This window comes from Brachyistius frenatus, unplaced genomic scaffold (assembly GCF_029030835.1).
Source record: "Brachyistius frenatus isolate BFR_SWC_R1_liver_20210118 unplaced genomic scaffold, ASM2903083v1 Contig_117, whole genome shotgun sequence".
NCBI classification, from domain to species: domain Eukaryota; kingdom Metazoa; phylum Chordata; class Actinopteri; family Embiotocidae; genus Brachyistius; species Brachyistius frenatus.
Window position 1 is genome coordinate 499,778 of NW_027210716.1, and position 232,435 is coordinate 732,212.

General features: G+C 40.2%; 22 protein-coding genes across 38 annotated transcripts; 14 read left to right on the forward strand and 8 right to left on the reverse strand.

Annotated features, from left to right (window-relative positions):
* The first annotated feature begins 2,889 nt into the window (after positions 1 to 2,889).
* Positions 2,890 to 6,799, forward strand: casr (calcium-sensing receptor). The gene is made up of 6 exons (XM_069713282.1): positions 2,890 to 3,074; positions 3,167 to 3,473; positions 3,632 to 4,471; positions 4,559 to 4,789; positions 5,456 to 5,579; positions 5,664 to 6,799. The coding sequence occupies exons 1-6, from the start codon at positions 2,890 to 2,892 to the stop codon at positions 6,797 to 6,799; spliced, it is 2,823 nt and encodes a 940-aa protein (XP_069569383.1).
* A 3,197-nt stretch (positions 6,800 to 9,996) lies between these two features.
* On the forward strand, positions 9,997 to 17,244 carry b4galt4 (UDP-Gal:betaGlcNAc beta 1,4- galactosyltransferase, polypeptide 4). 3 transcript variants are annotated; one of them, XM_069713264.1, is made up of 7 exons: positions 9,997 to 10,486; positions 11,583 to 12,084; positions 12,776 to 13,008; positions 14,136 to 14,323; positions 14,498 to 14,620; positions 14,711 to 14,815; positions 14,933 to 17,244. In XM_069713264.1, exons 2-7 carry the CDS (start codon positions 11,823 to 11,825, stop codon positions 15,060 to 15,062), a joined length of 1,041 nt encoding a protein of 346 aa, XP_069569365.1. In that variant the 5' UTR covers positions 9,997 to 10,486; positions 11,583 to 11,822; the 3' UTR covers positions 15,063 to 17,244. The 3 variants fall into 3 exon arrangements, with proteins under 3 accessions (XP_069569365.1, XP_069569364.1, XP_069569366.1); XM_069713263.1 differs by having other exon boundaries at positions 9,997 to 10,239; XM_069713265.1 differs by having other exon boundaries at positions 10,019 to 10,064.
* Positions 17,245 to 22,129: 4,885 nt separating this feature from the next.
* Positions 22,130 to 36,229, forward strand: arhgap31 (Rho GTPase activating protein 31). The gene is made up of 12 exons (XM_069713254.1): positions 22,130 to 22,523; positions 25,270 to 25,372; positions 25,788 to 25,932; positions 27,466 to 27,548; positions 27,675 to 27,782; positions 27,950 to 28,092; positions 28,186 to 28,393; positions 28,570 to 28,691; positions 30,163 to 30,219; positions 30,388 to 31,035; positions 31,172 to 31,320; positions 31,586 to 36,229. Exons 1-12 carry the CDS (start codon positions 22,424 to 22,426, stop codon positions 33,635 to 33,637), a joined length of 3,918 nt encoding a protein of 1,305 aa, XP_069569355.1. The 5' UTR covers positions 22,130 to 22,423; the 3' UTR covers positions 33,638 to 36,229.
* A 4,896-nt stretch (positions 36,230 to 41,125) lies between these two features.
* gsx1 (GS homeobox 1) lies at positions 41,126 to 42,521 on the reverse strand. The gene is made up of 2 exons (XM_069713267.1): positions 42,052 to 42,521; positions 41,126 to 41,952 (listed from the first exon to the last, which is right to left on the reverse strand). The coding sequence occupies exons 1-2, from the start codon at positions 42,428 to 42,430 to the stop codon at positions 41,600 to 41,602; spliced, it is 732 nt and encodes a 243-aa protein (XP_069569368.1). The 5' UTR covers positions 42,431 to 42,521; the 3' UTR covers positions 41,126 to 41,599.
* Positions 42,522 to 79,731: 37,210 nt separating this feature from the next.
* Positions 79,732 to 84,641, reverse strand: LOC138629535 (cilia- and flagella-associated protein 100-like). The gene is made up of 10 exons (XM_069713294.1): positions 84,585 to 84,641; positions 83,992 to 84,140; positions 83,486 to 83,622; positions 82,253 to 82,331; positions 81,563 to 81,605; positions 81,270 to 81,418; positions 80,944 to 81,070; positions 80,566 to 80,768; positions 80,121 to 80,214; positions 79,732 to 79,848 (listed from the first exon to the last, which is right to left on the reverse strand). Exons 1-10 carry the CDS (start codon positions 84,639 to 84,641, stop codon positions 79,732 to 79,734), a joined length of 1,155 nt encoding a protein of 384 aa, XP_069569395.1.
* A 9,065-nt stretch (positions 84,642 to 93,706) lies between these two features.
* On the forward strand, positions 93,707 to 97,715 carry wasf3a (WASP family member 3a). The gene is made up of 8 exons (XM_069713283.1): positions 93,707 to 93,839; positions 94,854 to 94,988; positions 95,090 to 95,243; positions 95,332 to 95,449; positions 96,126 to 96,310; positions 96,806 to 97,011; positions 97,131 to 97,406; positions 97,558 to 97,715. Exons 1-8 carry the CDS (start codon positions 93,707 to 93,709, stop codon positions 97,713 to 97,715), a joined length of 1,365 nt encoding a protein of 454 aa, XP_069569384.1.
* Positions 97,716 to 99,577: 1,862 nt separating this feature from the next.
* On the forward strand, positions 99,578 to 106,090 carry LOC138629504 (V-type proton ATPase catalytic subunit A-like). Its single transcript, XM_069713245.1, has 15 exons — positions 99,578 to 99,715; positions 100,275 to 100,383; positions 101,067 to 101,195; positions 101,393 to 101,607; positions 101,695 to 101,832; positions 101,913 to 102,064; positions 102,303 to 102,465; positions 102,634 to 102,742; positions 102,913 to 103,035; positions 103,124 to 103,238; positions 103,594 to 103,657; positions 103,794 to 103,997; positions 104,545 to 104,639; positions 104,996 to 105,167; positions 105,313 to 106,090. The coding sequence occupies exons 2-15, from the start codon at positions 100,302 to 100,304 to the stop codon at positions 105,403 to 105,405; spliced, it is 1,854 nt and encodes a 617-aa protein (XP_069569346.1). The 5' UTR covers positions 99,578 to 99,715; positions 100,275 to 100,301; the 3' UTR covers positions 105,406 to 106,090.
* A 2,644-nt stretch (positions 106,091 to 108,734) lies between these two features.
* zdhhc23a (zinc finger DHHC-type palmitoyltransferase 23a) lies at positions 108,735 to 116,493 on the forward strand. Of its 2 annotated transcripts, none has more exons than XM_069713319.1 (5): positions 108,735 to 109,333; positions 110,316 to 110,454; positions 111,801 to 112,436; positions 113,201 to 113,377; positions 114,036 to 116,493. In XM_069713319.1, exons 2-5 carry the CDS (start codon positions 110,336 to 110,338, stop codon positions 114,307 to 114,309), a joined length of 1,206 nt encoding a protein of 401 aa, XP_069569420.1. In that variant the 5' UTR covers positions 108,735 to 109,333; positions 110,316 to 110,335; the 3' UTR covers positions 114,310 to 116,493. The 2 variants fall into 2 exon arrangements, with proteins under 2 accessions (XP_069569420.1, XP_069569421.1); XM_069713320.1 differs by having other exon boundaries at positions 113,210 to 113,377.
* A 2,519-nt stretch (positions 116,494 to 119,012) lies between these two features.
* On the forward strand, positions 119,013 to 121,325 carry LOC138629529 (lipocalin). 2 transcript variants are annotated; one of them, XM_069713285.1, is made up of 6 exons: positions 119,013 to 119,190; positions 119,979 to 120,118; positions 120,247 to 120,320; positions 120,430 to 120,543; positions 120,633 to 120,734; positions 120,849 to 121,325. In XM_069713285.1, exons 1-6 carry the CDS (start codon positions 119,098 to 119,100, stop codon positions 120,866 to 120,868), a joined length of 543 nt encoding a protein of 180 aa, XP_069569386.1. In that variant the 5' UTR covers positions 119,013 to 119,097; the 3' UTR covers positions 120,869 to 121,325. The 2 variants fall into 2 exon arrangements, with proteins under 2 accessions (XP_069569386.1, XP_069569385.1); XM_069713284.1 differs by having other exon boundaries at positions 119,014 to 119,190; positions 120,247 to 120,326.
* Positions 121,326 to 122,159: 834 nt separating this feature from the next.
* On the reverse strand, positions 122,160 to 130,814 carry LOC138629503 (zinc finger Y-chromosomal protein 1). Of its 7 annotated transcripts, XM_069713241.1 has the most exons (10): positions 130,154 to 130,427; positions 129,983 to 130,050; positions 128,881 to 128,956; positions 127,636 to 127,732; positions 127,006 to 127,320; positions 125,580 to 125,729; positions 125,358 to 125,486; positions 125,131 to 125,265; positions 124,840 to 124,983; positions 122,160 to 123,995 (listed from the first exon to the last, which is right to left on the reverse strand). In XM_069713241.1, the coding sequence occupies exons 3-10, from the start codon at positions 128,893 to 128,895 to the stop codon at positions 122,695 to 122,697; spliced, it is 2,286 nt and encodes a 761-aa protein (XP_069569342.1). In that variant the 5' UTR covers positions 128,896 to 128,956; positions 129,983 to 130,050; positions 130,154 to 130,427; the 3' UTR covers positions 122,160 to 122,694. The 7 variants fall into 7 exon arrangements, with proteins under 7 accessions (XP_069569342.1, XP_069569340.1, XP_069569341.1 ...); XM_069713239.1 differs by lacking the exons at positions 129,983 to 130,050; positions 130,154 to 130,427 and adding an exon at positions 130,455 to 130,814; XM_069713240.1 differs by lacking the exon at positions 129,983 to 130,050.
* A 999-nt stretch (positions 130,815 to 131,813) lies between these two features.
* On the reverse strand, positions 131,814 to 133,708 carry LOC138629521 (diamine acetyltransferase 1-like). The gene is made up of 6 exons (XM_069713269.1): positions 133,056 to 133,708; positions 132,873 to 132,924; positions 132,668 to 132,748; positions 132,471 to 132,572; positions 132,282 to 132,322; positions 131,814 to 132,177 (listed from the first exon to the last, which is right to left on the reverse strand). Exons 1-6 carry the CDS (start codon positions 133,119 to 133,121, stop codon positions 132,010 to 132,012), a joined length of 510 nt encoding a protein of 169 aa, XP_069569370.1. The 5' UTR covers positions 133,122 to 133,708; the 3' UTR covers positions 131,814 to 132,009.
* A 936-nt stretch (positions 133,709 to 134,644) lies between these two features.
* prdx4 (peroxiredoxin 4) lies at positions 134,645 to 137,828 on the reverse strand. The gene is made up of 7 exons (XM_069713318.1): positions 137,531 to 137,828; positions 136,340 to 136,457; positions 136,140 to 136,256; positions 135,790 to 135,912; positions 135,340 to 135,470; positions 135,142 to 135,176; positions 134,645 to 134,766 (listed from the first exon to the last, which is right to left on the reverse strand). The coding sequence occupies exons 1-7, from the start codon at positions 137,739 to 137,741 to the stop codon at positions 134,716 to 134,718; spliced, it is 786 nt and encodes a 261-aa protein (XP_069569419.1). The 5' UTR covers positions 137,742 to 137,828; the 3' UTR covers positions 134,645 to 134,715.
* Positions 137,829 to 139,280: 1,452 nt separating this feature from the next.
* Positions 139,281 to 146,400, reverse strand: pdha1a (pyruvate dehydrogenase E1 subunit alpha 1a). Its single transcript, XM_069713317.1, has 11 exons — positions 146,264 to 146,400; positions 145,403 to 145,471; positions 145,139 to 145,312; positions 144,831 to 144,957; positions 144,130 to 144,221; positions 143,520 to 143,612; positions 143,061 to 143,216; positions 142,856 to 142,927; positions 142,702 to 142,769; positions 142,049 to 142,157; positions 139,281 to 141,408 (listed from the first exon to the last, which is right to left on the reverse strand). Exons 1-11 carry the CDS (start codon positions 146,309 to 146,311, stop codon positions 141,244 to 141,246), a joined length of 1,173 nt encoding a protein of 390 aa, XP_069569418.1. The 5' UTR covers positions 146,312 to 146,400; the 3' UTR covers positions 139,281 to 141,243.
* A 73-nt stretch (positions 146,401 to 146,473) lies between these two features.
* map7d2a (MAP7 domain containing 2a) lies at positions 146,474 to 158,735 on the forward strand. Of its 4 annotated transcripts, none has more exons than XM_069713312.1 (17): positions 146,474 to 147,179; positions 148,746 to 148,838; positions 149,315 to 149,410; positions 149,513 to 149,590; positions 150,207 to 150,370; positions 150,625 to 150,721; positions 151,306 to 151,395; positions 153,055 to 153,161; positions 153,267 to 153,382; positions 153,487 to 153,878; positions 153,977 to 154,124; positions 154,219 to 154,393; positions 154,564 to 154,665; positions 154,767 to 154,817; positions 155,046 to 155,085; positions 155,848 to 156,484; positions 156,668 to 158,735. In XM_069713312.1, the coding sequence occupies exons 1-17, from the start codon at positions 147,143 to 147,145 to the stop codon at positions 156,924 to 156,926; spliced, it is 2,682 nt and encodes an 893-aa protein (XP_069569413.1). In that variant the 5' UTR covers positions 146,474 to 147,142; the 3' UTR covers positions 156,927 to 158,735. The 4 variants fall into 4 exon arrangements, with proteins under 4 accessions (XP_069569413.1, XP_069569414.1, XP_069569416.1 ...); XM_069713313.1 differs by having other exon boundaries at positions 155,049 to 155,085; XM_069713315.1 differs by having other exon boundaries at positions 155,848 to 156,496; positions 156,668 to 156,752.
* Positions 158,736 to 159,661: 926 nt separating this feature from the next.
* Positions 159,662 to 169,013, forward strand: LOC138629492 (spermatogenesis-associated protein 31H1). 2 transcript variants are annotated; one of them, XM_069713222.1, is made up of 10 exons: positions 159,662 to 159,759; positions 162,328 to 162,389; positions 162,572 to 163,276; positions 163,599 to 164,237; positions 167,031 to 167,146; positions 167,265 to 167,376; positions 167,545 to 167,647; positions 167,961 to 168,032; positions 168,134 to 168,283; positions 168,475 to 169,013. In XM_069713222.1, the coding sequence occupies exons 2-9, from the start codon at positions 162,349 to 162,351 to the stop codon at positions 168,272 to 168,274; spliced, it is 1,929 nt and encodes a 642-aa protein (XP_069569323.1). In that variant the 5' UTR covers positions 159,662 to 159,759; positions 162,328 to 162,348; the 3' UTR covers positions 168,275 to 168,283; positions 168,475 to 169,013. The 2 variants fall into 2 exon arrangements, with proteins under 2 accessions (XP_069569323.1, XP_069569324.1); XM_069713223.1 differs by having other exon boundaries at positions 162,572 to 163,246.
* Positions 169,014 to 170,079: 1,066 nt separating this feature from the next.
* Positions 170,080 to 175,332, forward strand: LOC138629532 (SH3 domain-containing kinase-binding protein 1). Of its 2 annotated transcripts, none has more exons than XM_069713289.1 (7): positions 170,080 to 170,295; positions 170,719 to 170,741; positions 170,986 to 171,038; positions 171,823 to 171,933; positions 172,035 to 172,249; positions 172,577 to 172,640; positions 172,783 to 175,332. In XM_069713289.1, exons 1-7 carry the CDS (start codon positions 170,234 to 170,236, stop codon positions 172,819 to 172,821), a joined length of 567 nt encoding a protein of 188 aa, XP_069569390.1. In that variant the 5' UTR covers positions 170,080 to 170,233; the 3' UTR covers positions 172,822 to 175,332. The 2 variants fall into 2 exon arrangements, with proteins under 2 accessions (XP_069569390.1, XP_069569391.1); XM_069713290.1 differs by having other exon boundaries at positions 170,279 to 170,295; positions 170,642 to 170,741; positions 170,986 to 171,090; positions 171,827 to 171,933.
* Positions 174,160 to 180,984, reverse strand: lipia (lipase, member Ia). Its single transcript, XM_069713286.1, has 11 exons — positions 180,950 to 180,984; positions 180,333 to 180,417; positions 177,658 to 178,028; positions 177,456 to 177,564; positions 176,488 to 176,589; positions 176,295 to 176,384; positions 176,037 to 176,210; positions 175,612 to 175,701; positions 174,670 to 174,781; positions 174,382 to 174,555; positions 174,160 to 174,244 (listed from the first exon to the last, which is right to left on the reverse strand). The coding sequence occupies exons 2-11, from the start codon at positions 180,388 to 180,390 to the stop codon at positions 174,160 to 174,162; spliced, it is 1,365 nt and encodes a 454-aa protein (XP_069569387.1). The 5' UTR covers positions 180,391 to 180,417; positions 180,950 to 180,984.
* Positions 176,599 to 186,638, forward strand: LOC138629531 (choline-phosphate cytidylyltransferase B-like). The gene is made up of 9 exons (XM_069713287.1): positions 176,599 to 176,616; positions 182,957 to 183,105; positions 183,985 to 184,084; positions 184,483 to 184,599; positions 184,778 to 184,929; positions 185,042 to 185,120; positions 185,223 to 185,365; positions 185,470 to 185,658; positions 186,139 to 186,638. The coding sequence occupies exons 2-9, from the start codon at positions 183,025 to 183,027 to the stop codon at positions 186,403 to 186,405; spliced, it is 1,128 nt and encodes a 375-aa protein (XP_069569388.1). The 5' UTR covers positions 176,599 to 176,616; positions 182,957 to 183,024; the 3' UTR covers positions 186,406 to 186,638.
* A 1,068-nt stretch (positions 186,639 to 187,706) lies between these two features.
* LOC138629540 (palmitoyltransferase ZDHHC20-A-like) lies at positions 187,707 to 196,169 on the forward strand. The gene is made up of 13 exons (XM_069713302.1): positions 187,707 to 187,830; positions 189,554 to 189,580; positions 189,734 to 189,828; positions 189,978 to 190,098; positions 190,779 to 190,848; positions 191,365 to 191,397; positions 191,616 to 191,736; positions 192,599 to 192,731; positions 192,808 to 192,934; positions 193,154 to 193,240; positions 193,329 to 193,408; positions 193,502 to 193,548; positions 193,629 to 196,169. The coding sequence occupies exons 1-12, from the start codon at positions 187,713 to 187,715 to the stop codon at positions 193,543 to 193,545; spliced, it is 1,056 nt and encodes a 351-aa protein (XP_069569403.1). The 5' UTR covers positions 187,707 to 187,712; the 3' UTR covers positions 193,546 to 193,548; positions 193,629 to 196,169.
* A 1,223-nt stretch (positions 196,170 to 197,392) lies between these two features.
* LOC138629523 (organic solute transporter subunit alpha-like) lies at positions 197,393 to 201,383 on the forward strand. The gene is made up of 8 exons (XM_069713276.1): positions 197,393 to 197,517; positions 197,975 to 198,126; positions 198,339 to 198,412; positions 200,085 to 200,243; positions 200,426 to 200,537; positions 200,628 to 200,774; positions 200,956 to 201,061; positions 201,160 to 201,383. The coding sequence occupies exons 1-8, from the start codon at positions 197,442 to 197,444 to the stop codon at positions 201,318 to 201,320; spliced, it is 987 nt and encodes a 328-aa protein (XP_069569377.1). The 5' UTR covers positions 197,393 to 197,441; the 3' UTR covers positions 201,321 to 201,383.
* A 2,273-nt stretch (positions 201,384 to 203,656) lies between these two features.
* LOC138629507 (calphotin-like) lies at positions 203,657 to 208,336 on the forward strand. Its single transcript, XM_069713247.1, has one exon. The coding sequence runs from the start codon at positions 203,858 to 203,860 to the stop codon at positions 207,359 to 207,361; it is 3,504 nt and encodes a 1,167-aa protein (XP_069569348.1). The 5' UTR covers positions 203,657 to 203,857; the 3' UTR covers positions 207,362 to 208,336.
* A 2,160-nt stretch (positions 208,337 to 210,496) lies between these two features.
* phldb2a (pleckstrin homology-like domain, family B, member 2a) lies at positions 210,497 to 227,542 on the reverse strand. Of its 2 annotated transcripts, none has more exons than XM_069713311.1 (17): positions 227,472 to 227,542; positions 224,833 to 224,956; positions 222,841 to 223,808; positions 222,371 to 222,703; positions 219,277 to 219,411; positions 218,889 to 219,026; positions 217,821 to 217,967; positions 216,816 to 216,926; positions 216,651 to 216,740; positions 216,382 to 216,519; positions 215,832 to 215,931; positions 214,697 to 214,892; positions 214,054 to 214,144; positions 213,824 to 213,970; positions 213,462 to 213,681; positions 213,231 to 213,316; positions 210,497 to 213,015 (listed from the first exon to the last, which is right to left on the reverse strand). In XM_069713311.1, exons 2-17 carry the CDS (start codon positions 224,885 to 224,887, stop codon positions 212,875 to 212,877), a joined length of 3,096 nt encoding a protein of 1,031 aa, XP_069569412.1. In that variant the 5' UTR covers positions 224,888 to 224,956; positions 227,472 to 227,542; the 3' UTR covers positions 210,497 to 212,874. The 2 variants fall into 2 exon arrangements, with proteins under 2 accessions (XP_069569412.1, XP_069569411.1); XM_069713310.1 differs by having other exon boundaries at positions 214,697 to 214,895.
* Positions 227,543 to 232,435: the final 4,893 nt, after the last annotated feature.

The window sequence follows — 232,435 nt, forward strand, 5'->3', positions numbered from 1 at the left end:
TTTTCCTGAAATTATTGGTCATCTCTAACATCTCTATGAATTTTCATAATGTATTCAATGAACACGTTCTTATTTGTAACTAATATATTTTTTAAAACAACAAAACTGAACGGTGCACATTCACTGTTACTTAATTTACACTGAACACTCAGAAACCTATTGAGACCTGAGTAAAAGATCACTGTCACTAAATGATACAAAAAAGTTGTGCAGCGTTGCCATAAAATGTGACTCTGAATCTCCTGCTGATTAAACAGCAAACTGAGGTCTGCATGTTACCATGTTACACTCCACATTTTCTTTGTGTTTTTTTCTTTTGGTTGGAAAAACCTTCTGCAGCCATCAAGAAGGTAGGTAGGTAGGTAGGTAGGTATATACTTTATTAATCCCCGAGGGGAAATTTTTTTCGCCACAGCAGCATACATACAGGAGCAATAATAGAAACAATAGAATAAAATAATAATAGAATAGAATAATATAATAGAAAAGCAATAAAATAAAAAATATAAATATAAAATATAAAATGCACAGTACATACAGTATATATACAGTACATTAAATATCTATATATATTATATACAACAAACCAATAAACACAGTCAACATATATATACATACGGTACAGTATATATCTATATATATAATATACATATAATATACAAGCAACCAAGAAACACAGTCAACAGTGTTTTTGTACTGTGATGGATTTTGCCAGAGGTGAGTTATTGTAAAGTCTTATGGCAGTGGGCAGGAATGATCTCCTGTATCTGTCCTTGAATTGACTGGAAGAAACTTTAAAAGAATTTTTGAGCAGACTTGTTTTCCTGAACTTCTGTCTTTGGGCCTGATGTCTGGTGGACACAGTGTTGGGACATGCAAAGGTGAGTCAACATGTTGTAAACTGAAATTGTTTTCACTGGAGACACCTGCTCAGCAACAAATTGAAGACTTGGTCATCAGAGCATAAAGAGTCAGCTAATTATTTGAGCAACATAATGGTGCAATCCTCTGATTCTAGGTGTTCCTGGCATCACGCTGCAGCTAAATTAAAAGTAAAACAGAAACCTGCCCGGAAATCTGATCACATGCAGAAGTACCAAGGACAACAGGATTTCTCTAATTAAGATTTGTGGGCACCAATAGAACAGAATGTTCGTGCTATCATTTTTTCAACATAGTTATGTTGCACTGTGGAATAAAATGTTAGATGCATTTGAAACATTTTTTTTCCCTTTCTTTGAAAAAACTTATTGAAGTACCTTTTCTATACCTACAGTGTGGAGAATTTGCTATGGAGAGGAAATGACTATCATTTGAAAAATTACATCAACAAAATCCAGATATACAACTTAAAATACAAATTCATGAATGGTTGTAAAGACAATGATAACCCTCACAATCTGCCTCTGTTATCTCATTTTAGTTGTTGACTGAAAGTACTTCACATGATTGTACATCTGTTGTGCTGTGGCAAAATACTATAGAATTGCTCATTAAAGTAACCTTCCCAACTCTTTCTCTGCTGCTTTAGGTTGTGATTACTTTAGTTGAGGAGGAACGAACTGTGAGTAGACTTCATTAGGCTGAAGGAAATGGACAATCCCTCTCTCTGTTAATGATTCATCTACAGAAAGTGGTTGAGCTAGCAGCATTGTCCAGTGAATTCATTCGGCACCCAGGATATTTTGGAAAAAGTGTAGCTGCGGATGAACTGTTTCTGCTGGATTTAAGTGTTCACTCAGGAGTCCAGGCGGTAAGTTTTAATTTTGTGGTATGTTACACATTTGATGTTTTAATTAGAAAATTTAAAAAGGATGTAATAATTGTATGTAATGTAGCCGTAATTACTTTGTGATTAAGATTATCTGTAATTTAAACCAGAGGAAAACACAATACTCAGTTATTTTGCTGATTTCACTTTACGAGAAAACATCTGTATCTTTAATCTTTTAAACACAAAAAAAAAGTCCCCTTGCGGGATCAATAAAGTATAGCCATCAATTTATCTGACAGGAAAGCATTAACTTCATTTTTTATGCTTTTATTTTAGATTTACAAAGATGAGAAAAATACTGACTGTGAACAATAGATAATAATATGACAATTTTAAGACTATTTTCCTAAATGTAATGAAAATCCCATACTTCTCGTGGCACGCAGTGGCTCTTAGGGGTGTTAGTCACTTCATTATCACAACTCTGCCCCAGCATTTTTCCAGCAGTATTACCCAGATGCAGCAGGGCTGCTATGGCTTTTCTCCATGGCGACTGGGTTCACTGGCCACAGCATGAGACTGAGCGTTTGCAGGAAGGAGGGTCATTAGAGTGTGACTTCGCTCTCGGCTCATGTAAATCCTGCGTCTATTTCGGTTCAAATGGATTTGTCAGGCAGCACGATGACCCTGTTTAGTGAGGTGTTAAATCTTAAAATTAATCTATTCTAAGAAATATTACAAAAGAAGTCAACTCATTAAAGCAACCAAAACTGTTAAAAACGTACATAACTGAGTGGTCCTACTAGAGCTGTAAATAACAGCCTCAGGTCATGTTGGCTTCTAACACCTTTCGGGCCCTGTTTAAACAGGAAAGTGAGCTCAGTGATTGTTTATTAGATGGTATCACAAACGGCCTCAGCACAGTCGTATATCTTGTTGAGCTATTGGGAAAATGACAAGCATTTCCCCAGTGTTGATTATTCTTATCTTACATATCTACTGTCAAACAAACATGATTTCCTCAATTTTTCCAACAGAATGACACTCTCATCTGTGCAAACATGAAAAACACAAAGCAGCGCAGTCTGCAGATTGATGGGAGAAGATAAAACTGAAAAGTTTCTTCATCCTGGGAAGTTATAGTGGACAATCACACCCATTGGAAAGAAAAGAAGATGAGGCTGCTTCTGTATTATTTGATACTGTTGGGGTCCAGTTACGTGATCTCAACCTATGGGCCCCATCAAAGAGCACAGATGACCGGTGATATTTTACTTGGAGGTCTTTTCCCCATACACTTTGGTGTTGCATCCAAAGACCAAGACCTCGCAGCTCGCCCAGAATCCACACAGTGTGTCAGGTAAAATTTATGTCTGTTTTATGAGTTGACGCAAAGTGTTTCTGAAACCGAGTGTGTGAGCTAATCTAACTTTGCCTGGTTTGCTTTTACAGATTCAATTTCCGTGGTTTCCGTTGGCTCCAGGCCATGATCTTTGCGATTGATGAAATTAACAACAGCAGCACTCTCCTGCCCAACATCACCTTGGGATACAGGATCTTTGACACATGCAACACAGTGTCCAAAGCACTGGAAGCTACCCTCAGTTTTGTGGCCCAAAATAAGATTGACTCTCTGAATTTAGATGAGTTTTGTAACTGTACTGATCACATCCCATCAACCATTGCAGTAGTAGGAGCCGCTGGATCTGCAGTTTCCACGGCAGTCGCAAACCTACTCGGTCTTTTTTATATTCCTCAGGTGAGTAACTAAGAGCACCACTTCAACCCTGTATCCAAAAAAATTATGTCCACATACAATTACTTTTACAGGAAGTGTGATAGCTGAATTATGCTTAATCAACAGAATGACAAAACCTTTAGCAGGATGTTGAAAAGCTGATTTCTTTCTTGTTTCAGATCAGCTATGCCTCTTCTAGTCGCCTACTGAGCAACAAGAATCAGTACAAGTCCTTCATGAGAACCATTCCTACAGATGAGTACCAGGCCACAGCCATTGCAGACATCATTGAGTATTTCCAATGGAACTGGGTCATTGCTGTTGCCTCAGATGACGACTATGGACGCCCAGGGATTGAAAAGTTTGAGAAGGAAATGGAAGAGAGAGACATCTGCATTCATCTAAATGAACTTATCTCTCAGTACTTTGAGGATCATGAAATTAAAGCTCTGGCTGACAGGATTGAGAACTCCACAGCTAAAGTGATTGTTGTGTTTGCCAGTGGCCCGGACATCGAGCCTCTAATCAAAGAGATGGTCAGGAGGAACATCACAGATCGCACCTGGCTGGCCAGTGAAGCTTGGGCAAGCTCCTCGCTGATTGCTAAACCAGAATATCTAGATGTTGTGGCTGGAACGATTGGCTTTGCTCTCAAGGCGGGGCATATACCTGGCTTTAGAGAGTTCTTGCAACAAGTCCAACCAAAGAAAGACAGTCATAATGAATTTTTCAAAGAGTTTTGGGAGGAAACATTCAACTGTTATCTAGAAGACAGCCCAAGACTCCAAGAAAGTGATAATGGCAGCACTAGTTTCAGGCCTTTGTGTACCGGTGAGGAGGACATCGCAAGTGTTGAGACCCCATACCTGGACTACACACACCTCCGTATCTCCTACAATGTTTATGTTGCAGTTTATTCCATTGCACAGGCCTTGCAGGACATTCTCACCTGCACACCTGGACATGGACTTTTTGCAAACAATTCCTGTGCAGATATCAAGAAAATGGAAGCATGGCAGGTAATATTGTGCGGATTAAAGAAAATGAATACTTCATTTACTGATAGACCTGTGTGAATCATGCAAATTTGTTGTTTTACATCAAAGGTCCTGAAGCAGCTCAGACATTTGAACTACACCAACAGTATGGGAGAAAAGATGCACTTTGATGAGAACGCAGACCTGGCAGCAAACTACACCATCATAAACTGGCACAGGTCAACTGAAGATGGCTCTGTGCTGTTTGAGGAGGTTGGGTATTACAATATGCACATCAAGAGAGGAGCCAAACTCTTCATTGACAAGACAAAGATTCTTTGGAACGGATACAGTTCAGAGGTAAGTCAAGCTGTTTTGGAAAGGATGTTCCCATTAATGCACTCTGGTGACTCTTGTCATTTGTTTCATTTTGTAGACACAAATCATTATGGTGTCATTAGCTATATTCACTCTTTCTGGTCAGTGTTGTGGTGGTCCTTCTGACAGTAATTCCGTAATTGATTAGATATTAGGCCTCAAAGAGAGGAATGTTTGGGGGCGTGCTGGGTTTGATTGACGTTCCTGAGGCCCTTCCTGTTCCGGTATATATGGGTGGGCATAGTATCTTTGGGTTCCAAGTGACATTCGCCCTTCGCTTCTCCCAAACTCGTCCAAATATGGTCACTTCTGGCATCAGAAAAACAAGATGGCAACGTCCAAATGGCTGACTCAAGGCTCCATATTGTGTTGGGAAAGTAGCATTTACTGAGTTTTAAGAGCATGAAATAAGGTTATCAAGAGCAGGGAGACCAAACCAAACCAAACCATAAATTCAAGGGACCATGGAATCAAAGAAAGGTGTTTGACACAGGCCTCATTGTAAAAACCCATTAATAAAGCTTTACATAATCATTAATTTTACTTAAAATCCTACGCTGCTTAAATTTAGACACATGTTTACATCTGTCGTTTTATACTTTCTGCCCCTCTTATGCAACTTTTCAGTCTGTTTTACATTCTATGCAGGTGCCATTCTCTAACTGCAGTGAGGACTGTGAACCCGGCACGAGAAAGGGGATCATAGACAGTATGCCCACATGCTGCTTTGAATGCACTGAGTGTTCAGATGGAGAGTACAGCAATCATAAAGGTATGGAGATTCCACGTATTTAATATTGTTACACTTTGTTAATGTTGCAGTTTTACCACAGATGATTTTCTCTTATTTATGCAGATGCCAGTGTTTGCGCCAAGTGCCCAAATAACTCCTGGTCAAATGGGAACCACACATTCTGTTTCCTGAAGGAAATCGAGTTTCTCTCCTGGACCGAACCTTTTGGGATAGCTTTGGCTATATGTGCAGTGTTCGGTGTCGTCTTGACAGCATTTGTGATGGGAGTCTTTGTTAGATTTCGCAACACCCCAATAGTGAAGGCCACAAACCGAGAACTGTCCTACGTCCTCCTGTTCTCACTAATCTGTTGCTTCTCCAGCTCTCTAATCTTTATTGGGGAACCGCAGGACTGGACATGCCGTTTGCGTCAACCTGCCTTTGGGATAAGTTTTGTCCTCTGTATTTCCTGCATCCTCGTGAAAACTAACAGAGTGCTTTTGGTGTTTGAGGCAAAGATCCCAACAAGCCTCCAACGTAAATGGTGGGGATTAAACTTGCAGTTCCTTTTGGTGTTTCTGTGCACATTTGTCCAAGTCATGATATGTGTGGTCTGGCTTTACAACGCCCCTCCTTCAAGCTATAAGAATCATGACATTGATGAGATCATTTTTATCACATGCAATGAGGGATCTGTGATGGCTCTTGGGTTTCTTATTGGCTACACATGCCTCTTGGCAGCTATATGTTTCTTCTTTGCATTTAAATCACGGAAGCTGCCGGAAAACTTCACAGAGGCCAAGTTCATCACGTTTAGCATGCTTATATTCTTCATTGTTTGGATCTCTTTTATCCCTGCTTACTTTAGTACATATGGCAAGTTTGTTTCAGCTGTGGAGGTCATTGCTATACTGGCATCCAGCTTTGGGATGCTGGCTTGTATCTTCTTCAACAAGGTCTACATCATCCTCTTCAAACCCTCCAGGAACACCATCGAGGAAGTCCGATGCAGCACCGCGGCCCACGCTTTCAAAGTGGCTGCCAAAGCTACTCTAAAACATAACACAGCTTCGAGAAAAAAGTCCAGGAGCATCGATGGATCTTCTGCCTCAACTCCGTCCTCATCCATCAGCCTCAAGACCAACGGTAATGACTGCGACCAGACTTCAGGGAAGCACAGGCCAAGAGTGAGCTTCGGCAGTGGAACAGTTACTCTGTCTTTGAGCTTTGAGGAGTCGAGGAGGAGTTCTCTGATGTGACAGCAGGAGTGGGAGTGTCAAACTTCATTTTCTTCAATCCCAGTTAATCAATTCGGCATTTAATAGGGGGGATTTTGGACTTCATTTTAGATTTATTTACATCTAGATTTTTTTCATTTCTCCATTTTCTTCTTCATATTTTGGCAGAAAAACAAAATCAGTTTAACTTACATACTTTACCTGAATTCTGTCTTTTTGGTTTTTTTTGTTTTGTTTTTGTTAGCATCAACCTGATGTACATTAACTCTGCTAATGATGGTAAAATATTTTGTACAATTAAAAACAAAAAATCCTGTCCTGAAGTTTGTTGTTTGATTTTGGAAGAGTTATTCACTCTAATCTATCGATTAGAGAAAAAACTTCTGGAAGCCAGAAATAATCAACTTCTGACTTGTAGTTTTTCAGGTTTAACTAATATTTATTGTCAGGGAAAAGCATTCTCTCCTCAGATGTATAGTATCTCTTTTGTAATATTAAATATTTGTTTTGTTTTGTTTTTGTTAGGATATTCCGTATATTTATGATCCAGTCGAGAAAAAGTCTAATCGGTTCATTTGTCTAATGTTTAAAAATAACAAGTATTGTAATAGAATCATAAAATCCCAAATTGTGGAATATATAAATATTTGAACCATGATTAACTATGATAAACATGAAAAAACATGCCAGTAAAAAATTACCAGAATTCTCTTAGAAATAGATATGAATACTCGCAAAAGCAGTGAACATACAGAAGGAGTTCAACAGGGCATTTTGGTGCAGATCTTTCAGAGAACATTCTCTGCTTGCAGCTTACTTATCACAAGTCTCTGACGACTGCAAACAGTGCAGGCCTCTCTCACATGTGCAAGTAAGTCTTGCAGTAGGCCTTAAATACACAGTCATGTTTTTACAGACAGTATAGAGAGGAAGGAGGAGCACATATCTGGTTTTAAAGTGAGAAGAAACTAAGATGACAGCTGTAACTATTTTCTGAGTTGAGACGATTCTTTGATGATGTAATAATAAACCAAGAGATTACATATTTGTTATGGCAGTATGAAAGAGCCATTCGACTATACGTAAGTATGCAAATGCATGTATTTTGCTGACAGAACTGTGCTGAAATTAAATTAAAATGTTGAATACAGCCCAGAGTAATGGCTAAAGTCTTCAAGGAATCCTTGGAGCTGGTTAGCATCTCTGTTCATGGGTGTACCGAGCATGTGCACGTGCATGGTTGCATAGAGCATAGAGCCGCTGCCCCATTACTGCTCGCCTGATGTTTGCCACAGAGCACATTGACTCTTCACAATTCTTCAGGGAAAATCTTTGAGGACTAATAAAATTAAGGCTTCACTGTTGAGAAAGAAACACAGTTTACTTTTTGGAGTGGCTCGGTCTTACCCATCAGGGATATGTGGAATGACTTGAAGAGACCCTAAACACAAGATATCCTAATATGGTGGAGCTGATCTGAAGCAGCTCTGTAAGGACAAATGTCCAAAATTCCTCTTGACTTTTCTGTCAGGTTTGATCTGCAACTAAGCGCTTGTTTGAGGTTGGCTATTGTTGCAAATTCACTTAACTTTTCCGCCGGTACTGTGAATGTTTAATGGCTGTGTTTAAGAAAGACATGGACATTTTGTATTAATAGTCTCAGTACAACGGGGTTGTCTATATTTGTGAATTATATAAATTGTATTACCAATTAATAAAGTGTTTATATACTGTGTGGACAGTAAAGCCAAGATTTGGATATTGAACACATGGGACTATATATGCCTCAGAAAAAAATCTGTAAGATAACTATATCCACAGTTAAGTCTCAAAATATGATAGAACTATAATAAAACAAACAAAAGAAAAACCTAAAGTCATTACAATAGTCATTCAAGAAAATATACTAATAATGAATCAACTCATTAAAGAGTGATATGATATGAGAAACACAAACATGTTATAATGTAAGTTATATTCATCCCACTGTTTTCTATTTGAAGATTTTTTTTTTTTTTTTGGTGAAAATAGGATGCTGTAAGCAGCTCAGGGAAACTGTTGAAGGTTTCTACAAGTACTTCTAAACTAGGTAAAAGGGCATTTGAGGATGTGAAGACCTCCCACATCACTGAATAAGAGGGTGACATGCTCACATTTGGATCATGGCTAACCCAAAGCAGGCTAAGGAGCAGCTGGACAACCACCTCCTCTGTTAACTGGAGGAAACAACCTTTATCCCTAGAGGCACATATACAGCTTAGTAACAAGATCAGCATGGTGTCCATCTCTGATCTCAAGGGTGGGATGAGACAGATATTGGAGAAAATGACCAGGATGCATTGCATGCTGGGAACATCTGGTATCCTTGCTAAAAAAAAAAAAGAAAAGAGGAAGAGGGCTCTGACAAAACCCTGCAGTTATTCAAATGGGGATGGAGATTTGAAGCATTCGTTCCACAACTCAATTTCAAATTCCCTCAAACCCTTAGCCCCATTGATGAATATAAGCATCAGGTAATAATCATGCTTTCATGTTTTATTTCTGTGCTGAAAAATTAAAAGTGAGAGCTAAATAGACGCCAAGACGGAGGAAAAACTTGTAAAGGCTGCAGTGTGCCTCTCCTTAATTCAGTTGCTTTTCAATAATTGTTCAGACACTTAGGATTTGCACAAAGACCTTGAAATTATGAGATCGAAGTTACCATTTTTGTGTAACTACTCAATACATACAACTTACATACATTTCAAACGCGTATTGGTGCCGCAACCACGTGTAGAAGTTTTTTTTTAGTTTTGTTTTTTTTAATTCAACAATAGTATTGTTTTGCCCCACAGTGGAGTAAATGTGTTCCAAAATGAAGCCAACTTTGGCAACGTGTATTTTTAAAACTATACACCGGAAGTATCTATCGACAGACCTAACAACGACTTCCGGTTGTAAATGCTGCCTTCACAATAAAAACGATGACTGAATCCTACCGTGTCCGTAGGAAAATAAAAAAGAAGGTACGCTAATATACGTTGTTTTTTTTATTTTATTTTATTTTTTTATTGAATGGTGTGGATATTTTTCGAAAAACAAGTTCAAGGACAAATAACATGTCAGCCATCACAGATGTTAGCCCAAATTAATCACAGAGTAAAATGCTCTATTTTCCAAACTCTGGTCGCGGTGAAAGTTTGCAGCTTGCAGAGTGCGTGTTTGTGTTGACTTTACTGTTTGGTCTGCTGCCGCGTTGATTACACGAAGCGACGCTGACGTCTGCCGAGATGTGCCAACCACACCAGTAACGTTTATCTCTTTACCAGCAAAGGATGGCGCACGGTTGACGGGTTTTCCTGAAAAAAAAAAAAAAAAAAAAACTGCGACGCGCGTCAGCTTTAATGCTGATATTTAACACTTGGAGACACTTTTAAAGTAACTCCGGACTCTCACATCCGCATTCGTCAGCGAGCTAGCGGGTAGGTTAGCTCTGCAGGTGCGTCTGGACGCAGCTGCTGTCAGATAGAGGAGCAAACGTGAACTTTGATCACCCTAAAACACGGACAGGCAGCTGCAGCAGCAGGACCAGCAGCCGGAGATGTAAAGGTAGCCTCCTCACATTTGTGATGGAGTTGCTGCGATCAGCTAGCCGACGTTAGCGCCGTCCTGAAATGAACGTCAACACATGGAGGAGCTGCCTCAACGCTCGTTGATGTTTTCTAACATGTCAGCGCGTTGCTCTTTTAATACGTTTGTCTGCTTGTTACAGCATCCGAGACTTGACAGTGATGACTGCTAGTTAGCTTCGTAGTTACAGCTGCCATGTGTTCGCTGCTGGCTGCTCCACACAAACATGTGCACGGAGCTTAGCTGACAACGGGAACAGGATCTGTGTTGTTTATGTATACGAGTAGTAATTATAGAGCTTGGTGATATGGACAACTTAAATGTCACGGTATTTGTGTGGGGGAAAAAACAAAAACAATTTCGCAGTGGTATTGTAGGGACGACTATATTGGTGCGCTCACAAAATAGTTACATAGAGATGTTTGAATATTAATCATTAGTAATGTGCATTAAATAATTAAGTGGGAAAAGGCAAATAATAGAACAGCTAGAAACACTGGGAAGTTCAAGAAAAAAAACATCACTTTACTGTAAATGCAGCCCTAAAAACTAGGAAAAGGCAACAATTTTGCGGTATCACGATATCCAAAATCTGAGATGATATCTAGTCTCATATCATTATACCATAAATATTGATACATCACCAAGCCCTAACATTAAGTCATTTACCTAAACAATTAGACAAAGAACAATATTCTGTTTCCAGCTTCAGAAATGAGAGGATTTATGCTCTTCTCCTTGTTTGTTAATTGAATTTCATCCAAGACAAAGTCATTTGAAGTAATTTGCTGTATGAGATAACAGCATTTACATGTCAAGGTTGAGTTTAATGGTGACCAAGAGAGGGGAAATGTGAGGTGTAACTGTATACATTTGCATAATGGAAAATAATACCCTTCAGAAAACCATCTCGGTAACATGCAACAGGATAAATGGCTCTAAACACAAAAGTAAAGAAACAGAACTGGAAGACACTTAAGCAGGATCTCGATTTCTTCTAGGGTGTATGTTACTGTAGAATGAAAAGTAGTTGGTAGGAATGGATATATATATATATATATCTTTTAAACTAAAACTTGCCTGTGAATGGTGTGTGTTTAAAAAAAATTTTTTTATTAATTTTGATGTGTATGAGTTTATGATGCAATGACACCATTTCTTGGTAGTAACTCCTTTTTCTCAAATCTATTTACAGTTGTTGGAGATTTTGCTCCCTCAAAATGGATTTTTGAGGACTCGACAATGGATTTTCACCAATAAGTTCTTACCTGACAGTGATCTGCTGATTGATTGACTAATTAATGCAGCAACATGTTTCATCGCTATGGGATGACCGGTCAGTGAATCTGGCTGAAATGTTCTGCACGGAGGAAATCTCTTAAACTATAATTAACAGCATCTACACACGTCTTCACATCAGCGGAGTCACACAGCCATGGGCTTCTGTTCACCTGTGTGCAAGACTTTGCGCAGGGGGAAGTATTTTGTACTGCTCGTTCTCTCGCTCTCGGTGCTGGCATGGATCACAACTTTTTCAGGCGAAACTGTGAAGTCTGTTTCAACTGACTCCGCCTCAACACAAATTATTGCCAAAGGAGACGGCCTGCGGGATAAATTCAACTCTTGGACAGCAGCGCCAAATCGCGTGAATCCCACACCACAAAAAGTCAAATGCCCTCAAGAGTCCCCATTGCTACGTAAGTGAACTCCAAAGTGTTGGTTAAGGAGGTGATAAACGTACTATGTTTATTGTGAAATAAGGTTTGTTTGTACTTTGTTTTACGATTGCAGCTTTAAGTTATGTATCTTTACCCTGACTAAATGACGGGAGACAAGTTAACTGATTTGTGGAAAAACACAGGTTTTTAGGTTAGGTTAGGTTAGGTAGTTACTTTATTAATCCCCGAGGGGAAATTTTTTCGCTACAGCAGCATACAGGAAGCAAATTTCATGTCATGCACATGTCATTTTACACGTCATCTTGAATGTAGTCATTTCCAGCAGAGTGGTCAGTGTCTGAAAAGTAAAATGATAGTTAATTGCACAATACGAGATTCAAATTGATAGAAAACAAAAGTTAGAAGACAATAAAATAAGACTGAAAGCCTTAAAAGTTTGGGATTGTTTATTCCCAGTGTTATCAGCATTATAATCTTGAAATACTTGTGAATTACATTTTAAGGTGCTCCATGTTGTCTGTCCTGTGAAGGTTCAACAACTCAGGGAGCAAAAGAAATAGTATGAAATGGACTCGGCTGGGAAAATGTTTTGCGTTGTTTATTCAGCAAAGCCTCATTTAATTGTGATACTTTGCTGATGACTGCTTACAGTTGCACAACAGTGTTAGATTTGGAGTTCTGCCACAGTTTGTAATTTCTGTTTGTACAGAGGGAGCCAGGAAGCTGTCCTTTGAATCCTCTCTGAAACTGAAGGATGTGGAGACTGAGAACAAAGCAGTGACTGAAGGCGTGTACGAGCCCTCAGACTGCATAGCGAGGCAGAGCGTAGCGATCCTCATCCCACACCGCAGCCGGGAGAGACACCTCCTCTACTTCCTGCATCACCTGCACCCCTTTTTGCAGAGGCAGCAACTGCACTACGCCATATACGTCATCCAGCAGGTACTTCTATACAGCATGCACAGTTTTCTTATGAAATCAGTTCCTGTTTAGAGGAATATGCAGTAATTTACGAGTCTTTTAGCTTTTGTTTTTCCACTTATAACAACTTTCAGATGCAGTTTATCAATCAATTAGGACCACTGTATACCATCTAATTACTATATTTGAAAACTGTTATTGTTGGTCCTAGTTGTGACAATCAAAAAGGAAAAAAAATATAATACAGTTATGACCAAATGTCATGTCATTACACCTAAAGAGTTCAGTTGTGGAAAAATGAGCAACTTTCAGTGAAGATGTACTACGTGAAATAATTGTATAACTTAGTTACATTATGTAAAAGTCAAATCAATTACTTGTGGATAAAATCAAACACTGGGTTGGAGGAGTGTTTTTCTCCAACCGTAAATCATGTTGGTCAGCTGTTTCACTGAATCCCAACCAGAGACATGTAACATGTCGTGTACAGCGACACAACAATGCTGACATTTCTGCTGGAAACATAGAGACAAATGAAGTAAAGGATTATCCCATGCCAAAGTCAAATACCCTGAAACTAAATCAAGTTCTTAAGACTTAAAGACAGAATGATTAATGTCAGTAACTGCAAGGCAAACCGCAGAACACGTTAATACGATTCCTGAATTGTTTGCGTGTGTGTTTAAAAAGCTGACTGGTAAGCAAATTTACATTGTGTCAGCTCAGGTTTGAATTATGTACTTATCATAACAATGCACGGTAAACACACGTGTGTTAGTTGGTTTCTTTAATTTCTATGAAATAAGAAAAGTTATTTTTTAAGTTTTAGTTCCTGTGTGGACATCTGGTTTCTGGTAGAAGTCCATCAGAAATAAGCACATAAATCTCCTTCGAATACATTTCCAACGCATCGCCTTTTGTCTCTGATATCCTGGATATCCTCTTCAGAATCTTCTTCAGGTCTTTAGAAACAAAGTTATTTAAGAACAAGGATCCAAGTTAATTGTATTCTCTGACATGCCATGAGTCACTGGTTGAACTTGATTCTACTTATAAAAACACAACAGGAGAAAATAAGCAGTGAGCTACATTGAGCTTTGAAATGTACACATACAAGTTTACAGCGTATTGTTGTTGTTTTTTTCAAGTCTGGTGATGCAACCTTTAACCGTGCCAAGTTACTGAATGTTGGCTATTTGGAGGCACTAAAGGACTACAGCTGGGAGTGTTTCATCTTCCATGATGTGGATCTGATTCCTGAAAACGATCACAATTTATATGTCTGTGACCAGCACCCCAAACACTTGGTGGTTGGGCGGAACGCAACAGGATACAAGTAAGTATGACTATGACTAAGAGTACATTTCTGTCAGCCAGGAGTCATTAAACTTGATTCTACCCTTGTGAATAAAAAGTGCTGTCTAAGCATGACGGATGACTGTCTTTTTTAGGTCTGATGTCCTTTTTAAGCTCAGAACTGTAATATTTCCTGATGATGTTGTACTCTTAGGCTGCATTACAAAGGCTACTTTGGAGGAGTCACTGCCATGACCAAAGACCAGTTCTTTCAGGTGAACGGATTCTCAAACACTTACTGGGGTTGGGGTGGAGAAGATGACGACCTTCGCATCAGGTGAGACAAAAACAAGTGAAAACACCTCTGTAGAATCTGAAGCAAATGTTCCTTCATGAATTCCTGGCTACATGCTGCTGTCTCACACAGGGTTGAGCTGCAGAAAATGAAGATTATACGGCCGGCTGCTGCTGTCGCCCGCTATACCATGGTGTTTCACAAACGGGACAGCGGCAATGAAATAAACAAAGACAGGTCAGTCAATATAAATGTGCTGTGCTTCTTTCCGAATATTCTAGCTGAATGTATGCCCTCAGATTTATGCTGCAAATTTCACTTTTTTTGTGTGAAATGTTTTCTTTTTCTTTCCAGGATGAGGTTGTTAGGACGAACTCCAAAGGTGTGGAGGAAGGACGGACTCAACAGTTGCTCATATAAGACTTTGTCGGTAGACAGGCTGCCTCTCTACGTGAATATTACTGTGGACATCGGTAAGCCATAGAGTTGAGATCTCAAACAAGAAGCTGTGACCAAAAAAAGAAGAAGAAAAAATCGAATATATTTTGTAAAGTCCAGGCCACTGCAGGCAGAAACACTCCTATATATGATGACATATTACTCACACAAAATGCACATTGTTTTCATTAGTTTACATATCTAAATTAAAGTAAGCTGGAAACTACATTTGGAGTTAACTGACACAGTTTTGCATATCATGCTGCGCTCATTTCCTCATATTATGAGCAGCCTTGTCTCTTTTTTTAACTGGCCCTTGAACTGCCTGTTCTGGTGGTTAAAGTGTTTTGCTAAAATATCCAGCTGACAAAGTTTAATTTACATATATGCCTTATTATTTGCCTGCATGATGTACACGCATGGACGTGTATTTTGTATGTATTTTGTGGATGCATTGACGTCCTCATGTTCCTACAGATATACAGGTGCTGTCACTTATTTGCCCTAATTAGACCTGAGCAGACTGTGATTGATTAACTGACAGATATGTCCATCACACTCATGTTAGATTTGTTGTTCCTGTTTATTCATATCTCCATTAGCATATTGCATATTTTTCAGCGTAGCACTTGCCAAGTTTAACTGGAGCAAAGGTCTAATCAGCCACTTACCTAGAAACACCCGTTTCAGTGTGCAGAGCCCAAAGATGAAATACATGTTTAGGTTTGATTCCAGGCTGCTAGGACTCTTTAAGACAATGACATGTTTGATTCGATGTTTTATCGATCTAAATATGTTAAGCACAAACTGTAGGGAAGAGCTAATCTGGTGTAAAGGGAACACTGAATCAGTTTATGTGCATTAAAGCTACATTACATGACTTTGGCAAATATTAGAAATACAAACCAAACTAACCAGAATTGGTAAACCAAAATAAAAATAAATACGAGTTCATCAAAATGTAACGTACTATATACTTAAACAATAACCTACTGAAACACCTACACCTACCCATCTGTGGGGAAAAACATTGACCAAGTGAACGATAGACATAAAGTGCATCATATTAATGAATAGAATGTAATGCTAGATATCAGAGGTCTTTCCCATCTTAAACTTGCCAGTAACATCACCGCTCTGTTTCATAAAATGAGTGATTGAAAAAGTTAAACAAAATTACTTTAGGTACAGAGTTTGCATCTGTCCTGTAGCAAACAGCAGATGAGCCTTTTGGGCAGAGGAAGAAAAACTCAAGCAATAATAAGAAGAACTATGTATGGAATGTTGTTCATACTAACTCAATCCAAATATGTTATTTTGAAAAAGGACATAATGTACACTGAACTGTAGGCTGCCACTGCAGACATTTTTACACGTTATAGTGAGAAAAGCACAGGTGTAATTAATGATCTTATTGATGGCTCGGGTCCATTAAGTGTAACGTGACCCAGGAAGTGGCTCGCTTGCCTCATTAATGTTATTGATGACACTTGTGCATTTTCTGCTGTGATATATTAATATGTTGGCTGTGAAAATAACCTGTTTGAGGGTTTAAACAGGGTTTTTATGCCTGGTCTAGGGACTAAGTAGGCTTTTTAAAAAAGCTGTGGGCTGTACTTTATTTACAGAAGTTAAGAACTTTGACCTGACTTGGATGTTATTTACCTGGGAAGTAGTTTTGTGAGCCATAATAAGTTATGATTTCTGCTACTGCATGTTTTTTAAGGCCTTAAATGGGGATTAATGGGTGTAGGATTATTTATTATTCCCTTTTTATTATTATTATTATTATACTTGTATTCTTTTCAGACCAATCAAGCTTTTTCTTACTATTATATTATGTGAAGCAGTTTCAGTGTAGAAAAATCTGCATACTTGTATTGATCATTACATGCTGCTTAGAAACATGTGTCTGATACACATCGAATTTATTAAATAAATGATTTGATTTTACCTTAAAGGTGACATATCTGTTGCTGTGTTACAAATACATGTTTTCATTTATCTGACCAGCAAATGCTACTTCTTTCAAGATGGAGCAATATTACTAACTAAACTGACAAACTTTGTTTACTTCACTCCACTATACATATTCAAATTAGTCACTGTTATACTATAGTTTCAAAATAGATACAAACTGCTCTAAATGACAGAGTTGTATGTGTGTGAATTGTTGCTCTGTTGATTAACTGGACTATAAATCTGCAGAGTGCTGTAGCCATGATGAATTCAAGTGTTCTATGTTGTTGGTGGCCACTCTTGAATGAATGTTTTCTTTTCTACTTTGGGTTTGAAACTTTTATATGTCAAATATATTCAAAGTGCGTTAATTAAATTACAATTTCTCTGCAAGATTTTGTAAAACGATCACAACCAAGAAAACCATGTGGTAATATTGTAGCATTAGGAAGTTCAGACATTGTTTTCCCTTCAATTTATACTTGAATGTTTTTGTTGATCTGTGATGATTTGGCAGGTTTTGTTGTTGTTGATGGTAGCAGATTGATCATGGCAGAGAAGGAAATTATGCATTTAATTTCTAATGGGATTATTTCACTTTAGAACAATTTAAGAACTGTCTTCTAGTCTTTATGTGTTTCAGAGCAGGGGGTTTCAGTTTTGGCATGACGGTTTTGGTTTATCGAGATATTCACCTGAATGTAACAGTGTTTTCTTCCATCTGTGTCCGTCATGAATGCAAAAGGACCTGAGGAACTGATCAAAAATACTGACGGGGTTGCTGGTGTGCAACAAATACTGTAAATGAGACAATTAAATCCTGATGATCTTTAAAGGAGTTAAGATTTCTTAGTTGTGGCAATTTGTACTGTACCTGTAGTGTTTGGGATATATTGATGGTACTAATGAGTGCAAAAAGGTATATATATTATTCTTATGATATTCACAGGTGCTTGCACTACAGTTTGATATAGTTGTTAGATGATTTCCTGTAATGCATCAGATAGTTCTACAATAAAATGAAGTCCCTCTAAAGAGTTTCTCCCAGCATAAATAGCCTGCTCTATTACAGTTACGAAATTAATGTGGATGATGGTAGCATGTTAGTATATTGTACAATAAGCTCAGTCCCACCAGGCTACAGTTCATAAATCTGACCAGTGGGGGGCGGTGAAAGCACAACTATCACTTTTGAAAAAACATCTTGAGATAGGTCTGTTGTTCTTGTTATTAAAGAGAGAATTCTTTCATTTCCAGGCTGTTTGACCAGCAGTGGTCTTACTGTATAATGAAAACAAACTGATTAATTCTTGTCTGTTTGTGGAAAGATGTCACACTCAGCATCAGCATGGACCATCTGTAGAGAAAACAGCCAATGTGAGCTAAAGGAAACAGTTCTTAGATTTTTCCTGATGGACCAACAACAAAAAAGTTGAATAAATGGTGAGTTTCTACAATTTTACTCTGCTGGATTTGAATGTGAATGCACACAGTGTGCTCATGTTGCTAGTTTCAAAAGTGATGCAATTCTAAGAGGACTTATATGAGGTTAACGCTCCCCTTTTAGAAACTGTCTTCTCTACCGACGAGCCGCTTTCAGCCATGCAAACTTACTGTGGGTATGTATACGTACAAAATGTAGCTGTGGGACGTCATTACGTCAAATAGTCGTAATATTAACATTATCACGATATGAATATTTTTATCTTATCAAAACTTCTACAGATATTATTGTGAACTATATGAAATGGTAGATCCTTAGGCTACAATTTGATGTTTTTTTGCTTTTTGTTTGTTGTCATGATTGTTTTTGCACCTGACCTTATTACAGGTGTGTAGGCTACAATGTTGTGCAAAATCCATCAATTAAGTATTTTTTTGGAACCTAATAATTTGCTATGTGAATTTATTCTGACTGATTTCCATATTGGGGTAGCATTGTTTCTGTTGACAAATATTGATTATTGTCTATCAGTGAGTAACATGAGCTTTAAAATATATTATTGCCTCAGACCAACAGTGTTTTTATATATGTAAATATACAAGAAATATTCTTTTACCCGTCATTGCATCATTTCCACTTTCTCACATTTAGCTGAAGCTAGACTATGCTGCAGATCTACAAAATAAATTACATAAACATCTGAGGAAATGGAGGACATGTACTACAAGACTAAAAGTAAGGACAAGAATAGCCCCTTATTATTCACACACACAATGACATGTCTTCTTTGCATAGACACTTTTTTTTATTTTTTATTAACCATTGCAAAGAAAGAGCGGGATGTCTGAGGCTTTGTATGAACAGCATGATGTCATCTCCTCTTCCTATGGTGCAGAAAGAAGGCTTTGTCTTGCCAAGGTCAGGCCTGGTCATCTAGCTCACGTGACATTCACAACACAAAAATATCAACTCTTCAAGTCTGTACGCTACGATCTACTCTACAAACCACTTCATTCAGAAACTTAGAAGAAGGCCAGTGGTGTCTACAATGTGTACTGTATTTTCATAAATATTGTAACCCTCGTACAAGTAGGACTTCACTCATTGGATGTTTATATCTCTATTTGCAATAGTAATAGATGTATGGCAAAGCAGTACGCTTTGCTTGAGAGTAAACACAAACTCCCGACTCATTCTATACATCTGTTGCACACTTGGAGACACAAAGGGGACTTCCAGGTGTGCATAAGTTTGGAACATTCCTTTCCTGGAAATACAGAAACACAAAGAGCATCAGCTCAACGTGGCTTCATGCTGTCTGTCTGCTCAACTGACACGCCCACCTGCCTTGCTCAAAAGGACCTCCAAACTGCCCTAAGTGCCTGTGTGAGCCTCACTCACTGTAACCACTAATTCACCTACTGGAATATGAGTTGTTATTGCAAGTGAACATACATCAGGGAGCAAATAGACAAAATAATAATCCAACACAATAAAAATAGAACAAAATAATACATGAGAAAAATAAAGAGGGGTGTGCCTCCCACATGTCCGAGCCTGACTTGGTTGAGTTGCCACATTCTTAATCATGTCATATTATTTCATTGCAGTCTATCAGACCAGCCCAACAGGTCAATGGTGGGAGTTTGTGCAAGTTTCCTCTCAATGCTCCAATTTTCTCACAGTTCAGAGTTACACTGGTCAGGTGAGGTGAAAACTCTATGTGCATTGTGTGTGTTTTCAGTCAGATTTCCTTTGAGCCATTGCATGCTGGGTAGGCTCCCCTATTTCCTTAAGAGTAAATGAGTAGAGCAGATAGATAGATAAAGTACTTAATCAGCAAATGGAAAAAAAATGTACCAAAGAAAATTTGAAAAAGAAAACTAGCATCCTTAAAGCTGTGAAAATGAATATTATAAAAACAAAGCATCACATGACTATTTATATTTTAAAGGAGCCACTACTTCTAAAAAATCTGCATAAAATGATCACACAGCTCTGCAGGTTTCTGTCGGCTCTACTGAGAGTTTCAGCTTCTGTCAGCTCATTGTTTTGGTTTTCCGGCATGTTACTTTACTTTGTCACACTGCTTTTGGCAGCGTTTGGGCTTAAGCTGTAGAAAAATAAAACAAAATCTCTGATACAGCAGTACACTGTACCTCAGCAGCATTAAACGGAAGACAGACAATGTTAGTGATTAGCTGGTGGACAAAGCAAAGCATTTACTGAGGGTTAAGAGATAGATATTTCCTTGGGGAGTTGGTGGAGACCAAAACGAGTAGTGAAAATTGAACCTACATTTTTCAAGTGGCCAAAACACAGCCCCAAATTAATGGATCCATATCTGCTGGATGTGTAAACAGACAACTGTTTCCCAACAATTTTATCATATCAACTTAAAAAAAAATTATAATATGTGCATGTTAGTGTGGTGATTGCAGCTTGTTTCTGCTGCCCCAGAGTGCCCTGTATAATCTAATATACTGTAGCCCATGTGGGTGAGAATCTGTAAGTGGTTTCTGTGTTTCGACAGTCTTCATATTGAACGTTGTGGTTCATTCCAAAACCCAGATAAGTTTCGCAATAGAAATGTGGTTTGATGCGTGCAGACAGCAGATTTTCTGACTTTAGTTGTTGTGTTAAATTCTAATTCGATAAATGTCTCCAATCTAATAAATCACTGCAGTCAGTGGTGGTTTGAGTGGAGTCCAGCAGGATTAAATGTGCTGCAAATAGTGATTAGATCTTATCAATTCACAGAAAGTATTTTACAGCTGTAAAATTTCAAACCTCATTTTGGCTTGCAGCATCTGTAATTTTCCATGCAAAACTGTTAGAAGGCTAAAAATGTGAGAAATATTTCCTCGCTACTTATTGTACAGGATTATGTAAATGGTCTACAGTTATTCAACACAGGGACAGAGTACTGGAGGAAAACATTTACTCTTCTAAATTAGCATCGATACTATTTAATGCATGCATTAGTTATGTGTTTGCATTAAAGTTGCAGTCAAGCTTAAAGGGCAAAAGATGAAATGCATAGCAGTAACAAGAACCATGTGTTGTCCATCTCGCCACGCCACCCCCCTCTTATCTCCCCCCATTTCCCATCTGTGCCCTTCAGGCCCTCACTTCAGTCACCTCCCACTTCCCTCTTCCTTCAGAACCCGTCTGTTTTTGTTTTCGAGCCCGGGCTCTTTGCACAGGAAACTGTATACATTGGGAGCATTCAGGAAGGCAGAGAGCAGCTTTCCCGTTAGCTCCAAGTTTGGGCACATGGAAAAAAAAAAAAAATGAATAAAAGAGCTCAGTAATTCCTACACCAGGAGAGAAACAGAAGTCAGCTGTTCTCCTCCTCCTCCCGTAACCCTCCCCTTACATAGTCTGAACATTACCAAAAATCCATGCCACCCCACTGCCACGAGTCCATCTCTAAACACAAAATATTTGGAAAATCTCAAAGGGAAATTAGATTTAAAAATTTTGAAAAACTGATGTTCCTGAGGGGATTTGCCTCTCTGGATGCATGTATGTGTCAGCTACAGAGAAGCCAGTGTAAAGGGGAGACTGTGTGGAATGAAGGAAAAGAGGAGGAGATAAAAAGTAGCAGAGGGAGAGAGAGTCTGGCCGGGGGTAAAAAAACAACAGGAAACCAACCGATTCTAATGCTGTTTCTGCAAATCCTTCAGAGATAAAGCAGCCGACCGCCACGTCCCAGCTAACCGGCACTCACACCATGACTTTTCTTTGGTCATGTCTTGAATCAACAAGAATCTAAAAGGACTTTAAGGTGAAAAAGTGACGTCACTTCTGCTCTCAGCCTCCAACTGTGCGGTCAGTCAGAATGTGAGCGGATGCAGACTTTTTGGGGAGCTGTTTGCTGGGATTTCTATGCGGCTGCTTTTTGACCCACAAACTCAACCTTCGTCGAGGTCATATGGATCAGTCGCTGCACTTTCAAAGAACGTTTTGTTTTAATCATCTGGACTACTAACTGGAGCCACATGAAGAATAAAGGGACTAAGCAGAAGTCCAAAAAGAAAGGAAGTGAGAATGCGTTCGGCTGTGACCTGATAGAACATCTCCAGAATTCAGGACAAGATGGTAAAACAATTTTTATGATTCTTTTGAAATGAAATACTCCTTTACAAGCAGCAAACTACAGATTACTGCCTTCATTGACTACTTGGCTCGGACACAGGGGGTAACATTTATAAGTAAGATTAAACTTTATGAGTCATTTCCTAGATGATTAGAGCTTTTGTAACTATCTACACACATTATCTGGTCAAAGATAGAAAAGACAAAAAGTGTCTTTATGTAACAGATACAGTCTTTGTTCAAAGGTTACATATGTGCATTTTCAGTATACTACACATGTTTTACATTTAGTTATGCCATTCAATCACCCATTGGCTGTATTTAATGGTAATTTGTGACTTTGGGTGTGGCTCTCACATTTTTTGTGTCTATTTCCTATGGTGACTATATGACTAGTTTGGTGTCTGACAAAAGACTGGGCGGTGCTGCTGCTGCTTCTACTTATACATGCGAGAAAATAATGAGCCAAAAAAAGAAAAAATAGAACAAACAAACTGCATTGTAAAATATCCAAGTGGTCAGGATTTCATGAGAGCTTTCTGTTCTTTTCTTATTTTTGTTCTCATGCCTTGTTCTTTTCTTACAACCATCATCTGAGAGGTTTTTTTTTTGGCATGTTGTGTCAAAAATAGAAAAGATGGAACAGAAATCCTCCACGTGCTGAGACGTATGAAAAGCTGCATTGAGGATAACTTTAAGGAAGACCTGTTAGAGTGGACACACTGCAAGGCGGGGCATACAGAGCAGGAAGTGAGGGAGGAGGTACGGGTCGTACCCCTCCATCATGGACGCATCTGATGTATTGTGCTTTTAAACTTTAAACTGTTGTGTGTTTTAATGAAAGTATCTCACTAACTAAGAACAACACAAAGTAGACCATCGAAAAACCTATTTATTTTCATGTGTCTGAGTGATGCGCACATGTTCCCTGCATAAGTGTTAATTGTTGTTTTGTTTAGAGCATGTGTATCATGTGGTGTAAAACTGCAGTAATTCAAGAAAGCAACACTAAATCAGCAGACACCGTAACATCTGTCCTCTGGCAGTACACAAACGTTTTACTTGACAGGTTTTCTAACAAGGTTTTAAAAATCTCACCTACAACCTTTAAAGGAGCTGAAGTCAAAGTCTGTAAAATATGTTTACAAAACCTCACAAAGAGAGAGACTGCAGGGCTGTGAAGAGGTTTTTGAAAAGGTAGCAGCTGCAGTTTCAGCATTTTAACCAATAACTTGCATCTATCAACTCGGTATCGAGACTCATTCATGATTTCATGTGTTGTCATAATGTATTTTTAAAAATATGCCCAGTCAAAGTCAAACTGTGTTTTGTTGGCAGTCTACAAGAAGCTGAAATCTTCTCAGAAGTGCAGAAACGGAGAGGCACAAAATGACAACTCTTGAGTTGTTCATCATCCAGAATTCGACCACAGGCACGCAACTGAAAATCCAATTAAGTCAAAAAAGATGAGAATGTAAATGGCAGATTGCTGGTGTCTGTGGTAATGACTAGGAAATTAACCGTTGCCAAAAATATTCAGACAGTCAGTTTGCGGAGGATGGATTATACTTTTTGTTTGCAACTTTCCAACTAAATGCTAAAATACGTGGGAATAAAACAGAAAAGTATTCAAAGTATCTCCCAACGGAAATATCAATACTGGAACAAATATACATATAAGTAACCATATGGGCCTTTTTTGGGCCTACTGAAAGATAAGTCATATTAACTATTGATTTCCACATATATACATATTCATGTATTTTATTTAAACCTGCATTGAGACATAATTAATTACTCAATAATATTTTATATCATGCTCTACTAAGAAGTAAAAAGTCTATTTGTTGGCTCATGTGAGACTGAAAATGTGACATCCTATTTAATGTTGTTAGACTTTAGATTTAGATTAGACTTTATTAATCCCACAGTGGGGAAATTTAGTCTTTATATCTAAAGAGAGCCATACTTTATATCGTCTTAAGATACATCCTTATTTTGTATTTATTTTGTAAGTCTCATCCTTCATGCGCACCCTTAAAGGACTACAGTCAAAAGCCCACTGATGCTGTGTTTGTACAAATCACAATGAATCACAAATACAGCAGTCCAATTTTTTGTTCGCTCTACATTTTATGAAGCTCAGTGGGATGTTTGTGTGTCCACGTCTGCATGTGAATCAACTCCAGCAGAATATGATTCAAAGTAAGAGGAAACTTTTTTTTCCACATATATTGATTTGCACCGAGTTGTAACTTTGAGTATTAGCTAAAGGGAAGCTGTGGTCAGAGTGAATCAGAGCATGTGATTCACTCTGACACTGTTATATCTACTCATTGTTTTTTTTAAAGTGGAACACAGTTGTGTACAGAAGGTGATGTACTGTAGTTTGGAAAGCTGCGCTGGTCAGAGGTAACATTTCAAAAGCCGTTTTCTATTAGAGGAAATGTCGTAAGTAATACCAGCTACAAGGACTGGGTGTGTCAACTTTCCTCTGAAACAAACAAACCATTTTTAACTTCCTGTCAAAGTCCACCTACAATCACCGGCCCCAAGGAGCCGAAAACAGCCATGGTGGAACAAACCGCACACCGTGAAGTCAACCTTATGTGCATTGTTAACATTGAGACGTTATATTTGCAGCTGTTTCCTTCCTTTTTTAAGGATAATGTGACCATCAAGTCATCATGTAAAAATAAGTGTTCAAGTGTCTCGAACAGTGTGTGATTAACACAAATTCTCACACAAGTTCCTCAGGTTCTGAAGAAATGTGCAGAGTTCATTGAGAAGCATGGGATTGTGGACGGGATCTACAGACTGTCGGGGGTCACCTCAAACATCCAGCGTCTCAGGTACTTATGCAGTGTTTTTCCTGTACAGCTATTCTTTTCTTTATATTTGCAAGATTAAAAATGTCCCTCAAATGACGCTGTTTATTTGACATGAGACATGAAAGACCTCGAGTCATAAATATAAGTTGATAAAAGTTATGATTTAAAATGTCTGGGCACGGACTGTAAGTATCAACTCTATAATTATTGGTGTTCATATGCTGTTTGGAGCAAATCATCCACATAAAATTAGGTGAGGATATATTGTTTTCTCTGATTAATATTGAGCTTGTTTCTCATCTTTGTTGCTGTTTGTTTCCCCCCACAACAACATGAGTCAACTTCACCCTAACAAGCCACATGATGCAACAATACTTAGCAGGGGTGTTAAACAATCCAAGCATTCAGCTAACTGTGTGTCTGTGTTTGTGTGTAGGCAGGAATTCTGCTCTGAGGCGTGCCCTGACCTTACAAAGGAAGTGTACCTCCAGGACATCCACTGTGTGGGTTCCTTATGTAAGCTGTACTTCAGGGAGCTACCCAATCCTCTGCTCACATACGAGCTATACAGCAAATTCACCGTGAGTACATTCAAACCACATCTGCAGCGCGACTTCAAAGTGGTTTGACAGCAGATTTGTTTCTAAATTCATGCTTTACAAACTGTAATTAGAGACAGACAAAATGGCAACACCAACACCAGACATTAGTAAGCGGCAATTACTTCTCTATATTTGTGTCAACATGATATAAAACGTATTTAATTTCACCATGTTCCATGACCTCAGCTTTTTGGATCAGCGTTGATCAGCTGTTTTCACCACTTCCATGTAGAAAACTGTGCAATTAGCAGATCTCAACTTAGCTGTGAGCAAAGAACATACTGATTTACATAATTACACAAAGACATTCAGGATTAATTAGTTGTGCTTGCACCCAATGTGCAAGAGCAAAACTATTTTAATTGAGTATACTTGTCAGACACTGCGTGTTTATGGTCTGTTTTATCTGTGTATGTATATTTGTGTTTCTTTGTGGGACACCCTGTTGTTAGGTTGTTTTGGCAAATTACAGTTTGTTCTGATTCAACTTACTTTTATTGAAGAGTTTGACTTAAAGATGAGAACATTTTGTTTCTAGTTTAAGGTTTATGATGGCACAAGAGAAAAATGCCAAAAAGTATAAACAGATCCTAAAATAGATTCAAAATGTAACTGTGTGGATGAAATTGGGGTTACACCATCTCTATTTTTGAAGAAGCTTCACGGCTGCATTTTCTGGATTAAATACAAACATGAAAGAGGCAGGAGCAAGCAGAAGGGAACAGGAATACCGAACTGAAAGGCCTGATTTAGTGTTTTCTGTTTAGTGTTCTGTGTACTTTGACAGACCATTTGCATACTTTGGCATTCATACATCTTCGTGCAGCTCGTTCCTGAGAACTCCAGGACTTCAGTGTTTTGGGGAAAAATCTGCATCTCACATGGTGTACTAAAAAAAAAAACATAACAAAGACCACAAGAGCTTTCTTGTGTTCTCAAAGAAGAAAGAATGAAGTCAGTCTAAAGTTTTTAGCCGGGCTGTTTTCACATCTATTTGTTTGAAACCACGCGATAGATTGTGGCCTTTTTAGATGTAACATTTTAAAATAAATTTTGTTCTTTGACTGACACAAAACAGCACAAGTTTAAGCACGTATGTTTACTATGTTTACGACCTCACAAAAAATGCAGCTAATGTGCTCAGCTGTTTGGACCTCAATCACATTAGTTGGCCTGCACACACTCCTTGTCTGTTCACATGTGTTTAGCAGGGATATTAGACTTGGGAAGCTGTAGGTAGAAACAGTTAGGACCATGCAGATGGGATCCATTTATCGCACAGTTTATCAGTGCATTGATCCATTGAACGTACAGGCACAATCTTAGATGTTATTCTAGTGTGCAGGTTTCTATGCAAGAGAGCTGCAGAGACCACAAGCTTAGAAAATCACTTCATATTTGAGGAGAAGTGGCTTTTGGAAATTAAGTTCATTTGAGAATTTAGAGTCTTATCTAAACCATAACCATAGAATTTTAAGAAATTAATAACACTTTTCTCTGTTTTACATTCAGGAAGTGGTCACAGTGCACGGGGATCATGAGAGACTTTTACATATTCAGAGGGTCATCAAAGAGCTGCCGAACCCTCATTTCAGGTGAATCTCAGCCCCTCTTCACTCTAAAGTGAAGGCAATTTTCCAGCTTCTGAAGCCTCTGAGTCCTGTTTTTGACTCATGTTGTTGTAATAAATGCACTAAGAAGTTTTTATCAACTGCCCCCAGGACTCTGGAGTACCTTACAAAACACTTGGCTCACCTCGCCACCTTAAGCACCCAGACAAACATGCATACACGAAACCTGGCCCTGGTGTGGGCTCCAAATCTGTTAAGGTGAGTTTAACTTCACAGATGTGCCTGAAACACTTTATACACACACAAGAAACAAACTTTGACAGTTTGGTACCTTTGGTCTAGTATTCGTATTGAAAGTTGTCATGAATTTGTCACCTGTTTTTAATCTTAAATTGGAGCGGTTTCAACGTTTCTTCTTTTCTTAGATCCAAAGACATTGAAGCTTCATCTGGTAACGGAGACATGGCTTTCCAGGAGGTGCGGATACAGCAGTCAGTGGTTGAGTTTATTTTAAACCACACAGAGCAGATCTTCAATGGGGACTTTGCACAAATTAAACCCAAAGAAGGTATGAAATTCAAAAAGTGTCAACACATTCTTCACATGCTGAAAAGGATTTGCTAATATACCATTGAAAAAACAACTTACTATACTCCTCCAGGGCCAAGTCTGATGTGTGGGGAGAAGTATGCCACGCTCCCGATCAGTGGCCAGTGTGGGCCGATGAAGCTGATGAGCCTGGAAGAAGCTCAGGCCCGGTCCTTAAGTCCAAACCATCCCGTTCATAGAGAACGTCAGCGAGAGAACAGTCTGCCTGATACCAGCACTGCCACGCTCTATCACACCGTCATAGACATATCAGACAGCAAGTAAGATTTGCGTCAGGTTGTTTCAGTCACTATGATTATATGTGTTTAAATGCGCCTGCGTTTGAGGCTTATCTGGCACCAGATGTGTGCATGTGTATCTAAACAATGCAGATCACTGAAACCAAGAACAAGCTGTCCGATAGCTCTGGGTTTCATGATCTCTCTTTTTCTGTTAGGAGAAAGTTTTCTGGGAAATCGAAAAAGTGGAAGTCTATCTTCAACCTTGGAAGATCTGTGGAATCAAAGGGAAAACTGAGCCGCAACGGGAGTGTCTTCATAAGAGCTCAGGGGATAACGGGTAACTATACGCTTTTAAAGGAAATAACACTAAATGACTGGATTGTTCCTCCACTCTAAGATAGTCCATTGTGAACATGAGCTGCACAAATATGTACTTGCAACATTATCATGTATAAAAAAAGAAATAAAGGGTAAAGACAAAGAAAGGACAAAGATGAATAATAACTAGCAGAGCATCAAAGTGCCCTTGCAGGAATACAAAAGGCCTGCATGTTTCAATTCGGAGCTCCTCATTGGACCCCAGCAGATCCCGGTGAATTGATTCCAGGGGTTAAAAACAATAAAGTCAAAAAAGTAAATTCTTTCTAAAAAAATTAGGTTTATTTTTACTACACTATCTTGTGTCACCTTTTTAGGTAGGTAGGTATATACTTTATTAATCCCCGAGGGGAAATTTTTTCGCCACAGCAGCATACATACAGAAGCAATAATAGAAACAATAGAATAAAATAATAGAATAGAATAATATAATAGAAAAGCAATAAAATAAAATAGCAGTAAATAGCAGTAAAAAATATAAATATAAAATATAAAATGCACAGTATATACAGTATATATACAGTACATTATATATCTATATATATTATATACAACAAACCAATAAACACAGTCAACATATATATATATGTATATCTATACATACAGTACAGTATATATCTATATATATAATATACAAGCAACCAAGAAACACAGTCAACAGTGTTATTGTACTGTGATGGATTTTGCCAGAGGTGAGTTATTGTAAAGTGTATTAGGCCTACAAATATTAACTACTCAGGGGTCAGAGGCCAAAAAAGTTCAGAAGTACTGGCCTATAAAATTTTAACCCAGTATCATGGACAGAGTGTGTAACACACCCAAACAGACCACTAGAGGACGAAGTGTTAGTGTCACGTTTTGCCTCGGCTACGGCGTGAAAAGTACAGACACGTATGACCAGCGTCGAAAACTGAGGTCATGTGTCGCAAGTCATGTGAAAGAGTACTGTGTAAAGAGTGATGAAGTGTGAGCAGGAAAGTAGGTTGGAGGTGGTTGGATGGTTCTTGGACTTCCAACCAGGAGACTAGGGTTTGAGTCCACGAGAAAGTGACATGGATTTCTTTTAAGTAACGCAGGTAAGTTCCTTACACAACATAATATTTTTAAGTTACGTAATGTACAATTAAGGATCTTACATGATCTTTTCCTTACCCTAACTACGTATTTTGTGGTGACTAAACCTCAGCAGCCTTACTATTCACAACTAGGTGAGGCTAAACGTGACACTGACACATTATCCTGAAGTGCACTGCTGGGTGTATTACATGCTTTGCGTGACACTGGGTTAAACATTGAAGAAATGAAAGATTATTGTTCTGTATCACAATTCAAATACTAGGATCTATTTTTAAATTGTAAAAGCTATAAAAGTGATGTTCTGTTCCTGTTTTGTTGAAATGTTAAAGTTAATAGTACAGTTTTTTCCACAGAAAAGACAGCTCTCCGTCCATCCAGGAGCATGGAATCTTTGTGTTCCTTACCAACAGGTGGGGCGAAAAAACTTTGTTCTATTACTTAGCAGATAATTTAAAAAAAAAAAAAAAGATTACAATTATTGGGAGGCAGTAATTTTGCAAGAAATCTAAAAGATGCAAAAATGCATGACTTTTTAAAAATGTATCACTGATGTCATTTTTTTTTTTTTTTTTGCACAGATGATGACCGAACAGGAAGCGGTAGTCCAGCAGGTGGCAGTATTTTCATTCCGGATGTAAAATCCAGAACGCTGGGATCTGACTCACTCTACGACCTGAGTGAACAGGACCCTAACTGGGAGTTTAAAGGGAAGAAAGCTGCCGGGGCAACAGGTGGCTGGAGCCCAAGTATGAACCAAAAGGTGTCACCAGGTGCCTCTGCGCCCTCTCAGAAAACACTGCCCGAGCAGCTTAAGGTGTTCAAAGGTGACGACGTCAGCGGCTACAAACCCACCTCCCCAAAAAACAGGAGGATGTTGTACTCGGGCTCCTCCCACAACAGCTCCTCCCGACCCTCGTTTCCGGGAAGCTTTTTCCCGCTGGAGTCCTCGCCGAGGCATCAGCGCAGAGCCGTCAACATATCTGAGCCTTTCGCGGTGTCTGTACCCTTGCGTGTTTCAGCCGTTATCAGCTCTAACAGCACACCATGCAGGGGGCACGCCAAGGAAAAAGCAGCTACTCTGAAACCCTGCAAAGAGACCTCAGGATCTCGAGAGCTGAGCAACAACAATGGAAAGAGCAACACTTTCCCCCAACTGGAACCGAAGAGGCAGGAAGGAGCAGAGAGGAAAAGCACAGAGGAGCTGACCTTTAGAATGTCGCCACAAGGTGCAGACATCTTCCTTTTGATCACATTTTGAAAAGGCTTGTTTCATTACATGTTAAATTCGTGCATATATATATATGTGTGTGTGTGTGTGTGTGTGTGTGTGTGTGTGTGTGTGTGTGTGTGTGTTTTGTTCAGATACGAGCAAAGAAGTGATGCAAGAAGTTCAAGGAGGGAGGAATGTTTCTGAACTGGAACCGCTGACCTTCTCAAATGCAAGACAAGGAAAAGACACACCGCCATCTTGTGGGAAAGAACTGCACAAGCAGCCCATAGATGCACAACTGGTAAATAATTTGCTACAGATGTTTTCTTTGATTGGGGCTCAAGTTGTATGCACAGCTGGTTTAAAGTACACTGTCAAATTAAGTCTTTAAAGGCTCAAACTAAAGCTTTTATTGGTTAAAAATGGTATAAGTCAGTGCTACCAGTTTTAGGCTTCTTGTAGTGCCTTCAGATTTATTAATGGTCCCTGCAACTCTCAAGAATAACCAAGTCGAGTGACAAAAAGTATACTGCTTTAAACTGAGATTATTCTTGCTATTTTCTCAGGATAAAGGATCTTCAACTGGAAGAGATCTGTGGCCCGACCTCCACCAGGAACTGAAGATAACTGAACCTGAAATTGACCTGCTGGATGAGACCTTCAAACCAGTTTTCGTCACGACGAGCTCTTGTGAGAACCCCAAGTTAACAATGGATGTGAAGTCGAAGCGAAGCCGCAGCTCTCCGTCTCTGTCTTTGCTATGTAGGGAGCAGTCTTTGACCACCTCTCTGAGCGATCATGTAATTGCTGCCGGATCTGCCTTGGCAAAGAAACAGCCCTCCCAGTCAGACATCTCATTTTCTCTGCGCAAAAGCTTTGATGCAATTTCAGGAGGAAAGTCAAAAAATGTCCGGCCTGCGGACACGGAACATGAGAAACAGAAGCAGCTGCATCAAAAAGTCTCACCCTTAAGCAAAGATGATCCAGTTTACACCAAGCAGAGCCAACTTCCTTTAAAGGAAACCAGTTTAGATCAAGTTGCAATAAAGGATGTTCCAATGATCGCAAGCTTCTCAGGAGCAACCAGGAAATCTCTGAAACATGAAAGTCCTCAAGAGAACCTAAAAATCTCCTGTGACGGAGCAAAGAAAAGTGTGATTCCTGAGGTGGAGGTTATCAAGAGGCTTTCTGTGCGTGTGGAGGAGAGGCGTAAAACCTTGGAGCTGCCAAACCTTGACGACAATGAAAGCTGTGGAGGACACCCAGAGGAGCTGGACTTGGTGGAGCCCTGGGAGGATTTCAGCTCCACGAAGCAGTGGGTCACCAGTCCTCTACACTCACCTGACGTGGACGAGCTGTTTAACCAGCTGGCACCCTTCGGCTCACTGGGGGAAACCCTGAGCTTAGAGGCGGGAAAGATTTCATCCCCTCCAGTTGATGCCACCAAACAATCCGTCATTAAAAGCGCGGAACGCCTCTCAGGAAACGCTCCTCCAACTGCCAGCAGCAAACCAGAAAATAAATGGACATATCTGCCATCAGCGCCTACACGAATGAGTCTGAACAGCAATAATGCAACAAATCCTCAAACAGGAAAGTGCAGCACGGCAAAACAGAAGAATACAGTGTCATCTCAGAGGTTTAACAGACAAATGTCTTGCGAGGCAGCAGCCTCGGAGAAAAGAGAGGAGAACTGCTTCTCTAAACACAGGCCCTATTCTCTTAATTTAGACATGGGGCATCGATACATCAGAGACATTTCTAATCAACAAAACAGGAATTCATCAGAGTTTTCCTCTTGTCAGAGAGGTTCGGCCTCATCTGGAACTGTAAACAACGTGCTACCATCAGAGCTGGAACTGTTTCTCAATGATCGGCAGGCACCTCTTCGCAGAAACTCAGCGCCAGTCAGTGTGTCGTCTGTTCGGACAGCCTTCATGATAAAAACATGCCAGGCCATAGCCGTTCCCGTCGTCCCTCCGAAGGTGCAGTACAGTCAGATACCTCACTCCAGACATGAGAATGAATTCAACACAGCAAAGGAACAAGAAAAGGACTATTCTAAAATGAGTGCAGAGAAAAGCAGCGCCGTACCTCCTCCGATGATGTCAGACTTAAAGGAGGAGCTGGAGAATAAAGAGCCGGGCCCCAAACACCAAAAACACCTTCATGTTGAGAAATGTGCCGAGTCTGGAAAGACCGCATCCACCCCAGAAGTGCCGGTCATAACCAGGAGACACCCACCCACTCTGGAGGTGTTTGTAGATTGTCCCAGACCCAACAGAGGGAACCTCTTACAAAGACCCTCCTTTAGGAACAGACAGAGACCTCAGAGCCTCATCCTGCTCAGCCCTCCTTTCCCCATCATGGACTATCCGTCGTCAGGGGACGACGGCAAGCTCCTCTCATCCATCAAGAGCCTGAATGACACATCAGCAGTTAACGCCTTCTCTAAAGAGATGGCGGAGAATTTCAGGACGCCAGAAGGGATCGCTCTTCAAAATAAAATGACTATTCCAAAGAGCGGACAGAGACTGGAGACGTCGACCAGCTGCTTCTACCAGCCGCAGAGGAGGTCGATGATATTTGACAGCAGGAGCCACCGACAGATCGAGTGAGTGGAGGTGCACTCACTGGCTGTGACACTGTGGGTGCATGTAAATAGACCCAGCACATAAGGAATGAAAGGAAGATCATAACCGCATTACATGTGTGTGACTCATACCTTTCTTGAAGGTTGATGTATTGGTTCAAATAATTTAAAAAAACAAGAAGTATCTGAGGAAGAAGAAGCCATGATGTGTGTGAGAGCTATTGAAGATTGACTGAGGCTGCAACTAAATATTGTTTCTTTATCCATTAGTGCGCCTATTGTTTTCTATTTAGTCACTTAAATGTTTAATCCATAAATTATTAGAAAATACAGTTAATTAGCTGCCAATCGACGAATCATTTTAGCTTTGCTGAAGGAAAATGTTTTTAAAATGTGGCCCAACAATAAATGACATTAAGTATCATACAAGTTGCAGTATATCTGAGATGGGAGATCTCAGAGTGTGTGTAGTCCAAACAAAGTCACTGTGTATCTTCAGAGTACATTCTGCCAAACACTGTGTGCTGCACAGCGTTTTAACTGTTAAAAATCACAACTAAGAAATTAGCTGGTGAGCAGCATATGTCACGGAAGAAACGCTGCTAGAGGTATTCGTCATAAAAATGGAGCTTGAAACGTAATTTTTGACCTTCAAAACAGTAGCTGGACAAAAGCAAAAGGTTTATTAAATAACTTTTCGCAGAGGTCTCAACAAGAGGAGAAAAAAAAAATCACCTTCATCCCTTTCCCAAATGAGAGTGAAGTATCAATAATACAATGTAAAAATATTCCATCATAAGTACACCCTGCATTAAAATCCTACTTAAAAGTACAGAAGTGTTATCAGCTAAATATATTTAGAATCAAATGTACTAATTCTGCAGTAAAATGTCCCCGTGAGTGATAAATTACTGTGTTTGACAATACTTGGTGCAACAATGTGGAAGCAGTGCTGCAGCAGGTCCAGGTGGAGTTATCTACACAACGTTTGGTGAAGTGCTTCTCAGTCAAAGCCCCTCCAAAGGGTCAACATGTAAATCTGTGGGGTCGTGACATAATTAATGGTTTAGGAAAGGAGAAAAAACAAAGTTCTTCTACACAAATTATGATTTATATTTTGGGCATAACCTGTAAAATAACTAGTCGATGCATCTGTCCAAATATTTGTTAATTTGAACTTTAAATTAAGCTCTTGAGTAAATGGACTTAGTTACTTCAATTGTTTCAGTGATATCTCATTGTTTTTTTTTCTCAGAGGATGCGGTTACTCAGTTGTCATGGAGACAGCTGAGGTAGACTGGAAGGTGTAGTAGAAATCTCCAGAAAACCATGGAAATTTAAGATATATAAATACAAAATGAGTTGCTTTCATAAAGACCAGTTTTGTGTTATTTTACAGAGCCTGTAAAAATGAACTTTTTTTTTTACCCAAAAAGGTTTTCAGAGACAATATTTGATGCTTGCCTGAAATTTGAACAAAATACTGCTTGTGTCAATTGAGACGCTTCATATTCTGTATGTTTCTACAACATTTCGATACACAGGATTTTGCAGCGGCACACTCACTTTCAGAAGAATAAAATTACAGTCCAACCCAACGTATATACGTCAGTGATGCAATGGCAAAATTATGAGCTCATCAAATATTCATGTCAGAACTGAATTCATGCTCGAACGCTCTAAATACAGGAATTGTACGGTAAAGTTTCGCAAAAAATAAAACATCAAACTAAAGAACTGACAATTAAACAGTCACAGATTTATTCATTCCTTTATGAACTTACACGTGATATAACTTACTGTATACTATATACTGTATGTAGCGACTGGCTCTGTGATAAGCTGATGTCAATGTGATTTTACTTTGAAACTAATATTTAAAAGTAAATTCCTGTTTCTGATTTAAATATATCAGAAGCTTAATTCATATTTAGCCACATATACATATGTAATTCATATGTATTACTTTGGATTTTATGACAGGTTTTCATTTGTTGTTTGGAGTTTTTTAGACAGATAAAACAGAATTGTAGAAAAAGCTTCATTTGATGATTTTGATGTTACCAAAAGTAAAATTGTGAAGCTGCTCGTCAGACAGTAAACTGGAGGTTGGACTTTATGCCTGCTGACTATTCAATGTGTTTGGACTTTTATGGTGCTTTACGTCTGATTTAGTCTTTTCCTGATTTTTCTCTTTTTCTCTTCTCATTCTGATTTTGTGTAATTACCTTTTATGCTCTCTTTGGGTGAGCGCCCAAAGACACAACAGTTTGGAAGTTACATTGTATTTAAGAAACCTTATTGAGGTTACAGTGGTTTTATACTGTAGTTTGTATGGACTGAGTGAATGATTACAATGTTAAAGAAAAAACATGTGCCGTAGATGGACATTTTAATGTTTTTTGTATTATTATTTTAGTGTTTTGTAACTCCTGTATACTTGTTGATACTGAAAATGACTGACTGAACTGAGTGTATTCATATGAAAAACACCAGAACTGAGACTTCTAAGATGACAGTTTTTCCCTAATTATCTGATGAAGGCTCCCAAAGTAATGTACATAAGATATTTGATGAGTTTTATTACAACAAAAAACCTATGAGAATAAAACATTAAAAAAAAAAAAAAAAACATGAATCAGTTGTGCTGATGCAAGACTTGTACTAAAAACATGCCGTGTCCGGACTCACCAGTTTAAAATAAGATTTTATTTTGTAAATTGTTTAGTGAGGTTTCCACTCATACTGCAGTTTTTTAAAGTGCAACAGCATCTGTATGATTTACAGTAATTTGTTCAAATTACACTAATAACTAATTGGAAGTCTAAACGTACTCCGAGGGATGAGAAAAATACTGAGGTTATCCTATCAAACAGGAGTCTTGTTGTTTGCTGTGTTTTTGCCAGAAGTACAATTCTGGAAAATGTTTACGGGTCTTTATAAAGGATTCAGGTTAATAATTTTCTCCTGGCCATTTTTCTTTCTTTCGTAGGCACTTAAAAAAAACCAACCTGTGTTGCTTCTTTCCCCCAGAAGTATTGTTGCTAACGCATGGAAACCTGGTCACACAAGTTATACATGTTTCCTAAATAAATGCCTGTTTTGCTTATCCACCTGTTAAAAACTGCATTAACTAGTATTAATGATATAATCTGCTAAATTTCACACCATCCCATCCGATGGAAATGCCTCTATTTTTCTTGAGTCCTGAAAATGTCACAACTTTCTTTCCTTTCCTCCACAAAGCAACTCTTTGAAAGAGGACTGATGACAGAGACTGTGGCGCTGCTGCCTGAATGAAGAGTATTTAAGGGGCCCCCCAAAGATGGAGATTCCTGACCCAGGTTGCATGTGGTGTGGTGTTTGCTCCTATCAGTGATATTTTACTTTACAAAAATAGAACAGTAAGCTACACTTAAAATGTTGTTTCAACTTTTTTCTTCTTCTGAAAAACCTCTACAACCTGTTTGTACACTTCCACGTTCATCAACTACGTCTGGTCTTTGCCACCAGATGGGGCTCCTGCTCCACACTGCACCACAGAGCAAGCCACTGAACTGCAGAGCAAACCTGCTGGAAACAGTCTGCGCTTCAGGTACGAGGAGCTCTAACTACCGCACACACACGGAAAAGAAGTGACGGGCGACGTGTTTTCAACTGTCTCTATCTGTAGACGAAAACACAATCTCTGTGAATCAGCTTCCATGATGTTGTGAGTGTGCGCGTGCGCGTGGCTGTGCATCCTTTGGTGAAGCCAAAGACCTTGCAATCCTTTTAAAAAAATTTTTTTTTTTTTTTTTTTCTATTTTAGCCTGCAAGTTCATTATAAAACTACAACGAGGTCCATTACAGTGCAATCCAGCTGTATAACTCGCATTATTGCTATTCCCTACGGACACTTTACAGCATTCTGTTGTTGTAAAGTGTTTGTACAACAACATAATGCATTATGATACACCAGTGTTTGTTTAAAACATATAAAAACCCACTAATACTTGAAAAATATTTACAGATATTTTTACCTGCACATTAAATATAAGCGATCTCCACCTGGAGACATCTCAGTGCGCAGGTATCCCTTTATAATCTAATATTAATGGTCACATATGGACTGGCTGCAGGTGACACACTGTAGTTTTCTCCAAATGTCACATCTAATATTTGGACCACACATTCCCATTCAGAGATGTTCACTTTGTAGCGTATATAGCGGAGGCGCTTGCAGAGGTCTCTTCCATGTCTGCGCAGTTCATTATTTCTCGACCTTTGACACTGCTTGTGTATGGGCCGAGAATTAAAAAGACGTATTCGGGGCACACTGAAAAAGGCAAGCAGAGCACTGTGCGCGCGTTGAATATTCAATTAGCCAGGAGGGGGAACTGAGGAAGAGTGAAGCTGCGTGCCAGTCCTTCATCTTACATTACTGATTAGCTGTTAAACAGATTATGTGCAGCTGAATGAGTTCAAATGTTGCAGAAGAAAACAGACGGAGTTCAAGGCAATGACGAGCGGTTTCCTTCCCTGCCACTTCAGCCGGCTGCACACACTCTCACCAACAACAGCTCCAGAATGAGACATGTTGCTGTTCCGTTTAGTTACAGATTAAATCAGACATCGAGAGCAACAGAATCCGTTTCCAGTACATGGATGCAGGTTAAGGTGTTTAGATGAAGCTGTATTTTAAAATATAAAATAATATATCTGTTATAAAATACAAACTGTAGTGCAAAATTAAACATTGTGCCATTTTAAAACCACACAAACCTGCTCAGATTTTTGTAAACTCGTTCCTTCTTATAGATGTATAGATAAACGCAAAATAAAAACGCCACACACAGGGTAAAGTTATTAAATGTGAAGATAAAAGTGCATTTTAACCTTTAAATCCTTGTTTTAAAAGTATCCTGTTGAAAACAATTCCCCCTGTTTCAATAATAACTCAGTACTCTACGTTTACAGGCGAGGTTGGGACTGTAGAGCAGGTGGCATTTGTTATTTAGAAATGAGTAAACAAACTGGTTATAAATGCATTAAAGTGTTTAAAAGTTTATAAACTGTTTTGTTAAAGTTTGCAGACTAACTGGTTAAGGTTTATTCCACACTTTTATAAAGCAGGATAAGTTTAAAATAGTTGAATGTGCAGTGCCACAGCAAGCCACGCGGGTCCAAAAGAGCTCTCATTGAGAAGCCACGTGTCCGTTTCCAAAGCCTCTCCAACTTAACCACCTCCTTTGTACGACTAACCCACATCGGCAGCGTCCCTCCACATAAAGGGATTTGCAATTTCAAGATATTTCAGCTTAAATGTTTTTGACAGTTCCCTCGCTTTTACCTCGGCTTGGTTATTTTAACTGTGCCAAATGGGTCACCTTGGGTTGCTGTCTGCGCGCAAAGGGCTTTTGCGCGCATTCAGTCTGAATTTTTTCCAACTTTCCTTGACGGGGAAACCAGCTGCTGGTCGTGAAAAGACGGCTTATTAATTGTCCTTTGTCATGCAGAATTGCTTGATTTCTAAAGAAACGTACAAAGGCTCTTTTTCAGGATTCAAGTATTTTGTTTCGTGCGTATTTTCAAACCATCGAATCAGCTGCAGCGCCGCGCCGTCTACCAGACTCTCAGGTACTGACTGCCTGCTCCCTTTGTCCCCTTTTAATGCTGTTGTAAATCGTGCAGACTGATTTGTTACAAGCTGTTCTTTTAATCTGATAGATAAGAGACATGTCAAAGAAAAGCCGTAAATAAAAAATTAGCCAGAATAAAGACAAGGGCGAGTCTGCTAGATGGGCGCCTGTTGACTCAAGCGGCTCTCCAGCGTCAGGGGAGCCCTCTCCTCAGCTCCGTCAAGGTTACGTCCACAATTCCCTTTTCTTCTTTTTAAAAAGACACCGTAGTCCTTTTTGCTTCAATGAATTGATCGGCACAAAATTAAGAATAAATAAATTGAGCATTTGGAGCACCGAGCGTATAAGCTCCCCCAGGGCGCATACCCCCGGGCTATTGAATGGATAAAGGGCGCTTTGCAGAGGACGTTGGGAGCAAAATGGGGCTCTATGGTGCAATTAACAAAATAGTCTAATCCCATATCTTAACAAATGCAAATATTAGAGTTTTGTTAAAATGGTTAAGTGAACAATTAAATGAAAGTTTACAAGTGAAACTTCACATCCAAAAAAGGCACACCGATGCAGATAATGTGCTGTACAATTTAAGAGCAGTTTTTCCTCTCTTTGGCAAAAGTCTGTACTTTTATATGAAGGAAAATATAATTTAAAGCCTATTCAACATAATAAATATAGTTTTGACGACCAAAGCTTCCGTCAGAGTGCAGCTGTAACGGTGCGTAAAGTAGACGAACAAACCTGGAACTCCACGCCAAACTCCTGGCTTGGTCTCTCTGATTTTATTGATCAGATAATATTTTTTTTTACTGAATTTAGAAAATACATATACACTCTTTGTAGACTCATTTTATCCAGAGTAAGTCTAAAATACTGAAATTGTGATGGAGGATGATGCGTATTTTTAGACTTCGTGCAATATTTTATTTTTGTGGTTTAAATGATTGTCAATAAAAAATAAAATTACATGCTAATTAATATTTGTGTTTTTTGTTATTTAAACAGTAATTGTCTGTTTTTGAAGAGTTTGTACGAGAGATTGAACGCACCTGCAGCTCATAAAACCGGCAATAAACTTGACCACAGTGCTGCCTTAACAATAAGAACAATGTGGGTCATGGACACCAGACTGAGTCTTTCCCTCATTTATTTTCATGTTAGATCGATATCTTAAGATATCCACACTCCTGATGCACCACCACAGCGATTATTAACTCGGTCACACGAGACGGATCGTTTCAGCTGGGATGAAGCTTGAAAGGAGCTCCAAAGGGGCCAGGCAGTGATATGGCTTGAGTGTCCCCCAGGGAAAGCACATAAGAGGACCCCATAATAATGTCTTTATCATTTCTGGGAGATAAAGATTATTAAGCATTTGATTTACTCGTCCAGGTCATTTATCCTAATGTGCTCTCTAGATACACAAGAACAGTTTGTTTATCTGCGTGGATGCAGTCAGAGTGTAGGAACAAAATTATGTCACAGCCAATTTGTTTTAGGCTTTTTGCGGGAAAGTTATTCTTTTAAACCCTCTCACAGCCTGAGCACATCCTGCGCACTGTAGCTTTAGCTTCATTTGAGAGAATATTAGGATATATATTGTTTTAATTTGCACAGAAACCGAGTCTTACGTCTGAAAAGAGCAGCAAGCCACTGCACATTTCGCGCGTTTCCAAATGTGCGCAGCCAGCAAGTCTGACTACATGGGAATATTATTCATGTTATTATTTTGACCAAAGACTATACCACAATATTTGGAATTGTCTAATAGTCTTCCCACATCATTTTTTTTTTAATTTAATACCCAAACTAATAACATCAACCTGATGTGCGCCATAGTGCGCACTCAGTGGTGCGCAAAAAACAAAATATTTAACTCACGAGACAGCGTAGTCTACCGCTCAGAAATATTTTTATTTAAGTATCAACATTTTTAAATAAATAAATATTTTTCAATTACACTGAAGATATAATTTCAGAGAGGTCTCAGCGATGTGACAGAACGGGGATTTCTCTCCAGCTTTCCATAGTTGAAGTCACAGTTCCATCACAGAATGAATGTAACCAGTATTCACCAAGTATAGTACAAAATACTGTCTTCCCCAAAATACTAATAAACAATGTTGCTATTGTTTTTTGGGTTTGTCTTTACAAATATGCCTACCATATCATCGGATTGGCAACAACAATGGACTGTTTTCAGAAAAAAACTACATACAAAACGTACAACATGTATACAGCTATACAATAATTCAGGACAGTTCCCTGATTAAATATTCTCTGTATGTACAGATGACTGAACACAAGTGGAACAGTCTTGTTTTTTTGGCTGTATTCAAAATCTTTCAGAAGAGAGGCAGCGAGGGAGTTCAGGGGGAGACGGACAGGTCCACGTCCTCCTTTTCGGATGAGGAGGGAGATATGGGAATGTCATCGTCCTCTTCCTCCGAGCATCTCGCGGTTGACAGGGAGGAACATTTGCAGTTATGTGATCCAGTCCTTTGGCCGCTACTTTTGCCCTCCTTTTTGTGCTTCACTCTGCGGTTCTGGAACCAGATTTTCACCTGTTTCTCGGACAAGTTCAGGTACGTGGCGATCTCGATGCGCCTCAGTCTGGAGAGATACATGTTGGAGGTGAACTCTCGCTCCAGCTCCAAAAGTTGTGTGCTGGTGAAGGCGGTGCGCATGCGCTTGCTGCTCTGAAGTTTTCCATTACTGTTTTCTGTGAAAATAAGAGATTGTCAGACACAGACATATAATGGAAACACATTAAACGTGGCTCTGCTCGACTCAATCTAATGTTAAATCAGCCTCTACTCACCGATTGAGATGCAGTGGAACTGGCGCGGGTCTGGGACCGAGTACGCAGCTTGGTAAATCCCCGGTCCGTGGCTGAGGTTCACGCTGTTGGATGAAGAGTGTTGCCTGGACAAAGCTGAGTGGCAGTACTGTGAGCTGAAGGGAGGAAACGATGCTTTGAGCAGCGGCAGCGTCGGTGGAGACGGGTGGAGATGGGACGCGGTCATGCACAGCGGACAGAAGCACAGCAGCCCGGCTTTCCTCGAGTGGCAGGAGCCCGCCAGCCCGTGTGGGTGGTGCGGCGAGTGCACAGCGTACGGGAATAAAGGTGGGTTATTCTCGGTCCCTTTGTCGCTGGCCTCCCTTAAAATCAAGGAATCCACGAGAAAAGACCTCGGCATGTTTGCAAACTTGTTGCTCAGCGCGGTTGAAGTTTAAGCCGGTGCGTCGTTCGTGTCGGTCTGCTCTCCTTGGGACGGTGGACAGCGAAGTGGTGCTGAAGGCGCACAGCCTCTCCTTAAATAGCCGCTCGTGGACTCGGTTCGGCCATGTGACGGTTACGCTGTAAGCGGCCAAGAGCTCTCAATAGGGTTTTGTGCCTTTCTCTCGGCATTCCCACTGCACGCTTCCCCATTATTTCACTTGTTAACTAAATGAACTGCATAATGTAGTCTATTCTTGTCAGCCCCACCCACGCCGCAAGAGGCGGCACTGCCCATTCTCCCTTTTATCATCACTCTCATTTTATCATAGAGAAGAGCTTAAATTTGTGAGAGAAAACGTTTCTGTCACATTTGGAAAGCCAGCGTGTATTCAAGTTTTGTCTTAAACCTGAAGCAGTCTGGATGTCTAGAAGTTAGAGTCTTAAACGCGTGTGTATATCCATGGCAAGGAGAAGGAGTGCTACTGTTATACATGTATCCAATATATTCTAATACAAGCAGGTAAATTACAGACTAATTTTCCAGTAATTCTTTTAAAATCATAAGTTCATCATATCTGTATTTGATGATCTTAAGAAAAGTTAAAGTCTGTTCATTATATTGTTCCATTTTTCTGAATTAACACCAGCAAACACCTACCATTCTTCCACTATTTTAAATATTTTAACCTGTGTGCATCCTGTCAGGTCTGACGCACTTGTGAGGCTACTTTACCGACAGCGTTGAGCGCAAACATAAACGCAACAGCTGAATGTAAAGTTTATGCATATCCATTTTAGGGTTAATGTGTCATTTCTGGGCACAAAAAAAGGGACAAGTCATTGCCTGGAGGCAGTGCTGTTAAAGAGCGGTGATTAATTCCTTTGCTCGGGCCCCTGCCGAGCCGGGGGGAAAGAATATGTAAAAAATAACCAGGTTTTCACTCTGCGGCCCTTATTGAATGTCATTGTGGAGGGTTTTCAATGAGGGAGAAAGAGAGTCGAATTAAAGTGTGTGACAGCGGCGGATAGACGCAACAAAGGCGACTCTGTCATAGAGGAGCCCAGTGCGCTGCGCGTCAAGCCCCCGCCTCGCGCTCTGATTGAATTAAGTAATAGGAAAACATTTTCTTTCACTTTAAGGCTTTCTGAACAAGACCTTCAAAGGGACCGGAGCCGTAATGTGTGAGTAAATAGTGGAATGCGAGTTCTCTTCTTCGGAGCTTCTCTCTTAGAAAGCCAAACAAAACATTGTTTGTTAAACTAGAAATATGACATTTTAACAAAAAGACCCAGTTGTGCCATACCCAAAGCCTCGGGACGGTATGTAAATTCAAATAAAGTTTTTCCACACCTGTTTTTTTTAATTTCCTGTTATTATTTGGGCTTATTTATTAATGACGGAGAGACACGTCCCTTGTTGTCGCACTGTTTACCTCTGCTTCAAGCATCATTTCCCATTAACTGTCAGCAAACGAGCCCTTCAGCGCCAAAACAGTGTGATGCTATCTATCTGCTCTCTCCACATGAAAGAGGCTTAATGTGTTGCAGCTTCACACCACTAATCTTTCACAAAAAACTAGACCTGGAATTAGGTTGCGCCATTAAAGTAGCCACAAATTAGGGAGCAGTTAAACCCTTAAACGTGATCCAGTCATTAGGACAAAAAAAAAAAAAAATCTGTTATATCCGTGAGAGGCATTTACATTTTTTAAAAAAAAAAATTGTATTCTTTCATTTCCTGCCAGGAATCAGCCATTAACTATAGTCTGTCAATCTTGCTGCAATCTCTGAAACCTGTAAATACAAATCTTTTATTCGGAGCCTTAATTAGGTAATAGGTTAATGACATGTTTTCATCTAAAGCGCTTTTATTAAGGGGTTGCCAGATATTGTACCAAAATAAAAGAGTCAAAATGTTTATTTTCTTTCCAATGCGGGCCTAAACGCTTCAGATATAAAACAGAATTAGGCCTCAAATCCAGCTCTTTTTTTCCAGCCTGCTGTACAACGCTGCGGTGGCAGCTTGATGTATTGCTCAACATAAATATGTTATCAAAGGCCCTCATTTTCAAATTATGTACAGCAGTCATCCCGTGGATAGGAATAGAGGTTTCATGGGTCGTCACGCAGGGGAGGCTCATCCTAATTTGCAATCCCAACTGGAGACTGACAAATAGTTTTGACCTCCCTCTGGAGGCGCGGGCCAGAAGTGCAAAGAATCTCATTCTCCATAATCACTTGTTACTGAGATAAATAATCGAGGAAAATAGCCCACTCACATTATAACAACTCTGGTGCATTTTTTTGCACCAGTTCCAAGCGGAAAAAAAAAATACATCTATAGCCACTTATGATGCATCATCACATCCATATCTGTGTTTTTCGTCACAAACCAATGAGGCAGACTAATTCAGCATAGCTTCATGTGTTCAGTAACTAGCATACAGCTGTGGGTTGGTAAAGCTTCTTAACATTAATGTTTGGTAGGGGGGGATCGATGCCCCTGAAATAGTAAATTATTTATAAGATATTAAATTGGAACAATTGCCATCACTCAAATTCATCCCTGATGATAACACTGACCAGTGCCTGCTGTGCTGTTGGAGAAGCACATTTTCAGGGGCTTTTATGCAATTATACCCAAAGATCTCGTGCCTGATGACAAAAAGAGAGCAGTCTGTTTATGGAGATGTAGTCAATATCTCCTTTTCTTTTTGGTATGAATAATTCATAGTTTAAGACACTATCCCCCCTCACTTAATATGTACACACACTTAAACACCCACACATCTCTAATACAAATGATGGTTTTAGCTGACAGTGTAACAGGATTTAAGGTCCCAGTGGGGTTTGGCCCAGCCGTGGATGGGCGCTGTGACTGTCGACGTGACACAGAGGGCCGACTGCCCCTCCTAATCTCCCCCTGAGGCAACATCACAGACTACAGATCCCGCTGCACCTCTATGGACACACAAAGGCCTGATTATCATTCATATGCTCACCAGAAACACCAGTCCAATAGATAACAGATGACACGTAAGTACCAGCTGAATGGTGCAATATGTTGAGGCTGTTGGAGTCTATAGGGACTAATGAATCCTTAAGAGCGAGGGAGACGGACAAAGAGATGCTGTCAGTTTAGGTGCCACAATGTGACAGATATAAGGCTCCACAGGTGAATTTAGACTTGAGTGAATCGGAGGCGTTACATCTTTTATGTTGCTAATATAAGAAATCTTAAGAACTGGGCACTTGAGTTTTTTTATCAAGCTAAATGATGACTGATAATATCTAGAAAGTGGAGGCCTTTCAGTGATTATTATGATTTGAGGACATATTTAAGTGACCGTTTGAAGATGATAATTATGTTCAAGTACAGCTTAACTCAGCCTGGCCTCACAATTAAACAGATCAAAAAGCATTTTTACTGAAAGTTACAAGAAACACGTGGCATCCAGTATATCCACTAAATAGGGACATTTTTGAAAACAGAGATGTTCAGATTTTTTTAATATATCTTGTATTGTATTCAAAATAGATTTTTCATTGTCTCAAGACACGACTGCTGTGTTCTTGTGTGGGGTTTGTTACTGTGTCAGTTGGGTGAATCTTCTCTTAAATTTGACAAACTATTGTTAGAAAGTTTTTATTCCATCAATTTCAATGCCACAGATGGAGGAGTACAAACAAGACAGAACAGTCAAATTTTAAAAAGCAGATCAGAGAAACCCTAAAACAAATACACTATGTATAGTACTGCCGTAAAACAGGTTCACTATTCCTTTGATTAATTCTGACTAATTTGACAGTTAAATCAGCACGGACCAGGACCAGACCTGTATTCAAAAGTTTTAATCTTGAGTTTGACACCTGTTTCTGTCTTTTGTGTGTGTGTGTGTGTGTGTGTGTGTGTGTGTGTGTGTGTGTGTGTGTGTGTGTGTGTGTGTGTGTGTGTGTGTGTGTGTGTGTGTGTGTGTGTGTGTGTGTGTGTGTGTGTGTGTGGAGGGTGTTGTTAAGGGGCTAACTTCCTCAAATGAACCTGGAGCCTCTTGCACATCACTGAGATGTAAAACCTGGGGCCAAAATTTCTTTATGTTTTTTGACATTCACAACAGAATCTCTGTTGAAGCGAGATGAATTCAGATTTTCCTGAAATTGTAGAGATTAAATCACCGCTATGCCAGAATGATGGCTTTTATAGTTATCATAGTAAATACTTTTTTGTGGAAGTACAGATAATATTTTCAGCAGGATTTAAAGTTTACAGCTGCATAGATCGTGCTAGTTGCTACCGCTAAATAACATTGCAGGTATCAGCCACTTCAGATCCCAAGTGTTTTAGAAGCTATTTTTAGAAGCCTTTTTTTCACTTTTACTCAGTTTGTTTATTTCAGTCCAGTCCAGGAAGGGTGATGATCAATTTGAGAGCACCAAACGAATGAGAACCAACTACAGTGATGACATCAGCGTATGAAAGTGGTGAAAATGCATGCAGGAGGTTGAGGCATCTGTGAACTCATTATGGCTGATGGAGAACACAAAATGCTTCATCAATGCTTCAATACTTCACTTTTTTTTTTCTTCTTTTTGAATTCCAGATAACACAGGTTTTGTTGTATTCATTGTATTCTTGGATTCATCATGTTCCCCTGCAAGTCAGATAAATAAAGATGAAATTCAAAACAAAGGTTTAGAAGTCGAAGGAGTGTCAATAATTTTGGATACGTTACAATAAAATATTTAAATTCAAATCAATTTGCGTTCTGATCATTTGAACCATGACCAACATACAATGCTGCAAATGGATCCCTGTTCACAATACAAAATACAGCTTTCCAATAATAAACCCTCTAATCATCAGTGACCTGAGCTGCCACCACTATCACTGCCATCATAATTAGTTTGATATTACAATCCAGTATCTGAATATACTGCACGATACAGACCTAGGATTTAAACACGAACACTAAGCCAATGAGGCTGAGCTGCTCTGTGTTTAAATATTCCCATATAGGCTTCGGTATATTTTAATTAGTAGGATTAAATCAGCTGGAAATGTTAAGTTACATTTGATAAACATTCAGACTACTTCAACTTAATAAGCCTTACAGTGAAAGGCACAAACTGCACATTGAAACATCTCAGTTGTGCGTGAATATGACAAATGACGCATCAACAAGTGGCCTGGACGTGCATCAGCTGGCGCAAACAAATATACAAACAGCATGAATACGTGGGCCTAAATGCACAAAGCTGCACATTATACACAAATCAGGAGAGACAACGATCAAGAAACCAGTGAAAATAGTTGTGTTGTTGTGACTGACATGATAAAAAAAAGTTTGGTTCCTCTTTGATTAGCATTATACTTTGTTCCCTGATGGTAAATCTGAATTTATGCGTCAGTCTGCCGTGTAGAGCCTCTCTGATGTGGTTGAGTCCAGGTCAAGTGCTGTTGCTAGGTGCGTCCTCACAGCTATGCCAGTCTCTGCACAGACAGTCTCAGTGTTATTGTCAGAGACCGAGCACAGTTAATGAAAGACTACTAATCACAGAGAAAACCCATACTGGAGAGGATCTATGTTGTGCATGGAGGATCAGTCAGACATGTTAAAAAAGAGCAGTCTGAGAGGGATGTTTGCCTTTCAAAATAAAGGCAAAGTAAGCTGCCAAGCTTGTTGCATGCTGGTTCTTATCAAACAAACCCACATTGAGTTTGCAGAGTTTCTTCTAAATAATAATCATATACAAACAAAACAACAACACTGAACTCAGTCTACACCCTGAAAACATATGGAGACCTCCAACGGTCAAGTATGAAATATATTTAAGTGATAAAAAAAAACACCCGTGAGACCAAGATAGTAATATGCTTGACTTTCCTGCCAACAATAATTGTATATGTTTATGATATATTTAGAACATACTTTTACTGAGGTAAAAAAATCAATAATTGTTTTTGAATGTTCCGATTTTTTTTTTTTTTTTTTTTTCAGATTTGATGACTGTCCTCCTTGACAATTTTTTTTGCAGAGCCAAACCTCTACCTCAAAGTAGCTCAACACCAAATTACCTTCTATCCACTTTTCTTATTGTTGCAAATTTTAATACGGTTGACTCTAATCATCACTAATCTGATAATAGTACAGTAGGATTCTCCTTTTTTTTTTTTTAACTGCTCGTGATTCATTTTGTAAATTACCCCTGAGGCAGAATTTATCCGATTTGTAAAATCCCTGCTACAGGCTCTGGGCTGCTTTTGACAAGAATAAATGAGAAATAGATGCAAACTTGACAGTCGGGCCTCACTAATGATCCTATTTACATCTAAATGTGATGATGTTATGGGAACTAAAATGGTCAAGTATATTTTTTCCCTCAACTTTCCCGGACTTCTACCCACCTTGTCCTTCAAACTAAGACACAAAGCATTTGTTAAATGTTCCAGCTGTGTTGTTTGTTGTCAGAGTTTCATCAATCATCACACTTTCCTCATAAATGCAAAATAATTAGATATTGTGTTGTGCTCAGAAATATTATGAGAAAAACCATTAGGAGGTCTAAATATCTTTGGATGATTCCAAATTTCCTTTTGATGTGAATCCATTGGTTCTGCTATAGATATGTCTCAAACTTTCCCTTTGACCCTATTCATAAAAAGGCCTTGAAATTCTCTTCAAAAGGGTTTGTTACCCTGAGGAGGTCAGCAGGCTATTACGTATGGCTGACTCACATTTTTCCAAATCAGCAGACTTTTGGCCTGAAATAACAGGTCAAACCAATGAATTTAATGAACTCTCCCAGACACAATGAATGCCTCTTGCCATTTGAACCCCAATAAAGGGATATGGGCAGGTCAGCAAGCCCTTTCATGGGGTTTGTACACAAATGTGACAGAATGCGGTTGCTTCTGTGTCTGTGCTGACAAGTTGTTCAAAGTGCTGGGGATGTCAGTGATAGTGCCTTCATCCACACTGCCCCTTTTGTTCCCCATTTTGTGTCTGTTGCTCTTTCATGAGTCCCACAACTACAAAAGCAAAAGAATGCGAAGCGTCTTTTGGCGATGTTGTGTTTGCCTCATTTCTCCTCGCCTAACGTTATGCTGTAGGGCCAACGTGTAGGAGACTTTATTGTGGGGAAAACAAAGCCGAAATTACGGCGCAGAACAATTTCTGATGGCGAGTCGCTACTCCTCCCTCCTTTTCACAGCTTCACTTTTCTGATCCTCCCCTCTTTCACCGTTTCTCTCTGCGGTTTCATCTTTGATGCTCTGATGTTTCCAGTGGGATTTCTTCAACAGCTAATTCAAATACCAAATGATAAGGAACTGCCATAAAACAGCAAAAGTTCCAACAATGTCAAGTTTTATTTTGGAAAAGTATGTGCATCAATGAGTTTTGCCAGGATGCGGCTGCCAAGTTGTCTTGTGGTCGGTTGAGAAAAAAACATCTTTAAGCATATGGTATTTGTGTGTTCACTTAATTGAATCAATTGGAGGCCCATGGGAAATCACAGAGGGGGGTAAGCATGAGGGAGGAGGGGAGGTCAGAGAGTTAGAGCAGGAGGGAGGCGGTGGGGGCAGATAAACACCCCTCCACAAAAACTACTCGTGTAACCATTACTTACTCATTTTCAGCTCAGCAGTTCATGATTAGTCTATCAGTGTGTTCCTCTAAAGAACAGGATGAGCTTCAGGAACAAACAGTTTGAAGCCTTGAAGGAACCAGAGACTAAAACCGTGTGATTCCTTAAAGTTTATGGTTTTTCTCATTAATGACCTCCTGTGGTTTGGCCCATTTCCTCCCCATTCAGCTCACATTAGCCTCCTTTCAGGAGTCACCATTGTTTTGGAATTGTTTTCATTTATTTCAGGATACAAAAGGTTTCACTGTCAACACAAACTCTGCCACTTTAAATGTTGACATTTTTAAAAGAAACTGCGATTTCTTAATCCCATGCTGTAGAGAAATCAGAAGACACATTTTGGCGAGAAAAAACAGTTTGGTTTTAAATCTTAAAGAGTGAATTTCCCACGTATTAAACTGTACCTACACTTTAAAAGGATCGAGTTCAGTCCGTTTCCAGGGTGAGAGCAACACTTTCAGGGCAATGAATGAGAAATTTTGGGACATTTGCATCAGTAAAAGGCAACCCCCTGTATGATTTTCATAACTCAATATCCCCTTTTCTTCTTAAATTTCTATTGCAGGCATTGTGATTTGGAGTCAGCTTTTGTTAGATTTTTTTTTTCCACCCCCTACTTCGTGGTTGTTGCATTTTACTTCTCCCCCCCCCTCATCCTAATGACCTCCGGGACAGCTTTTTTACTCTGTCTCACTATGCGTTTGACAAAAACGGGGAATATATGGCCCAGTCTCAACTTTCTCTCAAGAGTTATGACGTAAGCAGTGAGAAAAAGAGGCTTGGCCTAATTCAACGTCTATATATGACCTTATATGTGAGAGCCGGTGTGATGACGGGTCACTGCCCATCTTACAGGGTCCCCCAGTTTTCTGCAGATGCGCTCTATTGATGAGGCGACACGCGGCGGGACGCTGCTGGGAGGTAGTTACTATTTCGCCATTACCATAGAAACTAACACACTGGCTTTCAGCTGGTCTAGGCCAGGGGTCCACTGAAACCAACTTTCACACTACTCCAAGTCCTGACAAAACCCCAAATGGATCTCATCAGTCTGAATAATACCCATTTGTACCCAGTTCACTGACAAAGTGAGCTGCCAGCAAAATGCTATGACACAAAAAATAAAGAGGCCTCCTTTTTGAAAGAACACAAGATGGGACAACACTGATGTGGAGTGAAGCCGTCGAGTGAAAGCTGCAGCACTTTACATATTATGACTGGAAAAGCAAGCAACAAGTTTTTGTATTTAGGTTATTGTGATGTTATCTTATGCAAGACTCGAGTGTGCTGTTGTAAAAAAGTGTTTTTGGAATGTCAGAAAATGTAAAATATTGTCCAACCTTACAGGAACAATTTTACATTAATTTAATAAAATTTGTGGGGAAATTATGCATACTAATTTGCCTACTGATAAGGGACTAGTAGGCTAACACTCTTATGTTTGTATGTTGAATATAAAGTTACAGTCGGTGAGTTTAGCCGAGCTGGGAAAGCAGCTAGGCTAGCTCAGTTCAAAAAAAAAAAATCCACTAACAAACCTCTACAGGTTATATTAAATATTGTGTTTTGTTCTGTATTACATTTTCTATTTCTGTTTCCAGTCTGTGCTATGGTAAGATAACTGGCTTCGAGCTTTTCACTTAAAAAAAAAAAAACGGATTAATGCTGCCTTCAAATGAATCTTGTGAGGTCGAGATTACGCCGGAAGTCGTGTGTGTGTGTGTGTGTGTGTGTGTGTGTGGCTATGCTTTGCGTTTAGGTCGTGAACGCACCACTGCTGCTAGGCAACGTCAATAAGGACGGCGGTGGGTAACGACGTAAGAAACGCAAAGGCAACGACAGAGGGAGGAGATAAGGATGTTGGGAAGGTAATCATTTTTCGTTCTGCGTAGTATGAATTAAAACTTCTACGACTGAAATCGCATCATCTAACATCGAACAAAATATGAACTTCTATATTCTGTGCTATTTTTTTCTGTTTCATTTTTTTTTTTCAAACATCAACAAACTGATATGTTCACATGGTTTCACCCTCACTCTACTTCTGCAAACTGTTTCTGCAGCTCCAGAACTATATAATGCCAGAAAAAAAAAAGTACTTTTTTTTTTTTTTTTTACTGTCCTTTATACATTGGTGCAGTATATATAAGATATGGGTAAAAAATAAAAAATAAAAATAGGGATAAATCGGTCAGTTGAGGGCCATTCAAAGACTTTGGGTGGAGTTCACCTACAGCCCCTCAATTTTGGCGCTAACTCCACCGTAAGCCACACTAACTTTTTTTTATCACCACATATTAATTTAATCTGAAAACAAACAAATGAACTCACAGTTAAGCTGTCCTGAGTTGCCGGTCTTCCCGAGTCTCCCTGCCTCCTCCCCGGTCCTCAGGGTTTTGAACGGTGACAGGAATCCCTCTTGTAAAGAACGAAAGATTGTTTTTGTGTTGTTTGTTTTTTTATCCGTCTTCACGGACAAACAAAGCGATGCTTGAGCTATTTTTTTTTTCCTGAGCTCACTTCACCTGTTTCGCAGTTGGCTCCAAACCGGTTCTGAGGTTATTTACTATCGATGAATAAAGTCAATCACCTTAAAGATGACGCAGATGCGCCGCGCACAGCAACCACAAGTGACGTCACAACAACGAGGTGTTGTGAATGTTCCGCCGTCGGTTAGGACTGTGCTTTTTTTTTTTTTTTTTTTTTTTTTCCAAATGATGCTCGTCGTTACGATACAGGAATTCACGAGCACCGTTATAGGTGAAGTTGTAAACAAAAATAAAAAAATAAAAAAATAAACATTGCTAGGCAACGAGGACGCCGCTTAGACCGCCACCAGAGGCTAACAATTTAGCGAGCTAACAGGAGCGTAACGTAACGCGGGAAATACAAAGGAAAAGACGAGGCCTTCGGTAAGATCAACATTTTTTCTTAGTAGGCTTATTATCCAAGTTATAAAGACAAACACTGCACGCCTAAAATTACAATATGTCAGCTTAAAATCTCCTGAAAAACATGGATTTCCGTGGCCTCGGCCATTTCTGTAAACGTGAGTACTTTTTTTGTGTCCATTTACAGTTCGTTAATGTTCAAGCTTTCTCAAGTGGCAATCTGAATTATTAATTTTTGCAGAAAAACCCCCCAAAAAAGTGTTTAGAGCTTCACTAATTGTGTTTTCATATGGATCAAATACAAGTTTTTCTACCATTTCATAAGCTATATTGTACACAATTATTTCCCTGTTTACATATGATTTGCTTTCCACTTATTTAATGGAAGTATTCTTAATGTATAATGTATATATCACGTGGCATGGGTAATAATTGGGCATTGTAGAAGGTACAAGGTCAGAGTTCACAATTGATCCCCTCACCCCTGGCAGGTGCAGCTCACAGGAGTGAGAGGAGGCAGGCCCCTCATCTCTCCCACCTCTTCACGCTGCTCAGCGAGAGAAAGGGAGGAGTGTAAATGAGTGCACTCCAGAAAGCCATCACCTGCTCCCTGCACCCCTAAAATCCCCACTAACCGCCAGACAGAGATATCCTACAACCCCAGCACAAATTTCCGCAGCTCCGATTAATGAGACAGAGAGATGGGCGGGGAGGGCGAGGGGGGATTGAGGAAGAGCAGAGCAGCTAAAAAAAAAAAAAAAAAAAAAAAAAAAATCTCAGCTGTTACCGTGCCGTGATTGTTGTTTTGAGTATGAACACATTCATTGGTAGCAAAATGTACATTTGTCATGCTTATAGAGGGAACTGAATTGGATTGGAAGGGGCATTGAGTTTGTGCGCCGAGAGAGCCGAAGGGCGAGGTTGTGTATTGATGGGTGCCCCTCCCAGCTTCTCCCAGATTCCCACTCTATTGTGACTTTGAGTGAATGTATCCTCTTGCTAAGGGCACTGGAATGTGTCTTCTCAACTCGTGTGATGGATGGGGCCTTGTTTTGCACTCCTCCGCCCCTCCCTCTGAATCCCTCTTTCTCTCCCTCAGCCTTTGACTCTTTCATCGCATCCTTTTATTTGGCACCAATAAAAGTCAGTGATTCTTCATCAGCTGTTGTGCAGATCTGAGGGCCGCTGTTATTTTTCATCAGGAGTGTGTCACACATCACCATTCAGGCCCTCCGTCACACAAATTCAGACACTGGCACAGAGGCAGAAGCAGGTGGAGATACACCATCAATGAATTATTCAAATGAGACACTGGGCATATCCTTTAAATTTAATTTAAATACTTGGTTAATGTTGTATAGTGGCTCTCTATTGCCATTTATGCACTGGGGTGATATACTGTTGTAGCTTGAACGAGTTACGATGTTGAAAAAAAAAAAAACCTACCACTAAAACTACCACTACTACTTCTAACAATAGTAATACATATTTAAAGAATGAAAAACAAATACAATTTAATAAGTAAATACAAAAAAATATTATTAAAGGCATGCAATTTTAAATAAAATCAGATCAGGACATAAAAACATTGATTTCTAAGCAAAACTTTAAAAAATGTTCTGACATTTTGGAATGAAAATAAAAAAATTCTAAATGGTTTCAATGAATCTAAATGGGCGGGGAACATGCAGATCACATCGCTTTCTAAAACAAACCATGAATCGCAATGTTCTTGGTCTAGTTTTGGCTTTTTGATAAATGTATGAAACGGACCCAATATTCTTTAACAATAACAATAATTTCGGACAACAAGCTGATTAAAATGGCACTGATATTGCACCTAGTGATAAAATCCTTATTCAGTGTGGACATCTTTTTTAAATGTCTTCCTATATGCAGGGGTTTAGTGCTATTTTTAAGTACTGGAGCACACCTGCGACATCATTTATTTATAACAATCACGCTTGTGCTCATGTGTGGGCGGCCCGACACACACAGGGATATACATGATTTTGTTTTTGCGGGTTTCCGAGATTGCATTCCTACAGTTTACGTGCAATAATCAACATTGTACATTTCTATCACTTTCATATAATAAAGTCAACAATATAATCCTGCTATTTGCAACGCTTGTACTAACTTATTCATCTAAAGTGTTTTTGTACGATTTCAGTGACAACAAATGTTTCACAATAAAAGCCAGGTTAAGAAATGAAGGGATTCTGTCTACTGAAATGTTTGGGAGTTTTTAAAATCAAAGTGATGAAGAAAGCTTTGAGTTTCTATTAGTGCCCAAAGCAGTAACTTTATAAAGGGAACCATTAGCATGAAGTGAAAATATCACATGACCCGGACTGCACAGTGTAAAACACATCAGAATAATTACCTGCGAAGGAAATACCATAAATACTGCATATGCTGAAGACCAGATGACAGTTTCATAACTGCATTGCATGCAGGTTTTTGCACTACAACTCAAGGCAGCACTTGATGTTTTATTACAGTAAAATTATTCACTGAAAAATGTTTAAGGGACCAATCTTCCAAGATACCTCGCACGCAGACGTAATTTCCCATCAGTGGCTTTGTGCAAAGTAAGAGTGTCTCTATTTAAAAAGCATTATTCAACAGTGTTACATAAGAAACTCCAAACAGAAGTCAGGCCTCACAAATGAATCATCAGCTCAGTCATCATGTCAAACAATGATCCTCTGGCACTTAGAGCACTTCATGACATTCAGCACAATATAAAAAGGCTCATACACAACTAAATACAGCCAGAAGTATCACTTAGATGCACATTAACACTTTTTCAATTTCAGTAGTATGGGTGGACGCACAGAAATCTCAACATTGATAGAAGTAATTGTATGCAACTCTTTGCAGTCATTTTAAAAGAGAATTTCTCAAGTTTCATCATTAAGTTACAGCACTACATATTGATCATGATTATTCACTTAAGTAGTTCATATAGTACACATATCAAAGCGTGAATGATCTACAGTAGAAGAAGAATACATCGGGGATTAGAGGACTTATGTTTCAACAGGATTTTTAAAAATTTGCCACGCATTTATCTTCAGTCGACTCGACTACTGTAACGGTGTGTTCACAGGTCTCTCTGAAAAGTCAATCAGAACGCTGCAGCTCGAGTCCTCGCTAAGACCAAGAAACCGGATCACATCACTTCAGTTCTGAAGTCTTTACACTGACTTCTTGTCCAACAAAGAATCAACTTTAAAATACTGCTGTTAGTCTACAAAGCACTGCATGGTTTAGGGGCAAAATACATTTCTGATCTGCTGCTACCTTATGAACCATCCAGACCCATCAGGTCGTCTGGGACGGGTCTTCTGTTCCCAGAGTCAGAACTAAACATGGAGAAGCAGCGTTCAGTTTTTATGCTTCACATATCTGGAACCAAGTCCCATAAACCTTCAGGTCTTCTGCAACCCTCAGCTCTTTTAAATCAAGACTGAAGACTTTTCCGTTTGCTGCTGCCTTTCACTGAACCAGATTTGAGGATGTCTCAAACTGCACTGCAGCTTTTATCCTATTTTTTTTTAGCTTTCTTAATGTTTTAATCACTGTTCTTAATTGTTTTTAAATGTCCTTTTCTTTTGCCTTATGTTTTGATGCTTTTAATGGTTTTAAGCACTTTGAATTGACTTGTTGTTGAAATGTGCTATACAAATAAACGTACCTTGCCTTGCCTTACAGTAGATGCTGATGTCACTGGAAATCTAAATATTATAACCATGCAATGTATCATGGACAATATGATTATTTTTAAATGACTCACTGTTAGTTGGAATAGCATATGGAAACACTAGCATATCATCTTAAATCCAGACAATACACGTTTCATCATATTATTATTTTATTTTGAAAGGTAGCTGATATGGAAAGATAACATCAGACAGATTTGCAGATTTGCAGGTATTGTTTTCTGGTTTCTGAACAGTATTTGACAACCGAGCTTCCTATCAGTGTCTCAGCCTCTTGACCTGCACATCCAGCAAGCTGGTTGGTCACTCCATATATTACTGCCATTTACTTACATCTAAACAAGTTGATGGGACCTGCCAGCATCACCCCAGCAATGAAATCACAGCAGTGACTGACCAATTTATTAGGCACACCCTGCTGATCTAGTGCAATCCAATACAGTCATATAAACAAATCCTGCCACTTAAGTTTATAAATGTTCAGTGTTTGTTGGAAAAGTTTCTTAGAAAACAAATCAACTCGTGTTTTCTTAATTATTTTTGAAGTTACTGGTTTGAAAAGTTCTCCATTTATTGTGATATCATCCAATATTATCAGTTCAGGCTATTCTTGGTGTTTCATGTCCGCAGACACGCAGACATACATTGAATGATAATAATTTGGTCTCTTTCGACCATGCTGCATCACCTCATGCCTACTTGGCCAGTCCTGTTACAGCTCCATCTCCCAGCTCAATTCTGTTTGGATTATTGAATGTCAGATCACTACAGAGCACCTGGAAAAATCCACAAAGTCAAATTAATTTTCAGCAAGCTTTGACTAAACATCAGTGATGAAATGAAGAGAAAATGCAGACATGCGGAACTGAAATGGAAAAAAGGATAACCTGGTGGTGTGCTGTCAAATCATTTTTCATCACCTCTGTCTTGCTTAGTAAACTTGACCCTGTACTTTAAAGGAAACAATGGCCAAATTAAAGTCTTCATTGTGTCCTTCAGATCTCATCACTTCAACATTTTTTCATTTAAAACATAAAATCTTTTCAATGTTATGAAATACAACCATAGAGTCATAGGCTCTCTTACTACGTTGAGAAGGTAGAAAATAGTGTTTGTTGGGATAATGCGATGTGATGAGGAAAAGTCCAGTTAATGTAGTTACGAATCAGGCCTCTATTTTCTTATCATTTAATTTAATTTAATTTAGTATTATACTGATGTTTATGTTTGTGTTTAGTTATCTAAAAAAGTAAGACTAAAACCTGCGAGTGTGAATGGAGAGGAAAGTGGTAAAAACCCATTATAGCATCAAACCTAAATAGTTTTCTTATAAGACAGCTTGACATATTTACTGCACACTGAATTCACTTTAGTTCATTACCATGACTATTTAATTTTCAATAGTATCTCATTATATTTTTGCATAGCGCCCTCTGCAGGCTGCTAAATTCACAGAGGGGACAGACACCAATGAGAGGACCACAAACACACAGGGCAGTGTCACCTATAAATTTGGTTTAAAATTAAATGCAAGTTCCTCACTATTGACTGGACATCTATAAAATGGTTTTTTTTGTAGTTAACATGTAGAAAAATATTTTTAATCCTGTCCAGAAATGCAAACGTGTATAGGATCAGTAAGAGAAGGGGCAGTTAAACAGAGGATCACATTAATAATTTTTGGAGGTTTGCAGCAACAATAAAATGTATTTAAGTCTTTGGTTGAGTGCATTAGTTTGGAGAAAAAAAAGTTATATTTGAACTCTGACACCAAAATTCTTTTAATGAAATTCTCAGATTTATACAATGGTTTCCAGATCTGAATTTTTTATCAAATGGGGACACAATCCTCTTCTGTACATTTTCATCACTAATGAACTTACAGTTGTTATTTTATTTCCTAAAATAACATTTCTAAGAATAAAGCTGTGTCATGTTGCATCTTGTCCTGGTGTCAACAGGAGCTCAATTACAGTTTAGCCGTTTAACTTTTTAATGCTTTTTGAGTTTTTGTTATTGAAAGCACTCGGCAGGATTATAGATTTGTGTTAGTTTTGTGTTTATTATGGTGTCATTCTCTTCTTCGTCCTACTTCCCACCTTGCTGACTGTCCAAGGCATGATGGAGGAGAAAAAGGAGGCGAAGTGATCTTTTTTCTTTACGTCTGCACTGAAAGACTAACTGTATGCACAAGTTTCAGGATATTCTGTGTTGTTGTTTCACTGTGATGTTGGAGGGTCACAGGTAGGCATGCAGGGGGCCAACAAAAGAGGAAACTTGGCTTTGCCTCCCAGCAGCTGCCTCTGTTGCCTCCAGCTGTAAGAGACCTCACTCCTCAAACTTTAAACTCTTTTTCTTTAATGTTTTATTTCAATTTTGGTGGGATTTTAATGATTCTGTGGATAGATTGGAATATATATGAACTCATTACATATTATTTTCTATTCAAATTTTTAAAATAAAACATTTGCCAATTTAATTTAATATTTCCTTCCCAAATCCTTATTTTGGATTGTTTTCTTCCTTCACTATTTCTGAAATTTGTTTTACAGCCTTCACTGGAATTATTGTGATGACTTTCCATTCGTGAATTTTAGCAAATTGTCTCAGTAAACTGTTTTATTTAAAACAACACTTGTAAATATATTTTTACTTGTCTTTTTTTTTTTTTTAAAGATTAACAAGAATTCAATTTTAAAAATCAATAAAATAAAATAATAATAAATAAAGATGAAATGTTTTTGCTGTTTCTGATTACTGGAAGTACAGTGGATGATTAATTATTGGGCTGCTATTCAGTCATTGTAATCTTTAAGTTCATATTTAAAATGTAAAATATACCTAACATCCTTGAAAATTAAATATAATAGCGATATTATATTCATATTTTTACCAACATGTTTCATCTTCTATTTTAAATCTGCAGAGATTTAACAACACTCAAATCTATGAGGTTAGAAATTTCCAAATCTTTCAAAATCAAATAAACACAGTAAAGAATTCAATAAATCTGAATTATTTGGAAACATCAGATATGGTTGTACAGGATTATGAATACACAGGCTTACACAGTATACTGTAACAGTCAAAACAAATGCCTATTTGTGAATTACAGAAACAATCCTCTAAAATTCATCCTTTGGTGGCAATCATAGTGATGTTCAATTAAAACAAGAAGCTGATATTCACTGATTATTTACCATTTTATTAATGTAAAGCTGGTATTATTGTGGGTTTTTTTTTTTTTTTTTTTTGCGTTTCTCTGACAAACTGAGATGATGTTTCAGGTCTAACAGACCCTTCAGTTGTTTAGGAGGAGGATTGATGACGGGCATATCTTACAGATGTTTTAAATTATGTTTATGTGTGTGTGTGTGCGTGCGTGTGTGTGTGTGTGTGTGTGTGTGTGTGTGTGTGTGTGTGTGTGTGTGTGTGTGTGTGTGTGTGTGTGTGTGTGTGTGTGTGTGTGTGTGTGTATGAGGCTGTGAAGACTAAATGTGCATGTTTTTAATCAGTCCTGGTATAACCTCTTGAAGCACGGAAAAATGGCAGAGGCATTAAAAACATAAAAGGGAAAAAGGGCAGTAATGAATTTAGAGGAAAATGGACATTAATGGTATTAGCATTACTCATGTTCCATATAACAAATTATTGGAAATTTGACAAGCACACCAAATTATCTCCTCATGCCTGACGGGAGTGTGGTGAAGTCCTCTCTACCTGCTGAGGAAAGACAATTTCTGCTCATTTTACTATTTTTAACAATAGAACCAACCCATTAAGACAAATTAATGTCATTATCAAGTCTCTATGAAAATGACAAATACCACCGTTTCGAGCAGCTTTAGAGGCTATTGACAATAATGAAATTCGCTGTACAGGTACTGAAAAGAAACACTCCAAGTAATTATTTTCTAGTAGCTTGTTTGTCTGCCATCCGTTCATTTGCTTTCAGCTCAATTATCTGACTCTGTGAGCATGTGGAGGCGCATAGTGCTCTGCGGCCCACAGAGCGAGGGCCCTAATTGGGCAATTACCGTTCTGTTTCGGGGCTTTTAGCTCCAGAGGAGAGTGGAGGGAGACCGCGGTGTGTAAAACCATGAGGACCTTACATGCACAAAACCACACATATACACTGTTTAAACAAAAACAAAACCCTGCGTGCTCTATGCACACGCACACAACACACGGACCTATATGGTGCAGCTTTAGTGCGGCTCGCACAGAGAACACTAAAAACATAAAAAGTGGCAGGAGCGACAGGCCAACACACAGTCCTTTCAGTGACACATAATGCAGGTGCAACGCTGAATTATGGGTAACTTTTCAGACATGTGATTATGACACTGCATGCTAAGCTACCTCATGTGCATATGCATTCTTCCACGTCTGCCTTAAAACCGAAAAAACATCTAAGCAACCACCGACTATAAATAGCTGAGAGCACTTACTGTATAACATTGCTGAGTTTTGGGGGAGAGGCGGCAGGGTTGCAGTTGTTGTATAGTAAGTCCAGGGTCAACAGTAGGCACCACTTAAAACTGTTGTGCATCATCAGAAAAGCTGGAAACTAGGAGATTCATTTCAGCGCTTAACAACCAGGCTGCAGCAATGCTATAGCTATTTGTGGTCATTTCAGCTAGAGGTAAAAAGTCAAAAAAGTTTGTGATGTATTTCTCTGTCACCACAACAATCCTACACAACAGGGGATGAAGTAAAACAAAAACAAAAAACACTGTATGTAGTGAAGAAACATCAATAGACTTCCATACAGAGAACGAGGGGTCACTAAATGGCTTGAGGAGCATGAAAATGATATGAATCACCTGTGGAATATTTATGCCCAATGTAAGATGTGTGCTATCACTCTCCAGTCACATTATCAAAACATCAACTGAGGGAATATCTTCTGGAAGAACAGAGTTCATTCCTCCTGTGGATAGGATTCCTTTAATCAGTATGGATGTTAGACCTCTTTACTGACAGTAAGATATTTGGGACCAGAAAGAAGATTCCCGCCAAATTCCAGATCTCTCGATTACTGCTCACATCTCCAATTTCTTCAGTCATTCCAGTAGTTCTGTGATTGTTTCCATCATTCCTCAAAGCAGTGTAGGCAGGACTAAGAATGGAGATCTGTAACAGAAAAATGGCAATGCAATAATACATAACACGTTTACAGACATAACAACTGAACAGCTACTGTCAATATGCATATTTCTTTTTTTAGAAACTGCTATGCAGTTGCAGGGTTTTCCTTACCAATATAACACCCAAGTTTTTTTTTTTTTTTTCACAGCCACTGAGCTAAATGAAGAGAAATAAAATGATCTTGAGTACTAAATATGGGTGGTCCTGCACTTGCGTCTTATAAACGTGTATATGTTGTTGATCTTTGTGGCACACGGTCTATAGTAATGTACAAAACCAGGAGCAGCACATTCTAGACTTTCAACCTGTGAAATAAAAGTTGGCACGGCGACCCCCGCCTCCCCACCCCTCCTCCTCCCCCTCACTAATTTTCATACTATCCCAGTGCTGTGCGCCCTCCCCCTCACTTTCACATTCTGTCACGCGCTCCCTGGATCATGTAGCTTGTGTTAATTAAACCCTCTTTCAGATCATTTTCTTGCTCAAGTGGCCTCAGTGCAGCACCCATTAGGCAGAAAGCTCTGTTATCTGAATTTCCAAATGTAGCTCAACATTTATTAAAGTGAAATTCATCCAGTAATTGCCCGCCTCGGTATGCCCCATGTCTCCCTCTTACCTCCGGGGCCACCTGCTCAGAGACACCTCCGACTATTTATCAGCATGACGCAGGGTAATTAGACCTCTCCGACCCCGTCCACTAAGAGCCGGGTAATTGCGTTAATAAAAAAATTAACAGCAGCAGCACGAGGATCATTATGTAAAAATACCCGGTAATGAAGCATTAGCCTTGATTTTATTTGGATTAAAAACAGCTATAGGTATTTAAAGGTTACAGTGTCTGCTAAAACAATATCAGAAGAGAAAGTTGTCTCTTTTTTGTGTGTGTCTTTTCATCAAATCCCTCTTTGACTAAGGAGCAGACTATTTCAGTACAAATATTCCAGGTTCACACACACAACTCTAACATGTTGGTATTGTTACATGTGAAAGCTGACACATGAGTGACATGTTTTCACTGAAACCTGCTGCGTCCTCTTTCATACTGAATTAGGCATCACACACAACCACAACAGGAGGAGAGTAGACACATAATTATCTTATCCTTTTCAAATGTGAAATCTTAAAGCAAATATTTTGACATAAGCTACAAACTGTTGCTTCTCTCGACACAGCTTCGAACTGTCTGTCAGAGGGGGAGACTGCAGGAGGTGCAGTCATAGGAGGAAGAAGAGGTGGATGCTGGTTTGGGGTGATGGGGGGGCTATAATTCCTGCACTGGAAAGTCCAAAAAGGGAAGAGACCTGGCAGGATTTTATCAACAAAGTGTCGCTTTCAATATTTCCATTTTCCTAGGTTGGAGTCAACATTCACCACAAAACCTCATCAACTCACTTTTTACAGAGACTACTTCCTCTTGTGATTGTATCCTTTACAGACCCTCGGTGCCACATTGTGGAATGAACGTAATGTTCACTCATGTCTATGAAAACAGGTTCAGTATGTATTGGTTTTCCGACACTCAGGAAATTGTTGATTTTCTTGCCTTTTTTCTTTAAATCACCAAAGAGGTCTTGAATGGTAATAAGAAGTGCACTTGGGGTAAGTGATATGTCCTGTGTACAAAGCAACGTGTATTATCATGGAATGATGTAACTATTCATGAGTTTCACAGCCAAACGGTTTGTTATATAAAGTGACAATATGGTGCATTTTGATGATTTCAGTTTATTCCTTTTTAAATTTAGTCTGCATCAATATATTTACAATAATAATTACTAGATCCTTATACAGTTTTTACATTGGACTATCATTTCCTTATTGTCAAAGGAACACAAGTTGTATTAGGCTGAACTGTGCAGGAAAGACTGAGTGAGATTCATTAGCGCTGCATCAACTTACCAGACACAGATCATCTCTGCCAAGAGATGTTTTAAGATAATAGTGACACCCTATGGCCAAATTGTGCAACTGCATTTACTCAGTGACAAACCTGACAAAAGTTGCTGCAGGCTTGTTCACCTAATACCTGCTCGTTGATTGACTTTGAAATATTTCACTCAGCAGATTAACTTCTGACTGCACACTTCAAATCAGTAATAACAAACTAAAAGTAAAAATAAAAAGTCAGCAGAGTTTTGTCCATCTTACTGCACTTTGCCATTTCAAAAAGATGAACTCAGTTAAACTTCTCAGACAGGGCTGTCGGTCATCTATGAGTCTCGTTTTATAAACCCAGTGTGGTAGAAATGTCCTCTTCCAATATGTAGCTGCATTAAGCTACACTAAGCTGCATGTCCTGCTGGTTAAATCCTGTTGTCTGCATGACCATCTATAAACTCTCTGCGAGCTTCAGCTGGGACATCACTACTGACTTTAAGTTGCATTTTCTTTAAAATACTTATAAAACGTACCTGTGGCTATATACATGCAGCTGTGTATTTAACCCGGATTAAAATCAAGACAAATTCTTTATTATCATATGAAGGTATTTGTATGTAAGGATTGCCACGCTTCATTTAACGTCAGCACCGCGGAGCTTCACAGGCTGCAAGCGAAGGTGGAAATCCTCTTCCTCCAGTCAAAACTATCTCACAAAGTTGTCTAATATTTAAAAAAAATTTATATATATACATGTATATATATATTTTTGTTTTGTCTTGATGAATAGTTGACATGAAATAATAAAAACAAATGACAAGGCCAAGGTCCTCAGTTCCCGCATTGATTCCACGCTCACGTTGTGTTCTTTCTTTCACACACAGTCATCATGGTATCCAGCCCACTAATAATAGAAGAGGAGAGTCTTTACAATGTGTTTACATTGGTTGACTGTCAGTTTTGATATTAATTTCCATTATTCCTAAATAGTATATTAGTATTCCTAATAATATAGTAAAATAAGTATAAAATAACTGCTTTCAGTCTGACCTTCTAACCCCAATCATGAATTTGTGTTTTTAACTTTTCATTTCTTCAAATATATTTACTGAATGTAAACAGCACGTTTCTCACCACAAAATGTGATGATATGATTCTTGGTTCGATGAAAGCCCATCAGTTTCAACTACAGGCTTTTATTTTGTTATATTCTTTCTAAGGGGGGATCTGCATGTCTATCTCAAACCCTAAAATCCAACAAGCTGAAGTTACAGCCAAGATTAACGCGAGATCAATGACTATTAGTTTCTCCTTTTGGTGTGTTGTAAATGTATCTCTATTTATGTGCATCTCTGTTAAGGAAACAAACACTGTTCAATGTTTCTTTGGTGAAAGGCTTTAAAAGAGAGCTCGGCCGTCCGTGGCCTCACTCATTACCCACTGGCCCCGTTAGTATTTACAGCATCATGGTGGGTTGACCTCACAGTATTCATAGCTTCACACCTCACACCCCATTCACTGTTAGCAAATAAACACGGCTGCGCTGGCCCCTGAAAAGGAACCTTCTCCTCTGAAAAGATACAGAAGGTTTTGTGTCTTAACTCTTTTTTTTTGTTGTTGGTTTGTTGCAACAATGCGGGATGCTGCGCAAGGAAGCAGAATCCAAACACTAATTGGGAAATGAGGAACATCGCCTTACTCATCTTGAATGCTCTTTCGGGGCACCTTTTTTTTTTAATTATTTCTGATAGCTCGACCATGCACAATCATCCACCTGCTACCTCTAAATGATGGACGCTTTTTTGTTCACATTCCCACTAAAAGAACTTAAATGGGGGTTTTCAAACATTCGCACTTTGTGCCCAACAACATAGAAAGCCCTGCCAGGCCACTGGGGGGCTGGACTGTGTTTGGCAGCCAACAAAGTGAGGTTTTTTTTTCATCATAAAGTTATTTTACTGACCAAAATAAAAGCATAATTAGGCTTTAAGTCTCACAGGGGAAAAACTCCTTTTCCTCTGCTACTGAATGATCAAAAGCTCTAATTAAAATGGGAAATAAACTTAAAAAACAGCTCCACTGCATCATAATGGGGATTTTTGAGTTGATTTTTGGCTGCACTGACAGCAAATGAAAAGTCTGATCCGAGCCTAAAACTAAACTTCACTGCAACCTGCTTTTTCTTTCGACAAACTATGAAGCAAAACTATGAGGAGAAACTAAGTAAGAAGACACCTGCATGTTGACCAGGTGACGGTGCCGTATTTTAAAGAGCTGTTTAAGACACTCCACTGCACTGCCTGACGCTAAGCTTCAAAGCCACAGAAGAAAGCAAAGATTAGATTCTTTTTGTGCTGCAGCAGCATTAAACATATTACTCTTTTGCTGCTCATTTGACTGTGAAATCTTTGGAATCACTGGTTTCTAAGACCAATAAGTAAAAGATCATCACTCAACCCTCCTCATGGAAAACTTACCAACATTCAGAGTTCTATACGTATTGCACAAATTGCAACCCAATGTTTTAGAGATTTGTTTAAATTTTTAAGTAAGGTAAAATTTTCTATATTTTGAAACATCCAAGTTAAGCTAACAACAATAGCCTCTTCATTCAAGCCACTAAAGAGGCTTTTCCTTTGAAGGTCAGGCCAAGAGAACCTATTCTGTCCGAGGGCCTACAAAGGGCCATTTTTGAAAGGACGAGGAGTTCTGACAAATAATAGAAAAGCAAATGTTGAGAAATGAGAGCTTAGAATACGAGAAATTTTTTATAGAATGTGTAAGGATAGTATTAAATACAATTCCCAGGGGAGAAGGTGAAAACAAAGGCTGGCAGAGAGGGGGTATCGGCTGAGGTCAAATTGTGTCAACCTGAGTTACATTCAGATGAGTGCACTGAGGTTGACCTGTGTACCAAGTGTAAGCCTGCACCGGCCTGTTTAAAAAGGCCGCTTTCGTCTCAACTCCTTGATGTCATTATATCTCCAGTGGGCCGTGTGCCTGCAGTCGACAGCCTCCTGGTTTGACGACATTATTTTTTCACAGCCGTCCGTCAGTGAAAGCGTCCCAAAATCGGCAGCGTTTGTGCAAAGACACGTTTGTGATGTGGCGACAAATTAGGCTATTCATAAATTCAGAACAATGACAAGAATTGCAGTGTTCAGACGCGTCTGTTTAACTGAAGGATCACAAGCAGAAATGACAGAGTCCTCTACTTATAGGTGGCATTTCAAATTGCCTTTCACTAACATTTCTTGATTCGATAGAAAAAATAACTTTGCATATAGATGTTTCCTAAAAGTGTAATGAATCTCCTCAGCAGTGAAAAGAGTTCTGCAATTCTTGTAACACAAACCGTGCCAATCAGGAAATCAGCAAAGTTAAATTAAAACCCTTTAATCCAACAGATGCATTTTTATGCACGCGAGTACTAAAACAAGCATCACTGGTACCACCGACACATGCTGGCATTAAATTAAGAGAATATTGATGTCCTGTCAACAGCTATAGCAAACCTTCGCTATCAGAATTTTAAACATTCAGTCCAATAATGAGAAAACGTAAGAAGATTTTTTTTCATCCTCATTCAACTTAGCATATAGGCTAAAGTTAGCTGGCTCGGCTGGGGGAAGTCTGATTTGCATCTTCTGCCCAGAGAGCACGGCCAGTTTCCATTCATCTGGCAGTTCGGGAATGTCCCATCAGACATCAGATTTAAAAACTCAGTCTTCTGTGAACTACAGAGAGACTCATCTGAAGGGCTCAATCAGCCCATGTGAACTCATTGTAAATGTAAAAACCCTGCACTCTAGCTTCAACTTATCACATACAAGTTGTTATAGCTCTTGTCCACACTGAAGGCATCATTCAAAGATTTTCACAGTGTAGGCTGCAAGTCAACCTCTCGGACCATGACTTCAACAAAAGCGAATCGAGTCAGCAGTGAACAAACCTGAGAGAACCAATATGGGAGGTGCATGTGGATTAGAGGTACTTTGACTTTTAAAAACACAACAAAACAACACAAAAAGCATCCCCTGATGTGGACCATACTTTAAAAAAAGAGACTGATTAGGTAAATCTAATGTGGGCTAACATCTTTTCTCTAACGATGCCTCAGCAACCCATTCAACATTCCTTGCAAACTAGTGAGGCCTGACCGTCACCTAACTCAGCAGATTTTTAGGACAGTGCTTCACATTCCTTTCAACCACATTATTAAAACAGTTTATAAGTTGAGCTACAATTTGACATTAAGTCTACAAAATGTGATGTTTTAGTTCAAGAAATAATAAATGTGGATTCTTCAGCACACTTAAAAACAGTTTAACTTGTTAACTGTTTCTCCAGCATTTAGGCTTTACCCACAGCAGTTACTATACTTATGAGGGTTTGACCAAAGATTAGACAGAGACAGCAGAGGATCCTGTGTGAAAAGCAGAGGCCTTGAAGCACACATGACCTGCATGTAGCTCACATTCACAGCACATATTCTGACATTCAGTGTCACGATCACCCACTAAATGCCACATTAAAGAACAGAGGCCACGTAAAGAACCTGTACTGAAACAGAGGTGTAATATCCATGTTCTTTCTATGAGCAGGATGAACCTTTTTCCCTTAATGTGCAACAGATATCCCACCATTGCTTTAGAAGCAATGCAGGTGATAACTTATCATGGTTCACAAGTGCTTTCAGCCTTAAGAGCTTTAATTGTCTTTAATGTATGAGAATTTCTTCCTACGCTGTTAATAAACCATCACCTGGAAGGAGAGAAATAGTTTCAGAAAGTTACTCTGATAAATGTATATACAATCATAGGGATGTCTTATAAAAGCCTCATAAAAAGAACTTCATTGAATCTTACTGCAGAGAGAACTATAGTTGAATAAATGGTCATTACAAGAAGCTGAAATGTGATTGTATAGAAAGGATAAATCTCCACCAGTGATGGTCCATTCATTTAGTTAGATATCCACCTTGTGGTCAGTAGGTGGCACTGCACTGTTTGGTCAGTTTTACACAGTTCATTCAACATGGCACCAATACCTTATATAAAATCTGGCTGTCAATTTGTAATATATTGTAATCTCTGTGGATATAAATAGCAAATATTACATTATATTAACATCATATCTTTATTCTGAGTTATGTTACAACCTTGATCTCTGCTGCTGCTTCTCTACCACATGGCTTGATTTTATCGAAAGTCACTGATGTCACACAATAAATAACAAATGCTAATGAAGCACACATGTTGTCTCCTGTTTTTTATTGTGAGGTGATTTGGGTAACACGATGCTAAATGTAAGACATGCAGTATTGAAAACTAAGAAAAGGAATCTAAGGAGGAGGAATTTAGTCAATTATAAGTTTTTGTGCTGCTTCTAACTGATAAGAATTAGTGAGATAAAACAAACCCGTAAATGTGGAATTTATAATTATCTTTGGCTGCAAAAGTCCTCGGCTTCTTAGGTTAAAGCAGTTAATTTGTTAATGCTCCTTAAAAAAAAAAAGTGCTGCAGAGCTTAGGGAAACCATGATTTCACACTTGGTCTGATTTGAGGGTGCATCTGTTTTACATTTCCGACGTCCAACAAAGTTTTAACCTGAAACTATGTTTGTTTGATGACTACAGCTAAAGCTTACCTGCCTACACTCATCCAGACTTGGCATCAAATAAAGCCTGGCTCCTCATTTTCTCCTCTTTATATCTCCATTAGAATTCAAGTGTACGAAACTCTGCGAGGCCTCACGTGCCTCCTGAGATCTGCAGTGATGGTGGTGGACGTTTCTTTCCTCTTTTAGGCTGCACTTCATGGCCTCCTCCACTTTGCAGAGATATTGTCCTTTCTTCCTACCACCCAACACACACGATGAGATTCCTCAGCGCACACAGTCACACAGGCTTTTAGACACTCATTAGCCCCTACTAATACAATAAGTGTCACCTTCCATTACATGGTGCTGGGTTGGATATCAGGATTGGAAACCCACCAAATCTCCACACAAGAGGCGCTACCCCCTCATGCACGGTATTGTCTTTCAGTCACAATGTTGAATTGTTTTCTCTTTTCTCTTTTGTCTCTCGAATGTCTAAAATACAAACACAAACACTTCTCAGATAAATGAGTGGGCCCTCCCTACGAAATACAAACCATCTTGCAGACCAGTCTTTGAGTGTGGTAAACTAAAGTGACACACATTCCTCCATCATGTGGATCTTCACTTAACTCTGGGGTTTGTTTCGGAGCCGGCAGCTGTTTAAAGAATCCACCGTACCCCCTCCAACCCCCTCCCCACCCTATTCAAGCCTGTTGTCTTGCATATGAACAGCACATGCAGAGTTGTAAAAAAAAAAAAAAAAAAAAAAAATCTTAATTAAGACTCCTAATTCTCCGTGCCGTCGCCTGACCGCGGCTGTGGGCTCACGTGAAGCGCCGCGGAACACGGCGTGAGGGGTAGACGTCGTTGGACAAGGACCGCACTTTCTCTCTCGGCTTCCACATGAGCAAGATGGGAGAGGGGACATTTGATCTCAATTAGTCCTCAAAAACAAAAGTTTAAACCAACTCAGCTGCTGGCAGACACTTGGCTTTAAATGCAGTTTTGCTACTGGAGTTATGAACAACCAAGATGAATAAATATTGTGCAAAACTTCACATCTAAAAACTTCCTTCTGAGAAGCTAAAGCTATTTTTCCATCAAGGCCATGTGTAAACTAATTGAACATTATAATAATAATAATAGATTGGTTTTCATGTTTTATATTTCTGTACACAACGAACCTTTCAAATCGTTCTCTTCTAGAGTCTCGCCTTGCCAACAGGAACCTGATTTGGTTAACACAACTGCGTGCATGCGCATGTTAATGAATGTTCCACATTATACAGAGAAGCTACTGTATGCTGCGTCATCACGCAGATACAAAAATATGAAGTGACATGAGCTTGCCGCTGCAAAGGTGATGTCAGCTCTGCGTTTTGTATGCAGGCCCTTAAAGGCGTCGAGGCTTCTCCCTCTGAGCGGTGGCAAAGGGCAGGAGGTCCTCTGCGTGCAGCAGGTGCCCCGAAGAAGACTCGTGACAGATGAGTCGAAAATGAGCGTGACATGTGTTAAACAGGCGGAGCCTCCGCGACACTGACATTTGACAAGATGATGGGGCGCAGGCAATCATTATTGTCTCCACTTAAGCGAGCAGTAAATATTCAGGGCTGATGTCTGATGAAAGCAAACGCCATAATACAAATCAGCTTAACCAGATTTTCATCACTGATTGAGGTAGTTTCAATAGATTGTGATCAGACTCAAACCCGGCTGGTAAAAACAGACCCAGATTTTTTTTTTTAATGGCCAAAAAGCCAGTGGGTCCATATTAAAGATTTTGAGACAAGTGTTCATCTAAAATGCTTACAATAATAACGTTAAAAATGTATATGGCAAGAATCAGACAGAATTCTTTCCTCCGACACTTGTACTCATCTTCACAACCTGACAGACCTTCGACCTCAGTCCTTCCTGCCCGACAAAAGTACCAGAGCTGGTGAGTCAGGCATGGAGAGGAACATGCCAAGGAGATGCCTCCCCTCCACCTCCCCCCCGTCCCTCTACCCACCCTCCAGAACCATTTGGACCACAGGGAATGGGTTAATCACATTAGAGGCCCAGAAGAGAGATGGGAAGTAGACAGTACCGTGACAGCCGGGGTAGCACTGGCACGACTAATCCCGTTAGGCCGAGGAAAAAGGGGGACGCCATCGCGCCTACGCGGCTGAGAAAGAAAAAAACATTTTCCCAGGAATGAGTTCACCTGTATGGTAACACAGAGAAGTTGGCCTGTTGATGCCTATTAGAAGAAACAATCGCACTTGGCACATACAAATGTTTGTTTTCATGCTGGGCACCACTTTATTGTCAGTGCCTGAAAAAAAATCAGCCGCAGACAGTGGCATTGCATGAGATCCTCTTTCATGCCACGGTGAAGCAGCCCCTTTCAACCCAGGGCTATCAGTCTCCCAAACAGTGAGAAGATGGGGAGGGGTGCTGTAAGAAGGACAGAGCTTATTTCATCTGCCATTGTAAGTGCACCCGAGTTCAACCTTAATGTAAACCTTTGCAGGCAGGATATGAATAGGATGCTCTCTATAAAAATATATCCTGCTGGGTAATCCGGCAGATGGCCACAGCAGCGGACACTACAAGCGAGGCTGGCCACTGCAGGGATAACAGGGAACGTCCGATCAGGCAGCCACTCTTCAGCCTGGGAGATGTGGAATCAAGATTCTTAACACCCCTTAGCAACGCTGGGAAACAGAGCCGTCAGTTTAGATCCATCAAGTTTCTACTTAATCTCGCCCACCATTTTTTTCTCTCTACGTTTTCTCTTCTTTTTTTGTATCTTCTCCTTTTGTTGTAGGGATTAAGCCAAGTGGTAAAACAGTGATTTAATGATCTTTCCATGGCTATGTGCACCACTTAAACCATGAGACAAACAAGCCGAGGCATTCTAAGAGTCACCCCCTCTAAAGGCGGCTGCTCAGGAACTGTGAGGCTTTTGATACTGCCTTAAGCTCTGGCTGATTATTTTTCCCACTGCCATGTGATGTGCTGCGCTCTGCTATGGGAAAATGTAAGGTTTTGTGTTTTGTAAAGGCCCATTGTAAATAGGATGAGAAGAAAACAGTTGGATAATTTGATGATAGCTTTATAATGATAAGGTATGGTGAATTTGGATGATTTGTTAATGCAGAATAGAAGGAGGTCTGTTAAATTTAACAATCATCGTGCTAAATTATTTGAAAATTACTAACTATTTTTACAGCTGTAGGTTGTTATTTCATTTAATCAACTCCAGATACAACTAAACAAACACTCAACTTAGTCACATATCTGACATTCTATGGTTGAAAGCTCCCAAAAACATAGTAAGTGGACCTTGAGCTGGGTTGAAATATATTGAAACTACAAGAGTGAACTTTGAAGCTTAGCTTTAAGCCCACGTGGTTAGTATTTCCTGAGAGTGCTATGGAAGACACTTTAACAGCTATTGACTCTCCATGTCATCAGATTCATCTGATTATTTAGTTCTTTCAAAAACTGATGTCTCACCTGGGGTTGCTGGTTGTCTGATGAGTACCTCAGGATTATGTCCATAGTTAACTCCAGCTCTGCTCCTTAACTTCATATTCATTGCTTGCACATCTGATCAGCAGCAGGATCTATTCAGTGAAGACATATATTAATTTAAACATGTCTGTCTTTGTGCAAACCTCATTTCACTTTTCCCTAAATACTAAGAATTAGTCAATGAAATACACTCGTGACACAGTAAGACAAAGCATCTCCTACCAAAACCTATTACTATAAAATTCACGTAATTATCTTGTAGTTCAAGACTGGTAATAACTGTTTTAAATAATTTATTGCGAAAACTCATCTGAAAAAGTCATCTGAAAGGTCAGATGGTCTCACTCACAAATTTACTTTTTATTCACTTGTGCTACGGATAAAAACCAGCAGGTGGCACCAAGTGAAAAGTAAAAAAGGGAACCTTTGAGCATCAGAGGATTACTGTAAATCATATACTCTTATTATGTTTGACTAAAATTGACAAAAAAGATAATTTATTACTTTTAATAAACGTACTGACACTGTCAAAACTAAAACAAGTTAGAAATTAATTGATAAGTTAAATAACTGTGTGAATAGGGTAAACATTTCAATTGATTGATAAAATGTATTTCATGACAATATATGAAGTCAATAATTTTTTTTGTATTAAAGGTTTTCTGAAATTGTGTGTTAAAATATGCAAATGAGTCATTATCTAATAAAATAATTAATTAAAATTTGAAAACATTTATGCCCACAACATAAATTATTTGTTAAAGCCATGCCTGTTTTTACAGAGGGGATTATGTCATGCCATAAATCAAAATATACCACCAAACTAATTTTTTCTTTTTTTAATCAAACCGGCATTAAACTTACTTAACTTAAAAGGGGAACTCTGGCAAGTGTTTCCCCTCCATATAGCGCAAGCTTAACCTATGAGCTTTAAAAATGCACTGAAAATGCATATAAAAGCATATTTAAGTTAGGTTATATGACATCACCAGGTTATTTTTCCACCTTTGGAGAGATCCATTCAGAGCCACAGAATTCATACAATTGTAAACTCTGTGTTAAACTAATGAAGTGACTTTATCATAAAATGCTGGTACATGTACAGGGGCTGCTATGGAGAAAGGAATCTTTCAAACACACTAAATGAATCATTTAAATGTTTCATGGTTCTGCCAGACAAGTGAACAAAGAGTAAAGGGATCCCGAATCATTTATTTACCGGTGGGTTCTTTGTTTATCATTTAATGTTTGCTGCTTCATATTCAGTTTTCAGACTGTTTGCATTCCACTACATCACTTAGCACTTAATGAGCACTGGGTACATCTGCTTGAAAGCCGTAGAGACGACCATGTGGCCAAAAAGCTCTGAAACCAGCAACTATAATAATGACGTCTTCAGAGCCTCTCCATTTCAACAGAAACACGACACACTTTTTTTATACACTCGGTAAACCACATTTTTAATTATTCTGACGCTCAGGACACAACTGTGTGTGTGTGTGTGTGTGTGTGTGTGTGTGTGTGTGTGTGTGTGTGTGTGTGTGTGTGTGTGTGTGTGTGTGTGTGTGTGTGTGTGTGTGTGTGTGTGTGTGTGTGTGTGTGTGTGTGTGTGTGAGAGAGATCCCTCTCAGTGGCTAATAACTGGCAAGGCATTGGCAGTGATCAGTATAGAGTAGGACTAGAAAGCCATAATAGGAGGACAAATATCAGAGGAGAGGCCGTCTGCGTGTAATGGATGATAGAGGTGTTAGTGTTTGGGCCAGTGAGCAGTAAGTGGGTGAAGCTGGCTTCATTGTGTGAGAGCAGCAGGGTCAATGATGGTGATAATGGGGTGGGGAAGGGGGGGTGAAGGGGGGGGGGTAAGTACTGTATTGGGGTTAATACTTCTGAGCTGGCAAAGAGATTATGGTACTGTCTAAAATATGGAAGGCCCCTCAGTGAAATGCCTTGCTCCCAGGCTCAACAGTACCAAGACAGTCGGAAACAGAGAACAGCTATTAAAGCACATATTAAAGGGCCCAATTGAAAATAAATCATGGATTTGAATCTAAAAAATGAGCTGGGAAATTATGCACAATGGCTTCTTCAACATGAAACCTTATTCATGAATATTCTAAAAGTGCTCTCAATGAGGATAGTGCCTCTGGCAGATCTTAACATTATATCTAATGGATTCTGGATGTTTTGACTTAATCAAACATCCTCGGTGTGATGATTTGACTGGTCATCCTGTAACTGGACCAAACATCAAACATCATGCGTACCTCGGTAACAATTCTTGTTTCTCCTCCCACTTACCCCACTGTACTTTGTACATGCGTCACCACATACATAAGTCAAGCAGCCACTTGCTAAAGGAAACGTGGCATGTTTAAAAAATGGAACCCACACAGAGACACAGACACACACACACACACACACACACACACACACACACACACACACACACACACACACACACACACACACACACACACACACACACACGAACACAATGCTGCGCAATGTCGAAGCTATTTCAGATATTGATAGAATCTATGAAGTATTGATAGTTTTTTTTTTTTAAATAAAATAATATCGATCACTAGTGAACATGTGGTCAGGTCAGTTTGTTGTGGTAGTAGTTTATATATTTACTTTTTCAAGAGCTATGTGCAGAGTTATTTCTCTGGTACACAACGTTACAACAGAATGCTTGCAATATATAAACATCAGGTAAGATTTACAATATTCAGCATAGATATAGGCCATATATCCATTACAAGAAAGATTTTGTACTTTTTTTTATGAGCATGTCCAATCAGTATTGATGGTAAATAAACTAAATTAAAGTAATACATTCTTCAGTAAACTGTCTCTGGCTCCAGCACCAGCTCTGTCATTTGGCATACAGCGACGTCAGTTGGATGTTATCTGCGTTTTCCACGTGACAATGACAGTGAAATCCTTCATTAGTTCCCTGCTGATCTGTGCTTTCCTGATATCACATTATTAAGCACAACAAACAGTCCACTGTATTCCGAACCAAAACCTAGACCACCACATTTCATAACATTTTTCTTTTCTTTTTTTCCAGACTTTTGACCTCACTTACTTTTGCATTTGTTAAATTTCCTTGTACATCATCAACTGATAGCCTAAATTTACCAGAATCATTCAGATTAATTCTGCTTGCTTTCCTTTGTTGTCCACAGTCCTTACAAATGATCAACACGGATCCATTTCTCAGTAATTAAGCACTACTTACCTCTCTGATTTCGTTCTTTGAAGATTTTGCAAGTTGTGTTAGTTTCCCGACAGAGGCTCCTTCTTGCACAAGTTTATTACCTCGTAATCCCCTCTCCTTCTTTCCATTAAATTGCTCCTCTGTTGAAATAACAATTATCCAATTTATTATTTTTCTTTCACTATTCATAACTCCCGCCATTTTTCGTAACTCACTTCCTGATCCGTCACTTCTCCACGTCATTTCTCCCGTCATTTCTTCATTCCTCTTTTGGCTCGATTCTGCTGCAACGTCCTATAACTTCCAAATTAAAAGCAATCCTTTCAAAGTAAACGCCCCCTAGTGTTTCACACACAATCCTCCCACATTCTCGGTTATGACCGAGTATTTTTATTGTGATAATTGAAATGGTTGTCCCATTGATTAAATAAAATAATTTTGTAAATATTATTAATATTTCCTAGTATTTTTATTCACTGTAGACATTCACAATATATTCATGATTTGGTTATATTGCCGACAAACATACGCTAACTTGTGAATAAGCAAAGTTCTGGCACTTATTGAAATGAAAGCATGAAAAATTATACATTAATTCCGGATGCGCTCTTGAATAACCAATTTATCCAGTTTCAGATGAGAAGATTGATGATTTTACATCAGTCTGGACTGTCTGGTTCTTCAAAGCAATCATAAAATTATTTTGTGCCACAACCCCTTAAAACCACACCTGACTTGGCTGGATCATGACCAGGATGTTTTATGGTAAACCTCCAATGGATACTCGTGTTCATAAACGACTTTCTTCGAGACGTGATGTAAACATTTTTAATATATTGATTTTAGATGGCAATACTGAGAGATCAGATAATCTGTTGATATAATCAGTAGTGGAAAGTAACTCAGAACATTTTCTCAAGTACGGTACTTAAGTACTATTTTGAGGTACTTTTATAACTTGGGTATTTATTTCTATTTGAGGTTATTTTCTCTTGTTTATTATTGTATATTGTTTTGTACATTCTACACTACATATATTTGAAAGCTTTATTTACTTTTGAGATGAAGATTTGACACAATGGTTAATACAACAAACTTTAAAAATACACATTATTACAGATTAAACAAGTACTTTACAACCCATTTGGCCTCTAATCAAAGATTTGAGAAAAACGGAAAATAGAGTTGTGGATCAAATCTTTGTTTTTTCTTCTTTCCTCTCCCGGTAATAATCCGACGAACCCTCAGATTTATCTGCTATCCCTCTTTATAAAAATGGAACTAAAGTGGTGTGTCTCCACACTGATGTTCCAGTAGTGATTATGTAACTATGGCAGATGTAATGATAAAATGAAATGTTTCTACCAATGCCTTGTTAGCATTTTTCAACCAGGACTTTTCCTTGTAATGGAGTATTTTTATGTTTACTATATTTACTTTTACTTAAGTAAAGTATCTGGACACCAAATGTTACAATTCTTATACATTACTAATTCATCAAGTACAACTTATCAATTGAATAAATACAGGCGTTAGGTAGGTAGGTAGTTACTTTATTAATCCCCGAGGGGACATTTTTTTCGCTACAGCAGCATACAGAAGCAATGAGATAATAATAGAAATAATAGAATAAAATAATAGGATAGAATAGAAAAGCAATAAAATTGCAGTAAAAAATATAAAATGCACAGTATATACAGTACAATATATATATATATATATTATATACAAACAAACCAAGACACACAGTCAAAAGTGTTATTGTTGTGATGAATTTTGCCAGAGGTGAGTTATTGTACAGTCTTATTGCGGTCGGCAGGAATGATCTCCTGTATCTGTCCTTGTGACAGCGGAGCTGGAGGAGTCTTTTGGAGAACGTGCTCCTCTGTCCCTGCAGCAGGTGGTGGAGAGGGTGGTCAGGATGATCCAATATGGATAATAGTTTGTTCAGCGTCCTCCTCTCCACCACCTTTTCCAGGCTGTCCAGTTTGTAGCCGATGATGGAGCCGGCCTTCTTAACCAGTTTGTTAAGTCTGTTGGTGTCTCCGGCTCCAGTGCTGCTCCCCCTCTCTCCCTCTCTCTCCCTCCCTCCCCCTCCTCTCCCCCAGCAGACCACAGCGAAGTACAATGCACTGGCCACAACAGACTGGTAGAACATCTCCAACATCTCGTTGCACACATTGAAGGATCGAAGTTTCCTCAAGAAAAAGAGTCGACTCATCCCCTTCTTGTAGACAGCGTTGATGTTGGTCTTCTAGTTCAGTCTGTTGTCATGGAGACACCCAGGTACTTGTACTCCTCAACCATGTCCACCTCCTCTCCCAGAACTCTCAGCGGTTGTGGAGCCGTCGTCTTCCTCCTGAAGTCGACCACCATCTCTCTGGTCTTGGCCACGTTCAGGAGCAGGTGATTTCTTCCCGCCCACTCCACAAAGTCCTCAACTACTGCCCTGCACTCGTCCTCCCGTCCGTCCCTTATACATCCGACCACTGCAGAGTCATCAGAGAACTTCTGCAGATGGCAGGACTGAGTTGTACTGGAAGTCAGTTGTGTATAAGGTGAACAGGAAGGAGACAGAACAGTTCTCTGAGGAGCTCCAATACCACTGACCACCGTATCGGACAGCACACTGCCCAGACGGACAAACTGTGGTCTGCCTGTCAGGTAGTCATTGATCCAGGAGACGGTGGGCGCGTCCACCCCCACCACCCGCAGCTTCTCACTCAGCAGCAGTGGCTGGATGGTGTTGAATGCACTGGAGAAATCAAAGAAAGTGATTCTCACAGAGTCACCGGTTCCATCCAGGTGAGACTGAGCTCGTTGCAGCAGGTAGATGATGGCGTCGTCCACTCCCACATGAGGCTGGTACGCAAATTGCAGAGGGTCCAGTGAAGATTTCACCAGCGGTTTGAGGTGGGCCAAGACCAGCCTCTCCAGCACCTTCATCACGAGATGTGAGGGCAACCGGTCGGTAGTTGCTGAGGCCAGATGGAGTCGTCTTCTTGGGGACTGGAGCCAGGCAGGACGTCTTCCACAGCACCGGGACTTCCTCCTGCTTCAGGCTCAGGTTGAAGAGGTGTTGTAGGACCTCAGCCAGCTGGACGGCGCAGGTCTTCAGGACCCCGGGGCTGATGCCGTCAGGTCCTGCAGCCTTGCACTGGTGGAGTCTCTCCAGCTGTCTCCTAACCTGGCCAGTCGTCACAGAGAGGGGTGTGTGTGGGGGGTGGGGTGGGGGGGGGTCAAGGTGTTGATGGAGGAAGAGCCCTTTGAGATTGAGGGCTCTATGCAGTTCACCAGGGAGCGCAGAGGGGGGAGGGGGGAGGCAGCAGAGGTGTTTGGGAGGTGTAAGGTGTGGAGGAGACAGATGAGGGTGGTGAACTAAACCTGTTGAAGAAACAGTTTAGCTCATTGTTCCTCTCCAGGGAGCCCCCTGGTTGTCTCTCTCTCCCCTTGAACCCAGTAATCTCCTTCATACCGGTAAGTTACAGTAAGTTACTTTGCTGATGACTGTTTACGCATTCAAATCACTTTTTATCAGAATTTGGAATATTTCATCTGAACAGTTTCTTTTGCAGGTCTCTTTTATTATATAATCACATGGCATGGTAAACATAATGTGTGAGTATTTCAGGCTTAGTCAGAGTCAATGAAGAGATCAGGATAGAGGTCCTCCTGGGTGCTGATATGGATCTCATCCCCCCTGAGGGTTGACTTGAGAGGGGTGCATCTCGGCATCAGTTTTCTTCCAGTCTAACAGAACAGAAGGGAGACGTTTTAATCATCAATTCAATCGCTGAGAAGAACTTTTAGGGATTAAAGGACATAAACTGTGGAAATCTAAGTTTCTTTTTTTTTTCTTCTTTCTTTCAAACTAACATTCATTTTTTGGGTTTGAATTTTGTGAAGCTTAGTGCCTTTATGTCACAAATATGTTTCTCTAAATTACAATATATACTGACAGAGTACTTCATACAAATTCACAAGTGGTATCAAACTGTATCCTTTTTTTTTAAATGGCTTACGATTTTCTTGGATTCACCGTGGGACCTTAGAATGCACTTCTTAAGCCTCTCTCCTTGTTTTTCCATCTCAATTTTCTGCTGTTCATCTTGGAGCCTGAATCAAGAAATGACATTCAGGAAGACATCATGTAACTTGATCTTTTAAGGAAACATGTGTCTTTTCTTAAGTTACCATAGTTGTATAATGTGTATTCTATTTTTAACACTGCAGTGAAGACAGAAAAGCCAATCTGAAAAGTCTGAAAAAGGGGGTCATGTTTACTGTGAAGTGCAGTAATTGTAAGCCGACTACAATATTTCAAAAATATTTTTATGATGATTTTATAATCTTTGAGCTTCATACTAGTGGACAAAATATATCCTTTGCATTCTTATATACCATGTAGGCTGTAATAAACAATAAAACTTATACTTAATGTGAAGTTCTACAGCCAATGAGACAAACCTTTGCATCTTCTCATTTTCCTTGAGATGCCTAACTTTCCTCAAGATTTCTTCAGGCAGGTTATCAAGTTGCTCGAACAACAAAGACATTCTATACTCAATGCTAGACAGCTTCTCTAAGGGATCGAGGAAGAGAGGGCTTTCTTCCATCATGTGGCAATATATATCAGTTATCTTCTTATCCAGCTCCTCCAACATGATATTCTGTAAGTAGGAAAATTGTTGAAAGAGGAAAAAAAACAAGGAATCATCTTAAAGCTGGGATCAAAATGAGCTCGCTGTGTGCACTTTACTGATGCCGCCTTATATGATTTGTATAGTTTTGTTATGCCATGGGGAAAACATGTCGTCCAACATGTAGTGCATTCTGCTTCCTTACCTGGTCCTGTGGTCCTGCGTCGTGGAGCCGAACCTTCTTTTTGAGAACGTCAATTCTCTCAGTTTCTTTGTCAATTTTTTCCTTCGTTTCATTCAGCTGCAAAGTTAGCATCTCCTCATCATCGGTCCTTCAGACAGAAATTAGCATGAGGTGGAAATGTTTTCATCCAGTATTTTGTGCCATTCTTGTAAATTACTTGCCTTGTATGCTGTTTTTTTTCCCCCAGGCTGTGCTTTATGTTACATGCCGGTTTGTTATTTCTAACTTTTGACATCAATCTGTCCAGGACTGCAGGTTAAAATGAACCTCTGGATAGAACCTCTTACATTTTTTTTAAGGTGGTCTCAATGGTCTGTTCCAGTGTCCTGTCCCTCATGCTGAAGTTCTGCATCATCAGATAAAGGATCTGGTCTGTCAGCTCTGACATGAGAACCGCTAACCGCTGGGGATCAGACAAGTATAGCTCCAACTTGTTCTGGAGATAAAAAAATTAAAAAAAAAAAAAAAAAAAAAAGGGGGGGGGGGGGGAGACACCACATTGTGAGCACTGCAATTATACAAGATTAAAGAAAATTATGTTTTATAAGGAATCTTTGATTTTAAATTCAGGAAATCTGACCTCGTTCTCAGTGCTTACGCTATCCAGGTTAGAATTTGTGACCCTGAAATGCCAAAGAGTTTGAGTTTAGGGGAAATTAAAATGTAATGAATAATATGTGTACCGATTTTTATTTGGCAGAGTGTTCTTTGTGTAGCTTTCTTAATTAGGACCAACAAAATGTTCAAATATCATAATAAAAGATATCAAGAGAAATAAAATGAAGTGAAAATGTGAAATGAAACTTAAATCAAAATGTAAACAGGTATACATATGAAAGGATGATATCCTGCTGCATCAGAGCAGTGCTGAAATGTTAATAAGTAGAATTATTCAAGTATAAATTTGAGCTACTTTTACTTGAGTATTTTTCATTTCATACAACTTTCTGCTCTACTGCATTTAAGAGGGAAATAGTGTAGTTTTTACACAATTATAACTATCTGACACCTTTAGTTAATAAAACTTTGCATAAAAATCAGACTGACATGTTAAACACATTTTAACACATTGTTATAAATTAAACTACCCAACATTATAAACAAGTAAAGCTAAACAGATTTTTTTGATTAACTGATGAGACTAAATGTATTAGCAACATTTTGATCATTCAGTTGATAGAGCGTTTGCTGCTTTTCCTTTGAATTAATTTAGTCCTTTCAATACATTTTTAATAATTTGAGGACTGGATGGTTGATTGTGCTTCCTTACAGAGTGTCGCTGTGGCCTGAGGATGGCGTTGTCGAAGGCAGCACTGTATCCAGACCCAACTCCACACCCGTTTTCAAACCTGTGTGCACATTATCGTTCCCATTACACCAGTCACACCATTCATATATAAAGAAAAAAAACTATGCAAGTTTCTGCCGCACCAATTTTGACCATTATTTTTTAACTGGTCTCTTAGTATGATTTTTAATAAAGTACTGTTAATAAAGTAGTCCGGTAATAGTGTTGTGTCATTTGTGGGAGCACATTCAACTGAATCACTTCCTGAAGCAATTCATTCATTTCTCATTTGAGTTGAGCTATTAGTCAGTTGTGAGCGAATGTGCCACAATATACTGTCTCAGTCAGGGAGCTACAAGCTAATGTAGCCTGGAGTTAGCACAAGATAGTCAATGGCCAAATCAATAGCCTCTTTCCTCATGTGGTTACACTTACAAAGCAACATGAACACAAATGCACACACCTTCAAGTTCCCCTTAGTTTTAGTAGACTACAATAAACAGAAACTTGAAATGTTAGGCAGGAGGAGTGTGCTGCAGCACATCAGACTGTCTTAGATCCTTGTACTGCAAGGGAGAAGTGCATGTTCAGTGATTCATCCACTGAACATACTACTCAGTGAACGTGAGCTCAAGCTGCCGGGATCAGGTTCATCAAGTTCAAAAGTAATGCTGAACTGTAGCGCAGTTAAAAACACTTAAAAGTAATGAAGAGCCAGTGTCCATCTCAGGTACTCAGCGAGGAAACCTTTAAAATATTAAGAAATATAAACAGAGTTCGGTGGTTATGTCAAAATGACAGCAATTCTGGAAGCTGGAGATCATAAGGAATATCCGCCATTCAGTTGTGTTACACTTCAGTGAGGGGAACTACTCGGAGCTCTGGTCAGCACTGAACGATTCAGTGAACGAATCCTTTGAAAGCACTAATTCTAGTGATTTGGGACACTGAAAAGAACCTCTTTGCACATCACTATCTTTTATGGGATTCCCAAATCTCTCCCACAATGAGTAGTATTTATAAATTTTGCTTTAGTCAGTGCAATCTTTAAAAAAATAAAAAAAAGATGATTTAGCTCAGACCTGGTGTCCAATAAAAGGCTGATATCAGTGGATAAACCAACACCGCTGTGGCCCTTATCGGTTTCCAGTTAATTCAATGGGTTTTAACACTTAACTTCCTGTTCCTGAGGATCAGACTTCTGCTCAGTCTGACCATCTGTGTTAGTCAAGACTTTATCTTTCCCAGTCTCTGTTTCCTGGGTGCCATGCCCCTCTGGAGGCATCAGGTTCAACAGAATCTTCTGGCACCTCTTCTGTTGAGTCAAGACTTCCTCAACGTTGACAATTTCACTATGAAGAAGAAAGATTTAGATCAGTGTGACATATCATTACATGCCACTGCAAAATAATCATTGCATTTCAATAACTGTAAAATGTCTCACTTTAATTAACAGTGTACCTGGTTAATTGCTTTAACCCGTTATGTACATAAAACATGGAAAATGTGCACATATTGTTCAATGATACAATTAAGAAACTAACATAGTACTACCATTTTAATGTCACTAGTTTTTCAGTCCACTTCTCAATCACAACATTTCTCTCCTGTTTGGACTTGCTCACTTGATCCAAACTGACAACAGAGACAATTATTACAACAGTGGAAAACAGATATTGAATTCAGTCTTATGATGTAATATCAGGGAATCTAGTACTTACAAAGCTTTGGCATCCACCAATTTATTCTCAGTCCTTTTCTGTAACTCTTTCAAGTTTTGTTTGGTTTCCTCGTGGGATTTTTCCATCAGATCTATTTTGCAAATATTTGTAGCAATAGTCTTTTCAGCCTTCTGAATCGCTGACTTTAACTTAGAGGGATGACAGTAAACGGAGCATTACGGATAATTAAGAAATAAACAAACAGTGAACTGGTATTTGAAAAAAGAAGATAGTTAATCAACATTTCATGTGCTTGTCATCGTTAACTTAAAGCGTAGCAGACTATTAGACTGATGTTGGCCTTTTGTAATAATAGAAAGCATATTTAAAGGGAAAGTGTGGTATTTTTAAACCTGGACCCTATTTTTCCATCATTTTGGGTGGAAGCGACTTATGGGGACAACAGCTTTTTGAAATTGCTCTTTGGGAATCTAAATCCCTGCAGCCAACTGAGGGCACATGCTGATCTTCAAGACTGAGCACTGCTGTATCTTCATTATCAAAACAGCATGTGCACTTGGAGATGTTACCGATCTGTGCAACACTATTCATTGCTCTTGCAATACTGAAATAAGACCCTTCAATTCGTGTACCTTGTTCATTGCAGGCTTCATTTCAAGGGCCTTGCTTTTCTGTCTGCTGTCTCCCATGATTCTGTCTAAGGACGGAGGACAGATTAGGCCCAATGTTATCCTTTAATTGTCCAAAGTATGTCAGTCTCTTAAACAGTTAAATACACACACCCATACATGGCCCTGCTATCAAATGCAGGCAAACATGACAAAATACAGTTACTAAAAAAGGCATTTTCAGTATCTCCCCCCCAAAAAAAAAAAAAAAAGTGTTTCTTCGATCAAAACGACAACATGAATACTGCTGAACTTCAGTGAAAATGACTGTAGTCTGTAATCACTATCACAACACATGACAAGATTGTTTGTGGCATTAGGTGCTGTACTGGCTCTGTATTTAAATGGCCTGCAGGAGCTTGAAAGAACACAAACTGAGTTTGACAAATAGCTGCACAGTTTCTCTGTATCCTCCACAGTTACTGACCGCTTTGCACCAATCTAGTCTTGTCTTTTCTATTTCTGGGTCACATGCTGGTGTAGTAATTACATTTATACAACAAATAGTCCCGACCCGGCAGTTTGATGGGTCGACTGTACAATTGGAAATATACATATAATATAATTTAACTATATATTGCTATTGAGAAGGCCCAGTGATATTTCTAATGATGAGCAGGCTGTGATGCTTTGTGGTGATTTGAGCACATTTCAAATGTACAGTTGACCAATCAGATCACTGCTTCTGAACTACTTGTTGTATAATTGCAATTGAATTTCATATAATATGCAGCATACTGTTGTTAAAAATGAGTCCATCGATATCTTCTTTTCAGCGGATATCTTACTTAAAACAAGATAGAGCGAGCTAAGCAGTTTAGTGTTTCTATGTGCTGTATTTATTCAGTTTGAGAAACGATTTCTAGAAACCAATAATAATAATTAAAAAAAAGACTATATCTCCGTTGCTAGGGCGTTACTAAGGGTCGGACTACTTCCTGGAGTGGTAACCACCGACACGTCACGTTCGCTTCAACTGATACGACTGCTCGTTTCCCAGGTAGTAGTCACACCCCATGTAGTGCAACTGTAATGGAGCTCATACAAACAAACAAAATTTTTTTTTATTTTGAGACTGAATTGCCCCACAATATGAACACACTTCGATCACATGTTATATTTAGACGGTTACTTGTTGTATAATCGCAGTATTATTGCTTAAATCTTCGTCATTGCAGCAAAGACTTACGTTAACATGGCTATGGTTCGCCACTCTACCTAACTGACAGCATACAACAACTTAAAGCAAACTGGGTTTTTTTTTATTTGATAATAATAAAAGAAAAGATTTTAAAAAATAAAAAAACTCGACCTACTTTCCCTCCTGAGTTTACTCTTGGTCTCTGTTCATCTGTCGCGTCCAAGAAAATTGTTCTTCAAACCGAGTGTGACACAAATGTCTCCGCGTTTGAATGATGCTGAACTTTATTCAACAAACTTTATTCAACACAATTAAAATATGCGAACAATGAAGACACGTGTTAAATATAATAATGTACAGAAAAACAAGAATGTGTGAAGTAAAATAATAAATTACATAAAAAAAATATTTTTTTAAAATGCAGGGGATTGAGATACATATATTACAATTAATGTAAAATTATGGCGACAGAACAGTCTTGTTATATTTTGTAGTGTTTATAAATCTAAGAATCTTCACATGTTATATTGTTTATTGACTGAAGGGCTAATTAATCAGCAATATCAGTGACGTAGTGCAGCATGGACTCACTGATTGGCTGCGTTGGTTGATTTGAATTCACCTGAAGACGGAAGCTGGCGCCAAACACCAAAGAAATAAAAGCCAGTGCAAAGAGGGCAGACGCGACGTTGTGTTTGTGTTAAACTCGGACTTACTTTCACGTCTCCCCGACCAGGTGGGTTAAGTTCGCAGTTTTATAAGAGTGTTTTGTGTGACTGTGCAGTTAAAAGCCCCTGGTTTGTAGCTTTGGCATAGAGCGCAGGTGAGGATGTGGCAGGTGAGTTCATGGTTTCACTGAAGCTGGTGAAAGTTGTGGATTGTAGCGCTTGTTAGAGGTTTGTTTTGCCCTTAACTTGCAGTTCTTCCTAATGAGAGGACGCTACTGCATCTAGTTCAAATGGGTGTGCTGTGTTTAGCCCATCCTGTGGTGGTTCTTAAACTTAATGGGCTCCTGGTTTATCCTAGGGCCTGCACCAGGTGGGGGTGGAGCTGAGGCCTGCACCAGGTGGTGGTGGAGCTGAGGCCTGCACCAGGTGGGGTGGAGCTGAGGCCTGCACCAATCTCCCACAGTAACTGATAAGCATTAAACCCTTATATTGGTTGTAGACATACTGTTAAATTTCATTTGTATACTGTGTTTCTCCGACCATTTGATATTTCTTATTGACCGGGCAGTGACGTTAGAAGCCTTTCAGCTTGTATACTCAGTTTATATTTATTTAGACTCTTTATTGCCAGCTGTGCTGCCTTAAGGATGAATCATGTCTCATGTTGCTAATCCCGTTTCTCATGTAGTTTGCCTTTTGTTGGTCAAATATACTGCTCTGCTGTCATTCTTTAGCGCCTCACAGTGCTTCTGTCCACTCCAGCTGTGTGACGTGACACCCAAACGATGTACAGCAAGTTGTGCTGAGTGTCTTCATGGTGCAGTGGAATTTGAAATCATGGCGTGGACCTGTCCAGCTTCATAAACTCACCCAGACAGGTCAGTAACAGCCTGTAAATCAGTGCCATGAGTCATTGTAACATTCGTGTTCTCGCTGTCTAATTTGCTCTCAAGAACAATGTGTAGTGCCGAGTGACTAATTCTCCCTTTGTTGTGCCTCTTAATGCTGTGAAAGCATGTTTAACATTTTAGCTAAAGCCTCAAAGTTAAGAAGCACGCTTAAAAAAATTGAATTAACCTTTTATTTGTGACAATTCACTGGCTTGTTTTTTTTCTGCAGTCTATTAACCTGGAAAGTGTATTGAGACCTGACTAAGGTTTTACTTTTTTCTTCTCTCTCAGGCAGCAGTCAGATCTACGAACAGTAAGTGTCATATTTATTCCTTAAAAAAAAATGTCTTCACTTCGCTGCCGTGCTCATCTATCTCTTTCTCTAATGTGTCTGCCTGGCTATGACTATTTATGTGTAATCAGGCTGGAACAGATTTGGGGCCATAACTTTTATTTATTTTGTAATTTTTTTTTAATTCTTTTAATGGGTTTTGTTTGTGCATGGCCGCCGTGCTGTGACTTCTGCCTTGCGTTGGTGCCCGGTGACCGTTTCTATCCCTTTTTCTATCCAAAATGTCGGTCTTGCCATGACCATGTGTTTCCTTTTCCTTCTTATGGCTTGCAAAACGCCGTCCACCCCGCCGATGCCTCTGCCGTCTTGGGCATGCTTGATGACAGATTATTTGTGATCCTCCAAAGTAAGATGTGCTTTATTAAACTATTTTAGCCCACCCCTGCAAAACTTTATATCCCAGTGAAATGTCAGCGATTTGACACGACTATATCCTTGACGCAAAGATATTTTGTGCATTCTCATAGTATGTTGAATGGTGTGTGTGTGTGTGGGGGGGGGGGGTTGAGTGCTTATTACTCTGTAAAGCAGATACTAGGCAGGAGTACAAATAGGTTCTTAGGAGGGAGTAAGCTTGGCAGAAGAAGACGGACAGCTCAAATGACCCTGATATTGGATATCCAGTTTGGGTATATTTGCTTTATTTTCCATTTAATGGTGATAAGGATGACAGCAGTCATGACTATGGAAGGCTAATTGATAAACCTATCAGGATGACACTATGCTAACTTTGCTACTCCTATGCTATTGAAACCAAGGGGGGAAAAAGCACGTCATTTTACCCTTTAGTTGAGGTGCACACATGAGCCATATTATCACAGAAGACTTAATCTGGGGGTGGAGTCATGGAAGAAGACGGTGACTGCAGTAGATGGAACGGTTTCCCGTGCCACCAGAGGAAACGAGGCCTCCGCTGAGAAGTTCTGGATTGTTGTGAAAAAGAAGACCAAGCTGTCCCGTAACCTTTGTTGATGGCGATGGCTCTCTGACCCAGGGATTTCTTAAAGGTTAAACACCGTTTTCTTTTAAAAGTAGTCCAGTAATAACATCCTGAGCAGAGAATGTGTCCGTGTTTACGCCCAAGCTTCTCTGTTCTTTTGTTTTGGTACACAGTCCAGCTGAACTTGTATGTTGGAGTCCCTTGTCCCTCCCAACTGGACTCAGAAATGTCTTCTGTAAGTAACGTCACGGGTGCAGAATTTGACACGTCTATTTTAATTTTAATTTGGCTAGAGTAGACGTGATGTTGCTAACTTTCTGTTACCAATATGAATTTATAAGGCAAATGTTGCTTTTATTACTTGGCATGCTGCCAGAATTGCCAGGGTGCATATCACGACAATGATTGTTGTAACAAAAGAATGGGAAATGGTACTCTGCAACAAAGGCAGTCTTTTCTTTTCTATTTAATGTCCACATGCTGTCATTAAGCTATACCAGATATCACTTTGGCTGCATAGTATGGGTCATGCTGAATGCAGAGCCAGGTGAGCTTGTTTTGTTGTTTTTAGCCAAGCTGCAGTTGGCTGTCGCTCATGTGACTTTGGCGTTATCATGTGTAACTGTTAAAAAGCAAACTACTGCTAAACATGCTTATGATAACTGCTCTGCAAATATAGCAACCAAAAAACATAATTTGGCCAACTGTATATTGGCTGCCTTAAGGTCCTTTGTGGCTGAATTTGTAATCTTTCATTTAGATATTTCAGCATCCATTGCACTGAAGTTTTTCATGCTGTGAATTTGAAAATTACTAATCATTATCTCCTCCACAAAATAAATGTTTTTGTGATGTCCACAACAGCTTTAAGTTTTGTTTAATGGATAAATGTACCTTGTACAGTTGTAAATATCGTCCTTTCTAGTCTGTCTTTACAGGAACGAACAAACAAACATTGCACTTTGAGTAGCTGATTGCTTCTTGGATGAGCTTGGAGCTTTTTGTTTTTTAAGTTGGAAAACAAAGTGGAGCCATGATTATTTGTGACTTTCAGATTTCCATTTTTATGGAAATACTGTCAAATAACAGTTGCCTCTCGTCTATGTTTCCTTAAATTCTATATAGTCTGTACACAAATAAACTTGAAATTATTAAGGATGGCCTTAATTGCAAACTACACGTAATTTAAAGTTGCTTTGCTGTAGCTGTGATTGGGATGTTGGCACTCAAAGCATTCATGATACATTGTCCCTGATTTCTCAGACGTACTGTGCAGGCTTTGAAAATCTGGTAACTGAATTACATGCATACCCCTAATGTTTACATCCAGGGAAAGTGTCAACTCTTTGAGTTGGTTCTTTTGCTGTGTTCATTGTTTTTTTTGTTTTTTTTGTCAACCAAGTTGCATCTTCTGTGTTTCATGCATTGGTTTATTTTAATATAGAAAAACTTGCATTTTAATAGGGTTCATATTGTTCATATTACCATGAGTAGAAACAGCCATGGCCTAATTTAGTGTCTAGAAAGACACGCGGCAAGTTTCCATGACGATGATCAGCTTCACAAAGGAGAAATTTCAGGAGTTTTCACTCAGGGAAACAATGAAATGCTGCAAAGTCTGCAATATTTTGATGTTTTCTTTAGGAACTTCATCTAATGAGTTAAGAACTCATCAGTATGTCATTTTAAATGCTTTACAAATAAATAATAATAATAAAAAAAACACATGTATGGGCTGAGTTGTGAAAGTTTAAAACCTGAAGTTCAAGCAAGAACTTGTATAGTTAAATGAAATTGGGGGAAAAAAATATTTGATTCCACAGGACTTCCGAATTTGAAACTGATGACAAACCCCTTATATATTGATGGGGAATTTTTTTTTTTTTTAATTTGTCCTTAGGAAGAAAGACATTGTTTATAAAGTTTTGAAGTTTTCCTTTTTAACTGATGTCTGCAATGCATGTCCAGCTTAGTTATTGCATGTTAAAACGGTTTGGCATACTTGTAGACGGCGAATGCTGCAGACCAGAGGTTGAAAGTGTAAGGGGATTGGGTGGTAGAGTGAGATGAGGGCTGTGAAAGCATGATGCTATTGTCCTGTCTGTCTTCATTATTTATAGAATGCCTTTCTCCTACAGATGACACCTCTGGTCATTAACTGTTGACTTTTAATTCTTTGAGTTTTTCCATATATGTATATATGCTTTGTGCATATGTATTTGTATGTACATGCACATGTTTATCATGCATATTACCTGTAAAGTGCTCTGTAATATTAAATGTTTTTATTCTGCTTGCTTGCAATTGCCATTGGGCATTCTTTAAAAATATATATATATGTGGAGAGTTGACTTTACGCCCATCACCAATGCAGAGTACATCAAATTAGTTGGATTAAGCAATGTCTCTGTAGAACAAGCACTTGTCCTGTAATAACAGTGTTGTAGTTTCATGGTGTGCCACTTATAAAGATTTAAGCCCCCATATCTGGGTTACACTGCTCCCTCCCACCAGCCAGATTATGCCATCTGTGAGAAAAGAAGAGTATATGTATGGGTGTGTGCGCATGTCTGTGTGTCTAGCTTTCAAATCAAATTCTGAATGTCTCCTTTCACTATTAATCCAGGTCGTACCCACTGAGATGTTAATAGAACGGCTGGGACTGAGATGCTGCTGTTTATCCCAAGAGGGTGATCTAAAAAAACAACACGTGCGCACATGATCTGCTGCACGAGGAGTACTTAGGAGTCAGAAATGGTAAAATGTCTCGTTTTGTCTGGACCACCAGTCCACAGCCAAAATATATTTGATTTATTAAAAATAACCTAAATAATTACATTTAAAGAGCTGGAATCAAAGAATTGTAACTTGTTTTTTTTGTTTTTTTTCAAAAGAATGAACTGAAAACAATAAATTTGTGATCAGAATAGTTGGCAAAAAAAAAAATTCTACTTACTAATTTCTGCAGTACTAGCAGAAATTCAAAGGTTGCATAATCTGCAGTTTTAGAACCAAGATTGTTTTGCAAATATTTAAATGCTTTTAAATGTAATGTAAATGCAAGGTGATTGATTAATAAGCCAATCTGCAAATACTTCAGACTGTTCAGGGCTTCATACAAAGTGATAATTAAGTATTTGGCATGTTATGAGCATTTTTGCTATTTTCTGACTGAGATCAATGCATTCATTGGGGGGGGGAAACAAAAAAATAAAACGGCTAATTTTAAAATATAAAGTGTTCAATAGGTGCAGTCTTGATTTGATTGGTGGTTACCATCCAAAATGAGTGCCTTCTATATTATCAAATTCATAGAAGGCAGCTAATGACTTTGAGTCCATAAAAATATACATGCTGAAATAAATGACTTGATGTCAAACGGCTGGCCTAACGACGACCGATTGGATGGCAGGAGTAAATCCGCTGGCCAAATCCCCTCGTGGCTCAAGCTGTGATTTGGACCAGAGATTTGTTTTCAGAGTGAACTCCTCCCTGCAGAGATGACTGTCACCGTCCAACACACTGCAGACTATCGCAGACCAGCAATTAGTCGGTGTAATTTGAATGAGACCGCTTGGGTTCGACTTTGACGGCTCCTTCCCTGCGTGCTGACGTGAACAACAGACGTATGTCGGAGCCACTGACGAGCTAAGTCCACTGCAACTCTATGGTAAGATGGACACTGTTGTGTACCTACTCATCTTCTGGAGAGATTTAGTTGTACGTCTAATGTTTTGTGTACGAATTATGAAAAAAAAAAATGTAACTTTGATGTTTAAACTTACTGACAAGTGAAAACATTGAAAAGTGATTAGCATTGCTGCTTATAAGGATACTGACGTGCTTTGTTGTGGGTTTTGACTTGCAATGAATTATTAAAATGAAGAGAAACGTCTCTTTAAACTTACCCTGAAAACAACATTTTTTTATTTGTCTTTATAAGAAATATAAAAATTCACAAAAAATTCCATAAAAAGCCATGATTCCTAATTAATAATTTTTTAACAATTCACAAATAATTCAATATGTTGAGTGGAAGAAGGTTCTACCTGTGTAGTGTGCAAGCATTTGATTTGTTTGTAAAGAATAGCACGATAGTAACATGTACAAAAAGAAAGTTATCGTAAATGAGCAAAAATATGCTTGCTATGCTATAATTAATAGATAGCGCCTCAGGCAGGTGAAAGTGTGAGCAAGGTTAACAATCCAGTGCTTTCCTAGAACAATGTGAACTTCACTTTGGTGTTAAATCTCCAAACTCTTATTCCGTCAGTATAGCAGCCCCATATATTCCCTTTTCCCCTCATTTGCTATTGTGTTTACGTATAAAAATTGAATAGTTGTTGTAAATTGTTCTTTTTACTGATGTGCTGGCTCGCCCCCACCTGCAATCCTAACCACTCACTCAATCCCTTGTTTCAAGTTCATTTAACAAAGGTGTGTAAAGTGAATTGCTTCGATTCAAATTTGTTTAAACGTCGTCACGTCTGTTGTCTTCACCCCACTTTCATCACAATTAGCTTGCCGCATAAAAAAAGCTGCTGCAGAGCATGTTTCTGAATGGCCCAATAACATACAATAGGTGTACCACTTTGACAGGTGGTGATAGATTCAACAGCAAGTGGACTGCTGCACAACATCAGAAAATATAACAAACCTCAAAGGTTTCACTATCATTTGGTCTGACTTTTATTATCACTTATTTCAAATTAATCAAAGGAAAAGGATAACAGATATACTAGTTTTGGTGGACTTTAATGTATAAAATAAACAATCTCAGCTGTTATTTTAAGATATTTTCTTTTGTAAATGTCACCTAAATGACCAATTTAGTGAATACTGGATATCATGAATGCAGTTCTTACCGAGGCCCTACATAAACAATGCAGCAGCAGTTCACCTGGATTGCATGCTTAATGCACAGGTCAGCGCACCCTATGCATATAGACACCATGTGTAATTACCACTGCGTTGCTTTATGAATATGGAGTAATGTGTTGATTGCTCTGCTCTGCAGGTTGTTGTATGCGTTGAGCTGTCAGCTCTGTCCGCCGTCTCGTGTGCAGGTGCGCTGGCCGAGATGTGAGAAGGGGTCATGCCTCTGGTCAAGAGAAACATTGAGCCTCGGCACCTGTGCCACGGTGCCGTGCCTGAAGGAATCGGCAATGAGCTGGAATGTGTAACCAACAACACGCTGTCCGCCATTATCCGACAACTCGGTACCCTGAGTAAGTTGCTTTAATTCTGCGGTGTTTGTGTCATAAAACATTCACATGCTTATTTCACCCAAGATTATTAAATGAGGGAGTCTGTTTGGCCTCTTTTCTCTGTGACTATCGCACAAACGATCTAGAAAGTGTTTCTACTAAATATGAAATGACTAAATCGTGTCGAATTCAGATCAAAGTTTATTTAAAGTCATGGAGTGGGCAATCGGGAAATGTACGTTTCATAACTTGCCGTGTCATTGGATGTAATATTTCAGCTCCGTTTGGACAAACACTGGACAAAACTTCCTGTGTTTTTGGGGCCTCACAAGTTAGGTGGAGGCGCCGTGAAAGGAAGCGAAGAGGTGTCGGGATGCTGTGGTTGTTTGCAGACGCTGCTCACCGCTCGCAAAGTTTCTGTTCGTAAAATGCAGACCGTTCTACCTGCTGAGAGAATTCACAGCCATTCTGGTGGTCGCGGTGTAGTCTGGCTTACAATTGCTGCTCTGAAACATGTGAGACGGAAAGAAAAAATGTAGCGGCAACAGGGGAAAGACTATTTTAGGAAGCAAATTTACTCCTGGACATCTGGCACATGGCTGCTCTGATTAGTGTGTATGTGGCTTTAGTGAAGTTACATGAGCTTAGAGCTTACCGTAGAGCTTTATATCACGGGCAGATAAGATGGAGAGTAGGTGGGGGGGGAGACACTAATACAGGCAGTCGAATGATGGCCTCCACATTAAGTGGATCCGAGCTGTTTGACACGTACTAGTCATGGTGGAATGTGCAGCAACCAAACACTTCAAATCCAAAGCAATATCCTGGATCCACAAATGGACAAAACGATAGATAGGTGATGTCAAAAATAGGTGTATTGAAGGGTACAATACCTTTTTTTTTGTATTGTCCATTTCCTTTATTTTCTTCCTCTGTCATGCAATAAGCTGCTCTTCTTTCCTAACTTTGAGATTTGACGCACCTTTGTGTTCATAAACGGATCCTTTTTCCTCTGGTTTCTTGCTCTGGTTGCAGGTAAACATGCAGAGAATGTTTTTGGGGAGCTTTTTAATGAAGCCAACACCTTTTATGCTCGCGCAAACTCCCTCCAGGACCGAATCGACCGCCTGGCTGTTAAAGTCACCCAGCTGGACTCCAGCGTGGAGGAGGGTTCGTTCACTGGAAGTCATCTGTCTGTTAATTTGTTATTGTGTACTCTGTTGCTAATTCTCACATGCTTCATATTAATCCTCTTTCTTGCCGTTTTGCAGTCTCTCTTCAGGACATTAACATGAGGAAGGCGTTTAAAAGCTCAACGGCCCAGGACCAGCAGGTTTTGTCCAAAGGCAGCACTCCCAGCTCTGTGGCTGACATGCACAAAGGCAGCGACAGGCCTCCTCCCCTCAGCACCCTGAGTAAATACAGGTACCGCATCCGAGGAAAAAGTGAAACATCTGATCGTTTTTCTATGTCAGTTATTGCATCAGGTTTAAAATGATTTGTTTAAATACAGAGATGATTCTACGGACGCAATGAAATTCTACTCTGATCCGTCCTACTTTTTTGACTTGTGGAAGGAGAAGATGCTTCAGGACACGGAGGACAAGAGGAGAGCGAGGCGGAAGCAAAGGGTGAGAGCATGTTGTACTCAACTTATTTATGTGCGAGGGGCAATCAAAAAGTTCTGAGACTGATCCTTTTAGGTAGGTAGGTATATACTTTATTAATCCCCGAGGGGAAATTTTTTAACTTTAATTTTAATTTTTTTTTGCGGGCGAACAGAATGCAGCACTGACATTTATGGCATGAGAAAGTATTCAAAGTTATGTCACTCGGTCAACATCAGCACCTGAGTTACAGGTGTTTTTATGACCACTGTTGAGCGGAGAGAACACATCATACTTTGAGTGTCAAACTTGAGAAATGTGAAGTAGAGACCTTTTGAAATGCTTCAGATAGACTACAGCAATTAAGAGGTGAGTCTGGAGAGGTGTTCCGAGTGTCATTCACGTTTCAAGAGGGACGTCTAAAGACCTCAGGTCAGGTCAGGAGGTCAACCAAGTGTGTTTTCTTTGACATTCTCGGTGATTTCATCCCCCAGGGTCAGACTGTCAAAACCAAGTTGGACGGTGAAGTTCTGAAGGAAAACATTTGACTCAAACGACCTGTGCAATGGCGCCTCTGTTCTCTAACATGACAACGTGCCCGCTCAGCGCATTGAAAACGCACGAGTTTCTTGGCCGCATTTGACTCATTTTCAAATTCGAGTTCTTGTCAATTCCTTGTTTCTGTGTCCACGTTTTCCAGGAACAGAAGCGATGTGTGGAGAGTAGCACCCTTCAGCGTGAGGTGAAGAAAGTGAGAAAGGCTCGAAACCGCAGGCAACAGTGGAACATGATGGCATTCGATAAAGAGCTACGTCCAGATCACCGCCACCCGCAGACTCTTCGAAGAGGAGCATCGTCTGAGGGTTCACTCTCTCCAGATGGCAGGTGAGTGCTATTTATACTTTTTTTTTTTTTTTGGGATTGAAAGTAGGGATGCGACCAAGATTGTGCTTTGCATACATTTTGCAATGATAATTTGTTTCATTGATTCCTTCTAATTCTGTTTGAAATGTTTTATTGTCACTGGAAACTCATGCACAAGACCAGTTTGTTTATTAATGTTTTCTGTGCTTTCCAGTACTAGTTTAAAGAAAGGGAACATTTATCTTGAAAATTCATCCTTAAAAAGATTGTATGACTGTATTTAATGCAGAAATCTTTAATCAAGATACACATTCCTGGTGCTTTTAGAGAGTATATCTTAAAACCTTACCTGTGTTGGGGTGGGGATACATTTTGAATTGGACCTTTTGACCCAGTTAGTTATATCTTGTATCTATAGCTTAGTAAAAGTTCATGTTTGATTTTGTCACAACAAATCTACCATCTGTACAGATGGTATATCTGCATCTGCCTCTCCGTCTTTCATTGTTTATCCAGGCCTGACCTGCTGGACTACCCGATCCCTCCTGTGCCTGTTTGTAACTATGCCAAGTCTCATGACTACGTTCCTGGGAAAACACACCCGTCACCACCTGTGGAGCACGAATACTACAGCATCGATGTCAATTACAAGAGAGTAACCTACGCAACAGCAGAACCTCGTGCTACAGACCGAATGAACGGCTCGGTTCGTTCACCTACAGATTACAAGTATGTTTGTTTGTTGTTTGCATATCGGAGATAGATTCACATATGAAATTACTTTCCACCATCCGCAACATAATCCTCTTTATTTTTCTGTTAAACAGCTCTGCCCCCCCACCAACTGCCCCAGGCCCACCCATCCCATCAGCCCAGACGGCCTTTGGTTTTCCTCTGGGTGCACTACCTCCGACGCCACATAATGGAGTTTTACACGTAGGCCCAGGCTACCCACTCCCACCAATACCTCCTCCAGGGCCTTGCATGGCCCTTCCTCCCGCAGGTCCCCCGCCTCCTCCTCTGCCTCCCCCAGCTGCACCCTCTCACCTCACAGAGCACAGTGAGACTAAACCTGTGAGAGACGGGAGAAGTGACCTGCTGTCCGCCATCCGCATGGGTGAGTCAGGGTATCTGCAGTCAGACACATGTTGTTTGTCATTGTTTTCTGCTGGTCACATAAATAAAACTGAACTGCTGCTCTGTGCACAACCCTTTTTAAGTCTGGTGTACAATACTTGATCTTATTTTGATAAATGTGCCCTTATTAGGCATCCAGCTGAAGAAAGTGCAGGAGCAACAGGAACAGCAGAACAAGCAGGAGCCGGTGGGAAATGACGTGGCCACCATCCTTTCCCGACGCATTGCGGTTGAGTACAGTGACTCTGAAGATGACTCTGAGCTCGATGAAAATGAGTGGTCTGACTGACGACCCCCCATGGATCTATCTAGTGGACGCAATATTCTGAGCCGCTGCAGCGTCTGGCTTTACACGGGGCAACAACATTTTTTTTGTTTTTCTTGTCCCAGACTCTGAAAAACGTGGATCTTGCAGTATATTTTTTACACTTGATTTCAATCTGTTTTTAGAATTTTCGACATGGTGCATATAACTTATTCTTCTTATTACACTTAAAAATTAGAGATTTAATTCTGAAATGGACAAGTATGATTTTAAGTTATATTTGGCCTCTTCAGTGTCTACCAACACAGAGGGGCTCCACTTTCCTTGGTCCTGCTTTCCCATGTCCATGTGAGTATAACAGAACAAACAAGCTATGAATGATAGTGAAATTCTTAAAACATATCTAGATTCAGTGGTGCAAAAATACATCAGAAACCAGTATTTTGGGAGGGAGGGACAAAATCTTTGTTGCCCAGTGAAATCACTTCTCGTGCCACAATAATATTTCATGAGGAAATTGCGTGACCACACAGTTTGAACTAATGCGCCGAACCACGTGTTTATTAGGACCTTCTGGAGACAGTTTTAAAAATCAGATTCATTTTATGACGTATAGATGTTCAGTTTTCTACTTCCGTTGAAATGTGAACCATCAATTTTCTGTCAGTCCAAACTGCATGTTCTAGTAAAATGTCCTCTTGTACTGACACCTTGAACACACTTTACCCATATGCAGTAGTCGTCCCACCGCCTGGTCTTTTTCACAGATGGCATACATGTCACTATAGAAAAAGCACAGGTATGATAATAATGCTTGGCTGAATTCCATGTAGCTGCTTTGTATTGTGCGTGCTGGCTCACTGTCACACCGTCGTGACTAACTGGAACACTTGAACAGAACAAGTCCATTAGTAACACCTGTGCTTTTTCTCCTTTTGACAATGCAAAATGTGTGACGTGATAAAGACCTGTTAAATATGAACAAGTGCTGCACTGAGGCAAATTTTTAAGTTGTTTATGTCTAGAATTTCACATTCCTGATAATATTTTGGACCAAATGTACAATTTCCTCTCATCGTCAACTTCTTGTTTGACGATTTATTCCGTTTGACATTTTGTAATTGCGACCTCAATTTATGACCATTTCATTGTCCCATGGTATGTGCAGTAGGGTATCATAAACGGTCCGAATACAATCTTGTTCTGCCATCGTATTGTTATTTGTTCAAAAATGTTGAACATTGGCATTAAACTCTTCCAAATGAACCTGAAAAACAGGCTGTGACTGTTTCTGCCTTTACAACCATCTTTCTTCCTCCTTGTCTTCTTCCTTTAAACTGTAATAGGTACTTGAAGTAATGATTCTCTTGAAGTTATATTTATCCAGTAGCCTGTACTCTGACAAATTAAAAATGTATTTTAATCTACATGAAAATGGCATCGGCAATGCGTTGTTCAGACATATCAATCATCCTCTGACAGCATTAAGTTATTTTTAGATTATTTGTATCACAATTGGAGCTGATTATCCTATAGGGAGATGCCATTCTCTTCTATTGGAATAAGTGTTCATAATTTCCATTATGAAAATTATAAACACTTAATTTTCCTGTTACACTGTCAATAGTTAATATAAAAGGTGGTTATTTTTCGGCTAAAATGGTGAAAAGCTGCAGCCAAAAAGCTTAAAATATCAAAGTTTTAAAGATGGGCGATAGTACTTGGTAGAAGTGGGTGAACTTTTCCCTTCTGTCCAGCAGAGGTCAGTAACGCGCCTGGTAGAAGTGTTTGGACAAACGGAACCTATCGTCGACTACGAAACTGTCGCGTGTCAGACGCCATTTTGGCTCTCCAGACAGCTGACTACGTAACCACGGAGGAAGCCAGTTGAGCCACAATGGGTCTGTTTTTTTTTTTTGTCCCCCCCCCTGTGACGGTCCGGTGCTCGGCAGGTTGATGAATACAGTGAAGCTCCTCCTCAAAGCCTGCTACGACAAGACCTCACGACTCCATCTCGGTACAAGGTAAATATATCTACGTTAGTGCCGAGAGGTTGTAGATTCATGACAGTTTCCCTTCCGGTCTTGGGCCAAATCTTTTCGTTTTATTTAATAATCGTTTATTTATCTTAACCTGCGTACAATGACGATTAGGACAGCTCATGCTTGGTAGCTAGTCACCTGACTTGTACGCGCACACGCACAAATCAGCTTTCCTCTCCACGTACGCGTGTAGTAACAAACATGATGCGACCATCTGTCTGACGAACATTTCCTCGGCGGTGTTGTTGTTGTTGTTGTTGTTGTTGACTTGCTTTGCCTCCTCGATTGAAAAGGAAAACATGAAAGGTTTCGCAGCTTTAAGCTCGAGTTGGCCTGTGAGCTGACACTGCTGGACTCGGTCATTCATTCATCAGAGAAACCACACAACCACGTAGTTCACCTGATTCTCTGTCATTGTAACGTGGGGAGCTGAAGAGGGTTTATTCTGTAAATGTTGAAGGGTGTTAAAGGCATGTTTATGCTGAATCTATCGCGTTTATATGACTTGAAAAGCACGTGCGCTTCTTAATTATTCATCAAGGGACTTTGAAGGACAGAAACCATCGAGATGAATACCTCAAAACTTCCCAAGATCCAGGACGAGGAGCGAGAGAGCCAGTTTGGATTCGTACATGGAGTTTCTGGACCAGGTCTGGTTTATAATCCTTATCTTTGCATGGCTGGATTACGTGTTAAGCATCAGTGTTGTTGTGTTTTATATTGTGATACTGTTATATCGTGTGATATTGTAGATTCTCCGGAAAGTCAGTTTAGAAACTGCTTCAAAGTAAAACTACCAGATGGGGAAGTTTTCGCCAGCTGGCAAGTTGAGCAACTTCCTCACATGATAAAAAAAAAAAAAAAAATCTCAGTGGAAAAATGTGTTTCGTCTCCTGTGTGTATATTTTCTTTTCACCCAACCTTAAGTGTTTTTGTTTTTTTTAGAAACGGCATGTTTATATCCAGGTTTAAGTCCCTCTCTGTGTAAGTCCAGGTCATGCTGGTAACGACAAAAGCATAGAGCAAATATTAAAATCACACAATGTTTTAAATAAAATGATTCACATGTTCATCCAGTGATTTGCCTCCGCGTCAGGTAATATGTAAATAAAGCCACTTTACTATAAGTGTACAGCAAAGGATTTGTATATAAGCGTACACTTGGTGGTTTTTACGCTTTGTAAGCGATTACATGTCTTACCATGGTTTTAATGCAACATTTCTCAAAGCTGGTTGATTATTGTGGCAACATATTTGCAAATTCTCTATGTAACTTGTGCAGCAGACTTCTGCAGTTTTCTCTCTCGGTCTTACAAACCCGTTTCATCGACAGTGGTGACGGCTACCGCGATGGCGGGAGCAGCCATGTATGAGCTGGTTCGTGTCGGTCACAGTGAGCTGGTGGGAGAAATCATCCGTTTAGAGGGAGACATGGCAACTATCCAGGTCTACGAGGAGACGTGTATCCTTTCTGCTGCCGCGTTACTTCCCTTTTTAGTTAAACATGTAACAATCCCCGTCATGTTGTTGTTTTTTTAATAAAAAAAAATCGTTAACATATTAAATGTTGCAAAAGTTTTGATTTTGGAGCTGCTTCACATTGTAAATGATGTCAGAGATCTCGTGATTTGTTTTATTTCCTTTAACTTCATGCCACAGCTGGTGTGTCTGTCGGTGACCCTGTCCTTCGAACAGGGAAACCCCTCTCTGTGGAGCTGGGACCGGGTATCATGGGCTCCATCTTTGACGGTATCCAGCGTCCACTGAAAGACATCAATGATCTCACTCAAAGCATCTACATCCCAAGAGGAGTGAACATTGGTGCGCTTAACCGAGACCTCAAATGGGAATTTACCCCTGGCCAGAGCCTTCGGGTAAGACGATTCATTTTCAGTTCTGTGGTCTTGAATGTCTCTCCTCTTCAACTGGTCTGACTTAATTTCATGGGATCCCGTCTCCAGGTCGGCAGCCACATGACAGGCGGAGACATCTACGGCATGGTGTATGAAAACTCCTTAATCAAGCACAAGCTGATGATTCCACCTCGCAACAGAGGCACCGTCACCTACGTGGCCCCACCTGGAAACTATGACATTTCTGTGAGTGTTGCTCTTAAAGCAAAAGGCTCTTCTGTTTGATAAAAAACTTCAGCGGATTTTCTGATCTTGTTTGTGTTCAGGATGTTGTTCTGGAGCTCGAATTTGAAGGTGTAAAAGAGAAGTTCACGATGGTGCAGGTGTGGCCAGTACGACAAATCCGCCCGGTAACGGAGAAACTACCTGCCAATCATCCGCTGCTGACTGGTCAGAGGGTTCTGGACGCACTTTTCCCGTGAGTATTCGTCTCAAGAAAAAAAAGAGGCATTCACTTGTCCTCAAAACTACCACTGTTAAACAACTGACTGTTACTTGTGGAGGCAGGAAGTACTTATGTCCTTGTGGCATCATAATATATTTATCAAGTGAGTGTTCAACTGGTGACCGTTCACGCGTGTGGAGCAACTTATTTTCTGCTGTGTGCTAAAATCTGTAAGCTGCAAACTAAGCTGTTCGACCTCTGTGCTGCGTAGATGTGTGCAGGGTGGCACCACTGCCATCCCAGGAGCCTTCGGATGTGGAAAGACGGTGATCTCGCAGTCTTTGTCCAAGTACTCCAACAGTGACGTCATCATCTACGTCGGCTGCGGAGAGCGTGGAAATGAAATGTCTGAAGTGCTTCGGGATTTCCCCGAGGTTGGTGGAGGGACACAATTACTTTTGAATCTCTTTATGCTTTACAAAAAAAAAACATTTGAAGAGAAATAAATTCAACAATTCTTGAAATATTTGTTTAAGCAGAAACTGTTCCAAACAGCACCAGTGTTCACTTTGCATAATGTTCACGCCGCTCTTGCTCCACAGCTTACGATGGAAGTCGACGGCAAAGTCGAGAGCATCATGAAGAGAACGGCACTGGTTGCTAATACTTCCAACATGCCTGTAGCTGCGAGAGAGGCTTCAATTTATACAGGTAACAGCCAAATTGTGTTTTAGCTGCGGCTACGTACATTTTTATAAACACATATATTTTAAAAACAGCAATGTATTTTTTTTTTACAAGTAGTGTAAAACTATAGTCGGCACTGAAAATGCATTTTGTTCTGATTGGAACCCATCAAATTGAACAATTCACCTCTGCAGGGATCACACTGTCTGAATACTTCCGAGACATGGGGTACAATGTGAGCATGATGGCCGACTCGACGTCTCGATGGGCCGAAGCTCTGAGAGAAATCTCCGGAAGACTGGCTGAAATGCCCGCCGGTGAGTGCACGGGGCGCGTGTTGTTTACGTGAGCTTGTAAAACGCCGTCAGACGGCCGATAAGATGTTGTGAATGTCGTCGGCTGCAGACAGCGGGTATCCTGCTTACCTGGGCGCCCGACTCGCCTCTTTCTATGAGCGCGCTGGACGTGTGAAGTGCCTGGGAAACCCAGAGAGAGAAGGCAGCGTCAGCATCGTAGGAGCGTGAGTTGAGTTTTGTATATGCAGATACAAACAAAAAAATTTTTAACAGCATTAAAATGTCTACGCTTTTCATGTTTTAGTCCGAAAGAAATTTAAGACTGACGTGGAAAGCTCATCTTGGTAACCTTATTTTGTCTCTTCATCAAGTCTCCTCCTGATGCATGTTGTATGATTTTAAACTGCTCACTTAAAAGGGTTTTTAACATCAAGACCGAATGATTAGGTTTACTTTTTTTTTCCTTTTTGAAGCAATGTGATATAGTTAAAAAAAATAAAAAAAAAAAAAAAAGTCTGCAGCCTGTAATTTGTCAGTTATTAGGCGGATTTTTCATTTAATTTGCCGACTTCCTCTTAGTGTGTCGCCCCCTGGTGGAGACTTCTCAGATCCTGTCACCTCAGCCACGTTGGGAATTGTGCAAGTAAGCAATGGGGGCCGACTCCTCAACCCTTGGATATGTATATATATTTTACTTAATTCACCTTGCAGTCATTTTTTTCTTCCTGTCACACCTTCCTGAGTGTGTGCGAGTGTTTTAGTTTTCTTCTGCGTCGCAGGTGTTCTGGGGGTTGGACAAGAAGCTGGCTCAGAGAAAGCACTTCCCCTCTGTAAACTGGCTCATCAGCTACAGCAAGTACACACGAGCTCTGGATGAATATTATGACAAACATTATCCTGAGTTTGTCCCTCTGCGTACAAAAGCGAAAGAGATTCTGCAGGAGGAGGAGGACCTGGCTGAAATTGTGCAGCTTGTCGGAAAGGTGAGGCAGGTTAAGATAATGTAGGAGGATTTGTGGTGGGAGAACTATCTGAAGACCTGGGAAATGCAGAGAAGTGACTCAGATTACGGCGGCTATAAAGAAAAACTTAATGAAAACTTAAAGAACTTTAATGAGAGTTGCGTTGGACCAAAAACTCCACTTATTAATTGCTCTATTGTTGAAAATTCACATAGACAGAAAACAGTGTTTTTGTATAGATGACAGGCTGCTGCTGCCGCCCTCAAAATGATTGTTTTCCTGAGCTATGTTTATATATGTATATACAGTATATGATCTGTCAATTACAAGTTTGTCCTGATGAAAGTCAGAATATCGAAACGCCTCTAACAGAGTGACAGCAGCCAAAATGTAATTTATAATTTCACATTTAATATTGTTAGTATTTTTGTTCTGAATGGACTCGTTCTTATAGCTAGTTAAGAGGTACATTTGATGTGTGAGATGTGTTTTATTCAAGTGGCCTCAGTCAGAGCTGTAGAATGAATCGTTGTTAGACTGTAAAAAGATCTTGTTATTTTCTTCACAGGCTTCCCTCGCTGAGTCTGATAAAATTACTCTAGAAGTTGCTAAGCTCCTTAAGGACGACTTCCTGCAGCAGAATGGTTACACTCCCTATGACAGGTGAAAACAACTCACAAGTGAATATGAAACCATTTTCATTTTTTTTTTTTTTTTTTTTTAAGAAGGACCACACAAGAATGACAAGGTAGAAAACATGTCTCAAAAATACAGCCATGAGCTACAGCAAAGCCTGAATGTGCAGAAGCTACACGTCTTAGAAACGGATAGATTTTAAGACATCAGGGGCTTCCTGGGGAAACAATAGAAAAAGTATGTGGTCTATTAGTTTAACATAAAGCAAGGATACAACATCATTCACCTGTAGATATGAAGGGACATGTCTGTAAATAGTTTTCCTTTTACGTGATGATTATGTAACCTGTGAACTTCACCCATTCTTCTGGCTCAACACACAGGTTCTGCCCCTTCTACAAAACAGTGGGCATCCTCTCAAACACGATAGCTTTTTACGACATGGCCCGACACGCAGTCGAGTCCACAGCTCAGACTGACAACAGAATCACCTGGGCCATGATCAGGGAACACCTGGGGGAGATCCTGTACAAGATCAGCTCCATGAAGTTCAAGGTACAAGATTGTTGCTTGTTTTTAGGTGGAGGGGGGGGGGTCGATCTTTTTTTGTTCGTCGGTTTTGTTGTTTTTTTTTTTTTTTTTTTTTACCGGTCAGCATAAATAACTTCCGCTTCCCGTTTACGTTCAATTGATTCTTCAGGACCCTGTGAAGGATGGTGAAGCTAAAATCAAAGCAGACTGCGCCCAGCTGCTGGAGGACATGCAGAACGCCTTCCGGACCTTGGAGGAATGAGTTTCCTACCTCTCGGCTCTTCTCCAAAATATCCAAAAACCCCCAGTGCAGTGTAACATAGTGCAGATTAATTGGCCCGTGTTCTGAATGTCTGCCTCAGTCATGTGACTTTGTGTTTTCCCTGGTGTTTATGTCCCCAGAAACATTCCACAGTGCACAAATTTGCCTCTTAGTTAGTTGATTTCGGACAACTTTCCTCGTCAGAAACGGTACTGGAATGATCTCGGTCTCGTCAAACCATCGTCCGCTCTGCAGGTACAGTGACACCGTGTCTCAGCCCTTAACGTAGCGCTTACAGATCACTGCGCCATCATGTTGTGGTCAAAAATCAATGGGCCCCAATCAGGTGCTGCACTTGCACTCAACTACTAGCTACAACCAGGAGTTGAAAAGGGTGTTTCTTTTCCTCCAGATGTGACGGTGGTCAGCGCAGATTATTAATCAAACGGGAACATGCACACAAATAAAGGGACGGAGGCACCGTGACATCGGAGGGTTTAAGGCTTTCTTCCACCTCTTGCCTCTTAAGTGTGATGGTGATGTTGTGGACTATATACTTGATGTTATGTACAAAAATGTGAATGAATGAATCTTAGTTTGTGTTGTAACAGATGTGTCACTATTATAAATATATATATGGTACATTATTGTCTCCAAAAATAAATGTAACAGAATGACTAAAGTTGATCGTGTCATTAAGATTTTATTGATCATATTGCTAAGAATTATTTAATATTTCTTTTTTAACTCGTGGCAAGTTGCTTATATTTGTGTCACTGCATAAAATAATTCATAGTATCTCGTTCAAAATGTCCCAATTTTTTTTTTTTTTAAGTCTAGAAATTCGCAAACTGAATTTCATAAGGAAACTTCTCTTAAACAATTTCCCCTCGGGGATTAATAAAGTATATATCTACCTACCTACCTTCTCGGGAGACGTGACTTCATGAACCCAGTGACATGAAGGACCATCGACTCTAGATGGCGCACATGCGCAGCTTGAATGCTGCAGGGTGAAAATGCTTTCAGATTTTCTGATCTCTTGAAATCTAATTTTCCCCACAATTACATTTCCAGTAGCTTAACAGACATTAGGAAACTACATAATACTCTCCGTATCAAACACTGTCACGCCATATTACGTGTCTGCTTGTTGTGACATTTCTTTGAAACCAACCATGACTGAGTGATGTATTTAAGTCCAAAACACGGAGGTTGCGCGGTTCACCACATGCAAATATTCTAAATGTGCATTATTTTAGTCTCCCTAAAATTAGTTTTAACATATTTGAGCTATTCAAGCCTGAGTCAATCACAGTCAAAAGTCAAGATTGTTTAATTAAATCCTTTTTTTTAGTAACCATTACATTTTCTAAAAAAAAACAACCTGAAAACTGTAATTAATATTACTATAGGTGCAACAACCAGCATTGTTAATCATTATTTATGAAGAATGTGACACTCAGCTTCTCTGCTTTGCCAGCACTGTGTGGATGTGGTTCGAGCTGATTTGATTGACAGTGGCCAGTAAAAATGAGCAAACAACCCCTCACCTGCTGCTAGATTTTGATTGGTTCATGGAGGTGAGATGTCCTATTTCTAACAAATCCCACCTACATCTGGTTGATGAGAAACATACAGTACTATACAAAAGCAAATAGAGTGACAGATCGCTTTTAAACAGAAATATGGATCAGTAGAAAGTAACACAACACCAAATAAATTAAAGTAGCTCAGCTGTATCTATGACATACCACATTATAAAGAATATACTAGAATACACTTTAAATATAACATAATATATGATGTATACATGTGTGCAAATGTGTAGAGTAGTGTAAATCCACCATGGAAATGGGTTCTTATCCATAATGCAGTTTAATGAGGAAGGCATCTGATTGGTCCCAAATTAATTCTAAAATTTCTGAAAGCCTTCTCCCTTTACGTTTGGTGTCTAAAACGTTCACAGCGTTGTGCATATGACAACGAGATGGATTGGACAGCTGCATCATCAAACCTGTTTAGTCCGTTGACTCGTCATGCTTTGTTCTGCTGCATGCTGCATCTCTGCATTTAGTTTGCTGATGTGTAATCTTCAGCATGTGCTGCTGGTTCAGTGTGTTGCCCCAGCATTAAATCCTCCAAATTAGATTAGAGCCGCTATCTCAGGTTCCGGCCTCCATTAAGACTAATGGAAGCAACAACAAAAAAAACGCAGTAGCAAGAGCAGCATCTTTTCTCTGCATTGATTCAGTCCAATCAGAGTGCAGACATTAAGGCTTCCAAACATACCAGCCTTTAGTTTATAATGCACCTGCTTCTCATTCTGGTTTTCTCTTAAATTTGTAATGACTGATAGGCAGTGTGTGTGTGTGTGTGTGTGTGTGTGTGTGTGCGTGCGTGTGTTAAGATGACATTAACAAAACCATAAATGGCTTTGCTTGTGAAAGTGGGGGTTCCATCTCCTGTCAATCCATGTTTTATTACTTCCTTCAAATGGGGAATACTTTCTGCCTTTGTATTGTTGGGTCCCAAAGAAAATCGGATGGCAAATTAATTTACTTAGTACGGAGTCATTAATGGATATCTTGTCTCTAATATCAGCCAGCATGACTTCAAATGCTGCATCGGATTTCAGACGGACTCCTCGTGAAATTCACGGTGTTCCCTGCCCTGCCAGGTGCCAGTGTGCTTTCCCATTTCACTGAGCTGTCACTTCTTATGCCCAGTTTTTAAAAAAGTCTTTCGGCACAATGTGGCCCAAATCAAACACTAATAATCCTTGCTGCTTCTATTTCGCTGCGTCTGATCTTTTATTAAATGCTATTCGCTGATACAGTGAAAAGAGCGGCATATAGAGTAAAGGCTGGATTTAAGCTCCTGCGTTGGAAAATCAGCTGTCTGCTGAAGTGTTCATGAGCAAGACCACGTGTGGGGCGGCTGATGTGTATTTGAGCCTACGAGCTCCTGCAGGGGTGGGAGGTGTGTGTGTGTGTGGGGGGGGGGACTTCCCTTACCACATTGTCACTGCTGGTATTCAGTGTTGTCACAAAGACTGTAATGCAGAAAAACACAGGGTCGTATTAACATCACCACAGGAGCCTGCCAGTGTTTCCTCTGATCATGCACACATCGCTCTTCTAGAGTTTTCTGTGCGTGAGCAGCGAGGTCAGGTTGCCTGTGGGAGGAAATATGATCCCAGAGGGTGGGGCTGCCCCGTGGATCATCCCTCACTCCCTCATCTATGAGTGCCTGTCATTTTTCTAATACATACACCCTCGTCCAGGTCAGTGTGGATTATCAGGGCTGCTGTTGCAGCTTTTGAACACCTCAACATAGCCCCTCAGCTGTGGAGCGAGGTATGACAGGCTCTCTGACTCTTTCAGCCAGTTGAGGTAGCGCCTATATTTACCAAGCATGCCAGTACCATTCAAATCTAAAATGGTAACCGATTGAAGCTTTAAAGTAGAAGTAGTAATGTCAGAGTACGACTTGTGAACTATTTGATGGTACGAGGGAGCGAGAGAGAGTCTTTGGGAAAGTGAGCTGGCAGATGCAACACAATATCAAACCACTTGTCAGGAGGAACTCAAGTTCTGTTGGGACACTTCCACCATGGGAATCCAAGAAATGAAAACCATCTCACTGCACTGATTCGGTGTCGCCGCAGCACCACCACAGCAGAAACATGCCAATTTCCTTTTTCAACACAAATGACAGATGAGAAACGAGGCTGCTCTTTTCATTTTTTCTTCTGCCTCAGTCACTCACAGAAGGATTTTTGTTGACAAGGGTCATCTTCTGAATCCCTTTCTTCTTCATTGTCTGCTGAAGATCGCATAACTTTTGCCTGGAAACAGTAAATCTGATCTCTTCAGCCAACAGCTTTTGTGATTGTTTTTTTGTGTGTTTTTTTGGGAAACAAAAGGTAAGTTAACAGAAAAGATTTATTTCTACTTTTCAAAATGTGCCAATTAAGACCTAGAAAAACCAAATAGTGTTAGCTAGGCTGATTGTGCAAAATGGTGATTTACTATTAGTTGCAGTCGGACTCAGTGTCACACAAACAGTTAAATTAGAAAACAAAACTAACAGACAAACCCTGACTAAGATTTGTTTTTGTTCATTTGTGTATAGATGCGTGTCAGGCTCTGCATTACTAGGCTGTAACCCCTCGTACCAACCAGTCTATAATAATAACTCACACTGACAATAACTCAAGTGCATCTCAGAGAGTTTAGGTCTTGGGTTTGCTGGCCCAGATAGTTCGTCCTTGCGGACACAGTGGCCTTGTTTCAACCAATTACATTCAAAGCTCTTGGGGATGTGTAATTATGAAGATTATTAGTTTTTGTAACAAAAAGATGATCTTTTAGAGAGTTGCTAACGCAGTTTAAGTCCAGTACAACTTGCTTTAGCCTTTATACTACTTTATAATTATTGTCTGTCAATATAAATATTTTTTTACATCGTTATTTGCGTTAAAAGTATCAGTAACATATTGGTTTTTTTTGTTTCTTGCATCTTGGACACAGCATTGTATTCATTCATGTGTAGTTATTTTTGTCGGTCACATAAGTCTCCTGTAGCCATGATATTTGTGCATATGTGCGGTTTTATAAATTGTCACCTAGAGATAGATTTACACCATGATCTGAATTTTGAATTTGTCAGCGTTCATCATATCTGGAGAAACAGTTAAAGGACAGTTAAGTGAGCTTGGATCAAATCATTGAGTGCATGTAAATTGTGGAGTCTTGCAGGGCTTTGTAAACAAAGGAATCAGTCAAATCTTTTTGTTCAGACAGGTTTTTATTGTTTGTGGTAGGATTACCTTTTTGTGTTAAAATATTTTAAAATGTACAAATATGCAGCCGTGTAACTCTTGGCTTTTTGTGTTGAAACGACAGCTTGTGAACTTGAAGCCATTATGAAATGGGAGAAGTTAAAGCCTCCAGAGCCAGATGACCCTATGTGTTGCTGTGAATGTGATAGCTACCAGTACGGATGTTACTGTGACTGTGAAGATTTGGATGAAGCCTTTAACAGGTATGGAGGGTGAGAAGAAAAAGGTTTGGCACTCAGAATATACTCAAGTATTGCAAAATCATTCACATACAGAAGAAGCAGTATTTTAGTTAAAAGACTGCTCTCAGTAACAGTCACCAAAAAAATTCCAAGGCTGGATTACATCCCAGAGAGATGATATATAAGAATAGATTTTCGTAAATTAGATTATTGACTTTCTGGTGAGCGTTAGATTCGATTGATTTCTCTCTCGTGTCTGTCTGACTGAAATATGAAGCTACAGCCAGCAGCTAGTTCGCCAGCTTAGCATAAAGACCGGAAATAGTCCTGAGATCTCGGCTGGTTGCCTGGAACTGTCTCCAAGCCAAAAAATAGTGCAGAAAATGTGTCATTTCTACCTTTACTTTTTCACACAAATAATAAATAAAAGAAATGTGATGTGTGAAGGAGCCTTACATACAGTATGTTGACTGGCAGTTGCCTGGCTGCAGTTTCTTATAAAACTGACCAACATGAAAACTTTAGGAAACAAAAGCTTCTATATTCCCAAAAAGTCAACTTTTTGCTTTGATGTGACACCTGAATTACTATATACAGCGATCATGAGGTCCTGTTCTTTACAGGGGCTGTACAATAAAATATACACTTGCATATTCCTTCATAAAACTTTTGTATATTTACATAACCATGGATCTCAGAGTAGCATCAAGTATACACAATGCCCCTCCCAAAAGGGTTAGTCTGGTTTTGATTATAAGACGAAGAAATTCCTAATATTATATTATATATATTTATACTATATATATATACACTTCACAAGACCTCATATTTTCCCTATTATGCCAATACAGCCTGTAGTCAATGTGATGGAGATGAGAGGGTTGCCATTCCTCTAGTCAGCAAAATGACCAAAATGCATTTGCCTTGTTAACATGCCCCCCACCCCCCATCCCCCTCCATCCAGCAGAGAGAGTGTGGGGGCAGAGCTGTTGTTAAGTTCAATACATTAGTCCAGTCTGCCACTGATCCTTTACTTGACTGATGTCTGTTTATGCAAGTAAGAATCTATGAGCTCGACCACAGCCTTGAAATATCAGTCACCTAACTCTGCTGTGTATTGAGTTGATAAATGCCACTATTGCTATGATACTAATCACTAAGTGTGACTTTGAAAAAGACTACAGTATTTCATGAAAAAAAAAAATCTACTAATGTGAAATCAAAATCATTTATTTAAGCTCGTACTGAAAAATGTATGCAGCACAAGCACATGAATTTCCCCCCAATGAAAAGAGCAACTGTATCAGTCACTTTTAGAATTACAATCGTTTGTAAAAATATGACTTAACTGCCATTTTTCTCTGTAGGTGGCTGAAGGACAAACCATGTAAAAGCGGCTGTCAGTCTCCTGTGTTTGGAGCCGTGATCGACAAACTGGAGATCTCCATGATGCCAGCCCTGCTGCTGCTGCCTCTCCTGCTGAGGGTTGCAGCGCTGCACTACCTGCTGGGCATCATCATCCTGACAGCTCTGCCCGGCTTAGTGCTCTGGTACTACTACGCCACGCACCGAAAGAAGAGGCGCACCCTCTTCTTCCTCACCCTTGCACTCTACTCTCTGGCCTACATGTATTACCTCTTCATCACAGAGATCTTACCTCGTGGGGACGTCAGCCAGCTGCAGCTGTGTGCTGTCACCACTGGAATGATTCTCACTATAGTCTCTCTTATTCACACCAAGAGAGCCCCGGGATTTGTGACCGCCTCCCTACATAAAGCACACACTCACAGTCAGGAGGCTATGAAGGACTCCACACACCTTAATGGATCGGTCCAGTCAGCTGCCTCTTCCTCGGGGACATCAGGAGACCTGCAGACAACAAAGGAGGCCCCGACAGCAAAATGGAGCAGTTGTCCCATGTGCAAAATAATGCGACCCCCCCGAGGAGGGCACTGTCGAACCTGCGGATCATGTGTGCAGCGTCTGGACCACCATTGTATCTGGTGGGTCTGACTCAACGTACATATGTATATAGTTCATATGGGGCCTGTGATCCACTTCTAAGTGAGCTGTACTGTGCATTCACAAGACAACATGAAAATGAAACCTGAATTATGATGGATTCAGTAACTGAACTTACACACCAACAGTCATATATGTCCAACATAAACGCCACTTACCAACTGTTTTTCTTCCACTGCAGAGAAACAAGGGCTGTGTTCCACTTACATACTAACACTCACTACTTTTGAGTGCATAAGTGCGTTCACTCCGTCAAGTACAGAAACATGCAGTGCACTAGAAGTACCCAGATGATGCACACAAAACGGTCCAACAATTGAGCATGAAATGATGGACACTTCCCACCTCAAACCAGACATAACAGCTAACAACTCGGAGCAACAAAAAGGAGGACAGGACCATCGGTGAATAGCGCTTTAACAGCATATTTTATATAAATTTACTTGTATGCTTGGGCTTGCAGAAATACCCCCCCCCCCTTCTTCCACTCTGCAGAGCAGACAGCTAAGATCTGCTTGCGTCTTGGAGTAAAACAGTCAAAAAGTCTGGGTTCCAACTATTATCATTTAAATAGAGCACACGATCAAACGAGAAGGATGATTGAAGTGTGATTGGGAAATAACGTAATCGGAATTATGCAATCGTAAAATGTAAAAGTAAAACATCATTTTACAGACAGCGGTATGTGTTGTAATGTGTTGCTGCTTTAACCTGCTCTGACTGGTACATGGTCTTGTGTGTCGAGGTGTTGCAGGATAAACAGCTGCGTTGGACAGGCCAACCATCGCAGTTTTCTGCTCACCCTCTCTGTGTTCCTGTTGACGTCTCTGTACGGGATCAGTCTGGTACTTCGCAGCCTCTGTCCTCGAGAGTATCTGATGACGGCTCTCTTCAACTGCCCTGGCGTCTACAGTCAGTCGAGGTACAGCACCCTTTAAATGTCTGCATGTGAATGTCAAATTTCATGTAAGAGTAGATCACAAGTCAAAGTGGTAAAAGAGTTTAAATATAAATATATGTATATATATATATATATATATATATATATATATATATGTAATATCCAGTTTGCTATTGAGGTGGATCAATGAACATTTTCTATTCTACATTAGTGCAAATCATTCATAGCATTTTCTACTGTCTCTTCTTTCACACACTTTTAGGAGTCCTGTTTTTCTTTTTGTGAAACAACGGAAAGATGATTTTATTTTGAATTAAATGATTGACTCGCGACCTGTTTTTATAAGCTGTTAATGTAATTTCAAACTTAAGCCGGAGCTTTTGGAACAGTTGCCAGATTGTCAAAACAAAAACCCCTTTCATCTCTACATTGCTGCAATGAAATCCCTTTTATTCATATATTTACTTCCCTTCTATATTTTTACTTAGACAACAGCAGAAAAGAAGGAGGAAACCTTTTCAATTCCCTCCTTTCTTCTTTAAATTGTGCCATATTGACTGTATATGAAGATCAGCTGTCCAGCCAACATTAGAAAATAAAATGCTGCACTTGCAGATGCATTTCAGACATGATATTATGGTGCAGTAATGTTCTATTCGTTCTGTGTTTACGTCTCCAGCACAGCTCTTTGCTTCACCTGCGCCTGGTACAGCAGCATTGTTACAGGTGGGCTGCTTTACCTGTTGGTGACACAAGTCCTAAACATCAGCTTCAATGTGACGGAGCGGGAGGCCCAGCTGGCTCTCAGGAACAAAACGGGCCAGAGGCGCCTGTGGGGACTCGTCATCGACACGGGACATTATTCACGTGGCTTCTATCAGAACTGGGTTGAGTTCCTCACCATGGCAGATGCTTCAGGTTCTCTTCGCGCCAGCCTCACTGACTTGGTCTAGTTTCACTTCATACTTTCTAATTACATAATGATTACCCACATGTGTGAAGAAGTCCATCTCATATGTCTTAGGATATATCATGACTTCCTTTTGTTTATGGCATTCCAGACGATTTAACGATGCATTTGCAGGGGGAATTCAAAGATAAAAGTCCTCAGTGCATTGATACATGTTTTGGAGTTTGAATTAATTAACCTTGAGACAAAAGGCTTTAAGCACTGTACACATTTTCTGAACTGACCAAAAGGGAACATAATTCATTCTGTGACTGAATTCAAAATATTTCAGCTGCATGTTCTTTAAAAAGGCAAATAAAAACGACTTCAGTTCAACGAGTTAAAGTCAAAGAAGATCAGCCGGGTTTTAAGGCAATAAAGCTCATTATTCACTGGAGAACAAAATTGGTGAACTGGAGACATCTTTGCCCTTTTTTAGAGCCATTATGGCCTTAAGGTGGCGCCAGAGGAAAGCCTAAGAGAAAGTTCTAATCCATTTTTATATTTAGTCTATGGTTTATCTTTTGTACTGGGGTCACTTTAAGGCCTTTTCATACATAACTTTTCAGGCTTAGCCTGCCTTAGATGCCTTCAGTTAACACGACTGCAAATTTAACCTGTTAATATTCTCATGTGTGGCATATAATATCAAGCACTGTGTTTGCATAGGTATTCTGAGTTCATTGAACTTCAAGAGCATCCCGAACACATGCTAGAAAGAGCATCTATCGTATCCCAGCGTTTTTATAAAATGTCATTTTAGACTGTTCACTGGATGCAACAAAACGGGCATGAAGAACAGACACAGACAAAATCTGACCCCTGTGATTCAGAAATTCCTGGAACAGCTTCAGTTGTTTTTATAATCTCTTTCCCCCCTGTCTTAACTTAGTATTCTCTCTGTTATACATTGCATTACTGATTATTAATTTAATGGTGTTTATTGATTGTTTTTTTCACAGTGCCAGTGGTCCCCCTTTCACACTGCTCAGACCTACAAATTTGTGTTAACCTGAAGGCAAAAATCCAGGCCATTGCAATGTACAGTAGTTAAATCTCCATTCCCACTCATATAGCATATTGCAAATGGAAAACTGAACAGTGTTGTCTATGTACTGTCCTCTAATGTCAAGATTCCAGTTTCATTCCCATCTTCCACTATTTACCATTATCAGTCCTCATAATGCACATCTTGGCTGGAGTAAATTAATCAGGCTGTTTAAATCAATAAATTTTGTTCCTTTAAAACACTCTGCAAAAGCTTTATTTGGCGTCTCCGCTGCCCCAAACTTCAGTGCCAGCAACTTTAGAGTCACAGAATGAATAGTCTTTACTGTGGCGCCACCCTTAGGTTGATCTGCGTGCTTTTCCCGCCACTAATGTTAATATTTAGTTCAACCTTTATATTGGCATCACCCTGAACATTTTTTCACACTCAGGCTTGCTCAAGATGAGGCCCACAGGCAAAACCACGACATCAACGTTATCATCTTATCAGCACATTCAGCAAATTAATTTCACAAGATTATAATTTTCCCTGACTGGTGTCACCTTGGGGCAAAATAAATGTATAGTCTGACTGGTAGGGCTGTAGAAATATAGAAGTTGTATACAGTATGTCATTACATTTGTCTTTTTAATATTGTTTGTGGCTAACGGTCTTTTAAACTGGACATCCGCTCTTCATCATTGTATTGAGGTACGTGATGAAGCTCTCTGACTGAGATTAAAAACCAGTGTGCAGATAATAATATTGTTTTCAGCCTTAACCTTCTTTCCTATAAAGTGCATTTCTGGTATTTTACTGTCATTTCCCCCAAAAGATTCCTGTGTATTCATTGACTGTACAGTATGCACCGTATACAAAATATTCAGTCATAAGACGGGCAAGCCATACATTTCTTTTTCAGGGTGCTGAGCTAAAGTTGTGAGTTAATATCATTCATACTGTAATTACTACAGCATAGAGAGAGAAATTGTTCACACCAAGTTTGATATAGTGTTGGTGAAAAGAATTGCAGAAGTCGCTACAAACTGGTTGAGAAAAGTAACTCACATTGTTTGTCAGTATATAGAGTCACTTGTTTATGAACTGATACAAATGTGTAACACATTTCTTTTGATTTCGGCTCTTTTGTGACTAGAGGTTCTCGGAATAATGTGCGAACACTCTCAAGGTGGAATAACAGTAGGAGTTCCTCGTTTTACCATTTTGCCAACATGGCATGAATTCATTTTCAGCCCATCAGAACTATAAACTTTCTGAAACTGAATCTTTGCAGTTTATTTTGGCTTTGGCCTCTGTGATAATTCACATGCAGATTACTTATAAAGTATATTTCTTCTACAGACTTCTTTTGTATAACGGCATGGCCTTAACACGCAGTTATAAAATAATTTTCTTACGCAACGTTACATAAAATATTTAACATGAATTCATTTTCAGCCCATCAGAACTATAAACTTTCTGAAACTGAATCTTTGCAGTTTATTTTGGCTTTGGCCTCTGTGATAATTCACATGCAGATTACTTATAAAGTATATTTCTTCTACAGACTTCTTTTGTATAACGGCATGGCATTAACACGCGGTTATAAAATAATTTTCTTACGCAACATTACATAAAATATTTGGCATGAATTCATTTTCAGCCCATCAGAACTATAAACTTTCTGAAACTGAATCTTTGTAGTTTAGTTTGGCTTTGGCCTCTGTGATAATTCACGTGCAGATTACTTATAAAGTATATTTCTTCTACAGACTTCTTTTGTGTAACGGCATGGCATTAACACGCGGTTATAAAATAATTTTCTTACGCAACGTTACATAAAATATTTGACATGAATTCATTTTCAGCCCATCAGAACTATAAACTTTCTGAAACTGAATCTTTGCAGTTTATTTTGGCTTTGGCCTCTGTGATAATTCACATGCAGATTACTTATAAAGTATATTTCTTCTACAGACTTCTTTTGTGTAACGGCATGGCATTAACACGCAGTTATAAAATAATTTTCTTACACGTTACATAAAATATTTGTTTTTTCAAGCAGAAAAGCACAACCTGTTTGAACTGCCCAGGTATGTAGGGCGGAGGAATCAATGTGCTGTGGCACGTTGTCTGCCTGTACTTCAGGACAGTACTGTTTCCAACACATCACAATATTTAATCTCCTCCTTCCCATCATCCTGGAGTCATGTAATCTTTCTACAGCGGTGGGTGAAGTTCTCAGATCTTTTGCTTTACTGAGTAGAAATGCTGCATTCAAAATGTTGAACTTGCATAACTACTGCAGTGCCAACGTTGCAACACACCACACTTAACCTCTGCACCTGTTGGGCACGAACACCTTGAAGCAAATTATCTGCAATCACATAAACTGTTTTAACTCTTACTTATGATAAAATAGTGGGATTTCTGTCCAAAGTCATGTGAATGTATGTTTTGTTATCAGTATAAGGGGAGGGGGGGGGCTCAGAGCAGCTTCCTTATCTGATTTAGAAAGCCATGTATTTGTCAGAAGGGATCCAGCTAATCTGGGATAGAAACAGTTTTAATGTTAATCACAGCAGGTATTTTAGTTGAAGTCACAGTTGCAGCTGGCAAGTGACACAAAGGAAAAAAAACACAAAATGCTTTTCTTTTCTTGTTACATTTGACTAGTGCCATGCCAAACAACATGAAAGCAGTTCACAATCTCAACCTTGAGATCCATTTAGTAGCCGTTCTTGACCTTAACATCACATTGCATGGTCTTCATCAGCAGAGGAGGTTTGGACAAAGTTAGTTTTGTCGTTTACACATTAACTTCAAGGACCATATTGGCCGAACAGTTGAGGTCAGAGTTCATTCTTAACACTGGAAACAGCAGTTGGTGAAACATCCTCCTTTCAAGGTCCTTTTAGTTACTGCTCCGGTACTTTGATCATGATCTTCTGCTCTACTTACTGCCCTCCCATTCTTCCAGTTGATTGGAACAACTCCTACTGCATTATCAATTTGTAGATGGAGATCCTATGATGCAATCAGATGCTCCAGAAAAAATCACCACAGTTGACTGTTGACAGGTCAAGTTTGGAATAATTTTGGAAACTCAATGTGCACATTTAGTGACTAATTCATGTAATTTTGCAACAAATGATGAAAGTATTTACAGACTTTCAAATACGCTATAGCTCCCAGGAAAGCATTTCAATTCTCCCCATGAAGGATGATCAGCGAGCCAATCTGCAAGGGCATTTGTGTTGTTTCTATCGCAACTGCTGACAGTTGAATTTGATTCTGTGCTCTCTGCCACAGAAAGCACTGGAGGGCGGCCACTGCCTTGTTTACCATGTTTTTTTTTAAAGCTGCAAAATGGAACTCTATGTGATGGGAAGGCTTTAATCTTTGCTCGTTTGTTATTCAGGTCAGGCTGTTTCTTTGCACGTTTTTCCTGCCTCCTGTTTGTCATTCATCCCTCACACGGTTGATTAAATTCTGCCCTGGCAGGGATGAACCTTGTGGCTCTGAAACTGTAGTTGTGTTTGTCTGAATCTGAAGCTTTGCGTGTTTGAACCCATCCCATCTCTGGTGTGGGTGTGTGTGTGTGTGTGTGTGGGTGTGTGTGTGTAGGGGGGTGTGTGTGTGTGTGGGTGGGTGTGGGTGGGTGGGTGTGTGTGTGTTGGGAGGGAAACGGTAGTCTCTCTCTCCACTATATAAAGGGTCATCAGGCACAACGTCAACAGCAGACTTCTAGATTTTGACCCGCGCTCTCCTCCATCATCGCTTTTGGACCGACCCTCAGTAACGATGACTTTACTGCTGACCCTGCTGGGAGCGGTGCTCACCTCCAAGGTGGTTTCTTCTGAAGTTATGCCTCAGGCAGACTTCAATGTACAGGGGGTAAGAGACAGGCCTGGCTGAACCTTGTCATTTTAGTTTTATTCTTACAACAGATTTATGTTTGCTGTATTCATTCTTATTTACTTTCTCAGATCATAAAGAGAGATTTAAATCTACTTGAGGACATTTTAAAGCGTGCCTCATTTGTCATTCATTTCAAGTTTTTTTTTTTTTAAGTTTAGGTAATGTATGGAATTCATGATTTATGGATGATTTGACCTTTTATTAATAATAGATAAACATATATTTGTTCATTGCATGTTTAATAAGCTGCACAGCTTCCTGCAGCATGGACTAAGAAATATAATATCTGAAATTGCTTTCTCAGGAAACGAGATAGATGAACGCATTCCAGAATATATAAGAGCTGAAATTAAAGGTGTGAGATCATGTGAATTTTAGTGGAGTCTCCCTGCTAGGATCTGGGACTGAGAGGAGGTCTACATAGTTTCATATGTTACAATTGTGACTAGGAATCGTCTCCCTTCAGAAAACACACCACACCGAAACAAACATGTGCGCTACTTCGAATTTCAAATATATATTATCATGTGACAACAAAATAAAACTTCATTCAGTCAAAGATATAGGCCAGACATTCAAATTGGGAGGTACATGCCCTGACCTGGATACACTGGATACATTTGTGTAATCATTATTTTGCAGTTACTTATATATAAAGTTAAAGGATTTATTTTTGTTCAGTTATTTTGAAATGCAGGTGTTCCAGTGAATACATCTTGTATTTGTGTGTATTTTCTATGTTTTCCCTGTCTGTGTGTCCACAGATGGCGGGGAAGTGGTACCTGATTGGATTTGCCACGAACGCCGATTGGTTTGTCAACCGCAGAGAAACCATGAAGATGGGCACCACCATTTTCACCCCAACTGCTGAAGGGGACCTGAACATATTGTACAGCAGCCTCGGGTGAGCGTGAGAGGACAGGCAGGAAGACTGGATTTTTTTTTTTTTTTTTAAATATGTGTGATAAAAAAAAACTTAGAACTGAGATTAATGGTGACGCAGCTCATCCTATTTCGCTGGTTTCTCTGCAGCTCCGACGGCTCTTGTTGGAGAATGACGAACCTGGCCAAAAAGACTGACATGCCCGGGAAGTTCACGTACACAAGTGAGCGTGAGTGCAACCGCACACATGGAGCACACGGAGAGACACCGAACATGAGCAAACTGGGTGTTTCTGCTTGCGTCACCCGTCATGTCTTCTTTCTCTCCGTCAGGCTGGGGGAACGTGAACGACTTGAACATGGTTGACGTGAAGTATGACGAGTACGCTCTGGCTCACACCATCAAGACCAAGGCGGACGAATCCACTGTTGTCAACAAGCTGTATGGTAAAGGCGCATTCATCCACGATTCTGCACTTTAATCCGTTTAGACCAGTTCAGTAGTCACAGCAGAATAACACAATGTGGTTTCACAGGGCGCGGGACGGACCTCAGCACTGAGCTGATGGAGAGGTTCAGGCAGTTCTCCCTGGAGATGGATGTTTATCCGGAAAATATTGTTTTCCTTCCCAAAAACGGTACTTATATATATATATATATATATGAATGGAGAGGTCTGTGTGAAAATAACCTGTGATTAAGGGTGACGTTAAGAACTAATCACTTTCCTCTGTTGATTTATCTTTCCCTAGCGGAGTGCCCAGCTGCCTAAGGACCTTTATGTTTGTTGTGAAAATTCTACTTCCATCGAAGTCGCCGTCATGAACTGAGAAATGTTTTTGTTGCCCTCTTAAAAATGTTCCAAAAAAAAAAAAATAGCTCTCAATGCTGCAAAACACGGTGTAAAGCCTGGTTTCCATTTAACGCTTGTAACCTGCAGTTGTATCTGAACGCCTTCTTCACCACCGCTGGCAAATAAAAAGACAAACGACTAAAATACTTTGCTTTATTATCTTTTTTTAACAAATACGTTGAAGTACATCCATAACAACACAGTTCAGATTTCCTTTTTAATCAAGTGTTTACATCTACACGCTTTGTACAGCTTTGTATACAAAACAATAATTTACGTCCCATAGAAGTCTAGTTACACTTAACTATACAACAACTTGTAAATGAAATAAATATAAAAACAGAAATAATCACAGGTGATAACAAAAATGTAAAAAGCCATAGTACATGTACACCACCAGCACCTGTCTTCTGACGTTGCATCTAAAAAGATATACGTTTTCCCTTTCTACTGGCAAAAGTACATCTGTGTTGGCGAAAAACAATTCATTCCATAATTCCATAACCGCAGCACCGGCTATACTGTACGACAGACAGTTATATTGGGACACTGATGTGAGCTTTTTTTTATTTACTTTTAAAAAAAAAAATTTTTTTAAACCCAGTCTAATATTTGTATCCTAGTGATGCATGTATGCATTTTCTGTGGTTTAACAGATATGTCAATTTATAGATAAATAAAGCATCTGTGTGAACAGCTTTTTACCGTTAATGTTGATGAGTTAAAAAAAAAAAAAAAAAAAAATACTGTCAAGTCAGGGGCTTCGTCGCTTCTGCTTTGGGCCCTCGTTCTGAACAATACACCGACGGATTTGAAAAAAAAAAAAAAAATCTGACGTGATAATCAAGCGATGGGGTTAACGATCGCGTCGAGATCTATGTGCATACGTGAAGTTGTATTCGCTACAATGACACACACATGACTCTTCTATGGCGTACTTTGTGTCACCTCCGCGGCCACGGACCCCTGCCGACAAAGCTCGGGGCGATTGCTTCCTTTCTCTGCACACAGCCAGCCTTATGTTGTTTTTTTTTTGTCAACACAACAAAGAGCATTGTTACAGTGTGGTGGGGTCGGAGCACCGGGAAGCACAACAGTTGCTGTTTTTTGTTTTTTTTGTGCCTCCCGCCCACCCCCTCCCTCTCCGCACACTCCCTCCCCCCCATCCCGTCCCCTCCCGTTCCGTCGTTCTGTCCCCCACCCCCCCCCCCTCCTCTTTCCCTCTCTCATACACACTCTCGCACACATACACAGGATTTTACCAAGTGCTACTGGGAACAGGTTGCTGATCCATACCGCTGTGTTAAGTACATTTTCAACAAAATGACAAACATTTTGAAAATCACACCTCAGTTTTTAAGACAAATAATTCAGACCGTTGTGATTGAGAGCTGATTGCTACCTGCAAAATCAACAAAAAAAAAAAAACAAAAAACCCAAACAAAAACGTGTATCTACAGAGACGTCTGCACAATCTGCCATGCACACTGTCACCAGCAAGGGACATGCAGTTAAAAGTGCAAGTCTACGGAGGGGCTCGGTTGCTAACTCTGACGGAGCATTAAACGTTATGTACACGTGTATACATTTCTGGACAAACATCAGGCGGAGGATCAAAAACAACAGAATGGACTGAGTGCGGCACGCGCGCGTTTCGGTGTCGCGCCGAGGGTGCTGTGGTTCGGGGCGTGACGGACGCGTCGACATTGTTCTCGGTTGTGGCACGGTATTTGGCTCGGTCGGAGTCACTCTGCCTGCACCACGTCCTTGTGGTGACGCATGATGTGCTGGTTCTTCTCCGAGGGCCGTCGGAAGCCTTTCGAACAGATCTCGCAGCGGTGCGGGTAGTCTTTTGTGTGAATGGAGATCACGTGCCGCTTGAAACCCGACGCGTCCCCGGTGCTGTAGTCGCAGTACTGGCACTGGTAAATTCTCCTTTCTTTTTGTCCCTTCCCAATAACTACAGTCACGCTGCTGGCTAAGCTGGCTGCGCTGACTCGAGCGGGCGGCCCCGAGGCGCCCGACCCGCTCGGCGCGGACTTTTTAGGCGTCACGACGGGAGCGTGCGTCTCTGTCCTCTTGGCCTCACTCTTTTCGGGTGAGGCCTGCTGCTCCTTCGTGTGGACAGACAAGATGTGGCGACTGAGAACAAAAGGGTCTGCGATTTTAAAGTTGCAGTGCCGGCACTGGTGGAGTTTCTTGGTGCGGTGGGAGACCGAGTGCTTCTTCAGTTCGGACGGCCGGTGAAAGCCTTTCCCGCAGACGGCGCATTTGTGTGGGTAGTCCTTGGTGTGAACAGATATGATGTGGCGCTTCAGGTCACTGGAGTTGGAGCTTTTGTGATCACAGTGGGCACAATGGTGGGTCTTATTCTCCTCGTGCGTTAGTCCGTGCTGCATTAACTCCTCCTCCTCTGCGAAGGTCTGGAAGCAGCGCTCGCACTTGTACGGCATCTCTTTGCTATGTTTCGTCTTGATGTGTGTTTTGAGATTGGAGGAGTCGGCCGACTTGTAGTCGCAGTACAGGCAGGAGTACGGCTTCTCGCCGGTGTGCGTGCGCATGTGTTTCTTCAACTCTGAAGGATGTCGAAAGCCTTTTCCGCATTCCACGCAGATGTGGGGGAAGCTTTTACTGTGAACAGCCAACAAGTGCCGGTTGAGCAGTCCTTGCTCAGCGGTTTCATAGTCACAGAACTTGCATTTATGCATCTTGGTGGGCGGTGGAGGCGGCTGGCTCTTGGGCTCCCGGTGGTGGTGCTGCAGTCGGTGAGAGAACAGCGCCGCCTGCTGGTGGAACTCCTTGCCACACATTTCACACTCGAATGGGGCCTTGCTGCTCAGTGCGTGTACCTCCATGTGGTTGTGGAGGCTGGCTTTCTTGTTGGTGGTGAATTCACAGTCTGTGCATTGGTACTTTTTCCTGGTCAGAACATCCTGGTGATGATTCTTTGTGTGGCGTTTCAGGAAGCCTCGTGACTTGAACTTTTTCCCGCACAGCATGCACGGGTAAACGGTCAGCGGCTGACCGTACGGGCCGATGATGATGGCTGGAGAGACAATGAGAAAAGGGAGAAAGAAATGACCACGTGGTCGTCGTCCAGTTTGTAAAGTAAACACCAACTTTGTCATCTTCGCTCCCATTCTGGTGAAATCCCCCTGAAATGGTGAATATATTCTTTTGACATGACGATATGGGTGAAACTATTTATACCAATGATATGTTTAGATTAGACGGTGTACATGCAATCTGCAATAAGGAAATGTGTCAAATTAATAAGTCACAAAATCCGGAAACATTTACGAGAAAGATTTATCAGTGCAGCAGCACTAACCATCGGCCAGATTTAGAGATGATCAGTATCAGAAGCAGAGTAAATGCATTGTGCTTCAGTAAATAAAGCGTGGTTTATAATGTCCTGTCCTTATGGTTCACTTTATAAAGGTTCCTCCACGAGTTCCAACCTTGTGATTGTTAAAACTACGACTCGAGAGCAGAATTTTCTTTTTTCTTCATGTTATTGAGGGTGTTTTGTTACGAAGTGGACAAACTCTTGTTGAAACCTGACACCCAACACAACAATGTTTAGGAACAAATGTAAACCGTTGCTTTCTTTCTTTTTTTTTCCCCTCCAAGTCATTTAAATGGAATATATAGAGAGTTTTGCCCGCATTGGTTATTGATCAATCAAATTAAAAGTATTATCAACTTTTCATTTATGGATGCATCCTTCCTGCTGTATTATTCAGCACTGCGCAGCTCCACTGCAGCGGTTGTCACCTAAAGGCCTTTTTTTTTTACAGGCTGACAAGACAAAGGACATTTACTATTTACATTCAAAACTGTCCCGAAGAGGCTTCTTTTCTTTTTTTGTGTGTGTGTGTTGCCCTTACCTGTTTGGACCTGCCGAGGCTCTGACCGTCTCTTGCTCTTGTTGCGCTGTCGATTGATCTCATCAACCCCGTCCGACTCATCGATGTGCAGCAGGGCGCTGGCGGCACCGTTTCGGTTTTCACAGCTCTCGCTATCTTCTGCACCTGTGAGGACAACAGCGTGTCTTTTAACGCAAAAATAAACCAAACCGGCACGAGTAAAGCTTAAGCCGAAGACACTCAGAGACGTGGTTGATGCACAGGCTTCCAGCGTAGTTTTTTAAAAGCAATTTAATAGACAAGGGTGCTGACCATAAGCAGCTGCCCAGGCCACAGGCATGAAGTCCTTGCTTAGAGACACGCTGTCATACGAGCGGTCGTGAGTTACTGGCTCTTCACCTCCTACCACCACCTCCATATAAACCTCATCAGTCCCCTTGGACCCACCTGTAGATGAGCCCGAGATGTACAAAACCAACAAACTAGTGACGTTTAGTTTCATAGCAGCGAACCCCGCTCGTTGGCTCGGGATGACTCACCGTGGTTTCCTTGATTGTGATGAGAGTCCCCGACAGACATGTAAACCATCTTCTCTCGGAGTGTTTGGCCTGAAGACTCCGTCAACGCCACGCTCTCCGTGTCTCCGTCGCTGATGTCGACCGATTCTCCTGCAGAATAAAAACGGCTTTTAGATTTCCCGACTTTTTGGAAAACGGGCCGCAAATGAATGACAAAAGGGGCCGAGGTTAACTCCTACTCACCCATGTCGTCCTCCCCAGAATCAGCCTTGAAGATGTAGACCTTTATCACCTCCTGTCCGTCCTCATCCTTCTCCACCTCTTGGTCCTCCACAGCTCCCTCCACTGTTACTTCTGTTCCATCCTCAGACACCATTTTACCAGCTTCATCCACTAGCAAGGGGGAGACAGTACATTTCATTAAAGCCGAGAGGGGGGGTCAACCAGCCGTGAGATGGTGACATTGTAAAGTCCGACATACTATAAATGCCTCATTGAAACTGATCGCAAACAGTACCACATGTTTTTTAGAAGCTCATCTAAATTTTACCCTGTCAAGCCTGAGATTGAGTACCATAGTTTATCAGAATACACGGGTTACAAGTAGTTCTAGTCGGTCAATAATACAGCAAACCAAAATGGACTTTCAATTTCCCCTTTTCAAAGTGTATTCTTCCAACGCATCAGTGGCTAAACTTAATCTCAAAGCACTCAAACATTGTTTTCTCCGTTTCCACAATTCAGTTTAGATTCAATTCTAACACAAGAGTTTAAAGTTTTATACAAACACTGTGGTACTGTGTGTCTTAGAGCATGCCGTACCACTTTATGTTGTAAGACCAAGAAATTGTATGGTGGGCTCGTCGGTGCAGCATTGTTGCAGTAATTACTGACGTATAAAACGGTCTGCTTGAGCTTGATACGCTACCATGTACTTTAAAAATTGTGTATTTGCATTATTCTGTAAAATAGTTTGAAACTATCAGCTCAGAAGGGTCTGCAGGAACCAGAGTCCATTCTCATGCTAACTCACAGTCAATACTCAATACACACAGAGACACAAGTTAATCTGGTCTAAAAAAAAAAAAAAAAAAAAAAAAAAAAAATCAACCACACTTCTTCCACAGTTCTAATTAGACACTGCAAGTTATATCAACCTGCCCAGGAACAACAGAAGAAAGAGGTCATTTTAGCCCATTTACATTACATTCATGGTATGTAATGAGTGCTGCCCTACGGGTAGGCGAGATGGTTTTAAAATGATATATTTTAGAGTATTTCTTCAATAAAAATGTTATGTCGTGAAACAGCATGATGTCATTACATAAACAAGTTGGAATATTGCCATAATCACATCAGGATTTTTTTTTTTTTTTCCATTCGTCTCAAAAATTATACCGATATAATTGAAAATGATACAGCGTGACACATCCCTTTCCTTCCCTTCGTAAACTTATAAAGAAAAAAGAAAAAAAAGAAATATATATATATATATATATATATCTCCTGTATGAGAGCAGAACAGAACATTATAAAACATTTAATCATCTCAGAAAAAAAAAAAGTTTAAGGAATCACATTTCAAGTTCATCTTGGATTGGATAACAACCCGCTCCATCCAAGACACACTGACTTCAGTCTAATTGCAGCGCAGAGCAAAAAAACTTACAGGATATCATTAGATAATCTCCACAGCCATCTTGATCGTCCTCCTGCTGCTCTGGGTCCAGCCCATCTTCGGGGATGTCTCCCATGGCAACACCTTCCTCCTCGCCTTCCAGAGCCATCACACAGGTTTCTACAGCAACATCTTCATCTTCATCGCAGTGCACATACTCAGAGACCACATCCTCAACAGCATCCTGGATGACTAGCTCGTCCGGGGCAAACCTGTGAACCGCCATGCCTTCCCCCTCGCCTTCTGACACCAACACAGTCTCTTGAAGCTCCACGACAAACTCCTGTCCGCCGGTACCACCCTCATCTGGAAGAAGCAGGATTACCCAGTTAACCAGATAACAGTCAGGAGCAACCGTTTATCGTGTGAGGATAATATAAATGGTGGGTTTAATGTCGTTACTGCTTTACAACTGATATCATTCAACTACAACGTGAACTTGTAGCGACAACACTATACTTTAAGTCATTTAAATATTTCAAAGTTATCTGGCTAGCTGACAAATCCTGCTTCTTGAAGTACCCCGACATGATCACACTTATCAGAACTCACACACACACACACCGACAAGCATCCTATGTGTAAATAAAAACACACATTAACATGAGCATGGCTAATTACCCGATCCGTGTAATATTATTTTAGGCTCTTCCGAATGTATTGCAAGCCTGGTGACATCCTCATCCATTGTCCTCGCACTGCATTTGTTACTGGAGAGCTGAAACCAAATGATAAGAAGCTTAGATCATTGGTGACCAAAACTGTTGAAGGCAAAAACAGAATGACAACGCAAACCTCTGCAAAATTTCATAGGTTAGTCATCAATTATGATGCTGCTACATATCATGGTAACTTACATCACTACATCCTCATACACGTATAGTAATTATTTTCTATGTGACGCTTCCATATTACAGCGGACTGGACCAATGCACAGCAAGTCAGCCAAGTCAATCTTCTCATACGATTTGCGTAAATTGCGGTAATATATGATGATATGATATACTGATAGCTGCTGTATTGGAAACATTGTTTATTACATTTTGGTGCACATGTGATATAACTGAGTCTTAAGCAAATGACTCTGCACCCACACAAGCAAAATCATGTGTGTTCATGGTCATTAATCTGCTATAAACCCAATTCAATTTCATAAGGCACTGTCACAGATGTGACGGATGTAAACGTGACTAATATTGTATGTTAAACTATAAAAAAATATCAAGAAATCTCTTTTGAGCTGTATCTTGGAAAAGCCTTAATGAGCTTGTTAACTGATGCTTGAAGCGAATTGGTTTGTCCAACATTGTGATGTGAGTCACATGATAGCGAAACCACTGGCTCGGCTTTTCACAACAGCTACTACATATCCATCCTCAGAAGGCTCACTGCAGGAAATACAGGATGTAGGTTTCAGTGGACCTGATCATGTAAATATAGTGCACACTCAGCATTTTATTTTAGAAACAGGGCTTGGTGTAAAAAAAAAAAAAAAAGGACACATTCCTGGTTTTGTCCGAAACAAAATGAGCATCCAGTATTGAAAACGGTTAAGGACCAAAAGCCGGCATCAAAGGCCTGATTGATAGTAAACATAAAAGAAATATGGTGAGGCGGCTTTCAGTTTTTATCCACCAAAGGTTTGGAACATATTCCCACCACAAGTTAAGACAAACAACTTCTGTTCATGATTTTAAGAAACAGCACGAGAATTGTTTTTTTTCTATCTTACTTTTAAGTGATTTTTAACAATACTGTTTTCATTCGATACATCTTTTTACATTCATGACAGTCTTTATGCTCTTATCCCAAGTCAAACATGTATATATGAAAGATGCTTGATAAATAGTTTATTATTATTCATACCTGCTTCTTATTCATACTTATTCAGTGTATCAGCACTGGTGTAGAAACTTCCCAAACGTGTATCCTGTGTTGGCTTCTACAAGGAACAAGTTTCTCTGTAAGACCTTCGTTTGTTTTGACATATTATTCACATATATTTACACACAAATCGCACCATTTGATGTCATTAAAATGAAGTCAAGTCTCAGAGTAAATTCCCAGGTGTAGAAGAAGCAATTTAAAACGTCTGTTGTTATATGTGGGGGTGGGGGTGGAGGAGGAGGGAGGGGGGACTAAATTGAACCAAACACAAATAAGAAAATAGATGTCCACAGGGTCGGGCTTGTGTCTGCGGCAAAGGACAGCAAGGGAAATGACCGGTGGCACAATTACCACGACCGCATCATTGCTTCATTTACCAAAAAAATTAAGCATACATTCCCCCCCCCCCCCCCCCCCAAAATAAATAAATAAATAAAATAATAATCCTCAGAGCCTCACTGGTCCTCCCTCCGTCGTGAATATGAAGGTGAGATAATGCGCGACAGGAATCTCTCCCTCAAACAAACGCGGGAGGAGGAGGAGGAGGAGGGGGGGGGATGCTGAGATGTAAACAGAAAACGATGCAGCCATTTAATTTCCCCTGGATGTACCATCCCCCACCTCCAGGTGGGAAAACACGACAACGGTGTGCGGAGACGTGCTGCACAACCGTATAACCAGCGTGCCCCGACAGATACACCACACAACACATTTAAAACAAACAAAAAAAAACAAGAAGCTTCCTCGGTCGGTCGGTCGGGCTCTCACTCAGCTGCTCATCCGTGCCGACGTCCAAAAAAAAAACCCCAAAAAAACCCCGCAGCGCCAAGACCCGGTTCACGGGCAAGTCTTCAACGAACCACCGGAGCGACGTTAGCACCGATTACACACGCGAAGTCCGACCGTCACGACCGAAAACACGTTTAGGAGAAGCAGGGTTGCACATGTGTACATGCAGCAGGACACACACACACACAAAACACACACAAAACAACAACAAACAAAACGCCAAAGGAAGAAGGCGACGGGTGCTCCGATGCGGGTCTGTGGTGAAGCGGGAGGAGGGCTGAACACAACACACCTTTTCTACAACCGAGTTTCATCACACCAGCGTCCGCCATTTTGTTAGCTTCGTGTCCCGGACGAATGCTAAATTTGAACAATTATTTAAAAAAAAATGTTTTTCCTTCGCGATGAGAAGTTGTGAAACGCGTCATAATGAAAGGTCGTACCGCGCACGAGCTGTTATTACCGATAATAGACGGTCGACGACGACACGCGGCTGCGGAAAGCCTCCGGACGGCCAGCTAACCGGATAGGCCTGCTTCTTCTTCTTTTTCTTTTTTTTTTTCTTTTTTTTTTTTACCAATTACGGCCTCTGTTGAGGCCCGGGCCCGAGAAGAAAAGGCCCAACCCTTTTGCGGCCTCTCAGCGAGAATAAAGAAATAAATTAAAAACAACACATGCATGCAAAAACAAACAGCCACGGACACACGCAAATGCAACCGGAGCTCTGAAAACGGGCGCCGCGGGAGCAAAGTCGAGCCGCGTACCAGATTTATGCTGCAGGGATGGCCTCTGTCCGCTCCTCGGCTTCCCAGGCCGCCTGGTTCCCCCAGACTCGGGCAGGATTCAGTCGGGAATTTAGTGTTATTTGGGCGGGCCGGAGAGGAGCAGAGAAGGAGGGGTTAGGGGGTTGTTTCTGGAGCACCGCTGAAAGCGAAGCAGGACGTCTGGAGCCAGATCTGGTCCTGCTACAGCCCCCCGCTCCTCCAGCTCCGAGGCCGCCGTCAGCACGACACGTCACAGCCCGAGAGCAGCAGGAAAATGCGGAAGGGTTGTGGTGGAAATCACCGCGACAGGCACCAAACAGGCCATAATCTCAAGACCAGCGTTCAGGCTGCCTTATGTCAAAACGTGCAGTGTAGTGTTGATTTTAATTAGTTTATGCCCCAAGGCTGGTGCAGCTCGTAACGGGGTGCTTCAGCCGCCCGAGCAGCGGACTGCATCGGCGATGCGGACAATAAATGGCGATGAAACTATGACCTCCAGACGAAGAGCGACATTTAAACAAAGCGCCGACTAGTTTTCAAAGAAACACTCCATCACCGCAGTAGTTTCATCCTCTGAAACTGAATAAACACAAGGTTTCTTCGCAAGTCAACTGCTTAAACAGTTTATGTTATCCCAATACCTGCTTGACAAAAAGAAGTAGCTTTTGAACTCTTTCTATTAGAAAAAAAAAAAAAAAAAAGCCCTGGAAATCACAATTAAATTACAGAGAAAACGAGCACAGCTATAGGTAGTGAAGTAGTGTTGATAGTATGAATCTGGAAGTTCCCTCTGGCAGGCAGAGGTGCACACCTAGTAGTAATTTAATTATATAATAATGATAATAGGCTATAACAATAATATGAAATATCTTTATTTTTGATACCTACTTTTTCATTTTGCTTATGTGATCATTCTTTAACTTCAGCAACTTCTTCAATATAAGACTTTTACTTTTACATTTAAAATAGCTCTACTTTTACCTAATAAAGGATCTGAAACTTTCACCACTGACTCTAAGCTATTGGCACATGATGATTAACATTGTTCATTTGGGTATCCTTTCAGCTCTTTTGAAAATGTTTGGATTTATTACCTATGACCTTAAAAATAGAATGCAAAATATGTTAAAGAAAAACTAATAATTACTCAGCCGCAAGATGAGGACCCAATAAAGTGTCACAAGCAAAACAGTGATTATTAAACTATAAAGATCACAGTGTCTAACATACAAAATTATACATGTTTTTGCAAATCTTTCAGTAATTTTTTTATTTCATGATTTTTCATTACTTTTGCAGATGTTTAAAACATATCCAAATCAGACAATATCTGTCAGCAGTATAGCATATGTTATTCCCAAATCTCAGTGTTCATTCATTAAACAGTAGAGGTCAGTCTAAATTCAAGTCAGTTGAAAGCATCAGAAACAGTTTATCATCAAAAGTAAAAGCCCATTTGTAAATATATTTATTAAGAATGTGCCAAATCTCCGACCAAACACAACAGGATTACTGCTATCATCAAAAGTCTGTACAAGTCACAGAACAGTAAACTCTAGTTTGCAGTCATTTTAAGCAGGCCCTCCTTCTCAATCTCAAAAAGACGCCAGCCCTCCTCAGAAGAGAGATCAGCTGCACCTCTTCTCTTGTAGAACTCGATAGACTTTGTGTTGTTTTCTGCTACGATGAAATGCATGCCGCTACAACGAGTCTTCACTGCAGTCTAGTGGAAGAAAAAAGAAAAGAACAATGTCATATAAAGCACTGAATATGAAACGAAAAGGAATCAGTCGCCCATACACTTTAATTACTCAAAGGCAATCGTACCTCACTCAGCATCTTCAGGATTTGCGAGCCGATGCCCAAACCTGCATGGTGAAAGATTAAATGCACAGAGTAAATAAAACACTTCCTGACAGTGAGTGAAAAATGTCCCTCAACGTTGCAAAACCTATTATCTGTAGCTTATTAACTTTTAAGACCATGATATAATGCAGCACTTGTCAAAAACCTTACCACGGAACTCCTTCATGACGTAGAAATCTTCCAAGTAGAGAAGCTTTCCGATCCAAGGGTCATATGTGAAGTAATACATGGCAAAGGCAATCACAGTGTGTCCTTGAAGAACACAACATGAGGTAAGAGTTTAATTTATATTGTAAGTAACATCTGTGAATAAGTAAAAGTTTTATGTAAGAGACATGTTTGTTAACCTTCTGAGCTCTGCTCTTTTGGGACTTCTGCAACCAAGCAGTGGTAGAATGGATGGTCCCCAAAGCCGTCTTCAAGTAGTTCTAAAAGTGGGACATTAACTTTATAAGACTCTGAAGATTGAAAACTTTTTTTTCCTGTTCAAAATCCAGGTAAATACATGTTTAAATACTAAAGTTCAGTGTAAAGTGAAAAAAACAACGGCACCTTTCTCGGTCAGCAGCACCTTCTCTTCCATATCTTCAAATTTAGCAAGTTCCTAAAAGGCAAAGGCAAGAAAGCCAACAAATTAACTTAATAATTTGAAGTACACTCAAGTAACAGAGGTAAAAAGTTTGCTGTTATTTGCTGAAATACATGTTGAAATATTAGGTTAAACATCCGGTTTACCTTTATGAGTCGCAGGATATCGGACACATCCTTTGGTTCAGCTCTCCGTAATATGAAATTGGCCATTTTCTCTTTTTACCTCTTTTCCCTTTTCTTACTAGCCCTCTGAATGTGAACAAAAGCAAAATTTGTTTCTTCATCCGTTCCTCAGGAGTTCACCCCCCGACAATAAATTCAGAAAGCCATATACAGAAATACATTGGCTGCGTTGCAGAGTGGTACAGCTGCTTGAGAAATGTTCCCTTTTTATACCCCTTGAGGAGGCAGACCTGTGTGCAGAATCCATATATGGACAGACAGTTCTGTGCATCCTGTTTCTTTTTCTTTTCCGTTGACTCATTATCTTTGTCATTTACTGTTCTTTCTTCAAATGGTTGAAAGCTAAATATTAACCAGACCTGGAAAAAAAACAAGAAACGACATGAACAGTGCAGGTAATATTTGTTAAGTGGTCTAAGACATAACTCACACTTGAAAATGAGTGTGAATGATTTACTTTTTACTCAAGTGCAACCTTCAACAAGAAACCAATTGTTCTTCAGTTCGTAACATTTGTTGCTGCTCTGCAAACATTCAGACACACAGACAGTCAAACACAAACGTTCACTGATCTGTTGACCGAACCGGTTAGATATTATGTTAATAGTTTGTACCTCCCAAAACAAGTAAACAAGAGAATAAGTTCCAGGAATGAGCAGCTGCTAGATTAATTTTTGATGGGTTAGCTTGTTTTAGGCATCTGAGTTTGGTTAACTCGCTTCAGAGAAAACTTTAATCTACTGTGTACAAACTACAAACCTTGCACAAACAAGACAGTCATGCTCCTGCGTACATTTAGCTTTTGGCTGTAAAGCACAATAATTTAAGGTCCTGTTGCACAGAGTAAATATTCATCACATTCTTTAAAAAAAATTCATGACATTCCTTGATTGGATACTGTTGAATCACAAATTTGTGTGCCAACATTTAAGAGTGCAGAATTATTTTCTCATGACAGAGTCATTAGTCAGCACATGTAATTAATGTTCTCTGTAGGGATAAATAAAATCTTATCTTAAAACATCTGCATGGTAATGTTGTTTGACTCATCACAGCACTTTCATTTTCACATTTTATCATTGAGTGCAAATAACTCAGTTTCATCTGTGGAGACAGCAAAGTTCAACATATACTGTTTAAAGTTTGCACTCAAGCCACGCCCAACACAAACTTATTGCATCTTATGAGTAAACGCTTCAGGAGAGTTACATTCTGATGTGCAGGGCCTGGGGCTGGTTTTCAGGTCCATCTGTATATGTTTTTCTGTGTTCAGTGCACTTCACATCCTTGCAAATTAAAATCAAACACGTGAGAGACAGAGCAAGCACTGTCACATCTGACGATAATTCCACATTTCTTTCTTGATATTCGTAATCAGCTATTGCCAGCGAGCATCTGTCTGCACTGGCTGAGTTCACACCGATGGAAGCTGTTCCTTCTTGGTGTGACGCAGGCTTTGAAACTTTTTGTACTGAAGAAAACAGAAGGTATGAACAAAGCTAGACTAAATTTGCCATGTCATATAGATGAATTTAAAAGACCGGACAGAAAGCAGTTTAGGAAAACATATTTTTTATTTTTCAGCAAGTGTTGAATTTCACTGGGAGAACAGAAATACAGATCAGTTTAGTTTATCAAAATACTTCAGCTTGCCTGAAGGGTCGGGAATGATCTGTGGGGGGAAAAAAACAACAACAATAAATTAGTGCTCATTCCTCTCGTAGTAATAAATACACGAGACAATATAAATGTACTCTATGCTAAAAAACCAGGCTGTCACTATAGATTCTGACAACAAACAAGTCAGCTATCATGTGTGTCCCAATTATATTTTTTAGTTTCCCATCTCCTAATGGAAAGGATTTGGCCAAAATATGTGAAATGTCAACCTTTTTTTTTGGAAGAACAGACTGAGAATACTTTATTTAGTTAAACCAATGTTGACTGATTTGCAAATACATGGTGCCCTATCTGAGATCTTCTATCTGCTGAGGGACAATACTGTAGTGACTAAGCATCCAAATCAGGCAGTCATAGTTGTACTTACTGTATCACTGCCTGGCTTCCATCCTGCTGGACACACTGTGGAAATATGAGATAAATCCAACACTTCAAGAAAAGCAACTCAGAGAATGCACCAAGAATCAGCTGTAAAGCTAATATAGTCATGGAAATCATGAATGAATTTCAGCTGTTAGTGTAAAATGATCTTGTGCATGACAAAAATGATATTTGCTTCTTGTACCTTCTCCGTGTTTGTCTGTGTACTGGAAGGCCTGAACCAATCGCAGAGTCTCATCTACTGATCGTCCCACTGGAAGATCATTCATGGTGATCTGCCTCAGGATGCCTTTGTCATCGATGATGAAGAGACCCCTGAGAGAGACACGGACAAGTGAGATCAGAGCATGGCACACTGTGAGTTGTTTCCAGTTAATGTATACATGGCTGTTTGAATTCACAGTTAGGTAAGGCTCATGAAGTCATTTGTCCACATCGTAAAGACATAAAATGTTATTAAGATAAATATATTCAGGATAGCACTCTGATCTGACCCAAACCTGTTTCTTTCATAACTGCTCCTAAAACTTCTCAGCGAAGTCCCATTACAGTGTTACTCAATGAGACACCATTTTTTCAGGTTGAGATGCCTGTAAAACTTTTATAATGGCCATAAATATAAACGTGACCTCACCTCAGTGTGTGTCCCTGGTCCTCCAGGAACACTCCATAGTCCTTTGAAATCTGGTGAGTGAGGTCAGACAACAGGGGGATTTTCATTGGTCCCAGTCCTCCCTGCTTCTTGGGGGTATTGATCCTGTTAAAAAAAAAAAAAAAAAGGTGAGAAAAACAACACTCTGTCTGAGTGCACACTTTAGCAAAATAATTCACACTCTCAAAAACACACCCAAAATGGGAAAATTACAGCAGAGTTCTACAGAACAAAATAATCAAACTACAACATTTGTTATTACTTTATTTGATCTATATCCAGTGGAATCTAATAGCAGCACTGAGTGGGTGTAATTGAGACAGGAACCTTACCAGGCCAGGTGGGTGAACTGCGAGTCGACTGAGCAGGCGACCACCTCCGTATTGATGGCACGAAACTCGTGCACACGGTCGCCGAATGCAATGATCTCAGTCGGGCAGACAAATGTGCTGCAAAAAAACAGAAGAATACACTCAATCCCTGCTACGCTGCATGAAGTGATAATGTCATGTGTGGCTCGGATGATACTTACAAGTCCAGGGGATAGAAGAAAAACACGAGATATTTGCCTTTGTAGTCTGACAGCTTCAGCTCCTTGAATTCGCCGTTGATGACAGCTGTTCCTTCCCAGTGTGGTGCAGGCTTTGAAACTTAAGTCGGAAGAAAAAAAAAATAGTTAGGTGAAACCAGATTTTTTTTTTTACCGTAACAATACTTCAAAAACATCTTGGTCATGCATTTTGTTGATGCAAATGATTAAATGTCACATTTCAGGAGAGTTGTGCAGGGGAAGTAGTATTTATCTAAAGAAAATTGGAGAGTATATTTCTCAAAGGCACCTTAAACTGTTCACCTCCCCCCAGTAGCTTACATTTTTTTTTACAAAGTTCAGATTCACATTTTGCTCTACATTCTTATGTCTCATATTGTTTATATTGTCTCTACTTTATTATATAGACACTGTGGACAGTTTATGGAGATGAAGACAAGACATTGCACTGCAGCACACTTTGTAATTTATAAATTATAATAAGACTTCTGCTCCTCTGTGTCAGTGTAGGTTTCCTGAGTCCAACGTGTCCAACACGTTTTCCTCACCCCACCTGAATGCTCCAGTCTCAGCTACAACGGTAACAACATACTATAAGCGTGTCAGTGGCTGCTGGTGCGCAAACACTGCAAAATTAGGCACAGGGGTAAAGTCTGAAAAGTCATGACACCATATGGCAGAGAATTAACTGCAGCAGATGCCATAAGTAACATGATGGTTGACTCAAACAGTTGGTGCACATTGAAAGTCCTCAAAACTGATCATATGACTCTAATATATGTTTCTGATTGTTTAAGTGTGTTAATTTGTGTGTGTTAACGGGTTTAAACCTGCTGTGCAAAACACCGTCATGTGTCAAAGGGGCGGAGAGACGCACACAATCCAACGGATTGCATAGAATGACGTGTCGTACCAAAACCATGGATTTTTAACTTAGACCTAACGTGAAAGAGACAGCAACCTGTTAAAGATGAAATTAACCCATAAAACACAGCCAATCAGACGATACGCTGCAGGTAGTGTCTGTTTGTTTTGTGTTGTCCTGACAGCAGCGTCGGCATGAAGCTGCAGGAAAGAGGAAGACAGGGCAACAACAAAAAAAAATCTCGGCGCACTTTGAGTATGCAAAATGCTACTGTGCCACCAATGCGTGAAATCACGAGAGAAACTCACTCTTTGCTTTGCTGAGGTGCAGGGAATGGTCAGACACGGGCACACGGAAAGCCTCTCCAGGATAGACGTGTCCTCCCGCGTAGTTGTGACACTGGGAGTTTTTCACATGGGCGCTTTCCTCTGCTGATGTTCCCGTGGTGAGGAGGAGCAGAGAGGCGCAGAGCGCACAGAAAAGCTCCTTCTGTACATTAGTGTGGGAAAGAGACTCCATTGTGCCGTACCTTTGTGCGCACGTAGCCGCTGACTGACTGGCAATGCGTTTCAGACTTTTGGCAGGATTGGAACCTTCTTCCTTGTCTTCTTCTTCACTTAAGTTTTCCAGTAGCTGCCGTCCTTATTGTCGCATTACTGCCATCTTCTGGAGCTAATTAGCTCATGATACGCACTGCCTTTTACTGGATATTTCCATTTTACAAGTTTCAACCTCCGGCAATGAAAAACTAACTAAGTAACTGAAATAGATGAAGGAATATCATATTTTGCCCAGCCTGCTTCACCCATCTTTTTTTTCAAAGCATTTCTTCCTTAACTCCATTCCCAATTTCTCCACCACATCCTTCATGTTATTGGTACTACATGATCCTCAGGTCTTTGTTTGTCATTATTATATTCACTTTACTGTTCTTTTCCCTACTTTCTTTAAGATATAACTTAATTCCTCTGTCACAATACTGCTGCTTTTGTAAGGAATTTTCTTCATGTCTAATTTTTATTTTTGGTTTACATAGTTTGTTCATTCTCTTATCTGTACTGTAACTTCAGACTGCATTTCAATATTAACTTGGAACATCTGACTGCAAATCCTACAGCCTCCACTTCTGCACCATAAATAACCACCAGATTCCTTAAATTTTAGTTTCTTAGTTGTTTCCGATTGCGGGTTACATTACATTTCATTGAGCTGACGCTTTTATCCAAAGCAACTTACAATAGGTGCATTTCAACCATGAGGGTACAAATTCAGAACAACAATTAAGAAAGTACAATTTTCTTCAAGATAGCCAAACTTCAAAGTGCTATATGTAAGTGCCATTTTAAGTGCTACTAAAATGCTACCTATTCAAGGTAAAGTTGGGTTCCAATCCAAAGGTCAATAACAATACAATACAAAACAAAACAAACAAAAATGAAAATCACTAACAAAAAGAAGTGTTTAAATCTTCTTGGATTTCTGTCTGAACTACCACAAACTTTATCCCCCAAAATCCCATTAATACATTTTAATGCTATAGTGAGACTTTTTATTTTTTTAATTTTTTGATCATATTTTGGACGACAGTGGTGCGTGCAGTGGTTAGAGCAGTTGCCTCACAGTGAGAAGTAACTGGGTTCGATCCCCACTTGAGGCATACATGTCAATTCAGAAAAAGGTTGTACTCTAAAATATATATTTTTTTAAAAGTCATGCATGTTGTCCAAAAAGTGAATCAGAATTTTTTTTTGCTTCAGCCTCAGCTTCCTTTAATATTAAACAGAATGTCTAGGCCTTTATGCTATAAACTTGACCTTATGCAAAAAGTCTTTTATATATATATATATATATTTATTTATTTATTTAATTTTTTTTAAAGTGCCATTAACTGTCAGATTCAGATAATTGCTAAAATGTTAAAATAAAAGTTTAAAGCCATCCCCAATTTAATTTACAAGTATTAAGCAACAATTCATAAAAACGGAACATGCATTTTACCACTGGTTGCAGTTGACCCAACAGCTGTTTAGAGCAACAAAGAAGAGGACACAAGTACAGTACCTTTAAGAACTTTTATTACAACTGCTAACACATAAAACCAATGTTTCCATTGAGCGTTTCCTCGCATCATCTGCCACCCTGCATGTAACAAGTTTCAAACCACAAATACTCACATTGTTGGCTATTGACATTTCAAATTTTAGTCAGTCATTTGATTTAATACTCCTAATTTTGGAAAGACATTACCCTCCTGGTATCCCTTAAAAAGGATTGCAGGCATTGTAGAGAGCTGAAAATATAGATGGTAGCTTGCTAGTAGCAGTGCATGTTGATATGCAGCTTGTTTTTCATTTTGATACCGGAAGGATCCCTGCAAATATTTTTTCGACCATACTAGTCTGCCGTTCTAGTCACGTAAAAAAGCAGACTGAAATTCAAAATGTCCATTTACTCAGTATATATGAGCTTTCAATGTGCACTAAAATGTCACAATACTTAATGAAAGTGGCACAAAGCTACTGACATGCTGCTAGCACAACCAACAACGTTTAACCCAACATATCTCTCAGATTTAGAAAATTAAAGTGTATAGTGAAGCGTAGCTGATGAATGCAGTTTCACGACAAAGTCATTATGTTTGCATTCACTACTGTTGCAGGCAATCGTTCAGCTTGTGGGAATTTTGACCTTAAATATTCAGAATGATAAATATCATTGAATTTGTACAAAATGAATTGAATAAGAACTGCTCCAAATAAATTATAAACTTTTCATGAAACTAACCTTCAATAACCACACAATGCTGGGGTGTGACACAAACAAAAGATGACACATCCTCATTCCAAACAAAATGAGATCATCCAGGCACAAGTTTGATTTGGCCAGATTTAAACAGTTGAACCCTCTTAAATACAGCATATTCAAAGAAACATATTGTTTGATAATAACAACAGTCATTACCCTGCTGCCATTTATGGTAACTTTGTACCAAGGAGTTAAACAAAAAAAAGACCAGAAAGGATGAAGTCAAATTATTTATCATGTACACTTATGTATAAAGAGTACAAAGATATTCTTACAATTTAGTTTGTTTCTGAAATGAACAGTATCAGATGATGTTTACTTTACTGCAAATCAAAAATGACCAGAGATAAACATCAAACAAGTTAATTAACTGTAGAATCTACTACATATATTCATGTGGGGCCAGAGTTACAAAAAAACATCTGATGTTAAAATTTTTTTTTAAGTACTTAAAGTTAGAACAAAAATGTTCTAATGAGTTACTTAAGAAATTGATTTAGTGTCACGGGCATTCATTTGTAACTACTGGTGCATACACTTTCTGGATGAGATTTTAAATAATCTATCAGGGCTGACTATTTTAATCACTAAACATATAATGAAAGCTCATAGTTAAATATTCTCAAAAATTAAATAAAAGTGGGTCTAAATTTCATTAAACTGAGGCAACATTGTGAAAAAGGTAATGCACTTCAGGTTGATTTGAACACCTAAACCATTTGAAGATTATCCAACTCACTCCCTTTTCTCTCTAAGGTTTTGTGTTGACTGTGATAATTAGCACTGTATCACTGCAATGCAGCAGTGTCAAAACTGTTAGCTTCTTTTCACAGTACAAAACTTAATGGCAGTAAATGGCTCTTCTGACAGAAGAAGAATGTACCCTGAATGTATGTAAACCCCACCAAGAGTAATGGACTAAACCAAAGTCTTTAATAAGACTAAACTTAAAGAAGGATTTAATTATTCGGTGTTTTTGTCTACATTTGTTCGTTTAACTCATAACATCTTTGTGAATATGACCCCTGCTGTCAAAACGTACAGATCTGCCAGTAAAATGACTTGCTGATGCTTAAAAGCTCTGGGTATGAGGCACCGGTTTATGGTACGTTATATGATGTGTGCGCTTATGCGAGAGGGAGAGGGGTTTAATATATTATAGGTCAGATGACCTATAATAGAACAGAGGTGATAGAACAAAGGGATGAAAGAGACTTCAGCTGACAGACTTCAGCTTGGACCACGGGTTTGTGCCGCGCACCTCCAACGGTGGGTTGTTGGAAAAGATGTGGTTGCACAGTTCCTCCAGAGGGGGTTCAGGATCTGTCGTGGCAAACTGAGACGCCTCTTCAATTTCCTTCCTCACCGCCACATCAATCTCCTACAGAGGCAGAGAAGTCATTTCATGTTTCATATATGCATCTGTACAACCAAGGACAGTTGGCTATGCAGTTATACATAAATTGAAATTAAAAGCATGTTTTTTTTAATATCTTAATGACTTTGATTACTCAGGAACTTGTAGAATTATGGATGATGACTCTTTCACAACATTAAGAACAACTTTAAACAGCCACCAGTCACCGCAACATATAAAATAATTACCTTTCCTCTAAGTGCTTTAGTTGTAGAAAGACACAAATGGGTTTATTTCTGAACCATATCTCAGACACAAACTTAAATCTTTTTTTTTTTTGTTTTACTTGGATTGATAATATGTTGATGTTTTGCATTTCAAATCTGGTAATGTTGCTATCTGTAGCCATGAGTGGCCTAGAAAGTTTAGCTAAATTGTTCGGTATTATGTAGTTTCAGTTCGATAATCCCAAACTCATTAAGTCCCGTCATTAAGAGACTCAGTAAAAATATTCTTCTTTCCCTTCGTATTTGTCTTCTCAATTATTCAAAGTAAAGATCTATGAGAATCTATGTGGGGCCTCTTGGAATAAAATATAACAAAAGGCTAAGGGTGATACAAAAATTGGATTCTTTTCATTGTACAAACTGGAAGTTTTTGCTACCTTGAGCTCCTCCACGCTGGCCATGTTGTTGCTGAGCATGCGGTCCTTCAGCAAGGAGATGGGGTCACTCTTACTGCGGACCTCCTGGATCTCCTCACGTGTGCGGTAGCTAGAAGGGCAGATATTGGTGCAGGGAGGTTGTAGGGATGCACTAACATAATAATGTTTGATTGACAGCATTATATTACTTTTACCAAGCGATATTAATAAACTGATTTGAGCTCATTGTGAAAAACCAAAATCACCCTGTCAATATTGTTGGAGTAATCTAGCATTTCAGTGTATTTAAGTAAATCAAAAGCACTTTGATTTCTGGTGTGTTGACATTTCTTGTCAAAACTTTTAGAAATTCCTCCATTATCAATTTTAGCCTGGTGTTTATCTGCTAAAGCCAATACCAATATCAATAGTTTGTGTTTAGTTCATCCCTTGGCTGCTGTCAGGGCATTGCAAGGCCACTACAGAGGGAAGGAGAAACACTACTGTGGAAGAGTGGCAGAAGCAAGGGGCAGCGGCACAGTGAGGATAACATGTGTAGGTCAGATTATTATTCATTTAAACATATTACAGACAAACTTAAAGAAGTCAGTTGCAGTAAAGGCTTAATTGCAAAAAATTCCAATTGACAAAGAAGAAAAACTGTGATCACTTACCTGACACCAGGATCGCTCATGCTGTGTCCATGATAGCGGTACGTCTGAAGTTCCATGAGAATGGGACCCTGATGGAAGGTGGGACAAATAATTTAGAAGAGAAAAGGACAAGCCGCATCTCCCGTTTACTGTAATTCAGTGTTTTTAAACACACCTTCCCAGACCGGCAGTGATCAGCTGCGAACCTGCTCGCTTCCCGAACACACAGAACATCCATCCCATCCACCTGGACACAAAAAGCACATGATGTTAACTTCACAGATATCTTGTTCAAAAAGCTCTGCCATCATATTTAATTAACCTCGAGCCAGTTTGATCAGTGGGGAAACGGGATTAAAGACAGTGAGTGGGAACCGTACCCTGAGACCAGGAATGAATTCTCCTCTCTTGAAGTAGTCTGTGCTGGCTGCAGCTCGCTCCACTGACGTGCCCATGCCGTACCTGTTGTTCTCACAGATGAAGATGAGGGGCAGCTTCCAAAGAGCTGCCATGTTGTAGGTTTCAAAAATCTGACCCTGTGAAAAAAAAACCCAAAGAAGATTAATTTCACATTTTTGAAAGACCACGTTAGCTCACATTAGATGTATCTAGCGAAGTAAATATAATTGTAAAGTCTATTCATATGGAAAGTTTAATAAGTGTTTTTAAATTTCACAGCTTTCCCTCTTGACAGCAAATCTTATCGAGCTGTGTCGAGTTTTAATGTGTGCAGCGAGCAGCTCAGATTACAATATGTGGCTGGTCTAATTTAAATTCTTGAGCCCATTCTGTTGTGGTGTAATGCTCGACAAGTGATGCAAGTGATTTCTGTGTCATACCTGGTTGGCAGCACCGTCGCCATAGAGACAGACACACAGCTGGTTGTTGCCCTGATACTTGCAGGCCAGCGCCACACCAGCACCCAGGGGAACCTAGGGAGAATTTAGTCATATAGCCATCATTCATTTTTCAGTGGGTTCATCAGCCCACAGGTTGTAATCCTTTCATAATAGTTTAAAAATAAACACAAAAAAACCCCAAAGTAATAAATATAAGATTTATATATGACAACACCATCACATAGAAGAACCTGGGTGGCTATGTTTTGTGTAAATCCATCACTTCTTTGCATTATTTTTGACATGACTTGCCTCTATAAGGAAACCGGACACTGATCACGGTTTCTCTTTTAATCAATGACTAATTAATTATGAATTTATCTAGTTCTAGGTTGCCCTCTTAAATTTGCAAACTTCTTGTGACAAATAATCGTCTCCTTCCTCAGTTCACTGCTAATTATACCGGCGTTCAGTGCTTAAAACTTATCACAAACTCACAACGTACTAGTAGTAACTGTAGTTCTATGTTTATACATTATTGCAATGTAAATCAGTACTTTTCAATCTCATTATATTTCCTTGTATAATAGACTTGTAAGATATAGTGTACCTGGGCTCCAACGATTCCATTTCCTCCGTAGAAGTGATCACAGTACATGTGCATAGAGCCTCCTTTTCCCTTTGCAATACCTCCTCTTCTGCCTGTGCATTGAAAATAAAGAATGTGGTGATGAGCTGATGTCAAAGACAGAAGAACTGTTTCAAATCTCAAAGTAGATTATGACCGAAGCTCAAAACTGCTGACACACCTTAGCCGTGCCGTGCCATGTCAAACCGATCTCACAGCGGGCTATAGCTGCGCTGCTGTGGTCCTGCTGGACAGCAGGGTCAGCCAGGACTAAACTGTGATAAAGACTCGAGAGAAATCTCTGTGTATAAAGTGTCTTTGTGTGAAGCTCTGAGTACTTTTGAAGCATCTACCTGCAGGTCAATGTTTGTAGTTTCGTCTCTCTCCTGTGCCTCTGTTTGCACATTCAGACATCAGTGTTTACTAATCATTGTATCAGAGCAGTGTAAAGTGAACCCTTTCTACTGTTGCTGCTTCACACTAAAAGCTTTCTACTGGCAAACAGATGGGATTCTAATATTGTGACTAAGTTTTAGGAAATATTGCGGTTCTATCACAGTAAGCGGAGTAAAAAAAACAAACTGCAGCAAGCCAGCGTGTCTCGACTGATCGCAGCTTTTCAGGGCAACTCCAACCCCCTTCAAAGAGGTAAAACCCTGAATGTTTTCGGAGAAAAGACTCACCAGTGAGCTCAGCCATGATCTCCTTCACTTTGCCTCCCCTGGTGTAAGTGTAGCCGTGGGCGCGGTACGCAGTGATCAGATGGTCTGATAGATTGATTGCGGCTTCAATACCAACAGCACAGGCTTCCTACAAGGACAAAACAAACAGACTGAAGTGGCTGTCTGCTGGCTACATGTGTGGAGATGTACTCTAAAAGGTTAAAGTTTTCATAGCAAACAAAACTACACTGACATTGGGGTACAATTTGAAATATATTTTCACCGCATAGATTGGAGAAAATCATTAATCATAAATAGTTAATTCCAACCTGGCCGTCATACAGGTGGCAGAAACCTCTGATGATCTTCTGCTTGTACAGCTGATCTGCCTTGAGCTCCATACGCCTCATGGTCTGCATGGTGTGGTAGTACTGCAGGCCCTCCTCCCGAGTCATAACCACCTCAGTGGCCGGGGCCTCATCCAGCCTGTGGACGTCGCATTTCTACATGGGAAAGGCATACCCATAATAACTCACAACATGCCAAGTGCATTGTTAAGTTTTAGCACACAATACAACTTAGTGACAACTTACCTTTATTTCAAAGGAAGCCTGGGTTGTGAAGTCAGCATATGTGCGTGCTGACACAACTGCTGCAGCTCCCTGTTGTGGGAGAGAAGAGAGAGTTAGAGATATAAAAGCATTCACACCTAGAAAGGCTTTCAAATTGTCAATAATATTTACAGTGTCAATCAATACAACACAGGAGTTTTAGTATTGATGCCAAAACAATACGTTCTGTCTTACATTAAAAAAATAAGAACAACTTTTTCCACTAAACTGTTTAAAAAAAACAAACAAAAAAAGATTTTAGAAGATGCACTCAAATCTCAAATCAGTTCTGCCAACTGCATATTTGAGGCTTTATCAATTCAACAAAATAACCAAAAGTCCTCATATAACAACTACAAGTCACTGCTGTACTAAGTCTTTATATAGATAAAACTAAGATGACAAAATATTGATTTAAATCGGTAATTATCTAAACAGTGAATAAACACTTAAACATTTTCAAAATGCCCTTATTGAGAAAGATTTCTGATTCTATTTGGCAGTAAAACGAATCAGAATGGACTCCTAGTGGTATATAGTGGTATAAACGAGCCTTTTTTTTTAATTTTTTTTTTAATTGTTCTGATATTACTTTCCACAGCTGGTCAGAATGAGCTGTCTGGATTTGGGAGTCACTAACGCCAGCTTTCAGTTCAACTCTGAGGCTGCGATGAAGAGTTCAGATGCGTGTGCAGACTTTAGCTGCGTTAGCCCGGCCAGCTACCATCCGGCCCCGCAAGGTCAGCGGGGTGCTGACGGTCTCGTTTTGAGCGAGCGTGAAAGGTTTTAGATACAGATGTGTTTCCTGGCTAAGACCGGAATACAAAATACGCGTGTACTTACGTATCTCTGAGCGCAAGCTCTCAACACGTGAGAGATATTGGTCAGCATCTTTCCTGAGCAAACCGACCGCTACGGTTCCTGTACGGTACGGCACGGCACGGCACGGCGCGGCGCGGCTCCGTCCTTCTGCCGGGATCTGTCCTTCCGGCTGCGCTCACTTCTTCTTCTCCGTTTTAAATAAGGGCAGCAAAGACGGTGCTGCCACCGCTTCTTCTACGGTCTGTGTGTAACGACACGTGTATGAAAGGTGAACTCACTTCTAGATTAAATAAGGTAATAATAATAATATTAATAATAATACAAAAGTTACGTGTAAAAAAAATATTATGTTTTTAAATTATTATTATTATTATTTTATAGCTATATTAAAACAATACAAAATGGTGCAAATATTGTTGGGGACCTGGAGATGCGTTAATTCTGCGGAATGTCTTTCTGTCTGTCACTGCATCCAAACCAACATTAAAGTCATCTAAAAATTGGGTTTGGACCCGACTGAACTGCGTGCGGAGAGGAAGTCTCCGTCAGCCGGTAATGTGCTGAAGGCGCATTACGCTGCGACGCACGGTGTGGTCGGTTGGTAGTAAACTCAATTGTGTTCGCTTCACCATCTCTGCTTCAGCCCCAGCATCATCATCATCATCATCATCATCATCTCTCTCTCTCTCCTCCATCCACATCATCACAGCCCTCATAATGACCTTCAGTCTATCTAGTTGAATGGCGTCTGGTTGTTTTCGTCTGCTGTGGCTGCGCGTGTTGATGCTGCTGCTGCTGCTGCTGTGGACCCAAACGGATACCTGTGCTGCATTGCCATCACTGCAGACTGTTTTTGGGTGACAGCGCGTCCCTTACATTTTGGTGTATTCTGCAGCTACCATGGCGAAATTAGTCACATCACCCAGCGCAATAACAGGTAAGCTTGATGTAATGTTTGTTCGGTTGATGTTATCAGCGTTGTTGTGTTCACGCCTGGAATTAAAGCAGACTCATGGATGACGCAACTGACATTTCCACCGCTTTATGTGCTCGGCTGTGCGGTGATGATTCGGCTTCACCGCCTTGTTTATTCGCTCAATTCGAACTGTGTTGTGTTGGGGTCTGTGCGCAGGGTCGAAAATGAAAAATACCTTTCTAATTCTATTGAAATAAAGCAAAAATAATGGCTTTATTCACGAGTTAATGTGAGCACAAAAAAAAAAAAAAAAGAAAAGTGATGCCTCTTCTGCTATTGTTTGATCCCTGTTTTATTATATGGGGACAGGTCATCAGCATTAGAGCTTTGGAAATTGTCCGATCAGTTCAAAGCTAAATGGGCTCTGGCTATAATGCTGTTTTTTTTTGGTGATGACGTGATTCAGTCCGACAAAAGGGGTTCAAATGGGTGGAGAGAGGAAGGGCTGGATTGATGCCTCTGACACAGGCCAGGCCCATCGATAATAGCTACTGTATAATTCGTATGAGCATCAAACCATTGTGTGATGATTTTGTGGGTTGAATACTGGGTCATTGTTTCTATTATAGTACATTTTATATATAGTATGATAATACTTTATTTTTACTTTGTATCCTCTGTGCCTTCAAATAAGGCACATCTCCCTGCAAGCCAGTACTCAAATTCAATATAATGTCAATGAGATGTTAAAGAATAATGCCTGAAGACCTCTATAAAATAGATAACCTAAATATAAGCTATATTTCCCTTCAAGCCATAAACGCTACAGTAAATACACACAAGTTGATCTGAGGTTGACTCCCCTTGTGACCACTGAAAGGATCAATTAAATTTGTAACCATGGACAGTGACAAACATTACAAGTTAAGCATGATGAATGAGCACAGTGATGTTTTTAATGAAGTCAGTGCAGTATTAAAGTTAAGGTCTCCTGTCTGACATGATGTAGCCAAACCACATTTAAGCAAGAGTCAGTTTTGTCTGCCAGGTTTTAGTACACAATAAAAGCCCTGACTGAGAAGAGGGTAATTCACTTGATCAAGTGAAGCAACTCACTGTGAGTTGACAGTTTAGCCTACGAGGCGCATATCGACTCAGTGAATTTGTGGACTTTTTACCTCTGAAGTTTACGCAGCTGTTGAGAGAAATGGAAGATAGGAATTGACACGCATTTATTTTGGGACCATTATCATCTCACAATATCTATCTTACATCACAGATTTATCTCATATTTATCTGGTTTATTCTGGCTATAACACTGATATCAAACATTTGTTTGACTATATTTGCTTTATATTTGTTTAAAAAAGGTTTTACATTTTTAATGATTATTCTGATTTGGGTGTTCATTTGTCTTTTTATTATAGACTTATAATATATGAGTTAAAATGTGAAGTTACCACAGTTTTTTTGCTCTACACCTGTAAAGTTCTTGATCCATACGGCTTAAAATGTTATGTTAATGTGAGAATAGGAGCTCACTGTTTATTTCTAATGCTCTGCAAATTCTTCTTTTTGTTTTTTAAGGTGAAAAGATGGCCCCACCATCCATCACTCTCCTGCCTGACAAGAGATCTCAGACGAATGGTCACAGCTCTCCGGCCCGAACTGGGAAAACGAGTGAGTAATCCTCTTTGGCTGCTGTCACATAAATCACACTTTCCCTCCAAGTGCTTTCATCTGGATGAAATTCACTTACAGGACAATGATTTGGCCTTTTGCACAATGAGTCCTCGTAGACTGCATCTGTGGGCCTGTGCATGGTAAGAACAATGTGTTTTAGGACTTCTCTGTTGTCAGTGGATGGAGGAGCTGGCTCGAGCATCAACAAAAGCTCAGCAACAATAACCAAACTTGACATTCAGCATGTGTCGAGTGAGTGCCAGATCAAGGGCAGTTTCCTTCCCTCGCCTGCATATTGTTGCAGTTTGCCCTTGGCATGTAGCATTTTGAAACACAAAGCATTTGACAGTAGCCGAACAAGTGTTTCCCTCTGCTGGTAAGAAAACAGCACTGCAGGTCGGCACTGTGGCACTGATGTCATACCCCTTCAGACAAGGCTGAGTGTGCTTTCTCTCCCCTCATGGTGATTCCAGCTCCATCTAACGGAGAGAAGAAGCCACACATGAATGGACACGCGTCCCCTTCACACTTAGCTGCCAACATCAGTAACAACCATGGAGGGAAACAAAGTAAGTTTTAAAGTTTGCTTTCACTGAATATTCTTCTTTAATTTAAACTGCAGTGACACTTCTTATATATATATATCTTTGACATCTTTACTCATCTTTCAGCTTTGGAGGGTTACATGAAGACAGATGACAGGATGCGTTTAGCCAAAGAGAGACGTGAGGAGAGGGAGAGAGGCCTGGGTAGGTGATGTCCTGGATTTTTTTTTTTTTTTTTTGCACAAATGCTCAAATACAGAGGCTGATTTTATGAAATGAGAAGCTCTGAAATGCCTCTGAGTTCCTTTTCTCCTACAGTAAGTCTAAAAAGTTTTTTTTTTTGTTATGACATGTTTCTTTCTGCAGTTTAATTGGTTAGGGAAGGGCTTTGCTCGATTCATTTTGAGTTCCCTGGGTTTTTCATTGTGATGTGCCGTGTCACTTAGAGTAACAGTAACATAGAATGGTCCAATAAAAGTAGGTCTCCCACGCACAGATAATCCTGCAGCTCCAGCAGTTGCTCCATGATGACAAGGATTTCTATCTTCATGGTTTAATCTTGGGTGTGGATTGACAGACGAAATCAAATTCACTGTAACACACACAAGTTGATGTTATAATCGCAGATTTTGTTAGTGTTTAGTTTTAAGAAGAAAATACTATATCATTAAACTTTTTTTTTTTTTTAAAGACATTTGAAGAGAGATTAAAAGCACTGATGAGCTTGTTGTTCTAAAGTTGATTAATGCTTTTAATCTTTAAGTCCACACAAGGAAATGAACAGCAAAAAGCAACCGGCAGCAACCTCTGTCTCTTTCAGTGGCCAGGGAGCAGCTGATCAGGGAGAAGGATCGCAGAGCTCGGCTGCAGTATGAACGCACGGTGGAGGAGCGCTGGAGGCGGCTGGACGAGCAAAGGCAGAAGGAGGAGCTCCGCCGAGCTGCAGTGGAGGAGAAGAGGAGGCAGCAGCTCGAGGAGGAGAGGGTCAGCTCATTGAACATGTTGTGGTCTTGTAGGTGCAAGGTTGTTGTGATCAGTGATGGTTTGAAGATGAAGGGGATTTCATCTTTTTTTTAATATAAAATGCTTACATGCTGTATTTCCTGTGTCTTCGATTGAAACACTCTACTGGAATATCACCGCCTCAGACTTTGTTACAGTTCAAAATTACAAAGAAATAAAGTCAGTGTTGAGGTGACCATATTTAATAAAAGTCAACTCTGCTGTGTTGCTTTCAGGAGCGGCTCGAGGCCCTGATGAAACGGTCTCTCGAGCGAAGTCTTCAGCTGGAGCAGAGGACCAAACGCTGGAGCAGAGGCTGCCCGACAGGAGCGGGTAAGAACCGAGCTTGTGGATGTAAATAAAAGAAGCATTGCAGACACTGGGGATAAGATGGTTGAATGGTCTGAAACAGCAGGATATAAAAGTGAAATAGTGTTTTTTTCTGAAGAAACATTACATTTTGCTGTATTTCTGGGAGATATCATTACACAAAGAGTGTGTGAGTGAGTGTGTGTTACAGAGAGCCATCTTTTGGCCAGATCATTGCCGACAGCCTGGCTTCTAAAGTACAGATGAACAGAGATGTGTGCCTGTTCCTGTTTCCCCAATGAGACAGGATGGAGTTACATGTCTGCACGGGTGTCTACGTGGTACTAAACTACATCTTTGAAATTTCTCTGAATGACTGAAAATGTCAAAATATCCCAGGAATTACTGTCTTTTGAAACCATCTCACCACAGTCAAAAACTACATATAATCGCTTTAAATCAGACCCAAAATTTGAGTTAAACTGCATCACAACATCCCTGCTGGAATGTTAACTCCCACCAGGTCGCCACAGCCGGATGAGGAATTGCTCAGATAAACTGTTCATAATGCTCTATCTGCTCTGCTCTGCTCCGCCCGCTGCCTATAGGTGACTGTGAGAATGCCCCAAACCCTTTCTCTGCTGCCTCCGCCTTTTCCCATGGCATTGCCTCCCCCCTTCCTGCTGTCAGCGAATCTGGTAATGTTAAGCCCCCTTGCCCTCCCAAATGCATCTCCCCTCCTTTTCATTCAACAGTTACCCTGTCTGTGTTGCCATGTCTGTGTCTTGGCTGAAACATCAACCAAATGTGTTCTTCCTGCGATGCACGCCTGTTGAGTTGCTGCGTTGCTGAACTTTTAATGCTTCTCTTTTTGCGCGAATGTGGTATACAGCATACTGGATCTCTACTGCAGGCTTCATTATGTTTACTGTGTTTGTGCTTCACTGCAGTGGGTTTTACCCTTGAGTAATTGTTGAAAAAGATAATGTGGAAGCACAATACTGTGGACACAGGCTTTTGGGATGCAAATATTAACAGGCAGATTATAGCAGCTTTTACTGACATATATCCACACATTTATCCCAAAATACTGTCTGTGATCTAAGCTAATTTTCATGCAAAATCAAGCTTAAAAATTTCTGTTTGTTGGGACTTTCCATCTCCCCCTTCATTTGAAGGCAGGCTCTGCAGTACAACTGCAAGTGGACTAAGTGGAAAAAAAGGACAAAAAGAAAATTTACCAGCATCAGCAATTTCCTAGACTGGATATTGTTGGTTAATTCATCACCCTGCAGCCCAGTGTCCAGCAAACATGACATGTTTGCTTTACTTTCATTATGATTGAAACTCACACCAGAAGTCAACCTCTGGATTAGTTTCCCCAGATTAGTAACCTCTCAGTAATTACAAGCAGGCTAAAGAACACTGGATCAGGATGACTCGGAAATCTCAATGATCTGAGACACATGGTGTTTTATTTTCACAGTTTCTAGAAAGGTTAACAGTGTTTGTTTCATTTTTATTTTATTTTGATAACCTGGAATTAGGGTTTGAAAATGAAAGCACTTAAGTGGTGCTGACTGCAAGTCCCTGGAGCAGACGGTTTTTAGAAATAAATCGCTCATGACCTAGAATAGAAATATGTGCACTAAAATAGACACAGATATAGTCATCCCACTGAGATGACTGCAGTCCTCAGACATTGCTCTTTATGATGAGTGACAGATGGATGGAAAGTCAAAAAGGATGGCAAAAAGACTGTTTCTAGAGTTGCACAATGCGGTCCATGTTTAGGGCCTTTGCTATGGTGACTGTGAGTTTGCACCAGGTCTGTGTGTCTGTCTTCATTTGGTGTCATTGTTTTAGGGGAGGTGAGGACAGAAATGTTGTCTTCTGGACCGTTGGGTTCTGGACTTGCATCTTACTGCACAGTAGCCTACAGACTCACCCCGGTACATTTGACAGCTGGCTGAATCAGTCCCATTGGTAGTTTAATCACTACGATGAAGATGCGAAAAGATATTCTACATTTAAGCTGTAACTTTGCAGGTTTTGTGCACAAAGCAATAGTTGCTGATCTTTAACCAGAGAAGAAATTTATCACATAGTCAAACATGGACACCTCTATCCCTAATATGTTATTGCTTTAAATGCATACCCTCATATTTTTTGTTCTGCAGTATTATATCTGCCAAATAACTGTGGCTGCCAAAATGAGTCTGTAAGCTTTGTTTTAGTGCAGCACACACTGTCCAGGCAAACACCCTCCTCTCCTCCCCCTGACACTATTAATATCCTCCGTCAGTTGTTGTCCGCCATTATTTGACTTGATAAGCATCATGTTTGTCACCGTGCAGCGCCCTGCAGCCCTCACAGGTTACCTTTCTGCAGCTCACTGAACCCTGCAGATCACAACAGAGCTGGACTTCAGGGAGGCTCTCAGTCCACTCCAAATACCCCCAAGGTCAGACTCTGCATGTATCACACTCTCTTTGACATATTTACACGACAGGAATCAAACATTACTGGATGAAAGCCATGTTTTAAATCACCCTAACACTGCTAACAGAAAGAGCGGCTGCGCAGAGAAAGAAGAACTGCATCCCCAGGTTATGGATCCCCTGTGAGAAGATCTGAATCCCCTGCCAGTATCACCAGACACTTGGCCTCTCCTACTACCTCCAAGTAAGATTATTTATTGAACTGAAAGGGGGCCAATGTGGTTGTCAGCTTGTTTGCAGAGCACAAAACACTTCATTCTTAACCCAGACATCTCCATTTGTGTGCAGGCTTGCATCTAAGATGCGTGCACAGTCTCCTAGCAATGCACACCAGTACCATTACTCTCCTACAAGACATCGGCCCAACCTGACAAATGACGATTGGAAAGCAGATGACAAGAGGGTGGAAAAAAAGTGTGACCAATCCAAAGCTGAGGCCGCAGTTAAAGAGAATGCTGACATCAACAGTCTGAATTCATCATCACAAGCTGAGAAGAATGTGGTCAACACTGAAATCACTAAAACCAAATCCTCTAAAGGTGAACATTTTGATAAGCACCTCAAAGGGGACACCACTGAAAGAAACCAGTCCCCCGATAGAAAGAACCACGCAGCCCCCAGAATAGATCCCTCAGAGAAGAAGATGCACAGTAACGTTCAGGATGGAGAAAAGAAAAAAGGTGGACTAGTTACTCTGGATCATTTTATATAAACGTTACTGTTTATTCAGATTTAGTACATTTGGATGACTTTTAGACCATCTTTCTATGTTTGACAGAGTCAGCACCATGCACGTCCTCAGGGAAGGTGGCAGCTGGCACAACGAATGTAGAGGAGGCGACCAGGTTGCTGGCAGAGCGCAGGCGTCAGGCTCGAGCTCAGAAAGAACTTGTGGAGAAAAAACGGGAACAAGAGGAAGAAGAAAGGTAAGTGCCTTAAATGCATCAAGATTAAATACAGTATTAAATAAAACGTGGTATTTACTGTATGTTTTTTAATGTGTGTGCACCTACTGACCAGACTGAAGGAAGAGCAGCTAAGGAAGCAACTTGCACAGGAGTTGCGACAGCAGGAGGCGAAGGCTCAACAGGTGAAGGAGAGAGGGAAAAATGAAGAGGATCCTCACAGGCTGAAACAAGAAGAAGACAAACAAAAGAAGGAACAGGAGGAGAGGGAGATGCAGATGGACAGAGAGGTCAGGGGTCATTATAATGTGCTCGACAGATAGTATTTACTTTATTGCTACACTGTGTGTACTGGAGTTAGATCTCTGGTAATTTCTTGTCTTGCTTACATGATTTGAACTTTTGGAAGTAAATCATGAGAATTTCTGGTCACAAATAGATGTCATCTTCCTATGAACAGAAAGAAAAAGTCAAAGTCCAGGCTCAAGAGGATACAGAGCGTCAGCAGCAAGACATGGAGTTGCAGAAACAACAAGAGGAGGAGAGGCAACAAAGAAAAAAGGTTAATTTAAGCAGAAAAAAGAGACGAAGCAACCATTGAAATATCTGAATTCAATATTTGGAAAGTTCATAAACTGATTAAATGTTGATATACTTTTGCAGAGAATTGAGGAGATCATGAAGAGAACAAGGAAGGCTGAAGCTGAATTGAAGGTACTGTAAGAGACACTGTCTGTTCTCATACAGTTGACCTGCTGCCTTTAAGCGCCTGCTGATTGTGTGATCAAGATTTCTGTTTTTCTTTTCAAATTTAATTTATTAAAACTCTGGCTTTCTGTTGGTATTAAGTCTTTATTAAATTCTATTGTTGGTGATACTTTGGTTTTGTGTCCTGATTACCACAAACGTTGACTTGGCTGTCTCTGTTCTCCATTGAATCAGAAGGAGGAGCAGGTGGAGACAAAGTCCGTCTCACCGCCAGGTTAGTGTGTTGTTCAGCCACCCTGCAGATGCTTTACGTTTGCTTGCTGTCCATGCTTCCTACACCCCTCGCTGTATGCCTTGCAGCTGTAAAAATGCAAACAGGGCATGTGTGGTTTATGATTTCATTCATGTATTAGCAAATTTTCAGCATGTGCAACGGCAATGACAATTTTTATGAGTTGGCTTGTCTGAAATCTCAATGGTAGACAGATGCCAATATTTCCCCAGTGTTTTTGTTTTTGTCTTGTTATAACTCCAAAGCTTTGGAGAAGAGTTTTCCTTGTCTACACCAGCTTGAGTTGACCAAGCAATGCTGTATACGGTTATATTGTTTGTGCTTTGAGCCATGCATTTAAATCCTTGATGGGGTTTGTGGAATATGGAGCAGCAGCCAAGGACTGTCCTCTTGGTGCTGATACGGCACCTTTTCAGTGTAGAGCAACACCATAGGAGCTGACTGTAAAATTAGCTGCTCCTCTAAATGCCCTTGGAAGACTTGTGCCGCGCTCTCTCTGGGGGACTGCTCTGCTCACTGTGAGCTATACACTTTATTTGAGCTGCCCAATGCTAAATAATCTCAGCTGTGTTTCACAGTAGAGCTCAAAATTTAGCATTAGTTGGGCTAATTCTTCTGGTAGTATGTGACCACTGAAGAAAATAATAGTTTCTTCTGTTCAAATTCTATTAAAATTCTGTTAACTGGACAGTCTAAATAAAGTGAAGCCCACTATGATGGTTTTCTTTTTTTCATTCTCCACAGGGGATGTAAAGACTGTTCAAACTAATGCTCAGGTAAATGAGCAGGCTATTAAAAAGGTTGAGTTTCAGGTTAAAGAACAGGTCACAGTCCAAGTCAAAACAAAGGAATGTGTCTCCATGAAAAACGGAGCCGCAGCACAGATGGGCAGTCAGAAAAACAACACTCATCTTGTGACGCCAACACACAGTGTTCCTGAGAAGAGACCCGACACAAAGCAAGCCAGTGAAGAGCACGTCAGCAATCTTAACAAGGATGCCAAAGCCTGTGCTCTCAAGCCACAGGGAAGAGAGGTGGAAATGAATGTAAACACGCAGCAGAGAGTAAATGTTAAAGTCCCAGACCAAATAAATAAAGAGCCAACAAGGCCAAGAGCAGATGTCAAAGTTAACCGAAAGGAGTGCGGTAATATGAACGGAGCAGCGAAGGGAGAAGGCAGTGCCTTGATGAGTGGTCGTCTAACTGCTGAAGTGAGCAAACAGAAAAGGCTGGATGGGTCTTCACCTGAGGGAAAGGCTAAAGGAAAGCCCCAGGTGACACCGCTGCCGGTGGGACTCTTATCACCACCGGTCATCAAGCTGGAGCCACTGGATGTGAAACGTACGGGGTCCTGTGATGAGGTGCAGTCGATGGAGGTCAGGTGAGTCATCAGGTAAACCTTTATTGCTCTAGTATGGTCTGAGAAAATTTAAATGCTGACCTTATTTTGAACAAAATGCTGCATTACTTCATTACATTACACACCAAATTATCAAGTAATTATTTTGATTCTGAAAAACCTGGATATTATGTTTAATCTCTGTTTTTTATTATTGTATTTCAGTCCAGCTTCAAAAGAAGAACTAATTTCCATCCCAGAGTTCTCACCCATCAATGAAATCCCAAACAGTGGCATGAGTAACAATCGGGCTCTTGAAGATCTGATGGACCTGACAGGAAGTGTCACCTACCCCAAACTGTCCTCTGAAAACAACATAGGCGACTGCAATAAGAACCTCATCGAGGGCGTTGTCAGTCCCATGTCGGACTCAAAGCTCGTTGGGATGTCCCCTCCGTCCTCAAATAAACTCAGCGTCCAGTAGTTCATTTTCTCTTCCCCTCTTGCTTGCCTTCTCCCTCCCTTCTCTCTCTCTCTCCGTCTCACACACTCGCAGGATGTCACACTTTGTGCCTCCCTGTCACCACAGTTATGGAAATAGAGCCATATAAATTGACTTAAAAAGAATTTACAGTATGACTTGCAATATAAACAAAACATCTCCTGTATACTTATCATGTAGCAACTGACCGCTGAAATTATGTGTTAAATATTTTATTTAGTTCTTATCATGGGGACAAATGTGCAAGATGAGCACATATGAAAGAGTCTTGGATAGAAGGTGTGTGTAGATGTGAGATAATGACTAAAAAAAGACAAATATCAGGGTTTCAAATATTATAGCAATTTAGAAAACACATGATTACTAACTTACATTAGCTGATTAAGAATCTCAGTTATTTACCGTTTCCTCACTGGGTCCCATTTAAGTGTCATTACTGGAATAATAACAGTTGATCATAGCACCAGTGGCTGGGTTTGTACTTCTACCTTTCCACATGCCCTCTTAAAGTCTTTAAATCAAATTCAGAGTGTTGCTGAGACTGGCATGGCTTAGTACTTAAAATGTCATTTCTAGTTCATGTTATTCATGCATGTATTGCTGATTGACTTGGATGGAATTGATGGCAAACTAAAATCCAACCCGACTGTCAGAACCATTGCATTCCTATATTCTTCCTTAACTCAGTTACGTCTGAGGTTTTTCACATTTTTTCATTTCTTGCTAATGAGATGATTCCTTGTATTCTTTCTGGTCTCTAACCAGAACTTCCTGACTGCATGTGACTGAGGAAAAAATGAGGCCCTAGCTGTCAACTTGAATGTTACTGCACTTTGAAAACAATCATGGCATCAATGCAAACAAGAGTACATTATCACATGTTTGTTGCAGACCCCAGCAAATTCTTGGACTATATTGCAATTATACAATAATCAAGCAAGCAAGGCACCCTTTATTTAATGACTTCACATGGATTTCCAATGATGAAAATGCTAATTGCTGAGAAACTTCATGGCATTTAAAAAGTTTTCTGAAGGAGTGCCTTGCTGTGTTTGACTCTGTCAATATATCTAATAGAAATAGATTCCACTCAGTAGATATCTAACAATAAGACTGAAGAGTACGAGAATAGAAATGTTTGCACTCAGATTGCAAGCGTGCCCAGTAGCTATAAAGATGCTATTTACTGTTAAGGTTTTTCTCCTCCCGTCATGTCGTACTCATGTGGTCTAGCGGACTCCTTCAACTTCTTGAGCAATTCATAAAATGACAAATAATTGCGGTTATTCATTTCCTGTGTTGTGTCCAAATGTAGGCCTAATTTCAGTAGAGATGCCTTATGACTGATCAGTAACTTTATTTCTGTGATTATCCCTGTATTTATCTTTCCGGTTGGACACTGGGATAGTTGTGTGTGTGACCTGTAATACTTGAACCTTGGTAACAGCTTATACATACAATCATGTCACAAAAATTTGTGTTTCTCTGTCAGCAGCTTAACAAGTCTGAGGCGTTGTAATTGTCTCAAGTAGCTATATAGAAACATGCAGTATTTTAAAGTTAGGATTTGCTTCATATTTTGCACAAACGGTTCCACATGCAAATAAAATAACGATTTTAACTCAAATCATATTTACAACCACTTCAAAAAAGTATTCAAATCTGCTCATTCAAAATCAAAACAGTATCACAGTCAACTTAAAGCTTTAAGTTATGAAAGTACTGTAGACATTGTGCATGGTTTGCATGGTCATAACAATGTTATCTGAAACAATAAAGTGTAAAACTGCATTCCGTGTTTTTGTTTCTGTGGTAATATATGCTTTCTGTTATTAAGCAGGTAACTTAGAAGGGAATTCCAACCAAAAATATGTAGGGAGTTTATAACTTCATACAATAAATCACACTCAAATATAATTATATTTTGCTAATAAAACTAATGCAGTCCCACACATTATGTCTGTACGCCTTGATATTTACAATCTTGTGGAAAGTGATTCCATCTAATAGACATTTTTGCAGCAGTTGCTTTGTTGAATCATATTGAGTTACCCTAAAATGGGTAGTCTACCTTTTCTGATGGAATATAGCCTAGAAACCAAAGTATCCAAAATTTTCTACACCCTAGAAAAATAAAAACTCACAATTTAGATTGACATTATAACCACCCACATATTATGTTGGAAAAATTACTCAGAGGCTTGGTTCAAAATCAAACATATCGGACATCTATTCTTGCAAGAAGGAGCAACTACATGCACCCTCAAAGAGAGGTGTCCAGCATTGCTCCCAGATCTCCTCTGTAGGGCAGCTTTTATACAGTGTGACAAACAGTTGACAGTCACTCCCATTCCCTTTGTATCTGCTTTCGTATGGTAATACAGAGTTGGTTGTAGGTCACAAGATAAGGACACAGGGGAGTCGTCAATTGGATGCGGAAAGTAAAACAATAAAAGGAATCACTTGCAAATAAGACAGAAAACAAGAGACTTTTCATAGCCTGCTTGACAAGAGACTTTCCGGAGCCACAATGCAAACAAGAGGAAGAGACAAATATTATTATTTTTTCCCATCGTATAGGTATACCTAATAGGATGAATTTGTGCAGAATTTAATTGTGAAACAGAGAAACGACGCTATTGTTGCTCGCCTTTCCAGCTGCCTCCGTTGACATGTAGTTCCCACTCCGTGGCGGTAGGTGGCACTTCAGTGCGGCTGCGCTGCTGCGCTGCTGGGCGAGGGGCGGGGCAACGAGGAAGACTAGAGCCGAGCAGTGTCGCACGAAGCTTTCTGGTCAAACATCGGCAGGACTTTGGTAAGTAGCTCTCTAAATAATCGCATTATACTTGTCGGTAGCTCGCTAAACATGAACGCGTCTCGGTTTGTTTTGTGTAACGTGTTTACAAAGGTGTCCACGTGACTCGCGTGAGCGATGTGAACGCTAATTTGTGCGAGCTGCGTCGAAAACAGATCAAGACGAGCAGGGATCTCCAGCGAACTTAGCTTCGAGGTAACGTCGCTGTTCTCGGCCGTGCTTCCCCGCGTCTTGCGTCGACGAAGGTAAACCGAGCCCGATATTTCACCACCACGTGCCCGCCAGTCGCGCTGCGGGGGTGGGGTGGGGGGGTCGGGGTCGGATTTCCCACCGTGCAAAAATATGACTCGACCCTTGTTGTGTTCGCTAACAAGCTGCCAGGAGCTAATGCTAAAAATGGAAGCGCTCCTCTCTTCGACCGGACTCTCATGGTCGGGGCCGAAACTGAAGCCGCAACCACCATTACTGTCCTCCTCCCCCCCCCCGGGCCTGAATATTTGGTAGTAATTTGGTCGTCATTGCGTCAACGAGGTTGGTAAGATCTTACATCACATGGGTCGGCAGACTTGTTATTTTAACCCACATTTTTTTTTTTGCCACGTGGCAGTCAATGTTGACAAAAGTGTTGTTGTTGTTTTTTGTGGCCGAGTTAGACTGAAGTCTGTTTCGTGAATAAAGGCGAAGATAACCCAACATGTTGGTCAGTCGGGTTTGATGTAAGAGTTGCTCAACACCGAGGACGGAAACACTCCCTGTGTGGGCGGGTGTTGTTAAAACAAAGTTGATCCGGAACAACCTTCAAGACTTTGTTGAACTCTTAATATTTACATTATATGTAACGACACGGTGGTGCAGTGGTTAGCGCTGTCGCCTCGCAGCAAAAAGGTTCCCGGTTCAAATCCGGTCCTGGGCCTTTCTGTGCGGAGTTTGCATGTTCTCCCTTGTGCTTGCGTGGGTTCTCTCCGGGTTCTCCGGCTTCCTCCCATCATCCAAAAACATGCACCTCAGGTCAGGTTACCTGGCGCCGCGCTAGTGGCAGCCTGCTGCAGCATCTCCCCCCTTGAGAGCCCCCCCTGCTGTAGTGAAGAAATTTCCCCTCGGGGATTAATAAAGTGAAATAAAATTTAAAAAAAAATACATTTAAGTATCTGCTTTATAACTTTCTAGATGACATGGGTACATATTTTCCTTTTAGTATTGATGGGAAAAAAAAAAAAAGATTTGTCTTTTCCTCTTGTTTGCATTGTGGCTCCGGAAAGTCTCTTTGTTTTCTGTCTTATTTGCAAGTGATTCCTTTTATTGTTTTACTTTCCGCATCCAATTGACGACTCCCCTGTGTCCTTATCTTGTGACCTACAACCAACTCTGTATTACCATACGAAAGCAGATACAAAGGGAATGGGAGTGACTGTCAACTGTTTGTCACACTGTATAAAAGCTGCCCTACGGAGGAGATCAGATCTGGGACACCTCTCTTTGAGGGTGAATGTAGTTGCTCCTTCTTGCAAGAATAAATGTCCGATGTGTTTGATTTTGAACCAAGCCTCTGAGTAATTTTTCCAACAAGTATTGTCTCCCATTGGAGGGAAATGTGTCTGAGGTGGTTCAGCGAAACGTTTGAAAGAAAGCAACTGAGATAAAGTGTAAGCTAATCAAGACTCACCCTACTGATTAGACTGACCACGGATTATTGACACAATTGATAAGAATGAACTTTGATCTCGAATTGATATATTGTGGTGTGTTGGCTTAGTATTAAATCTTAACTTTTAAAAGAAATATTTGTTCTGTTTCTTTGGCGATTGCTCGAGTTTGCTTGTACGGATTCCTCTCAGTACAACTCAATGCAGCTTGTATACCGAGTAATTTGAAATATTAACACTTGCATAGCTAATGTACTCAGCATTTGACTTTTAGTGCACTAAGTTTGTTTTAACACAATTTTTTTCAACATTATTTTAATGTTACGAGTTGAAAATCTGAATCGGTGAGCTGGAGTTTGTTGCCTTCCGTCCAAAGGCTTGGGAGGGAAGCGCTCTGTGTTTGGGGGCCCTCGATGGAAACCATGAGCCCATCAGAGCACCTGAAAAATCTACAGCAACTACTACAGTTACAAACGCACCTTCTCTGTTGTTCCCGTGGTTGCCCGTGATGTACATTATCACTTAACGGTGGTGTACATGGGGCCCCACAGCTGTGAGTGTAATGGTGGCATCTTCAAGGGGAGCGGTTTCTCAAGGAGTTTGATGCAATCCGTGTGTCCTTGTACTCTTTTAATGATGAATTATAAAGGTGTGGAACGGTGAATCTCCTCTTCAAACCTCTCCTCCAAATAAACATCAATTTTATTGTGCATTTGGATGCAGAAGAGTCTGCGTGAACACTCACTGACATAGGCAGATGACAAAATATATCCCACATGACCGTGCGGAAACAGAGCACGAATTGGCCTTAAGATGTTTCAACTGTAGGTCAAATATTGTGGTTATCTTTTAAGAACGTGGTTCTATAGCTGCTTAGGGCTGTCAAATTCAATATGGGTTCTTTTTTTCTTTTTTTTATCCATAGATTCTTCACTCGCTTCCAAAGATGGTGCGAACACATTTTGGACCACCTCGCTTAAAGCCCAGGTAATGTCTTCAGTCATGTCTGGGAGCATACACATTCTTTGGTGTTACATTTGTAATTGTTAAATATTTAGTTTTGAGACCTGTTACTGATTTAAAATACTGTTGGCCCTTAAAAAAAATATTTAAAGTGGCCGTATATGTTGTAGTTCACCGTTTTTTTTTGTTTTTTTGTGTCCTGTCAGACCTTACGGAGATGGTCATGGTATTGGACCAAGTGAAGGAAATTACAACAAAAGCCGAAGAGATGTCCAGGACTACCCAGCAAAGGGTCCTTTTAACTGGAGAGAATCCAGAGGTCGAGGACGACCCCCAGTTGTCAGAAGAGCTCCTCTGATGGGAGAGCAAAGGGAGCCACATTTCAATCATTGGAGGTCCCAGAATCAGGATTCCTTTCGATCATACCCCCCCAAAATGGAACCACACCATGGCCAGAGGAGGCCTTCTCCATCCAGGCCAAATCGCTCCCCTCAAGTCCAACATCAGTCATCCTCTCATGGTCCTGCACAAGGACACCAGAGGGGCCCAGCTTTCCATGGCCACCCCTCAGGGCACAGGTCAACCTCCCCAAGACATTTCCGTAGCCACCCAGCTGACAGGAGGCCAGGCTCTGGGCCACCCTACCGCGGATCTTTCAGAGGCTCCAAAAGGCAGTCAGGATTTCCCCATCAGGAGCAGCGGGGTCGTGACCCTCGAGGGAATCACAGTCCAAGAGAAAGGCCCTATGAACACTCAGGTCATGGCATGAAGCGCTGGAACGAGGCTGGATCGTTTTCTCATCCACACAATGGAGAACACGGGCCCTCTGGGTCACAGAGGAGCCCCAGAGAGATGCATGGGAGAGGCTCGTGTACAGAGAGGTACAGGAGTGAAGCGGCAACCCCAGCTGGGTAAAATTATTACAGAGGAGGCCTGAAGATGGCCAGTCCTCCCAGTCACAGGGGGTGTATTCATTACCTCTACTCAACCCCAGCTCATATTTATTAGAGGGGATTAAAGGGGGTCTGATGTAAATGTGGTTTCACCTGCCATTAAGAGGAGTGTTACATCTGTAAATGCTCTTTGAAAATTTACTTCTCCTACCTGTTTGATTCTGTCATGGCATTGTCAAGGGGCTGCATTAAGATAAAAGTTTAAAAGTTCCGCCTCCCACTTGAAATGGCAATGGATCTGTCATTGTAATGATTTCTCTATTGTTTGATGGATATGCAGGTGGTCATCTGAGCAAGACTCCAGGCGGCAGCGTGGTCCGATGGAGAGGCAAGGCAGCCGATCCCACAGTAGAGAGAGGGCACAAGATGTCCCTCACCTGCCCCCTTACAGACCCCCCTCATGGAAAGGAGGTCCGTCACCGTCATCCTCCTACCACAGGAGCCCTCAGGAGAGGCAAATGGCAGGACCCCGCAAGAGGAGGATATCGGACATCAGCGTGCCCCCCTCAGACCCTGCACTGGAGCATGGCAATCCAAAACACCCCAGGAGAGCAAGACCTCAGCTGCTCAGTATTCCCAGGCCGTTTGGTGGCAAACCTTTGTCTCTTAGGGATAAAAGTTTCCTAGTTAAGGGCAGCCAAATCAGAGCAGAGTCACTCATGAGGCTCAGAATACCTCCATCTGTGAGACCCAGGCCTCCCCTGGGCGACTCTGCCCCACAGAGAATCCCCAGCTCTGTTTTTGCTATGAGGAAGAAACGTTTCCAGTTAAATGCAGATCCTCTGAAAAAGCTGGAGCCAAGAGCAGCAAAACCACAACAGTCGTCCCCAAGAGAAGAAGGCAATGCCAGCAAGTCTTCAAGAGATTCTGATTCAGGAAAAGAACAGGTGGAGTCTCGCCGGTCATTGAACACGCACAGGTACGGTATTTTCCTTGTAGCACTGTTCGCAGGGGCTTGATGATGATGTGAAATGGGGTGCCGTCTGTGGAAAATGGAGATATCGTGATGAGCTAAATGTGCATCAATGATTCAGTTGATGAAAAGCCACAAACGTTTTCAAATGCCTCCCTGTCTGTGTCAAAGTACCAGTACCTATCAAGTGGGATGAAGAGAAGGTTAATGCTCCACATTTACAGCACATCGTTAAAGGCAACCTGTTTTAAAACCTGACAAAAAGTTAAATAACCTTGATGAGGAGTGTGGAAAAATTAGTTGAGCTGTGAAGCTGTTGAAGGATTCTTCTGTTTGACCCCTTCGTCGTTCATAGAAACCACAACTGAAGTGGCAACATGTAGCGTAAAACGGTACATCTGTGCATGCAAAACAAAGACCGATGATGGACGTGAAGAGGATTGCCCGAACACGTCCCAAAACCGATGATGCCTTGCTGCTACTTTAAACTTTACCGGAAAGATGTGTGCCGTAAACGGACCTCGGGAAAAGAGATGTTTCAACATCGCACATCCATTGGGACCAGCGACTGTTCACAGCACGAGATGAACACAAACCAGAGAAATTGCAACATGAGCGGCATGATTGATGAAGGATGACCAACAATACAATTAATCTTAGCTGCAAAGAAAATCGCAACGTCAAGATGGATGACGGCGATGGTGACGTGACGACAAAAGTTCTCAAGTAAAAGAAGAGGAATTTCTGTTGCTGATGGACATCGCCCGACACTATTAGTTACCTGTCGGAGTGCACATGAATTCACTTTCACTGGCAGATTTATTGGAACGTAACTCATTTGTGCACTTAGAATTCCCAATAATTTCTTTTTATATCCCGCCAAAGTGATTATTCTTAAAAAAAAAGAAAGAAAAAAAAGTCTTTCAACGGCAAAATGGTTAAAACCCGAGACGAAGGATTCAGCAAACATTTTAAAACTTCTGACTTGCAGAGCACTTGGGTCACCACTGTCAGGGATATTTCTTCCTGCATTCATCAGATTAATATTTAACCGTCTGCCGACATCATGAACCTGGATTAGCAGCCAATTCAAGCGTCACACAGAAGTGGAAATCAAAGTAAAGTGAATTACTTTACACCAGACAGATCAGCATATCAGAATCTTAATAGATGATTCTGCCCCAACTGAAGTGTGAAAGCTCGATGGTGCTGCATCACTCCCGTTCAGAGTTAGCACAACGAAGAGGAGCCAAGCTGCTGCTGCCAACGGCGCTTCAAACAGTGCAACTAAGCACCGGAGAAATCTGCTTCTGAGCAGTCACAACAACTTGAAGAGGCGTTCCTGTGGCTTCCATGCTTTCAGGCGTGACCACGCATTCAAAGCTGGAGAATTAATTTGGAAGCGTTTCGATGAAATCTGCCACGGATGGTCACATCAACTGTTGCTGGAGTCAAATCTGCAGCAGATGGAAACATCTGTTCTAAAGAGATCAACAGTGCCGGCGGTGAAATGTGTCTTGGTTTGTCGTTTTAAATGGCCGAGACCACAAACGAGCACAATATCGGCTCTAAAAAGCACGACGTGTATGGTGAAACAAGCTGGACCTCAAGAATGGACGTAACAAATGTGAGGAAAAAGAAGCGCGGTTGCAAGAGGCAAGAAGTCTTACCTGATAACACCGCGAGGAGACGGAAGCTTTGTCTTTAGTGGTTTCACCACGTCAACTCGTCATATTCTTATCGGTGTGAATTTGGGCTGGACCGACAGGTCAGCATGTCCTGTGATTTCCTATTTCTTATAATGACATCTGACCGAAATCTAATAATCAGAGGTGCGCATCACGAGCCGGATGGAAAAATTCATGAACACCTTTACAAGGCTGCCGCAACCGATAGCTGTGACGACGAGGCTTTCTAACCCAAACCTGCTCATGTCAACCTGCAAAGACGAGACGGATAAAAGATCATCTCGATCTATTCTTGGCACCGCTGTAACTTCAAACTACTGCAGAAGAGGAAAACGCAGCTCTGTGCTTGCTTCTTGACTGCAGTCAGCAGATCCCGACCTTCCCTTAAGTCAACCCAACACCCCAAATTTACAGGAGAGTAGGAGACCTAATGGGATGAAGTCTCTGTTGTTGGTTTTGCAAAACCTTCAGTAAGTTGCCGTGAAACCTGGACATCGACTCCTCTGTGGAGAAGAAGCTGACGATCACAAGCCTGGATGTGTTCACCCGACTGCATCAGAACTACAGATGTCTTAAAGACTCAAGTCTCAGACTCCGATGTGCATCTAGGGAAACATTTTGGATGATGATGATAATGATGATGACGAGGAGGAAGACAACTGAAGGAACAACTCCGAATGGCCTCATGATGCATCTTCTGACATTCAGTGAGCTGACCGTGAAAACAAGGCATTGCCCTGCTGAGCTTCTGAGAGAGATGATAGAAGATTTGGTGATGCCATGATCTAGGCCGATATCATAAAGTCCTCCAAGATTTGGCCGCTCTAACGATCACTGAGTAAATGAAGAGCGCTCAGATTGATTCAGGGTACAAATATAGGAGTAAAGAAGCATGGACATTCCATGGTTTTTGTAAGTACCAAAAGTGATGCGTGGCTTTATGATAGTGCTGTTCTTTACTGGTTTAAATTGATTTACTTCTAAGAGCTGACCGGTTAATTTTATGTTTTGCTTGCAGTTTGTTTCTGTAATCACCTGTAACCTGAACGCTGTAATGTTGTCGGGATTGGAAAGGCAACGTTTTTAACACCACCTCCGTGACTCTCCTCAGATCTTCTCCCATAGAGAAACGTGATCTGGTTGTTTTGTCCCATTGGCCACCCGGACCAAGCTCCTCCTCCAAGAACTGCTCGCCTTCAAAGGATACCAGCCCAAAGTCAAATAGTGGCGAGTCACCTCTTTTGATCTTGTGTATCGTTGGTACAATCGAGATGTCGGTATCCGTTCTGCAGTTGTTTGTCGTGTTCTATTTACAATCATTTTTCCCCCCCTTTTTTTTTTATAGAAGACGATTCAGATGAAGACACCAGTCCTGACAGGCGACTGTCAAGGACCAGTGATTCCAGATCATCGCCTGAAGACAGGAAACGGGGATTTTTGGATAAGAGGATATTTAGGTAAACTATATACTTGAGTTATCCAGGTGTGCGAGACAACCTTCTAGTTCTGGAGGAGTTCAGGCGTCTTTTAGGCTGACCTCGTTCTTTACAGGCTTTCAACAAAAAAAGGTTGAATTTCAAGCTGCCGAGAGTGTTCGCTTCCTGATCTTCTTGATGTGTTTACAGGCCGTTTAATATGATGCCTGAGAGCCACAGACCTGGGAGACCATTCAGGAGACCAGGACCAGGACCCGGACCAGGACCCGGACCCGGACCCGGACCCATGCAGGTGACGGAAAGAGTTACTGCATTACACAGCATGATAATTAATGAAGAATGATAGCTGTGCATTTGTAGTTGGGAAGCAAACCTACTTTAAAGAGAGAGCTAATGTGCAATTTCAAGATGTTTGATTTAATTAAAAGAGATTTGCAGCTCAACAATGTAATTGTAAACAACCTTTTCAGCCTTTTGGACACATTTTGGCAAACATATAGCTATTTCCGTTTTGTATTGTGATCATTACACCATGACGTGTATAAGGAATAAGACGGGATGATTACTTACTGTAATAGTCAGCTTTCACCAATTTGTTTTCCCAGAGGCCAAAGTTTCCTGGTGGTCCAAGGAAACCGGGCCCTGAACTGTCCGGGAATGTCAGAAGGCCACTGATGGTATGCACACCTCCGCAGACATCACCGACTTACTTTTCAAATGTTAAAAGGCTCATTCAGTCTGTTTCTTAACTGATATTTGAATGTCTTGTTCTTATAAGGAGAGCTTAGTGCCACGGCCTTTCCCCAATCAGAGGCCAGTGTTCAGAAAAAGTTACACCATCATGTCCAAATACCGCAACATGAGAGTGCTGCGTCAGCGTCCACCGTACAGCCGAGGACCCAACCAACAACGCTGGTGACAACCTGCGGTGAGCATGGCACTTTCAATTTACCACGTGATACGAGAAGTGACTAATTGTGATGTTCATCTTCAGTTCAGTTCGGTATGACTCAGCTGCGTAAACAAATCTTGAATTATCAAGAAAAAACTATAAATACTTATGAAGAGCGTCAAAAAGGAGTTGTATTGAAATTAGTTTTTTTTGTGATGTTAACACAGGTCGCACATAGAAACTGGAGGATGCTGAAAATTGTCATCAAGATCTCTCTGTTGGGTGGACTGCACAAACCCTCACTGCAATCCCAACCTGCCCGTGTATTGTGAAAGTGTTTTCGCCTCCATTTTTCTCTCTGGTACAAATGTTTCAGTTGCATCTTGGAGGCAGGGCAGTACTTGGTTTTAGGCTATTTGTAACAAATGCCATTTTATGATACTGCCCTGCTTCTTCTCATGTTTGACTGGGGAAATGCTGCTTGTGATCTTGGGACTCCGCAGTCTAACTTAGATAGTAAAAGCATTTTTTTGTTTGTTTACTAGTCGCTGTCAGTTTCTGGTTTTAAGTGCAAGAAACATTTGCTTTAATAGCTGACTTTTATCGTCTGAAGACTCGTGACATGAGTTTTCCCCTCTTGGATTCGTCGTAGATGTTTTGATTAGAGAAAACACCTTGTCGACTGACACATAGCTTCTACTTGTAAAACTTGTAATGTACTCACATGTGGAGTTTGACACTTTAAATAAAATGTGATTTAACAAACTGAGCATTGTCTTTGTTTTGTTTGTAGAGTTTGACAAACGACCCAATCACTGCATCAATAGTACTTTGTAAAAAACATAAAAGCTGTCGTACAGGGATTACTCACCTCGTGTTTCCTGAAAACTGTTTCTTATATCTCCAAATTTAATGACAAGCTAGTAAGATTTTAATGTGACTCTAATATTCTTGTTTTTTTTTGGCAATAATTCCTTGAACAGCTGCCTTCCCTAAAGAAAATCTGTTTCAATGATTTTATTTTTGACTTCTGTAATAATTGTCCTTAAGTTTAATTGAGATTTATTTCATAGTGTTGCAGAATTTCCTGAAAACATCTGCAGTTTAGTACTGCACGTGAATTCATTTCATAAAAGTGGTCAAATGTGAAGCTGCTGAGATTTTGTTAATTTTATTCCATAGTATGGTTCAACTATCAGAAACCCTGTTTCCTACAATCCAGTAGCATGTTTCATTAGACACCCTTTGCTTTCAAATCTCACACTTTGTTTGTAGCACAGCTGTCTTTCTTTGGTTTAAGCCCAGGTGTATTATAACATTCTTTAAAAAATATATATACTGTTTGCACAAACGGTATAATATTCCCCGTGACGAGTAAACGAGAACGTGTAAAACCAGAGGAATGTTGCCGGTCTAAAGCAAGTTATGTCATAAAACTGGACATTGCATTAAAATGGGTGGTCTTTGGTCTGTTGGTGGACTGGAGAAAAGATTGCTTTGTTTAGTCCCTGTTGCTCAAAAGGGGAACCTCCTTCAACAACCAGAATGCTCTGCAATCTCCTCAAGCTGCTGCTATTGGACAGGTGTGACCAGCTTTTACTAAAACAACGAAGTACAGTGTATTTTGAAGTAGCCTGTATTTTACTAGACTACAGTACAAGAGCACAGTATATTTTCCATTTTATAATGCCAGAAAGTCTGTTGAAAATTGATTAGTATGCACTTCAAGTACTATTTAGGAAGCAAATGAATCAAAAACAGTTCCCGAGGTTTCACAATAGAAGCAAATCATCAACCTTTATGGTCTCTTCGTCTACCCAGTTTGTCCCGTCGAACACAGCTCTCCCCCCTTCAGTGTGACGCCCTTCGCTCTGCCCCAGTGATATTTGCGAGCCGAGTAGGAGCTGCAGTCCCTCCTGCTCTAAACTTAGCCCCGACAGCAGCACTCCTCATCACAACATACTGTGCAGACCACACTGGATTACAATGGATGGTGTCGGGTTTCCACAGATGCTGCTGTATCTCACCGGTGACGCTGGAAAAACAAGGTGAGTGTCCGCTCCGGATCCTCCACTGTAACTGACAATAATCTGGTAATTGGTTTAGTGTGTTTACTAATGACTGTCCTCTCTGTCACCGGGCTCCTTTCTGTGCATTGCTTCCAGCATGTTATAAATGTTTTTCACTGCTGTGGCGTGAGAGAAACAGCTGCCTCTACTGCAACACCCACATTTCATTTCTCCCGCTTTGATAAAGAATTATTTCAGCATATTTTTCAAAATAAAGTTACCCTGTTTTTATTTTTAAAGAAATGGCTTGATGTGAGTCTGCACTGAGCTGACAAGTGTCTGTTGATCTCTGCTCCACTGACTTGCTCCTATCTGTTATTTGTAGATGTAGACTTAAAGGTTCTGCAGGTTTTTCTGTCTTTCACTCTCTGCGCTTGTATTCCTCTCTCTCACGATGGGCAGCTATAGCTCAGCCCTCATTCCTGGTAAGCCTCGCAACTATTGTTGTTAAATCTGTTTAAATACTGCCACGCTTGAATGCTGCACGTTCAAGGCTGAATGTTAATGCAGGCTTTGAAATCACTTAAAAAAAAAAAAAAGAAAAAAAAAAGGAACAAGATGGAGGTTTATTAGCATGAAAATGGACCGCATACCTTGTATTTTTGGGCTGAAATTAATTCTGGGTTTTTTAAGGTATGTTTTAACATTTGCTCTCCGTTTCTCTCGAAGACACTGAAGAGTTTGACTCAATTTTGTCTGTCCCCGAGAGGCTGAATGAGCAGGTAGCTCATACTGCAGATGAGAGGTTACAGTCAGAGCTCCAGACTCTGGGAAGTATACATTTTTCATACTTAGTTATCTACATGTCAAGTTATTCCATGATTATAATATTCAGTTAAATACTACTGTTATAACTTGGAAAGAGTAACTTTGAATAACTTTGAAAAGAGTGTGTGGTCTTGTGTGCTTGTGTCCCATCTGTCCTTGGGATAAATTTAACTGTCCTGAGCTGCCTCATACACACACAGACACGTACAGCAGGCGAAGATATCCAATCTGGCTCCTTACTTAAAACAAGGTTTAAAGGTACTCGCCGGGTGAGAAATATGATCTACATTTTCACAATTTACCTTAATTCCCCCCTTTTTTTCCCTATTAAATTTTCCCTTTTATTTATTTATTTATTTTACTTTTACATTTATGTATTTATTTATGTATGTTTATGTGTATGTTATGTATGCCTAACCACCGATGTGGATACAAGGCATGAATAGTCAATCTGTGCCCTCTCAATGTTGATCAACTAACAGGCAAAAAGTCAGAAAGGCAGAAACACATAACAAATGTAAAAAGGAAATACAGAAATAAATAAATAAATGTGGGTGAAATGCAAATAGTAAATAAATAATACAATAGATGGTTCATCAAATGTATGTAATTTACTTCTTTATTTTTGGTATTTTGATTTTAATTCCACTAAAAGGTGGAACAATATTTTGTACTTACTAGATGAAGAAACGGTTAACTTTTACTCATCAGATGTCTCAAACTAGACTTCATTTACAGGTAGCACTCATGATGGAGGAGGAAGGAAACAAAGACCAGCGTGAAGCAATGAATTCTTTAACAGCTCAAGAAAGCCGTCAGGAATCAAGTGAGAATGGCTCCACCCTGCCTGTAAGTGTAAAAGTAAAACTTGAGGTTATAATCTCTTCACAAGATACTATATTTTCTAGTGACAGTAAATTTGTTTGTTTTGTTTGTGTTCCTGTCCACAGGCAGCAGCACCCAAAAGTCTGCCCCAACAGTCTTTCTCCTCTCTGCTGCCAAAGGCTCTCTCTGCTGTGCTACATCCAAATCTGCCGCCAGGCCTGAACTCCGACCCCCAGCCGAGCAGAAAGCCAGAGAAACACACGCCACCAAACCTGGAACAGCTGCAGACAGAGCTGAACGACCTGAGGGACCAGTTTGAACAGATGAAGAGTCAGCACAAGTATGACTTTGATTGTTTTACCTTGTTTTAGAGGGGTACCAACTAGGACTCATGGTCATCTGCGCAGGTCGTACCGCCTGACCTACATCTGCTGTCTACTCCACGGCCTTTAACATGCATCCAAACGTTAGTTCCTACCAATTCTTGACAAAAACTTAGTTTTGTTTGAGGTCCTGATGTCTTATTTCCATCTGGTGGTTAGATTTTTATTTACCTTCTCTGCCTTAGTCGGGAGTGCCTTTGACCCTCCTGTCCCTGCATCAGTGCCTTGGTCATAGTTTTAATCAGTTTTTTGCTGCTCTAATTTGACAATATTTTGTGTTGCAGCAAAGAAATTAAACTGCTCATGAATGAGCTTGATGAGGAAAAAAGGATTCGCTTAACTTTACAGGTAAAGAAACAAAGGAAAAACAAAGAATTTCAGTGAAGTATTCTTCACTTTTTCAGAGTCACTAAGAAGATTAAACTTAATATATGCAATATTATATATTGTCAAATTTTTAAAAGTTTATTTTGTATTGTTTTGTTTTCAGATGGACATCCAACGTATGAAGAAGCACATGTCTAAATGAGCAGAGAAGACCCCATCAAAGACAAGATTGTGATTTGGCAAAGCATTTTAAAGGTCGTTTTGCACACTTACCTGACAAATATTATTTTACAAATTCACAAAAAAAAAAAATCATTCTTCTTGCTCCTTTTTGATGAAAAATAATCAGATCTGATTAACTTTTTTGTTGGACTGCTGAGTAAGCTGACTAAGACAACTGAATGTTTTTACGGAGTCACTGTTAAAAGTGCAATGAGGCACAGCGGGAGCAGATTGAAAGTGAGAGGCTACAAAAACTCATTTCTGACTGGAGATGAGCATGGCTCTGTTATACACTAAATATGTTATATTTATTTCTGTAGATTGTTAATAACCTTCAATCGCATTTCTTGTTTGGGAAAAATGTCATCCAAATCTGAAAATCAGCCCTTATCCGCAGAGATGAGGACTGATGCGCTATAATCTTTTCATAATAATGTGAAGTGAGGAAATTTTATCTATTTATTTGATCATATGTGCCTATATCTTGTAAAAAAAAAAAAAAAACCTGTAACAGTTTGCCTTTTGATTGTACAAACAAAATTAGCTGTTGGGTGATTTATTGGTTAATGATGAGAAGGAACTTTGTACATTTATTAAAAATGTTCTTTATTTAGTGCATTTTTATTAATAATTAAGATATGAATCTTATATACAAATACAGTAGAGGTACTAATGATGTCAACTGTTAAAAAAATGAGGACATATCTTCAAGGGAAAACAGGAGAGTATGAAAAGTACGAGTACTCTTTCGGTTTTAATGAGAAATTTGTGATTCTACAAAATAATGACTTTGGTCTGGAATAAGTTTGCCTGAGCTGCAGTTCATCTGTGTCCTTTGGTGCTACTTGAACCAAAACTGATATTACTGACATGATTTTCAGAGACAAACTGGAGACTAAGTGCAGATAAAAGCAAAAATAAATACCTACATTTTGTTGTTGCTGTCTAATAGTGAGATAACTTGTCATCGCAAACCAACTGAGATTAATTCTATTTCAAATACACAAACTAAATGTCCTCCCTCTTGTCTAATTTGCTTTACAAGTGAAATGCAAATAAAGTCCCATTTCGGGTCTTTTTATTTTTCTTAAAAACAAATATTTACAGTGCATATTCTCTTAGAAACTCATATACATCATCACATTTCATTTCCAGATCTGAAACAATCACAGTAAATATATGGCTGACAGGTTGCTGCTGTTTGAGATGCTGTGTTTGAGATCCTTATTGTCTTCCTGTACAATCCTGGAAGAGCTTCAGAGTCAGCAGAAATTTAGTGAAATTGAGTGGAATTTTTGACACTGGGTCCAATTTTGTGTCAGAAGTTGGATATTTCACAGGGAAAAGGCCTGAGGGTGACCTCTCTGTTCTCCTCAAGGACAATGTCGTATCGACACAGAGGCCTGCCAGGGAAAAAAAGTGATAGTACTGTAAATCTAGAGCTGGGAGATAGAAATAATTGCTCAGACAATAGAAAGAAATGCCAAATAGGTCATATCCTACAGTGTTACAACATTTTAGAAATCAATATGTTACACACCTGTGTTTGCTTTCCAGGTGTGTGAGACGGATTCGGAGAATACGGAGTTTATGTTTAGGCTGCAAAACATTCCCAGTGGAGAATTTTAGAGACACCTTTTCCACAGACTGAATGTCTGTGGGAAACTGGGCAAACAGTGTCGTCTCTGTGTACATCTTGAACTTTGTTGCCGTACTGATATGAAAAAAAAAGAGAAGACATTGCTGAGAGAAAGCAGTAACAGAAGGATGAAGAGAAGTCACGGGGGAGCATACTTCAAACAGAGCTATAGGGAGAGAGAGGACTTACTGGTAAATGTTTGCCACTGCTTCTTTATTATCATTGCTGCGGAGTTTAATGGCTATGTATCCCCACTGTGTTTCCTTGTTCCATATCATCACATCCACCCTGTAGTTTGTCACTGTGAGAAAGCATTACATTTTTTAATTCAACAATATGTTCATCAACAAATTAACGTTGAATTTCGATCCTTTGTTTTTATACTCTTCAATAACTACAAATAAGAGTTTGAATTTATGTGGCGTTGCTTTTAATTGAGTAAAAATTTGGTAAAAACCCACATTATCCACATTCAGCATAATGCAGCCGTCAGATCAGTAGTTATTTAGAAAAGACACTGTTGTTTTTTTGTGCCAAGATGAACTGGAATATAATATGTCAAATTGCAACCTCTGATACTAAGAAAGATCAAAAACATGTTTATCTATTAATAACTATAAAAAAGAAAAAGAAAAACTAAAATGAATGTTTTCGCTGAATTGCAATTACGATGGTGTAAAGAAAAGGACAGAAGACAATGACAATAATGTAGAGTAGTGACTACAAACTGGTATCGCAAATGTTGACATTTCATATCACAATTGCTTCACTGATAGAAAACCATATCTGAGGACATATTGTGTGCAGTTTTGTTTGATTGTTTAATCTCTCATGTTAATACACATATATCTTGTTCTGGATTTTACTAGTTATTTTTTCCCAGAAAGCCATTGCTCTGTCTTGCTTATATTTATCATCTCATCTTAGGTGCTGGAATCTTTTTGCATAAATGTTGATATTCCCTTTGATGCGTTTCTCCAAACATGGTCATATTGTATAACAGTGTGAAACTGTTGGAAGAAGCATGGTGCCACCACGCGATGGTTGCCACATTGATATTCAAGAGTTTTGCGAAATGTTTCTGTTTCTGATTTTCATGAATATAGTGATCACTCGTGTGCTGTTACTTACTGCAGAATGGAGATTGTGCATTTGTTGTGAAGTAATATTTTTTTGGGCCTACATTCAGCAGGGCATCTTTCCACTCTGTGACATCATAACCTGGATTTGAGGAAAACAGCTGTGTCAGGTGTAAAGGTAATATACTGAGATGCTCACACAGAGACAGCATACAAAACCCAAATTATTATTTTATTTAAAAATAAATAACCTATCAATATTTTATAGATTCTATCAATATCTGAAATAGCTTTGACATTGCACAGCATTGTGTTCCTATTATTTTTGACTGGCGGTGACATTTAACATAAAAGTGTGTGTGTGTGTGTGTGTGTGTGGGTGGGTGGGTGTGGATTGTTGTATGGGTGTGTGTGTGTGTGTGGGGGGGGGGTGACAGGTCAGTGGGTCAGTGAATCAGTGTTAGTGTCATCACCAACCAAATTGTGGACATCCAGCTGCACCAAACTGCTCACAGTTTAAGCAATTTCCATTCAGAAAGTCTTTGTAGGATGAACAGGGGAAAGCTCTGCTGGCACACGTCCCCTTCGCATTCACAGAGTCAAGGAAGAGCAACACTGACCTCTGGTGGTCGCATTTGAAATAGGCTCCTCCTATTCAGGAGCAAGAGAATAACATTGTTACCGTACATTTTATTTCCTTATAGCTCAAGAAAGCTAAACTTAATGACCTCATACCAGAAAAGATGGTTCTCGGGCAGCCAGGTTGGTCTGTTCCTCCATTAGCGTAGAAATCTATGTGACCCAGAGGCTCTCTGAAGCCCAGCGCTGTAAACACACAGTTCACACTTTTATATAGCAATAATAATTTTATGCTCACACATAACATGTTTTCCTTTGTTTCGGAGAACAACTTAAAACACTAACTGACCATCTATGTCTGTGTGCAGGACATCCACAAACTGGGCATCTGTGGGGTCCAGTCTGCCCTCCGGAGGACTGCCAGTGAACTGAGGTCCTGCAGGATCCAGAGCTGCAAACACCACATCAGCAAACCTCAGTAAGGCTTTACGTTCAGTCCCAAAGCCAATATTAGCTTTCAAGAGCTAGAAATAGCAGACATATCGGCTCTGAGATTTTCACTTTATTGTATACATTTAGATATATCACTAAGGTAAAGCACCTATATTGCTTGTCTCCTATTGCCTTTTTCCATTTACAAGTTATTCCTACTTCTCTGCACTGTCACTGTATTTCCCCAGAAATGTGTTATTATACTCGCACGGAAGCATTTTGTTGCTATCATTTCTGTTTGGCTTTTTTGTGACTGATCTCTGCTGATATACAGTAGAAGCACAATAGATGTCGAGAGTTCTTTTCTTGGTGTTTTTAAACCGGACACTGCTTTGCAGCTAAACAGACCTTTGTTCTTTGTTCATCCTTCATCTTACAATCTCTCCTCATCAAAACTCAGCTGATTTTTTTCAGTCAGACTCCTTCTCAAGCAGGCAAGACCTAAAGTGCAATAAGTTGCTCTTCTTCATACATTCTGCAAACTTTTGTTAAACCCTTTGCCAGCAAGGACTTTGCCGCTCTGTGTTATGTTAGCAATCTAGGAATTAAAGCTTACTCGAGTTTCACAACTATCATGAAAAATGTCCTTGGTAAGCTTTCTAGAGTGTCCAAAAGTTGTGCAATCGAAACGTCTAAGTTCTGTTCTCTTTTGACTTTGATTTTGACGTGTCTTTCTTGAGGTTTGAAGGGTTCATCAGACTTATCTCATGATTGTGCTGTTTGACAGGGAATTAAAATGAGAGTGAATGCCAGTTCAGATGTTATCATTGTGAATCAAGAAGTGAAAGTGATGTGAATTTATGTGGCAACATGTGTCCTTCTTACCTGTAATTCTTCCAAGTCTCCCTTTCAAGTTAGCACCCACGAAGCCGGATATGTGAGCTCCCAGACTCACTCCGACCATGTGGATGGAGCTCAGAGAGGCACCAGAAGCCTGAAAACATCAGCCAGGAGTTTTGTTATACACAAAATAGTGTGTAACATTGAGATCTGGACACAGCAGAGACGGTCACAGAGTGTCAAATACCTGCATCATTTTAATGAAATCTGTCAGGTTGTCCGCGGCCTTGTGTGTGTTCTCCACTGCCTTAAAATAATTCACATTAGCGGCCCCGTAGTTCCAGTCCACCACTATAACATTATTGTCTTTCCTGGACAGCAGCAGCGCCGTCATCTTGTTTAACCACACAGGCGGAGACCCAGTGGGCCGGTAGCCGTGAATGATGAAGGTGGTGGTTTTGGACAGGTTGAACTGGGGGTGGACGGACAGGTCGGAGTGGGACACGAGTGTAGCACATGTGGGATTTTCCCTGGTGTACAGCAACAACCTAATTTTGAGGCTGGTGCCAATGATTGAGTGTCCGAGGTTTAAATCTGTAAATTCTTCACATCTCTGAGCTGCAAGAGATGGAAAGAAAAAAAGAAAACAGAGAAAGATGTATTTGGGTAAATGAGACTCTTTGATCTTAACAAGTGTTGCTAAAAACAACAACAACCAAAAACAAGTAAGACATTCACCCACCTCAGTTTCTACTGTTAGGGAAATGCAATGTTTATAGCAAGATAAACAATATACACTGCATCCGGAAAGTATTCACAGCGCTTCACTTTTTCCACATTTTGTTATATTACAGCCTTATTCCAAAATGGATTAAATTCATTTTTTTCCCTCAAAATTCTACACACAATACCCCATAATGACAACGTGAAATAATTTTTTTTGAAATTTTTACAAATCTATTAAAAATCAAAAACGAAAAAAATCACATGTACCTAAGTATTCACAGCCTTTGCCATTACACTCAAAATTGAGTTCAGGTGCATCCTGTTTCCACTGATCATCCTTCAGATGTTTCTACAACTTGATTGGAGTCCACCTGTGGTCAATTCAGTTGATTGGACATGATTTGGAAAGACACACACCGTCTATATAAGGTCCCACAGTTGACAGTGCATGTCAGAGCACAAACCAAGCCATGAAGTCCAAAGAATTGTCTGTAGACCTCCGAGACAGGATTGTATCGAGGCACAGATCTGGGGAAGGGTACAGAAAAATGTCTACAGCATTGAAGGTCCCAATGAGCACAGTGGCCTCCATCATCTGTAAATGGAAGAAGTTTGGAACCACCAGGACTTTTCCTAGAGTTGGCCGCCCGGCCAAACTGAGCAATCGGGGGAGAAGGGCCTTAGTCAGGGAGGTGACCAAGAACCCGATGGTCACTCTGACAGAGCTCCAACGTTGCTCTTTGAAGAGAGGAGAACCTTCCAGAAGGACAACCATCTCTGCAGCACTCCACCAAGCAGGCCTGTATGGTAGAGTGGCCAGACGGAAGACACTCCTCAGTAAAAGTCTCATGACAGCCCACCTGGAGTTTACCAAAAGGCACCTGAAGGACTCTCAGACCATGAGAAACTAAATTCTCTGGTCTGATGAAACAAAGATTGAACTCTTTGGCCTGAATGCCAAGCGTCATGTTTGGAGGAAACCAGGCACCGCTCATCACCTGGCCAATACCATCTCTACGGTGAAGCATGGTGGTGGCAGCATCATGCTGTGGGGATGTTTTTCAGCGGCAGGAACTGGGAGACTAGTCAGGATGGAGGGAAAGATGAATGCAGCAATGTATAGAGACATCCTTGATGAAAACCTGCTCCAGAGCGCTCTGGACCTCAGACTGGGGCGAAGGTTCATCTTCCAACAGGACAACGACCCGAAGCACACAGCCAAGATAACAAAGGAGTGTCTTCAGGACAACTCTGTGAATGTCTTTGAGAGGCCCAGCCAGAGCCCAGACTTGAACCTCATTGAACATCTCTGGAGAGATCTGAAAATGGCTGTCCACCAACGTTCACCATCCAACCTGATGGAGCTTGAGAGGTCCTGCAAAGAAGAATGGGAGAAACTGCCCAAGAATAGGTGCCAAGTTTGTAGCATCATACTCAAAAAGACTTGAGGCTGTAATTTCTGCCAAAGGTGCTTCAACAAAGTATTGAGCAAAGGCTGTGAATACTTATGTACGTGTTATATTTTCGTTCTTTATTTTTAATAGATTTGCAAAAATTTTAAACAAACTATTTTCACTTTGTCATTATGGGGTATTGTGTGTAGAATTTTGAGGGAAAAAATGAATTTAATCCATTTTGGAATAACATAACAAAATGTGGAAAAAGTGAAGCGCTGTGAATACTTTCCGGATGCACTGCAGTTTTCTCGCTGCCATTGTGTATATATATTTGATCAATATAGGAATGTTGATGTACTAATTAAAAACAACACAGAAATGTGGCAATCGTAGGTTTAGAAATCACATCAACGGTTCTGGGTAACTGTTGCAAAATGGCTGTGACCTTTATTTACGTAAATCCCCTTGAATTCAATGTATCAGTTGAGAGCCGTGTTTATGTCTATGTAACCACAGTGAAGGCCTTTTGCTCAAATGTGTTGGTTTTCCTGAGAAACTTCAGTTCCTCAAATGGTGTTTGCCTGTAGTATAACTACACTTGTGATACATTTAGTGTCACAAGTGACTATGTTGGTTTGTGTGTTCTGGGTTTTGTATCCTCATGGTCATGGTTGAAATGCACTTATTGTAAGTCGCTTTGGATAAAAGCGTCAGCTAAATGTAATGTAATGTGTGTGTGTGCAAATATTGTACACGCAGTACAGTTAGACAGCAGTTAGTGTTGTGTTTTGAGTCCAACCTTTGCATATCTGAACAGTGAGCAGCAGAAGGGACGTCAGATATAGCCACAGGAACATGCTTTTCACCAGCAACGTGCAATTAATCTGTGTACACAGTTTTCGCCATAAAAAATATATCGGTTAAACATTATCTGGGTTGTAATATATTTAGCAGGAAATCACACATCGCAACAGACATTTCTCAAAAAGCACAATCTTTTCCTTTTAGATGTTTCTCTGACACTTTCACACACTTTGGATTTTTATCCCACTTAATTTAGTTTTATATTCTCAGAAGGTTGCTGCCCTCACCGGACCAAAGTAAAGAAAATAGGTTAGTTTCTTACCTTCTGTTGTAATGAAAGTATTTACAATGCTGGTACTAGTGAGATAACATGGAGACTGAAAATTAGTTCCCACCACCCACTGTAAATAATCACAACCAGTGACACTGTGATTGCAAGTGAAACTGAAAACTACAGTGTGTGCTGCTTGGACAGCCTAGTTTATCTGTCACTAACTGGCTACAGTAAACATCTTAGAATGTTTAATGAGTAAATATTTCCAGTGTCTTCCTTACGTTCAATCGTGAACAACGAGAGAGTATAACATGTCTTCATTGTTATTGGAGTCTTACCTTTAATAGAGGATAATATGTCCTGCCCTGGTGTGTCAAAGGTCCACAATGTTTCAGGTAATCCAGTGTTTGTAACTCCACATATTTGGGCACTGTTCACTTCAGGAAGTGAGCGGTAGAACAGCAGAGCAATACTCCCGCCCTGTACGCTCTCACAAGGATAACCACACCCCTCACCCCGAGTCAGTGGTGTTCAGGTGAGAAATTCCTTCAAAGTCAATCCTGTTTCCACTGTGCTCAAACCGGTTATGCAACCATTACCTGACTCGAAACAATGAAAAACAAACTTTAATCTTTGTATATGGATCCCGTTCTTAATCATGTAAAGAAAATAATAATGAAAGTGAAATATGGTATGGGCCTTTCCAAAAACTTGTCACTTCCACAAAAAGAAAAAGTCCCCCCCTTCTACCTGACTCAACTCATATTTGTAAGAAATTAATTTAATCTGAAAATCTTTACTGAATTTATTATTTATATTCATCCTGAATATTTCAGAGCTGATGAAGACGACTGAAGTGGGAGTTAATAATCGAACATGCGGTTCCATAGAAACCTGTAATGAGTTCCAGTTACTGTGGGTGTTTTAGGGTGAATCATTCCTGTATTTTGTAACAACCTCCACCCAACAGGGACTTGATTAGTGTGTAAGTTTTCTTCTTCAAAATGAGAAAAAGATACAGTAAAAGTCAAGTTCTTGTTTATCTTTGAAAATACTTATGCACGTCCTAAAAATTTGAATTTTCTTAATCACACATTCTGTTTTTGTAAAATAGTGTGTTAATGAAAATAATCGTTCCTACTACAGGGCATTCTGCCAAAGAATGATCTTATATTTACATCAACATTATAACGATATTAATGACAATTTGTCTGTAGTATCTCATGTTAAACAAACCCAGAATGATAACAACTTAATAGCACAGCAGAACTAAATGCTTTTAACTTTTCCTCATCTGGATTTTTATTTTATTTCAGTTTTCCTCCTCGAGACTTATTGTTTAAAAGAATGTAATATACACGAAATGATTTAATTTTAGTTCATCATTTTTACACGACTTTCAACGTATTCATAATAAATATGCATGCATGTTAGCTTGTTTGGTAAATGGCGGTAAAGAAAGAGTACAGCTGCGGCTGATGGAAATGTTACATAGGAAAAGTTAGAATTTTGACCTGATGATTAAATTAAATCAAAAGTTAAGAAATTGCCACTCTTATAGCCTTTTCTTTTTCTTTTTTTTTTTAAAAATATATATTTGAACAAGAGTTGTGGACAGATTAACCAATGTAGTTTTAGCTGTTAGCTTGGCTAAAAACTCTTTTCTACATATAACAAAGGCTATTTTTGTGCATGCATTTGTGTAATAGGTGGTAATTGGGTATATAAATCATCTACTATCTTACAACAAGGTAAAACTAGTACCAATGTAAACAAACTGTAATTAGCCAGAGGTGTCAGAAACTTAATGTGATGAGTATGCAGGACAGAATATGTTCTTGACTTTAAGTTGTACCTAAACTGCATCATGACAATGTGGGTAACCAGCTTTGTGAAATGTTGGGAGACATTGTACTTTTGTGTTTGGTTCCAAAGGCTGCCAGTGTGAGAGCTCTGACCACTAAATCTTACAATTGATCTTATTCAGCTTCCCTCAGCAGATAACGTTAAACTATTTGCAGTGTCTAAGTCAGGCAGGAAATATGAGAAATGTTTGGAAACATACAATTTTTTTTACATTCAAGAACCAAACTGTAAAATAGCTGAAGTTACATCACAGACAACATCCTGTTGTTGTCACAATAAAAAAAAAATTAAAAAAAGAGGGGGAAGTCTTCACCAGCTCAGTATTGATTGCAAATGCAATCTACATGTCTGCATAACTGTTAACAGAGTGGCTTGAACTTTGCTCACTTGCCCCTCCCGTCATCAGGGTCAGGCGGGCTGATGGGACATATACTTAAAAAGACACACATGCTCAGAGATCACCCCTGTGCACTGGTTAGGTCGGCTGAGAGGAGCAGCAGGTGGGTGCAGTGCTGTTGTTAGTGGACAAGGCAGCAGAACATCCGGGATGGCTGGAAAGAGACGAGGCCGTGGCAGAGACGTCCAGCAACAACAGGCCCCACACAACCAACGGAGAGGCCCTCACAGGGTGAGTCCTGCTCTTTCATTATGAAACGTGGACACCGATCACTGCACTTCAAATAATAATGAGACCCAGAGAGGAAATCCTGGCTGTTACTTTTGTTTTTGCGCCTTTGTTTTTGAGAGGACACTGGAAACAAGAACACAGTAGTGAATGAATTGTATCTGACAGGCTTTGGATATCACAGAAGTAAACTTTTCAGTAAACATGTATTGACTTCCTATTTGAATGTATCTTCAATTACAAACAAAGTCCTACAGAAGATAACTCTAAAACTAAACAATCTTAGAGTTTAAAACGACTCAAGACAAAACAGACAATTCAAGCAGAACAAGAGTTCAAAGTATATGTTACAACACAGCAGATAAAGGTGTATTTATGTATCTGCACACAGCACAAAGTCCATGATATAGTTAGATGCCCATTACCTTAGAGTTCAGAAGATATTAGAGATTCTTATCTATCTAATGATATCCAATTTTTTTATAATGTCAAATCTGGAGAGGTTACAGCCTGCAAATTTGCCATACCCTCATCATTTATTAAAACCAGTCTATAATAACACTGTTAATTAGCACTTATATATTGTCATCTGTCGCTCTTTTGTTTTTAAATCCGAGTGTTCATGCAGCACGACAGCCAGTAACACCTTCTTCTTCCCACAGTCCAAACACATGCAGGTTACATAAACTGGAAACTTTACAACTGCACTTAAGGAAGCATGTAATAATATGCTTGTCTCCATGTGATAACAGATATTTCAATTTGTACTCGTCCTGTCAGCTGATGACTGCTGAGACCCTGAACAGGATAAGTGGAGTTAAATCACACCACTTGATCAAACCCAAGACGTTTTTATTTTCTCCTTCATGTCTCTGTGTTCAGGCTCTGCGGGAACCAGCAGCTTTTGCCAAGTCTACAGGTTGTGAGTCGGAGACTCCCCACGACAAATTGACTTTTGCTCAAGCACGGAGGGGCACACCAGGTGACATCTGTCAACATGTTGTTGTTTTTGCTGTTGTTGCTTATTACTGACCTTCCTCTGAGAGTCTCATCATAGCTAGTGGTAGAACTGAACAAGGAAAGACAATTAGGAACAGAAGAGTTAATTCAAGATGTTTCAGTATGTTGGTATCAGCTGATATCAGCTTTAAAAAGTAATCTAGGTGTCAGTACAATATTGTTTTACTGCTTTGGCTGGTGGAGGGTTAATTATGATCTCTTTCTCCAGGAATGTGTGACTTCATATGAGAGAGATTAGCATTAGTATTAAGTATTAGTATCACCATCGGTTGATCAGCAAATACCTCTAGAAAATAGAAAGTACTGGTTTTGTAATGTCATGTTTTTGAAGACATTCATTCATTTCTTCCTATCCTGTAGCTCATCGTCCGGTTCGAGTCTATGCTGATGGGATCTTTGATCTTTTCCACTCGGGTCATGCTCGAGCTCTGATGCAGGCCAAAAATTTGTTCCCCAACACTCACCTGATAGTAGGAGGTAAAATATGGATCTCCCTCTTTTACAAACCTACCTTAAAACCACATCAGAAAAGTTTGACTGTTTAACCCTTTTTGGCCTTCAAAGAGTCAAAATCTTAAAAATTCATTTCAGTTCATTTTCCATGTAAATTTCAGGTTAAGTTTCACTCTTGGATTTAATCTCTGTGTCCCTGTAGTGTGCAGTGACGAACTCACCCACAAGTTTAAGGGCTACACGGTGATGACAGAGGATGAACGCTACGAAGCCCTCAGGCACTGTCGCTACGTTGACGAGGTGGTGCAGGACGCTCCCTGGACCCTTACCCCAGAGTTCCTCCAGAAACACAAGGTCAAGGATCACGCAGTAACTGGACACACAGTTTCTTGCAGTGCCATATGGTGACAACAACAAACATACGTGGTGTTTCATCAGTCTGAACGCTGTCCTGTTGCACTCACAGATTGACTTTGTGGCCCATGATGATATCCCCTACACCTCTGCTGGATCAGAGGATGTTTACAAGCACATCAAGGAAGCAGGTAAAGATTCATATGACCCATTAGAATAATTTCTATTTATGACATTTCTTATATCACAGGAATTAATTACATGTGACTTCAATGTTTGTGTTTTCATGGCAGGAATGTTTGTGGCCACTGAGAGAACAGAGGGCATCTCAACATCGGATCTGATCACTCGGATCGTCAGAGACTATGACATCTATGTTCGACGCAACCTGCAGAGAGGCTACACAGCCCGGGAGCTAAATGTTGGGTTCATTAATGTAAGAAAATATTTAATAACGTGAAAAAAAAAAAAAAAGAAAAGAAGAAGGGAAACAATATCTAAATAGAAAAATGAACACATTTGCTTTGTCTCTCCTGACAGGAGAATAAGTACCGGCTCCAGAACCAGGTGGACAAAATGAAAGAGACGGTCCGGACAGTGGAGGAAAAGTCAAAACACTTTGTTTACAGAGTGGAGGAGAAGAGCCAGGACCTCATCCACAAATGGGAAGAGAAGTCGCGAGAATTCATTTGTAGCTTCCTGGAGCTTTTTGGACCAGATGGAGCCTGGGCATGTATATTTTTACACTAAACCTCAGGACACACTAACAGAAGGGGAAAATCCCCCTTAAACATAAGAGCTATAGAAGATTTAATATCTGTGTTCAAGACTCTCAACAAGATAAAGCCGTGCTCTGTTATTGCTTTCTTAAATTGAGTTTTATTTGCCATTTAAAGAATACAAAATTACAATAAATGTGACAATAAAGGTCAAGCATTAAGTTTAAGATTAACGTAACATTAAGCTTACAGTGGCAGATGATGATTTTCTCATTCAGTCAGGTCTGAGCTCAGACGTACTCCTGGAATTAGTTCAAGGTAGACTTTATGCAAGAAAGGAATGTAAGAAATCAGTCAAGCTTAGATAAATACAGCAGTTGGAGAGAGGATAGTACACTAAAAAGGTCACAGGACATTTAATCACAAAACAATTTTACCACTGCAAAAAAGCGCCACAGTAAAACTCTGTTCTGTCTCTGTCCTTATTCAGCATGCGATTCAGGAGCGAAGTGGCCGCATGCTCCAGGCTCTGTCGCCCTACTCTTCACCCCGTGGTTCCCCCAGCAGCAGTCCCACCAGAAGACGTTCAGTTTCTCCTGACCCCTTCCACTACTCCGCCTCTGCCTCCCCACCTTCCTCTCCATCCTCCTCTGCCTCCTCCGCCTCCTCCCCCTCATCACCCAAACCCTCCTCACCCAAAAAGGGGTCACGTTCCTCTCTCAAAGCTACCTCTACATACAGCGGACATGTACAATGAGCTCCTCGTGGAGTTTGGCCATCTCTGTTGGTCTTCATTCCTGCTAATTCATCTGGTACATAGAGAGGCTATTAGTTCGAAACAACAAATATAACATATATAATATATACAATATAATATAACAAAGATAATTAATTTATTATGGGGATATTTAAGTGCAAGTGAGATTCAAAATGTACATAATGTGTCTTGACAGAAAACCTAAGGGAAATTACATAAAATTTTTGCTTGGATGTAATGTGTCTTTTGTCATTTGCACCTCTGCAATATGTGTAAATTTTTTTTATATTTAGAAGCAATATATGTTTTAAAGTTCCTCAGAACTAACAGATAAAGTCTGAATCATGATAAGGACATACATGTTTTGCAGTGCTGTATGCTGTAAATCAGATAAGTCGTTAAAGCAATCCTTACTTTCTATGACAATGTAAGCTAAACAAATTTGAAAACAATGTAAAGGAATCGCTCTTGGTGACAAATTATCAGAGAATAATCATGTACATCTGTAGCTCCGTTTTTATGGTAGGCTCCTTTATAACAAGTTTCAGCAAATCTTTTTCAGTAGTTTGGTCCAAATTGGTTTTTCATTCTCATCACTCTCTTGACATTACAAAAACAGCCAGGCAAAATGAATGAGTTGTTGGTGAACATAGAGGATTTAGCAGCAAAAGACAGATATTTCCCCCCCTGGTAGAGACAGCTGCCTGTTTGCCATAACTTTATAGAGATTTTCTAGCTTGTTGTGTTTCTCTGCCTCCAACAGGACAAAATAATAAACTCATGCAGTTTTAAATTAAACTCCGACTTTGTGTCTTTTAACTGCTTCAATCCAGCGAATTACATTTTTGTATATGTCTAAACGGAGTGGTTTGGTCTCTTCAATATATCCTAAATCATAAAATACAAATGTTTGAGGGGATATGAAATTCAAAGAAATAATTTATGCAGGCAAATATTTTAGCATGCAAGATCGTGATCGCCTGTGCAATAATAGTGTGGCATGTTTAAAAATACTCGTAGCAGGGCATGTATTTGAGTTATATTATATAGTGACATATTGAGTTACATATATATTGAGTTATATATATTGATCAAACTAAAGCGGAGCGATGCGTATTATCGATCTAATTTTCGTTAATTATATACTTATAGGAAAATGTGAATGTTTCAGAGCATAAACATATCTGCACATGCTCCCGGAAGTATGCGTTGCAGTGAACTATCTCGACCTTGTTGTATCTTTGGCTGCCTCATATAAAACCATGCTCATGACGTCACCGCCAGCTACTGTCCCACACGGATTAAAGATGGCCCCATCTCATGCGTTGAGGTGCTGTAAACGGGCTCTGAACTGGGTGCCGGTCCTGTTTATTAACCTGGTTGTCGGCTGGTCTTATTACGCTTATGTGGTGGAGCTCTGCGTGTGTAAGTACGCTCACTTTCAGAAGTATTTTAGCCGTCGGACGGGCGGATGTCAGCTTGTGTTGACAGTTTCAGGGCTGTCAATTTTGATAAACCCGTTGAAGTGAGATTTGAAATTAGGCAGCACACATGCGTTTAAACGTCAGGATAATCTAACTGACTGGGAAACCAGTCACATAAGTGCGTTTGTTCATGACAGCAGTGTATATAATATCTGTATATTTATAAAGACAGTTAACCGGAATGAAGGTGTCAAACTTTCTCACTTGTTTGTGTGCACTTGTTTTTTTTTGTTGTTGTTGTTTTTTTTAATGAATGAATACAATAATTAATTTAAGAGGTAATTTGACGTTTTCAGTTTTTATTTTTAAAACGTAGTCATATCATAAATGGTCCAAGTGAAAAAGTTATTTAAGAGACTTTCGTCTTTTATATGTCTCTCAGTGTTTCTATGATATGCAGCTTCAATTATGACTCATAACATGCACTTAATTTGAGAAAATAATATCAATTGACCAAAATTGACAATTTACAAATAACTATTGTTTGAACCTGCTTTAAAATTCCAATGTTTTAACCATTTGATGTATCGTCAGTTTTTCATAGCCCAATGAGGGCAGGGGAATATTGAAAAATGGTTTCAAAAGTTTTGGCAAACGTTTTGAGGAAACATGATACTGTTACAATTTAATGCATAAATAGGTAATTAAATAAAAGCTTTTTGCCTTTTTGTTGCTGTCAAAGTGAATTTATTTGTAGGGTAATTAAACAACGATTATTTTAATTATCAATTGATCTGTTGATTATTTTTCTTGATTAATCGATTAGTTGAGGTAGCGGTAAAATGTCAGAAAATCGTGAAAAAAAAGTTGACCACTGTTTCCTTTAAGCCTAAGGTGCAGCCTAAAATGTTTTATTTTGTCCCGACCTTCAGTCTACAACCAAGAGATATTCAGTTTATTACCGTCAAGGACTAATGGGAGCATAAAATATTCATATTGAAGAAGTTGGTATCAGACAATTTGAGCATTTTTTTCAACTAATAGTTTTTAGTTTGTGATTAATCTTCTGTCATCAACTAATTGACTTTTCATTGCAGCTCTAAGTGCAACACAAAAATGTGTTTTTCAGCCATTAAGCTCAATTAGTGGCAAACATTCAGACAAACTGGTGATTCAGAAGAAACGTGTGACTATTTATATTACAGTATATATTTTATTCCTACTTTTTCCTCATAGAAGATTTTATTATTAATTTACAATACTATACAGCTGAGTCGGTGTTCCAAGTTTTAACATGCATGGATGAATGTCATTCACATTTCTCAGCAGTTATTGATAAGTTGTGTGTGCTGTGACGTGCGCAGCCCCCAACACTCACAGTTAGTGTTTTTATAGTTTATTTCAGGCTGGAAGTGATGATAGGGACGTCAGCATGCGGCCGTACTGTAGTTCTGCCTGTAACTGGGCTGCCCTGGTCAGGACAGGGACATCCCTGCTGCTTAAACAAAGCTCCCTGTTATGGGTGGGCCACTGCTGGCCGTGCCAGGCTGCTGCCACATGGTGTGAGAAAGGGGGTGGTGTGTGTGTGTGTGTGTGTGTGTGTGTGTGTGTGTGTGTGTGTGTGTGTGTGTGTGTGTGTGTGTGTGTGTGTGTGTGTGTAGTCTTGCATTCATTGGACATTCATTGCTGCTCTCTAATATATATTTCCCCTTTGCTTTATGCAGATACAATCCCAAATAATGCAGAACGAAGTAAGTGATGCCCCTACACGCTGTTTACTTCATTCATGTTCCTTATTATTTATGTTTGATGCTGTTATTCTTCTCATGCTGGTGATTCAGAGCAGGGATTACGTCAGAGATGCCAGAGTAACTGCAAATCAACCTTTTCCTTTCCCTCAACAGTCAGCTATTTGGTCATCTTTCATATTTCCCTCGCCATGTTCATATGGGCATACTGGAAAACCATCTGTTCCAGACCAACCAGCCCCTCAAAAGCAGTAAGTTAACAGCACGTCTTCACTCAAGGAAAATCCCTCGAACACGTACCATTCATATGTTTTGGTTGGCTAGATGGAAAAATCACGCGTACAAGTTTACAGTATTTGTGAGGCTTCCTCTGACTCTACGTTTCCCTCCCTCTTGTCAGTTCGGTCTTCCCCGAGCAGAGAAGGAACTGTATGAGAAGGAGGAGCGAGCCGAGACGCAGCAAGAGATTCTGAAGAAAGTGGGGAGGAATTTACCCGTGTACACGCGCACGGCTGGAGGAGGTGAGGTGTTCACAGCAGCGGCTCACATCTTTAACTGGCTGTCGTTGCTTTAAAGCAGAGCGCAAGGGAACAAAAAAAACAACTGTTGACTGTAAATAGAGGAAGGACAGAGACACTTCCCTCAACATTCACTTCTTGTTTGTCACATTACGTGAGCAAAACAAATGAAATTGCAAAAATGTGTTGCCACATCTTCCCTTTTTGAATAAGCGTGTGAATAACGCAGACTGTAAGCTATTGTTAATGAACGTCAGGCTTGTCCGTCTTGTGTTTATGGAACAGGATGCATGAGTAGCGTTAATTGGACTCAGGTGCACCTTGTTTTCTCTACGGGCTGCACCTGGCTCCTCCACCAATCAGCAATCACCATGTAACTTACTTAGTTTCACAGAGATATTGGAAAAGACGCGTCTAAAGGATAATAACCTTTATTCAACTGCTAGAGTTTAAGAGACTCTTAGATTTAGAGGGTCATTTTTTTGGTTTAAACATTGAAAAGAGCGGGATATTTTCTAAACAAGGGAAATACTATAAAGACTGTTAAAAACAAAAAAAATACAGAATGCACCTAAAACTTTTATTTTGCCTAAATATCAGCTACCTCGCCAACACTGTGATGGTGCTGCCAAATAAACAATAATTATACAGTTAAAAATCCTGCTTTTATTTTCTCTAAATAGCCATCCGATACTGCGACTTCTGCCAGGTGATCAAACCTGACCGCTGCCATCACTGCACGACCTGTGAAATGTGAGTGTTTTCTAAATTAACATGTATAAAATTAAGGCTCATTGGTTTTTCTTTCCTTTTTTTCTTAAACTTTGTTTCCCCCAAAAGAGAAGATAGGTTTGAAGTGATTTTGATTTTATGTTCTCAAACACAGACATGAAAGTTGTTATTTCGAACTGCAAAAAACATTAACTGCAGCTTCTAAAATGAGGAAGAAATGCAAATGTCTTGCAGTTTTAGAGTGTTCATTTTTGCTGCAAATGGTTTGTTTAAACCAAATTTTCATTTAGATTTTTTTTAGATTTTTAAAGTGGTGCCTTCACCTATTTTTTTGATGCATGTAGTAAACGGAGGCATATTTAGCTGTTTTGTTTCTCTTAAATATGGAATTGTGCATATCATTTAATACTGATATCTTCAGCAGCTCATGTGTTGTAAGCTTCTCGACTAACTAGATGAGTAAAATGGTGAACATGTGGACGCCTGGTATATGGTACTCATTGCATCTGTGTGTTTTCTTTATTCCCATTCTTTAAGGTGTGTGCTGAAGATGGACCATCACTGCCCCTGGTGAGATTTTCTCATTGAACTATGCATTTAGGCTGCTTGTTTTTTCATGATGATGCAGGTTTGTTTGCTGATCCGCTTGACAGGTTTATTCATCTTATGTCCTACTGTAATGCCAATTGCATTTAATTGTAAAATAATCAGTTTTGTTTTGAGTAAAATGCAGAGAGAACAGTGTATGTCACTTCTTGTCCTCATGTTTCTGCCTCGTTTTCTTTCAGGGTGAATAACTGTGTCGGATTCTCAAACTACAAATACTTTGTCTTATTCTTGGCCTACGCTTCACTGTACTGCGTCGTCATTTGTGCGACAGTCATCCAGTATTTCATCAAATTCTGGACTGTAAGTGAAGAAACTTCCTCTTGTATATTTATTTTCAAATCAACCATTTCTTGCATGTCCACACTGGCTGTGGCTGCAGTTTATAAATGTGGGTGTTGGGTCCGTTTACTCATATTTATCAGCAGAAGCTTTTGGGGTTTAAAACCATTAGCATGCTTTCTTTTAAACTTTAAAAATGTGTCACCTTGGCCCCCCCCAAAAAAATCAAACCACTTGCATCTTTGGAAGGACAGCTTTATTAACTATTAAGTTAAATTTAGAGATGAAGTGCAGTCAGGCAGTGATGAGACATCTGATCAGGCAGTGGTGAGACATCTGATCAGCCAGTGATGAGACATCTGATCAGGCAGTGGTGAGACATCTGATCAGCCAGTGATGAGACATCTGATCAGCCAATGGTGAGACATCTGATCAGGCAGTGGTGAGACATCTGATCAGCCAATGGTGAGACATCTGATCAGGCAATGGTGAGACATCTGATCAGGCAGTGGTGAGACATCTGATCAGGCAGTGGTGAGACATCTGATGAGCCACTACTGACGGCCTTGTCAAATATCAAATAATTACTTAACAAAAGTGTCCCTGTGGTGATGAGTGCGTCATGTGATCACTTATCAGAGGATTCTCATCTGCATACAATGGATGCTGTCACATAGTCCAGCAGTGAAGTACAAAGTGTTATAACAAAACATACAAAGGCTATATTTGGATGGAGATGTTGTACTAAGGCAACAAAGTAAAACGAAAATGAAGTTTTTCCACTTAAAACGGATTCAGTTGTTGGGAAAGATGACCTGACATAAAATACTTGTACACACTGACAAGCTAAACGTTTTTTTTGGGTGTTTTTTCCCTTTTGCAGAAACAGCTTCCCGACACGCACGCCAAATTCCATATCTTGTTTCTGTTTTTCGTGGCGGCTCTGTTCTTCATCAGCATCGTGTCACTCCTCAGCTACCATCTATGGCTCGTGGGAAAGAACAGGACCACTATAGGTAACTATAGATACATGTGTAATTTAATTTCTTTGAAGATAACCACTGACTAACTGCATTTTTACGTTCTTTTCAGAGGCTTTCAGAGCTCCTGTCTTCTCAAACGGTGCAGACAAGAACGGGTTTTCTTTGGGCTTTAGCCGAAATGTAGCGGAGGTGTTTGGAGACGAAGGGAAGTACTGGATTATTCCCGTTTTCTCTGGGTGAGTCTACTCAGATGGGATATAACTGCAGCTATCTGTCACCTTAGCAATCACAATAAATGATACCAACAAATTAATAAACTGTGTGACTGCATGTCTACACAGACAGGCTGATTAGTATACAAGAAAAGAAAGCTTAGTCCTGAAAGTTGAATTAGCCCTGAATCCATCCAGTGCTGACATGTTTGTTAATGCTGTCCTTGTCTCTTATTATTTCAGTCTGGGAGATGGACATTCTTTTGTCACCAGATTGGTACATATAGATCCTGAACAAGCAAACCGCATCCTCCAACAGAACGGCAAAAGGCTAGTATTTTTTTTCTTTTGAAATATTGAATGTTAATTCTCTCATTTTTAGTTTTCTGTGTGTTAATCTCTATGATTTTAATAACAGCCCTGTTGATGGAGAGACAAACCCTCCTTTGGTTGGTAACAATGTGCAACACACCGAGGATGCTGGCAAAGAGAAAATCGGTGTGTCATATTTGTACTTTTGTATTTTTTGGTAAATAAATTTCTGTTCAAAAAACGGTTATTAAAAGTTGCCCTCACTATTTCCTTTTTCAGATGGAGCACAGATAGTTTCCGTGACAATGGAGAGTGACCCATAGAGGGTATGTGGACATGTGTTTTTGAGTTTCGCAGGTTTGTCCATCTCTTATCTTTATCTTTGCTTTGTTGGCTGTCACTGCAGGTCGCCGGCACATCTGTAATGAGCTCAACTATGATGCCTTAAACCAGGAGCATCAGCACCTCCACAGGAGCTATCCTCCACCCTCATTTTGAGTTTCAGTGCAGCCTCAGACCATGTTTTTAATGTATGTATTTATTCCAATGGACCATTCTTTGTGTAGCGTGCTTTACACTCGCACAGCAACACTGTTGTCATGTCAACAGAGACTCTACAGCGACCTCATAGACTGAAGCGGAAGTGATTCAGGAGAGGAGAATTTGTCTTCGTTATCAGCCGTCATTCAAATATGTTTATTACTCCATCTGAAATTCTCTGGGAGCCAATGTTTGTCTATGTTGTCTGTGTTTATTTACACACATTAATCCCTTTATTCGAACCAGAGATTCATCCTTTGTCAGTGTTAATCAAACCTTTAATGACTAAACCTTGAATGTGGTTCTGTTTGTAGAGCACAGGGACGAAATGGTGAGATGTGTCAATATGTGTGTCCAATATATATTATATATATATATATATATATATATATTTTTTTTTTTAGTTATAAACTCCCAAGTGCAGTGCAATTATTAAGACCAGTAGTCAACTATCAAATGGTCTCAAATTGAGTTTACAGTTTACATGTTTGAAAATATATGAAAACTTTCTGTTTACACTTTTCAGGTATTTATTTTTTGCATTTCAAATTTTATACAATAGGTGAACATACAGATGATATCAGCTTAAAACGTGAGGACCAAATCCAGTTTAACTCCTGTTAAAATGGTGTCATCTCATTCCAAATAATTATTTAAGACACATAAGCAAGAGATATGCAGCGACATGGTCAGTGATATACATTTTTTTTTAATTGCACTACAAACATTTGTGATTTGTTTCCAAGCTTTTATAAAATGTCTTTTCATACGTGGTAATTTATTTATAATACCAAATTTTCATTATATTTATCAAATTTTTAAAAGATTCTAGTTTACATATTTTTTACTCTCATCAGTCTTCTGCTATAATAATGAATCAACACTGAGTCTTGATTTACGTCTTCCTTCCATTTGTTGTTATTTGATAGTGAGATTTATCTGAAAGTTTAATAAGCATATAACACAAAATCAAACTACGATATACACTTTTTTTTTTTTTTTTTTAGGATATTGCCAGAAAGGTCAGGGGCATTTGTTCCACTGTGTCCTTGAGCTTAAACCAGGATAGATAAGGAGGATTTTATATACCGGAGATGAAAGAGTCGTTATACTGTACACGCTCCTCTGTGCACTGCTGGCACCGGTTTCATTATATTACCTTCCTTTCAGTGGAAATGCTGCACAGCGCAGTGTGGGGCTTTGTCTGGGTGATCAGTAGATAACAGTTGTGTAGATGTTACTGGTAGCCTATGTGAACGTACTCACGGTAGTTTAAGAACTAACTTCGGTGACTAAACTTGGCTTAATTGACCACCAGGCAGCTTGAGCTGCTAATGTCATAAAAAACTGCTTTTTTTGTTTTGTTGTGAAAATTGTTCATGCAGGGTGACCCTGATTGTTTTCTAACAATAAATGTAAGAAACTACTGGGTCTGATTGTGCATCTTAAACACGTGTAACAAATGAGAGGAAGGTAAAACTCTCACTTCACATGGAACAACTCTGCACAGGTCAGAGTTTGTGGATTTCAGCTGTACCTCTTCAGATATATATCATAACCATCTAACTAGATTTAACCAGACTCCAGTCAAATGAAATGGGTTTGATATGATTTAAGTTGTATGATTCTGCCTAAGCAGCGCAGGCTCTTTTAAAATCATGAGAATTTAAGTTATATAGACTTTTTTTCCCATTGTGTTTTATGTCACATCTGTATAACAAATCAGAAAAAAAGATGGATTTGTGACCAAATCTGTTTATTTTCATGTTTTTGTGTTTGAGTGATAATAATGGCCTGTCAGTTGGTTTGTTGATCCACCACTTTGGTACAGATTGAAATATTTTGAAGTATTGGATTGCCATGATGTTTTGTACTGACCTTCATTCCTCTTACTGAATTTTTCTTGTCGCGCCATCAGTGGATTGACATTTTCTTTCTTTTAGTTAAATATATCTTCTCGTTATTTTCCCATATAATGTGGTAGAATTTGGCCATTTCATGTTGCACTGCGGAGGAGCTGCAATAGTTGTGGTCCCTCAACACCATCATCTCAGCTATAGTTTGTGTTTAGTGTTAATTATCAATTTTTTTGTATGTAAATTATGCTGGGTAGGGTAAACTTTATGCCTGTTAAACTGACATTAGCATTCACCTCCAAACACAGCTGGGCCCATGAGCAGGTCCACTGAGCCACAAACCTGGCAGGAGACTCTTCTCTTTTTTTACAACTAACGTTGTTACTGGAGTTGGGTGACCACCAAGAAAAACATGTCTCATTACATGTGACTTTTGCTCTGGTTAATCAAATTCAACAGTGGATATAAACTACCATTCTTAAATGATTGTATGAGATGCGGTGGGAGATTATGACGCAACAGCTGCATGAAAATAAACCTTTCAAGGAAAACCATTTTGTCATTAACTTGGCATTTCAGGAGATATAACAAGACAAAGTTCAAGAACCGTGCTGTGATAGAGTACAGTGTTCACTGAGGAAACTGTGTTCTTCACTTTTTCAAGACTCTGAAGTTTAGCTGAATTTTCTCTGGCAGAGGAAACATGATGTGCTAGGAATTAGATTAGATGATCATTAGCCAGGGGAAGTTGAACAACCTTGGTGTCATTGATCTCGCAATAACTGCAACAGTTAGTCATAAGAGTCTCAACCCTCATTTTTGCTTTGAACCTGTTGTGGTTCAGTGGGTATAAAATGGGTGTAATATAAATTTCTTAGAAAGGATTTTCCGGGATTTTCATATTATCAATCTCAAACTTTAAAAAGAATATATATATATATATATATATATATATCCCCCCCTCCTTATTTGATTCAATGCTGACTTTATTTGGGGATTACTTTGATTGCTAGTATTAATTTGACTCCTGTGGAAAAAAAAGAATGTGTTGAAAGGACAATTCATTGAGGTCACATGAATATAATGCTCTTCACCTTATACGTCTGACCCCTTTATAGAAATACATTTTCATAATGTAGTCAAATTCTGAAGAAAAACACCAAGACACATTGACACAAATAATGATAAGCTAATGTACAAATAATCTCCAACATGATTAATAATAATAGATTGTAATGTAATTTGACTGAAATGTACGCTATGTGACTTGTGACAAACAAAACATTTTTGAAGTCATTTGTTTAAAAGGGACAAAAACTAGTTCTTGCCCGTGTAGGCCTGCATGGTTTGAATGCACTCATTATAAGTTGTTTTGGTCAAATTCTCTGCCAAACCAGTGTAATGCAATGAAAGCAAATTATAAAATACATCTCATAGCGTGAGCTGGAAGAAAAGCCCTTTATGTTTTTATACCCTTTTTTATTTACTGGGAAGGAAACAACACACCCTGTCAAAGTTCACCACTCCTGACAAGCTCAGTAGGTTTCTAACTTTCAACTAAAACTCTGACGTCTGTGTTTTTTGTAGTTGCTGTGACTCAAGCCTGTGAATGAATGAGCTGCAGTTACCTGTGTGTTCTTATGAACCTGCCAGCTTTAGCTGTCATCCGTCCTTACTCCCACAAAGTCACCCAAAGTGTGAAGAACACTCTCCGGCGAATCTTTCGACTGCCAGACACTGCAATGTGAGGGGAAGCAGATTGTTTTAATTTGAATTGTACGGACAATTTTTTTTCAACCTATTGTGGATTTTTCAAGAAGACAATGGAGGAAGCCCTCAACCACACTATTGATCCAGCTTGTTTACAGGAGCCCCCTCTGGCCAGCGACGTGATAAAGCGTAAGTGACCCGCTGATCATGTTTCCTTATCAACCTGTTAGAGCTAATGACAACAACAGTTCGCTCATCAATGTATTGTGTACGTCTCAGAGTCTGAAAGCCTTGAATGTAATGAATGTATGTGGCTCTCTTCTAAAATACAACATCATGTCCAACAAAGTGTAAATAGGTAATCAAACAGTACTTGACAGCACACAACCATGAGTCTTCTATAGTGTTATATTAACAGTGTTGTGCAGTGTTTACACTGTTCTCTGATCACAAGAAACTTATGAAGCTTTTTAAAAAGCGGCACACTTAGTTTATTTTTACAAAATCTTTACTCTGACAAACATAATTTTAGGCTGTTTGTGTGTGATTTTGTCACATAAAATGTTTCAGATACACTCTAATATAACCCAGACCCCTCTCTCTCTTCCTGTCTCCACTCTTTTTCTTTTCTTTTTTTTTAAATCAGAGATGGATGTGTTTGGGTTGTGCATGTACTCCATGCTCACCGTCATGTCCTGCGTCTCCCTGCTGCTGTACCTGGAACAGTGTGTCTACATTTATAAAAAACTGTCGTACCCCAAGAAGACGACAATCATTTGGATAACTGGTGCAGCACCTGTAAGCATTATAATACTCTGATGATTAATCAAAAGGAATATAATCAATATTAGGTCTCAAGAATTTGGTCACAAGGCCCTTTGAAATAGAAAAGATCTGAATGAAACAGAGAAGATGGAAAATAAAAAGCAAAGTTCATTAAATTTGGTCTTTAAGTACTCCTGATACTGCAATCATATTTCTTTTGTTTACTGCATATTTCTCTGTTTCAGGTCATTGCCACAATGGCTTGCTTTGGGATGTGGATCCCGAGGGCAGTCATGATCACAGACATGACCTCTAACTGGTGCGTTTCCTCTCAAATACACTTGAATTAGTGCACAGAGCAAAATATTTTCTCATACGGTAAATCCCTAATCCCTGATAGTTCTAAAAAACTGGATTACAATAGTGAGGTTTGTGTCCATATTTTAGGATAAATAATAATGAAATAGATTGTGTAATTTTCACATTTTAGGCAGATACCACTTACAAAATAAATGTAATCTACAGATGCATGTTGTTATGCTATCGCTGTAAACAAGCCTGAACTAAATCCACCTTGCAGCTTGTTAAATAGCTTAAAAAAAACTCCACAGGTATTCAGGTTTTAGATTGTAATGCAAAAAAACCCCATGAAAACATAAAGATCACTTTGTAATTTCACTATGATGAATCATTACACACAGAGATCAAAGATCATCCCACATGGGTAATGTAAAGTGTTGGCTTTGTTTGCACAAATTTTAACAAGCAAACGCTTGATCCACTTTGATCCCCTACAGATAAGGGTGGTATACGTGAACACAACCACGAAAAGAACTTGCCTTTTCAATCACTTATTCCACCAAATTTAAAAGATGTAATATTCTTCATTGGAAAAAGTGAGCTGCCTCCAGGTTTGGCTTCACAAGCTGGAATTGCCCCCTTTTGCCGAAATAACTTCTGGCAGGAGTTTTGCATAATTGTCTATCTGTCACATTTTTGACCACTCAAAATTCCCTCACTGCTCTCTGTTTTGAATAGTATAAGCAACAGCCACCACCCCCAACTTTTCAATGGTTCGTTGTATTTAAATGTGGACTTCGACGAGGTTATTTATAACCCTCCATTTCCTCATTTTGAGACATTACTTAATGGATTGCTGGTGGGCTCAGGGATCATTATCCTGTTTAAAGGTCCTCTTTGGGTTCAAATTCAACTTTTGGGCTGATGGCCTCATATTTTCTTCAAGCACTTGATGATATGATACAGAATTCATAGTTGAATCAATGACTCCAAGCTACACCGAGGCAGTGAAGTAACCCCAAGCCATAACATTCCCACTAACGTGCTTTGTAGCTGTAATTAGGATCTTCTTCTGACAAACTGGTTTTGGTCAGAGCCAAACATGTCTACTGCTCCTGTGGCCAAACAACTCTGTCTATGATCCATCTGTCCATAACAGAGTATCATAAAAGACCTGACATTTGCCCTTATGTTCAGTATAAAACAGTAGTTTTGCTTTAATGTTCTTTTTGGAAAGCAAAAGCGTGTTTCCTGGAACATCTTCCACACAGGTCAATTTTGTCCCTTTTGTACTACACATGCACTTTGACACTAACAGCTGTACGAGTTATCTGCAGATCCTGTGATGAAATTTGTCTGTTCTTAGAGTTGTCTTTTTGTATGAAACGGTCTGCGTTGCCTTGGGCTGAATTTGCAGAGACAGACAGTCCTGGACACATTTTTTTTTTTTTTTTTAATCTATGCCATTTGTAGATGATTTTCGTTAAAGTGCAATAACTAATTTCAAATAATTGGAGATCTTTTCAAATCCCTTGCCAGACAAATAGACAACCCCAAAGTTCTGAAAGCCTTCAACAGTTATTTATATCTTGGCCTGATGACACTACATACTTCAATAGCAAAGAGAGGGATCTTTGAGAATTATGATGTATTTTTTCTTTCTACATAAATGACCTGTCTTTCTTTTGTAGTTATTTTTCAGTGGTGGTGTACAAGATCTTGGTTCTGATAATCGAGGAGTTCGGGGGCAAAGATGCTTTTCTGAAGCGGTTTTCTGGTAAAACCTTTAAGATCAGCACGGGACCCTGCTGCTGCTGCTGCCCCTGTTTACCCCGCGTGCCCATGTCACGGTATTTATACCTTTCATACAATTACAGTCTATGTATATGACTGTCCTGCTCCTCTAAAATTAAAACTAAAGCCTGTTCCTAATTCCACCCTATTCAATGTGCACTCTATAGTTTTCTATATTGACTGCACCTATCTGTATACATTTCTAACATTTGTCTTTTTTGGGGTTGGAATTATTCAGACGGATGTTGTTCCTGCTGAAGTTAGGCGCTCTTCAATATGCAATCCTAAAAACAGTGCTCTCTGTAGTTGCCATAATACTGTGGACAAACGGCAACTTTGATCTCTCTGATGTAAGTGTTTGAAGTGCTTCTCTGCAAATCTATTTGCACTCCAAATGAAATGAACGTAACATGAAATGTGAGTATGTCTTCTTCTTTCAGCTGGAGATCACTGGTACGGCCATTTGGATTAACCCATTCATTGGCGTCCTCACTATCATCTCTCTTTGGCCTGTTGCCATCATGTTCATGAACACTAACAGTTTTCTACGCAGCCTCAGAATTATACCAAAGTATGCCTTGTACCAAGTGAGTCAACACTTCTAATACCAGATGCTACAGGGCTTCACTTGTCCTGCGGAAATCTGTATTGTCGTATTACGCAATTTAATTAATCTTCCCTCTTTCACTTTTAACAAGTTTCTTACACTTGGACATCCTACAGTCAATGTTCCCCGTGTAATTGATCAATTATTGATTCTCTCCTTAGTTAATTCTTGTGTTGAGTCAGCTGCAGACGTCAATCATTAACATCCTGTCCTTGGATGGAACCATCGCCTGTGCCCCTCCCTTCTCTTCTCAAGCTCGTGGATCCAGTAAGAAACATTTCCGTGTCTTTCAGCATCCACTGCTGCTTCGTGAAGGAAAATAGTCCAACCCTGTTTGTTTTTCTTTCTCTGTCTCTGTCCTGCAGTGCTAAGTCAGCAGATGATGATCATGGAGATGTTCATCATCACTGTGGTCAATCGCTTTTTATACCGTCGCACATATGACACACTTCCCTCTGAGACAAATGACAATGACCAGAACACCAGAGCTGCCCTGCAGGCTGGTCTCGTCGAGCATGATGTCTAAAAAAACCAATGAAGCAGCGAAACTCAACACTCCTCTTTAACTGTATCAGCCTAGGTCAGGAGATCACCAACTCAAACTTTACTTTGACATAACATTTTACCTCATTTAAGTATAAAGGGAAAGAACATCAAAATGGCATCTTTCTGTCAAAGAGGTAGTCTTTCCTCTGAAAATTGAACTTTGAACATTGTTTCTGGACAAGAATGTTTGCTATTGACTTGTTTACATGTTTGTTTTTAGTGTTTTGAGTACCAAATAAATCTTTATTCCCTTCAATTGTACTAAAGTGGAGGCAGAAGTGTGAGCGACATATATATTAAATGATGATCAGTATATAGGAGTGAGAGGATTTTTTTTTTTTAATGCTTATTTTTGTGCTTGCAGACAGCTAGATGTACAGTAAATATAAAAACATTGCAACTTAGCATAGCTGGGCAAAAACACTTAAAATAGCAAGTCTGTCTCTGTCTAAAGGTAACAAAATCTGCCAACCAGCTCCTCAAAAGCTCACCAATTTCAGGCTGTAATTATTTGATCTCAAAAAAAGGAAAATAAGCTTAGTTTAAACAAAGAATTGTAACATCATATTGTAAGCATATCATACTGGGACAAACATACAGAAGGTGACAGGTGGCAAGTTTATATTTGCCTAAAGACAAGACACCTATTATTTTTGTTAATGTGTCAGAAAGAGAGAGGTAAACATACACACACAAATATGCCAATGATGAAGTGTGATCTACAATGACCTGGTGTATTTTATATTATAGTAAAGTGGGAAATAAATACTTACACATTATTCAGTTTGTTATTATTGCATGTATTCATTACAGTAACCGGGTAGGTAGGCAGGTAGTTACTTTATTAATCCCCAAGGGGAATTTTTTTTTTTTGCTACAGCAGCATTTATAGATTATTAACCTACAATGGAGATTTCAGTGATAAAATATAATAAAAAAAGTGTATATTTTCGCTATTAGAAAGGAGATTTGTAATCATGTACAATTTTAATATCGTTTTAGTTCATTATTACTGCACATTACACATTAGTACCTCCATCACTGCAATCTTTCATGTTCCTGTGTAAAAATAGACCAGGATTTTTATAAACATTTTTAAGACATTGCGATATGAGTCACTATCACTCCATCCTTAAACCTCCTCCTCCTGCTGTCTCAACACAGCCTGGAATAATAGCCAGATTTGTTCAAAGACTGCTGACCCACTTACAGACTTATTTGGGCCAGGAAATGCGTGTGGATGAGACGGCAGCTTTATTTTCAGACGAGTTGGGTGCATTTTAAGAAGCTGCGCCACATGCTGTGTCTTAAACAACCACAGTAGGCCGCTCTCGTTCCACCCCAAAACCTCATTCAATCACACGGTAATTAAAACACAACCAATCCCTCTCCTCAGTTTACGTGGTACATTTTTTAAAAACACACACCCTCATTTAATTCAAGGAGCCCATACAGATATTTCAAACAATAAATAGGATTCATACTGGCAGTTGCTTTATACAATTTACTGCATTTAGTTCCTCTTCTCTCTACTTTCAACATGAAGTCTATTCATTAATATACAATTATGTCATCGTTCTTAATGACTTGACTTTCTTCAGGACTGTTGTTGATTCTGTTTGGATGTTCAAAAGGTCACACCCAGAAGACTGAGCTCTTGAAATTTGATTTTACAATAGAAACATCAACATTAAACTTCCAATAAAGCATAACATTAGTTTTTAAAAAAAATGTAAGATATACAAAATTTAGCTTTCGGAAGTAATGTGCAGCACAATAGATCGATAGATAGAGAAAGAAGAAAATACCATACCTATAGATATATGGGTCAATATGCTATTAATCACTCAAACCTAAATATATTAAGTTATAGCAATTTACTGTAATAACTATTTATGAATTTAAACTTTATATGCATTTTTTTAACAAATTGGAGGGAGTTACAATATGTTGTTGCACAACAGTAGATGTGAGTTAGATCAATTTATTTAGAATAAAAGCAAATCCATTCCATTAACAGATTATTAGGCTGCATATAGACATACCGTGCATTAATCGGGATCAGATGTTTCTATAAAGCCTGATCATTCAGAATTTGGCACAATTAATGGAGCATTTGTCTTTGCTGTTTATGTAAACAGAGTCATCAGACAGGAAGGAAGAGAAAGCTGCGTTCAGGGTGGGTTGATGACAGCCCCTGGCTCTGCATTGCTGACGAAAGCTGCTTAGCTCCTCAGTTGCTACGGCAACCAGGGAGCGGAGCCAGACAAAAAAAAACAAAAAAAAACGAGGCAAAGGGGAGGGGCTTTACAGGGAGAAATAGAGGAGAAAGGACTGGATGGGAAAGATAGACAGAGGGCGGGATACAGACAACTGATAGAGAAACACGCTGAGAGCAGCAGAGGTAGAGCAAGGCGAAAAACGGAGATAAAGGTCTGGATATAAATGCTCCATCCACTGGCTGGGGAATAATAACTGCAGCAAGTGACAGGGATAAAAAAGAAAGAAAGCGAGAAGATGGATGTACAAACGGACAACATGGACCCCCCGCCTGGTGAATCGCAGCCGAGTGGAAAAATCAGAAAAGGATTCAAGCTGTTCGGCAAACGCAAGCCAGGTAACATCTTCTCTATTCGAAGCAAAGGGGATGGAAACAACAAGTCACCTGTTAACAAGAGCAAAAACCTCGATGGATTATCAGAGACTCCTGCTCCAGATTCTGAGCTGGAGCAAGACAAGGAAAAGAACCAGGAGGTGAGTCAAGGAGATGAGGAGCAGGCAGAGGAGGAGCCACTTAGCGAAGATGGCATTCTGGCTGCCGCCCCTCCTCGCGCCTCTATTTCTTCGGTCAGCTCAGCCAAGTCCCTCGGCTTCCTGTCACTACTGAGGGGTGGTCGAAGAGGAGTGGGGGACCGCCAAGTCCACACTGTGTCCCAGCCGGTGACTCGGCAACGTCGAGGGCTGAAGGGTCTCTTTGGCAATGTGAAGTTCCGATCAAAAGATAAAGAGGACAAGGAGGAAGCCCCTCCGAGCCCACTTCTCATGTCATCCCGTGCCAACAGTGTGGAAATCATCAAAGAGGACCTCACTCTCACACCCAAATCCCAGCCTCGCTCTCTGAACAGCCCTGTCTCCGATAGTTGTGAGCCCCTTACGAGCATAACAACTCAGGACAGTGCAGCCACGACCCCGTCAGAGACCATGAGTCCCCAGTTGACAGCAGGCAGTGTGAGGAGAGCTAATGAGCATGTTCCGCCTTGGCCCACTTCTGAACCACCACTGGTCCCCGGGGATAAGAGCCTCAGCACCTTGCTGGCCGACATCTCCTCTCTCCTGACCTTTGACTCAATCTCAGGGGGAGGAGACGTTATGGCTGATGTGGAGGCAGAGTGGGGAAAAGCCAGCAGTGCTATTAGTACAGCGGTAACTGAAGTCTCGCCATCATCCACATTTCTCTTCTTCAAACCCACCATTTCCTCTCCGCTGACTACTACAACTGTTGGCACTGCTGCTACAGCAAAACCCTCTCCTGTAACCATCACCACAATAGCTTCTCCCCAATCCTTTACCCCTCTGACAAAGACAACTCCAACCTTTTCTCCCATTTCCAGGCCGAGCACCATCATCACGACTTTGACCAAATCTTCCACTTTGACGACTCACGCAGTCAAACTGAGCTCAGACTCTACTCCGGCCTCTGAGCCTTCTACCAGTGTTAAAATGAAATCAACTCCGGCGCCCACTGCAACAAAACCCTCAACTACTCCTGTAACAGTAACAAACCTTTCAGCTCCAGTGTCTTCCCCTTCAGTGACGATTAAATCCACACCGAGCTCCACCGCTGCATCTACCACAGCTCCACCGAACACCCCGGCTACTGTAGTGAAGGCTCCCTCAATAAGCCCAACTCTTACCTCAACGGCTAGCAAACTGGCATCAGAGATTGCGCCTCCTCAAATGATTGCTTCCGTAAGTAAACCTCGTCCTGTAGCTACTTCACCTCGCGTGTCAGCTAAACCTCCACCAGTAACCCATAGCCCTCCCTTCCATATTTCCATTACCCAACTTCCACCAGCTAAATTGGATTCAGCTAGTAGTTTGAACTTTCAAACTTTCTACAAACCCTCCCTAAGCTCAGGTGCAGGAGAATCTAAAGCCCCAGTGACAGTTTTACCAGCCTGTACAGTTACAACCAAACCCCCCTCTCCTGCACCGGTTATTCAGTCCAAGATGAAAACCGTTCCCACATCAACGGCGTATGTGGCCCTTTCCAAACCTTCAGTAACCTCTGCCCCTGTGGACCTAAAGAAAACCCCTCCCTTGCTTGTAACTGTCCCAGATTTTTCTCCTTCTACCACCACTTTAGTCGCAACTAAAGCCCAACCCAGCCCTGCATCTGTCCCAACTCCATTTTCAACTTCTTTAGATAAGATTCCTCCCACAACTAAACCCACTTCTGCACCAATCTCTTTAGATAAGATGCCCCCTGCCCCCGCAACAATCCCAGCCCCCGCCACTCACGCTGTGGCATCCCCAACACCTCCTGCTCCTGGTCAAATCACAGTTTCTGTATTTAAAGATTTGCCTGCTCCTGCTCTAACACAAGTGTCTCAGTCTAAAGCCCCTCCCACCCCTGCTCAAGTCCCAGTTTCCATATTTAAAGATCCACCTGTTCCAGCTCAAATGCAAATTACTCAACCTAAAGTCCCCCCTTTTCCTGCTCAGATCCCAGTTTCTGTATCTAAAGCCCCTCCTGCCCCTGTTGAGATCCCAGTTTCTGTATCTAAAGCCCCTCCTGCCCCTGTTGAGATCCCAGTTTCTGTATCTAAAGCCCCTCCTGCCCCTGTTGAGATCCCAGTTTCTGTATCTGAAGCCCCTCCTGCCCCTGTTGAGATCCCAGTTTCTGTATCTGAAGCCCCTCCTGCCCCTGTTGAGATCCCAGTTTCTGTATCTAAAGCCCCTCCTGCCCCTGTTGAGATCCCAGTTTCTGTACCTAAAACTGCTCCTGCCCCTGTTGAGATCCCAGTTTCTGTATCTGAAGCCCCTCCTGCCCCTGTTGAGATCCCAGTTTCTGTATCTAAAGCCCCTCCTGCCCCTGTTGAGATCCCAGTTTCTGTATCTAAAGCCCCTCCTGCCCCTGTTGAGATCCCAGTTTCTGTACCTAAAACTGCTCCTGCTCCTGTTTCTTTCACAGTTTCTGTATCTAAAACCTCTCCTGGCCCTGCTCAGATCCCAGTTTCTGTATCTACGAATCCTCCTGCCCCTGTTTCTTTTACAGTTTCTGTATCTAAAGACTTTTCTGCTTCTGCTCAGATCCCAGTTTCTCAATCTAAAGCCCATCCTGCACCCGTCACTGCCCCTTGCCCCGTCACTTCTCCTCTTTCTCCCCCTGCACCTTGGCCGAGTGAAGCTCCAGCCTCTGCTAAGACGAGGGGAAGTGGACTGGTATCAGTGGATCAGCAACTGGCAGGTCCAAATAGCACAGGTGCGCAGAGAGTTCACACCGTGGCATCCAAAACAGAGGAATTCCACGATGAGTCACAGACAAGCCTCCGGGGGCTCTCCAGAGAAAAAAAGACACCACAAGTAAAAGCATCGGGCCTTAGCAAAATACCTGTAGTTGGAGGAGGCAGAGTGGGCAAGCTACCTGTCCGAGACAGCCAACATGTTGATGATGAACCAAGCAGGGACCCACCTACTCCTGTGCTGCAAGAAGAGAGGCCTCATTTCAACTCACATGATGCCGGGAGGAAAGACAAAATCAGTGCTGTTGAGGCGAATGCGCCCACCTCAAAACACACCCAGGAGGAGAGTCAGCAGCTGCAACAACCAAAAGTCCTCACCAGTTCAGCGCGTGATTCAAAGATCCCTGTGAAGCATGGAGCACAGGCTCACACTGCCTCCCAAATCCCTCAGTCTAAAGAAGCCACTCGCACCAAGATACCCGTCTCCAAGGTTCCTGTCCGCAGGGCTGGTAATAAACCTGGAGCTACAGGTGGCAGCATGCAGATGAGAAAATAAAACAATGGACTGAATTATTTCACAACACCGATCAAGGCTCTGACTGCAACTTTTTTCCGATACCACCCTTTTTAAATTCGTATTTCTATACTGTAATATTTGGTTTGTCTCTCTGTCATCTCTTGGCTACACTACACCACAAGCAACAGAAACAGAGTCAAGGAGGCTGACAGCACTCGAGCACAAAACATCTCCACGGGGAGCCGCAGCAACAAGCCTGGCTCTGTGGTGCTGAGCCAACTGGACATGCACTCAGGAAAGGTTTGGGGTCACACCTGAACACACAGCAGCAGCATCAGAAACTAAGGATGAGCGAGATAAAAGGTTGTCTGGGAACACAGACACATGACACACTACATGGGTGAGTGCCTTTTTAAGGGTGCTTTTCCAACAGACTCTCACAATTTCTTCAGTCTTTTCTACAGTAACTTTTAACTTTTGTTACTCCCACTTTTTGTAGGAACCGCTGAGTCTTTTTGTCTTTCTTTTCCAGCAAGTCTTTTTGATAATAACCAATCCCTTTACTTTTTATTTATGCCAGGAGATGAACTGCAAGAGCTCTATAAATAAATGCAAGAACCAAATTTACATTCCACATCTATCTCTGGATGTATGTAGCAGAAAACATGCCATTAATTTTTGCACAAGATGTTGAACTGTACAGCGCCTGTGTGTCTGCCTGCTCATATGTAACATTATTAGATCTCACTGTGAACTATGGGAAGGACTGTGGTTCTTGAGGGAGGAAATGGAAAGATCTCTTTCCATTGAAAATGGACAGCAGCCATTATGAATGGCATTGTGGACATTGAAGCAAGAGAGGTTGGTGAGATGAGATCTCCAGCTCGTACACTGGCACATCTTTATCCTTATCCCAGTTATACTCAGATGAGAGCAGTATCTCTGTGTAGAGATTGGTATATGTTGTTCTGTTTCCTATTTAATCAATAAAACAATGAGTACTTAGCAAGATGAGATCTGTTTAAGCTGTGGGTTACATCCTGTCTTTTTATACTGGTCCAGCATGCAAACAGATAAGAAATATGAGCACATAAATAATCTACTGCTTATGTATGAATGCATCATTATATGGAGGAAAATTATGTAACTCTGTCTTCCAGGGAAAAGAAAAGAGACTGACAAACGTTTTATATTTTCACTGACTAATTCTCGCAGTGGCTCACCATCTTACTACGTCGTGGGCTCAGCTTGTCCTCCCTGTAACATCATTCCAGCCTCATCCACACTCCAAGCTCACTGACCTGAATAGTGAGCACATGAATGTCAGCAGAGCCTGGCCAATCAGATGCAAGGGAAAACGCTTAACATGCGTACCTTATTATCAGGAAAAGGGTTGGGGAATGTGTCATTGCTATTCTTAGTGTAAAATGCACCTAAAGGATCTGCTGAATAATTCCCCTCAGACTTAGTGGATCATTTTCTTTGGACGATATCACTCCAGAAAAGATAAAGTAGATCATTATTTCAACAGAAAAGACTGGAGTGAACTACACAGATGATCTACAATATTACACAAAGAACGTTAATGTGGGGGGAAAAAAAGGCAACTAATAGCTACCAGGGATGAGCATAAAACCTCAGGTTAAATATGGGAAGCTGATTTGAATCATGAGTTTATGTTAAGAGGAGTCTGGTGTTAGGAATAAGGAGGAAAGGACAAAGGGGGAATGTTGTCTTTTTTTTTTGCTTCACAAAAAAAGGTCTGCAGAGGTGACACAAAAAGACCTCTGTCTGCTTTACGAAGCCACGGGCTGCAAGCTGAGAAGAGAGGACCTTCATTTGCCAGAGAAAAACACGAGGATTTCACATCAGGTGCTGATACAGACCACTCAGGGCTACACCATCTCCCTGAGAAAAGAACAGTTCCCCCCCGAGGCTCTGACACACGTCTGCTTCTTAGTAACACCTGCAATTTGGGATTAAAGCATTTAAAAATGGGCTGAAAGAGCTTGTAGATTTGTACTCATGCCTGTTAGAGCAGAGATCAGGCTGGTTATAAGGACTCATTGTGCCACAAGGTGATAAATTACAGAATGTTCTCCATGAGAGGAAAATGCTGGTGTGAATAGGATTCCTGCACTTTAAAAAATAAACTGAAACATATATTCAGTCAATGCTGCCTTTTGTCATCCTCCCTTCACATGATTTGCCACCAATGTGGCTTTCATGCTTATAAGTGATAGTGATAACAGCCTTAAGTGCAGCACAACCACCGAACCCCATGGAAACAACTTTTGAACTATATTGCATAAGCTGTATCAGAGCACCTTTGTCTGTATGCTGCTCGTGCGTTTCCTTGCATGTAGTCTTGCTATCTTTAAGGCCAGCCCCTTGCCCTAAATATGATACACACGTTACAGCACCCATAATGCACCGAGGCCACCCTGGCATTCTATGGTCTGTATGTGTTTGTGTCTGTTTCTGCCTCTGGAGAGGCATGTGCTTCTTTAGAACCTAATTTAGCATGCTTCATTCTGTGTTTCCATGACAACCCCACTAGGTCAACCAATGAAAGACTGTGATAGTCAGGAGGCGGAGTTTAAAAGCATGAGTGCCTTAATGAGCACACATACATTGAGACCACTTATTAAGTACGACACATTTAAATGGCATTATTGAGATATTTAGAAGATCATAATAATGTTTTACTGTGATGTTGAGCCATATTTTACAGAATATTATCAATTTGTTTATGAAACGAAGAAATACTTTGAGCTGATGATTAGTATACAATGCCACAGTGAAGGGGGTATTCACTAATTAAGGCTATAATGGCTTAACTGAAAGTTCAACTGGTTAAAGGATAGTTGATGAAAATATCTGCTCATACATCTGTGTAGCACTACACAGTAACACCATTAACTCCTGCAGCGGTACATTATGTAAAAGTGTAAAGACTAACCGTATAGTACACAACGACCATGGGAAAACAAAATAACTTGCCATATTGGGACTTACATAGCATCCCTTCAGTGCTACAACATACATAGCAAAAATTCCACCAAGAAAACGTCTACTTATCCCCACAAAATAAACTGATCAGATTTTTACATCAAGGAAAATATAATGCTCGTGTTCAAGAGACAAAATAAGAATAGCATTTTAATATATGATTCATAATCAGATCGATTTATTCATGACACATTTGAGTATAAAACCCCGTAGCATAGTGTCAGCTAGAATCACAATATGTTTATATACAAAATATAAAATATTAAACATATTCAAAATATATATAAATGCAGTAATTTGTTTTGTTTCAAGGCTTATATGTCATACAGTGCACATCAGTATGGGGTTGAGATGTTTACCTGACAAACACCTCTCCTCACTGAGACTGAGAAGCATCCACCAATGGCAGCAACTCATCTGTAACACTGTCAGCTCTGCACCCTGATCTACACTCTGCAGGAGTTAACCAACACTCAACCAGCAAAAAGACAAACAGGCAGCCCTGCAGTCAGGGAACCAACAGCTGGTCACTCGGTCTTAAAGTGATCTTTCATCATCAAATACTGTCAGACTGTTTTAAACAGTCAAATAATATACAGATCAAACATATGCAATTAAACACATTTAAATCAAAAGTATACAAATTATTTCGTTTTCAGGATTATAAACTTGATCATTTCTTTTCGCTATCAAAAAGGAGATCTCATAATTGATATCCATGTGCTTATAATTGCACATGTTTGAAATTTAAGCATTAAAAATGCGGATAATTGAGGCTCTATTCTTTCAGTAACTGCTCATTTACATGAGCCGACCAGCCAAAGCATTACGTCATCCAGTGCAATAGCACCGCACTGAGGACCTCTGTTGGTGAAAAAACATAATGACATGCCTTAGTGTGAGGAACATGCGGTTGATGCAGTTCATGCAGCATCACTTCTGCACAGCGTGGATCCATCATGTCAGGCCTGTGGCGCAGTGGTAGGCATGAAACACAGTATCATTGGGATTTGGGAATTCTCTGCCTCTAAGAGGAGAATATTTGCCAACAATTGCAAATACTTAATAATAATGATGTTTAAAAAGTGACTATAATCATCTTTCCGTTATGGATTAAATGAAGAAAAATGAATTTCATTGGAATAAAAATGATACAAATAGATATTAATGTGGTTTGAAGGCGGACATTCGGCTCTGGTTTACATAAACAGACAACAGCAACTAATGCTGGAAGTCCGGCAACAGAAAAAAAAACCGAAAAAAAAAAACCAGTTAACTCATTTGAATATTAGTGACAGTTTAGAAATAATAATTTTTTGTTAAAATAAAAATGCCCATTTTTGCAACCAGAGATACAGATAACTTAACTGGGAAACAAAATAAGATGTGATGTACTGATGCATCCCCCCATGCAAAATAAATACATTTCAGTATGACTGAGATGTAGAAGGAAAGTAGAGTCCAACCAGAGGTAAAAAGGAGGGAATAAGAAGACTAAGAAATAGAGGTGGACTCTGGTGTGTACATGCCAAATATACACAAAAGGCTGCAATTCATCAGTCCCTCCAAGAAATCACAATCTTGAGATTGTAATAACTAAAGCAAATTCATGCAATCAAAAGCAAGCTCTCAATTTTTTTTCTCCAAAAAGATCCTCAATAAAAGCTCTGCTGACTGTATTACGACACAAAGTAAGCTTTTCCAAACCAAACTTTCATTTTCAACAAAAATGATTTACAGTCAGCATCGCTCTGCAACATCTCCTCTCACCGTAAAAACAAACCACGTGCTGGCCGACCAGATGAGTGAGAAATATTTTAAATTAGTTTCATACACACTTCCAGTCGGAAAAGACTGCGCTCTGTTTTTGTCCATATACAGGGCGCTTATGTGTTGAATTTAGATTATTTTTTAAAGCATTTAAAGTCTTTATTTTTTATGGAAGATTCAATCTTTATATTCTTTATTAGTCACAGACTGTCTGTTTTGTAAAGCTGAATTTTTTGTGTGACTTTCTCAGTTCAAAATGTTTTTAAAAAAGTACAAAAATATTTCTGTGATGAGATTAATACAAAATTTTAAAAATCAGCAAAATCCTGGAGGGACAGTTTTATAGAAAGAGATATATGTCTGTTTTAGAAAAGCCGCATCAGTGTGTACCGCAGTTTAGAAGAGTTTCTGATGATTCAGAAGCTTCCCTGATAAAGTTTTGACTGAATAAGAGCTAAACAAAGCAGGAAGAGTTTGTGACAAGCAGAGGTTTTGTACAAGGAGAATGTTGGTAAATGTAACAGCTAAACAGTTGTAAGATTTAGTGATGGTTCAGCCACTCACGGTACATAAACAATTGAAAGGAAAAAAACGAAACAGCTTAATTATGACACCATATAGGCCACGAGTGTAAACAGAAGCAATTTTTTTGTTGACCTGATAAACATTCATCTGAGCTCTACACAACATCAGTAAGAGCAGAATGCTTTAAGTCTCCTCGCGTGAATCAACGTGAACAAAATAATGTTGGCATCGAGGACTCTGATCTGTTACACCATGAAATGCATGTGTCCTTCAGCACCCGTTACAATAACATCCATCCAGATACGCATGGCCTCAGGAGAGGGAGCCACCATGTAGTAGACCCGATCGTGGGTCTTCACACTGAAGGTCAGCGAGGTGTTGGGGCTCTTGTGTGTGGAAGTGAATTTCGTTTTGAGGAAAAAAGGTGAAATAATAGAGAACATTTAAGAGGGGGGAGGGGTGAGGAGATGCATGTGTGGGAGGGAGGAAGACAAACGGAGGGAAAAAAGCAAGAGGACAAACAGATATCAATATTTAACAAAAATGGGGGCATGTGTTAAAAATGACAGAGAAACAAGCACACGCACATAAACTGACTTACTTTGTGTGCGTTCTTTAAATGGTCATAGTACACCTCCTCTATGGCTTGGAAGTAAATGACCCCTTTCATCTTGGTCTCATGTTTGTCTGTGACAAAGAATATAAACAGCGCTGTGATCAAAGCTGGTTCTCAGCATCCAAAGTATCCTGGCATCGCTTCAAAGTTACATCACTGTTGCAGTAACTTCGTCTCTTTAAGCTGCACATCGACAGAGACTTAAGAGGTTCTCACCTGCATAATATGTGAGCGTCCTGCGATTCTGGTCGAAGACAAACCAGCGCTTCTTCCACGTCTTGATCTTGCCTCCCATCTTGACCAGGAATCCTCGACAGGTTTTATCAGTGATGGCCAGATGGAAGCAGGCATCTGGGTTGTGTCCAGCTGCTTCGATGTGGCCGTGAAGATCAAAGTCGTCTTTCCTTACAGGGAGGTAGCGGGTCAACAGGCGGGACTGTGGAAAAAGCATTGGAATGAGATATAAAAAAAAAAAACTTAAACATTTCACTCGGCTTTGTTTAAAAAGTATTTACATGAAGATAAAGGTGGAAAAAAAAAATCCCAGAGTTCAACATCATCTAGGTTTTTCTGAATACCTGTGATCTCTGTTTCTCCCTGAGCTTCACCTCCCTCTCTACGAGTTTCTGTCTCCTGCTGGTCTCCTCCTGCAGTCGTTTCTCCAGTTCCTCCCTTCTTCTTCGCTCCTCCTCCAGAGCCTGCCTGCGCATCTCCATCTCCCGCTCCTGCACATGCCACAAGTGAGTAAATCCTCGTCAAACACACACACACACACATTATGCACGGTACGTTTTGGTTAGCTCGTTACCCGGTGCTCGAGGAGTCTCTGCTTCTCGACCTGGGCCTCTTGAAGTAAACGCTCCATCTCCTCAATCTTCGCAATATTGGACGTACTGGCACTGATGAAAAATAGAAAACACAAGCTGTTAAGCAAAAGTAGAGCTACATCTCTCTAATAGGAGAGGAAGACACTCATTAGTGGAACATATATCGTAAGCTGAAGCCACAAACAAATCAAGGTGATAAAAATGACTGATAATAAAACAAAAATAAAAATGAGCCAATGCAAACATTGCCTAACATAACTTTAACATTTAGGTTCTAGGGTTCATGTTTTTCTTAAAATTGCAGGACATAAGGTGACTCTTATAACACCATGTGGAGGTACCTTACTGATCATAAACTTGTAAATCTCCAAATGCCATAAACATAATGACATAGGTTGTAAGAACTGTCAGTGAGAAGGAACAGCTAGATATCATGTGGATGTTTATTTCTCATCTGACAGAGAGCATTAAACCCTCTTCCAAAAACTTTTCCTCCTCTTGCTTGCGCTTTAGAGCATCTCTCCAGGACATTTTCTGTGGCCTCAAGCCCTTAAACGTCTTTTCTAAAAGTGGGATCTCTTCGACAGAGCCTTTCATCGGTATGTCTCGCAGCTCCTCTTTAACCTGGAGATGTTGTCTGGGGAGCAGGCGGAGAAGCTGGTCTCCAGGCTGTCCGAGCTATCCACACTGACGGTGTCCGAGGCCTGGCTGTTGTCCGGGTAAGAGAAGGAGTCCAGGAACATGTCGGGCTCAGAGATCATCCTGTTGCAAAAATCACTTCGTCTCTGTCTGTCTTCATTCATATGAGCATGACTGTTGCCTGCTGACAGAGGAGAACATTACAATCAAAAACAGGAAATACACTCAGCATGCATGAGCTAATGTTAAAAAACAAATCACAGCAACAGAGGTGTGATTCATTAACCAAATCATGCTGGCAGCAAATGGACCAAGTGATTCATAGAGCTAGAGAGATATAAAGGCATCAGATATGAGTTAAAAAAAAGAAAGAATTTCATTTGCTGTCTAAAGCTGTGCAGTTTGTAGAGTAAAAACTGTATTATTAAAAAGTTTCATGCAAATACTAGTGTGTTTTAACCTTCCAAAAAGTTTCCCAAAAACAAAAAAATCCAGATCTCATTGGGGCTATCAAATGAAACAAACTAAAGGATCATATCCAATAAAGATATAGTATTTTGAAGGGATAGGACATGATTTTCAAATATTCTAATAGTCATGAGAAATATATAAAAATCAATTAGTACATGCGACTGTTGTTCTTCGTTATTCCCCCGTTTGTATCGGCACCTGGATGTGATGCGTTACTCCCGTCAGAAGGTGGCAGTAATGCACCCAAAAGCTGTCTGCCAGCCCAATTGAATAGTCGATTAATAGTCGAATAGTTTCAAGTGATTTTCGGATCGTATTTTTGCTTGAAAGTACGATCCCCAGTACTTTGCATGTGTTACTTGTGTTAAACATGCTGTGCAAACAACTACCTTGCCTCGGAATTAACCAATTTTTGCCTTGAACAATGTTCAGTACTTCTGTTCAGACAAACTTTTAGTCCTTGATATCAGATTTGGCCTAAATGCAGCTTCCTCTGTGCAGTTCCACAGATAATAGCATCACCACAGCATTTCCTGCCCTCATACAGTCATACAGCCTGAAGCTCAGAGCTCGCCACACTACGACCACTACTACCCCCACTACTAGATTTGATGCAGACAAGATGTGACAGTCTGGTGCTCTGACTCACTCTTGGGCAGGCGGCGGGTGTTCACCTCTCGAGGGGAGAAGCTAAAGCCTTGTGGGATAACACTGCCACAGCTGGAGCTTTGGGACAAAGGCAGGTGAGCCTGAGAAAGAAAGAGCAGCACACATGCTGTTCAGTTTCAGGCTTTACAACCTTCACTCAACTGCTAACTGCTCTCATTCACATGCACACTTCATGAGCTGGATTTGTGTTGCGAGCCAGACTGAAACAAAAATTCCTGATTGGGTGGATCATTCTCAAGGGGCAGCTCAAATCTTTCTGGATGAAAATAATGAGGTCAATGAAATCCCCTCTTCTGACGGCCAAAGACAGAATGAGGAGCAGCATTTTGAAACTGATTCTCTGAAGCTTTGCCTTTACTGTAGGATTACAGATTTCTTTAAATAAATAAATATTAATACTTCTTTGATGATCAATGTAAGTCTTTAGAAGAATGGTAACTCCTCTTATCATATTTAAACACCCAGTATGATCCATACTGTACCCAACCTTTAATGTCTGCTCAGACACATTTTGATAAAAAAGTAATGACCTTGGGAGGAAGTGTGCGTCCCAGGGATCTGCCATAGGAGGTGAGGAGCTGCTGGCTCCTCTTATGAGGTAGGCTGTCACTTGGATGGGAAGAGTTATCTTTGCTGCTTCTCCTCCTTTCCTTCAGAGAGTTCAAGTGCTGCAGTAAAAATAACAGAAATCATTGAAGATTGAAACTTCAGCCATGTGCTTTGTTTAAAGACGGAGAGGCACTCTGCTGGCGGAAACATTATTCATAACAGTATTATTGCACTGTTAACTGACTCCTACCTCTTTAATGGCGACAGGGTTGTTAGTGAAGGTCTGCCCCTCAGACAGCTCTGCATACTTTCCTTCCAGAGACACCAGTTTCTCTCTTTCCTGCAGACACCAGGCACTGCTTAAGTAAATAAAATTAAATATTTACAATATCACCATGCAGAGATTTCTTTTTACCTTCTGAAGCATGATGAGCAAATTGTTTTTCTCCCTCTGGAAATTCTCTCTTTCCTGCTGAGCCTGTAAATTAATCTGTGAGGACTGTTTCTTCAGTGTCATGAGTCTTTCCTAGGAGAAATAAAGAGCACCGCATCAGCACAAGTACATAATATGTTATTTTTTAATAAGTATGAGGTCAAATGATGCTGAGAAATTAGCAGAGACTTCAGAGATGTGTTGCATTTTGAAGCAAACTCTCATTTTTGAGACTCAAATGTGAGATTTCTTTTCCCTCCAACTATCTTCCCTCTTTACAAATCAATCTAACATCGTCACGCTCTCTGTGGTGTTCCACTCACCTGAAAAATAATTTAATCTGTTAGTCTTCAGTGTTGCATGCTTACCATTGCTGGTTTCTTGTAATTAGTTCATGCTTTGTGCTGCAAATCTCACAATTTTGCAGCTTTATTTTCATGCAACCTGCAGTAAGATTAATGACAACAAACCAGAATGTAGTGACTGAAAAAAAAAAAGAAAATTGAAAATGATGACCACAACAACTCTAAAGGGCTTAGAGTCTTGGTTATAATGTTCTGTGCCTTTGGACAACTTGGTGTGATAATGGATGTTATCAGCTTTGACTTGACCTGTTCAACCCTTCATTATTCTTTTAAACTTCTGAAATATATTCATGTATTTCATACACTCTCAGTCGCTGATATCAAAACGTTTATTCACAAACTTCTTACAGTATAAACAAATTTAATTTCAAGAAGATTTTTTTTCTTTTGTCTCCAAGGAGTCCACATTAATATTTAGGCTAAACTATAAAAAGGCACACACTTTAGATTTTGGTTACTTTCTTGACACCTTGTTGGGATTCATGTTTCAAAAACACCCTATGGTGTTTCCATTGTAGATACTTCGGGCAGAAAATTACATGTTAGAGTGATGTGATGCCAGCCCCAGCAGCAGTGTTATACTTGCACTACATGCACACCCATGAAACCCCGCTCGCTGTACCTTGCGTGTGACAGTGAGACGCTGACACTCGGCGATCTCTCGCAGCAGCTCTCGGCTCTGATTCTGGTTTTCCTCGTCCTGCTTTATTTCTCTCTCCAGCTTTTGAAACTCCAAATCCTCCAAACTTTTTGACTCCTCTGCAGCGTCCTGAGAAACAACAGAGAAACGCAAAAACCCAAATTACAGTATAAAGTAAAAGTACATGAATAAATAAGAATATACTGTTCAAGAATCTGTAGTGTTTTAGGCACCAAAAAAAAAGACTTTTGTGTAGATTGTGCATGCCTCTGGAAATCCATGAATGTAAAATGTGTTGAGATTTCAACATTAAATTGACCATCTACTTCACAGTGGCATTTTGGACAATGTAATAAGTGTCCTTCCAAGTGATGGCAGGTTTCAGGTGATTTTAGTTGTCCATTAAATCAGTCACATTTGCTAGCAATTATTTTTTTTACACATGGTAATTATTGGGGCCCCTCTTTCAAATGTGGCTCAGCAGGGCTGTAATAGAAGCTGTGAATGTGAGACAGGAAGTGAAGGAACAGATCCAGAATTAGAGAGAACAAGGTCAAGGAGGATAATAAAAGAAACAAAGTGGGGAGAAAAGGAATAACAAGGAGAAAAATGAGAATTGAGGTGTTTTTCTGTGGGTCCTGGCACTCACTGCCAACATGTGCTGCCAGCAGAGCAAACTGCCATGTATTGTCCACCGGAGCTGGTTTAGCTGCTCTGCTTGATAGCTTGTAAGAAAAGTATACAAAAAGATACTTTTTTTCATTACTTCGTTTGGAGAGGCCTGTGTGTTTTAACTGTTTTTGTTGCACATTCAGACAGTTGGTGAGCATCTTTTGAAAGGCCTTTTGCAAAGCTTTTTTGCAATTCCCATTTGTGATGATGCCCTTTGTTTTGTTCTTGTAAGAATTTTCTCCTGGAAAAACAAGTGGTTTATTTGGTTTTCCTAATGAAGGACAAACTACAAAAGGTGCAAACTCATCTCAGGTTGTTGGCTATGCCTGCTAAAAAAAAGCTATCCCAAGAAAGTGAATCGTGGCTTATAATTTTTACCTGTGACTTCTCTGTGTGGCTCGTCTTCTCATTACGATGAATTTTTCCCTTGAGTCCATCCAGAAGCTCCTTCTCCCTCTGCAGCTGGGCCATTTCAGACTCCTGTTCTCCATCCAGGAGAGCACACTCCACCTCCATCTGCAAGAGAGGGCAACACAAGGTGGAAAACCTTCCTCTGGACTATTACTGCGTTTCTAATGGTTACTGGCAACAACGTCGCACATTTGGCAGCTCACTTGATCAGCTTTTACTGCAATGAGCTTCAGTGGTGGCAAAATGCTCTTTGCACGTAATCAGGAAGTCATCAGTTTATCTCACTAGAAAAGAACAAACACTATCAAGCTGTTCGGGTGTCAGTTGTGTTTACATGCTGCACTGAGCTGTGTACCTCTCGAAGGGACTCCTCCATCTGGTTGTCCAGGTCTTTGATCTTTTGCTCCAGCTCTTCTATGTTATTCAGAACCTGAATTCTTTCTTCCTCTATATGCGTTACCTCCTGCTTCAGCTGCACACTCTCAAAGGCCTGTAATGACATCAGAAATGCATATAAATGCTCGGCTCTGCAGGACACTTCAGTTTGTGAATACATACAATTAAATAGTCAAAAATCCCCATTCCCCGGGGATTGGATGCCAGGAGCATCTTCTTGTATTCATATGCAGAATCAAAAGTTAGAGTTTATAGAACATAAGAACCTGATTTTTCCATGTATAAAAAAAAATGCTGTTAAAATAATTTGCCAGCCCACAGAATCTGATTTTATTGAATTTGATGGCAGCAGCTGCTGTTTTAACTCATCCAAAGTTGGATCACTGACAACAGGGACAGGATTCTTTTCCATTCGGTGTAATGGAAACCTCTATCTGTGCACTCTACTGCCAGTCACACCAAAGCAATCCCACATAATACACCGTCTACAAACGTCCTACAAACATTCATTCATACTGAGTGTGGGTGTATTTAAGATATCCTATAATATCAGGTATTCTTCCTTAAAAGAGCAAAGTGGATTTTTTTTTTTTTTTTCTGGTCAGAGGCCCAGCAGCTCTTGGATTTATAGTTTCCCAGATGGGCTGTGAGCACTCGCTCTTTGTGCACACACTGCTCTAAAGGAATGCAGGAGACGGCGGTGAGGGTATTTGGCTCTGTAAACCTCTGTCACAATCGAAATGTTGCAAAAATGATTGTCTCAGTTTGGAAATCCAATTAAAAAAAATAGCTAGCTAGTTTTGTATAAAAGTTGGATGTCACACATAAAGGTCGCTTGATTAACGGGGTTAAAGACATCTTCATTTTTTGTAAGGCCTTCCATCCATTTAGCCTCAGAAGAAAGTTCAAAACATCTGGAAAAATGCATGTCTTTGCCACGCATATACACTAGCATTCTTCCACTCACAACACAGCCCCACACAGTCCTGCACGCACACACACACGTGCACACTAACTCTCCTTGGGATAAAGTCATTTCCTGTCCCCCCCACCCCCTCCTAAAAGAGTTTGAATGGCTGAGTGCTGAAACAAAACTAGGACTTCTTCATTAAAACCAGACACATCGTTGAGTTGTTACTGGGGAAACGCTGGCCTGAAGGAGGCGACTGCCTAGAAGTTAAAATCACAGCATTTGCAATATTTTGTATTTGGAAATCAAACATGTTCATTAATTTGTCACATCCAAAAAAAGGTGATCAGAGATAAGGGGAAAATCAAAGAAACATGAAAGCCTTGAGAGGGTCTTATGCAACTGAGTTCCCTGTTTATGTGTGTGAATAACTCACATAAACAGGAAACGTACAAACATCACACATTTACAGTACTTCTGACAAAAGGCATGATAGTTGTAACAAATCTACCTCCATGTCAGTAAAGGTTTATGTGTAGAATTATAATGGGCAGGCAAACACTATATGCAAAGCTTTTTATGTGAGTGCTTAATCTTACAGTCTGAACCAAACATAAGAAAAAAATAATTACGTTGTGTCTGATAATTAGTTGTTTTTTCAGATCACATGGTCCCCTTAATCCCTGCTGCATGTTCCTTAAACTTTAGGGTGAGAGGAAATGTTTGCACAAATAAATTCATTGTACAAGTTCTGAACACCTTGGACAACATTTTGTCTTTTCTTCCACGTAACTAACATACTGACATTTTGAATTTATGAAAATGTTAGATTTTAATTGAAGTTCTGAGGAAATGTGGAAGAGGAAATGCAAATCATATTAAAATGGAAAAAGATTACGCTGATATAACAATATGTAAACAAAAAACAATAAACAGTCAGATGAACTGCATTCCACAGGAGGGGTGTGTCTCATTAATCACTATAGTCACGTCCCTCACTGACTTTAACACTCACTCTGTAGCAGGAAGTAACAGAAACAGATAACCGCCCTCATAGTCCTGGTATTGTGCATGGTAGCTCAGTGTCAAACAAGCTGTTTAAATCACTCACTCACCAGTCCATATATAATAGGGACTCAGTATTTTCCTCTGTATTGAGCAGCAGTGAAGGATTTCAAATATTCTCTCCAAAAAAAAACTTACATTGCATTGCGTGGTTGTTACAGTGCTAATTTTAGCTAGGATACTATTTGTAGAGCACGACTGAAAAGTAAAAGATTTCAGAGGCAATTTGCCCACCCGAGACCCAATAAGGTAAAATTGGACCTCATCTGTTCTTCCAGCCTCCTTTTTAAGTTGTCTGATTCCTTTTTAAGGTGGCCAATCCTCAGCCTTTCCATCTGAAGCTCCCTCTTGAAGTTGTCCTCTTCCAGTCTCTTTCTCATCAGTTGCTCCTGTTTCAGGCTCAGCGGGAGATTCTCCACTTCCAGTTTCAGTCCATCTGTGGTTATTGGGGATGGCTGAACAGGATCAGTAATGGCCTTGAGCTGGAGCGACTCCTGGGTTTCCCTTATCTCTTGGCTGCACGTTTTAGCGAGGAGCTCCTTGCCCTTTTGCTTGGTGCTAATGCCGTCGTCACTAGGGTTGGCGACGTAGTTTAGAGATGATTTACTTTTCTGATCCTTGGTTTGTTCCATTGTTCATTGTGCTAGAATCAGTCACCTGGTTGTGTGTTCAGTACTTCTATAAGCCACTTTCTAAGAGTGTTGTGTCTCAGATTGACAATTATTGAGCCAAGTAAGCCTCTGTCTAAGAAACAAGGAAAACCACTTTGTCAGGCAAACTTGTTCTGCCTGCCTGTTCAGCAGGTAGAGGGGAAAAAGTGGATATGACACCATTGACTGGTGACCTCATGAAAGAGACCGTTACCGTGATAATAATTAAGGATTTCTTTGGGTTTGAACTTTGTGAAATACATTTGGGATTACACAACAAAATATGTAACAGGTCTTGTTGTTTTTAGACATTTTAGTGGTGAAAAGTTACATATTACACATTTAATGTTTTAATGCAGCCCTTATAATTTCATTTCCCCCTTCTGACCTTGTGTTTGTCAAAGAGCAAGAGTTTGATGAAACTTTACCTTGGCTCTGTGGTGGGTAGAGGGCGAGGGGGCACTGCTGTTCAGGCTGATAGCAGGTGAGTGAGACCTGGCCTCTCTGTAGCTGCTCTGCTGACGTTGGCTGGCCTGCTGATCCTCAGAGAGCTGTAAGTCTCTGGCTTTAGCCCCAAAGCAGCTCTCTGGAGCGGTGCTGCTGGGAGAGTCGGAGAACACTGACTCATCGTCCGACACCTGCAGCTTCTCCAACTCCTTATTGATCTTCTGCAGGTCAGAAACCGCTGAGCCTGCTGGCTCTCTCGCTACCTGTCCAAACTCAGTGCACAGGTTCAAAATGGTCTCCAGACGCTGGCATTCCTGCAGACATGGGATCCGTAATGATCACATAACAATATTTGAGTTGTTTTACTGGTAACTTTCAAATGATCAAAGAAGCTGTTAATACATTCTTAAAGTGATATAAAAGTGGACAAAGGGGTCAATAACAAACTCACCAGTCTCTGCACTTTCTGCTCCCTGAGTCGCTCATCTCTCTGGTGCTGGTGATAGTCTTTAAGCTCCTCTTTGCCGTTCAGAGAGCTGATGCTTCCGACCCGCTGTCCTGGACCCAACCCGCTCTTCCCAAAGGACAACCTCCTCTCTGCGAAACCCAGATCTAAGCCCATCCCGTCAATCTCTACACCCAGAGAGCTCAGGGAGGCAAGGCTGGCCCTCCTGGGTGTGCTGGGCATGCTGGCTGGCACCGTCACATCTGGTGGCTGCTCCAGAGAGGACAGACTGCGCCGCTGCCCTGCTGAGGCCACTCCTCTGTGGGAGCCCCCCGAGTGGCGTGACGGCAGCGACAAAGTAGGGGGTTCTGCTGCGTTGTGAAGCCGTGGCAGAGAACGGCTGTGCATCCCCAGGCTGTTGAGAGAACCAGTGGAGTATTTCCTCTGCCGGGAGTCTCCTCCAGCTTTACCCTGAGAGTAGAGCCTGCGGCCCATACGAGGGCTGGACGGCATACTGGCTGCTCCACTTTTGACCCTGGGAGAACGAGGTACGGGCTCCCCGTAGGAGGATAGCAGAGAGCCTCCATCTGCTGCGTTAGAGAGCAGCAGACTGTCTTGTGACTGATGCCGAGAGTGGGAATGACGGAAAAAGCCGTTAGGACTCAGCTGGCGTTCCCCCTGACGAGGTGATGGGGGCACGCTGCTGCTAGTCATGTAAGAGAAGTTTCTTGAGGCGGATGGAGGGTGCTCTGTATTACTGAGGATTGACAGCGGCCTGGTGGTCTGGGTTCCAGCAGGTGAAGGCATGCTGAGGTACTTGCGGCTGCACTCTGCTGCTCTTAGGCTGGCCTCCAGAGCACTCTTCCTCCGCTGCAGGGTCTCCATCAGCTCCTGTAGCTCTGCCTTAGAGCGGGAGCCTCTCAGCAATGTCCCACCCACCGGGCCACTGCTGCTGTGTTCAATTTTCACACAGTCTGTAGAAAAGAGAGAGTTGACAGAGCATGAAATCCTGTCTCTTTTTTGGTCTCCATAAAACACCCGGGTTGAAGGTAACTTCTTTAATACAGTGGACAGCAACTCAGCTAAAAGAAGTGCTATCACATGTGCTGTGTAAGAGGAGGGGAAACCAGTGAAGAATGTAAACGCGCACAGTTCTGAGCCCAACACAAACAGTGGCTCAATCAGTGGTTAACTTTCTTCTAAAAATGGAAGAATGCTGGTGGACCAAGACAAGCCAGAATACATCATAGCTCTACTTAAAGAGAAATCCTGAGAATACCCAAATATCTAAGCAAGCAGTGTGAGGACGGTGCCCTGAGACATGGGTGGCAGGACATTGATTATACAAATAATTACAGAGTTAACTGGATATTAAAGAATGTCCACATCTCCTTCACAAATGTAGGTTTTACTTATCGTTTAAGGACCTAAACAATGAAACAAATAATGATGTTTGCTGCCCCATTTCAGTTTGGTGACCTCTTGTTAAAGATCATGAAGAAATAACAAAAGCTTTTAATGACCGCTCTGTATACAAATAGCTGCAGCATGACTGCACTCTTCACAATTCTCAGTGTGTGTTCAGTGTTGTTTGTCATTGTTGAAAATATTGACCAGAAGTCTGATCCAAGAGGCACGTTTGCTGAGTTATCTGTTCGACTCTGATGACTAAAACCCAGAAGTCCTTAAAATATTGATCATGAATTGATGAGCTGCAAAGCCATTTCAGGGTTCAGGTCAAAGAAAGCTATCCAGATAACTCAGTAAACTTTCTTCATGGAGCACTTAATTAATCCTGACTTGCATGATGTTAATCTTGTTTATTGTTGTTGAGCTGAGTCTGTTCTCTCAGTACAGGCGATAAACAGATTTGATTAAAAGGAGAACAAGTCAAATATTACATTTGAATTGTATAGTTAGATTCAAGGCTGAATCAATCAAAAATGATCTGTGTCAAGAATTGATTCAGGTAATATATAAAAAGAAAGGCAGTCTTACCTGAACTGTAGCCCAGTGTGGCGACAACACTCCTTTGAGGAAGCATGCTGTTCATCACACTGACCTTTTTATCTGATTCAGTCTGAGGATGCAGGATTCAGCTCGGCCTTCTGCACTTTGCTCCCTGAGAAGAGGAAAAGGGAATCAATATGAAACTTTCAAACATTAAAGGACTGCTAAAGTAGTAACTACTGCTCTCAAAAATATGTATTACTTGTGGAAAAGTGATTCATTCGAATCTTATTTACTGGAATACAATAAACTTTTAACATCATGAACTATAGTACTCCTGCAACTTCAAACAATAGCATAGTTCAGTCTCGAAACAATTAAAAAAGCCTGTGGTCTCTCAACTTATCCTTCAAAAGGCGACACAACAATTCAAGCAATCACTTCGGATGTGCATATTTAAAGGGACAAACAAACTTTCCTTAAGTATTAAAACAGATCCAGAGGAAAGTTTTTATGTCTGGCCCAGCGGCACCAATAAAAATTCAGTCTGAGCAGCACTCTGCAACTCAGTCGAAGTTTTAGCCTCAGATTCATGACTAGTCCTCGAAAGTATTCCCACAGAGCCCCAGACTCTCTGAGGCGGCAGCCTGAGTTATAAATTCAAGCTAGATAAACCTGGACGTGGACTTTTTTGAGGAACTCATCCTGAACCTATTAGTCCATTAAATGAAAATGTATTCAAAGTTTAAAACAAAGACACTTTTTTTTGTAAATGATTATTTCTTCATTTTCCCAATTATAAATCATAAACCTCTTATTTATATTGAGCTTTGGTGTATTTAGACTAACATGATCGTTTTTGACACTTTACGCAGTGAATGTTTAATCAGGCAATGACAGTGTGAATGGTCTTTGTTTCTGTCTGTCTCTATGTGTTGTCCCTGTGATGGACTGGCGACCTGTCCAGGATGAACCCTGCCTCCGCCCAAAGTGAGCTGGGATAGGCTCCAACCCCCCCGGGACCCTGTTCAGGATAAAGCGGGTATAGATAATGGATGGATGGATGGATGGATGTTTAATCAGGCCATTAATCAGTAGATCAGGTGACTATGAAAACAGCCTTTAATCCACTGTTTTTCCAGTAAAAATCTTGAACAACCCACAGCACAAAAAACCAAAACTCTTTCCACAAAGAAAACATAAAATCTAAAAGACACAAACACATCAAATAAAAGTAAGAAATCTACCTTTAAATCCCCACACTCCAGCACATAACTCATAGACTCACGCCGAGTGAGGATATTATTGGTTCCAGTGATATTAGAGAGGGATTTTAAAAGTCAGACGTTACTGTTTCCTGAATCCACAGACAGTACACACACACACACACACACACACACACACACACACACACACACACACACACACACACACACACACACACACACACACACACACACACACACACACACACACACACACACACACACACACACACACCACAGAGACAGACAGAGATGGCTGATCCAAGATTTTCTGGTCGTGCTGTCTGGAGAGAGGGCCTACAGGAAGCAGGGTATCCTTTTACACAGTCAGTCACACAATCAATCAGCATGAGTTCATTCTCCAGACCTCCAGAAAAAAGAAGAGGGAAAAAAAACCCAGCCTCACATCAACAGCAGGAGTTTTTACTGCATCACCTACACTACAAGCCGGCAGGGTGGGACACATCATAAACACATGAGAAGATGTAAACAGTGTGAGGAATGACGCCTGATAAGATGGCTTTCATCTAGTGAGTGGTAACACCATGAAGCTAAATACTTTCACATTGCCTAAAGCCTAAACTGCTGTTGCCTTACACGTCCACCTTTCTGAAGCACAATTTTTATATCACGCACAGAAATACAATCAGATGGGAAATCTAAGATGTGAGCAAAAAAAAAAAAATCTTTAAAATCAATCAGACCTGCTGATAACAATTTCTTTCATTTTCCTGATTTATTTATAAAGTGTCAGTAAAAAAAAACAAAAAACAGCTCCAAGACATGGGGACATCTTCAAACGTCTAATGTCGTCTGAGCAACAATCCACAACTTAATATTTTGTTTACAGGAATATAAAACAGACAAAATAAGCAAATATTCACATTAGAGAAGCTTAACATCGTATTTTTTTCTTGAAAAATGACACAAATATTCTGATTTAACATTAGTGATGAACAGCTCCTATTCATTCATGCACATAGTTTACTATACACACAAACAGGGATGTAATCAATACTTTGGAGCCTTGCTCAAAACTCCTGTGGTTTTGTTATCCACTTTTCCACTTATCCACTACTTGCATCATTTTCTAACAGTGTTGAGTCAATAACAGCTCAAAATTCATTTACTTGACCTTTTGCACATTTCTTGTGCAACAGCTTGACATGTTTAAGTTGCCAACATCATTTAATTCAGTACATTTTTCTGGCATCTTTAAATATTTGTGCACATTAAACACACTTGTCAACAAAAGTGCATATACAGTAATAAACACGTATAACCAAGTGTAAACAATGCACAGTGTAATGCACAATGTAAAGTCTGACAGCAGCGCGACTTTGCAGAAGCATCACAGTTTGCAGTAAAAATGCCAATTTATGCAGTGATAATGGACTCTCGAGTAAAAGAAAAGCGACAAACCTTTGTTTTCTGTTCCAGTTACATAGTAAGAAGTTCTCTGGCGAGCTTGTGTCTCCTTCCTTCTGTGTCAGACTGCGGAGTAAAGTCTTCCCATGACAAAGGATCAGACAGGGGACCCACTCCCCTCCCACCCTCAACTCAGCCGAGACTCCCCTCAGGAGAAAGAGGGGGAGAGAGCGTGTGTTTACTTTACTGCATCTCACTCGGTTACTGCCCCTCTCTGGTTAGGTAGAGAACTGCTGATACGTGCAGATGTTGAAGGAGTAACAAAGCAAGAAGAAATGAATGAGGTAATGACTGTTGCTGATCCTGACCTCTGACCTCACACTGATCAATATCATGTAACCATAAGATCATATCCCATGTCTGTACTTTTCATGTGACAGTGTCCACTCTGCATTTGATTACAGCAGATCTACTGCAAACAGTTTCTGTCTGTCTGCCCAGTTTGTTTGCAGAAAAGTAGGACTTTGCCAGGTCTTCACACAGAGGACTCTTCTCATAATGTGTTTTCCGTAGAAGCAAAAGCAAAAGTACGCATTGCTCAAAGTTGTAAAAAAAAAAAAAAATGTGACTCTTAGATTGTTGTTTCAGCAGTATTGGAGGTGGGAGGAGGCCCCATTGCTGTGTTTGAAACAGAGCCAACCTCACTCCCCCTCTCGAACTAACTGTGCAGGCAAAGAGTAAAAACTTCAAGGCATTAACATGGAGCATACCTATTGATCGGATCACTGTTTCTGTCGTCCCATGTTTGAAAACAGCTCATACATAGAAACATTTTAGCATAAAATTAACAAGAAAGTTTGAATGAATGAAAGATTACGTTTGGAAAATTCCCCTGAAGCCCGCCGAAAACCATCCTGAACCATCATGCAAAAAAACTCCAATTACATCATCTGGGAGGGGGCTGTGGAGCTCAGCCTGGATGAGATGATTACTTCCAGATACTGTACCAGGGTCTTTGTCAAACACACACACACACACACAGACACACACACACACACACACACACACACACACACACACACACACACACACACACACACACACACACACACACACACACACACACACACACACACACACACACACACACACACACACACACACACACACACACACACACACACACACACACACACACACACACTCAGAAGTCTGTTTGCCCCTCTTACGTTCTTTATGCCTTCAGGAAAGTAAAATGACACACATCTGAGGAGGGTCTCATTGGAAAACCAAGACACTTTAAATTTATTACCAACACAAAAATGTAATTGTCACAGAATGTCACGCCACTTCCTGTCCAAAAAAAAGGTATTAGTTTGAAAGTAACCACACAAAAAGCCTATGCAAACTGTTGCACATGTGTGCATTTTTTAAAACTATAGACTGAAACCATGTGTGGAGGGATTCTTGGTGGAGTCTGTGGAAAAACGACGGGAAGAGGGGTGAAGGATGGAAGAAAACTTGGTGTCAGTTTGTGGGAGGGGGTGTATGATCATCTCTGGTAATTGTTGGGAAGTCTGAGTCATAGCACGAAACGTCTCGTGTCTCACCCAATAACAAGAGACTAAAGTTTAATATTTTGGTGTTAGATGTGGATCACGTCATGTTTGTTTACTTCCAAATGGACTTTGGCCTCGTCGACTCATATTTCACTTTGTTCTGTCAGATTTAACTGAGTTTTAAGAAGGAACAAAAAATAAATAGAAAAGTTAATGTTGGTGGTCCTCCGTAGTTTCTCACCTGCCCCAATGATCTCACTCTTGTGGCCAAGCAGCAAAGTCCAACCCCCCTTTACAACCTCTACACACCTGAGGTGCTAAGATTGAAAGATGTATATTTACTCTATGGAGTTCCTGTGACTGTTAATGACAAAATGAGCCAGTCCCAAAGTAATTTTGAGGAGTCACACAAGAAAACCTAATTAGCAGGATGTGACCCACATCTTGGCTGTTTGCAGGGATTATCTAGATGACCAAATTCAGTTTAATTTGAAAATTGGCCATTTGAAACCACAAAACAAGATGTGTGAGTGTTTGTTGTGTTACCAAGCCTGTAATTATGGGGCTGTGGTGCACTGAAGGCAGGTCATCTGGACATCTTTGGGCAGTGTCATGTTTGTTCAAAATTTTTTAAACATGTCCCGTCTATAGAAGCAATTTTCCATGATCCACAGTGATTTGTGGTTTTCTCATGGATTATTTAAACAGGGCAAGCGAGCCAAAAATAGAACAACAAAATAATGGCTGGTGCTGCCTCTATTTCTCACTTACTTACTTTCTCTGGTAAGTAACTGATCGTCTGATCGATACCCAAATGCCTACATAAAACCTGAGGTGACATAGTGTTGCCCAGTTCTTCAAAATAAAACAAAACACAAAAAAACTAAACTAATGAGCAAAAATCCAATATTTCTAATAGAAAATGTATAGAATAAATCAAATACTAAAAAAAAAACCTCTTAAACCATCATCACATACACTTATCAAGTACAAAATGGTCAAACATGAGTGCAGTAGAGGTAATATAAGTGTAATTTTATTTTAAAATCAGGAAAAAAACAAAACATTTCTATCAAATTTATTACATTATAAAATGCAGTTAAAGAATACGAATGATGATCTCAATCATTTTCCCAGATACCATCTGGTGGGTTTCCTTTTGCCCATTTATTGCCAGATTGGCATGAATCACACTTGAATTCTGATGCATAACGTTGCGGAAGGTAACAGGAAGTGTATTACTAGGATCCAGGCCAAGGGGGCAGAGTTTATAAAAAGAGACAGGAAGTTCACCTGGGCCTTTCTTCCACCTGAGAGAGCAGCTGAGGCCAGCCCTTGTATGGAGCTGGATTTAATTGGCTGCCCTTTGTTTTACAAAATGTTTAAAAACTGGATTTTGGTAGTGAATCATTTGTCTTTTAGCTTCCTAAATAATTGTTAAAAAAAAAAAGATTACTTGTTAGGTTTGCCATGTTTGGTGAAGGTCTAAGACTTGGAGTAAATGCTTTGGTATATCAGCCTGGAAATCAGGTATGTCCAAGTCTTTAAACAGTCTTTTTTTTAAAGTCCTATAGATATATTAACATGGTCCTTTAATTAATAGAGACTCCATTCAGCTGCATGTCTTCAACTGGGGGGGAAGGAGCTCTGTACCAGTATTACAAGGTAGTGTACTTTGTAAATGTTTGTTCCAAAGTATTCCTCTTTTTTCTGTTTCTTTCAATTTTCTATCAAAAATACACTTAAAGGAGTGAACTATTTTTTTTGTCCTTTACCTGTTACATTTAAATGTGCCTTTAACTCAGATGTTTGTGGCATTTTTTTGTTTTATTTCTTTGTGGTGGGGCAGTCTGTATTACTAGCAGGGAAGCTAAATGAGAGTTTCTATCTTTCATACATGCAACAAGTTTTGATTTTGTGTTTAGAGGTGTTTTGCATATTTTGTGATTTCTATTGTTTGTTTGTTTTTAAACGCACAACTCCACACGAGTTGGAGGCAGTCTGGTCACGCATTGTTTATTTTCTCTGTTAATTTATGATTTATTTGATTGATTCATTGTGCAGATTACTCCAGCTTTTAGTGTTTATGCCTGCTCCCTTGTAACTCCATAGCTGCCACCCGGTTGAGTGGAGATGTGTTTTTATTTCCTGCATTGTTATTAAAAGTTACATTTCTGATGTACGGGTCTCTAGCATCAGTTTATTCTGGGTCTTTAGCTTTGAGTTTGCCCCCTTGGTCACTAGTTTATGTTATATAAAGCCCCGGCTCATTGTTTTCAAATCCATCCCTCTCCATGCTACTGGATTGCAGCCCATCATTTCCCTCCTCATGTTGTTCTGCTGGCTTTTCTTCATGTTTGGTGTCTGGTGGTAAAGTCACACTGCAGTCTTCTGCTGATTTTGCCGTACTGCCTGCCGGTTCTTCTTGTGCTCCTGGTTGCCTGCTGCATTCAGCGCTGTGTTGTCCTATCTTGTATGAAGCAGTGGTGTTTACATCTTTCTCAAGTCCTCCTTCAACACGTCCGGTTCCATTGTACCTGTGTGAGGTTGTTCTGTTCTCCATTGCTGCATGAGAGAGAAAAAAAAAGACAAAAATTAGGTCAGCAGTGGAAAGATAATTGCAAAATATATAGATTTATTTGTTAAGATGACAGTTTGTGCTTGTGCGTGCGTGTGTGTGTGTTATTTATCTTCCACCTTTTTTATTTTTTCATTCTTTTATCTGTTTTTGTAAAAGTTGGTGTGATGTTTTATCACCCGGTTGGAGAGGGACTCGGTTTTGGTGCAGACAGTGCCACCCTGTGGTCATTTAGCTACCTTTTTCCAAGTAGATTTACTCAAGTGATGTACTTAAGTTAGAGGTACTTACTTCACTTCACAGTACTTCCGTTTTATACTTTTTATACGTCTACAATTCAGATGAATTTATTGTACTTTTTTTTCTCAACAAGTGAGTTTGACTTTTTGCACATATGTGAAGATCCTGATTCAGTTTTGATCTTTAAATGTTTTTCACACTAAATAAAAATGCAAATAGAATATTGCATAGCCTTTGTGGTGGTGGGGATTTGCGCTCTCTTTCATGTTTCCACATACAAAATCAGACCACTCCACTGAATTACTTAACAGCCTTCAACCGTGGAATTATCTCTCGTATGTGAACAAGTTATACTCTCTTTATGAATATCTTAGATTGAATTCTCACATACCTCTTTGTCTTACACACTGGGGCAGAGCTAATGCAATGGTGAACAAGACAAAAGCTGCAGAAGCTGCGGTGCTCCACCACGACCTCTGCACACTCTGTTCATCCACACCTGCAGAGCACATTTCTCTGAATAATTTCTATTGTCCTTCTTGCATTGAATTACAGTCAGTACGTCTCCGTGGAGACAGAACAATGTGATACTCACTTATTGATGCAACAGTGATGTTTACATTTGTTTGAACGATGTGTCT

Excerpts from the sequence above, each read along its gene's own strand:
- casr (XM_069713282.1), top strand. The coding sequence starts at position 2,890 with ATGAGGCTGCTTCTGTATTATTTGATACTGTTGGGGTCCAGTTACGTG. Across the intron at positions 3,474-3,631 it reads GTCTTTTTTATATTCCTCAG|ATCAGCTATGCCTCTTCTAG; the intron begins GTGAGTAACTAA and ends TTCTTGTTTCAG. Across the intron at positions 5,580-5,663 it reads AGAGTACAGCAATCATAAAG|ATGCCAGTGTTTGCGCCAAG; the intron begins GTATGGAGATTC and ends TTATTTATGCAG.
- b4galt4 (XM_069713264.1), top strand. The coding sequence starts at position 11,823 with ATGGGCTTCTGTTCACCTGTGTGCAAGACTTTGCGCAGGGGGAAGTAT. Across the intron at positions 14,621-14,710 it reads GATGACGACCTTCGCATCAG|GGTTGAGCTGCAGAAAATGA; the intron begins GTGAGACAAAAA and ends TGTCTCACACAG. Across the intron at positions 14,816-14,932 it reads AATGAAATAAACAAAGACAG|GATGAGGTTGTTAGGACGAA; the intron begins GTCAGTCAATAT and ends TTTTCTTTCCAG.
- arhgap31 (XM_069713254.1), top strand. The coding sequence starts at position 22,424 with ATGAAGAATAAAGGGACTAAGCAGAAGTCCAAAAAGAAAGGAAGTGAG. Across the intron at positions 25,373-25,787 it reads TCAAACATCCAGCGTCTCAG|GCAGGAATTCTGCTCTGAGG; the intron begins GTACTTATGCAG and ends GTTTGTGTGTAG. Across the intron at positions 30,220-30,387 it reads TTTGTGTTCCTTACCAACAG|ATGATGACCGAACAGGAAGC; the intron begins GTGGGGCGAAAA and ends TTTTTTGCACAG.
- gsx1 (XM_069713267.1), bottom strand. The coding sequence starts at position 42,430 with ATGCCGAGGTCTTTTCTCGTGGATTCCTTGATTTTAAGGGAGGCCAGC. Across the intron at positions 41,953-42,051 it reads GTTCCACTGCATCTCAATCG|AAAACAGTAATGGAAAACTT; the intron begins GTGAGTAGAGGC and ends TTATTTTCACAG.
- LOC138629535 (XM_069713294.1), bottom strand. The coding sequence starts at position 84,641 with ATGGGAGACAGCAGACAGAAAAGCAAGGCCCTTGAAATGAAGCCTGCA. Across the intron at positions 84,141-84,584 it reads TGAAGCCTGCAATGAACAAG|TTAAAGTCAGCGATTCAGAA; the intron begins GTACACGAATTG and ends CATCCCTCTAAG. Across the intron at positions 81,419-81,562 it reads GCGTAAGCACTGAGAACGAG|AACAAGTTGGAGCTATACTT; the intron begins GTCAGATTTCCT and ends TTTTATCTCCAG.
- wasf3a (XM_069713283.1), top strand. The coding sequence starts at position 93,707 with ATGCCTCTGGTCAAGAGAAACATTGAGCCTCGGCACCTGTGCCACGGT. Across the intron at positions 95,244-95,331 it reads AGCACCCTGAGTAAATACAG|AGATGATTCTACGGACGCAA; the intron begins GTACCGCATCCG and ends GTTTAAATACAG. Across the intron at positions 97,407-97,557 it reads GCTGTCCGCCATCCGCATGG|GCATCCAGCTGAAGAAAGTG; the intron begins GTGAGTCAGGGT and ends TGCCCTTATTAG.
- LOC138629504 (XM_069713245.1), top strand. The coding sequence starts at position 100,302 with ATGAATACCTCAAAACTTCCCAAGATCCAGGACGAGGAGCGAGAGAGC. Across the intron at positions 103,998-104,544 it reads TTGTGCAGCTTGTCGGAAAG|GCTTCCCTCGCTGAGTCTGA; the intron begins GTGAGGCAGGTT and ends TTTTCTTCACAG. Across the intron at positions 104,640-104,995 it reads GGTTACACTCCCTATGACAG|GTTCTGCCCCTTCTACAAAA; the intron begins GTGAAAACAACT and ends CTCAACACACAG.
- zdhhc23a (XM_069713319.1), top strand. The coding sequence starts at position 110,336 with ATGAAATGGGAGAAGTTAAAGCCTCCAGAGCCAGATGACCCTATGTGT. Across the intron at positions 112,437-113,200 it reads CTGGACCACCATTGTATCTG|GTGTTGCAGGATAAACAGCT; the intron begins GTGGGTCTGACT and ends TTGTGTGTCGAG. Across the intron at positions 113,378-114,035 it reads GGCGTCTACAGTCAGTCGAG|CACAGCTCTTTGCTTCACCT; the intron begins GTACAGCACCCT and ends TTACGTCTCCAG.
- LOC138629529 (XM_069713284.1), top strand. The coding sequence starts at position 119,098 with ATGACTTTACTGCTGACCCTGCTGGGAGCGGTGCTCACCTCCAAGGTG. Across the intron at positions 120,119-120,246 it reads ATATTGTACAGCAGCCTCGG|CTCCGACGGCTCTTGTTGGA; the intron begins GTGAGCGTGAGA and ends GTTTCTCTGCAG. Across the intron at positions 120,735-120,848 it reads TGTTTTCCTTCCCAAAAACG|CGGAGTGCCCAGCTGCCTAA; the intron begins GTACTTATATAT and ends ATCTTTCCCTAG.
- LOC138629503 (XM_069713239.1), bottom strand. Across the intron at positions 125,730-127,005 it reads AGATTATCTAATGATATCCT|TGGATGAAGCTGGTAAAATG; the intron begins GTAAGTTTTTTT and ends CCCCCTTGCTAG. Across the intron at positions 125,487-125,579 it reads TTCTGGGGAGGACGACATGG|GAGAATCGGTCGACATCAGC; the intron begins GTGAGTAGGAGT and ends TTTATTCTGCAG.
- LOC138629521 (XM_069713269.1), bottom strand. The coding sequence starts at position 133,121 with ATGGCCAATTTCATATTACGGAGAGCTGAACCAAAGGATGTGTCCGAT. Across the intron at positions 132,749-132,872 it reads GGTGCTGCTGACCGAGAAAG|AACTACTTGAAGACGGCTTT; the intron begins GTGCCGTTGTTT and ends TCCCACTTTTAG. Across the intron at positions 132,323-132,470 it reads CGTCATGAAGGAGTTCCGTG|GTTTGGGCATCGGCTCGCAA; the intron begins GTAAGGTTTTTG and ends TTCACCATGCAG.
- prdx4 (XM_069713318.1), bottom strand. The coding sequence starts at position 137,741 with ATGGAGTCTCTTTCCCACACTAATGTACAGAAGGAGCTTTTCTGTGCG. Across the intron at positions 136,458-137,530 it reads GCACCTCAGCAAAGCAAAGA|TTTCAAAGCCTGCACCACAC; the intron begins GTGAGTTTCTCT and ends TTCCGACTTAAG. Across the intron at positions 136,257-136,339 it reads TTCTTCTATCCCCTGGACTT|CACATTTGTCTGCCCGACTG; the intron begins GTAAGTATCATC and ends GTTTTTTTGCAG.
- pdha1a (XM_069713317.1), bottom strand. The coding sequence starts at position 146,311 with ATGCTGACCAATATCTCTCACGTGTTGAGAGCTTGCGCTCAGAGATAC. Across the intron at positions 144,958-145,138 it reads GCCACCTGTATGACGGCCAG|GAAGCCTGTGCTGTTGGTAT; the intron begins GTTGGAATTAAC and ends TTGTCCTTGTAG. Across the intron at positions 143,613-144,129 it reads ATGGAATCGTTGGAGCCCAG|GTTCCCCTGGGTGCTGGTGT; the intron begins GTACACTATATC and ends AATTCTCCCTAG.
- map7d2a (XM_069713312.1), top strand. The coding sequence starts at position 147,143 with ATGGCGAAATTAGTCACATCACCCAGCGCAATAACAG. Across the intron at positions 153,879-153,976 it reads GGATGGAGAAAAGAAAAAAG|AGTCAGCACCATGCACGTCC; the intron begins GTGGACTAGTTA and ends TATGTTTGACAG. Across the intron at positions 154,394-154,563 it reads AGATGCAGATGGACAGAGAG|AAAGAAAAAGTCAAAGTCCA; the intron begins GTCAGGGGTCAT and ends TCCTATGAACAG.
- LOC138629492 (XM_069713222.1), top strand. The coding sequence starts at position 162,349 with ATGGTGCGAACACATTTTGGACCACCTCGCTTAAAGCCCAG. Across the intron at positions 163,277-163,598 it reads GAAGCGGCAACCCCAGCTGG|GTGGTCATCTGAGCAAGACT; the intron begins GTAAAATTATTA and ends ATGGATATGCAG. Across the intron at positions 167,377-167,544 it reads TTGGATAAGAGGATATTTAG|GCCGTTTAATATGATGCCTG; the intron begins GTAAACTATATA and ends ATGTGTTTACAG.
- LOC138629532 (XM_069713289.1), top strand. The coding sequence starts at position 170,234 with ATGGATGGTGTCGGGTTTCCACAGATGCTGCTGTATCTCACCGGTGAC. Across the intron at positions 171,934-172,034 it reads AGAATGGCTCCACCCTGCCT|GCAGCAGCACCCAAAAGTCT; the intron begins GTAAGTGTAAAA and ends TCCTGTCCACAG. Across the intron at positions 172,641-172,782 it reads GGATTCGCTTAACTTTACAG|ATGGACATCCAACGTATGAA; the intron begins GTAAAGAAACAA and ends TTTTGTTTTCAG.
- lipia (XM_069713286.1), bottom strand. The coding sequence starts at position 180,390 with ATGTTCCTGTGGCTATATCTGACGTCCCTTCTGCTGCTCACTGTTCAG. Across the intron at positions 178,029-180,332 it reads CACTGTTCAGATATGCAAAG|CTCAGAGATGTGAAGAATTT; the intron begins GTTGGACTCAAA and ends CATCTCTTGCAG. Across the intron at positions 175,702-176,036 it reads AGCTGGATGTCCACAATTTG|GTTATGATGTCACAGAGTGG; the intron begins GTTGGTGATGAC and ends CCTCAAATCCAG.
- LOC138629531 (XM_069713287.1), top strand. The coding sequence starts at position 183,025 with ATGGCTGGAAAGAGACGAGGCCGTGGCAGAGACGTCCAGCAACAACAG. Across the intron at positions 183,106-183,984 it reads AACGGAGAGGCCCTCACAGG|GCTCTGCGGGAACCAGCAGC; the intron begins GTGAGTCCTGCT and ends CTCTGTGTTCAG. Across the intron at positions 184,930-185,041 it reads AGTTCCTCCAGAAACACAAG|ATTGACTTTGTGGCCCATGA; the intron begins GTCAAGGATCAC and ends TTGCACTCACAG.
- LOC138629540 (XM_069713302.1), top strand. The coding sequence starts at position 187,713 with ATGGCCCCATCTCATGCGTTGAGGTGCTGTAAACGGGCTCTGAACTGG. Across the intron at positions 189,829-189,977 it reads CAACCAGCCCCTCAAAAGCA|TTCGGTCTTCCCCGAGCAGA; the intron begins GTAAGTTAACAG and ends CCCTCTTGTCAG. Across the intron at positions 191,737-192,598 it reads ATTTCATCAAATTCTGGACT|AAACAGCTTCCCGACACGCA; the intron begins GTAAGTGAAGAA and ends TCCCTTTTGCAG.
- LOC138629523 (XM_069713276.1), top strand. The coding sequence starts at position 197,442 with ATGGAGGAAGCCCTCAACCACACTATTGATCCAGCTTGTTTACAGGAG. Across the intron at positions 200,538-200,627 it reads GCAACTTTGATCTCTCTGAT|CTGGAGATCACTGGTACGGC; the intron begins GTAAGTGTTTGA and ends TTCTTCTTTCAG. Across the intron at positions 201,062-201,159 it reads TTCTCAAGCTCGTGGATCCA|TGCTAAGTCAGCAGATGATG; the intron begins GTAAGAAACATT and ends TCTGTCCTGCAG.
- LOC138629507 (XM_069713247.1), top strand. The coding sequence starts at position 203,858 with ATGGATGTACAAACGGACAACATGGACCCCCCGCCTGGTGAATCGCAG.
- phldb2a (XM_069713310.1), bottom strand. The coding sequence starts at position 224,887 with ATGAACAGCATGCTTCCTCAAAGGAGTGTTGTCGCCACACTGGGCTAC. Across the intron at positions 216,520-216,650 it reads ACCCTGTCGCCATTAAAGAG|CACTTGAACTCTCTGAAGGA; the intron begins GTAGGAGTCAGT and ends TTTTTACTGCAG. Across the intron at positions 215,932-216,381 it reads GACGCACACTTCCTCCCAAG|GCTCACCTGCCTTTGTCCCA; the intron begins GTCATTACTTTT and ends TTTCTTTCTCAG.